This window comes from Melanostigma gelatinosum, assembly GCF_949748355.1.
Source record: "Melanostigma gelatinosum genome assembly, chromosome: 21".
NCBI lineage: Eukaryota > Metazoa > Chordata > Actinopteri > Perciformes > Zoarcidae > Melanostigma > Melanostigma gelatinosum.
The window spans coordinates 8471337-8747138 of record NC_136654.1 but is presented as its reverse complement, the minus strand read 5'-3'; the positions used below and the strand labels follow the sequence as shown (position 1 = coordinate 8747138).

Sequence of the window (275802 nt, the reverse complement as noted above, 5' to 3'; positions counted from 1 at the left end):
TTTTTTCCAAAGTAACTAAAAAAATACTTTTTTTCCAAAGTAACTAAAAAATATTTTTTTTTTCCAAAGTAACTAAAAAAATATTTTTTTTCCAAAGTAACTAAAAAAATATTTTTTTTTCCAAAGTAACTAAAAAAGTAATTTTTTTCCAAAGTAACTAAAAAAATATTTTTTTTTCCAAAGTAACTAAAAAAATATTTTTTTTTCCAAAGTAACTAAAAAAATATTTTTTTTTCCAAAGTAACTAAAAAAATATTTTTTTTTCCAAAGTAACTAAAAAAATATTTTTTTTCCAAAGTAACTAAAAAAATATTTTTTTTCCAAAGTAACTAAAAAAATATTTTTTTTTCCAAAGTAACTAAAAAAATATTTTTTTTTCCAAAGTAACTAAAAAAATAAAAAAATTTCCAAAGTAACTAAAAAAATATTTTTTTTCCAAAGTAACTAAAAAAATATTTTTTTTTCCAAAGTAACTAAAAAAATATTTTTTTTTCCAAAGTAACTAAAAAAGTAAATTTTTTCCAAAGTAACTAAAAAAATATTATTTTTTCCAAAGTAACTAAAAAAATATATTTTTTTCCAAAGTAACTAAAAAAATATATTTTTTTCCAAAGTAACTAAAAAAATATTTTTTTTTCCAAAGTAACTAAAAAAATATTTTTTTTTCCAAAGTAACTAAAAAATTTTTTTTTTTCCAAAGTAACTAAAAAATTTTTTTTTTTTCCAAAGTAACTAAAAAAATATTTTTTTTCCCAAAGTAACTAAAAAAATATTTTTTTTTCCAAAGTAACTAAAAAAGTAACTTTTTTTCCAAAGTAACTAAAAATTTTTTTTTTTTCCAAAGTAACTAAAAAAAATTTTTTTTTTCCAAAGTAACTAAAAAATTTTTTTTTTTTCCAAAGTAACTAAAAAAAATTTTTTTTTTCCAAAGTAACTAAAAAAGTAAATTTTTTCCAAAGTAACTAAAAAAATATTTTTTTTTCCAAAGTAACTAAAAAAATATTTTTTTTTCCAAAGTAACTAAAAAAATATTTTTTTTTCCAAAGTAACTAAAAAAAATTTTTTTTTTCCAAAGTAACTAAAAAAATTTTTTTTTTCCAAAGTAACTAAAAAAATATTTTTTTTTCCAAAGTAACTAAAAAAATATTTTTTTTTCCAAAGTAACTAAAAAATTTTTTTTTTTTCCAAAGTAACTAAAAAAATTTTTTTTTTTCCAAAGTAACTAAAAAAAAAAAATTTTTTCCAAAGTAACTAAAAAAGTAAATTTTTTCCAAAGTAACTAAAAAAATATTTTTGTTTCCAAAGTAACTAAAAAAATATTTTTTTTTCCAAAGTAACTAAAAAAATATTTTTTTTTCCAAAGTAACTAAAAAAATATTTTTTTTTCCAAAGTAACTAAAAAAGTAAATTTTTTCCAAAGTAACTAAAAAAATATTTTTGTTTCCAAAGTAACTAAAAAAATATTTTTTTTTCCAAAGTAACTAAAAAAATATTTTTTTTTCCAAAGTAACTAAAAAAATATATTTTTTTCCAAAGTAACTAAAAAAGTAAATTTTTTCCAAAGTAACTAAAAAAATTTTTTTTTTTCCAAAGTAACTAAAAAAATATTTTTTTTTCCAAAGTAACTAAAAAAATATTTTTTTTTCCAAAGTAACTAAAAAAATATTTTTTTTTCCAAAGTAACTAAAAAAATATTTTTTTTTCCAAAGTAACTAAAAAAATATTTTTTTTTCCAAAGTAACTAAAAAAATATTTTTTTTTCCAAAGTAACTAAAAAAATATTTTTTTTTCCAAAGTAACTAAAAAAATATTTTTTTTCCCAAAGTAACTAAAAAAATATTTTTTTTTCCAAAGTAACTAAAAAAATATTTTTTTTTCCAAAGTAACTAAAAAAAAAATTTTTTTTCCAAAGTAACAAAAAAAATTTTTTTTTTTCCAAAGTAACTAAAAAAGTAACTTTTTTTCCAAAGTAACTAAAAAAATATTTTTTTTTCCAAAGTAACTAAAAAAGTAAATTTTTTCCAAAGTAACTAAAAAAATATTTTTTTTTCCAAAGTAACTAAAAAAATATTTTTTTTTCCAAAGTAACTAAAAAAATATTTTTTTTTCCAAAGTAACTAAAAAAATATTTTTTTTCCCAAAGTAACTAAAAAAATATTTTTTTTTCCAAAGTAACTAAAAAAATTTTTTTTTCCAAAGTAACTAAAAAATTTTTTTTTTTCCAAAGTAACTAAAAAAATTTTTTTTTTTCCAAAGTAACTAAAAAATTTTTTTCCAAAGTAACTAAAATTTTTTTTTTTTTTCCAAAGTAACTAAAAAAATATTTTTTTTTCCAAAGTAACTAAAAAAATATTTTTTTTTCCAAAGTAACTAAAAAAATATTTTTTTTTCCAAAGTAACTAAAAAAATATTTTTTTTTCCAAAGTAACTAAAAAAATATTTTTTTTTCCAAAGTAACTAAAAAAATACTTTTTTTCCAAAGTAACTAAAAAATATTTTTTTTTCCAAAGTAACTAAAAAAATATTTTTTTTTCCAAAGTAACTAAAAAAATATTTTTTTTTCCAAAGTAACTAAAAAAATATTTTTTTTTCCAAAGTAACTAAAAAAATATTTTTTTTCCAAAGTAACTAAAAAAATATTTTTTTTTCCAAAGTAACTAAAAAAGTAAATTTTTTCCAAAGTAACTAAAAAAATATTTTTTTTTCCAAAGTAACTAAAAAAATATTTTTTTTCCAAAGTAACTAAAAAAATATTTTTTTTTCCAAAGTAACTAAAAAAGTAAATTTTTTCCAAAGTAACTAAAAAAATATTTTTTTTTCAAAAGTAACTAAAAAAATATTTTTTTTTCCAAAGTAACTAAAAAAATATTTTTTTTTCCAAAGTAACTAAAAAAATATTTTTTTTTCCAAAGTAACTAAAAAAATATTTTTTTTCCAAAGTAACTAAAAAAATATTTTTTTTCCAAAGTAACTAAAAAAATATTTTTTTTTCCAAAGTAACTAAAAAAATATTTTTTTTTCCAAAGTAACTAAAAAAATAAAAAAAATTCCAAAGTAACTAAAAAAATATTTTTTTTCCAAAGTAACTAAAAAAATATTTTTTTTTCCAAAGTAACTAAAAAAATATTTTTTTTTCCAAAGTAACTAAAAAAGTAAATTTTTTCCAAAGTAACTAAAAAAATATTATTTTTTCCAAAGTAACTAAAAAAATATTTTTTTTTCCAAAGTAACTAAAAAAATATTTTTTTTTCCAAAGTAACTAAAAAAATATTTTTTTTCCAAAGTAACTAAAAAAATATTTTTTTTCCAAAGTAACTAAAAAAATATTTTTTTTTCCAAAGTAACTAAAAAAATATTTTTTTTTCCAAAGTAACTAAAAAAATAAAAAAAATTCCAAAGTAACTAAAAAAATATTTTTTTTCCAAAGTAACTAAAAAAATATTTTTTTTTCCAAAGTAACTAAAAAAATATTTTTTTTTCCAAAGTAACTAAAAAAGTAAATTTTTTCCAAAGTAACTAAAAAAATATTATTTTTTCCAAAGTAACTAAAAAAATATATTTTTTTCCAAAGTAACTAAAAAAATATATTTTTTTCCAAAGTAACTAAAAAAATATTTTTTTTTCCAAAGTAACTAAAAAAATATTTTTTTTCCAAAGTAACTAAAAAATTTTTTTTTTCCAAAGTAACTAAAAAAAATTTTTTTTTTCCAAAGTAACTAAAAAAATATTTTTTTTTCCAAAGTAACTAAAAAATTTTTTTTTTTTCCAAAGTAACTAAAAAAGTAACTTTTTTTCCAAAGTAACTAAAACATTTTTCTTTTTCCAAAGTAACTAAAAAAAAATTTTTTTTTCCAAAGTAACTAAAAAATTTTTTTTTTTTCCAAAGTAACTAAAAAAAATTTTTTTTTTCCAAAGTAACTAAAAAAGTAAATTTTTTCCAAAGTAACTAAAAAAATATTTTTTTTTCCAAAGTAACTAAAAAAATATTTTTTTTTCCAAAGTAACTAAAAAAATATTTTTTTTTCCAAAGTAACTAAAAAAATTTTTTTTTTTCCAAAGTAACTAAAAAAATTTTTTTTTTTCCAAAGTAACTAAAAAAATTTTTTTTTTTCCAAAGTAACTAAAAAAATATTTTTTTTTCCAAAGTAACTAAAAATTTTTTTTTTTTTCCAAAGTAACTAAAAAATTTTTTTTTTTTCCAAAGTAACTAAAAAAAAAAAAATTTTTCCAAAGTAACTAAAAAAGTAAATTTTTTCCAAAGTAACTAAAAAAATATTTTTGTTTCCAAAGTAACTAAAAAAATATTTTTTTTTCCAAAGTAACTAAAAAAATATTTTTTTTTCCAAAGTAACTAAAAAAATATTTTTTTTTCCAAAGTAACTAAAAAAGTAAATTTTTTCCAAAGTAACTAAAAAAATATTTTTGTTTCCAAAGTAACTAAAAAAATATTTTTTTTTCCAAAGTAACTAAAAAAATATTTTTGTTTCCAAAGTAACTAAAAAAATATTTTTTTTTCCAAAGTAACTAAAAAAATATTTTTTTTTCCAAAGTAACTAAAAAATTTTTTTTTTTTCCAAAGTAACTAAAAAAATTTTTTTTTTTCCAAAGTAACTAAAAAAATATTTTTTTTTCCAAAGTAACTAAAAAAATATTTTTTTTTCCAAAGTAACTAAAAAATTATTTTTTTTTCCAAAGTAACTAAAACATTTTTTTTTTTTCCAAAGTAACTAAAAAAAAAAAAATTTTTCCAAAGTAACTAAAAAAGTAAATTTTTTCCAAAGTAACTAAAAAAATATTTTTGTTTCCAAAGTAACTAAAAAAATATTTTTTTTTCCAAAGTAACTAAAAAAATATTTTTTTTTCCAAAGTAACTAAAAAAATATATTTTTTTCCAAAGTAACTAAAAAAGTAAATTTTTTCCAAAGTAACTAAAAAAATATTTTTGTTTCCAAAGTAACTAAAAAAATATTTTTTTTTCCAAAGTAACTAAAAAAATATTTTTTTTTCCAAAGTAACTAAAAAAATATATTTTTTTCCAAAGTAACTAAAAAAGTAATTTTTTTCCAAAGTAACTAAAAAAATATTTTTTTTTCCAAAGTAACTAAAAAAATATTTTTTTTTCCAAAGTAACTAAAAAAATATTTTTTTTTCCAAAGTAACTAAAAAAATATTTTTTTTTCCAAAGTAACTAAAAAAATATTTTTTTTTCCAAAGTAACTAAAAAAATATATTTTTTTCCAAAGTAACTAAAAAAGTAAATTTTTTCCAAAGTAACTAAAAAAATATTTTTGTTTCCAAAGTAACTAAAAAAATATTTTTTTTTCCAAAGTAACTAAAAAAATATTTTTTTTTCCAAAGTAACTAAAAAAATATATTTTTTTCCAAAGTAACTAAAAAAGTAAATTTTTTCCAAAGTAACTAAAAAAATATTTTTTTTTCCAAAGTAACTAAAAAAATATTTTTTTTTCCAAAGTAACTAAAAAAATATTTTTTTTTCCAAAGTAACTAAAAAAATACTTTTTTTCCAAAGTAACTAAAAAAATTTTTTTTTTTCCAAAGTAACTAAAAAAATTTTTTTTTTTCCAAAGTAACTAAAAAAATACTTTTTTTCCAAAGTAACTAAAAAATATTTTTTTTTTCCAAAGTAACTAAAAAAATATTTTTTTTCCAAAGTAACTAAAAAAATATTTTTTTTTCCAAAGTAACTAAAAAAGTAAATTTTTTCCAAAGTAACTAAAAAAATATTTTTTTTTCCAAAGTAACTAAAAAATTTTTTTTTTTTCCAAAGTAACTAAAAAAATATTTTTTTTTCCAAAGTAACTAAAAAAATATTTTTTTTTCCAAAGTAACTAAAAAAAATTTTTTTTTCCAAAGTAACTAAAAAAATATTTTTTTTCCAAAGTAACTAAAAAAATATTTTTTTTTCCAAAGTAACTAAAAAAATATTTTTTTTTCCAAAGTAACTAAAAAAATAAAAAAAATTCCAAAGTAACTAAAAAAATATTTTTTTTCCAAAGTAACTAAAAAAATATTTTTTTTTCCAAAGTAACTAAAAAAATATTTTTTTTTCCAAAGTAACTAAAAAAATATTTTTTTTTCCAAAGTAACTAAAAAATTTTTTTTTTTCCAAAGTAACTAAAAATTTTTTTTTTTTTCCAAAGTAACTAAAAAAATATTTTTTTTTCCAAAGTAACTAAAAAAATATTTTTTTTTCCAAAGTAACTAAAAAAGTAACTTTTTTTCCAAAGTAACTAAAAAATTTTTTTTTTTCCAAAGTAACTAAAAAAATATTTTTTTTTCCAAAGTAACTAAAAAAATATTTTTTTTTCCAAAGTAACTAAAAAATTTTTTTTTTTCCAAAGTAACTAAAAAATTATTTTTTTTTCCAAAGTAACTAAAAAAATATTTTTTTTTCCAAAGTAACTAAAAAAATATTTTTTTTTCCAAAGTAACTAAAAAAGTAACTTTTTTTCCAAAGTAACTAAAAAATTTTTTTTTTTCCAAAGTAACTAAAAAAAATTTTTTTTTTCCAAAGTAACTAAAAATTTTTTTTTTTTTCCAAAGTAACTAAAAAAAATTTTTTTTTTCCAAAGTAACTAAAAAAGTAAATTTTTTCCAAAGTAACTAAAAAAATATTTTTTTTTCCAAAGTAACTAAAAAAATATTTTTTTTTCCAAAGTAACTAAAAAAATATTTTTTTTTCCAAAGTAACTAAAAAAAATTTTTTTTTTCCAAAGTAACTAAAAAAATTTTTTTTTTTCCAAAGTAACTAAAAAAATATTTTTTTTTCCAAAGTAACTAAAAAAATATTTTTTTTTCCAAAGTAACTAAAAAAATTTTTTTTTTTCCAAAGTAACTAAAAAAAAAAATTTTTTTCCAAAGTAACTAAAAAAGTAAATTTTTTCCAAAGTAACTAAAAAAATATTTTTGTTTCCAAAGTAACTAAAAAAATATTTTTTTTCCCAAAGTAACTAAAAAAATATTTTTTTTTCCAAAGTAACTAAAAAAATATATTTTTTTCCAAAGTAACTAAAAAAGTAAATTTTTTCCAAAGTAACTAAAAAAATATTTTTTTTTCCAAAGTAACTAAAAAAATATTTTTTTTTCCAAAGTAACTAAAAAAATATTTTTTTTTCCAAAGTAACTAAAAAAATATTTTTTTTTCCAAAGTAACTAAAAAAATATTTTTTTTTCCAAAGTAACTAAAAAAATATTTTTTTTTCCAAAGTAACTAAAAAAATATTTTTTTTTCCAAAGTAACTAAAAAAATATTTTTTTTTCCAAAGTAACTAAAAAAATATTTTTTTTCCCAAAGTAACTAAAAAAATATTTTTTTTTCCAAAGTAACTAAAAAAATATTTTTTTTTCCAAAGTAACTAAAAAAAATTTTTTTTTTCCAAAGTAACAAAAAAAATTTTTTTTTTCCAAAGTAACTAAAAAAGTAACTTTTTTTCCAAAGTAACTAAAAAAATATTTTTTTTTCCAAAGTAACTAAAAAAGTAAATTTTTTCCAAAGTAACTAAAAAAATATTTTTTTTTCCAAAGTAACTAAAAAAATATTTGTTTTTCCAAAGTAACTAAAAAAATATTTTTTTTTCCAAAGTAACTAAAAAAATATTTTTTTTTCCAAAGTAACTAAAAAAATATTTTTTTTTCCAAAGTAACTAAAAAAAATTTTTTTTTCCAAAGTAACTAAAAAAATTTTTTTTTTCCAAAGTAACTAAAAAAAATTTTTTTTTTCCAAAGTAACTAAAAAATTTTTTTCCAAAGTAACTAAAATTTTTTTTTTTTTTCCAAAGTAACTAAAAAAATATTTTTTTTTCCAAAGTAACTAAAAAAATATTTTTTTTCCAAAGTAACTAAAAAAATATTTTTTTTTCCAAAGTAACTAAAAAAATATTTTTTTTTCCAAAGTAACTAAAAAAATATTTTTTTTCCAAAGTAACTAAAAAAATATTTTTTTTTCCAAAGTAACTAAAAAAATATTTTTTTTTTCCAAAGTAACTAAAAAAATATTTTTTTTTCCAAAGTAACTAAAAAAATATTTTTTTTTCCAAAGTAACTAAAAAAATATTTTTTTTTCCAAAGTAACTAAAAAAATATTTTTTTTCCCAAAGTAACTAAAAAAATATTTTTTTTTCCAAAGTAACTAAACAAATATTTTTTTTCCAAAGTAACTAAAAAAATATTTTTTTTTCCAAAGTAACTAAAAAAATATTTTTTTTTCCAAAGTAACTAAAAAAATATTTTTTTTCCAAAGTAACTAAAAAAATATTTTTTTTCCCAAAGTAACTAAAAAAATATTTTTTTTTCCAAAGTAACTAAAAAAATATTTTTTTTTCCAAAGTAACTAAAAAAATATTTTTTTTTCCAAAGTAACTAAAAAAATATTTTTTTTTCCAAAGTAACTAAAAAAATATTTTTTTTTCCAAAGTAACTAAAAAAATATTTTTTTTTCCAAAGTAACTAAAAAAATATTTTTTTTTCCAAAGTAACTAAAAAAATATTTTTTTTTCCAAAGTAACTAAAAAAATATTTTTTTTTCCAAAGTAACTAAAAAAATTTTTTTTTTTCCAAAGTAACTAAAAAAAAATATTTTTTTCCAAAGTAACTAAAAAAAAAAAATTTTTTCCAAAGTAACTAAAAGAATTTTTTTTTCCAAAGTAACTAAAAAAATATTTTTTTTTCCAAAGTAACTAAAAAAATATTTTTTTTTCCAAAGTAACTAAAAAAATATTTTTTTTTCCAAAGTAACTAAAAAAATATTTTTTTTTCCAAAGTAACTAAAAAAATATTTTTTTTTCCAAAGTAACTAAAAAAAATTTTTTTTTTCCAAAGTAACTAAAAAAAAATATTTTTTTCCAAAGTAACTAAAAAAAAAAAATTTTTTCCAAAGTAACTAAAAGAATTTTTTTTTCCAAAGTAACTAAAAAAATATTTTTTTTTCCAAAGTAACTAAAAAAATATTTTTTTTTCCAAAGTAACTAAAAAAATATTTTTTTTCCAAAGTAACTAAAAAAGTAACTTTTTTTCCAAAGAAACTAAAAAAATATTTTTTTTCCCAAAGTAACTAAAAAAATATTTTTTTTCCAAAGTAACTAAAAAAATATTTTTTTTTCCAAAGTAACTAAAAAAATATTTTTTTTTCCAAAGTAACTAAAAAAATATTTTTTTTTCCAAAGTAACTAAAAAAATATTTTTTTTTCCAAAGTAACTAAAAAAATATTTTTTTTTCCAAAGTAACTAAAAAAATATTTTTTTTTCCAAAGTAACTAAAAAAATATTTTTTTTTCCAAAGTAACTAAAAAAATATTTTTTTTTCCAAAGTAACTAAAAAAGTAACTTTTTTTCCAAAGTAACTAAAAAAATAATTTTTTTTCCAAAGTAACTAAAAAAATATTTTTTTTTCCAAAGTAACTAAAAAAATATTTTTTTTTCCAAAGTAACTAAAAAAGTAAATTTTTTCCAAAGTAACTAAAAAAATATTTTTTTTTCCAAAGTAACTAAAAAAATATATTTTTTTCCAAAGTAACTAAAAAAAATTATTTTTTTCCAAAGTAACTAAAAAAATTTTTTTTTTTCCAAAGTAACTAAAAAAATATTTTTTTTTCCAAAGTAACTAAAAAAGTAAATTTTTTCCAAAGTAACTAAAAAAATATTTTTTTTTCCAAAGTAACTAAAAAAATATATTTTTTTCCAAAGTAACTAAAAAAATATTTTTTTTTCCAAAGTAACTAAAAAAGTAACTTTTTTTCCAAAGTAACTAAAAAAATATTTTTTTTTCCAAAGTAACTAAAAAAGTAAATTTTTTCCAAAGTAACTAAAAAAATATTTTTTTTTCCAAAGTAACTAAAAAAATATTTTTTTTTCCAAAGTAACTAAAAAAATATTTTTTTTTCCAAAGTAACTAAAAAAATATTTTTTTTTCCAAAGTAACTAAAAAAATATTTTTTTTTCCAAAGTAACTAAAAAAAATTTTTTTTTCCAAAGTAACTAAAAAATTTTTTTTTTTCCAAAGTAACTAAAAAATTTTTTTTTTTTCCAAAGTAACTAAAAAATTTTTTTCCAAAGTAACTAAAAATTTTTTTTTTTTTCCAAAGTAACTAAAAAAATATTTTTTTTTCCAAAGTAACTAAAAAAATATTTTTTTTTCCAAAGTAACTAAAAAAATATTTTTTTTTCCAAAGTAACTAAAAAAATATTTTTTTTTCCAAAGTAACTAAAAAAATATTTTTTTTTCCAAAGTAACTAAAAAAATATTTTTTTTTCCAAAGTAACTAAAAAAATATTTTTTTTTCCAAAGTAACTAAAAAAATATTTTTTTTTCCAAAGTAACTAAAAAAATATTTTTTTTTCCAAAGTAACTAAAAAAATATTTTTTTTTCCAAAGTAACTAAAAAAATATTTTTTTTCCCAAAGTAACTAAAAAAATATTTTTTTTTCCAAAGTAACTAAAAAAATATTTTTTTTCCAAAGTAACTAAAAAAATATTTTTTTTCCAAAGTAACTAAAAAAATATTTTTTTTTCCAAAGTAACTAAAAAAATATTTTTTTTTCCAAAGTAACTAAAAAAATATTTTTTTTCCAAAGTAACTAAAAAAATATTTTTTTTCCCAAAGTAACTAAAAAAATATTTTTTTTTCCAAAGTAACTAAAAAAATATTTTTTTTTCCAAAGTAACTAAAAAAATATTTTTTTTTCCAAAGTAACTAAAAAAATATTTTTTTTTCCAAAGTAACTAAAAAAATATTTTTTTTTCCAAAGTAACTAAAAAAATATTTTTTTTTCCAAAGTAACTAAAAAAATATTTTTTTTTCCAAAGTAACTAAAAAAATATTTTTTTTTCCAAAGTAACTAAAAAAATATTTTTTTTTCCAAAGTAACTAAAAAAAATTTTTTTTTTCCAAAGTAACTAAAAAAAAATATTTTTTTCCAAAGTAACTAAAAAAAAAATTTTTTTTCCAAAGTAACTAAAAGAATTTTTTTTTCCAAAGTAACTAAAAAAATATTTTTTTTTCCAAAGTAACTAAAAAAATATTTTTTTTTCCAAAGTAACTAAAAAAATATTTTTTTTCCAAAGTAACTAAAAAAGTAACTTTTTTTCCAAAGAAACTAAAAAAATATTTTTTTTCCCAAAGTAACTAAAAAAATATTTTTTTTCCAAAGTAACTAAAAAAATATTTTTTTTTCCAAAGTAACTAAAAAAATATTTTTTTTTCCAAAGTAACTAAAAAAATATTTTTTTTTCCAAAGTAACTAAAAAAATATTTTTTTTTCCAAAGTAACTAAAAAAATATTTTTTTTTCCAAAGTAACTAAAAAAATATTTTTTTTTCCAAAGTAACTAAAAAAATATTTTTTTTTCCAAAGTAACTAAAAAAATATTTTTTTTTCCAAAGTAACTAAAAAAGTAACTTTTTTTCCAAAGTAACTAAAAAAATAATTTTTTTTCCAAAGTAACTAAAAAAATATTTTTTTTTCCAAAGTAACTAAAAAAATATTTTTTTTTCCAAAGTAACTAAAAAAGTAAATTTTTTCCAAAGTAACTAAAAAAATATTTTTTTTTCCAAAGTAACTAAAAAAATATATTTTTTTCCAAAGTAACTAAAAAAAATTATTTTTTTCCAAAGTAACTAAAAAATTTTTTTTTTTTCCAAAGTAACTAAAAAAATATTTTTTTTTCCAAAGTAACTAAAAAAGTAAATTTTTTCCAAAGTAACTAAAAAAATATTTTTTTTTCCAAAGTAACTAAAAAAAAATATTTTTTTCCAAAGTAACTAAAAAAATATTTTTTTTTCCAAAGTAACTAAAAAAATAATTTTTTTTCCAAAGTAACTAAAAAAATATTTTTTTTTCCAAAGTAACTAAAAAAATATTTTTTTTCCAAAGTAACTAAAAATATATTTTTTTTTCCAAAGTAACTAAAAAATATTTTTTTTTTCCAAAGTAACTAAAAAAATATTTTTTTTTCCAAAGTAACTAAAAATATATATTTTTTCCAAAGTAACTAAAAAAATATTTTTTTTTCCAAAGTAACTAAAAAAATATTCTTTTTTCCAAAGAAACTAAAAAAATATTTTTTTTTCCAAAGTAACTAAAAAAATATTTTTTTTTCCAAAGTAACTAAAAAAAAATATTTTTTTCCAAAGTAACTAAAAAAATATTTTTTTTCCAAAGTAACTAAAAAAATATTTTTTTTCCAAAGTAACTAAAAAAATATTTTTTTTTCCAAAGTAACTAAAAAAATATTTTTTTTTCCAAAGTAACTAAAAAAATATTTTTTTTTCCAAAGTAACTAAAAAAATATTTTTTTTCCCAAAGTAACTAAAAAAATATTTTTTTTTCCAAAGTAACTAAAAAAATATTTTTTTTTCCAAAGTAACTAAAAAAATATTTTTTTTTCCAAAGTAACTAAAAAAATATTTTTTTTTCCAAAGTAACTAAAAAAATATTTTTTTTTCCAAAGTAACTAAAAAAATATTTTTTTTTCCAAAGTAACTAAAAAAATATATTTTTTTCCAAAGTAACTAAAAAAATATTTTTTTTTCCAAAGTAACTAAAAAAATATTTTTTTTTCCAAAGTAACTAAAAAAAATTTTTTTTTTCCAAAGTAACTAAAAAAAAATATTTTTTTCCAAAGTAACTAAAAAAAAAATTTTTTTTCCAAAGTAACTAAAAGAATTTTTTTTTCCAAAGTAACTAAAAAAATATTTTTTTTTCCAAAGTAACTAAAAAAATATTTTTTTTTCCAAAGTAACTAAAAAAATATTTTTTTTCCAAAGTAACTAAAAAAGTAACTTTTTTTCCAAAGAAACTAAAAAAATATTTTTTTTCCCAAAGTAACTAAAAAAATATTTTTTTTCCAAAGTAACTAAAAAAATATTTTTTTTTCCAAAGTAACTAAAAAAATATTTTTTTTTCCAAAGTAACTAAAAAAATATTTTTTTTTCCAAAGTAACTAAAAAAATATTTTTTTTTCCAAAGTAACTAAAAAAATATTTTTTTTTCCAAAGTAACTAAAAAAATATTTTTTTTTCCAAAGTAACTAAAAAAATATTTTTTTTTCCAAAGTAACTAAAAAAATATTTTTTTTTCCAAAGTAACTAAAAAAGTAACTTTTTTTCCAAAGTAACTAAAAAAATAATTTTTTTTCCAAAGTAACTAAAAAAATATTTTTTTTTCCAAAGTAACTAAAAAAATATTTTTTTTTCCAAAGTAACTAAAAAAGTAAATTTTTTCCAAAGTAACTAAAAAAATATTTTTTTTTCCAAAGTAACTAAAAAAATATATTTTTTTCCAAAGTAACTAAAAAAATTTATTTTTTTCCAAAGTAACTAAAAAATTTTTTTTTTTTCCAAAGTAACTAAAAAAATATTTTTTTTTCCAAAGTAACTAAAAAAGTAAATTTTTTCCAAAGTAACTAAAAAAATATTTTTTTTTCCAAAGTAACTAAAAAAAAATATTTTTTTCCAAAGTAACTAAAAAAATATTTTTTTTTCCAAAGTAACTAAAAAAATAATTTTTTTTCCAAAGTAACTAAAAAAATATTTTTTTTTCCAAAGTAACTAAAAAAATATTTTTTTTCCAAAGTAACTAAAAATATATTTTTTTTTCCAAAGTAACTAAAAAATATTTTTTTTTTCCAAAGTAACTAAAAAAATATTTTTTTTTCCAAAGTAACTAAAAATATATTTTTTTTCCAAAGTAACTAAAAAAATATTTTTTTTTCCAAAGTAACTAAAAAAATATTCTTTTTTCCAAAGAAACTAAAAAAATATTTTTTTTTCCAAAGTAACTAAAAAAATATTTTTTTTTCCAAAGTAACTAAAAAAATATTTTTTTTTCCAAAGTAACTAAAAAAATATTTTTTTTTCCAAAGTAACTAAAAAAATATTTTTTTTCCCAAAGTAACTAAAAAAGTAACTTTTTTTCCAAAGTAACTAAAAAAATATTTTTTTTTCCAAAGTAACTAAAAAAGTAACTTTTTTTCCAAAGTAACTAAAAAAATATTTTTTTTTCCAAAGTAACTAAAAAAATATTTTTTTTTCCAAAGTAACTAAAAAAATATTTTGTTTTCCAAAGTAACTAAAAAAATATTTTTTTTTCCAAAGTAACTAAAAAAATATTTTTTTTCCAAAGTAACTAAAAAAATATTTTTTGTTCCAAAGTAACTAAAAAAATATATTTTTTTCCAAAGTAACTAAAAAAATATTTTTTTTTCCAAAGTAACTAAAAAATTAACTTTTTTCCAAAGTAACTAAAAAAATATTTTTTTTTCCAAAGTAACTAACAAAATATTTTTTTTTCCAAAGTAACTAAAAAAATATTTTTTTTTCCAAAGTAACTAAAAAAGTAAATTTTTTCCAAAGTAACTAAAAAAATATTTTTTATTCCAAAGTAACTAAAAAAATATTTTTTTTTCCAAAGTAACTAAAAAAATATTTTTTTTTCCAAAGTAACTAAAAAAAAATATTTTTTTCCAAAGTAACTAAAAAAATATTTTTTTTTCCAAAGTAACTAAAAAAATATTTTTTTTTCCAAAGTAACTAAAAAAATATTTTTTTTTCCAAAGTAACTAAAAAAATATTTTTTTTTCCAAAGTAACTAAAAAAATATTTTTTTTTCCAAAGTAACTAAAAAAATACTTTTCTTCCAAAGTAACTAAAAAAATATATTTTTTTCCAAAGTAACTAAAAAAATATTTTTTTTTCCAAAGTAACTAAAAAAATATTTTTTTTCCAAAGTAACTAAAAAAATATTTTTTTTTCCAAAGTAACTAAAAAATTAACTTTTTTTCCAAAGTAACTAAAAAAATATTTTTTTTTCCAAAGTAACTAAAAAAATATTTTTTTTTCCAAAGTAACTAAAAAAATATTTTTTTTTCCAAAGTAACTAAAAAAGTAAATTTTTTCCAAAGTAACTAAAAAAATATTTTTTTTTCCAAAGTAACTAAAAAAATATTTTTTTTTCCAAAGTAACTAAAAAAATAAAAAATTTTCCAAAGTAACTAAAAAAATAATTTTTTTTCCAAAGTAACTAAAAAAGTAAATTTTTTCCAAAGTAACTAAAAAAATATTTTTTTTTCCAAAGTAACTAAAAAAATATTTTTTTTTCCAAAGTAACTAAAAAAATATTTTTTTTTCCAAAGTAACTAAAAAAATATATTTTTTTCCAAAGTAACTAAAAAAATATTTTTTTTTCCAAAGTAACTAAAAAAATATATTTTTTTCCAAAGTAACTAAAAAAATATTTTTTTTTCCAAAGTAACTAAAAAAATATTTTTTTTCCAAAGTAACTAAAAAAATATTTTTTTTCCAAAGTAACTAAAAAAATATTCTTTTTTCCAAAGAAACTAAAAAAATATTTTTTTTTCCAAAGTAACTAAAAAAATATTTTTTTTCCAAAGTAACTAAAAAAATATATTTTTTTCCAAAGTAACTAAAAAAATATATTTTTTTCCAAAGTAACTAAAAAAATATTTTTTTTTCCAAAGTAACTAAAAAAATATTTTTTTTTCCAAAGTAACTAAAAAAAATTTTTTTTTTCCAAAGTAACTAAAAAAAAATATTTTTTTCCAAAGTAACTAAAAAAAAAATTTTTTTTCCAAAGTAACAAAGAATTTTTTTTTCCAAAGTAACTAAAAAAATATTTTTTTTTCCAAAGTAACTAAAAAAATATTTTTTTTTCCAAAGTAACTAAAAAAATATTTTTTTTCCAAAGTAACTAAAAAAGTAACTTTTTTTCCAAAGAAACTAAAAAAATATTTTTTTTCCCAAAGTAACTAAAAAAATATTTTTTTTCCAAAGTAACTAAAAAAATATTTTTTTTTCCAAAGTAACTAAAAAAATATTTTTTTTTCCAAAGTAACTAAAAAAATATTTTTTTTTCCAAAGTAACTAAAAAAATATTTTTTTTTCCAAAGTAACTAAAAAAATATTTTTTTTTCCAAAGTAACTAAAAAAATATTTTTTTTTCCAAAGTAACTAAAAAAATATTTTTTTTTCCAAAGTAACTAAAAAAATATTTTTTTTTCCAAAGTAACTAAAAAAGTAACTTTTTTTCCAAAGTAACTAAAAAAATAATTTTTTTTCCAAAGTAACTAAAAAAATATTTTTTTTTCCAAAGTAACTAAAAAAATATTTTTTTTTCCAAAGTAACTAAAAAAGTAAATTTTTTCCAAAGTAACTAAAAAAATATTTTTTTTTCCAAAGTAACTAAAAAAATATATTTTTTTCCAAAGTAACTAAAAAAATTTATTTTTTTCCAAAGTAACTAAAAAATTTTTTTTTTTTCCAAAGTAACTAAAAAAATATTTTTTTTTCCAAAGTAACTAAAAAAGTAAATTTTTTCCAAAGTAACTAAAAAAATAATTTTTTTTCCAAAGTAACTAAAAAAATATTTTTTTTTCCAAAGTAACTAAAAAAATATTTTTTTTCCAAAGTAACTAAAAATATATTTTTTTTTCCAAAGTAACTAAAAAATATTTTTTTTTTCCAAAGTAACTAAAAAAATATTTTTTTTTCCAAAGTAACTAAAAATATATTTTTTTTCCAAAGTAACTAAAAAAATATTTTTTTTTCCAAAGTAACTAAAAAAATATTCTTTTTTCCAAAGAAACTAAAAAAATATTTTTTTTTCCAAAGTAACTAAAAAAATATTTTTTTTTCCAAAGTAACTAAAAAAATATTTTTTTTTCCAAAGTAACTAAAAAAATATTTTTTTTTCCAAAGTAACTAAAAAAATATTTTTTTTCCCAAAGTAACTAAAAAAGTAACTTTTTTTCCAAAGTAACTAAAAAAATATTTTTTTTTCCAAAGTAACTAAAAAAGTAACTTTTTTTCCAAAGTAACTAAAAAAATATTTTTTTTTCCAAAGTAACTAAAAAAATATTTTTTTTTCCAAAGTAACTAAAAAAATATTTTTTTTTCCAAAGTAACTAAAAAAATATTTTGTTTTCCAAAGTAACTAAAAAAATATTTTTTTTCCAAAGTAACTAAAAAAATATTTTTTGTTCCAAAGTAACTAAAAAAATATATTTTTTTCCAAAGTAACTAAAAAAATATTTTTTTTTCCAAAGTAACTAAAAAATTAACTTTTTTCCACAGTAACTAAAAAAATATTTTTTTTTCCAAAGTAACTAACAAAATATTTTTTTTTCCAAAGTAACTAAAAAAATATTTTTTTTTCCAAAGTAACTAAAAAAGTAAATTTTTTCCAAAGTAACTAAAAAAATATTTTTTATTCCAAAGTAACTAAAAAAATATTTTTTTTTCCAAAGTAACTAAAAAAATATTTTTTTTCCCAAAGTAACTAAAAAAAAATATTTTTTTCCAAAGTAACTAAAAAAATATTTTTTTTTCCAAAGTAACTAAAAAAATATTTTTTTTTCCAAAGTAACTAAAAAAATATTTTTTTTTCCAAAGTAACTAAAAAAATATTTTTTTTTCCAAAGTAACTAAAAAAATATTTTTTTTTCCAAAGTAACTAAAAAAATACTTTTTTTCCAAAGTAACTAAAAAAATATTTTTTTTTCCAAAGTAACTAAAAAAATATTTTTTTTTCCAAAGTAACTAAAAAAATATTTTTTTTTCCAAAGTAACTAAAAAAATATTTTTTTTTCCAAAGTAACTAAAAAAATATTTTTTTTTCCAAAGTAACTAAAAAAATATTTTTTTTTCCAAAGTAACTAAAAAATTAACTTTTTTTCCAAAGTAACTAAAAAAATATTTTTTTTTCCAAAGTAACTAAAAAAATATTTTTTTTTCCAAAGTAACTAAAAAAATATTTTTTTTTCCAAAGTAACTAAAAAAGTAAATTTTTTCCAAAGTAACTAAAAAAATATTTTTTTTTCCAAAGTAACTAAAAAAATATATTTTTTTCCAAAGTAACTAAAAAAATAAAAAAATTTCCAAAGTAACTAAAAAAATAATTTTTTTTCCAAAGTAACTAAAAAAGTAAATTTTTTCCAAAGTAACTAAAAAAATATTTTTTTTTCCAAAGTAACTAAAAAAATATTTTTTTTTCCAAAGTAACTAAAAAAATATTTTTTTTTCCAAAGTAACTAAAAAAATATATTTTTTTCCAAAGTAACTAAAAAAATATTTTTTTTTCCAAAGTAACAAAAAAAATATTTTTTTTTCCAAAGTAACTAAAAAAATATTTTTTTTTCCAAAGTAACTAAAAAAATATTTTTTTTCCAAAGTAACTAAAAAAATATTTTTTTTCCAAAGTAACTAAAAAAATATTCTTTTTTCCAAAGAAACTAAAAAAATATTTTTTTTTCCAAAGTAACTAAAAAAATATTTTTTTTCCAAAGTAACTAAAAAAATATATTTTTTTCCAAAGTAACTAAAAAAATATATTTTTTTCCAAAGTAACTAAAAAAATATTTTTTTTTCCAAAGTAACTAAAAAAATATTATTTTTTTTCCAAAGTAACTAAAAAAATATTTTTTTTTCCAAAGTAACTAAAAAAATATTTTTTTTTCCAAAGTAACTAAAAAAATATTTTTTTTTCCAAAGTAACTAAAAAAATATTTTTTTTCCCAAAGTAACTAAAAAAATATTTTTTTTTCCAAAGTAACTAAAAAAGTAACTTTTTTTCCAAAGTAACTAAAAAAATATTTTTTTTTCCAAAGTAACTAAAAAAGTAACTTTTTTTCCAAAGTAACTAAAAAAATATTTTTTTTTCCAAAGTAACTAAAAAAATATTTTTTTTTCCAAAGTAACTAAAAAAATATTTTTTTTCCAAAGTAACTAAAAAAATATTTTTTGTTCCAAAGTAACTAAAAAAATATTTTTTTTTCCAAAGTAACTAAAAAAATATTTTTTTTTCCAAAGAAACTAAAAAATTAACTTTTTTCCAAAGTAACTAAAAAAATATTTTTTTTTCCAAAGTAACTAAAAAAATATTTTTTTTTCCAAAGTAACTAAAAAAATATTTTTTTTTCCAAAGTAACTAAAAAAGTAATTTTTTTCCAAAGTAACTAAAAAAGTAAATTTTTTCCAAAGTAACTAAAAAAATATTTTTTATTCCAAAGTAACTAAAAAAATATTTTTTTTTCCAAAGTAACTAAAAAAATATTTTTTTTTCCAAAGTAACTAAAAAAATATTTTTTTTTCCAAAGTAACTAAAAAAATATTTTTTTTTCCAAAGTAACTAAAAAAATACTTTTTTTCCAAAGTAACTAAAAAAATATTTTTTTTTCCAAAGTAACTAAAAAAATATTTTTTTTTCCAAAGTAACTAAAAAAATATTTTTTTTTCCAAAGTAACTAAAAAAATATTTTTTTTTCCAAAGTAACTAAAAAAATATTTTTTTTTCCAAAGTAACTAAAAAAATATTTTTTTTCCAAAGTAACTAAAAAATTAACTTTTTTTCCAAAGTAACTAAAAAAATATTTTTTTTTCCAAAGTAACTAAAAAAATATTTTTTTTTCCAAAGTAACTAAAAAAATATTTTTTTTTCCAAAGTAACTAAAAAAGTAAATTTTTTCCAAAGTAACTAAAAAAATATTTTTTTTTCCAAAGTAACTAAAAAAATATATTTTTTTCCAAAGTAACTAAAAAAATAAAAAAATTTCCAAAGTAACTAAAAAAATAATTTTTTTTCCAAAGTAACTAAAAAAGTAAATTTTTTCCAAAGTAACTAAAAAAATATTTTTTTTTCCAAAGTAACTAAAATAATATTTTTTTTTCCAAAGTAACTAAAAAAATATTTTTTTTTCCAAAGTAACTAAAAAAATATATTTTTTTCCAAAGTAACTAAAAAAATATTTTTTTTTCCAAAGTAACTAAAAAAATATTTTTTTTTCCAAAGTAACTAAAAAAATATTTTTTTTTCCAAAGTAACTAAAAAAATATTTTTTTTCCAAAGTAACTAAAAAAATATTTTTTTTCCAAAGTAACTAAAAAAATATTTTTTTTTCCAAAGTAACTAAAAAAATATATTTTTTTCCAAAGTAACTAAAAAAGTAAATTTTTTCCAAAGTAACTAAAAAAATATTTTTTTTTCCAAAGTAACTAAAAAAATATTTTTTTTTCCAAAGTAACTAAAAAAATATATTTTTTTCCAAAGTAACTAAAAAAATATTTTTTTTTCCAAAGTAACTAAAAAAATATTTTTTTTTCCAAAGTAACTAAAAAAATATATTTTTTTCCAAAGTAACTAAAAAAATATATTTTTTTCCAAAGTAACTAAAAAAATATTTTTTTTTCCAAAGTAACTAAAAAAATATTTTTTTTTCCAAAGTAACTAAAAAAATATATTTTTTTCCAAAGTAACTAAAAAAATATTTTTTTTTCCAAAGTAACTAAAAAAATATTTTTTTTTCCAAAGTAACTAAAAAAATATATTTTTTTCCAAAGTAACTAAAAAAAAATATTTTTTTCCAAAGTAACTAAAAAAATATATTTTTTTCCAAAGTAACTAAAAAAATATTTTTTTTTCCAAAGTAACTAAAAAAATATTTTTTTTTCCAAAGTAACTAAAAAAATATTTTTTTTTCCAAAGTAACTAAAAAAATATTTTTTTTTCCAAAGTAACTAAAAAAATATTTTTTTTTCCAAAGTAACTAAAAAAATATTTTTTTTTCCAAAGTAACTAAAAAAATATTTTTTTTCCAAAGTAACTAAAAAAAATATTTTTTTTCCAAAGTAACTAAAAAAATATTTTTTTTTCCAAAGTAACTAAAAAAGTAACTTTTTTTCCAAAGTAACTAAAAAAATATTTTTTTTTCCAAAGTAACTAAAAAAATATTTTTTTTTCCAAAGTAACTAAAAAAATATTTTTTTTTCCAAAGTAACTAAAAAAATATTTTTTTTTCCAAAGTAACTAAAAAAATATTTTTTTTTCCAAAGTAACTAAAAAAATATTTTTTTTTCCAAAGTAACTAAAAAAATATTTTTTTTCCAAAGTAACTAAAAAAATTTTTTTCTTTTCCAAAGTAACTAAAAAAATATTTTTTTTTCCAAAGTAACTAAAAAAGTAACTTTTTTTCCAAAGTAACTAAAAAAATATTTTTTTTTCCAAAGTAACTAAAAAAGTAAATTTTTTCCAAAGTAACTAAAAAAATATTTTTTTTTCCAAAGTAACTAAAAAAATATTTTTTTTTCCAAAGTAACTAAAAAAATATTTTTTTTTCCAAAGTAACTAAAAAAATAATTTTTTTTCCAAAGTAACTAAAAAAATATTTTTTTTTCCAAAGTAACTAAAAAAATATTTTTTTTTCCAAAGTAACTAAAAAAATATTTTTTTTCCAAAGTAACTAAAAAAATATTTTTTTTCCAAAGTAACTAAAAAAATATTTTTTTTCCAAAGTAACTAAAAAAATATTTTTTTTTCCAAAGTAACTAAAAAAATATTTTTTTTTCCAAAGTAACTAAAAAAATATTTTTTTTTCCAAAGTAACTAAAAAAATATTTTTTTTTCCAAAGTAACTAAAAAAATATATTTTTTTCCAAAGTAACTAAAAAAAATTTTTTTTCCCAAAGTAACTAAAAAAAATTTTTTTTTTCCAAAGTAACTAAAAAAATTTTTTTTTTCCAAAGTAACTAAAAAAATATTTTTTTTTCCAAAGTAACTAAAAAAATATTTTTTTTTCCAAAGTAACTAAAAAAATATTTTTTTTTCCAAAGTAACTAAAAAAATATTTTTTTTTCCAAAGTAACTAAAAAAATATTTTTTTTTCCAAAGTAACTAAAAAAATATTTTTTTTTCCAAAGTAACTAAAAAAATATTTTTTTTCCAAAGTAACTAAAAAAATATTTTTTTTCCAAAGTAACTAAAAAAATATTTTTTTTTCCAAAGTAACTAAAAAAGTAACTTTTTTTCCAAAGTAACTAAAAAAATATTTTTTTTTCCAAAGTAACTAAAAAAGTAAATTTTTTCCAAAGTAACTAAAAAAATATTTTTTTTTCCAAAGTAACTAAAAAAATATTTTTTTTTCCAAAGTAACTAAAAAAATATTTTTTTTTCCAAAGTAACTAAAAAAATATTTTTTTTTCCAAAGTAACTAAAAAAGTAACTTTTTTTCCAAAGTAACTAAAAAAATATTTTTTTTTCCAAAGTAACTAAAAAAATATTTTTTTTTCCAAAGTAACTAAAAAAATATTTTTTTTTCCAAAGTAACTAAAAAAATATTTTTTTTTCCAAAGTAACTAAAAAAATATTTTTTTTTCCAAAGTAACTAAAAAAATATTTTTTTTTCCAAAGTAACTAAAAAAATATTTTTTTTTCCAAAGTAACTAAAAAAAATTTTTTTTTCCAAAGTAACTAAAAAAATATATTTTTTTCCAAAGTAACTAAAAAAATATTTTTTTTTCCAAAGTAACTAAAAAAATATTTTTTTTTCCAAAGTAACTAAAAAAATATTTTTTTTTCCAAAGTAACTAAAAAAATATTTTTTTTTCCAAAGTAACTAAAAAAATATTTTTTTTTCCAAAGTAACTAAAAAAATATTTTTTTTCCAAAGTAACTAAAAAAATATTTTTTTTTCCAAAGTAACTAAAAAAATATTTTTTTTTCCAAAGTAACTAAAAATATATATTTTTTTCCAAAGTAACTAAAAAAATATATTTTTTTCCAAAGTAACTAAAAAAATATTTTTTTTCCAAAGTAACTAAAAAAATATTTTTTTTTCCAAAGTAACTAAAAAAATAATTTTTTTTCCAAAGTAACTAAAAAAATATTTTTTTTTCCAAAGTAACTAAAAAAATATTTTTTTTCCAAAGAAACTAAAAAAGTAACTTTTTTTCCAAAGAAACTAAAAAAATATTTTTTTTTCCAAAGTAACTAAAAAAATATTTTTTTTCCAAAGTAACTAAAAAATATATATTTTTTTCCAAAGTAACTAAAAAAATATATTTTTTTCCAAAGTAACTAAAAATATATATTTTTTTCCAAAGTAACTAAAAAAATATATTTTTTTCCAAAGTAACTAAAAAAATATTTTTTTTTCCAAAGTAACTAAAAAAATATTTTTTTTCCAAAGTAACTAAAAAAATATTTTTTTTCCAAAGTAACTAAAAAAATATTTTTTTTCCAAAGTAACTAAAAAAATATTTTTTTTTCCAAAGTAACTAAAAAAGTAAATTTTTTCCAAAGTAACTAAAAAAATATTTTTTTTTCCAAAGTAACTAAAAAAATATATTTTTTTCCAAAGTAACTAAAAAAATATATTTTTTTCCAAAGTAACTAAAAAAATATTTTTTTTTCCAAAGTAACTAAAAAAATATATTTTTTTCCAAAGTAACTAAAAAAATATATTTTTTTCCAAAGTAACTAAAAAAATATTTTTTTTCCAAAGTAACTAAAAAAATATTTTATTTCCAAAGTAACTAAAAAAATATTTTTTTTCCAAAGTAACTAAAAAAATATTTTTTTTTCCAAAGTAACTAAAAAAATATATTTTTTTCCAAAGTAACTAAAAAAGTAAATTTTTTCCAAAGTAACTAAAAAAATATTTTTTTTTCCAAAGTAACTAAAAAAATATTTTTTTTTCCAAAGTAACTAAAAAAATATTTTTTTTTTCCAAAGTAACTAAAAAAATATTTTTTTTCCAAAGTAACTAAAAAAATATTTTTTTTTCCAAAGTAACTAAAAAAATATTTTTTTTCCCAAAGTAACTAAAAAAATATTTTTTTTTCCAAAGTAACTAAAAAAATATTTTTTTTTCCAAAGTAACTAAAAAAATATTTTTTTTTCCAAAGTAACTAAAAAAATTTTTTTTTTTCCAAAGTAACAAAAAAAATATTTTTTTTCCAAAGTAACTAAAAAAGTAACTTTTTTTCCAAAGTAACTAAAAAAATATTTTTTTTCCAAAGTAACTAAAAAAGTAAAATTTTTTCCAAAGTAACTAAAAAAATATTTTTTTTTCCAAAGTAACTAAAAAAATATTTTTTTTTCCAAAGTAACTAAAAAAATATTTTTTTTTCCAAAGTAACTAAAAAAATATTTTTTTTTCCAAAGTAACTAAAAATTTTTTTTTTTTTCCAAAGTAACTAAAAAAATATTTTTTTTTCCAAAGTAACTAAAAAAATATTTTTTTTTCCAAAGTAACTAAAAAAATATTTTTTTTTCCAAAGTAACTAAAAAAATATTTTTTTTCCAAAGTAACTAAAAAAATATTTTTTTTTCCAAAGTAACTAAAAAAATATTTTTTTTTCCAAAGTAACTAAAAAAATATTTTTTTTTCCAAAGTAACTAAAAAAATATTTTTTTTTCCAAAGTAACTAAAAAAATATTTTTTTTTCCAAAGTAACTAAAAAAATATTTTTTTTTCCAAAGTAACTAAAAAAATATTTTTTTTCCCAAAGTAACTAAAAAAATATTTTTTTTTCCAAAGTAACTAAAAAAATATTTTTTTTCCAAAGTAACTAAAAAAATATTTTTTTTCCAAAGTAACTAAAAAAATATTTTTTTTTCCAAAGTAACTAAAAAAATATTTTTTTTTCCAAAGTAACTAAAAAAATATATTTTTTTCCAAAGTAACTAAAAAAGTAACTTTTTTTTCCAAAGAAACTAAAAAAATATTTTTTTTTCCAAAGTAACTAAAAAAATATTTTTTTTCCAAAGTAACTAAAAAAATATTTTTTTTTCCAAAGTAACTAAAAAAATATTTTTTTTTCCAAAGTAACTAAAAAAATATTTTTTTTCCCAAAGTAACTAAAAAAATATTTTTTTTTCCAAAGTAACTAAAAAAATATTTTTTTTTCCAAAGTAACTAAAAAAATATTTTTTTTTCCAAAGTAACTAAAAAAATATTTTTTTTTCCAAAGTAACTAAAAAAATATTTTTTTTTCCAAAGTAACTAAAAAAATATTTTTTTTTCCAAAGTAACTAAAAAAATATTTTTTTTTCCAAAGTAACTAAAAAAATATTTTTTTTCCCAAAGTAACTAAAAAAATATTTTTTTTTCCAAAGTAACTAAAAAAATATTTTTTTTCCAAAGTAACTAAAAAAATATTTTTTTTTCCAAAGTAACTAAAAAAATATTTTTTTTTCCAAAGTAACTAAAAAAATATTTTTTTTTCCAAAGTAACTAAAAAAATATTTTTTTTTCCAAAGTAACTAAAAAAATATTTTTTTTTCCAAAGTAACTAAAAAAATATTTTTTTTTCCAAAGTAACTAAAAAAATATTTTTTTTTCCAAAGTAACTAAAAAAAATTTTTTTTTTCCAAAGTAACTAAAAAAAAATATTTTTTTCCAAAGTAACTAAAAAAAAAATTTTTTTTCCAAAGTAACTAAAAGAATTTTTTTTTCCAAAGTAACTAAAAAAATATTTTTTTTTCCAAAGTAACTAAAAAAATATTTTTTTTTCCAAAGTAACTAAAAAAATATTTTTTTTCCAAAGTAACTAAAAAAGTAACTTTTTTTCCAAAGAAACTAAAAAAATATTTTTTTTCCCAAAGTAACTAAAAAAATATTTTTTTTCCAAAGTAACTAAAAAAATATTTTTTTTTCCAAAGTAACTAAAAAAATATTTTTTTTTCCAAAGTAACTAAAAAAATATTTTTTTTTCCAAAGTAACTAAAAAAATATTTTTTTTTCCAAAGTAACTAAAAAAATATTTTTTTTTTCCAAAGTAACTAAAAAAATATTTTTTTTTCCAAAGTAACTAAAAAAATATTTTTTTTTCCAAAGTAACTAAAAAAATATTTTTTTTTCCAAAGTAACTAAAAAAGTAACTTTTTTTCCAAAGTAACTAAAAAAGTATTTTTTTTTCCAAAGTAACTAAAAAAGTAACTTTTTTTCCAAAGTAACTAAAAAAATATTTTTTTTTCCAAAGTAACTAAAAAAATATTTTTTTTTCCAAAGTAACTAAAAAAATATTTTTTTTTCCAAAGTAACTAAAAAAATATTTTTTTTTCCAAAGTAACTAAAAAAATATTTTTTTTTCCAAAGTAACTAAAAAAATATTTTTTTTTCCAAAGTAACTAAAAAAATATTTTTTTTTCCAAAGTAACTAAAAAAATATTTTTTTTTCCAAAGTAACTAAAAAAGTAACTTTTTTTCCAAAGTAACTAAAAAAATAATTTTTTTTCCAAAGTAACTAAAAAAATATTTTTTTTTCCAAAGTAACTAAAAAAATATTTTTTTTTCCAAAGTAACTAAAAAAGTAAATTTTTTCCAAAGTAACTAAAAAAATATTTTTTTTTCCAAAGTAACTAAAAAAATATTTTTTTTTCCAAAGTAACTAAAAAAATATTTTTTTTTCCAAAGTAACTAAAAAAATATTTTTTTTTCCAAAGTAACTAAAAAAATATTTTTTTTTCCAAAGTAACTAAAAAAATATTTTTTTTTCCAAAGTCACTAAAAAAATATTTTTTTTTCCAAAGTAACTAAAAAAATACTTTTTTCCAAAGTAACTAAAAAATATATATTTTTTTCCAAAGTAACTAAAAAAATACTTTTTTTCCAAAGTAACTAAAAAAAATTTTTTTTTTCCAAAGTAACTAAAAAAATATTTTTTTTCCAAAGTAACTAAAAAAATATTTTTTTTTCCAAAGTAACTAAAAAAATTTTTTTTTTTCCAAAGTAACTAAAAAATGTTTTTTTTTCCAAAGTAACTAAAAAATTTTTTTTTTTTCCAAAGTAACTAAAAAAATATTTTTTTTCCAAAGTAACTAAAAAAATATTTTTTTTCCAAAGTAACTAAAAAAATATTTTTTTTTCCAAAGTAACTAAAAAAGTAACTTTTTTTCCAAAGTAACTAAAAAAATATTTTTTTTTCCAAAGTAACTAAAAAAATATTTTTTTTTCCAAAGTAACTAAAAAAATATTTTTTTTCCAAAGTAACTAAAAAAATATTTTTTTTTTCCAAAGTAACTAAAAAAATTTTTTTTTCCCAAAGTAACTAAAAAAATACTTTTTTTCCAAAGTAACTAAAAAAATATTTTTTTTTCCAAAGTAACTAAAAAAATATTTTTTTTTCCAAAGTAACTAAAAAAATACTTTTTTTCCAAAGTAACTAAAAAAAAATTTTATTTTCCAAAGTAACTAAAAAAAAATATTTTTTTTCCAAAGTAACTAAAAAAAATTTTTTTTTTCCAAAGTAACTAAAAAATTTATTTTTTTTCCAAAGTAACTAAAAAAATTTTTTTTTTTCCAAAGTAACTAAAAAAAATTTTTTTTTTCCAAAGTAACTAAAAAATTATTTTTTTTCCAAAGTAACTAAAAAATATTTTTTTTTTCCAAAGTAACTAAAAAAATATTTTTTTTTCCAAAGTAACTAAAAAAATATTTTTTTTTCCAAAGTAACTAAAAAAGTAAATTTTTTCCAAAGTAACTAAAAAAATATTTTTTTTTCCAAAGTAACTAAAAAAATATTTTTTTTTCCAAAGTAACTAAAAAAATTTTTTTTTTCCAAAGTAACTAAAAAAATATTTTTTTTTCCAAAGTAACTAAAAAAATATTTTTTTTCCAAAGTAACTAAAAAAATTTTTTTTTTCCAAAGTAACTAAAAAAATATTTTTTTTTCCAAAGTAACTAAAAAAATATTTTTTTTTCCAAAGTAACTAAAAAAATAAAAAATTTTCCAAAGTAACTAAAAAAATATTTTTTTTCCAAAGTAACTAAAAAAATATTTTTTTTCCAAAGTAACTAAAAAAATATTTTTTTTTCCAAAGTAACTAAAAAAATATTTTTTTTTCCAAAGTAACTAAAAAAATATTTTTTTTTCCAAAGTAACTAAAAAAATATTTTTTTTTCCAAAGTAACTAAAAAAATATTTTTTTTTCCAAAGTAACTAAAAAAATACTTTTTTTCCAAAGTAACTAAAAAAATTTTTTTTTTTCCAAAGTAACTAAAAAAATATTTTTTTTTCCAAAGTAACTAAAAAAATACTTTTTTTCCAAAGTAACTAAAAAATTTTTTTTTTTCCAAAGTAACTAAAAAAATATTTTTTTTCCAAAGTAACTAAAAAAATATTTTTTTTTCCAAAGTAACTAAAAAAGTAAATTTTTTCCAAAGTAACTAAAAAAATATTTTTTTTTCCAAAGTAACTAAAAAAATATTTTTTTTTCCAAAGTAACTAAAAAAATATTTTTTTTTCCAAAGTAACTAAAAAAATATTTTTTTTCCAAAGTAACTAAAAAAATATTTTTTTTCCAAAGTAACTAAAAAAATATTTTTTTTTCCAAAGTAACTAAAAAAATATTTTTTTTTCCAAAGTAACTAAAAAAATAAAAAAAATTCCAAAGTAACTAAAAAAATATTTTTTTTCCAAAGTAACTAAAAAAATATTTTTTTTTCCAAAGTAACTAAAAAAATATTTTTTTTTCCAAAGTAACTAAAAAAGTAATTTTTTTCCAAAGTAACTAAAAAAATATTATTTTTTCCAAAGTAACTAAAAAAATATATTTTTTTCCAAAGTAACTAAAAAAATATATTTTTTTCCAAAGTAACTAAAAAAATATTTTTTTTTCCAAAGTAACTAAAAAAATATTTTTTTTCCAAAGTAACTAAAAAAATTTTTTTTTTCCAAAGTAACTAAAAAAATTTTTTTTTTTCCAAAGTAACTAAAAAAATATTTTTTTTTCCAAAGTAACTAAAAAAATATTTTTTTTTCCAAAGTAACTAAAAAAGTAACTTTTTTTCCAAAGTAACTAAAAAAATTTTTTTTTTCCAAAGTAACTAAAAAAATACTTTTTTTCCAAAGTAACTAAAAAATTTATTTTTTTTCCAAAGTAACTAAAAAAATATTTTTTTTTCCAAAGTAACTAAAAAAATACTTTTTTTCCAAAGTAACTAAAAAATATTTTTTTTTTCCAAAGTAACTAAAAAAATATTTTTTTTCCAAAGTAACTAAAAAAATATTTTTTTTTCCAAAGTAACTAAAAAAGTAAATTTTTTCCAAAGTAACTAAAAAAATATTTTTTTTTCCAAAGTAACTAAAAAAATATTTTTTTTTCCAAAGTAACTAAAAATATATTTTTTTTCCAAAGTAACTAAAAAAATATTTTTTTTTCCAAAGTAACTAAAAAAATATTTTTTTTCCAAAGTAACTAAAAAAATATTTTTTTTCCAAAGTAACTAAAAAAATATTTTTTTTTCCAAAGTAACTAAAAAAATATTTTTTTTTCCAAAGTAACTAAAAAAATAAAAAAAATTCCAAAGTAACTAAAAAAATATTTTTTTTCCAAAGTAACTAAAAAAATATTTTTTTTTCCAAAGTAACTAAAAAAATATTTTTTTTTCCAAAGTAACTAAAAAAGTAAATTTTTTCCAAAGTAACTAAAAAAATATTATTTTTTCCAAAGTAACTAAAAAAATATATTTTTTTCCAAAGTAACTAAAAAAATATATTTTTTTCCAAAGTAACTAAAAAAATATTTTTTTTTCCAAAGTAACTAAAAAAATATTTTTTTTCCAAAGTAACTAAAAAAAATTTTTTTTTCCAAAGTAACTAAAAAAATTTTTTTTTTTCCAAAGTAACTAAAAAAATATTTTTTTTTCCAAAGTAACTAAAAAAATATTTTTTTTTCCAAAGTAACTAAAAAAGTAACTTTTTTTCCAAAGTAACTAAAAAATTTTTTTTTTTCCAAAGTAACTAAAAAAAATTTTTTTTTTCCAAAGTAACTAAAAAAATTTTTTTTTTTCCAAAGTAACTAAAAATTTTTTTTTTTTTCCAAAGTAACTAAAAAAGTAAATTTTTTCCAAAGTAACTAAAAAAATATTTTTTTTTCCAAAGTAACTAAAAAAATATTTTTTTTTCCAAAGTAACTAAAAAAATATTTTTTTTTCCAAAGTAACTAAAAAATTTTTTTTTTTTCCAAAGTAACTAAAAAAATTTTTTTTTTTCCAAAGTAACTAAAAAAATATTTTTTTTTCCAAAGTAACTAAAAAAATATTTTTTTTTCCAAAGTAACTAAAAAATTTTTTTTTTTTCCAAAGTAACTAAAAAATTTTTTTTTTTTCCAAAGTAACTAAAAAAAAAAAAAATTTTCCAAAGTAACTAAAAAAGTAAATTTTTTCCAAAGTAACTAAAAAAATATTTTTTTTTCCAAAGTAACTAAAACAATATTTTTTTTTCCAAAGTAACTAAAAAAATATTTTTTTTTCCAAAGTAACTAAAAAAATATATTTTTTTCCAAAGTAACTAAAAAAGTAAATTTTTTCCAAAGTAACTAAAAAAATATTTTTTTTTCCAAAGTAACTAAAAAAGTAAATTTTTTTCCAAAGTAACTAAAAAAATATTTTTTTTTCCAAAGTAACTAAAAAACTATTTTTTTTTCCAAAGTAACTAAAAAAATATTTTTTTTTCCAAAGTAACTAAAAAACTATTTTTTTTTCCAAAGTAACTAAAAAACTATTTTTTTTCCCAAAGTAACTAAAACAATATTTTTTTTCCAAAGTAACTAAAAAAATATTTTTTTTTCCAAAGTAACTAAAAAAATATTTTTTTTTCCAAAGTAACTAAAAAAAATATTTTTTTTCCCAAAGTAACTAAAAAAATATTTTTTTTACCAAAGTAACTAAAAAAATATTTTTTTTTCCAAAGTAACTAAAAAATTTTTTTTTTCCAAAGTAACTAAAAAAAATTTTTTTTTTCCAAAGTAACTAAAAAAAATTTTTTTTTCCAAAGTAACTAAAAAATTTTTTTTTTTTCCAAAGTAACTAAAAAAATATTTTTTTTTCCAAAGTAACTAAAAAAATATTTTTTTTTCCAAAGTAACTAAAAAAATATTTTTTTTTCCAAAGTAACTAAAAAAAATTTTTTTTTTCCAAAGTAACTAAAAAAATATTTTTTTTTCCAAAGTAACTAAAAAAATATTTTTTTTTCCAAAGTAACTAAAAAAATATTTTTTTTTCCAAAGTAACTAAAAAAATATTTTTTTTTCCAAAGTAACTAAAAAAATATTTTTTTTTCCAAAGTAACTAAAAAAATATTTTTTTTTCCAAAGTAACTAAAAAAATATTTTTTTTTCCAAAGTAACTAAAAAAATATTTTTTTTTCCAAAGTAACTAAAAAAATATTTTTTTTTCCAAAGTAACTAAAAAAGTAACTTTTTTTCCAAAGAAACTAAAAAAATATTTTTTTTCCAAAGTAACTAAAAAAATGTTTTTTTTTCCAAAGTAACTAAAAAAATATTTTTTTTTCCAAAGTAACTAAAAAAATATTTTTTTTTCCAAAGTAACTAAAAAAATATTTTTTTTCCAAAGTAACTAAAAAAATATTTTTTTTTCCAAAGTAACTAAAAAAATAAAAAATATTTTTTTTTCCAAAGTAACTAAAAAAATATTTTTTTTCCAAAGTAACTAAAAAAATATTTTTTTTTCCAAAGTAACTAAAAAAATATTTTTTTTTCCAAAGTAACTAAAAAAATATTTTTTTTTCCAAAGTAACTAAAAAAATATTTTTTTTCCAAAGTAACTAAAAAAATATTTTTTTTTCCAAAGTAACTAAAAAAATATTTTTTTTTCCAAAGTAACTAAAAAAGTAAATTTTTTCCAAAGTAACTAAAAAAGTAAATTTTTTCCAAAGTAACTAAAAAAATATATTTTTTTCCAAAGTAACTAAAAAAATATATTTTTTTCCAAAGTAACTAAAAAAATATTTTTTTTTCCAAAGTAACTAAAAAAATATTTTTTTTTCCAAAGTAACTAAAAAAATATTTTTTTTCCAAAGTAACTAAAAAAATATTTTTTTTTCCAAAGTAACTAAAAAAATATTTTTTTTCCAAAGTAACTAAAAAAATATTTTTTTTCCCAAAGTAACTAAAAAAGTAACTTTTTTTCCAAAGTAACTAAAAAAATATTTTTTTTTCCAAAGTAACTAAAAAAATATTTTTTTTTCCAAAGTAACTAAAAAAATATTTTTTTTCCAAAGTAACTAAAAAAGTAATTTTTTTCCAAAGTAACTAAAAAAATATTTTTTTTTCCAAAGTAACTAAAAAAATATTTTTTTTTCCAAAGTAACTAAAAAAATATTTTTTTTTCCAAAGTAACTAAAAAAATATTTTTTTTTCCAAAGTAACTAAAAAAGTAAATTTTTTCCAAAGTAACTAAAAAAATATTTTTTTTCCAAAGTAACTAAAAAAATATTTTTTTTTCCAAAGTAACTAAAAAAATATTTTTTTTCCAAAGTAACTAAAAAAATATTTTTTTTTCCAAAGTAACTAAAAAAATACTTTTTTCCAAAGTAACTAAAAAAATATTTTTTTTTCCAAAGTAACTAAAAAAATACTTTTTTCCAAAGTAACTAAAAAAATTATTTTTTTTCCAAAGTAACTAAAAAAATACTTTTTTTCCAAAGTAACTAAAAAATTTTTTTTTTTCCAAAGTAACTAAAAAATTTTTTTTTTTCCAAAGTAACTAAAAAAATTTTTTTTTTCCAAAGTAACTAAAAAAATTTTTTTTTTTCCAAAGTAACTAAAAAAATTTTTTTTTTTCCAAAGTAACTAAAAAAGTAACTTTTTTTCCAAAGTAACTAAAAAAATATATTTTTTTCCAAAGTAACTAAAAAAATATTTTTTTTTCCAAAGTAACTAAAAAAATATATTTTTTTTCCAAAGTAACTAAAAAAATATTTTTTTTTCCAAAGTAACTAAAAAAATATTTTTTTTTCCAAAGTAACTAAAAAAATATTTTTTTTCCAAAGTAACTAAAAAAGTAACTTTTTTTCCAAAGTAACTAAAAAAGTATTTTTTTTTCCAAAGTAACTAAAAAAGTAACTTTTTTTCCAAAGTAACTAAAAAAATATTTTTTTTTCCAAAGTAACTAAAAAAATATTTTTTTTTCCAAAGTAACTAAAAAAATATTTTTTTTTCCAAAGTAACTAAAAAAATATTTTTTTTTCCAAAGTAACTAAAAAAATATTTTTTTTTCCAAAGTAACTAAAAAAATATTTTTTTTTCCAAAGTAACTAAAAAAATATTTTTTTTTCCAAAGTAACTAAAAAAGTAACTTTTTTTCCAAAGTAACTAAAAAAATAATTTTTTTTCCAAAGTAACTAAAAAAATATTTTTTTTTCCAAAGTAACTAAAAAAATATTTTTTTTCCAAAGTAACTAAAAAAGTAAATTTTTTCCAAAGTAACTAAAAAAATATTTTTTTTTCCAAAGTAACTAAAAAAATATTTTTTTTTCCAAAGTAACTAAAAAAATATTTTTTTTTCCAAAGTAACTAAAAAAATATATTTTTTTCCAAAGTAACTAAAAAAATATTTTTTTTTCCAAAGTAACTAAAAAAATATTTTTTTTTCCAAAGTCACTAAAAAAATATTTTTTTTTCCAAAGTAACTAAAAAAATACTTTTTTTTTCCAAAGTAACTAAAAAAATACTTTTTTCCAAAGTAACTAAAAAAAATATTTTTTTTTCCAAAGTAACTAAAAAAATACTTTTTTTCCAAAGTAACTAAAAAAATTTTTTTTTTTCCAAAGTAACTAAAAAAAATTTTTTTTTCCAAAGTAACTAAAAAAATATTTTTTTTTCCAAAGTAACTAAAAAAATTGTTTTTTTTCCAAAGTAACTAAAAACATTTTTTTTTTCCAAAGTAACTAAAAAAATATATTTTTTTCCAAAGTAACTAAAAAAAAAATTTTTTTCCAAAGTAACTAAAAAAATATTTTTTTTCCAAAGTAACTAAAAAAATATTTTTTTTTCCAAAGTAACTAAAAAAGTAACTTTTTTTCCAAAGTAACTAAAAAAATATTTTTTTTTCCAAAGTAACTAAAAAAATATTTTTTTTTCCAAAGTAACTAAAAAAATATTTTTTTTTCCAAAGTAACAAAAAAAATATTTTTTTTTCCAAAGTAACTAAAAAAATATTTTTTTTTCCAAAGTAACTAAAAAAAATTTTTTTTTTCCAAAGTAACTAAAAAAATACTTTTTTTCCAAAGTAACTAAAAAAATATTTTTTTTTCCAAAGTAACTAAAAAAATACTTTTTTTCCAAAGTAACTAAAAAAAAAAAAATTTTTCCAAAGTAACTAAAAAAAAATATTTTTTTTCCAAAGTAACTAAAAAAATATTTTTTTTCCAAAGTAACTAAAAAAATATTTTTTTTTCCAAAGTAACTAAAAAAAATTTTTTTTTTCCAAAGTAACTAAAAAATTTATTTTTTTTCCAAAGTAACTAAAAAAAATTTTTTTTTTCCAAAGTAACTAAAAAATTTATTTTTTTTCCAAAGTAACTAAAAAAAAATTTTTTTTTCCAAAGTAACTAAAAAAGTAAATTTTTTCCAAAGTAACTAAAAAAATATTTTTTTTCCCAAAGTAACTAAAAAAATATTTTTTTTTCCAAAGTAACTAAAAAAGTAAATTTTTTCCAAAGTAACTAAAAAAATATTTTTTTTTCCAAACTAAAAAAATATTTTTTTTCCAAAGTAACTAAAAAAATATTTTTTTTCCAAAGTAACTAAAAAAATATTTTTTTTTCCAAAGTAACTAAAAAAATAAAAAAAATTCCAAAGTAACTAAAAAAATAAAAAAAATTCCAAAGTAACTAAAAAAATATTTTTTTTCCAAAGTAACTAAAAAAATATTTTTTTTCCAAAGTAACTAAAAAAATATTTTTTTTTCCAAAGTAACTAAAAAAATATTTTTTTTTCCAAAGTAACTAAAAAAATATTTTTTTTTCCAAAGTAACTAAAAAAATATTTTTTTTTCCAAAGTAACTAAAAAAATATTTTTTTTTCCAAAGTAACTAAAAAAATATTTTTTTTTCCAAAGTAACTAAAAAAATATTTTTTTTTCCAAAGTAACTAAAAAAATATTTTTTTTTCCAAAGTAACTAAAAAAATATTTTTTTTTCCAAAGTAACTAAAAAAATATTTTTTTTCCAAAGTAACTAAAAAAATATTTTTTTTTCCAAAGTAACTAAAAAAATATTTTTTTTCCCAAAGTAACTAAAAAAATACTTTTTTTCCAAAGTAACTAAAAAATTTTTTTTTTTTCCAAAGTAACTAAAAAATTTTTTTTTTTCCAAAGTAACTAAAAAAATATTTTTTTTTCCAAAGTAACTAAAAAAGTAAATTTTTTCCAAAGTAACTAAAAAAATATTTTTTTTCCAAAGTAACTAAAAAAATATTTTTTTTTCCAAAGTAACTAAAAAAATATTTTTTTTTCCAAAGTAACTAAAAAAATATTTTTTTTTCCAAAGTAACTAAAAAAATATTTTTTTTTCCAAAGTAACTAAAAAAATATTTTTTTTCCAAAGTAACTAAAAAAATATTTTTTTTCCAAAGTAACTAAAAAAATATTTTTTTTTCCAAAGTAACTAAAAAAATATTTTCTTTTCCAAAGTAACTAAAAAAATAAAAAAATTTCCAAAGTAACTAAAAAAATATTTTTTTTCCAAAGTAACTAAAAAAATATTTTTTTTCCAAAGTAACTAAAAAAATATTTTTTTTTCCAAAGTAACTAAAAAAATATTTTTTTTTCCAAAGTAACTAAAAAAGTAAATTTTTTCCAAAGTAACTAAAAAAATATAATTTTTTCCAAAGTAACTAAAAAAATATATTTTTTTCCAAAGTAACTAAAAAAATATATTTTTTTCCAAAGTAACTAAAAAATTATTTTTTTTTCCAAAGTAACTAAAAAATTATTTTTTTTTCCAAAGTAACTAAAAAATTATTTTTTTTCCAAAGTAACTAAAAAAAAAAATTTTTTTCCAAAGTAACTAAAAAAATATTTTTTTTTCCAAAGTAACTAAAAAAATATTTTTTTTTCCAAAGTAACTAAAACAGTAACTTTTTTTCCAAAGTAACTAAAACATTTTTTTTTTTCCAAAGTAACTAAAAAAAAAAAAATTTTTCCAAAGTAACTAAAAAAATTTTTTTTTTTCCAAAGTAACTAAAAAAAAATTTTTTTTTCCAAAGTAACTAAAAAAGTAAATTTTTTCCAAAGTAACTAAAAAAATATTTTTTTTTCCAAAGTAACTAAAAAAATATTTTTTTTTCCAAAGTAACTAAAAAAATATTTTTTTTTCCAAAGTAACTAAAAAAATATTTTTTTTTCCAAAGTAACTAAAAAAATATTTTTTTTTCCAAAGTAACTAAAAAAATATTTTTTTTCCAAAGTAACTAAAAATTTTTTTTTTTTTCCAAAGTAACTAAAAAAATTATTTTTTTTCCAAAGTAACTAAAAAAAATTTTTTTTTTCCAAAGTAACTAAAAAAGTAAATTTTTTCCAAAGTAACTAAAAAAATATTTTTTTTTCCAAAGTAACTAAAAAAATATTTTTTTTTCCAAAGTAACTAAAAAAATATTTTTTTTTCCAAAGTAACTAAAAAAATATTTTTTTTTCCAAAGTAACTAAAAAAATATTTTTTTTTCCAAAGTAACTAAAAAAATATTTTTTTTTCCAAAGTAACTAAAAAAATATTTTTTTTCCCAAAGTAACTAAAAAAATATTTTTTTTTCCAAAGTAACTAAAAAAGTAAATTTTTTCCAAAGTAACTAAAAAAATAATTTTTTTCCAAAGTAACTAAAAAAATATTTTTTTTTCCAAAGTAACTAAAAAAAATTTTTTTTTCCAAAGTAACTAAAAAATTTTTTTTTTTTCCAAAGTAACTAAAAAAAATTTTTTTTTTCCAAAGTAACTAAAAAAGTAAATTTTTTCCAAAGTAACTAAAAAAATATTTTTTTTTCCAAAGTAACTAAAAAAATATTTTTTTTTCCAAAGTAACTAAAAAAATATTTTTTTTTCCAAAGTAACTAAAAAAATATTTTTTTTTCCAAAGTAACTAAAAAAATATTTTTTTTTCCAAAGTAACTAAAAAAATATTTTTTTTTCCAAAGTAACTAAAAAAATATTTTTTTTTCCAAAGTAACTAAAAAAATATTTTTTTTCCAAAGTAACTAAAAAATTTTTTTTTTTTCCAAAGTAACTAAAAAAAATTTTTTTTTTCCAAAGTAACTAAAAAAGTAAATTTTTTCCAAAGTAACTAAAAAAATATTTTTTTTTCCAAAGTAACTAAAAAAATATTTTTTTTTCCAAAGTAACTAAAAAAATATTTTTTTTTCCAAAGTAACTAAAAAAATATTTTTTTTTCCAAAGTAACTAAAAAAATATTTTTTTTTCCAAAGTAACTAAAAAAATATTTTTTTTTCCAAAGTAACTAAAAAAATATTTTTTTTCCCAAAGTAACTAAAAAAATATTTTTTTTCCAAAGTAACTAAAAAAGTAAATTTTTTCCAAAGTAACTAAAAAAATATTTTTTTTTCCAAAGTAACTAAAAAAATATTTTTTTTTCCAAAGTAACTAAAAAAATATTTTTTTTTCCAAAGTAACTAAAAAAATATTTTTTTTTCCAAAGTAACTAAAAAAATATTTTTTTTTCCAAAGTAACTAAAAAAATATTTTTTTTTCCAAAGTAACTAAAAAAATATTTTTTTTTCCAAAGTAACTAAAAAAATATTTTTTTTTCCAAAGTAACTAAAAAATTTTTTTTTTTCCAAAGTAACTAAAAAAATTTTTTTTTTTCCAAAGTAACTAAAAAAAAAATTTTTTTTCCAAAGTAACTAAAAAAGTAAATTTTTTCCAAAGTAACTAAAAAAATATTTTTTTTTCCAAAGTAACTAAAAAAATATTTTTTTTTCCAAAGTAACTAAAAAAATATTTTTTTTCCAAAGTAACTAAAAAAATATTTTTTTTTCCAAAGTAACTAAAAAAATATTTTTTTTTCCAAAGTAACTAAAAAAATATTTTTTTTTCCAAAGTAACTAAAAAAATATTTTTTTTCCCAAAGTAACTAAAAAAATATTTTTTTTTCCAAAGTAACTAAAAAAGTAAATTTTTTCCAAAGTAACTAAAAAAATATTTTTTTTTCCAAAGTAACTAAAAAAATATTTTTTTTTCCAAAGTAACTAAAAAAGTAAATTTTTTCCAAAGTAACTAAAAAAATATTTTTTTTCCAAAGTAACTAAAAAACTATTTTTTTTTCCAAAGTAACTAAAAAAATATTTTTTTTTCCAAAGTAACTAAAAAACTATTTTTTTTTCCAAAGTAACTAAAAAACTATTTTTTTTTCCAAAGTAACTAAAAAAATATTTTTTTTTCCAAAGTAACTAAAAAACTATTTTTTTTTCCAAAGTAACTAAAAAACTATTTTTTTTTCCAAAGTAACTAAAAAAATATTTTTTTTTCCAAAGTAACTAAAAAAAATATTTTTTTCCCAAAGTAACTAAAAAAATATTTTTTTTTCCAAAGTAACTAAAAAAATATATTTTTTTCCAAAGTAACTAAAAATTTTTTTTTTTTTCCAAAGTAACTAAAAAAAATTTTTTTTTTCCAAAGTAACTAAAAAAAAATTTTTTTTCCAAAGTAACTAAAAAAATATTTTTTTTTCCAAAGTAACTAAAAAAAAATTTTTTTTTCCAAAGTAACTAAAAAAATATTTTTTTTTCCAAAGTAACTAAAAAAATTTTTTTTTTCCAAAGTAACTAAAAAAAATTTTTTTTTTCCAAAGTAACTAAAAAAATATTTTTTTTTCCAAAGTAACTAAAAAAATATTTTGTTTTCCAAAGTAACTAAAAAAATATTTTTTTTTCCAAAGTAACTAAAAAAATATTTTTTTTTCCAAAGTAACTAAAAAAATATTTTTTTTTCCAAAGTAACTAAAAAAATATTTTTTTTTCCAAAGTAACTAAAAAAATATTTTTTTTTCCAAAGTAACTAAAAAAATGTTTTTTTTTCCAAAGTAACTAAAAAAGTAACTTTTTTTCCAAAGAAACTAAAAAAATATTTTTTTTTCCAAAGTAACTAAAAAAATGTTTTTTTTTCCAAAGTAACTAAAAAAATGTTTTTTTTTCCAAAGTAACTAAAAAAATATTTTTTTTTCCAAAGTAACTAAAAAAATATTTTTTTTCCAAAGTAACTAAAAAAATATATTTTTTTCCAAAGTAACTAAAAAAATAAAAAATATTTTTTTTTCCAAAGTAACTAAAAAAATATTTTTTTTCCAAAGTAACTAAAAAAATATTTTTTTTTCCAAAGTAACTAAAAAAATATTTTTTTTTCCAAAGTAACTAAAAAAAAATATTTTTTTCCAAAGTAACTAAATAAATATATTTTTTTCCAAAGTAACTAAAAAAATATTTTTTTTTCCAAAGTAACTAAAAAAATATTTTTTTTCCAAAGTAACTAAAAAAATATTTTTTTTTCCAAAGTAACTAAAAAAATATTTTTTTTTCCAAAGTAACTAAAAAAGTAAATTTTTTCCAAAGTAACTAAAAAAGTAATTTTTTTCCAAAGTAACTAAAAAAATATATTTTTTTCCAAAGTAACTAAAAAAATATATTTTTTTCCAAAGTAACTAAAAAAAAAAATTTTTTTCCAAAGTAACTAAAAAAATATTTTTTTTTCCAAAGTAACTAAAAAAATATTTTTTTTTCCAAAGTAACTAAAAAAATATTTTTTTTCCAAAGTAACTAAAAAAATATTTTTTTTTCCAAAGTAACTAAAAAAATATTTTTTTTCCAAAGTAACTAAAAAAATATTTTTTTCCCAAAGTAACTAAAAAAGTAACTTTTTTCCAAAGTAACTAAAAAAATATTTTTTTTTCCAAAGTAACTAAAAAAATATTTTTTTTTCCAAAGTAACTAAAAAAATATTTTTTTTTCCAAAGTAACTAAAAAAGTAAATTTTTTCCAAAGTAACTAAAAAAATATTTTTTTTCCAAAGTAACTAAAAAAATGTTTTTTTTTCCAAAGTAACTAAAAAAATGTTTTTTTTTCCAAAGTAACTAAAAAAATATTTTTTTTTCCAAAGTAACTAAAAAAATATTTTTTTTCCAAAGTAACTAAAAAAATATTTTTTTTCCAAAGTAACTAAAAAATAAAAAATATTTTTTTTCCAAAGTAACTAAAAAAATATTTTTTTTCCAAAGTAACTAAAAAAATATTTTTTTTTCCAAAGTAACTAAAAAAATATTTTTTTTTCCAAAGTAACTAAAAAAATATATTTTTTTCCAAAGTAACTAAAAAAGTAAATTTTTTCCAAAGTAACTAAAAAAGTAATTTTTTTCCAAAGTAACTAAAAAAATATATTTTTTTCCAAAGTAACTAAAAAAATATATTTTTTCCAAAGTAACTAAAAAAAAAATTTTTTTCCAAAGTAACTAAAAAAATATTTTTTTTTCCAAAGTAACTAAAAAAATATTTTTTTTTCCAAAGTAACTAAAAAAATATTTTTTTTCCAAAGTAACTAAAAAAATATTTTTTTTCCAAAGTAACTAAAAAAATATTTTTTTTCCAAAGTAACTAAAAAAATATTTTTTTCCCAAAGTAACTAAAAAAGTAACTTTTTTTCCAAAGTAACTAAAAAAATATTTTTTTTTCCAAAGTAACTAAAAAAATATTTTTTTTTCCAAAGTAACTAAAAAAATATTTTTTTTTCCAAAGTAACTAAAAAAGTAAATTTTTTCCAAAGTAACTAAAAAAATATTTTTTTCCCAAAGTAACTAAAAAAATATTTTTTTTTCCAAAGTAACTAAAAAATATTTTTTTTTCCAAAGTAACTAAAAAAATATTTTTTTTTCCAAAGTAACTAAAAAAGTAAATTTTTTTCCAAAGTAACTAAAAAAATATTTTTTTTCCAAAGTAACTAAAAAAATATTTTTTTTTTCCAAAGTAACTAAAAAAATATTTTTTTTTCCAAAGTAACTAAAAAAATATTTTTTTTTCCAAAGTAACTAAAAAAATACTTTTTTCCAAAGTAACTAAAAAAATATTTTTTTTTCCAAAGTAACTAAAAAAATACTTTTTTCCAAAGTAACTAAAAAAATTTTTTTTTTTCCAAAGTAACTAAAAAAATACTTTTTTTTCCAAAGTAACTAAAAAAATTTTTTTTTTCCAAAGTAACTAAAAAATTTTTTTTTTTTCCAAAGTAACTAAAAAAATTTTTTTTTTCCAAAGTAACTAAAAAAATTTTTTTTCCAAAGTAACTAAAAAAATATTTTTTTTTCCAAAGTAACTAAAAAAGTAACTTTTTTTCCAAAGTAACTAAAAAAATATTTTTTTTCCCAAAGTAACTAAAGAAATATTTTTTTTTCCAAAGTAACTAAAAAAATATTTTTTTTTCCAAAGTAACTAAAAAAATATATTTTTTTCCAAAGTAACTAAAAAAATATTTTTTTTTTCCAAAGTAACTAAAAAAATATTTTTTTTTCCAAAGTAACTAAAAAAATATTTTTTTTCCAAAGTAAATAAAAAATATTTTTTTTTCCAAAGTAACTAAAAAAATACTTTTTTTCCAAAGTAACTAAAAAAATATTTTTTTTTCCAAAGTAACTAAAAAAATATTTTTTTTCCAAAGTAACTAAAAAAAATTTTTTTTTTCCAAAGTAACTAAAAAAATTTTTTTTTTTCCAAAGTAACTAAAAAAATTTTTTTTTTTCCAAAGTAACTAAAAAAAATTTTTTTTTTCCAAAGTAACTAAAAAAATTTTTTTTTTTCCAAAGTAACTAAAAAAATTTTTTTTTTTCCAAAGTAACTAAAAAAAAATTTTTTTTTCCAAAGTAACTAAAAAAAATTTTTTTTTTTCCAAAGTAACTAAAAAAGTAATTTTTTTCCAAAGTAACTAAAAACATTTTTTTTTTTCCAAAGTAACTAAAAAAATATTTTTTTTTTCCAAAGTAACTAAAAAAATATTTTTTTTCCCAAAGTAACTAAAAAAATATTTTTTTTTCCAAAGTAACTAAAAAAATATTTTTTTTCCAAAGTAACTAAAAAAATATTTTTTTTCCAAACTAAAAAAATATTTTTTTTTCCAAACTAAAAAAATATTTTTTTTTCCAAAGTAACTAAAAAAATATTTTTTTTTCCAAAGTAACTAAAAAAATATTTTTTTTTCCAAAGTAACTAAAAAAATATTTTTTTTTCCAAAGTAACTAAAAAAATATTTTTTTTTCCAAAGTAACTAAAAAAATATTTTTTTTTCCAAAGTAACTAAAAAAATATTTTTTTTTCCAAAGTAACTAAAAAAATATTTTTTTTTCCAAAGTAACTAAAAAAATATTTTTTTTTCCAAAGTAACTAAAAAAATATTTTTTTTCCAAAGTAACTAAAAAAATATTTTTTTTTCCAAAGTAACTAAAAAAATATTTTTTTTTCCAAAGTAACTAAAAAAATATTTTTTTTTCCAAAGTAACTAAAAAAATATTTTTTTTTCCAAAGTAACTAAAAAAATATTTTTTTTTCCAAAGTAACTAAAAAAAAAATTTTTTCCAAAGTAACTAAAAATTTATTTTTTTTTCCAAAGTAACTAAAAAAAATTTTTTTTTTCCAAAGTAACTAAAAAAATATTTTTTTTTCCAAAGTAACTAAAAAAATATATTTTTTTCCAAAGTAACTAAAAAAATATTTTTTTTCCAAAGTAACTAAAAAAATATTTTTTTTTCCAAAGTAACTAAAAAAATATATTTTTTTTCCAAAGTAACTAAAAAAATATTTTTTTTTCCAAAGTAACTAAAAAAATATTTTTTTTTCCAAAGTAACTAAAAAAATATTTTTTTTTCCAAAGTAACTAAAAAAATATTTTTTTTTCCAAAGTAACTAAAAAAATATTTTTTTTTCCAAAGTAACTAAAAAAATAATTTTTTTTCCAAAGTAACTAAAAATAATTTTTTTTTCCAAAGTAACTAAAAAAATATTTTTTTTTCCAAAGTAACTAAAAAAATATTTTTTTTTCCAAAGTAACTAAAAAAATATTTTTTTTTCCAAAGTAACTAAAAAAGTAACTTTTTTTCCAAAGTAACTAAAAAAATATTTTTTTTCCAAAGTAACTAAAAAAATATTTTTTTTTCCAAAGTAACTAAAAAAATATTTTTTTTTCCAAAGTAACTAAAAAAATATTTTTTTTCCAAAGTAACTAAAAAAATATTTTTTTTTCCAAAGTAACTAAAAAAATATTTTTTTTTCCAAAGTAACTAAAAAAATATATTTTTTTCCAAAGTAACTAAAAAAATATATTTTTTTTCCAAAGTAACTAAAAAATTTTTTTTTTTTCCAAAGTAACTAAAAAAATATATTTTTTTCCAAAGTAACTAAAAATTTTTTTTTTTTTCCAAAGTAACTAAAAAAATATTTTTTTTCCCAAAGTAACTAAAAAAATATTTTTTTTTCCAAAGTAACTAAAAAAATATTTTTTTTTCCAAAGTAACTAAAAAAATATTTTTTTTTCCAAAGTAACTAAAAAAATATTTTTTTTTCCAAAGTAACTAAAAAAATATTTTTTTTTCCAAAGTAACTAAAAAAATATTTTTTTTTCCAAAGTAACTAAAAAAATATTTTTTTTTCCAAAGTAACTAAAAAAATATTTTTTTTTCCAAAGTAACTAAAAAAATATTTTTTTTTCCAAAGTAACTAAAAAAATATTTTTTTTTCCAAAGTAACTAAAAAAATATTTTTTTTTCCAAAGTAACTAAAAAAACATTTTTTTTCCCAAAGTAACTAAAAAAATATTTTTTTCCCCAAAGTAACTAAAAAAATATTTTTTTTTCCAAAGTAACTAAAAAAATATTTTTTTTTCCAAAGTAACTAAAAAAATATTTTTTTTTCCAAAGTAACTAAAAAAATATGTTTTTTTCCAAAGTAACTAAAAAAATATTTTTTTTTCCAAAGTAACTAAAAAAATATTTTTTTTCCAAAGTAACTAAAAAAATATTTTTTTTTCCAAACTAAAAAAATATTTTTTTTTCCAAAGTAACTAAAAAAATAATTTTTTTTCCAAAGTAACTAAAAAAGTAACTTTTTTTCCAAAGAAACTAAAAAAATAATTTTTTTTCCAAAGTAACTAAAAAAATTTTTTTTTTCCAAAGTAACTAAAAAAATATTTTTTTTTCCAAAGTAACTAAAAAAATATTTTTTTTTCCAAAGTAACTAAAAAAATATTTTTTTTTCCAAAGTAACTAAAAAAATATTTTTTTTTCCAAAGTAACTAAAAAAATATATTTTTTTCCAAAGTAACTAAAAAAATATTTTTTTTTCCAAAGTAACTAAAAAAATATTTTTTTTTCCAAAGTAACTAAAAAAATATTTTTTTTCCCAAAGTAACTAAAAAAATATTTTTTTTTCCAAAGTAACTAAAAAAATATTTTTTTTTCCAAAGTAACTAAAAAAATATTTTTTTTTCCAAAGTAACTAAAAAAACATTTTTTTTCCCAAAGTAACTAAAAAAATATTTTTTTTCCCAAAGTAACTAAAAAAATATTTTTTTTTCCAAAGTAACTAAAAAAATATTTTTTTTTCCAAAGTAACTAAAAAAATATTTTTTTTTCCAAAGTAACTAAAAAAAGATTTTTTTTTCCAAAGTAACTAAAAAAAGATTTTTTTTTCCAAAGTAACTAAAAAAATATTTTTTTTTCCAAAGTAACTAAAAAAATATTTTTTTTTCCAAACTAAAAAAATATTTTTTTTTCCAAAGTAACTAAAAAAATAATTTTTTTTCCAAAGTAACTAAAAAAGTAACTTTTTTTCCAAAGAAACTAAAAAAATAATTTTTTTTCCAAAGTAACTAAAAAAATTTTTTTTTTCCAAAGTAACTAAAAAAATATTTTTTTTCCCAAAGTAACTAAAAAAATAATTTTTTTTCCAAAGTAACTAAAAAAATATTTTTTTTTCCAAAGTAACTAAAAAAAAATTTTTTTTTCCAAAGTAACTAAAAAAATATATTTTTTTCCAAAGTAACTAAAACATTTTTTTTTTTTCCAAAGTAACAAAAAAAATATTTTTTTTTCCAAAGTAACTAAAAAAATATTTTTTTTTCCAAAGTAACTAAAAAAATATTTTTTTTTCCAAAGTAACTAAAAAAATATTTTTTTTTCCAAAGTAACTAAAAAAATATTTTTTTTTCCAAAGTAACTAAAAAAATATTTTTTTTTCCAAAGTAACTAAAAAAATATTTTTTTTTCCAAAGTAACTAAAAAAATATTTTTTTTTTCAAAGTAACTAAAAAATTTTTTTTTTTTCCAAAGTAACTAAAAAAAATTTTTTTTTTCCAAAGTAACTAAAAAAATAATTTTTTTTCCAAAGTAACTAAAAAAAAATTTTTTTTTCCAAAGTAACTAAAAAAATATTTTTTTTTCCAAAGTAACTAAAAAAATATTTTTTTTTCCAAAGTAACTAAAAAAATAATTTTTTTTCCAAAGCAACTAAAAAAATATTTTTTTTTCCAAAGTAACTAAAAAAATATTTTTTTTCCAAAGTAACTAAAAAAATATTTTTTTTTCCAAAGTAACTAAAAAAATATTTTTTTTTTTCCAAAGTAACTAAAAAAATATTTTTTTTTCCAAAGTAACTAAAAAAATATTTTTTTTTCCAAAGTAACTAAAAAATTTTTTTTTTTTCCAAAGTAACTAAAAAAATATTTTTTTTTCCAAAGTAACTAAAAAAATATTTTTTTCCCAAAGTAACTAAAAAAATATTTTTTTTTCCAAAGTAACTAAAAAAATATTTTTTTTTCCAAAGTAACTAAAAAAATATTTTTTTTTCCAAAGTAACTAAAAAAATATTTTTTTTTCCAAAGTAACTAAAAAAATATTTTTTTTTCCAAAGTAACTAAAAAAATATTTTTTTTTCCAAAGTAACTAAAAAAATATTTTTTTTTCCAAAGTAACTAAAAAAACATTTTTTTCCCCAAAGTAACTAAAAAAATATTTTTTTTCCCAAAGTAACTAAAAAAATATTTTTTTTTCCAAAGTAACTAAAAAAATATTTTTTTTTCCAAAGTAACTAAAAAAATATTTTTTTTTCCAAAGTAACTAAAAAAATATTTTTTTTTCCAAAGTAACTAAAAAAATATTTTTTTTTCCAAAGTAACTAAAAAAATATTTTTTTTTCCAAAGTAACTAAAAAAATATTTTTTTTTCCAAACTAAAAAAATATTTTTTTTTCCAAAGTAACTAAAAAAATAATTTTTTTTCCAAAGTAACTAAAAAAGTAACTTTTTTTCCAAAGAAACTAAAAAAATAATTTTTTTTCCAAAGTAACTAAAAAATATTTTTTTTTCCAAAGTAACTAAAAAAATATTTTTTTTCCCAAAGTAACTAAAAAAATATTTTTTTTCCCAAAGTAACTAAAAAAATATTTTTTTTCCCAAAGTAACTAAAAAAATATTTTTTTTCCCAAAGTAACTAAAAAAATATTTTTTTTTCCAAAGTAACTAAAAAAATATATTTTTTTCCAAAGTAACTAAAAAAATATTTTTTTTTTCCAAAGTAACTAAAAAAATTTTTTTTTTTCCAAAGTAACTAAAAAAATATATTTTTTTCCAAAGTAACTAAAAATTTTTTTTTTTTTCCAAAGTAACTAAAAAAATATTTTTTTTTCCAAAGTAACTAAAAAAATTTTTTTTTTCCAAAGTAACTAAAAAAATATTTTTTTTTCCAAAGTAACTAAAAAAATATTTTTTTTTCCAAAGTAACTAAAAAAATATTTTTTTTTCCAAAGTAACTAAAAAAATATTTTTTTTTCCAAAGTAACTAAAAAAATATTTTTTTTTCCAAAGTAACTAAAAAAATATTTTTTTTTTCAAAGTAACTAAAAAAATATTTTTTTTTCCAAAGTAACTAAAAAATTTTTTTTTTTTCCAAAGTAACTAAAAAAATAATTTTTTTTCCAAAGTAACTAAAAAAATATTTTTTTTTCCAAAGTAACTAAAAAAATATTTTTTTTTCCAAAGTAACTAAAAAAATATTTTTTTTTCCAAAGTAACTAAAAAAATATTTTTTTTTCCAAAGTAACTAAAAAAATATTTTTTTTTCCAAAGTAACTAAAAAAATATTTTTTTTTCCAAAGTAACTAAAAAAATATTTTTTTTCCAAAGTAACTAAAAAAATATTTTTTTTTCCAAAGTAACTAAAAAAATATTTTTTTTTCCAAAGTAACTAAAAAAATATTTTTTTTTCCAAAGTAACTAAAAAAATATTTTTTTTTCCAAAGTAACTAAAAAAATATTTTTTTTTCCAAAGTAACTAAAAAAATATTTTTTTTTCCAAAGTAACTAAAAAAGTAACTTTTTTTCCAAAGAAACTAAAAAAATATTTCTTTTTCCAAAGTAACTAAAAAAATATTTTTTTTCCAAAGTAACTAAAAAAATTTTTTTTTTTCCAAAGTAACTAAAAAAAATTTTTTTTTTCCAAAGTAACTAAAAAAATTTTTTTTTTTCCAAAGTAACTAAAAAAATTTTTTTTTTTCCAAAGTAACTAAAAAAATATTTTTTTTTCCAAAGTAACTAAAAAAATATTTTTTTTTCCAAAGTAACTAAAAAAATATTTTTTTTTCCAAAGTAACTAAAAAAATATTTTTTTTTCCAAAGTAACTAAAAAAATATTTTTTTTTCCAAAGTAACTAAAAAAGTAACTTTTTTTCCAAAGAAACTAAAAAAATATTTTTTTTTCCAAAGTAACTAAAAAAATATTTTTTTTCCAAAGTAACTAAAAATTTTTTTTTTTTTCCAAAGTAACTAAAAAAAAATTTTTTTTTCCAAAGTAACTAAAAAATTTTTTTTTTTTCCAAAGTAACTAAAAAAATATTTTTTTTTCCAAAGTAACTAAAAAAATATTTTTTTTTCCAAAGTAACTAAAAAAATATTTTTTTTTCCAAAGTAACTAAAAAAATATTTTTTTTTCCAAAGTAACTAAAAAAATATTTTTTTTTCCAAAGTAACTAAAAAAATATTTTTTTTTCCAAAGTAACTAAAAAAATATTTTTTTTTCCAAAGTAACTAAAAAAATATTTTTTTTCCCAAAGTAACTAAAAAAAAATTTTTTTTTCCAAAGTTAACTAAAAAAAAATTTTTTTTCCAAAGTAACTAAAAAAAATTTATTTTTTTCCAAAGTAACTAAATAAATTTATTTTTTTCCAAAGTAACTAAAAAAATATTTTTTTTTCCAAAGTAACTAAAAAAATATTTTTTTTCCAAAGTAACTAAAAAATATTTTTTTTTTCCAAAGTAACTAAAAAAAATATTTTTTTTCCAAAGTAACTAAAAAAATATTTTTTTTTCCAAAGTAACTAAAAAAGTAACTTTTTTTCCAAAGTAACTAAAAAAATATTTTTTTTCCCAAAGTAACTAAAAAAGTAACTTTTTTTCCAAAGTAACTAAAAAAATATTTTTTTTCCCAAAGTAACTAAAAAAGTAACTTTTTTTCCAAAGTAACTAAAAAAATATTTTTTTTCCAAAGTAACTAAAGAAGTAAATTTTTTCCAAAGTAACTAAAAAAGTAACTTTTTTTCCAAAGTAACTAAAAAAGTAACTTTTTTTCCAAAGTAACTAACAAAATTTTTTTTTTTCCAAAGTAACTAAAACATTTTTTTTTTTCCAAAGTAACTAAAAAAGTAACTTTTTTTCCAAAGTAACTAAAATTTTTTTTTTTTCCAAAGTAACTAAAAAAGTAACTTTTTTTCCAAAGTAACTAAAAAAAATTTTTTTTTCCAAAGTAACTAAAAAAGTAAATTTTTTCCAAAGTAACTAAAAAAATATTTTTTTTTCCAAAGTAACTAAAAAAATATTTTTTTTCCAAAGTAACTAAAAAAATATTTTTTTTCCAAAGTAACTAAGAAATTTTTTTTTTCCAAAGTAACTAAAAAAATATTTTTTTTTCCAAAGTAACTAAAAAAGTAACTTTTTTTCCAAAGTAACTAAAAAAGTAACTTTTTTTCCAAAGTAACTAAAAAAATATTTTTTTTTCCAAAGTAACTAAAAAAGTAAATTTTTTTCCAAAGTAACTAAAAAAGTAACTTTTTTTCCAAAGTAACTAAAAAAGTAACTTTTTTTCCAAAGTAACTAAAAAAGTAACTTTTTTTCCAAAGTAACTAAAAAAATATATATTTTTTCCAAAGTAACTAAAAAAATATTTTTTTTTCCAAAGTAAACTAAAAAAATATTTTTTTTTCCAAAGTAACTAAAAAAATATTTTTTTTTCCAAAGTAACTAAAAAATTATTTTTTTTTCCAAAGTAACTAAAAAAATATTTTTTTTTCCAAAGTAACTAAAAAAGTAACTTTTTTTCCAAAGTAACTAAAAAAATATTTTTTTTTCCAAAGTAACTAAAAAAATATTTTTTTTTCCAAAGTAACTAAAAAAGTAACTTTTCTTCCAAAGTAACTAAAAAAATATTTTTTTTTCCAAAGTAACTAAAAAAGTAACTTTTTTTCCAAAGTAACTAAAAAAGTAACTTTTTTTCCAAAGTAACTAAAAAAGTAACTTTTTTTCCAAAGTAACTAAAAAAATATATTTTTTTCCAAAGTAACTAAAAAAATATTTTTTTTTCCAAAGTAACTAAAAAAATATATTTTTTTCCAAAGTAACTAAAAAAATTTTTTTTTTCCAAAGTAACTAAAAAAGTAACTTTTTTTCCAAAGTAACTAAAAAAGTAACTTTTTTCCAAAGTAACTAAAAAAGTAACTTTTTTTCCAAAGTAACTAAAAAAGTAACATTTTTTCCAAAGTAACTAAAAAAATTTTTTTTTTTCCAAAGTAACTAAAAAAGTAAATTTTTTTCCAAAGTAACTAAAAAAGTAACTTTTTTTCCAAAGTAACTAAAAAAGTAACTTTTTTTCCAAAGTAACTAAAAAAGTAACTTTTTCCAAAGTAACTAAAAAAATATTTTTTTTTCCAAAGTAACTAAAAAAAATTTTTTTTTTCCAAAGTAACTAAAAAAAATTCTTTTTTTCCAAAGTAACTAAAAAAAATTTTTTTTTTCCAAACTAACTAAAAAAATTTTTTTTTTTCCAAAGTAACTAAAAAAATATTTTTTTTTCCAAAGTAACTAAAAAAGTAACTTTTTTTCCAAAGTAACTAAAAAAATATTTTTTTTTCCAAAGTAACTAAAAAAATATTTTTTTTTCCAAAGTAACTAAAAAAATATTTTTTTTTCCAAAGTAACTAAAAAAATATTTTTTTTTCCAAAGTAACTAAAAAAATATTTTTTTTTCCAAAGTAACTAAAAAAATATTTTTTTTTCCAAAGTAACTAAAAAAGTAACTTTTTTCCAAAGTAACTAAAAAAGTAACTTTTTTTCCAAAGTAACTAAAAAAATATTTTTTTCCAAAGTAACTAAAAAAGTAACTTTTTTTCCAAAGTAACTAAAAAAGTAACTTTTTTTCCAAAGTAACTAAAAAAGTAACTTTTTTTCCAAAGTAACTAAAAAAATATATTTTTTTCCAAAGTAACTAAAAAAATATATTTTTTTTCCAAAGTAACTAAAAAAATATTTTTTTTTCCAAAGTAACTAAAAAAATATTTTTTTTTCCAAAGTAACTAAAAAAGTAACTTTTTTTCCAAAGTAACTAAAAAAGTAAATTTTTTCCAAAGTAACTAAAAAAGTAACTTTTTTTCCAAAGTAACTAAAAAAGTAACATTTTTTCCAAAGTAACAAAAAAAATTTTTTTTTTTCCAAAGTAACTAAAAAAGTAAATTTTTTTCCAAAGTAACTAAAAAAGTAACTTTTTTTCCAAAGTAACTAAAAAAGTAACTTTTTTTCCAAAGTAACTAAAAAAGTAACTTTTTTTCCAAAGTAACTAAAAAAGTAACTTTTTTTCCAAAGTAACTAAAAAAATATTTTTTTTTCCAAAGTAACTAAAAAAATATTTTTTTTTCCAAAGTAACTAAAAAAAATTTTTTTTTTCCAAAGTAACTAAAAAAATTTTTTTTTTTCCAAAGTAACTAAAAAAAAAAAAAAAATTCCAAAGTAACTAAAAAAAATTTTTTTTTTCCAAAGTAACTAAAAAATTTTTTTTTTTCCCAAAGTAACTAAAAAAGTAACTTTTTTTCCAAAGTAACTAAAAAAATATTTTTTTTTCCAAAGTAACTAAAAAAGTAACTTTTTTTCCAAAGTAACTAAAAAAATATTTTTTTTCCAAAGTAACTAAAAAAGTAAATTTTTTCCAAAGTAACTAAAAAATATTTTTTTTTCCAAAGTAACTAAAAAAATATTTTTTTTTCCAAAGTAACTAAAAAAATATTTTTTTTCCAAAGTAACTAAAAAAAATTTTTTTTTTCCAAAGTAACTAAAAAAAATTTTTTTTTTCCAAAGTAACTAAAAAAATATTTTTTTTTCCAAAGTAACTAAAAAAGTAACTTTTTTTCCAAAGTAACTAAAAAAATATTTTTTTTTCCAAAGTAACTAAAAAAGTAACTTTTTTTCCAAAGTAACTAAAAAAATATTTTTTTTCCAAAGTAACTAAAAAAGTAAAATTTTTCCAAAGTAACTAAAAAAATATTTTTTTTCCCAAAGTAACTAAAAAAGTAACTTTTTTTCCAAAGTAACTAAAAAAATATTTTTTTTCCAAAGTAACTAAAAAAAATATTTTTTTTTCCAAAGTAACTAAAAAAATTTTTTTTTTTTCCAAAGTAACTAAAAAAATATTTTTTTTTCCAAAGTAACTAAAAAAGTAACTTTTTTTCCAAAGTAACTAAAAAAGTAACTTTTTTTCCAAAGTAACTAAAAAAGTAACTTTTTTTCCAAAGTAACTAAAAAAATATTTTTTTTTCCAAAGTAACTAAAAAAGTAACTTTTTTCCAAAGTAACTAAAAATGTAACTTTTTTTCCAAAGTAACTAAAAAAATATTTTTTTTTCCAAAGTAACTAAAAAAATATTTTTTTTTCCAAAGTAACTAAAAAAATATTTTTTTTTCCAAAGTAACTAAAAAAAATTTTTTTTTCCAAAGTAACTAAAAAATTTTTTTTTTTCCAAAGTAACTAAAAAAAATATTTTTTTCCCAAAGTAACTAAAAAAGTAACTTTTTTTCCAAAGTAACTAAAAAAATATTTTTTTTTCCAAAGTAACTAAAAAAATATTTTTTTTTCCAAAGTAACTAAAAAAATATTTTTTTCCAAAGTAACTAAAAAAATATTTTTTTTTCCAAAGTAACTAAAAAAGTAACTTTTTTTCCAAAGTAACTAAAAAAATATTTTTTTTCCAAAGTAACTAAAAAAGTAACTTTTTTTCCAAAGTAACTAAAATAATATTTTTTTTTCCAAAGTAACTAAAAAAATATTTTTTTTTCCAAAGTAACTAAAAAAAATTTTTTTTTCCAAAGTAACTAAAAAAATTTTGTTTTTTCCAAAGTAACTAAAAAAAAAAAATTTTTTCCAAAGTAACTAAAAATTTTTTTTTTTTCCAAAGTAACTAAAAAAGTAACTTTTTTTCCAAAGTAACTAAAAAAGTAAATTTTTTCCAAAGTAACTAAAAAAGTAACTTTTTTTCTAAAGTAACTAAAAAAGTAACATTTTTTCCAAAGTAACTAAAAAAGTAACATTTTTTCCAAAGTAACTAAAAAAGTAAATTTTTTTCCAAAGTAACTAAAAAAAATTTTTTTTTTCCAAAGTAACTAAAAAAGTAACTTTTTTTCCAAAGTAACTAAAAAAATATTTTTTTTCCAAAGTAACTAAAAAAGTAAAATTTTTCCAAAGTAACTAAAAAAATATTTTTTTTTCCAAAGTAACTAAAAAAATATTTTTTTTTCCAAAGTAACTAAAAAAGTAACTTTTTTTCCAAAGTAACTAAAAAAGTAACTTTTTTTCCAAAGTAACTAAAAAAGTAACTTTTTTTCCAAAGTAACTAAAAAAGTAACTTTTTTTCCAAAGTAACTAAAAAAGTAACTTTTTTTCCAAAGTAACTAAAAAAGTAACTTTTTTTCCAAAGTAACTAAAAAAATATATTTTTTTCCAAAGTAACTAAAAAAATATTTTTTTTTCCAAAGTAACTAAAAAATTTTTTTTTTTTCCAAAGTAACTAAAAAAATTTTTTTTTTCCAAAGTAACTAAAAAAAAAAAAAATTCCAAAGTAACTAAAAAAATTTTTTTTTTTCCAAAGTAACTAAAAAAATATTTTTTTTTCCAAAGTAACTAAAAAAGTAACTTTTTTTCCAAAGTAACTAAAAAAATATTTTTTTTTCCAAAGTAACTAAAAAAGTAACTTTTTTTCCAAAGTAACTAAAAAAATATTTTTTTTCCAAAGTAACTAAAAAAGTAAATTTTTTCCAAAGTAACTAAAAAAATATTTTTTTTTCCAAAGTAACTAAAAAAATATTTTTTTTTCCAAAGTAACTAAAAAAATATTTTTTTTTCCAAAGTAACTAAAAAAAAAAAAAATTTTCCAAAGTAACTAAAAAAATTTTTTTTTTTCCAAAGTAACTAAAACAATTTTTTTTTTTCCAAAGTAACTAAAAAAGTAACTTTTTTTCCAAAGTAACTAAAAAAATATTTTTTTTTCCAAAGTAACTAAAAAAGTAACTTTTTTTCCAAAGTAACTAAAACAATATTTTTTTTCCAAAGTAACTAAAAAAGTAAAAAAATTCCAAAGTAACTAAAAAAATATTTTTTTTTCCAAAGTAACTAAAAAAGTAACTTTTTTTCCAAAGTAACTAAAAAAGTATTTTTTTTCCAAAGTAACTAAAAAAGTAAATTTTTTCCAAAGTAACTAAAAAAATATTTTTTTTTCCAAAGTAACTAAAAAAGTAACTTTTTTTCCAAAGTAACTAAAAAAAATATTTTTTTTTCCAAAGTAACTAAAAAAATTTTTTTTTTTCCAAAGTAACTAAAAAATTTTTTTTTTTTCCAAAGTAACTAAAAAAGTAACTTTTTTTCCAAAGTAACTAAAAAAGTAACTTTTTTCCAAAGTAACTAAAAAAGTAACTTTTTTTCCAAAGTAACTAAAAAAATATTTTTTTTTCCAAAGTAACTAAAAAAGTAACTTTTTTCCAAAGTAACTAAAAATGTAACTTTTTTTCCAAAGTAACTAAAAAAATATTTTTTTTTCCAAAGTAACTAAAAAAATATTTTTTTTTCCAAAGTAACTAAAAAAATATTTTTTTTTTCCAAAGTAACTAAAAAAAAATTTTTTTTTCCAAAGTAACTAAAAAATTATTTTTTTCCCAAAGTAACTAAAAAAGTAACTTTTTTTCCAAAGTAACTAAAAAAATATTTTTTTTTCCAAAGTAACTAAAAAAGTAACTTTTTTTCCAAAGTAACTAAAAAAATATTTTTTTTTCCAAAGTAACTAAAAAAATATTTTTTTTTCCAAAGTAACTAAAAAAATATTTTTTTTTCCAAAGTAACTAAAAAAATTTTTTTTTTTCCAAAGTAACTAAAAAAATTTTTTTTTTCCAAAGTAACTAAAAAAAAATTTTTTTTTCCAAAGTAACTAAAAAAATTTTTTTTTTCCAAAGTAACTAAAAAAATTTTTTTTTTCCAAAGTAACTAAAAAAATTTTTTTTTTCCAAAGTAACTAAAAAAATATATTTTTTCCAAAGTAACTAAAAAAATATTTTTTTTTCCAAAGTAACTAAAAAAAATTTTTTTTTCCAAAGTAACTAAAAAAGTAAAAATTTTCCAAAGTAACTAAAAAAATATTTTTTTTTCCAAAGTAACTAAAAAAGTAACTTTTTTTCCAAAGTAACTAAAAAAGTATTTTTTTTCCAAAGTAACTAAAAAAGTAAATTTTTTCCAAAGTAACTAAAAAAATATTTTTTTTTCCAAAGTAACTAAAAAAGTAACTTTTTTTCCAAAGTAACTAAAAAAAATATTTTTTTTTCCAAAGTAACTAAAAAAAATTTTTTTTTTCCAAAGTAACTAAAAAATTTTTTTTTTTTCCAAAGTAACTAAAAAAGTAACTTTTTTTCCAAAGTAACTAAAAAAGTAACTTTTTTTCCAAAGTAACTAAAAAAGTAACTTTTTTTCCAAAGTAACTAAAAAAATATTTCTTTTTCCAAAGTAACTAAAAAAGTAACTTTTTTCCAAAGTAACTAAAAATGTAACTTTTTTTCCAAAGTAACTAAAAAAATATTTTTTTTCCAAAGTAACTAAAAAAATATTTTTTTTTCCAAAGTAACTAAAAAAATATTTTTTTTTTCCAAAGTAACTAAAAAAATTTTTTTTTTTCCAAAGTAACTAAAAAAATTTTTTTTTTTCCCAAAGTAACTAAAAAAGTAACTTTTTTTCCAAAGTAACTAAAAAAATATTTTTTTTTCCAAAGTAACTAAAAAAGTAACTTTTTTTCCAAAGTAACTAAAAAAATATTTTTTTTTCCAAAGTAACTAAAAAAATATTTTTTTTTCCAAAGTAACTAAAAAAATATTTTTTTTTCCAAAGTAACTAAAAAAATATTTTTTTTCCCAAAGTAACTAAAAAATTTTTTTTTTTCCAAAGTAACTAAAAAAAATTTTTTTTTTCCAAAGTAACTAAAAAAATTTTTTTTTTCCAAAGTAACTAAAAAAATTTTTTTTTTCCAAAGTAACTAAAAAAATTTTTTTTTTTCCAAAGTAACTAAAAAAATATTTTTTTTTCCAAAGTAACTAAAAAAATATATTTTTTCCAAAGTAACTAAAAAAATATTTTTTTTTCCAAAGTAACTAAAAAAATTTTTTTTTTCCAAAGTAACTAAAAAAAATTTTTTTTTTCCAAAGTAACTAAAAATTTTTTTTTTTTTCCAAAGTAACTAAAAAAATATTTTTTTTTCCAAAGTAACTAAAAAAAATTTTTTTTTTCCAAAGTAACTAAAAAAATATTTTTTTTTCCAAAGTAACTAAAAAAATATTTTTTTTTCCAAAGTAACTAAAAAAATATTTTTTTTTCCAAAGTAACTAAAAAAGTAACTTTTTTTCCAAAGTAACTAAAAAAATATTTTTTTTTCCAAAGTAACTAAAAAAATAACTTTTTTTCCAAAGTAACTAAAAAAGTAATTTTTTTTCCAAAGTAACTAAAAAAGTAAATTTTTTCCAAAGTAACTAAAAAATTTTTTTTTTTTCCAAAGTAACTAAAAAAATATATTTTTTTCCAAAGTAACTAAAAAAAAAAATTTTTTTCCAAAGTAACTAAAAAAATTTTTTTTTTCCAAAGTAACTAAAAAAAAATTTTTTTTTCCAAAGTAACTAAAAAATTTTTTTTTTTTCCAAACTAAAAAAGTAACTTTTTTTCCAAAGTAACTAAAAAAATTTTTTTTTTTCCAAAGTAATAAAAAAATATTTTTTTTCCAAAGTAACTAAAAAAAATATTTTTTTTCCAAAGTAACTAAAAAAAATATTTTTTTCCCAAAGTAACTAAAAAAAATTTTTTTTTTCCAAAGTAACTAAAAAAAAATTTTTTTTTCCAAAGTAACTAAAAAAAATTTTTTTTTCCAAAGTAACTAAAAAAGTAACTTTTTTTCCAAAGTAACTAAAAAATATTTTTTTTTCCAAAGTAACTAAAAAAGTAACTTTTTTTCCAAAGTAACTAAAAAAGTAACTTTTTTTCCAAAGTAACTAAAAAAATATTTTTTTTTCCAAAGTAACTAAAAAAGTAACTTTTTTTCCAAAGTAACTAAAAAAATATTTTTTTTTCCAAAGTAACTAAAAAAGTAACTTTTTTCCAAAGTAACTAAAAATGTAACTTTTTTTCCAAAGTAACTAAAAAAATATTTTTTTTTCCAAAGTAACTAAAAAAATATTTTTTTTTCCAAAGTAACTAAAAAATATTTTTTTTTCCAAAGTAACTAAAAAAATATTTTTTTTTTCCAAAGTAACTAAAAAAATTTTTTTTTTCCAAAGTAACTAAAACATTTTTTTTTCCCAAAGTAACTAAAAAAGTAACTTTTTTTCCAAAGTAACTAAAAAAATATTTTTTTTTCCAAAGTAACTAAAAAAATATTATTTTTTCCAAAGTAACTAAAAAAAATATTTTTTTTCCAAAGTAACTAAAAAAATATTTTTTTTTCCAAAGTAACTAAAAAAGTAACTTTTTTTCCAAAGTAACTAAAAAAATATTTTTTTTTCCAAAGTAACTAAAAAAATATTTTTTTTTCCAAAGTAACTAAAAAAATATTTTTTTTCCAAAGTAACTAAAAAAAATATTTTTTTCCCAAAGTAACTAAAAAAAAAATTTTTTTTCCAAAGTAACTAAAAAAAATTTTTTTTTTCCAAAGTAACTAAAAAAATTTTTTTTTTTCCAAAGTAACTAAAAAAGTAACTTTTTTTCCAAAGTAACTAAAAAAATATTTTTTTTCCAAAGTAACTAAAAAAGTAACTTTTTTTCCAAAGTAACTAAAAAAGTAACTTTTTTTCCAAAGTAACTAAAAAAATATTTTTTTTTCCAAAGTAACTAAAAAAGTAACTTTTTTTCCAAAGTAACTAAAAAAATATTTTTTTTTCCAAAGTAACTAAAAAAGTAACTTTTTTCCAAAGTAACTAAAAATGTAACTTTTTTTCCAAAGTAACTAAAAAATATTTTTTTTTCCAAAGTAACTAAAAAAATATTTTTTTTTTCCAAAGTAACTAAAAAAATATTTTTTTTTCCAAAGTAACTAAAAAAATATTTTTTTTTCCAAAGTAACTAAAAAAATATTTTTTTTCCAAAGTAACTAAAAATTTTTTTTTTTCCCAAAGTAACTAAAAAAGTAACTTTTTTTCCAAAGTAACTAAAAAAATATTTTTTTTCCAAAGTAACTAAAAAAATATTATTTTTTCCAAAGTAACTAAAAAAATATTTTTTTCCAAAGTAACTAAAAAAATATTTTTTTTTCCAAAGTAACTAAAAAAGTAACTTTTTTTCCAAAGTAACTAAAAAAATATTTTTTTTTCCAAAGTAACTAAAAAAATATTTTTTTTTCCAAAGTAACTAAAAAAATATTTTTTTTTCCAAAGTAACTAAAAAAATATTTTTTTTTCCAAAGTAACTAAAAAAAAATTTTTTTTTCCAAAGTAACTAAAAAAAAATTTTTTTTTCCAAAGTAACTAAAAAAATTTATTTTTTTCCAAAGTAACTAAAAATTTTTTTTTTTCCAAAGTAACTAAAAAAATATTTTTTTTTCCAAAGTAACTAAAAAAATATTTTTTTTTCCAAAGTAACTAAAAAAATATTTTTTTTTCCAAAGTAACTAAAAATTTTTTTTTTCCAAAGTAACTAAAAAAATATTTTTTTTTCCAAAGTAACTAAAAAAATATTTTTTTTTCCAAAGTAACTAAAAAAAATAATTTTTTTTCCAAAGTAACTAAAAAAATATATATTTTTTCCAAAGTAACTAAAAAAATATATTTTTTCCAAAGTAACTAAAAAATATTTTTTTTTCCAAAGTAACTAAAAAAGTAACTTTTTTTCCAAAGTAACTAAAAAAATATTTTTTTTTCCAAAGTAACTAAAAAAAAATTTTTTTTTCCAAAGTAACTAAAAAAAAATTTTTTTTTCCAAAGTAACTAAAAAAATTTTTTTTTTTCCAAAGTAACTAAAAAAAATTTTTTTTTTCCAAAGTAACTAAAAAAATTTTTTTTTTCCAAAGTAACTAAAAAAAATATTTTTTTTTCCAAAGTAACTAAAAAAGTAACTTTTTTTCCAAAGTAACTAAAAAAATATTTTTTTTTCCAAAGTAACTAAAAAAATATTTTTTTTTCCAAAGTAACTAAAAAAAAATTTTTTTTTCCAAAGTAACTAAAAAAAAATTTTTTTTTCCAAAGTAACTAAAAAAAAATTTTTTTTTCCAAAGTAACTAAAAAAATTTTTTTTTTCCAAAGTAACTAAAAAAAAATTTTTTTTTCCAAAGTAACTAAAAAAATTTTTTTTTTTCCAAAGTAACTAAAAAAATTTATTTTTTTCCAAAGTAACTAAAAAATTTTTTTTTTCCAAAGTAACTAAAAAAATATTTTTTTTTCCAAAGTAACTAAAAAAATATTTTTTTTTCCAAAGTAACTAAAAAAATATTTTTTTTTCCAAAGTAACTAAAAAAATATATATTTTTTCCAAAGTAACTAAAAAAATATTTTTTTTCCAAAGTAACTAAAAAAATATTTTTTTTTCCAAAGTAACTAAAAAAGTAACTTTTTTTCCAAAGTAACTAAAAAAATATTTTTTTTTCCAAAGTAACTAAAAAAGTAAATTTTTTCCAAAGTAACTAAAAAAATATTTTTTTTTCCAAAGTAACTAAAAAAATATTTTTTTTTCCAAAGTAACTAAAAAAATATTTTTTTTTCCAAAGTAACTAAAAAAATATTTTTTTTTCCAAAGTAACTAAAAAAATATTTTTTTTTCCAAAGTAACTAAAAAAATATTTTTTTTCCAAAGTAACTAAAAAAAATTTTTTTTTTTCCAAAGTAACTAAAAAATTTTTTTTTTTCCAAAGTAACTAAAAAAATTTTTTTTTTCCAAAGTAACTAAAAAAATTTTTTTTTTCCAAAGTAACTAAAAAAATTTTTTTTTTTCCAAAGTAACTAAAAAAATATTTTTTTTTCCAAAGTAACTAAAAAAATATATTTTTTCCAAAGTAACTAAAAAAATATTTTTTTTTCCAAAGTAACTAAAAAAATTTTTTTTTTCCAAAGTAACTAAAACATTTTTTTTTTTCCAAAGTAACTAAAAAAAATTTTTTTTTTCCAAAGTAACTAAAAAAATTTTTTTTTTCCAAAGTAACTAAAAAAATTTTTTTTTTCCAAAGTAACTAAAAAAGTAACTTTTTTTCCAAAGTAACTAAAAAAATATTTTTTTTTCCAAAGTAACTAAAAAAATAACTTTTTTTCCAAAGTAACTAAAAAAATATTTTTTTTTCCAAAGTAACTAAAAAAGTAAATTTTTTCCAAAGTAACTAAAAAAAAATATTTTTTTCCAAAGTAACTAAAAAAAAATATTTTTTTCCAAAGTAACTAAAAAAAATATTTTTTTCCAAAGTAACTAAAAAAATATTTTTTTTTCCAAAGTAACTAAAAAAAAATATTTTTTTCCAAAGTAACTAAAAAAAATTTTTTTTTTCCAAACTAAAAAAGTAACTTTTTTTCCAAAGTAACTAAAATTTTTTTTTTTTTTCCAAAGTAACTAAAAAAATTTTTTTTTTCCAAAGTAACTAAAAAAAAATATTTTTTTCCAAAGTAACTAAAAAAAATTTTTTTTTTCCAAACTAAAAAAGTAACTTTTTTTCCAAAGTAACTAAAAAATTTTTTTTTTTTCCAAAGTAACTAAAAAAAATTTTTTTTTCCAAAGTAACTAAAAAAAATATTTTTTTTCCAAAGTAACTAAAAAAAATTTTTTTTTTCCAAAGTAACTAAAAAAGTAACTTTTTTTCCAAAGTAACTAAAAAAGTAACTTTTTTTCCAAAGTAACTAAAAAAATATTTTTTTTTCCAAAGTAACTAAAAAAGTAACTTTTTTTCCAAAGTAACTAAAAAAATATTTTTTTTCCAAAGTAACTAAAAAAGTAAATTTTTTCCAAAGTAACTAAAAAAATATTTTTTTTTCCAAAGTAACTAAAAAAAATTTTTTTTTCCAAAGTAACTAAAAAAGTAACTTTTTTTCCAAAGTAACTAAAAAAGTAACTTTTTTTCCAAAGAAACTAAAAAATTATTTTTTTTTCCAAAGTAACTAAAAAAATTTTTTTTTTCCAAAGTAACTAAAAAAAATTCTTTTTTTCCAAAGTAACTAAAAAAAATTTTTTTTTTCCAAAGTAACTAAAAAAAATTTTTTTTTTCCAAAGTAACTAAAAAAGTAACTTTTTTTTCCAAAGTAACTAAAAAAGTAACTTTTTTTCCAAAGTAACTAAAAAAATATTTTTTTTTCCAAAGTAACTAAAAAAATTTTTTTTTTCCAAAGTAACTAAAAAAAATTTTTTTTTTCCAAAGTAACTAAAAAAGTAACTTTTTTTTCCAAAGTAACTAAAAAAGTAACTTTTTTTCCAAAGTAACTAAAAAAATATTTTTTTTTCCAAAGTAACTAAAAAAGTAACTTTTTTTCCAAAGTAACTAAAAAAATATTTTTTTTCCAAAGTAACTAAAAAAGTAAATTTTTTCCAAAGTAACTAAAAAAAAATTTTTTTTTCCAAAGTAACTAAAAAAATTTTTTTTTTCCAAAGTAACTAAAAAAGTAACTTTTTTTCCAAAGTAACTAAAAAAGTAACTTTTTTTCCAAAGAAACTAAAAAAATATTTTTTTTTCCAAAGTAACTAAAAAAGTAAATTTTTTCCAAAGTAACTAAAAAAAATTTTTTTTTTCCAAAGTAACTAAAAAAAATTTTTTTTTCCAAAGTAACTAAAAAAATTTCTTTTTTTCCAAAGTAACTAAAAAAAATTTTTTTTTTCCAAAGTAACTAAAAAAATTTTTTTTTTCCAAAGTAACTAAAAAAGTAACTTTTTTTCCAAAGTAACTAAAAAAGTAACTTTTTTTCCAAAGTAACTAAAAAAATATTTTTTTTTCCAAAGTAACTAAAAAAGTAACTTTTTTTCCAAAGTAACTAAAAAAATATTTTTTTTCCAAAGTAACTAAAAAAGTAAATTTTTTCCAAAGTAACTAAAAAAATATTTTTTTTTCCAAAGTAACTAAAAAAAATTTTTTTTTCCAAAGTAACTAAAAAAGTAACTTTTTTTCCAAAGTAACTAAAAAAGTAACTTTTTTTCCAAAGAAACTAAAAAAATATTTTTTTTTCCAAAGTAACTAAAAAAATTTTTTTTTTCCAAAGTAACTAAAAAAATATTTTTTTTTCCAAAGTAACTAAAAAAATATTTTTTTTTCCAAAGTAACTAAAAAAATATTTTTTTTTCCAAAGTAACTAAAAAAATATTTTTTTTTCCAAAGTAACTAAAAAAAAAAAAAATTTTCCAAAGTAACTAAAAAATTTTTTTTTTTTCCAAAGTAACTAAAAAAATATTTTTTTTTCCAAAGTAACTAAAAAAGTAACTTTTTTTCCAAAGTAACTAAAAAAATATTTTTTTTTCCAAAGTAACTAAAAAAATATTTTTTTTTCCAAAGTAACTAAAAAAATATTTTTTTTTCCAAAGTAACTAAAAAAATATTTTTTTTTCCAAAGTAACTAAAAAAGTAACTTTTTTTCCAAAGTAACTAAAAAAATATTTTTTTTTCCAAAGTAACTAAAAAAGTAACTTTTTTTCCAAAGTAACTAAAACAATATTTTTTTTCCAAAGTAACTAAAAAAGTAAAAATTTTCCAAAGTAACTAAAAAAGTAAAAATTTTCCAAAGTAACTAAAAAAGTAACTTTTTTTCCAAAGTAACTAAAAAAGTAACTTTTTTTCCAAAGTAACTAAAAAAGTAACTTTTTTTCCAAAGTAACTAAAAAAGTAACTTTTTTTCCAAAGTAACTAAAAAAATATTTTTTTTTCCAAAGTAACTAAAAAAGTAACTTTTTTCCAAAGTAACTAAAAATGTAACTTTTTTTCCAAAGTAACCAAAAAAATATTTTTTTTTCCAAAGTAACTAAAAAAATATTTTTTTTTCCAAAGTAACTAAAAAAATATTTTTTTTTTCCAAAGTAACAAAATTTTTTTTTTTTTTTCCAAAGTAACTAAAAAAAATATTTTTTTCCCAAAGTAACTAAAAAAGTAACTTTTTTTCCAAAGTAACTAAAAAAATATTTTTTTTTCCAAAGTAACTAAAAAAGTAACTTTTTTTCCAAAGTAACTAAAAAAATATTTTTTTTTCCAAAGTAACTAAAAAAATATTTTTTTTTCCAAAGTAACTAAAAAAATATTTTTTTTTCCAAAGTAACTAAAAAATTTTTTTTTTTCCAAAGTAACTAAAAAAAATTTTTTTTTTCCAAAGTAACTAAAAAAAATTTTTTTTTCCAAAGTAACTAAAAAAATTTTTTTTTTCCAAAGTAACTAAAAAAATATATTTTTTCCAAAGTAACTAAAAAAATATTTTTTTTTCCAAAGTAACTAAAAAAATATTTTTTTTTCCAAAGTAACTAAAAAAATATATTTTTTCCAAAGTAACTAAAAAAATATTTTTTTTTCCAAAGTAACTAAAAAAAATTTTTTTTTCCAAAGTAACTAAAAAATTTTTTTTTTTTCCAAAGTAACTAAAAAATTTTTTTTTTTTCCAAAGTAACTAAAAAAAATTTTTTTTTTCCAAAGTAACTAAAAAAATATTTTTTTTTTTTCCAAAGTAACTAAAAAAAATTTTTTTTCCAAAGTAACTAAAAAAATATTTTTTTTTCCAAAGTAACTAAAAAAAAATTTTTTTTTCCAAAGTAACTAAAAAAATATTTTTTTTTCCAAAGTAACTAAAAAAATATTTTTTTTTCAAAGTAACTAAAAAAGTAAATTTTTTCCAAAGTAACTAAAAAAATATTTTTTTTTCCAAAGTAACTAAAAAAATATTTTTTTTCCAAAGTAACTAAAAAAGTAACTTTTTTTCCAAAGTAACTAAAAAAGTAACTTTTTTTCCAAAGAAACTAAAAAAATATTTTTTTTTCCAAAGTAACTAAAAAAGTAAATTTTTTCCAAAGTAACTAAAAAAAATTTTTTTTTTCCAAAGTAACTAAAAAAAATTTTTTTTTCCAAAGTAACTAAAAAAATTTCTTTTTTTCCAAAGTAACTAAAAAAATTTTTTTTTTTCCAAAGTAACTAAAAAAGTAAATTTTTTTCCAAAGTAACTAAAAAAGTAACTTTTTTTCCAAAGTAACTAAAAAAGTAACTTTTTTTCCAAAGTAACTAAAAAAGTAACTTTTTTTCCAAAGTAACTAAAAAAATATTTTTTTTTCCAAAGTAACTAAAAAAATATTTTTTTTTCCAAAGTAACTAAAAAAAATTCTTTTTTTCCAAAGTAACTAAAAAAAATTTTTTTTTTCCAAACTAACTAAAAAAAAAAAAAAAATTCCAAAGTAACTAAAAAAAATTTTTTTTTTCCAAAGTAACTAAAAAAAATTTTTTTTTTCCAAAGTAACTAAAAAATTTTTTTTTTCCAAAGTAACTAAAAAAAAAAAATTTTTTCCAAAGTAACTAAAAAAATTTTTTTTTTTCCAAAGTAACTAAAAAAAATTTTTTTTTTCCAAAGTAACTAAAAAAGTAACTTTTTTTCCAAAGTAACTAAAAAAGTAACATTTTTTCCAAAGTAACTAAAAAAGTAACTTTTTTTCCAAAGTAACTAAAAAAGTAACATTTTTTCCAAAGTAACTAAAAAATTTTTTTTTTTCCAAAGTAACTAAAAAAATATTTTTTTTTCCAAAGTAACTAAAAAAGTAACTTTTTTTCCAAAGTAACTAAAAAAATATTTTTTTTTCCAAAGTAACTAAAAAAGTAACTTTTTTTCCAAAGTAACTAAAAAAATATTTTTTTTTCCAAAGTAACTAAAAAAAAAAAATTTTTTCCAAAGTAACTAAAAAAAAATTTTTTTTTCCAAAGTAACTAAAAAAATATTTTTTTTTCCAAAGTAACTAAAAAAGTAACTTTTTTTCCAAAGTAACTAAAAAAATATTTTTTTTTCCAAAGTAACTAAAAAAGTAACTTTTTTTCCAAAGTAACTAAAAAAATATTTTTTTTTCCAAAGTAACTAAAAAAGTAATTTTTTTTCCAAAGTAACTAAAAATATATTTTTTTTTCCAAAGTAACTAAAAAAATATTTTTTTTTCCAAAGTGACTAAAAAAATATTTTTTTTCCAAAGTAACTAAGAAAATTTTTTTTTTTCCAAAGTAACTAAAAAAATATTTTTTTTTCCAAAGTAACTAAAAAAGTAACGTTTTTTCCAAAGTAACTAAAAAAGTAACTTTTTTTCCAAAGTAACTAAAAAAGTAACTTTTTTTCCAAAGTAACTAAAAAAGTAACTTTTTTTCCAAAGTAACTAAAAAAATATTTTTTTTTCCAAAGTAAACTAAAAAAATATTTTTTTTTCCAAAGTAACTAAAAAAATATTTTTTTTTCCAAAGTAACTAAAAAAGTAACGTTTTTTCCAAAGTAACTAAAAAAGTAACTTTTTTTCCAAAGTAACTAAAAAAGTAACTTTTTTTCCAAAGTAACTAAAAAAGTAACTTTTTTTCCAAAGTAACTAAAAAAATATTTTTTTTTCCAAAGTAAACTAAAAAAATATTTTTTTTTCCAAAGTAACTAAAAAAATATTTTTTTTTCCAAAGTAACTAAAAAATTATTTTTTTTCCCAAAGTAACTAAAAAAATATTTTTTTTTCCAAAGTAACTAAAAAAGTAACTTTTTTTCCAAAGTAACTAAAAAAATATTTTTTTTTCCAAAGTAACTAAAAAAATATTTTTTTTTCCAAAGTAACTAAAAAAATATTTTTTTTTCCAAAGTAACTAAAAAAATATTTTTTTTTCCAAAGTAACTAAAAAAATATATTTTTTTTCCAAAGTAACTAAAAAAATATTTTTTTTTCCAAAGTAACTAAAAAAGTAACTTTTTTTCCAAAGTAACTAAAAAAGTAACTTTTTTTCCAAAGTAACTAAAAAAGTAACTTTTTTTCCAAAGTAACTAAAAAAATATTTTTTTCCAAAGTAACTAAAAAAGTAACTTTTTTTCCAAAGTAACTAAAAAAGTAACTTTTTTTCCAAAGTAACTAAAAAAGTAACTTTTTTTCCAAAGTAACTAAAAAAATATATTTTTTTCCAAAGTAACTAAAAAAATATTTTTTTTTCCAAAGTAACTAAAAAAATATTTTTTTTTCCAAAGTAACTAAAAAAATATTTTTTTTTCCAAAGTAACTAAAAAAGTAACTTTTTTTCCAAAGTAACTAAAAAAGTAAATTTTTTCCAAAGTAACTAAAAAAGTAACTTTTTTTCCAAAGTAACTAAAAAAGTAACATTTTTTCCAAAGTAACTAAAAAAAATTTTTTTTTTCCAAAGTAACTAAAAAAGTAAATTTTTTTCCAAAGTAACTAAAAAAGTAACTTTTTTTCCAAAGTAACTAAAAAAGTAACTTTTTTTCCAAAGTAACTAAAAAAGTAACTTTTTTTCCAAAGTAACTAAAAAAATATTTTTTTTTCCAAAGTAACTAAAAAAATATTTTTTTCCAAAGTAACTAAAAAAATATTTTTTTTTCCAAAGTAACTAAAAAAGTAACTTTTTTTCCAAAGTAACTAAAAAAATATTTTTTTTTCCAAAGTAACTAAAAAAGTAACTTTTTTTCCAAAGTAACTAAAAAAATATTTTTTTTTCCAAAGTAACTAAAAAATATTTTTTTTTCCAAAGTAACTAAAAAATTTTTTTTTTTTTCCAAAGTAACTAAAAAAAATTTTTTTTTCCAAAGTAACTAAAAAAAATTTTTTTTTCCAAAGTAACTAAAAAAAATTTTTTTTTCCAAAGTAACTAAAAAAATTTTTTTTTTCCAAAGTAACTAAAAAAATATTTTTTTTTCCAAAGTAACTAAAAAAATATTTTTTTTTCCAAAGTAACTAAAAAAATATATTTTTTCCAAAGTAACTAAAAAAATATTTTTTTTTCCAAAGTAACTAAAAAAAATTTTTTTTTCCAAAGTAACTAAAAAAATATTTTTTTTTCCAAAGTAACTAAAAAAGTAACTTTTTTTCCAAAGTAACTAAAAAAATATTTTTTTTTCCAAAGTAAACTAAAAAAATATTTTTTTTTCCAAAGTAACTAAAAAAATATTTTTTTTTCCAAAGTAACTAAAAAATTATTTTTTTTCCCAAAGTAACTAAAAAAATATTTTTTTTTCCAAAGTAACTAAAAAAGTAACTTTTTTTCCAAAGTAACTAAAAAAATATTTTTTTTTCCAAAGTAACTAAAAAAATATTTTTTTTTCCAAAGTAACTAAAAAAATATTTTTTTTTCCAAAGTAACTAAAAAAATATTTTTTTTTCCAAAGTAACTAAAAAAATATTTTTTTTTCCAAAGTAACTAAAAAAATATTTTTTTTTCCAAAGTAACTAAAAAAGTAACTTTTTTTCCAAAGTAACTAAAAAAGTAACTTTTTTTCCAAAGTAACTAAAAAAGTAACTTTTTTTCCAAAGTAACTAAAAAAATATTTTTTTCCAAAGTAACTAAAAAAGTAACTTTTTTTCCAAAGTAACTAAAAAAGTAACTTTTTTTCCAAAGTAACTAAAAAAGTAACTTTTTTTCCAAAGTAACTAAAAAAATATATTTTTTTCCAAAGTAACTAAAAAAATATATTTTTTTCCAAAGTAACTAAAAAAATATTTTTTTTTCCAAAGTAACTAAAAAAATATTTTTTTTTCCAAAGTAACTAAAAAAGTAACTTTTTTTCCAAAGTAACTAAAAAAGTAAATTTTTTCCAAAGTAACTAAAAAAGTAACTTTTTTTCCAAAGTAACTAAAAAAGTAACATTTTTTCCAAAGTAACTAAAAAAAATTTTTTTTTTCCAAAGTAACTAAAAAAGTAAATTTTTTTCCAAAGTAACTAAAAAAGTAACTTTTTTTCCAAAGTAACTAAAAAAGTAACTTTTTTTTCCAAAGTAACTAAAAAAGTAACTTTTTTTCCAAAGTAACTAAAAAAATATTTTTTTTTCCAAAGTAACTAAAAAAATATTTTTTTCCAAAGTAACTAAAAAAATATTTTTTTTTCCAAAGTAACTAAAAAAGTAACTTTTTTTTCCAAAGTAACTAAAAAAATATTTTTTTTTCCAAAGTAACTAAAAAAGTAACTTTTTTTCCAAAGTAACTAAAAAAATATTTTTTTTTCCAAAGTAACTAAAAAATATTTTTTTTTCCAAAGTAACTAAAAAAATTTTTTTTTTTCCAAAGTAACTAAAAAAATTTTTTTTTTCCAAAGTAACTAAAAAAATTTTTTTTTTCCAAAGTAACTAAAAAAAATTTTTTTTTCCAAAGTAACTAAAAAAATATTTTTTTTTCCAAAGTAACTAAAAAAATATTTTTTTTTCCAAAGTAACTAAAAAAATATATTTTTTCCAAAGTAACTAAAAAAATATTTTTTTTTCCAAAGTAACTAAAAAAAAATTTTTTTTCCAAAGTAACTAAAAAAATATTTTTTTTTCCAAAGTAACTAAAAAAGTAACTTTTTTTCCAAAGTAACTAAAAAAATATTTTTTTTTCCAAAGTAACTAAAAAAATATTTTTTTTTCCAAAGTAACTAAAAAAATATATTTTTTCCAAAGTAACTAAAAAAATATTTTTTTTTCCAAAGTAACTAAAAAAAATTTTTTTTTCCAAAGTAACTAAAAAAATATTTTTTTTTCCAAAGTAACTAAAAAAGTAACTTTTTTTCCAAAGTAACTAAAAAAATATTTTTTTTCCAAAGTAACTAAAAAAATATTTTTTTTTCCAAAGTAACTAAAAAAAAATTTTTTTTTCCAAAGTAACTAAAAAAATATTTTTTTTTCCAAAGTAACTAAAAAAGTAACTTTTTTTCCAAAGTAACTAAAAAAATATTTTTTTTTCCAAAGTAACTAAAAAAGTAACTTTTTTTCCAAAGTAACTAAAAAAAATTTTTTTTTTCCAAAGTAACTAAAAAAGTAATTTTTTTTCCAAAGTAACTAAAAATATATATTTTTTTTCCAAAGTAACTAAAAAAATATTTTTTTTTCCAAAGTGACTAAAAAAATATTTTTTTTCCAAAGTAACTAAGAAATTTTTTTTTTTTCCAAAGTAACTAAAAAAATATTTTTTTTTCCAAAGTAACTAAAAAAGTAACGTTTTTTCCAAAGTAACTAAAAAAGTAACTTTTTTTCCAAAGTAACTAAAAAAAAATTTTTTTTTCCAAAGTAACTAAAAAAATATTTTTTTTTCCAAAGTAACTAAAAAATTATTTTTTTTCCCAAAGTAACTAAAAAAATTTTTTTTTTTCCAAAGTAACTAAAAAAGTAACTTTTTTTCCAAAGTAACTAAAAAAATATTTTTTTTTCCAAAGTAACTAAAAAAATATTTTTTTTTCCAAAGTAACTAAAAAAATATTTTTTTTTCCAAAGTAACTAAAAAAATATTTTTTTTTCCAAAGTAACTAAAAAAATATTTTTTTTTCCAAAGTAACTAAAAAAATATTTTTTTTTCCAAAGTAACTAAAAAAGTAACTTTTTTTCCAAAGTAACTAAAAAAGTAACTTTTTTTCCAAAGTAACTAAAAAAGTAACTTTTTTTCCAAAGTAACTAAAAAAATATTTTTTTCCAAAGTAACTAAAAAAGTAACTTTTTTTCCAAAGTAACTAAAAAAGTAACTTTTTTTCCAAAGTAACTAAAAAAGTAACTTTTTTTCCAAAGTAACTAAAAAAATATATTTTTTTCCAAAGTAACTAAAAAAATATTTTTTTTTCCAAAGTAACTAAAAAAATATTTTTTTTTCCAAAGTAACTAAAAAAATATTTTTTTTTCCAAAGTAACTAAAAAAGTAACTTTTTTTCCAAAGTAACTAAAAAAGTAAATTTTTTCCAAAGTAACTAAAAAAGTAACTTTTTTTCCAAAGTAACTAAAAAAGTAAATTTTTTTCCAAAGTAACTAAAAAAGTAACTTTTTTTCCAAAGTAACTAAAAAAGTAACTTTTTTTCCAAAGTAACTAAAAAAGTAACTTTTTTTCCAAAGTAACTAAAAAAATATTTTTTTTTCCAAAGTAACTAAAAAAATATTTTTTTCCAAAGTAACTAAAAAAATATTTTTTTTTCCAAAGTAACTAAAAAAGTAACTTTTTTTCCAAAGTAACTAAAAAAATATTTTTTTTTCCAAAGTAACTAAAAAAGTAACTTTTTTTCCAAAGTAACTAAAAAAAAAATTTTTTTTCCAAAGTAACTAAAAAAATATTTTTTTTTCCAAAGTAACTAAAAAAAATTTTTTTTTTCCAAAGTAACTAAAAAAATATTTTTTTTTTCCAAAGTAACTAAAAAAGTAACTTTTTTTCCAAAGTAACTAAAAAAATATTTTTTTTTCCAAAGTAACTAAAAAAATAACTTTTTTTCCAAAGTAACTAAAAAAATATTTTTTTTTCCAAAGTAACTAAAAAAGTAAATTTTTTCCAAAGTAACTAAAAAAATATTTTTTTTTCCAAAGTAACTAAAAAAAAATATTTTTTTCCAAAGTAACTAAAAAATATATTTTTTTCCAAAGTAACTAAAAAAATATTTTTTTTTCCAAAGTAACTAAAAAAATATATTTTTTTCCAAAGTAACTAAAAAAAATTTTTTTTTTCCAAACTAAAAAAGTAACTTTTTTTCCAAAGTAACTAAAAAATTTATTTTTTTTCCAAAGTAACTAAAAAAAATTTTTTTTTCCAAAGTAACTAAAAAAAATTTTTTTTTTCCAAAGTAACTAAAAAAAATTTTTTTTTCCCAAAGTAACTAAAAAAAATTTTTTTTTTCCAAAGTAACTAAAAAAAATTTTTTTTTTCCAAAGTAACTAAAAAAATATTTTTTTTTCCAAAGTAACTAAAAAAGTAACTTTTTTTCCAAAGTAACTAAAAAAATATTTTTTTTTCCAAAGTAACTAAAAAAGTAACTTTTTTTCCAAAGTAACTAAAAAAATATTTTTTTTCCAAAGTAACTAAAAAAGTAAATTTTTTCCAAAGTAACTAAAAAAAAATTTTTTTTTCCAAAGTAACTAAAAAAAATTTTTTTTTCCAAAGTAACTAAAAAAATTTCTTTTTTTCCAAAGTAACTAAAAAAAATTTTTTTTTTCCAAAGTAACTAAAAAAATTTTTTTTTTTCCAAAGTAACTAAAAAAGTAACTTTTTTTCCAAAGTAACTAAAAAAGTAACTTTTTTTCCAAAGTAACTAAAAAAATATTTTTTTTTCCAAAGTAACTAAAAAAGTAACTTTTTTTCCAAAGTAACTAAAAAAATATTTTTTTTCCAAAGTAACTAAAAAAGTAAATTTTTTCCAAAGTAACTAAAAAAATATTTTTTTTTCCAAAGTAACTAAAAAATTTTTTTTTTTCCAAAGTAACTAAAAAAGTAACTTTTTTTCCAAAGTAACTAAAAAAGTAACTTTTTTTCCAAAGAAACTAAAAAAATATTTTTTTTTCCAAAGTAACTAAAAAAGTAAATTTTTTCCAAAGTAACTAAAAAATTTTTTTTTTTCCAAAGTAACTAAAAAAAATTTTTTTTTCCAAAGTAACTAAAAAAATTTCTTTTTTTCCAAAGTAACTAAAAAAAATTTTTTTTTTCCAAAGTAACTAAAAAAAATTTTTTTTTTCCAAAGTAACTAAAAAAGTAACTTTTTTTCCAAACTAAAAAAATATTTTTTTTTCCAAAGTAACTAAAAAAGTAACTTTTTTTCCAAAGTAACTAAAAAAATATTTTTTTTCCAAAGTAACTAAAAAAGTAAATTTTTTCCAAAGTAACTAAAAAAATATTTTTTTTTCCAAAGTAACTAAAAAAATATTTTTTTTTCCAAAGTAACTAAAAAAGTAACTCTTTTTCCAAAGTAACTAAAAAAGTAACTTTTTTTCCAAAGAAACTAAAAAAATATTTTTTTTTCCAAAGTAACTAAAAAATTATTTTTTTTCCAAAGTAACTAAAAAAATATTTTTTTTTCCAAAGTAACTAAAAAAATATTTTTTTTTCCAAAGTAACTAAAAAAATATTTTTTTTTCCAAAGTAACTAAAAAAAAAAAAAATTTTCCAAAGTAACTAAAAAAAAAAAAAATTTTCCAAAGTAACTAAAACATTTTTTTTTTTTTCCAAAGTAACTAAAAAAATTTTTTTTTTTCCAAAGTAACTAAAAAAGTAACTTTTTTTCCAAAGTAACTAAAACAATATTTTTTTTCCAAAGTAACTAAAAAAGTAAAAATTTTCCAAAGTAACTAAAAAAATATTTTTTTTTCCAAAGTAACTAAAAAAGTAACTTTTTTTCCAAAGTAACTAAAAAAGTAACTTTTTTTCCAAAGTAACTAAAAAAGTAACTTTTTTTCCAAAGTAACTAAAAAAGTAACTTTTTTTCCAAAGTAACTAAAAAAATATTTTTTTTTCCAAAGTAACTAAAAAAGTAACTTTTTTCCAAAGTAACTAAAAATGTAACTTTTTTTCCAAAGTAACTAAAAAAATATTTTTTTTTCCAAAGTAACTAAAAAAATATTTTTTTTTCCAAAGTAACTAAAAAAATATTTTTTTTTTCCAAAGTAACTAAAAAAATTTTTTTTTTTTCCAAAGTAACTAAAAAAATTTTTTTTTTCCCAAAGTAACTAAAAAAGTAACTTTTTTTCCAAAGTAACTAAAAAAATATTTTTTTTTCCAAAGTAACTAAAAAAATATTTTTTTTCCAAAGTAACTAAAAAAATATTTTTTTTCCCAAAGTAACTAAAAAAAATTTTTTTTTTCCAAAGTAACTAAAAAATTTTTTTTTTTTCCAAAGTAACTAAAAAAATATTTTTTTTTCCAAAGTAACTAAAAAAGTAACTTTTTTTCCAAAGTAACTAAAAAAATATATTTTTTTCCAAAGTAACTAAAAAAGTAACTTTTTTTCCAAAGTAACTAAAAAAATATTTTTTTTCCAAAGTAACTAAAAAAGTAAATTTTTTCCAAAGTAACTAAAAAAAATTTTTTTTTTCCAAAGTAACTAAAAAAAATTTTTTTTTCCAAAGTAACTAAAAAAATTTCTTTTTTTCCAAAGTAACTAAAAAAATTTTTTTTTTTCCAAAGTAACTAAAAAAAATTTTTTTTTTCCAAAGTAACTAAAAAAGTAACTTTTTTTCCAAAGTAACTAAAAAAGTAACTTTTTTTCCAAAGTAACTAAAAAAATATTTTTTTTTCCAAAGTAACTAAAAAAGTAACTTTTTTTCCAAAGTAACTAAAAAAATATTTTTTTTCCAAAGTAACTAAAAAAGTAAATTTTTTCCAAAGTAACTAAAAAAATATTTTTTTTTCCAAAGTAACTAAAAAAAATTTTTTTTTCCAAAGTAACTAAAAAAGTAACTTTTTTTCCAAAGTAACTAAAAAAGTAACTTTTTTTCCAAAGAAACTAAAAAAATATTTTTTTTTCCAAAGTAACTAAAAAAGTAAATTTTTTCCAAAGTAACTAAAAAAATTTTTTTTTTCCAAAGTAACTAAAAAATTTTTTTTTTTCCAAAGTAACTAAAACAATTTCTTTTTTTCCAAAGTAACTAAAAAAATTTTTTTTTTTCCAAAGTAACTAAAAAAAATTTTTTTTTTCCAAAGTAACTAAAAAAGTAACTTTTTTTCCAAAGTAACTAAAAAAATATTTTTTTTTCCAAAGTAACTAAAAAAGTAACTTTTTTTCCAAAGTAACTAAAAAAATATTTTTTTTCCAAAGTAACTAAAAAAGTAATTTTTTTCCAAAGTAACTAAAAACATATTTTTTTTTCCAAAGTAACTAAAAAAATATTTTTTTTTCCAAAGTAACTAAAAAAGTAACTTTTTTTCCAAAGTAACTAAAAAAGTAACTTTTTTTCCAAAGAAACTAAAAAAATATTTTTTTTTCCAAAGTAACTAAAAAAAAATTTTTTTTCCAAAGTAACTAAAAAAATATTTTTTTTTCCAAAGTAACTAAAAAAATATTTTTTTTTCCAAAGTAACTAAAAAAATATTTTTTTTTCCAAAGTAACTAAAAAAAAAAAATTTTTTCCAAAGTAACTAAAAAAAAAAAAAATTTTCCAAAGTAACTAAAAAAATTTTTTTTTTTCCAAAGTAACTAAAAAATTATTTTTTTTCCAAAGTAACTAAAAAAGTAACTTTTTTTCCAAAGTAACTAAAAAAATTTTTTTTTTTCCAAAGTAACTAAAAAAGTAACTTTTTTTCCAAAGTAACTAAAACAATATTTTTTTTCCAAAGTAACTAAAAAAGTAAAAATTTTCCAAAGTAACTAAAAAAATATTTTTTTTTCCAAAGTAACTAAAAAAGTAACTTTTTTTCCAAAGTAACTAAAAAAGTAACTTTTTTTCCAAAGTAACTAAAAAAGTAACTTTTTTTCCAAAGTAACTAAAAAAGTAACTTTTTTTCCAAAGTAACTAAAAAAATATTTTTTTTTCCAAAGTAACTAAAAAAGTAACTTTTTTCCAAAGTAACTAAAAAAGTAACTTTTTTTCCAAAGTAACTAAAAAAGTAACTTTTTTTCCAAAGAAACTAAAAAAATATTTTTTTTTCCAAAGTAACTAAAAAAGTAAATTTTTTCCAAAGTAACTAAAAAATTTTTTTTTTTCCAAAGTAACTAAAAAAATTTTTTTTTTCCAAAGTAACTAAAAAAATTTCTTTTTTTCCAAAGTAACTAAAAAAAATTTTTTTTTTCCAAAGTAACTAAAAAAAATTTTTTTTTTCCAAAGTAACTAAAAAAGTAACTTTTTTTCCAAAGTAACTAAAAAAATATTTTTTTTTCCAAAGTAACTAAAAAAGTAACTTTTTTTCCAAAGTAACTAAAAAAATATTTTTTTTCCAAAGTAACTAAAAAAGTAATTTTTTTCCAAAGTAACTAAAAAAATATTTTTTTTTCCAAAGTAACTAAAAAAATATTTTTTTTTCCAAAGTAACTAAAAAAGTAACTTTTTTTCCAAAGTAACTAAAAAAGTAACTTTTTTTCCAAAGAAACTAAAAAAATATTTTTTTTTCCAAAGTAACTAAAAAAAAAATTTTTTTCCAAAGTAACTAAAAAAATATTTTTTTTTCCAAAGTAACTAAAAAAATATTTTTTTTTCCAAAGTAACTAAAAAAATAATTTTTTTTCCAAAGTAACTAAAAAAAAAAAATTTTTTCCAAAGTAACTAAAAAAAAAAAAAATTTTCCAAAGTAACTAAAAAAATTTTTTTTTTTCCAAAGTAACTAAAAAAATTTTTTTTTTCCAAAGTAACTAAAAAAGTAACTTTTTTTCCAAAGTAACTAAAAAAATTTTTTTTTTTCCAAAGTAACTAAAAAAGTAACTTTTTTTCCAAAGTAACTAAAACAATATTTTTTTTCCAAAGTAACTAAAAAAGTAAAAATTTTCCAAAGTAACTAAAAAAATATTTTTTTTTCCAAAGTAACTAAAAAAGTAACTTTTTTTCCAAAGTAACTAAAAAAGTAACTTTTTTTCCAAAGTAACTAAAAAAGTAACTTTTTTTCCAAAGTAACTAAAAAAGTAACTTTTTTTCCAAAGTAACTAAAAAAATATTTTTTTTTCCAAAGTAACTAAAAAAGTAACTTTTTTCCAAAGTAACTAAAAATGTAACTTTTTTTCCAAAGTAACTAAAAAAATATTTTTTTTTCCAAAGTAACTAAAAAAATATTTTTTTTTCCAAAGTAACTAAAAAAATATTTTTTTTTTCCAAAGTAACTAAAAATTTTTTTTTTTTTTCCAAAGTAACTAAAAAAATTTTTTTTTTCCCAAAGTAACTAAAAAAGTAACTTTTTTTCCAAAGTAACTAAAAAAATATTTTTTTTTCCAAAGTAACTAAAAAAGTAACTTTTTTTCCAAAGTAACTAAAAAAATATTTTTTTTCCCAAAGTAACTAAAAAAATATTTTTTTTTCCAAAGTAACTAAAAAAATATTTTTTTTTCCAAAGTAACTAAAAAAATATTTTTTTTTCCAAAGTAACTAAAAAAATATTTTTTTTTCCAAAGTAACTAAAAAAATATTTTTTTTCCAAAGTAACTAAAAAATATATTTTTTTTCCAAAGTAACTAAAAAAATATTTTTTTTCCAAAGTAACTAAAAAAAATTTTTTTTTCCAAAGTAACTAAAAAAATATTTTTTTTCCAAAGTAACTAAAAAAATATTTTTTTTTCCAAAGTAACTAAAAAAATATATTTTTTTCCAAAGTAACTAAAAAAATATATTTTTTCCAAAGTAACTAAAAAAATATTTTTTTTTCCAAAGTAACTAAAAAATATTTTTTTTTCCAAAGTAACTAAAAAAAATTTTTTTTTTCCAAAGTAACTAAAAAAAATTTTTTTTTTCCAAAGTAACTAAAAAAAATTTTTTTTTTCCAAAGTAACTAAAAAAATATTTTTTTTTCCAAAGTAACTAAAAAAAATTTTTTTTTTCCAAAGTAACTAAAAAAATATTTTTTTTTCCAAAGTAACTAAAAAAAAAATTTTTTTTTCCAAAGTAACTAAAAAAATATTTTTTTTTCCAAAGTAACTAAAAAAATATTTTTTTTTCCAAAGTAACTAAAAAAGTAACTTTTTTTCCAAAGTAACTAAAAAAATATTTTTTTTTCCAAAGTAACTAAAAAAATAACTTTTTTTCCAAAGTAACTAAAAAAATATTTTTTTTTCCAAAGTAACTAAAAAAGTAAATTTTTTCCAAAGTAACTAAAAAAATATTTTTTTTTCCAAAGTAACTAAAAAAATATATTTTTTTCCAAAGTAACTAAAAAAAATTTTTTTTTTCCAAAGTAACTAAAAAAATATTTTTTTTTCCAAAGTAACTAAAAAAATTTTTTTTTTTCCAAAGTAACTAAAAATTTTTTTTTTTTTTCCAAACTAAAAAAGTAACTTTTTTTCCAAAGTAACTAAACAATTTTTTTTTTTCCAAAGTAACTAAAAAAATATTTTTTTTCCAAAGTAACTAAAAAAAATATTTTTTTTCCAAAGTAACTAAAAAAAATTTTTTTTTCCCAAAGTAACTAAAAAAAAATTTTTTTTTCCAAAGTAACTAAAAAAAAATTTTTTTTTCCAAAGTAACTAAAAAAAATTTTTTTTTTCCAAAGTAACTAAAAAAGTAACTTTTTTCCAAAGTAACTAAAAAATTTTTTTTTTTTCCAAAGTAACTAAAAAAGTAACTTTTTTTCCAAAGTAACTAAAAAAGTAACTTTTTTTCCAAAGTAACTAAAAAAATATTTTTTTTTCCAAAGTAACTAAAAAAGTAACTTTTTTTCCAAAGTAACTAAAAAAATATTTTTTTTTCCAAAGTAACTAAAAAAGTAACTTTTTTCCAAAGTAACTAAAAATGTAACTTTTTTTCCAAAGTAACTAAAAATATATTTTTTTTTCCAAAGTAACTAAAAAAATATTTTTTTTTCCAAAGTAACTAAAAAAATATTTTTTTTTCCAAAGTAACTAAAAAAATATTTTTTTTTCCAAAGTAACTAAAAAAATTTTTTTTTTCCAAAGTAACTAAAAAAAATTTTTTTTTCCCAAAGTAACTAAAAAAGTAACTTTTTTTCCAAAGTAACTAAAAAAATATTTTTTTTTCCAAAGTAACTAAAAAAATATTTTTTTTTCCAAAGTAACTAAAAAAATATTTTTTTCCAAAGTAACTAAAAAAATATTTTTTTTTCCAAAGTAACTAAAAAAGTAACTTTTTTTCCAAAGTAACTAAAAAAAATTTTTTTTTTCCAAAGTAACTAAAAAAGTAACTTTTTTTCCAAAGTAACTAAAAAAATATTTTTTTTTCCAAAGTAACTAAAAAAATATTTTTTTTTCCAAAGTAACTAAAAAAATATTTTTTTTTCCAAAGTAACTAAAAAAATATTTTTTTTTCCAAAGTAACTAAAAAAAATTTTTTTTTCCAAAGTAACTAAAAAAATTTTTTTTTCCAAAGTAACTAAAAAAAATTTTTTTTTCCAAAGTAACTAAAAAAATTTTTTTTTTCCAAAGTAACTAAAAAAAATTTTTTTTTCCAAAGTAACTAAAAAAATTTTTTTTTTCCAAAGTAACTAAAAAAATTTTTTTTTTTCCAAAGTAACTAAAAAAATATTTTTTTTTCCAAAGTAACTAAAAAAATATATTTTTTCCAAAGTAACTAAAAAAATATTTTTTTTTCCAAAGTAACTAAAAAAATTTTTTTTTTCCAAAGTAACTAAAAAAATTTTTTTTTTTTCCAAAGTAACTAAAAAAAAAATTTTTTTTCCAAAGTAACTAAAAAAAAATTTTTTTTCCAAAGTAACTAAAAAAATATTTTTTTTTCCAAAGTAACTAAAAAATATTTTTTTTTTCCAAAGTAACTAAAAAAATATTTTTTTTTCCAAAGTAACTAAAAAAATATTTTTTTTTCCAAAGTAACTAAAAAAAATTTTTTTTTTCCAAAGTAACTAAAAAAATATTTTTTTTTCCAAAGTAACTAAAAAAGTAACTTTTTTTCCAAAGTAACTAAAAAAATATTTTTTTTTCCAAAGTAACTAAAAAAATAACTTTTTTTCCAAAGTAACTAAAAAAATATTTTTTTTTCCAAAGTAACTAAAAAAGTAAATTTTTTCCAAAGTAACTAAAAAAATATTTTTTTTTCCAAAGTAACTAAAAAAAAATATTTTTTTCCAAAGTAACTAAAAAAAAATATTTTTTTCCAAAGTAACTAAAAAAATATTTTTTTTTCCAAAGTAACTAAAAAAAAATATTTTTTTCCAAAGTAACTAAAAATTTTTTTTTTTTTCCAAACTAAAAAAGTAACTTTTTTTCCAAAGTAACTAAAAAAAAATTTTTTTTTCCAAAGTAACTAAAAAAAATATTTTTTTTCCAAAGTAACTAAAAAAAATATTTTTTTTCCAAAGTAACTAAAAAATATTTTTTTTTCCCAAAGTAACTAAAAAAAATATTTTTTTTCCAAAGTAACTAAAAAAAAATTTTTTTTTCCAAAGTAACTAAAAAAATATTTTTTTTTCCAAAGTAACTAAAAAAGTAACTTTTTTTCCAAAGTAACTAAAAAAATATTTTTTTTTCCAAAGTAACTAAAAAAGTAACTTTTTTTCCAAAGTAACTAAAAAAATATTTTTTTTCCAAAGTAACTAAAAAAGTAAATTTTTTCCAAAGTAACTAAAAAAAATTTTTTTTTTCCAAAGTAACTAAAAAAAAAATTTTTTTCCAAAGTAACTAAAAAAAATTTTTTTTTTCCAAAGTAACTAAAAAAATTTTTTTTTTTCCAAAGTAACTAAAAAAAATTTTTTTTTTCCAAAGTAACTAAAAAAGTAACTTTTTTTCCAAAGTAACTAAAAAAGTAACTTTTTTTCCAAAGTAACTAAAAAAATATTTTTTTTTCCAAAGTAACTAAAAAAGTAACTTTTTTTCCAAAGTAACTAAAAAAATATTTTTTTTCCAAAGTAACTAAAAAAGTAAATTTTTTCCAAAGTAACTAAAAAAATTTTTTTTTTCCAAAGTAACTAAAAAAGTAACTTTTTTTCCAAAGTAACTAAAAAAGTAACTTTTTTTCCAAAGAAACTAAAAAAAAAATTTTTTTTCCAAAGTAACTAAAAAAATTTTTTTTTTCCAAAGTAACTAAAAAAATATTTTTTTTTCCAAAGTAACTAAAAAAATATTTTTTTTTCCAAAGTAACTAAAAAAGTAATTTTTTTTACAAAGTAACTAAAAAAGTAACTTTTTTTTACAAAGTAACTAAAAAAATATTTTTTTTTCCAAAGTAACTAAAAAAGTAACTTTTTTTCCAAAGTAACTAAAAAAGTAACTTTTTTTCCAAAGTAACTAAAAAAGTAACTTTTTTTCCAAAGTAACTAAAAAAGTAACTTTTTTTCCAAAGTAACTAAAAAAGTAACTTTTTTTCCAAAGTAACTAAAAAAGTAACTTTTTTTTCCAAAGTAACTAAAAAAATATTTTTTTTTACAAAGTAACTAAAAAAGTAACTTTTTTTCCAAAGTAACTAAAAAAGTAATTTTTTTTACAAAGTAACTAAAAAAGTAACTTTTTTTTCCAAAGTAACTAAAAAAGTAATTTTTTTCCAAAGTAACTAAAAAAGTAATTTTTTTTACAAAGTAACTAAAAAAGTAACTTTTTTTACAAAGTAACTAAAAAAGTAATTTTTTTTACAAAGTAACTAAAAAAGTAACTTTTTTTCCAAAGTAACTAAAAAAGTAACTTTTTTTCCAAAGTAACTAAAAAAGTAACTTTTTTTCCAAAGTAACTAAAAAAGTAACTTTTTTTCCAAAGTAACTAAAAAAGTAACTTTTTTTCCAAAGTAACTAAAAAAGTAACTTTTTTTTCCAAAGTAACTAAAAAAATATTTTTTTTTACAAAGTAACTAAAAAAGTAACTTTTTTTCCAAAGTAACTAAAAAAGTAATTTTTTTTCCAAAGTAACTAAAAAAGTAACTTTTTTTCCATAGTAACTAAAAAAGTATTTTTTTTTACAAAGTAACTAAAAAAGTAACTTTTTTTCCAAAGTAACTAAAAAAGTAATTTTTTTTCCAAAGTAACTAAAAAAGTAACTTTTTTTCCAAAGTAACTAAAAAAGTAATTTTTTTTCCAAAGTAACTAAAAAAGTAACTTTTTTTCCAAAGTAACTAAAAAAATATTTTTTTTTCCAAAGTAACTAAAAAAGTAACTTTTTTTACAAAGTAACTAAAAAAGTAACTTTTTTTACATAGTAACTAAAAAAGCAACTTTTTTTCCAAAGTAACTAAAAAAGTAACTTTTTTCCAAAGTAACTAAAAAAGTAACTTTTTTCCAAAGTAACTAAAAAAGTAACTTTTTCTAATTCTAACTTCAATTTTGGATTCGAGATTCCTTCACATATCCAGTATTGACTAATTTTGGTACATTTACTATTTTACATCGTTCCTAAGAATCAATTTTGACACGGACGGCGCAAACATATTTGAGAGATCGTTGACCTCTCTTACACTACAGACGTATGCTAACATTTACTGCTGACCTTTGGGCAGTTTTGTGTTTGTTTTAGTCAAGGTGCGTGGTTGAGTGGATCCAGATCTGGGAAGTGAAGCAGTGGTTAGGGTTAGGGTTAGGGTTAGGTTTAGTTAAGAGCGGGGCCCTCCTAAGAGGGCCACGAGGGGCACTGGCACAAGGGGGCTGTCCTTTAAAAAGGCTTTAAAAAAAACCCTAATAAAAAACAATTAAAAAACAATTAAACAATTTTATTAAAAACAGCCTGACAGCAGAGCAACCGCCAGCGGGACAGACGGAGAGGAGATGCTAAAAGGGGAAGGGAGGTTAAAAGGCACAATAATTATATAAATATAAAAAGATAATTTAACATATAATAAATGTAAACACACACACACATCTAAAACTTAAAAAAAAAAAAAAAAATAGATAAGTGCTTTTAAAAATTAAGTGCTTTAAAATGTAAAAAAAAAAAAAAAAACATACAAAATTGGAAACATGTCTAAAATTATGCCAAATAACCCCCTCCAACTTCAGCCACACGGTTGGGAATCTAAAAAATGGGCCTCGTCTGCCTGTGGGGGGAGGGAAGGACATAGGGTGCATCTCCAACATGGGAAGATTTAAAATAAATAAATAAATAATCAGATAATTAAAAATATAAATAAATAATTTAACAATAATACACAATTAAAATCGTTAAGCGGGTGAATAAAAACATGCATAATATATTAAAACCAAACGTGAAAGACAAGTATAAATATATAAAATATTAATAAATAAATAAACATGTATATAATATAAGATAAATACCCTGCTGGAGATGTAATGGGGGTGAGAGAAGGGACAAAGGGATGGCACGCGAGGCTCCAATAAAAACAGACTGGGAGTTAGTATTTTTCGTTCAGCCCGTGAGGGTCTATAGTACCCAGTCTGTGGATCCATTTCCTCTCCGCTGCTTGCCGCTGTGCCCCGCTCCACTGCCCGCTGCTCTCCAGGCCCACACTTTGGAGACCATGTGAGCCATGGAGTTTAAAATGTGCATATAGGACGCTCGTACCATTCCCACTATTGATCATATAAAAATGCTGCTTAATTCTAAGGTGCAGCTCATTCTTTGTCTCCCCCACGTATAGTTTGTGGCAGGCCCCGCATCTAAGAGCATAAACCACATTCGATGCTGTGGGTGGCAGGGCCTGCCCCAAGTTAAAACCGAGTTTGCTCTGGGGGTTAAAAACGTGGGGGAGACGCATAAAACCGATCTCCGAACCTCGAAGCGCCTCCCTCCTGGTCTCTGTTTTGTTCAGGTCAGTGTGGACCAGGATATCCTTTAGGTTTTTATTCCTACGAAAGGCGGAGATCATCCGGCACCCAACCAGGGCGGCACAGTCCTCCCTCGTCCCCTGGAAGTTGCTTCTCAGTGTCTTTAGAAAGTTGTGTGTCCCATCTGAGAAGGTTGTAATTAAGGGGACAAGGGATAGGTCGGACGGACGCACCTGGGTGTTGTTGTTGAAGGTGCCGGCCACCTCCGCCTTAGTACTTCTGAGGAAGCGCTTCGAGTAACCCCTGAGCCTCAACGCACCAAAGAGGGTGCTGGTAGCCTCCTCCACATGCTCCGGGAAGGTGCAGATTCTGTGGAAGCGGATCAGCTGGGATTTGATGAGACCTCTGTACGTGTGCTTGGGGTGATAGCTCGACTTGTGAAGGAGTGCATGGCGGTCAGTGTCCTTAAAATATACCCTAGTGGCTAGTGTTTTCTGCTGGTCGCCGGAGTCACGGAAGAAGACCCGTGTGTCGAGGAACTCGACCGTGTCTGCCTGGATATTGTGTTTGAGTTTGATCCTGGGATGATGTGAGTTGAGGGTGTCCAGAAATGTATGAAAGTCCTGTTCTGTGTGATTCCAGAGGCCGAAGATGTCGTCCAGGTACCGGAAGTACAGGAGGGGTTTATATTGCATTTTGGTGAAGGCCTCCTCCTCCCAATGGGCCAGGTAGATGTCAGCATACGATGGTGAGTATTTCCGGCCCATTGCACAGCCACACAGCTGGAGATAGTGTTTATTGTTGAACTTGAAGTCATTTCTGGTGAGGGTGATTTGTAGTAACTGTATGATTTCTTTGTCGGGTCTGGCTGGATCTGGGTGTTTATTGAAAATGTGTTGAATGGCAGCAAGGCCGAGTGGTGTTTCAATATTCGTATAAAGGGAGTCTATGTCTATGGAAAAAAGGAAAGTGTGACCGGGTACTTGAAGGTTTTTTATTTTATTAACAAACTGGTAGGTGTCTTGAAGATAACTGGGATGAAGTCTGGAGAGTGGGTTGATGAAATGGTCTATGTATTCTGTTATTCTATATGTTTCGGAGCTACAGTCACTGACAATGGGGCGGCCGACCGGAACAACAGAGGGGACCGTCCACGTCCCAGGAGGCTTGTGGATCTTGGGGAGAAGGTAGAAGAGGCGAGGCCTGGGTTCATCTGGACCGTCCAGGTATTGCTTTTGTTTTGCAGTGATATGTTTGTTATGGTGTAGACTATGTGTAATGTTCCTTACAAGTTGTTGTGTTTCTAGTTGTATAGAATGTGTAAGTGGTTTATAGTATGTGTTGTCATTTAACTGTCTTTCGGCTTCTAAAATGTAGTTGTGTCTGTCCTGTAAAACTATTTGTCCCCCTTTATCTGCTGGTTTGATGACTATGTGTTTGTTGTTGCTAAGTGTTTTAATGATGCGTTGATGTTCCTGGCTAATGTTGGATTGCGTGTGTGTAGGGGGACGCCATCGTGTGAGTGTTTGTAAATTCATGTGAATTAATTGTGTGATTACTGGTGAGATGGTGTCCGAGCGTGGTTCCCAGATGGACGGTCCAGTGAAGGGTACAGGCCCCTGTGCTCCCCAGAAGTGGTCGATCAGTTTCAGCCTCCTGTGAAAGGTGTGGAGATCCCCCCTGAGCTCCGGTCGGGTGGGAGGTCTTGGTGTGGGAATGAAAGTGAGACCTTTTTCCAGTATCTCCAGCTGTGCGGCCGTGAGGGAGAAGGTAGAACAGAGGTTGGTGATATTGGAGGTATGGGGAGATGTATGATTACATTCCTCCCCAGTTACATGTTTAAATGTTGCTTCCAGTACCTGAGCAACACTCCGGCCGTCTCCGCTGTCCAGTGAATACCATCTTTTGGGTTGACGTGAAAGAGAAGTGGGTTAATTTCCGGAATGAAGTTGTATTTGTTAGCGATGAAAGTGTTAAACTGGGTGAGAAGTGTTTGTTTGCTGGGTGTCAGTGTGTCCGAAAAGTTGATAATTGGGATGTAGATGGTGGCGTTGGGAAAAGTGAGTTGGCTGGTCCTCCACAGATGTCCGAGTTGTTTTTGCATGGTGAGGAGATGGTTCTCTGCCAAACAGTTATTGAGGCCTATTGAGAGAATGATGTGTACTGTGTCTAACTGAGGAGGGAGTTTCTTAAATACGTCTGTGATATGGTAAAGGGTGGCTCCGGGGTAACTATCTATCTGTATGTGTGGATGTCTAAATGTTGGGATGCGTGCGAGGTTCGAGTCCCCAACAATCAGGGTCGTCTTCCGCACGTCCAGCGACCAGTCTTGTGATTTTCTATGGGTGTGGGGGTGTTTGTGGGGTTCTAGCCGTCCTGGGGAGCCAGGTGGCACCGCCGAGCCCCTGCTGTGGTTTGAGGTGGACAACTCAGGTGTTGGGGATGAAGTCAGCTTTTCGCTTTTTGTTGTTCCCTTCATCATCATGAGTCCGTTGTCCACCTCAGTGCCCGCCTGCGTGTTAGCGGGCCCGACGGCAACCAGCACTGGCTCCCTCTGCTGTTCGGGTGTTATTTCTGTCAATGGAGAGGATGAGATTGTGTTACTGCATGGTAGAGCAACATTACTGAGTAAGCATACATGTGAGGAGGAGGGGGGAGAGGAGGAGGGGGGTGCAGGTGGGTCGACGGAAGGGACAACCCGTGGGGCCAGTAGACGTTGGGGCTGTCTCTGGGGGAGGGCATGGACTTGTATTTTCACCTCCCGTCCGGGGTTGCGTCTGGGTTGCTGGGCTGTCCCCACATCAGGCCCACCCGTGTCCTCTCCAGGGGTACAGAGGTCTCGGTGAGTTGAGGTGGGATTGGATTGGGAGAGAGGGGGTGGGGAAAGTGGCAGGTGGAAAAAAGGAGGGAGTGCGAGGTAAGGAGGTGGGGGGAGAAGAAGAGGGGGGAGAAGGTTGAAGAAGGTGGGGTTGCTGGAAAGGTAGGTTGGCTGGTGTTGGGAGTGGAGGAAAGTCCTGGGGGGAGAGCGGACCAAGGGAAGCAGCCTCCTCCGTTGGCGGGACCTTCGATATGATGTCCCGCAGTGTGTTGATGGAGGAGGGGGTGAGCTTCCTCCGGTATCTCGCTCTCCCCCACTGAATCGCCTTGTCAAAAATGACCTGGTTAAAAAGAGGAATTGTTTCCAGCCCCAAAGCAATCACCGTATCGTAGTGTTCCCTAAGTATTGTCATGTTTGTGTGCATCCAGTTATCCGTGTTCTGCTGAACCTTGAGATATGTTATTTCAGTTGGTGATGCGGGCTTGATGAAGGAGGTAAGTCTTTTCACCTTCCTCATCATGCCCTGTGGAAATGTGTTGGTGTTAAATGTGTTGTTAAGAATTTCTGAATGATGGATGGCTTGAAGTATTTTAAAGTAGGTTTTGGTATGTGTGTGAATGTCTGAGGGTGTCTTATGTGTGTGTGAAGGCTGTTGGTTCTGACCCCTGGGGCGGAGGGAAGAGCGGTGTGGAACATCGCTCACCTCCACCCCAGGGGCAGAAACCAGTGGATTAAATCTATTTGTAAGTGTTATTGCTGGGTGGGTCATGCTGTAGGGCTGGAAAGAAAGTTGAAAGGTTGTAAGGGGGGGGGGGGGGGGGGGGTTTCCAGTTGGATTGCCGGTGTCTTCCACAGAGAAGTCGTGTATCAGTCCGATTCCAACCCGGAGACAGGGTGGGACTTTCAGTCACAAAATAAAACAAGTCATTTGTTGAGCTGCTAAAAGGGATAACAAACAAAAACAATTCAAATAATTCAATCAATCCAAGAAAGATGGACGAGAATAAAGAAAGAACAGTTAAAAGAGAAAAGGCAATTCTTTTTAAATACTTTTAACACTGTAGCAAAAAGAAAAGGAGTTTTAAAACCAGGAACTAGTTGCAGCCAATTTAAAAACCCACCACCGGGCACTCACGTTCAGGGATCAGAGTGTTGTAGTAGATCCCCTTGTATTCCAAGGTATACACAGCAGGGTGTAATGTTCAGCAGTTAAAGAGTCAAAGGCTCCGAGTTTGGTGAATCCTGGCAGATGTCTTCAGTGTGCACACTCTTGCTGTTTGAATTCAGGTGACTCACCCTCGGCCTTGTCCTGCTCCAAGCCTTCTTAGCTGCGTTTTACAAAATGTGCAGCCATCGTGCGGGTTTAGGTGGCTAAAAAAGGCAATCGCTGTCCCAGCTTTAAAAGATCTAGACTTTAAAAATACAAAGTCTAAAAGCTTGCCATAAAAAAGTTTAAAAAGGAGAGAGAGTGGTCTCGACGTTTCGCCTAGTATCGGCTTCCTCAGGAGATTGTGTGAGCCTGCTGCCCATCTGTTTAAATCAAGGAAATGTTTGGGGCTGGGTTGCCATGTGGCAGTTTGTGATTGGCCCAGAAAATGTCACATGACTTCTTAGAAAAAAACCTTTCAACAAGCAAAACTTTATTTCCTATGGGCAGTGGCTGACACTAAAACAATAAGATGATAACAAGAAGTTAGAAAAAATAGAAAAAACTATATAGAAATAGAAATAAAAATAAAAAAATAAACAAAATGGGGGGGGGGGGGTTTGTTTGGTTGTGGTTAGGATTAAGGTGAGGTTTAGGACATCCTAACTACAGTATAAAAGAAAAAGAAATCCCAGCAATAATCAAGAGCGTTTAAAAAATGGACTCAACAATAACTAAAAACAAATCAAGCTAGTTTATAATAAAATTGGTGGTCAAGGTCAGGGTTCGGTTAGGGTTAGGCACCAGCGTCCAAGCACACAAACTAAAAAGTAAAAGATAAAATTAATTAAAAGTGTATAAAGATAACACTGATGCCCCCTAGGCACGGGCAGGGTTAGGTTTAGTTAAGAGCGGGGCCCTCCTAAGAGGGCCACGAGGGGCACTGGCACAAGGGGGCTGTCCTTTAAAAAGGCTTTAAAAAAAACCCTAATAAAAAACAATTAAAAAACAATTAAACAATTTTATTAAAAACAGCCTGACAGCAGAGCAACCGCCAGCGGGACAGACGGAGAGGAGATGCTAAAAGGGGAAGGGAGGTTAAAAGGCACAATAATTATATAAATATAAAAAGATAATTTAACATATAATAAATGTAAACACACACACACATCTAAAACTTTAAAAAAAATTAAATAAATAGATAAGTGCTTTTAAAAATTAAGTGCTTTAAAATGTAAAAAAAAAAAACATACAAAATTGGAAACATGTCTAAAATTATGCCAAATAACCCCCTCCAACTTCAGCCACACGGTTGGGAATCTAAAAAATGGGCCTCGTCTGCCTGTGGGGGGAGGGAAGGACATAGGGTGCATCTCCAACATGGGAAGATTTAAAATAAATAAATAAATAATCAGATAATTAAAAATATAAATAAATAATTTAACAATAATACACAATTAAAATCGTTAAGCGGGTGAATAAAAACATGCATAATATATTAAAACCAAACGTGAAAGACAAGTATAAATATATAAAATATTAATAAATAAATAAACATGTATATAATATAAGATAAATACCCTGCTGGAGATGTAATGGGGGTGAGAGAAGGGACAAAGGGATGGCAGGCGAGGCTCCAATAAAAACAGACTGGGAGTTAGTATTTTTCGTTCAGCCCGTGAGGGTCTATAGTACCCAGTCTGTGGATCCATTTCCTCTCCGCTGCTTGCCGCTGTGCCCCGCTCCACTGCCCGCTGCTCTCCAGGCCCACACTTTGGAGACCATGTGAGCCATGGAGTTTAAAATGTGCATATAGGACGCTCGTACCATTCCCACTATTGATCATATAAAAATGCTGCTTAATTCTAAGGTGCAGCTCATTCTTTGTCTCCCCCACGTATAGTTTGTGGCAGGCCCCGCATCTAAGAGCATAAACCACATTCGATGCTGTGGGTGGCAGGGCCTGCCCCAAGTTAAAACCGAGTTTGCTCTGGGGGTTAAAAACGTGGGGGAGACGCATAAAACCGATCTCCGAACCTCGAAGCGCCTCCCTCCTGGTCTCTGTTTTGTTCAGGTCAGTGTGGACCAGGATATCCTTTAGGTTTTTATTCCTACGAAAGGCGGAGATCATGGGGTTAGGGTTAGGGTTAGGGTTAGGGTTAGGGTTAGGGTTAGGGTTAGGGGTTAGGGTTAGGGTTAGGTTCAGGAGAAAAAAAGGGTCTGGCTGCCTTTAGGCAGTCAGAGGGCACGGGCACACAAAGTATAGGCCTTAATACCTGTAATTCTCAAGAGGGGTTTGTAAGTTTTTTTCATGTTTTGCAGGTATCCTGGCGGGTCTCCAAAAGGAGGTATCCCCGCCCTCATCAGAGGAGGTAAGTCCATCATTTAGACACTCTAGGTCCCCCCAGTCTCAGTTTAACTGTGACCTCCAAGAATGGAGAACCCTAAAATCCCGGATGTCAAATTCCAAACCCAAGGGAAGGGGGAAAGGGCAGGTGTCCTGGCGGGTCTCCAAAAGGAGGTGTCCCCGCCCACATCAGAGGAGGTAAGTCCATCGTTTGTTTAGACACTCTAGGTCCCCCTAATCTCAGCCTAACTGACATCCAAGAATGAAGAATTCTAAAATCCCGGATGTCAAATTCAAAACAAAAGGGGGGGGGGGAAAAACAGGTGTCCTGGCGGGTCTCCAAGAGGAGGTGTCCCCGCCCTCAGAGGAGGTAAGTCCATCGTTTAGACACTCTAGGTCCCCCCAGTCTCAGTTCAATTGTGACATCCAAGAATGAGGCTTAAAATCCTGGATGTCAAATTCAAAACAAAGGGGGGGGGGGGGAGAAAAGGAAAAAAACAATTTATTTTCTAAACCCACTGATTTATGTCCTATTATTCACCCCAAATGGTGAACAAATAAGTGAACAAATAAGTTATTCTTAAAAAACACCAGACCAGAAAGACTCAGTCCTCCGGGGATTGAAACCCGCTACTTTTTATCAAATTATTAACCCTTTATTACTAGGTTCTCCCAACGCACAGGTGGTCTAAAGAACCCTTCCTGGGGACAGCCCTTCTGAAAAGACACCCATGTAGCTAACACTGTGCCAACCACCACAAAACACGTCAAAACAAAATTTTGTTTTTGAAAAAAAAGGGTTAGGGTTAGGGTTAGGGTTAGGGTTAGGGTTAGCAGTTGTTGTTGGGGCAGCAGTTGTTGTTGGGGCAGCTGTTGTTGTTGGGGCAGCAGTTGTTGTTGGGGCAGCTGTTGTTGTTGGGGCTGCAGTTGTTGTTGGGGCTGCAGTTGTTGTTGGGGCTGTAGTTGTTGTTGGGGCAGCAGTTGTTGGTGGGGCTGCAGTTGTTGTTGGGGAAGCAGTTGTTGTTGGGGCTACAGTTGTTGTTGGGGCTACAGTTGTTGTTGGGGCAGCTGTTGTTGTTGGGGCTGCAGTTGTTGTTGGGGCAGCTGTTGTTGTTGGGGCAGCAGTTGTTGTTGGGGCAGCTGTTGTTGTTGGGGCAGCAGTTGTTGTTGGGGCAGCAGTTGTTGTTGGGGAAGCAGTTGTTGTTGGGGCAGCAGTTGTTGTTGGGGCTGCAGTTGTTGTTGGGGCAGCAGTTGTTGTTGGGGCAGCTGTTGTTGTTGGGGCAGCAGTTGTTGGGGAAGCAGTTGTTGTTGGGGCAGCAGTTGTTGTTGGGGCTGCAGTTGTTGTTGGGGCAGCAGTTGTTGTTGGGGCAGCTGTTGTTGTTGGGGCAGCAGTTGTTGTTGGGGCAGCAGTTGTTGTTGGGGCTGCAGTTGTTGTTGGGGCAGCAGTTGTTGTTGGGGCAGCAGTTGTTGTTGGGGCAGCAGTTGTTGTTGGGGCAGCTGTTGTTGTTGGGGCAGCTGTTGTTGTTGGGGCTGAAGTTGTTGTTGGGGCTGCAGTTGTTGTTGGGGCAGCAGTTGTTGTTGGGGCTGCAGTTGTTGTTGGGGAAGCAGTTGTTGTTGGGGCTGCAGTTGTTGTTGGGGCTGCAGTTGTTGTTGTTGGGGAAGCAGTTGTTGTTGGGGCAGCTGTTGTTGTTGGGGCTGCAGTTGTTGTTGGGGCAGCAGTTGTTGTTGGGGCTGCAGTTGTTGTTGGGGAAGCAGTTGTTGTTGGGGCTGCAGTTGTTGTTGGGGCAGCAGTTGTTGTTGGGGCAGCAGTTGTTGTTGGGGAAGCAGTTGTTGTTGGGGCATCAGTTGTTGTTGGGGAAGCAGTTGTTGTTGGGGCAGCAGTTGTTGTTGGGGCAGCTGTTGTTGTTGGGGCAGCAGTTGTTGTTGGGGCTGTAGTTGTTGTTGGGGCAGCTGTTGTTGTTGGGGCAGCTGTTGTTGTTGGGGCTGCAGTTGTTGTTGGGGCAGCTGTTGTTGTTGGGGCTGCAGTTGTTGGGGCAGCAGTTGTTGTTGGGGCAGCTGTTGTTGTTGGGGCAGCAGTTGTTGTTGGGGCTGTAGTTGTTGTTGGGGCAGCAGTTGTTGTTGGGGCAGCTGTTGTTGTTGGGGCAGCTGTTGTTGTTGGGGCTGCAGTTGTTGTTGGGGCAGCTGTTGTTGTTGGGGCTGCAGTTGTTGGGGCAGCAGTTGTTGTTGGGGCAGCTGTTGTTGTTGGGGCAGCAGTTGTTGTTGGGGAAGCAGTTGTTGTTGGGGCAGCAGTTGTTGTTGGGGCTGTAGTTGTTGTTGGGGCTGTAGTTGTTGTTGGGGCAGCAGTTGTTGTTGGGGCAGCTGTTGTTGTTGGGGCAGCTGTTGTTGTTGGGGCAGCAGTTGTTGTTGGGGCTGCAGTTGTTGTTGGGGCAGCAGTTGTTGTTGGGGCTGCAGTTGTTGTTGGGGCAGCTGTTGTTGTTGGGGCTGCAGTTGTTGTTGGGGCAGCAGTTGTTGTTGGGGCTGTAGTTGTTGTTGGGGCAGCAGTTGTTGTTGGGGAAGCAGTTGTTGTTGGGGCAGCAGTTGTTGTTGGGGCTGCAGTTGTTGTTGGGGCAGCAGTTGTTGTTGGGGCAGCAGTTGTTGTTGGGGAAGCAGTTGTTGTTGGGGCAGCAGTTGTTGTTGGGGCTGCAGTTGTTGTTGGGGCAGCAGTTGTTGTTGGGGCAGCTGTTGTTGTTGGGGCAGCAGTTGTTGTTGGGGAAGCAGTTGTTGTTGGGGCAGCAGTTGTTGTTGGGGCTGCAGTTGTTGTTGGGGCAGCAGTTGTTGTTGGGGCAGCTGTTGTTGTTGGGGCAGCAGTTGTTGTTGGGGCAGCAGTTGTTGTTGGGGCTGCAGTTGTTGTTGGGGCAGCAGTTGTTGTTGGGGCAGCAGTTGTTGTTGGGGCAGCAGTTGTTGTTGGGGCAGCTGTTGTTGTTGGGGCAGCTGTTGTTGTTGGGGCTGAAGTTGTTGTTGGGGCTGCAGTTGTTGTTGGGGCAGCAGTTGTTGTTGGGGCTGCAGTTGTTGTTGGGGAAGCAGTTGTTGTTGGGGCTGCAGTTGTTGTTGGGGCTGCAGTTGTTGTTGTTGGGGAAGCAGTTGTTGTTGGGGCAGCTGTTGTTGTTGGGGCTGCAGTTGTTGTTGGGGCAGCAGTTGTTGTTGGGGCTGCAGTTGTTGTTGGGGAAGCAGTTGTTGTTGGGGCTGCAGTTGTTGTTGGGGCAGCAGTTGTTGTTGGGGCAGCAGTTGTTGTTGGGGAAGCAGTTGTTGTTGGGGCTGTAGTTGTTGTTGGGGCAGCTGTTGTTGTTGGGGCAGCTGTTGTTGTTGGGGCTGCAGTTGTTGTTGGGGCAGCTGTTGTTGTTGGGGCTGCAGTTGTTGGGGCAGCAGTTGTTGTTGGGGCAGCTGTTGTTGTTGGGGCAGCAGTTGTTGTTGGGGCTGTAGTTGTTGTTGGGGCAGCAGTAGTTGTTGGGGCAGCTGTTGTTGTTGGGGCAGCTGTTGTTGTTGGGGCTGCAGTTGTTGTTGGGGCAGCTGTTGTTGTTGGGGCTGCAGTTGTTGGGGCAGCAGTTGTTGTTGGGGCAGCTGTTGTTGTTGGGGCAGCAGTTGTTGTTGGGGAAGCAGTTGTTGTTGGGGCAGCAGTTGTTGTTGGGGCTGTAGTTGTTGTTGGGGCTGTAGTTGTTGTTGGGGCAGCAGTTGTTGTTGGGGCAGCTGTTGTTGTTGGGGCAGCTGTTGTTGTTGGGGCAGCAGTTGTTGTTGGGGCTGCAGTTGTTGTTGGGGCAGCAGTTGTTGTTGGGGCTGCAGTTGTTGTTGGGGCAGCTGTTGTTGTTGGGGCTGCAGTTGTTGTTGGGGCAGTAGTTGTTGTTGGGGCAGCAGTTGTTGTTGGGGCAGCAGTTGTTGTTGGGGAAGCAGTTGTTGTTGGGGCAGCAGTTGTTGTTGGGGCTGCAGTTGTTGTTGGGGCAGCAGTTGTTGTTGGGGCAGCAGTTGTTGTTGGGGAAGCAGTTGTTGTTGGGGCAGCAGTTGTTGTTGGGGCTGCAGTTGTTGTTGGGGCAGCAGTTGTTGTTGGGGCAGCTGTTGTTGTTGGGGCAGCAGTTGTTGTTGGGGCAGCTGTTGTTGTTGGGGCTGCAGTTGTTGTTGGGGCAGCAGTTGTTGTTGGGGCTGCAGTTGTTGTTGGGGCTGTAGTTGTTGTTGGGGCTGCAGTTGTTGTTGGGGCTGAAGCTGTTGTTGGGGCAGCAGTTGTTGTTGGGGCAGCAGTTGTTGTTGGGGCAGCTGTTGTTGTTGGGGCTGCAGTTGTTGTTGGGGCAGCAGTTGTTGGTGGGGCTGCAGTTGTTGTTGGGGAAGCAGTTGTTGTTGGGGCTACAGTTGTTGTTGGGGCAGCAGTTGTTGTTGGGGCTGCAGTTGTTGTTGTTGGGGAAGCAGTTGTTGTTGGGGCAGCTGTTGTTGTTGGGGCTGCAGTTGTTGTTGGGGCAGCAGTTGTTGTTGGGGCTGCAGTTGTTGTTGGGGCTGCAGTTGTTGTTGGGGCAGCAGTTGTTGTTGGGGCAGCAGTTGTTGTTGGGGAAGCAGTTGTTGTTGGGGCATCAGTTGTTGTTGGGGAAGCAGTTGTTGTTGGGGCAGCAGTTGTTGTTGGGGCAGCTGTTGTTGTTGGGGCAGCAGTTGTTGTTGGGGCTGTAGTTGTTGTTGGGGCAGCTGTTGTTGTTGGGGCAGCTGTTGTTGTTGGGGCTGCAGTTGTTGTTGGGGCAGCTGTTGTTGTTGGGGCTGCAGTTGTTGGGGCAGCAGTTGTTGTTGGGGCAGCTGTTGTTGTTGGGGCAGCAGTTGTTGTTGGGGCTGTAGTTGTTGTTGGGGCAGCAGTTGTTGTTGGGGCAGCAGTTGTTGTTGGGGCAGCTGTTGTTGTTGGGGCAGCTGTTGTTGTTGGGGCTGCAGTTGTTGTTGGGGCTGCAGTTGTTGTTGGGGCAGCAGTTGTTGTTGGGGCTGCAGTTGTTGTTGGGGCAGCTGTTGTTGTTGGGGCTGCAGTTGTTGTTGGGGCAGCAGTTGTTGTTGGGGCTGTAGTTGTTGTTGGGGCAGCAGTTGTTGTTGGGGCAGCAGTTGTTGTTGGGGCAGCAGTTGTTGTTGGGGCTGCAGTTGTTGTTGGGGCAGCAGTTGTTGTTGGGGCAGCAGTTGTTGTTGGGGAAGCAGTTGTTGTTGGGGCAGCAGTTGTTGTTGGGGCTGCAGTTGTTGTTGGGGCAGCAGTTGTTGTTGGGGCAGCTGTTGTTGTTGGGGCAGCAGTTGTTGTTGGGGCAGCTGTTGTTGTTGGGGCTGCAGTTGTTGTTGGGGCAGCAGTTGTTGTTGGGGCTGCAGTTGTTGTTGGGGCTGTAGTTGTTGTTGGGGCTGCAGTTGTTGTTGGGGCTGAAGCTGTTGTTGGGGCAGCAGTTGTTGTTGGGGCAGCAGTTGTTGTTGGGGCAGCTGTTGTTGTTGGGGCTGCAGTTGTTGTTGGGGCAGCAGTTGTTGGTGGGGCTGCAGTTGTTGTTGGGGAAGCAGTTGTTGTCGGGGCTACAGTTGTTGTTGGGGCAGCAGTTGTTGTTGGGGCTGCAGTTGTTGTTGTTGGGGAAGCAGTTGTTGTTGGGGCAGCTGTTGTTGTTGGGGCTGCAGTTGTTGTTGGGGCAGCAGTTGTTGTTGGGGCTGCAGTTGTTGTTGGGGAAGCAGTTGTTGTTGGGGCTGCAGTTGTTGTTGGGGCAGCAGTTGTTGTTGGGGCAGCAGTTGTTGTTGGGGAAGCAGTTGTTGTTGGGGCATCAGTTGTTGTTGGGGAAGCAGTTGTTGTTGGGGCAGCAGTTGTTGTTGGGGCAGCTGTTGTTGTTGGGGCAGCAGTTGTTGTTGGGGCTGTAGTTGTTGTTGGGGCAGCTGTTGTTGTTGGGGCAGCTGTTGTTGTTGGGGCTGCAGTTGTTGTTGGGGCAGCTGTTGTTGTTGGGGCTGCAGTTGTTGGGGCAGCAGTTGTTGTTGGGGCAGCTGTTGTTGTTGGGGCAGCAGTTGTTGTTGGGGCTGTAGTTGTTGTTGGGGCAGCAGTTGTTGTTGGGGCAGCAGTTGTTGTTGGGGCAGCTGTTGTTGTTGGGGCAGCTGTTGTTGTTGGGGCTGCAGTTGTTGTTGGGGCTGCAGTTGTTGTTGGGGCAGCAGTTGTTGTTGGGGCTGCAGTTGTTGTTGGGGCAGCTGTTGTTGTTGGGGCTGCAGTTGTTGTTGGGGCAGCAGTTGTTGTTGGGGCTGTAGTTGTTGTTGGGGCAGCAGTTGTTGTTGGGGCAGCAGTTGTTGTTGGGGAAGCAGTTGTTGTTGGGGCAGCAGTTGTTGTTGGGGCAGCAGTTGTTGTTGGGGCTGCAGTTGTTGTTGGGGCTGTAGTTGTTGTTGGGGCTGCAGTTGTTGTTGGGGAAGCAGTTGTTGTTGGGGCTGCAGTTGTTGTTGGGGCAGCAGTTGTTGGTGGGGCTACAGTTGTTGTTGGGGAAGCAGTTGTTGGGGCTGCAGTTGTTGTTGGGGCAGCAGTTGTTGTTGGGGCTGCAGTTGTTGTTGGGGCTGCAGTTGTTGTTGGGGCTGCAGTTGTTGTTGGGGCAGCAGTTGTTGTTGGGGAAGCAGTTGTTGTTGGGGCAGCAGTTGTTGTTGGGGCTGTAGTTGTTGTTGGGGCAGCAGTTGTTGTTGGGGCAGCTGTTGTTGTTGCGGCAGCAGTTGTTGTTGGGGCTGCAGTTGTTGTTGGGGCTGTAGTTGTTGTTGGGGCAGCAGTTGTTGTTGGGGCAGCAGTTGTTGTTGGGGCTGCAGTTGTTGTTGGGGCAGCAGTTGTTGTTGGGGCTGCAGTTGTTGTTGGGGAAGCAGTTGTTGTTGGGGCAGCAGTTGTTGTTGGGGCTGTAGTTGTTGTTGGGGCTGCAGTTGTTGTTGGGGAAGCTGTTGTTGTTGGGGCTGCAGTTGTTGTTGGGGCTGCAGTTGTTGTTGGGGCAGCAGTTGTTGTTGGGGCAGCTGTTGTTGTTGGGGCTGCAGTTGTTGTTGGGGCAGCAGTTGTTGTTGGGGCTGCAGTTGTTGTTGGGGAAGCAGTTGTTGTTGGGGCTGCAGTTGTTGTTGGGGCAGCAGTTGTTGTTGGGGCTGAAGTTGTTGTTGGGGCAGCAGTTGTTGTTGGGGAAGCAGTTGTTGTTGGGGCAGCAGTTGTTGTTGGGGCTGCAGTTGTTGTTGGGGCTGTAGTTGTTGTTGGGGCTGCAGTTGTTGTTGGGGAAGCAGTTGTTGTTGGGGCTGCAGTTGTTGTTGGGGCAGCAGTTGTTGGTGGGGCTGCAGTTGTTGTTGGGGAAGCAGTTGTTGTTGGGGCTGCAGTTGTTGTTGGGGCAGCAGTTGTTGTTGGGGCTGCAGTTGTTGTTGGGGAAGCAGTTGTTGTTGGGGCAGCTGTTGTTGTTGGGGCTGCAGTTGTTGTTGGGGCAGCAGTTGTTGTTGGGGCTGCAGTTGTTGTTGGGGAAGCAGTTGTTGTTGGGGCTGCAGTTGTTGTTGGGGCAGCAGTTGTTGTTGGGGCAGCAGTTGTTGTTGGGGCAGCAGTTGTTGTTGGGGAAGCAGTTGTTGTTGGGGCATCAGTTGTTGTTGGGGAAGCAGTTGTTGTTGGGGCAGCAGTTGTTGTTGGGGCAGCTGTTGTTGTTGGGGCAGCAGTTGTTGTTGGGGCTGTAGTTGTTGTTGGGGCAGCTGTTGTTGTTGGGGCAGCTGTTGTTGTTGGGGCTGCAGTTGTTGTTGGGGAAGCAGTTGTTGTTGGGGCTGCAGTTGTTGTTGGGGCTGTAGTTGTTGTTGGGGCTGCAGTTGTTGTTGGGGCAGCTGTTGTTGTTGGGGCTGCAGTTGTTGTTGGGGCTGCAGTTGTTGTTGGGGCTGCAGTTGTTGTTGGGGCAGCAGTTGTTGTTGGGGAAGCAGTTGTTGTTGGGGCAGCAGTTGTTGTTGGGGCTGTAGTTGTTGTTGGGGCAGCAGTTGTTGTTGGGGCAGCTGTTGTTGTTGCGGCAGCAGTTGTTGTTGGGGCTGCAGTTGTTGTTGGGGCTGTAGTTGTTGTTGGGGCAGCAGTTGTTGTTGGGGCAGCAGTTGTTGTTGGGGCTGCAGTTGTTGTTGGGGCAGCAGTTGTTGTTGGGGCTGCAGTTGTTGTTGGGGAAGCAGTTGTTGTTGGGGCAGCAGTTGTTGTTGGGGCTGTAGTTGTTGTTGGGGCTGCAGTTGTTGTTGGGGCAGCTGTTGTTGTTGGGGCTGCAGTTGTTGTTGGGGCTGCAGTTGTTGTTGGGGCAGCAGTTGTTGTTGGGGCAGCTGTTGTTGTTGGGGCTGCAGTTGTTGTTGGGGCAGCAGTTGTTGTTGGGGCTGCAGTTGTTGTTGGGGAAGCAGTTGTTGTTGGGGCTGCAGTTGTTGTTGGGGCAGCAGTTGTTGTTGGGGCAGCAGTTGTTGTTGGGGCTGAAGTTGTTGTTGGGGCAGCAGTTGTTGTTGGGGCAGCAGTTGTTGTTGGGGCAGCAGTTGTTGTTGGGGCTGTAGCTGTTGTTGGGGCAGCTGTTGTTGTTGGGGCAGCAGTTGTTGTTGGGGCTGCAGTTGTTGTTGGGGAAGCAGTTGTTGTTGGGGCAGCAGTTGTTGTTGGGGCAGCAGTTGTTGTTGGGGCAGCTGTTGTTGTTGGGGCAGCAGTTGTTGTTGGGGCTGCAGTTGTTGGGGCAGCAGTTGTTGTTGGGGCTACAGTTGTTGTTGGGGCTGTAGTTGTTGTTGGGGCAGCTGTTGTTGTTGGGGCAGCAGTTGTTGTTGGGGCAGCTGTTGTTGTTGGGGCTGAAGTTGTTGTTGGGGCAGCAGTTGTTGTTGGGGCAGCAGTTGTTGTTGGGGCAGCTGTTGTTGTTGGGGCTGCAGTTGTTGTTGGGGCAGCAGTTGTTGGTGGGGCTGCAGTTGTTGTTGGGGAAGCAGTTGTTGTTGGGGCTGCAGTTGTTGTTGGGGCAGCAGTTGTTGTTGGGGCTGCAGTTGTTGTTGGGGAAGCAGTTGTTGTTGGGGCAGCTGTTGTTGTTGGGGCTGCAGTTGTTGTTGGGGCAGCAGTTGTTGTTGGGGCTGCAGTTGTTGTTGGGGAAGCAGTTGTTGTTGGGGCTGCAGTTGTTGTTGGGGCAGCAGTTGTTGTTGGGGCAGCAGTTGTTGTTGGGGCAGCAGTTGTTGTTGGGGCTGCAGTTGTTGTTGGGGAAGCAGTTGTTGTTGGGGCAGCTGTTGTTGTTGGGGCTGCAGTTGTTGTTGGGGCAGCAGTTGTTGTTGGGGCTGTAGTTGTTGTTGGGGCAGCATTTGTTGTTGGGGCAGCTGTTGTTGTTGGGGCAGCAGTTGTTGTTGGGGCTGCAGTTGTTGTTGGGGCTGTAGTTGTTGTTGGGACAGCAGTTGTTGTTGGGGCAGCAGTTGTTGTTGGGGCAGCTGTTGTTGTTGGGGCAGCAGTTGTTGTTGGGGCTGCAGTTGTTGTTGGGGCTGTAGTTGTTGTTGGGGCTGCATTTGTTGTTGGGGCAGCTGTTGTTGTTGGGGCTGCAGTTGTTGGGGCAGCAGTTGTTGTTGGGGCAGCTGTTGTTGTTGGGGCTGCAGTTGTTGTTGGGGCAGCAGTTGTTGTTGGGGCAGCAGTTGTTGTTGGGGCTGCAGTTGTTGTTGGGGCAGCAGTTGTTGTTGGGGAAGCAGTTGTTGTTGGGGCAGCAGTTGTTGTTGGGGCTGTAGTTGTTGTTGGGGCAGCAGTTGTTGTTGGGGCTGTAGTTGTTGTTGGGACAGCAGTTGTTGTTGGGGCTGTAGTTGTTGTTGGGGCAGCAGTTGTTGTTGGGGCAGCTGTTGTTGTTGGGGCAGCAGTTGTTGTTGGGGCAGCAGTTGTTGGGGCAGCTGTTGTTGTTGGGGCTGCAGTTGTTGTTGGGGCAGCTGTTGTTGTTGGGGCAGCAGTTGTTGTTGGGGCAGCTGTTGTTGTTGGGGCAGCAGTTGTTGTTGGGGCTGCAGTTGTTGTTGGGGCAGGAGTTGTTGTTGTGGCTGTAGGTGTTGTTGGGGCAGCAGTTGTTGTTGAGGCAGCTGTTGTTGTTGGGGCAGCAGTTGTTGTTGGGGCAGCTGTTGTTGTTGGGGCTGAAGTTGTTTTTGGGGCAGCAGTTGTTGTTGGGGCAGCAGTTGTTGTTGGGGCAGCAGTTGTTGTTGGGGCAGCAGTTGTTGTTGGGGCAGCAGTTGTTGTTGGGGCAGTAGTTGTTGTTGGGGAAGCAGTTGTTGTTGGGGCAGCAGTTGTTGGTGGGGCTGCAGTTGTTGTTGGGGAAGCAGTTGTTGTTGGGGCAGCAGTTGTTGTTGGGGCTGTAGTTGTTGTTGGGGCAGCAGTTGTTGTTGGGGCAGCAGTTGTTGTTGGGGAAGCAGTTGTTGTTGGGGCAGCAGTTGTTGTTGGGGCAGCTGTTGTTGTTGGGGCTGCAGTTGTTGTTGGGGCAGCAGTTGTTGGGGCAGCTGTTGTTGTTGGGGCTGCAGTTGTTGTTGGGGCTGCAGTTGTTGTTGGGGCAGCAGTTGTTGTTGGGGCTGCAGTTGTTGGGGAAGCAGTTGTTGGGGCAGCAGTTGTTGTTGGGGCAGCAGTTGTTGTTGGGGCATCAGTTGTTGTTGGGGAAGCAGTTGTTGGGGCAGCAGTTGTTGTTGGGGCTGTAGTTGTTGTTGGGGCTGTAGTTGTTGTTGGGGCAGCAGTTGTTGTTGGGGCTACAGTTGTTGTTGGGGCTGTAGTTGTTGTTGGGACAGCTGTTGTTGTTGGGGCAGCAGTTGTTGTTGGGGCTGCAGTTGTTGTTGGGGAAGCAGTTGTTGTTGGGACTGCAGTTGTTGTTGGGGCAGCAGTTGTTGTTGGGGCAGCAGTTGTTGTTGGGGCAGCAGTTGTTGTTGGGGCAGCAGTTGTTGTTGGGGCAGCAGTTGTTTTTGGGGCTGCAGTTGTTGTTGGGGAAGCAGTTGTTGTTGGGGCAGCAGTTGTTGTTGGGGAAGCAGTTGTTGTTGGGGCAGCAGTTGTTGTTGGGGCTGTAGTTGTTGTTGGGGCAGCAGTTGTTGTTGGGGCAGCTGTTGTTGTTGGGGCTGCAGTTGTTGTTGGGGCTGTAGTTGTTGTTGGGACAGCAGTTGTTGTTGGGGCAGCAGTTGTTGTTGGGGCAGCTGTTGTTGTTGGGGCAGCAGTTGTTGTTTGGGCTGCAGTTGTTGTTGGGGCTGTAGTTGTTGTTGGGGCTGCAGTTGTTGTTGGGGCAGCTGTTGTTGTTGGGGCTGCAGTTGTTGGGGCAGCAGTTGTTGTTGGGGCAGCTGTTGATGTTGGGGCTGCAGTTGTTGTTGGGGCAGCAGTTGTTGTTGGGGCAGCAGTTGTTGTTGGGGCAGCAGTTGTTGTTGGGGAAGCAGTTGTTGTTGGGGCAGCAGTTGTTGTTGGGGCTGCAGTTGTTGTTGGGGCAGCAGTTGTTGTTGGGGCTGCAGTTGTTGTTGGGGAAGCAGTTGTTGTTGGGGCAGCAGTTGTTGTTGGGGAAGCAGTTGTTGTTGGGGCAGCAGTTGTTGTTGGGGCTGTAGTTGTTGTTGGGGCAGCAGTTGTTGTTGGGGCAGCTGTTGTTGTTGGGGCTGCAGTTGTTGTTGGGGCTGTAGTTGTTGTTGGGACAGCAGTTGTTGTTGGGGCAGCAGTTGTTGTTGGGGCTGAAGTTGTTGTTGGGGCAGCAGTTGTTGTTGGGGCAGCAGTTGTTGTTGGGGCAGCAGTTGTTGTTGGGGCTGTAGCTGTTGTTGGGGCAGCTGTTGTTGTTGGGGCAGCAGTTGTTGTTGGGGCTGCAGTTGTTGTTGGGGAAGCAGTTGTTGTTGGGGCAGCAGTTGTTGTTGGGGCAGCAGTTGTTGTTGGGGCAGCTGTTGTTGTTGGGGCAGCAGTTGTTGTTGGGGCTGCAGTTGTTGGGGCAGCAGTTGTTGTTGGGGCTACAGTTGTTGTTGGGGCTGTAGTTGTTGTTGGGGCAGCTGTTGTTGTTGGGGCAGCAGTTGTTGTTGGGGCAGCTGTTGTTGTTGGGGCTGAAGTTGTTGTTGGGGCAGCAGTTGTTGTTGGGGCAGCAGTTGTTGTTGGGGCAGCTGTTGTTGTTGGGGCTGCAGTTGTTGTTGGGGCAGCAGTTGTTGGTGGGGCTGCAGTTGTTGTTGGGGAAGCAGTTGTTGTTGGGGCTGCAGTTGTTGTTGGGGCAGCAGTTGTTGTTGGGGCTGCAGTTGTTGTTGGGGAAGCAGTTGTTGTTGGGGCAGCTGTTGTTGTTGGGGCTGCAGTTGTTGTTGGGGCAGCAGTTGTTGTTGGGGCTGCAGTTGTTGTTGGGGAAGCAGTTGTTGGGGCTGCAGTTGTTGTTGGGGCAGCAGTTGTTGTTGGGGCAGCAGTTGTTGTTGGGGCAGCAGTTGTTGTTGGGGCTGCAGTTGTTGTTGGGGAAGCAGTTGTTGTTGGGGCAGCTGTTGTTGTTGGGGCTGCAGTTGTTGTTGGGGCAGCAGTTGTTGTTGGGGCTGTAGTTGTTGTTGGGGCAGCATTTGTTGTTGGGGCAGCTGTTGTTGTTGGGGCAGCAGTTGTTGTTGGGGCTGCAGTTGTTGTTGGGGCTGTAGTTGTTGTTGGGACAGCAGTTGTTGTTGGGGCAGCAGTTGTTGTTGGGGCAGCTGTTGTTGTTGGGGCAGCAGTTGTTGTTGGGGCTGCAGTTGTTGTTGGGGCTGTAGTTGTTGTTGGGGCTGCATTTGTTGTTGGGGCAGCTGTTGTTGTTGGGGCTGCAGTTGTTGGGGCAGCAGTTGTTGTTGGGGCAGCTGTTGTTGTTGGGGCTGCAGTTGTTGTTGGGGCAGCAGTTGTTGTTGGGGCAGCAGTTGTTGTTGGGGCTGCAGTTGTTGTTGGGGCAGCAGTTGTTGTTGGGGAAGCAGTTGTTGTTGGGGCAGCAGTTGTTGTTGGGGCTGTAGTTGTTGTTGGGGCAGCAGTTGTTGTTGGGGCTGTAGTTGTTGTTGGGACAGCAGTTGTTGTTGGGGCTGTAGTTGTTGTTGGGGCAGCAGTTGTTGTTGGGGCAGCTGTTGTTGTTGGGGCAGCAGTTGTTGTTGGGGCAGCAGTTGTTGGGGCAGCTGTTGTTGTTGGGGCTGCAGTTGTTGTTGGGGCAGCTGTTGTTGTTGGGGCAGCAGTTGTTGTTGGGGCAGCTGTTGTTGTTGGGGCAGCAGTTGTTGTTGGGGCTGCAGTTGTTGTTGGGGCAGGAGTTGTTGTTGTGGCTGTAGGTGTTGTTGGGGCAGCAGTTGTTGTTGAGGCAGCTGTTGTTGTTGGGGCAGCAGTTGTTGTTGGGGCAGCTGTTGTTGTTGGGGCTGAAGTTGTTTTTGGGGCAGCAGTTGTTGTTGGGGCAGCAGTTGTTGTTGGGGCAGCAGTTGTTGTTGGGGCAGCAGTTGTTGTTGGGGCAGCAGTTGTTGTTGGGGCAGTAGTTGTTGTTGGGGAAGCAGTTGTTGTTGGGGCAGCAGTTGTTGGTGGGGCTGCAGTTGTTGTTGGGGAAGCAGTTGTTGTTGGGGCAGCAGTTGTTGTTGGGGCTGTAGTTGTTGTTGGGGCAGCAGTTGTTGTTGGGGCAGCAGTTGTTGTTGGGGAAGCAGTTGTTGTTGGGGCAGCAGTTGTTGTTGGGGCAGCTGTTGTTGTTGGGGCTGCAGTTGTTGTTGGGGCAGCAGTTGTTGGGGCAGCTGTTGTTGTTGGGGCTGCAGTTGTTGTTGGGGCTGCAGTTGTTGTTGGGGCAGCAGTTGTTGTTGGGGCTGCAGTTGTTGGGGAAGCAGTTGTTGGGGCAGCAGTTGTTGTTGGGGCAGCAGTTGTTGTTGGGGCATCAGTTGTTGTTGGGGAAGCAGTTGTTGGGGCAGCAGTTGTTGTTGGGGCTGTAGTTGTTGTTGGGGCTGTAGTTGTTGTTGGGGCAGCAGTTGTTGTTGGGGCTACAGTTGTTGTTGGGGCTGTAGTTGTTGTTGGGACAGCTGTTGTTGTTGGGGCAGCAGTTGTTGTTGGGGCTGCAGTTGTTGTTGGGGAAGCAGTTGTTGTTGGGACTGCAGTTGTTGTTGGGGCAGCAGTTGTTGTTGGGGCAGCAGTTGTTGTTGGGGCAGCAGTTGTTGTTGGGGCAGCAGTTGTTGTTGGGGCAGCAGTTGTTGTTGGGGCTGCAGTTGTTGTTGGGGAAGCAGTTGTTGTTGGGGCAGCAGTTGTTGTTGGGGAAGCAGTTGTTGTTGGGGCAGCAGTTGTTGTTGGGGCTGTAGTTGTTGTTGGGGCAGCAGTTGTTGTTGGGGCAGCTGTTGTTGTTGGGGCTGCAGTTGTTGTTGGGGCTGTAGTTGTTGTTGGGACAGCAGTTGTTGTTGGGGCAGCAGTTGTTGTTGGGGCAGCTGTTGTTGTTGGGGCAGCAGTTGTTGTTTGGGCTGCAGTTGTTGTTGGGGCTGTAGTTGTTGTTGGGGCTGCAGTTGTTGTTGGGGCAGCTGTTGTTGTTGGGGCTGCAGTTGTTGGGGCAGCAGTTGTTGTTGGGGCAGCTGTTGATGTTGGGGCTGCAGTTGTTGTTGGGGCAGCAGTTGTTGTTGGGGCAGCAGTTGTTGTTGGGGCAGCAGTTGTTGTTGGGGAAGCAGTTGTTGTTGGGGCAGCAGTTGTTGTTGGGGCTGCAGTTGTTGTTGGGGCAGCAGTTGTTGTTGGGGCTGCAGTTGTTGTTGGGGAAGCAGTTGTTGTTGGGGCAGCTGTTGTTGTTGTTGGGGCTGCAGTTGTTGTTGGGGAAGCAGTTGTTGTTGGGGCTGCAGTTGTTGTTGGGGCAGTTGTTGTTGGGGCAGCAGTTGTTGTTGAGGCTGCAGTTGTTGTTGGGGCAGCAGTTGTTGTTGGGGCTGTAGTTGTTGGGGCTGCAGTTGTTGTTGGGGCAGCTGTTGTTGTTGTTGGGGCTGCAGTTGTTGTTGGGGAAGCAGTTGTTGTTGGGGCTGCAGTTGTTGTTGGGGCAGCAGTTGTTGTTGGGGCAGCTGTTGTTGTTGGGGCAGCAGTTGTTGTTGGGGCAGCTGTTGTTGTTGGGGCTGCAGTTGTTGTTGGGGCAGCAGTTGTTGTTGGGGCTGCAGTTGTTGTTGGGGAAGCAGTTGTTGTTGGGGCTGCAGTTGTTGTTGGGGCAGCAGTTGTTGTTGGGGCTGCAGTTGTTGTTGGGGAAGCAGTTGTTGTTGGGGCAGCTGTTGTTGTTGGGGCTGCAGTTGTTGTTGGGGCAGCAGTTGTTGTTGGGGCAGCAGTTGTTGTTGGGGCAGCAGTTGTTGTTGGGGCTGCAGTTGTTGTTGGGGCTGTAGTTGTTGTTGGGGCTGCAGTTGTTGTTGGGGCAGTTGTTGGGGCAGCAGTTGTTGTTGGGGCTGCAGTTGTTGTTGGGGCAGCAGTTGTTGTTGGGGCTGTAGTTGTTGGGGCTGCAGTTGTTGTTGGGGCAGCTGTTGTTGTTGTTGGGGCTGCAGTTGTTGTTGGGGCAGCAGTTGTTGTTGGGGCTGCAGTTGTTGTTGGGGAAGCAGTTGTTGTTGGGGCAGCTGTTGTTGTTGGGGCTGCAGTTGTTGTTGGGGCAGCAGTTGTTGTTGGGGCTGCAGTTGTTGTTGGGGAAGCAGTTGTTGTTGGGGCTGCAGTTGTTGTTGGGGCAGCAGTTGTTGTTGGGGCAGCAGTTGTTGTTGGGGCAGCAGTTGTTGTTGGGGCTGCAGTTGTTGTTGGGGAAGCAGTTGTTGTTGGGGCAGCTGTTGTTGTTGGGGCTGCAGTTGTTGTTGGGGCAGCAGTTGTTGTTGGGGCTGTAGTTGTTGTTGGGGCAGCATTTGTTGTTGGGGCAGCTGTTGTTGTTGGGGCAGCAGTTGTTGTTGGGGCTGCAGTTGTTGTTGGGGCTGTAGTTGTTGTTGGGACAGCAGTTGTTGTTGGGGCAGCAGTTGTTGTTGGGGCAGCTGTTGTTGTTGGGGCAGCAGTTGTTGTTGGGGCTGCAGTTGTTGTTGGGGCTGTAGTTGTTGTTGGGGCTGCATTTGTTGTTGGGGCAGCTGTTGTTGTTGGGGCTGCAGTTGTTGGGGCAGCAGTTGTTGTTGGGGCAGCTGTTGTTGTTGGGGCTGCAGTTGTTGTTGGGGCAGCAGTTGTTGTTGGGGCAGCAGTTGTTGTTGGGGCTGCAGTTGTTGTTGGGGCAGCAGTTGTTGTTGGGGAAGCAGTTGTTGTTGGGGCAGCAGTTGTTGTTGGGGCTGTAGTTGTTGTTGGGGCAGCAGTTGTTGTTGGGGCTGTAGTTGTTGTTGGGACAGCAGTTGTTGTTGGGGCTGTAGTTGTTGTTGGGGCAGCAGTTGTTGTTGGGGCAGCTGTTGTTGTTGGGGCAGCAGTTGTTGTTGGGGCAGCAGTTGTTGGGGCAGCTGTTGTTGTTGGGGCTGCAGTTGTTGTTGGGGCAGCTGTTGTTGTTGGGGCAGCAGTTGTTGTTGGGGCAGCTGTTGTTGTTGGGGCAGCAGTTGTTGTTGGGGCTGCAGTTGTTGTTGGGGCAGGAGTTGTTGTTGTGGCTGTAGGTGTTGTTGGGGCAGCAGTTGTTGTTGAGGCAGCTGTTGTTGTTGGGGCAGCAGTTGTTGTTGGGGCAGCTGTTGTTGTTGGGGCTGAAGTTGTTTTTGGGGCAGCAGTTGTTGTTGGGGCAGCAGTTGTTGTTGGGGCAGCAGTTGTTGTTGGGGCAGCAGTTGTTGTTGGGGCAGCAGTTGTTGTTGGGGCAGTAGTTGTTGTTGGGGAAGCAGTTGTTGTTGGGGCAGCAGTTGTTGGTGGGGCTGCAGTTGTTGTTGGGGAAGCAGTTGTTGTTGGGGCAGCAGTTGTTGTTGGGGCTGTAGTTGTTGTTGGGGCAGCAGTTGTTGTTGGGGCAGCAGTTGTTGTTGGGGAAGCAGTTGTTGTTGGGGCAGCAGTTGTTGTTGGGGCAGCTGTTGTTGTTGGGGCTGCAGTTGTTGTTGGGGCAGCAGTTGTTGGGGCAGCTGTTGTTGTTGGGGCTGCAGTTGTTGTTGGGGCTGCAGTTGTTGTTGGGGCAGCAGTTGTTGTTGGGGCTGCAGTTGTTGGGGAAGCAGTTGTTGGGGCAGCAGTTGTTGTTGGGGCAGCAGTTGTTGTTGGGGCATCAGTTGTTGTTGGGGAAGCAGTTGTTGTTGGGGCAGCAGTTGTTGTTGGGGCTGTAGTTGTTGTTGGGGCTGTAGTTGTTGTTGGGGCAGCAGTTGTTGTTGGGGCTACAGTTGTTGTTGGGGCTGTAGTTGTTGTTGGGACAGCTGTTGTTGTTGGGGCAGCAGTTGTTGTTGGGGCTGCAGTTGTTGTTGGGGAAGCAGTTGTTGTTGGGACTGCAGTTGTTGTTGGGGCAGCAGTTGTTGTTGGGGCAGCAGTTGTTGTTGGGGCAGCAGTTGTTGTTGGGGCAGCAGTTGTTGTTGGGGCAGCAGTTGTTGTTGGGGCTGCAGTTGTTGTTGGGGAAGCAGTTGTTGTTGGGGCAGCAGTTGTTGTTGGGGAATCAGTTGTTGTTGGGGCAGCAGTTGTTGTTGGGGCTGTAGTTGTTGTTGGGGCAGCAGTTGTTGTTGGGGCAGCTGTTGTTGTTGGGGCTGCAGTTGTTGTTGGGGCTGTAGTTGTTGTTGGGACAGCAGTTGTTGTTGGGGCAGCAGTTGTTGTTGGGGCAGCTGTTGTTGTTGGGGCAGCAGTTGTTGTTTGGGCTGCAGTTGTTGTTGGGGCTGTAGTTGTTGTTGGGGCTGCAGTTGTTGTTGGGGCAGCTGTTGTTGTTGGGGCTGCAGTTGTTGGGGCAGCAGTTGTTGTTGGGGCAGCTGTTGATGTTGGGGCTGCAGTTGTTGTTGGGGCAGCAGTTGTTGTTGGGGCAGCAGTTGTTGTTGGGGCAGCAGTTGTTGTTGGGGAAGCAGTTGTTGTTGGGGCAGCAGTTGTTGTTGGGGCTGCAGTTGTTGTTGGGGCAGCAGTTGTTGTTGGGGCTGCAGTTGTTGTTGGGGAAGCAGTTGTTGTTGGGGCAGCTGTTGTTGTTGTTGGGGCTGCAGTTGTTGTTGGGGAAGCAGTTGTTGTTGGGGCTACAGTTGTTGTTGGGGCAGTTGTTGTTGGGGCAGCAGTTGTTGTTGAGGCTGCAGTTGTTGTTGGGGCAGCAGTTGTTGTTGGGGCTGTAGTTGTTGGGGCTGCAGTTGTTGTTGGGGCAGCTGTTGTTGTTGTTGGGGCTGCAGTTGTTGTTGGGGAAGCAGTTGTTGTTGGGGCTGCAGTTGTTGTTGGGGCAGCAGTTGTTGTTGGGGCAGCTGTTGTTGTTGGGGCAGCAGTTGTTGTTGGGGCAGCTGTTGTTGTTGGGGCTGCAGTTGTTGTTGGGGCAGCAGTTGTTGTTGGGGCTGCAGTTGTTGTTGGGGAAGCAGTTGTTGTTGGGGCTGCAGTTGTTGTTGGGGCAGCAGTTGTTGTTGGGGCTGCAGTTGTTGTTGGGGAAGCAGTTGTTGTTGGGGCAGCTGTTGTTGTTGGGGCTGCAGTTGTTGTTGGGGCAGCAGTTGTTGTTGGGGCAGCTGTTGTTGTTGGGGCAGCAGTTGTTGTTGGGGCAGCTGTTGTTGGGGCTGCAGTTGTTGTTGGGGCAGCAGTTGTTGTTGGGGCTGCAGTTGTTGTTGGGGAAGCAGTTGTTGTTGGGGCTGCAGTTGTTGTTGGGGCAGCAGTTGTTGTTGGGGCTGCAGTTGTTGTTGGGGAAGCAGTTGTTGTTGGGGCAGCTGTTGTTGTTGGGGCAGCAGTTGTTGTTGGGGCAGCAGTTGTTGTTGGGGAAGCAGTTGTTGTTGGGGCATCAGTTGTTGTTGGGGAAGCAGTTGTTGTTGGGGCAGCAGTTGTTGTTGGGGCAGCTGTTGTTGTTGGGGCAGCAGTTGTTGTTGGGGCAGCAGTTGTTGTTGGGGCTGCAGTTGTTGTTGGGGCTGCAGTTGTTGTTGGGGAAGCAGTTGTTGTTGGGGCAGCAGTTGTTGTTGGGGCAGCAGTTGTTGTTGGGGCAGCTGTTGTTGTTGGGGCAGCAGTTGTTGTTGGGGCTACAGTTGTTGTTGGGGCTGTAGTTGTTGTTGGGGCAGCTGTTGTTGTTGGGGCAGCAGTTGTTGTTGGGGCAGCTGTTGTTGTTGGGGCTGAAGTTGTTGTTGGGGCAGCAGTTGTTGTTGGGGCAGCAGTTGTTGTTGGGGCAGCTGTTGTTGTTGGGGCTGCAGTTGTTGTTGGGGCAGCAGTTGTTGGTGGGGCTGCAGTTGTTGTTGGGGAAGCAGTTGTTGTTGGGGCTGCAGTTGTTGTTGGGGCAGCAGTTGTTGTTGGGGCTGCAGTTGTTGTTGGGGAAGCAGTTGTTGTTGGGGCAGCTGTTGTTGTTGGGGCTGCAGTTGTTGTTGGGGCAGCAGTTGTTGTTGGGGCTGCAGTTGTTGTTGGGGCAGCAGTTGTTGTTGGGGCAGCAGTTGTTGTTGGGGCAGCTGTTGTTGTTGGGGCTGCAGTTGTTGTTGGGGCAGCAGTTGTTGTTGGGGCTGCAGTTGTTGTTGGGGCAGCAGTTGTTGTTGGGGCAGCAGTTGTTGTTGGGGCAGCAGTTGTTGTTGGGGCAGCAGTTGTTGTTGGGGCTGCAGTTGTTGTTGGGGAAGCAGTTGTTGTTGGGGCTACAGTGGTTGTTGGGGCAGCAGTTGTTGTTGGGGCTGCAGTTGTTGTTGGGGCAGCTGTTGTTGTTGGGGCTGCAGTTGTTGTTGGGGCAGCAGTTGTTGTTGGGGCAGCAGTTGTTGTTGGGGAAGCAGTTGTTGTTGGGGCAGCAGTTGTTGTTGGGGCTGCAGTTGTTGTTGGGGCAGCTGTTGTTGTTGGGGCAGCTATTGTTGTTGGGGCTGCAGTTGTTGTTGGGGCTGTAGTTGTTGTTGGGGCTGCAGTTGTTGTTGGGGCTGTAGTTGTTGTTGGGGCTGCAGTTGTTGTTGGGGCAGCTGTTGTTGTTCCATAGCTGTTAGGTCTGCATCCTCTTTCTCCCTCCTCCACACGGCATGATTCAAGTGGACCACAACCATGGGAACGGCAAGTCATGGAGCCATTACTGCAGCTACATCGTCTCCCACAGTCGTTGTCTAGTATTACAGTTTCTCCAGAGCGGTAGTAGCAACCCTCAAAGCTGCAGCCACACTCAGCATGAGGGATGCAGACCCCACCACTAAGTATGTAGCCTGAATTGCAGATGCAGCTCTCCTGGACAGGAAGAGGGCAGTCGAAGGTAGAATTGGGGCTGACACAGGTAGCTGGACATGATGTGCCTCGCGGCTCAAAGTGGCTGTTTGCTGGGCATTGGATTTCTAGACAAAAGAAAACAAGATGTATCTTGACATCATGACAGCCCAAGAATTATATGAAATAATGTTTTTGACTGACAGACATACCACAGAAGCCTTGCCTCCTCCAGCTTGGCAGCTGTACACCATTCTGTTGACACCGACTTGCATACACATTTAGGGCTTGGCACAGAATGGGTTGATATCCTTCTCCTACACACAGATCATACACACAGCTTTGCAAAAATGTCTGTGGGGGAAGTTGTTGATGGCAAGCGGCAAAAGGTCCAGAAGTGCTCTGGAGGATACCACAATGAGCAGTATTGCTGTATAAAGCTGTCTGAGCCTCAGTACAGGCAGCACAGCTCAGACCTCCACACTGTGCCTCACAACCAGGCTCATTGTCTCCCAATGCTTGCCAGCTGTTGGCGAAATCCACATCAGAGCTGACAACTTGTCCTTGGCGGGTTTGAAAGTCATCCCTGCGATCATTGTTGAAGTTTCCACACAGGCCACATGTTGCTTTCTGGTAAGTGTAGGGCACCCTGATCCGAACATAATGATTTGTGTCATAAGACACCTCCAAGCCAAAGTCAGTACTGACGATCACAGAAAAACCTGACTCGTAAACCTGGACCGTGCCATTGTTGAGAGAGAATGGAGTGTCTGCGAAGATGCCATTAACCTGTAAACACACCAACAAGCAAAGACATAGTTGTAAAAATATGAACAAAATTAATATATCACAGTAAGTGGAGACTTATTTCTTAATACCAACCTTAACTGCACCACAACGTCCCTTGACAAGCTCAATGGTTTCATTATAGACAAACACTTTGACAAGTCGTGTCCAGGAAACACGAGTGCTGCCCCGATGCTCGTTCTTGCCCTCTACTCTATAGTAGGGCAACCCACGACCACATTGCTCAGAGAGAACATAAGTGCAGGTGCCTTGGAAGTGAAACACTGTGTTATCGAAGGTATAGTAATGTGGATCACCACTGATGGTGCAGGTGCCTCTCCGCACCGTCTGGCAGGTGAACTGAAAGGCAGTAGGTTGGCAGATTTGGGAAAAGGAGCAGCGTTGGTTGTGACACTGCAGGCCTGCTGAGGTGCAGGTGCACTTCTGTGCACAGGTACTGTCACTCCAGAATGAGTCACCAAGCTGCACGGATTCATCTTCAGAAGAAAGAAAGGAAAAGTTCACTTCACGGAATAGACTGAAACGTGTCGACACTATTACTTTTAAAACATTCGACATTTGACTTTACGGTAATTTGTTGTGGACAATTTTGCCTTTGTTTTTACAATAAACAATAGAACGGTGACAAAAATTAGGGGATAAAGAAGAGGATGCCTTGCAAGAAAAGTCGTCAACCGCCTTACTTGAGACATTACATTGTCACCTTTTGAGAACTGCTTTGGTATGAAATGAAAAAACTTAACTTGCAATGCAATGCAATTCAATTGTATTGCATTGCAATTATATTGCATTGCAATATATATTCTAATGTAATAGCAGTATGTACATTATACTCAGCTGTCTGCAGCAAAATACACTGTTTATTTAGTTCAACAAACACTTAATACATATCTCCATGGAGTGGTGATCACATATCCACATTACTGTAAAGAACTATATGGTGACCACCCTCTGGTTCTGATCTTACCATTGTAAGGACAGCCTCCTGATCCATGGTCTGTCCGGAAAGCCCAGCGACCGGGCACATTGACATTGCTGCTCAGGCGGAAATTTGAGTTACTGCCTGATGCATTGTTAGAGAATGATCCAGGGATGATGAAATGGTGAGTGGAGTTCACTGTGTCATATCCAGCCTGGAAATACATGTCACATCAATACAAGTAGTTTTATTTTTTGTTTTTGCACATCTGCATTCAGGTTTAAGTAAGTCATGGCCACTTTTACATTGTAAGTCACATATCATTGTAATGCCTCTCACCTGTATATTTTGGTTTGTTGAGGCTATTATCCCATAATTCATCAGCACAAATTAGTACTGGCCACCAGAGATCAAGACTGCTTGAACTGTTGTTTGCTGAAAAAAAATTACTTGTGGTTATTATAGTAAATATATGTTGTAATATGTCAAATACACGTCATGTGTTTCCTCATTTAGAACAAGATAACTTACTGTTCCAGTGGTGGGATAGTAGGCCACCTCATACCATGTTGCAACAAAGACCCAGTTGGCATTGAAACTCAACCCTGGGAAGTAACGATTAATGTCTTGCGTAGCTTGGTGGAGGATGCTGCCACTGGTGTATTGGTTGTAGTAGACCTGACCATTCGCTCTGTTGTCTAAATCTGTCCAGAGTGGAGCAATGATGTCCCTGGATCCATGCAGTGGAAACCTTTGAGGGGTGTAACTTCCCGAACGTGAGTTAAAGGTCAGATGTCCATTGTGGTTCACCTGGAAACAAGTTAACCAGTTCTTACTAACGAAGAATTAGTAACATTATACGTTTCAGTTGAAGTCAAATATAAAGTAGCATCAGTTTAATAGCATAGTGCATTTTTTTTTACTTCTCCAATTTATTCATTAGCTCCATTCATTTATTTGTTGCACATTTACAACACAGTTCTTGTGATTTACTAACCAGATTCCTCCACAAAACATAACATATATGGATTTTGTATTTGCTAATATGATATTTACATACATAAATCTGATTATACGTCTGTCCAAAATACAGAAATGATCGTTGCAGGCGAATGTTAGGAGAACTTCCATCATCTGTGTTGCTGCTTCTTGTTCCGGTTATTAAGTAGAGGGTTCCTAGAAAGAACAAAAGACATCACATTTTTAAGAAGAGATGGAATGGCCATCCATAGTGTTTTTTTGTACATTTCTAGATCACCACACCTATCATACCAATGTTTGATACAAAATATGGTTTTTGTGTTATTTGTGTTTTTGTGGACTCTTAATCTAATATTCTGACCAACCAAAATAAACCTTTTTCCCAGCATCCATTATGGCATGTTATAGCAGGAACAGAACATATGTCAATGAAAACATTAGAAAAGACAGAATTCTCTCAAAGGCTCACTGGCTTTGCTTTCTGGGACAGTCAAAATTACTTCTGTCAAAAAGTTCTAATTTAAAAAGCAATGTAACAACATCTGAAGATCTTGTTTTCTACACCATAAAATCACCGTTGGGCATAGTTGCAGGTGCAGCAAAGTAATCTTTGTACCACATACCAAGTGCAACCAGAGGGTGGTGGTGAAACACCACCTTTCAACCTTGTAATTTTAACTTGCTAACTTGTAAGTAAAAGCAAAGCAATGCCTTGGATGTGGTACCTCTACAACCTCCACACTGGCATAGGATGTGAATTGTGTATTTTATATATATGTATGTCTAAATATATAGATACATATATATAACAATCATAGCCAGCAGTATTAGCTGCAAACCAGGGGAAATTGGTATAATCTTGAAGTAATAACTAGAGCGATTGTATGACTGACATGTTAATAACATGAACCAATTACTAAGAGATTATCTAAACTCCAATTCACCTGTCGTCTGAGGAGTCACCGTACCTATGAAAACAAACACATAGATATGATTGGATTAAATTCAGCCTGCTCTGCTAACATCGAAAACAAAAGTCAGTTAGTGAATTTAGGTAAATACAACAAAAATAAAAATGTATTTAATTAATTGATACATCAGCCTGGTATTTGTAACTTGTTAACTTGTAAGTTAAAGCAAAGCAAAGCAATGCCTTGGGTGCGGTACCTCTGCAAACGCCACACTGGCAGAGGATGTAAATTGTGTATTATTTAAATATGTATTGATTTTGTATCAAATGTTGTCATTTAGTCATTTTTATTATTCATTTTTCTGTATTCATTGTTCTGAATGGTCTTTATCCCTTTCCTGCCCCTTTAGACTGCTTATTCTGCTACTGTATTGTCACATGTGAATTTACCCTCTTGGGTTGTTGTTGAGGCAACAATTGTTGATGTTGGGGTGGCGGTTGTTGTTATGGCAGTTGTTGTTGGGGCTGCAGTTGTTGATGTTGGGGTGGCGGTTGTTGTTGGGGCTGCAGTTGTTGATGTTGGGGTGACGGTTGTTGTTGTTATGGCAGTTGTTGTTGGGGCTGCAGTTGTTGGGGTGGCGGTTGTTGTTGTTATGGCAGTTGTTGTTGGGGCTGCAGTTGTTGTTGTTGGGGTGGCGGTCGTTGTTATGGCAGTTGTTGTTGGGGCTGCAGTTGTTGATGTTGGGGTGGCAGTTGTTGTTATGGCAGTTGTTGTTGGGGCTGCAGTTGTTGATGTTGGGGGAGCAGTTGTTGTTGTTGGGGTGGCGGTTGTTGTTATGGCAGTTGTTGTCGGGGCTGCAGTTGTTGATGTTGGGGTGGCGGTTGTTGTTGTTATGGCAGTTGTTGATGTTGGGGTGGCGGTTATTGTTGTTATGGCAGTTGTTGTTGGGGCTGCAGTTGTTGTTGTTGGGGTGGCGGTTGTTGGGGTGGCGGTCGTTGTTATGGCAGTTGTTGTTGGGGCTGCAGTTGTTGATGTTGGGGTGGCGGTTGTTGTTATGGCAGTTGTTGTTGGGGCTGCAGTTGTTGATGTTGGGGTGGCGGTTGTTGTTGGGGCTGCAGTTGTTGATGTTGGGGTGACGGTTGTTGTTGTTATGGCAGTTGTTGTTGGGGCTGCAGTTGTTGGGGTGGCGGTTGTTGTTGTTATGGCAGTTGTTGTTGGGGCTGCAGTTGTTGTTGTTGGGGTGGCGGTCGTTGTTATGGCAGTTGTTGTTGGGGCTGCAGTTGTTGATGTTGGGGTGGCAGTTGTTGTTATGGCAGTTGTTGTTGGGGCTGCAGTTGTTGATGTTGGGGGAGCAGTTGTTGTTGTTGGGGTGGCGGTTGTTGTTATGGCAGTTGTTGTCGGGGCTGCAGTTGTTGATGTTGGGGTGGCGGTTGTTGTTGTTATGGCAGTTGTTGATGTTGGGGTGGCGGTTATTGTTGTTATGGCAGTTGTTGTTGGGGCTGCAGTTGTTGTTGTTGGGGTGGCGGTTGTTGGGGTGGCGGTCGTTGTTATGGCAGTTGTTGTTGGGGCTGCAGTTGTTGATGTTGGGGTGGCAGTTGTTGTTATGGCAGTTGTTGTTGGGGCTGCAGTTGTTGATGTTGGGGGAGCAGTTGTTGTTGTTGGGGTGGCGGTTGTTGTTATGGCAGTTGTTGTTGGGGCTGCAGTTGTTGTTGTTGGGGTGGCGGTTGTTGTTATGGTAGTTGTTGTTGGGGCTGCAGTTGTTGATGTTGGGGCTGCAGTTGTTGATGTTGGGGAAGCAGTTGTTGATGTTGGGGGAGCAGTTGTTGCTGTTGGGGGAGCAGTTATTGTTGTTGGGGGAGCAGTTGTTGTGGCAGTATTACAGAAACTGGTCCCACAACAGGATGGTCCACTGCTTATGCTTCCAACGCTTTGCATGAAAGGAAGGCTACCCAGGCTTGCAGCAGCTGCACACAGATTTGTCGATACACAGCCAAAAGCTGGAGAAGTGCTGGACCCACTTGTCACTGTAGAGGAAAAATCATCGTTTAACTACACAGCCTTCATTGTTTTAAGTTTGCTAATTGATTAAAATAAGTAATACCACAATGTAGAATATACTTAAAATATCAGAAATAAAAGCATTTTCACTTCATACGTGTTTATTACTGTACTTTGAATACTATTGAATTATGACATGTAACATTTTGGGAACATTACAACATCAAAACTTAAGTGCATTGACTTTTCTTGAAGTAACTAGTCACTATAACTGTCATATGAATGTAGTGCAGAAAACGTACAATAATTACCTTTGATATTTAGTGGACTATAAGTATTAAGTAGCGCATCATAGAAATACTACAACAACTATTGAACACCAGTTCAGGACATGTACTTCTTTACTTTCCTCCACTGGTTGATTTTCCAGATCTTACATGCAGTCGGTTTGAGATACTTTAAGGTTGTAAAATACTTTTTGGAAACCACGTATGATTAAGACTCACCACTCGCTTGAAAGCAGAGGTTCTCCACCCCCCTACATTGTACTTGAGAAGTACATTGAGAGGTGCCGGGGTTACAAGTGAAACACTGTAGGGCGTTATCTGTCTGAGCAGCAGGGACTGAAAGAGAAAAGAACATAACTTGTTTGACGAAGAGAGATCATTTAAGCTTCACAAAATTGAAGCATGTCAAAGTCTATTTCGTATTTTTTTCATGTTAAATGAGGTATTTATACATCTGTACTTACACGGTAGAGTTTCTGTGTTGCAATTATCTGTGTTGCAGCACTTAGCAGATGCAACTGCACCCAAAACACCCAAATTGGCTGAAAATGTCTGAGAGCCTGTGGCTGGACATAGGGAGGATGATGCACACGCCTTGAATATTTGCTGTGCTGGAGTTCCAGATGAAGTGGCTACAAAATAAAAAGTTGAGTTCGTCAATATTAACGGAAGGAACACATAACTCTGCAGTACATTTATTTCACTCAAAAGTAGAACATGGTATAAAGAAATGCCCACCATTAATGGAAGCTGTTACACACATCGTCTCTGAGGAACATGTGACTGGCGTTGTGGTTGAACACTGCTCATCTGTGCATGTCTCACATTGAAGTGCCCAAACTGAAATTGGGAGAAGAAATTGTCAATGAATAATGATCACATCTCAAATGTCAAATCAAATATCTGAAGTGTATTGATGGTTTGTAAAGACTGAAAAGTCCTCTTCTTCCCCTTCTTCTGAACCAGGATTGTAAATAATATGAGGTTTTAATTTCTAAAAATGGTTTAAGTGTCTAATGTACACTACTTGACTCTTTACTCCACCACACATATATATACTTGCTCAGCCATGTTTTGTCATGTATATTGCCAAAGAATTGTAATGTATCAAATACAGTGGTTGGCCGTCAGGGCCAGCAAAGCATTCTCTGCTGGCCTAAACAGAATCACAAAGTGATAGCTATTTAATAATTTCATCATTTTTCATAAATACACTACATGTATTCTAAATATGTTTCCCGTTATCTTATTTTCTCATTGCACAGCTACTGTCTTCTTCAGTTGCTTTGCTTCCAGTGCAGCTTGTTTTAAGTAGAGCTTTTATCCAATCAGATTTCACCTCTGTGTCTCTAGGTAAGAACAGAGGCCCGAGGCCTCCAGACCCACAAGTGAATCCCTTTGCAGTTTAAGTCAATGGGGACGATATTGTTGATTGTCATAGTCTTCAACCAATCAGATTTTTAGTTTGACATGTTGGGCGTATTCTTTGACATGTCAGAGGCCAGAGCCTTCTAGCTGGCCTACACTATACGTCAGCATTAACGTGCGCTGTGATTGGTCAGTGGGCTAGCGTGACTGTTTTGACGCTGAAGCTGCTTGCAGACATTAGTATTCGTAGTAACAGTTCAAGTTGAAAGATATGTAAGAAGTTATGACATTATTTGCGTTTTTGCTTGGTGTAGATTATTTTCTTTTTTTTACCTATATGCTTTGTTTTTTTAACACTTAATGGCTGAAGGAGGACAAACGGATTCCTGGAGAAGGACATTTCCAGAAAAAATGGACATCGTATCTGGGTCGGTCAACCCCACAGCTAGCAGCCCTGACCCAGCATGGAAAAGGATTTGTACGAACGGTATTTCTTTCTGACAGCTTCGGAGAAGCTAAGAATGCGTTTTATTTGCTACTGAGCATCTTAGTGTTTGGAGCTGTTTGGAGCTTATGCTTTAGCCCTGTTTGAATCAGTAGGGAACTGCTAAACGCTGCGGGGAGAGTTTGTAGCTTGATTGCTGCTGTTGGATTTACTGCTAAGCTAATTTAGTGTAGCCTCTCAGAACACGCGCCGTACCAGAGTACGTACAATGTTTTGTTTCCGGGGTCAAAATGTGTCTTAGGTGGTGGGTTGCCAGTTTGAGCAAAGTCTACCGAAACCATTATATTTCCCACAATTTAAGCTTCTGCATTTTCCAAACGCATTATTCAAACGCATTGTTTGGTTCGTAAGCCTCGTACCGAACGGTTTAATCCAAATACGTGTATTGTTACACCCCTAGAAACAAATAATGAGGTTATTAGGAGGTGGTTCAACTGTAGTAGGACAGAACTGAAGGCCCAGGTATAAAATGCAAGGCCCGCCACTGATATATATTCATAACTATCATAAACAGCGGTATTAGCTGCAATCCAGGGGAAATGGGTATATTCTTGAAGTAATAACTAGAGCAACTGTATGACTGACATGTTAATTGCATGAACAAATTACGAAGAGATTATCTAAACTTCAATTCACCTGTCGTGCGAGGAGTCACCGTACCTATGAAAACAAACGCATAGAGATAATTGGATAACAATCAGTCTGCTAACATCAAAAACAAAAGTCAGTTCGTGAATTTACGTAAATACAACAAAACTAAAAATGTATTTAATTGAAACAGACTGAATTTGATACTTACTTATCAATCCCAAAAGCAGCACACGCAACATGATTAGATTTGCCATTCTCCAAAGCCCTAAATATAAACCTGCCGACCAAATGTATTTAATTAAATTCCTTCCAAAAAAACAACAACTAGAAAGCACTCAGAGACTGCATACCCAACCAAGGATGCATAGTCATGGACAATAAATGTGTTAACAATAAATGTGTTATATGGTTTTATAATAGCAAAATATGTTTTTAATTATTTAATTAAATTAGATTTAAATTCCTATTGATCAAGATTCAAATGTCCATTCTACACAAAATTGTCATACATGTGCAGCCTTTTTTTAAATATGAATTGACTGCAAGTGCAATAGTTCCTGAAAAAATGGCACAAATAACTAAATGCTAATAACTATTAATTAAAAAAGACATATCTTGCAAAGTTAAGATTTTCTGGAGTTATATATATATATATGGAAAATGCTACCAATATGAAGCAAGCAGTTTAAAATTAATATCTTTTAAAAAAATAAAATCAATTAGTTACCTGTTCACATGTGCTTCTTTGGCTCCTATGCCTCTCCTCCTTTTGAGACTGCAGCACTAGAACAGGCTTTATACAGTACAAGTTGGCACAGACCCATACATCTGTTGCTTAACTGGTTGTAGCAATAGAATCAAATTTCTTCCTTATAACTAGTGAACCAAACCTCCCATTGTGCATTTATAATAATACAGATTATCAGAATTGGTTCAGCAGAAACAAAAGCGAGGTGTTCTATTCTACCAAAGGCTGTAATACAGTGCAAGGAAGCCACAAGGACAAATGATATTGGTTACCCTTGTAAAATAAAATGCACGCAGACCTTTACAACCATCCAGCCACACCAGCCGGACCAAACGCTGACAAGAGCGGAATTGACCACCCCAGAATGAGAGGGAAGAGAGCTGCGATGGAAGCTAAGCTAACCCAGCTAGGACCTAACCCTATTCCACTCCCCAGTCCTCTACTGGATGTCCAGTCACAGGCAAATCGGTCTGGGCCCACATTTTTACAAAGACATGGCTCCAATGTGGCATCCTGAATGAAGCCACACTTGACGGGTAGACCGAAGGACAGATCAGGACTTCGGTGGGACGAGATAATTCCTGCTTACATCAATGATGTAAAACATAGTGCTCAAACATAAAAGTCATAGTTGATGGAATTATATTTGAGGATAAATTGATTGATGTTTCCCTGATGTCACATTTTTTATGTTGAGATGCCGGCCATATTATCTGCCCAGAGATTTGTTTTTCGTTACTCCTGCTTACATTCCTCCTGATGCAAATCCAAAAGATGCACTGCAGGAATTTACTAATATTTTTGTTATATTTTGTCATGTTTAGTGTAGCAACTAGCTATAAATGCATTTCGTTGTGCAACCCTGTGTTGCATAATGACAGTAAAGTATCCTTGAAAAGTATGAAGTAACTTCTGTTCCCTACAATCATAGAAATGGGAGAAATTTAAGAAAAGAATCCCGAGCGGAACAAGATTCCACACTGAAGCAGTTGTTAATGACCTGCAGCTCGTATCGGTCAGTTTAAAGTAGTGAGGAGTCTTTAATAAAAGACCATAAAGAAACAAACGTTCTATTGTCTTTCGGTCGCCATCCATTTGAGCGTATCAGTTCTTTTAAGTTCTTTTGAAAAAGCAGTGTAATAATTGTGAAGATATTATTATAACTTATCAGTAGCTTTATATGTCTTCTATATGTTTAGTCCAGCATTCAGTTCCCTTTTTTGTTTATTTCTAGTTTAGTTAAAAGTAACCCAGTTTATTCATTAGAAAAGTAAAGGGTACCACCATCTAAATTAACTTAAGAATACCAATATGTTATTCCCATGGCCAAGAAAAGTTCAATCATTTCAATCATTATTTATGAACATGACTCTCTCAAAGCCAGAAACCAGGGAAGTAAATCTATAATTAGTATAAAGTCTGATGCTGCTCCATAGACAATGGATGGGAGGCTCAGGTCATAGGAATAACACGCAGGAATCTTTAAAATGGGTGTAGTTCCCCTTTTACAGTCACGCCATTAACTACCTGCCAGTGAATCAGAATGGTTTAAGTAGGTGTGTAACTAACTGGACAACCAACTCATGAAAAGAAACTATGTGAAAAATGTTGAGGGACTTCAGCAATGTGACAGTTTGAAATGTGCAAGATGAAGGAGTGTTGGCATGCAGCATAAAATCAACAAACACTCAACCACAGTGTTTCAAGACAATAAAGGCTATCATGGGTTAATCGACCGGAGTCGCACGATTTGTTCTTTATCTTCCAGGTACTTACACATTTGACAAACAATGAATTGCTTTTATTTCATCCATGTCGCATTATTTTTTGCAAAATCGAATCAAGAATGACAATCGATACTCGATATCGTTATTATAAGAAAGTAGAAGTTTATGCTTGAACGGATCGTTTGCCCGATTCTGCCTATGGACTTCATATCCTCTGATCAATAAGCTATCCTAACCGTAGTCATTCATCACTCAGGACCTTCCATTGTAGTGTTTACCGTAAACAATGTTACAGTAAATTATGAAATGACAGATAAGGAAGCAGTCAGAGGTTTCACTTCCAGAATCGACCACTGCAACAGCATTCTTCACAGCACATCATCCAAAATCCTAAATAAACTCCAGTACATCCAAAACTGCTGCTCGCCTGCTCACCCACTCCCACTCCTGCTCCCGTGACCACATCACCCCTGTTCTCCAGAACCTCCACTGGCTCCCCGTCCCACAACGGATCGAATACAAAATCCTTCTCCTCACTCACAAAGCCCTCCACAATCAGGCCCCCTCCTACCTCACCGACCTGCTTCACCACCACACTCCATCCCGCCGGCTCCGCTCCTCTGATGCCAACCTCCTGTCCCTTCCACTCAGGACCAAACACCGGACATGGGGTGACATAGCCTTCTCCATATCTGCCTCCTCTCTCTGGAACTCTCTCCCCAAACACATCCGAGATTGCACTGACCTTTCCATGTTCAAATCCCAAATCAAAACCCACCTTTTCAAAACTGCTTTTAATGTGTGACCATTATTGTGGTTTTTTTTATGTTTTTAGTGTATAACTTTTATATTTGATGATTTTAATGTAAAGGTCCCCCCCAGCAGAGCACAGCATAGAAGAGGACACTGGCTAAGATCCCCTGGTAAGAAATATGAAGAAGCTTTCTGCTGACAAAGGATCTGGCTTTCTTTCCTCAAGAAGAAAAGTCTTGACTGAGCCTTTTTAAATACAGCATCAATGTTCTTTTTCCAATTTAATTAACTGTCCAATTGCACGATAATGTCCTGCATGGGTGTGGTGCTGTAACATAAAAGAAAAAGAAACCAAAATAAACTACAAAGGTCTGTGGTGAGAGGAGATCTGCCAACACATGACTGGCGCACAATGGAATGGGCACACCACGTCTAGATGTGTCTAATGCCACTGATAACTCTCCAATTAATTAAAGTACCTGGTGATGCTGTTCTTTTCCTTCACCCATTTGGGACTGCACTGCTAGAACGATGTGTTATACAGTGCTAGCTCTTACTTCCTCCTCAACACTAACCATGACACGTTGTCTATTCAAAACAATGAAGATTATCAAATTGTGCTCAGGACAAAATACTGAAATGTACTGAAATAAGTTTCCAGACACTTGTTCTAAAAGGCAATTTATCAACATATTTTTACATCAATATTGTGATTAAGCCACAAACTAACATCTGTTGTCATCTGTTGGTGTGACCTGTCCAATGATTTCCTGTTCGCTCTCAGGACTAGAACCCGCAGAACAGGGAACCCTTGTTGAATGTGGCGGACAATGTTTCACACTTTACATTCACCTTTTCTCTGTTGAAGTATTGCATTACTCAACGACACTAAGACGGAGGTCCTAGTTATTGCTCCAGAGGAGTTTGTCCCCATGATCAGGCAGATTATTAGTCCACTCTCCTCTGCTGCCCATTGCAACCTGCGCAATCTTGGGATTTTCTTTGATCGATCCATGTCGTTTGACCCTCATGTTAAGCAGCTGTCCAGGTCATGTTTCTTCCATCTAAGAAATATCAGTAAACTGAGATCTGTAGTATCAACACCTGAATTAGAGATGATCATACACACATTTATCTCCTCTCGCATTGACTCCTGCAACTCACTTTTCACATCACTCAGTGTATCTGCTCTTAACCGTCTGCAGTTCATCCAAAACGCTGCCGCCAGATTACTCACCAGGACAAATCGACGGTCTCACATCACCCCCGTACTCCGATCTCTCCACTGGCTTCCTGTAGCATCTAGGATACACTTCAAAATTCTCACCATCACTTACAGAGCACTTCACGGTCAGGCTCCGGCTTATGTAGCTGATCTACTTCGCCCCTATTCACCCGCCCGCACTCTCAGGTCAAACGCTCTCGGTCTTCTGTCAGTCCCACGCACACGATTTAAGAGCCGTGGTGACCGAGCCTTTGAGGCAGTGGCCCGAGGCTCTGGAATGCTCTGCCTGCAACTCTACGCCTCGCAGATACTGTAGATACTTTTAAAAAACAGCTCAAAACCCACCTGTTTAGGCTGGCGTTTGAGTAAAAACCCATGTCCTAGACCTGCTCTTAAAATATGTTTTAACATTTTATCTTATTATTTATTTTTTTATTTTTTATTTTTCTCTGTGTATGTAATTTATTGACCCGAGGGTCACATTGTGTTTTTTATTCTTTTAAATATCTGCTCTGTTAAGCCCTTTGTGATGTTATGTCTGTGAAAAGCACACTATAAATACATTTCATTCATTCATACATTATGTGCTTTGTAATCGCTGCATGCTAAGTTAGGAGTGTTTGCTTTACAGATTAACAGATAAATAGAACCTCTAAATACAAAAAATTACTCACTACTTGCGTGTCAGAAATTGCTCAATACTACAGATGTACCAATCCCACTTTCCCCAAATCCAAAATTCACATCAACCAAAAGAGTGTTCTTTGCAGGATCTGAAGGCTACGGTGAGCCTGCTCCTCGTGCCCCAACAGCGAGATGTCCCTATCAGTGTTATGTCAAAAGGGTTTCTAGGTTTCAGGAGCTCTGTAGATTCACTACATATCCATGTGCTCTCAGGAGAAAATAGTGGATTTTATGCCTTCTCAAATTATTTATTAGAAACTTGGTCAAAAATACGCTCCATTTGAGGAGCCTTTTGTGAACACTTTCTGAGGCTGAGGTTGGCTATGTATTCTTTTTTTATTCGCCGTGCTGCACTTTCAAAGGAATGTTAATTCACAACCAAGTTCCTGGTTGTTACTGTAAATGCTTCACGTCTTCCTCCTTCTGGCATGACACCTTTTACCTGGTTGAACTAGTGAAGTGAGGTAAAGGTCGTTTCCATGTTAATGCGATAAGAAACATACACATAGAATAGAAATAGCTTTTCTACTGTGATTTCTAGTTGTAAATATTAAATCTAGCTCCTTTCGTCCTCTGGGTTTTGATACATTTCCAACTTACTGATTGAAGCATCTTTTTGTTCTGAAAACATTAAACCAACTTCCTTCCCACTACCACATATTTGTATTGAATTCATTGTTTATATGTTTCATTTAGTTTTTAAAAAGTGTATATTTTTGCATAAATGAGCACAGAATAGACTACAGTGAGAACAAGAGAACAAGAGGAAACTACCTGGTATATAATAATAAGAATAAAGATTAAATACCATTAAAATAAAACGCATTAGAAATTAAGTACAACAAATGGATGACATTAATTCAAGGCTGGTATATACCATTGCTGAAACAATATACTAAATAATAAGACAAGTTTCTTTGATATGTTGACATCTGTTGACTAAACTTGATCGAAATGATTATATTGAAGAAAACACTTTCTTTGTAGTTTGAGTGTCTTTGTTTCAGTTTCTGCTCTGTGCTACATGTTTATACATTAGGTTTATGATGTACTAAAAATGAAATGGTAATCATTAACTTTATTAGTTTGAGCATCTAGTGTGTAGGGTTTCGTGACAGCTCATGACACTCAGGAACACAGTAAGAGGGTTCATTTAAATGCTTGCTTGTTGCTCAATGATGCATGAATTTAGGTTTGTTTGGTAACAGCCGCTTTCTTAACTCCGTCCTGAATAGGACATTTGATAACGTTTTAATCTCCTTCCTTACCGTATCTCTGACCCTGGAAACTGAATCTGAGAGAAACAAAACCTGCAACATGACCTGAGCCACGAGCAAAGGCAGAGGCGGGACATCTTCCAGGTGCAAGATAGTCCAAGAATCTGAGAGCTCCAAAAATCTACAGCATGTGAATGAATTAAATTACCTCTACTGGACTCATATTTAATCTTCAACTTTAACACAAATGAGGAGTTTGAACAATTGAGGTTGCGAGGAAACTAGGCGCGTGTCGCCTTTCCTTTATTCAAGTAACAAATATGTAACTGGCAGGAAATCATGTCGCTTCAGAGATCTAATCGGTGCCATCAATCACGTCCATGTACCTGCACACACCCTGCAAAGAATGTTTTCACAGAAATTTGAGTGACTGCTGGTGGCTTAATCTAGCAAAAGAATCTGGCAGCCTCAGTGAGCACCATTTCCTTTGACCCTTTGACTTTTGTGTGATATACAATTACTTTTTATGTCTTTTCATGACATACATCTTTATAACAATTTTTGAAATATATACTATGACTGTCACAGCTCTGCCACTTCTATCTAGTTTTTTCCACCTTTCACTCACCCAATCAGTTCATTCAGTGCACCTGCCAGTCACACTCACCTCATCAGCTCATTACTCTCACCTGCTCACTCTGCCTCCTTCACTATTTAAACGCCTGCCTCACACTGCCTCACTGCCAGATCATTCTCTGCATTCATGCAATACTTTCCCGCATACATCCATGGACTGATTCCCTGTTACCGAGCCTGCCTGTTTTGGACAGCCTTGCCTCTGCCCTGGTAACTCGCTCAGCCTTCTGTCCTTGACCACGAGAATCCTGTCGCTGTTTTCCTGGGAATATTCTTCCTGTGGTGTGTGTTGAAGAAATTAAAGAATTCAAGTCAAACTATTCCTGGTATTGTCGTACTGCTCCTGGGTCCTTACTACACCTGTAACAATGACATTTGAATGATCACGCCATATAGTGGGAATTCTGTAAAGCTCATTAATTGCAGCAGACAACAAACCAACATTCACCCCATCCTGGTCCATGTTAATCTGGTGTTATCCTGTCTGCTGCTGTCAGTAAAAAATATGTGTTTAGATGGTCTTTGCAAAGTTAAGAGGAAACCGCTGCTGTGTGTTGAAACGGTTTTCTTTAAGGCAAAAAACTGTGAATAAAGGTTTCTGCAAAGAGCAGATAAAACGCCTTCCTGTCTTGTTTAAGGAAGTGTCAAAGGCAAGATGATGACGTGCCTTTTCTTTGTCTCCATTGTGTGTCCTTGCCAGCTCAGCTGAAAGGAACAGGAAGCTGTTTTGAGCATAAATGACCATGCATTATGACTGGTTGTTCAGAGCATTTCTCACAGATAACAGCGATGTTTCTGTTAGACTGTTCTCTCTGTCTACGGACAAATAAATTATCATGGCAACTTTGTTCATTTGTCAGACTCTGTCTTATTTGATATTGACTAAAAATCCTCCACTTTCTTCTCCCGACTAGTCTTAGGAATTTTCCACAACACTGCTTTGTGATAAACTATCCTCCCTTCCCCCTCCAAAACCAAGAGAAAATAGTTTAATGTGGTCGTAACAGTAGTAAATTATGGGAATTGTGTTTTTTTTTTTTTTTTTTTTACTGCAACACTCTTGCTTCATTGATACACTGATTTGCCGACTAGCATTTTCATTCTTGGATGAAATTTGTTTGAACAATTTATCAGCCTCGCTTTCTATATTTCTGGTATTATTAAAGTATTAGTGCAGATTTCTATTCCCTTTCGGATCATAACATAACCCGGTCATTGTTGATTCAATTGTTAAGTGATGCTGGCAGCTTGCAGCAACCACACAACCTTCTAAGGACAACAGAAAATGAGATCCACACTCCATGCATTGAGAAACTTTATATTTTCAACCTTCATTATACATGATTGGTTACTTCTTATATGATAGATGATTAGAACCCCAACAAAGAAACTAAGGATACACTCGATAAACTTCTTATATAGTGAAAACAACAAAAGGCAAGTGATTTCAGCTTCAGCATGCTGCACATTTACGGTTATAAAGCAGGATTACTTCAATTTTCAGCAGACCACAAAAACAGAACACAAGGAAAAGGCCTCTCTAATAGAAACACAATCTAAAAGCAAATGTATGTTGAGTGATTGTTAGAATATGGATCATCTTTGAACGCCCTACACCAGAGTTTTGGCTGTCAGCAAACTGACTAGCAGGGTCACCAGTGAGGCCAACTGGCCTGAGGCACTGCTCGGATTCACCCTTCTGGCTGTAAGAGAAGAATTAAAGTTTAGAGTACATCAAATGTATGCATCAAGATTAGTGTTATCAAAAGAGCAAAAGTCATGAGGAGATAAGAGGGTTTTACCTTTCCGATTGAGCGGCATGGTAAGTGGTCCTATTGAGATGCCCGTCATGGCATGCTGGGATACGTCCCTTGCAACTCGGTTGTGGTGGCCTGGGTAGCAGTGCTGCATGAAAACAACATTGGAGGTTTCTGTTAACGCACCTTTTGATAATCTATCCAAACTCATTACGAACGCACACAAACACAGTAGCACTTACAGCAGTGCAGTTGTTGTGTCTCAGAAGACACAGGTGGACCTGGCAGTGCAGGTAGATGGATGAAAAGTTGTTAAAGGTGAACATCTTGAAGGAGAATCGGGCCACCGTGGAGATGCCGTTCGCAACCAGCTCTACTGTACCATCTGCTGGGTTAGGACACCTGGAGGGAGATAGAGGTTACAATGTTACCAGCTGGACTATAAAATAAACAGGGTTAAGTTGTGAAATTGAGGAAGGGTGGAGCGAGTGAAGAGAGGCCCTTCAAGAGTAAATCGTTTTCTGGGTAATCAAGAACCAGTGATCAGAATGCTAAACTACATGAAGTTGCAATAGCTTGTTTACTCTTCATGTATGAGATCCCAGCGGACAGGGTAGCTGGCGTCGTTGACTGGCGTGGCCCAGCAAGAGTCCATAATGGTGGAGATCTGCCTTGCATCGACTCCTTCTGTCCGAATCTCCACATATAGCCTCTGGTCAACTACCATTTCTATGTTCCTGCCACTGGCCAGGGGATAGCGGAAGCCAGCGTCCTGGTAGGGGATCATTCTCGTAAGATACTGTCCATGGCCTGATGGAAGCTTCTTTCTCACAATGCTGCAAAAAAACAACAAAGAAGTTGATTGCACTTGAGAAGGACCAATTCACTGGCTTGCTCTTGGTAACAACGTCTTGTTGACAATCTTTGACACATTCACATTTACAGAACAGGGACAGTTTTTTTTCTTTTCTTTTAACTTTTCTTCGTATTGTTGGTTGAAATGGCAGGTTTATTGATTGCATTGGGTGCAGAATGTGGGTAGTGGAGAAATTACACAACATTTATGACAACAAAGGGCTAAATTATAACTAACTATTTTCAGTCTTTGTCATCATCGAGCATCACTGTCGCAGAAGATAAATACTCAAAAAAGGTTTGAGGTGCAGATGTAGCACTGTTTAATATATGGTCCTGTTATTTAAAAGATAAATATTTTAACATATGTCATGACGTATCACTATGGACATATGTTTACCATAAGAAGGATTGTGGTAATTGTATTCAGTTAGCATAAAACATGTAAAGTAGATGGTGTTGTTATTGTTACCTCTCTACAGGGTTGATGCCCACATCCATAGACAGGGCCTGGGTCAGATGATATTCACAGCAGAAACGCAAATGAATGTTCCTCTGGCGGCTGATTATCCCTCCATGAGGGTCCACGTCACCCTGGATGGTGTTCTCATAGATAAAATGGGTTCCATTGCTCTTAAAATTTAAATGACAAAATGGTAAACTTCAGTAAGGTGCTTGTACTTGTAATATGTCTGATGGAGCACATTAACGTCTAAAATGGACTGTACCCTGAGAGCTGTGCCACACAGCTGGTCGTCATTGTTAAAGCGGAACACCAGTCGTCCGTCCTGGAGAGTCCCATTGCAGGAGTCATCTCGGAGGTGGAGGGCGCTGGAGTGGAAGCCAGCTTCAAACAGCTGGCAGCGCGACACAGACAATTGATCAGGAACATCAGGAACAATTGATGGACGAGTCTACGTATATGAGAGAGAGCTTTAAAAACAATCTGCAGTGTTTGTAGCTAATCTCATAGTTAAAGCTGCACTCATCAATATTTTCCTGTATTAAATAACTACTATATGTAATTTGAAATGTGTTGCTCATAGTGACAAACCCACTGAGTTGTGACTCACAGATATTGTAACAATCCTAATGGTTTATATTGACCATTTAAATCATTTTAACGCTGTTTCCATGAAATCATGTTTCGTCTCTCATTTTGGCATTGTGCACGGTTCACAATACTGCAATACCCATTCAGATTGGCTGAATTCATTTAAAATTGACGCAGAATTTAAAAGTGAATTGGTTTAAGTTGCAGATTGCACTTTTTTCAAGACCGTAATCTTTAGCTTCCACATGCCGTCAGTCGTGCACAAACAGAGTTCTAAGCTCTGGGATTGGATATTATGGCAAGATAACGATGATAAACCGACACCTGAGTGGATATTATTGTTCCGTGGTCTTACGTTGGCGTATATTTCACAAACAATAAAATTGTACCGTGAAGCAATTTCTACGTCTCATCTTACACATATCACATCCGGAATCTTTAAAACAAAGCAGTGTTTTAAATGGAGCTGCCCTCACCGTAGCTCTCATTGTTGGGCCGATGGTGATGTTCATCACAGAAGCAGCCGTGTACACCGCGCTTCTCACCACACCACTCATACTCTGTGCAGTCCAGCTGTTCGCAGGGGTCTGACTCGGCTATGGAGATTGTGGGGAAAGGATGTGACGAAACAAGTAAAAAACTACCTTTTTCCACAGGTAGGACAAATGCTAAAGTTCTGTTAAACTAAGGATTATATCTCTCCTTCATTATTTTGTCTGTTCATTAGCCCTGTGCAAACTTACCACATAGCAAAGCAGAGCGCCACTCAGGGATGTTTAACCCCAAGACAGAGCAGGTGCTCTCGTAGGCGGAGACTGCAGAACACAGCATGCCATTGGCTGGAGTGGAGAGGCAGAGGTCATAGACACAGGAACTGAAAAATGGCTGTGGATCAGAGTGCAGGTGACATGCACTGAATGGACCGCTACTGTTGGTGATGACACTACAGTGCTCAGAGTATTCTTCCATGTAGGGACAGTCATCCAATCCATCATCACTCCTTCCATCAGTGGATCCACATCTAGAAAATAGATGATTTGACTTTGTTTATTTTGACATATTTTTCCATCATATGTCTATTGTTGTGTCTTTATGTCGTGAAGGATTGTTAACCCTGCAAGTTATTTTCATAACATCTCACCCTGGTTGGCTTGTGGAGGATTTCCAGCTGTGTCCAAAGTGATTGTCATTTTGTGCCAAAGTGCCATTGGGCAAGACTTTGTCATCTGAACGATCCCTGTTGAAGTTTCCACACATGCCTGTGACTCTATTTTGATGGTATTGGGCCAGTCTGACCAGTAAAGTGCTTCGGCCGTCAAAGTGAACTTTCAAGTCAATGGCGTCGACCACGATGTAGCTTCCCTGTCTTACTACCTGAGCTAATGTTCCCACAGTGGTGGGAAGAGACACCTCACTTCCATTTACCTGGAAGGAAGAGAGATCAGAGAGAGACGGACAAGAAGGGAGGAGGCACTTGTTAGTAATTATATTTACAATACAGAGATACAGAAAGCTGTTCATCTTGCAAGCAATGAAGAGCTTACCTTTACTCTTTTGTTGGGTCCAATCCTGACATGCACACTCTCTAGTTGATTTGAGAGGTATACATCCACTGCTGACACAAACGACACACGGTTGTTGCCACGGTGATTATTGGTGGCTACTACCTGAAAGTGTTTCTCATTGATGCCGGAGTTCACACTCTCAGTAATGATGTAAGAGCATGTGCCCTGGAAATGGGCCAGTGCCCCATCATAGGTGATGTAGTGTGGATCGCCCGTAACAGTGCAAGTAGACATCTCATCTAAACAGCCCAGCTGGCCATTTCTGATGGTGCACTCTTGTGTAGAAGTGCAAGATGCAGCAGAACAGCGCAGGTCATTGGGAGCATGGCATTCACACCGCTGGGAGCAACCCTCTGTCCAGAAGGATTCACCAGCCTGTAACATGTGAGAAAAACAGATGCAATAAAAATGATAATGTGCTACAACTACAGTTGGTCAAGGTACAATATGGCAGTTGTGACACAATATATGTAGCACAATAAAGTAGAAAATATTTGGTTCTCTGTCAACAGTATTTCTAAATGTCTTGTTACTTGATCATTTTAGGCAAATGAGGATCGCTTTTTATTGAGCACACTGATGCTGGCTGATTAAAAAAGAAGACAAAAGGATTCTGATATCTGTGATATAAGAGAGTTGCTTGACCAAAGTGAAATGATTATGTGCAAATAAATCACAGAGACTGTCAGATAAATTATTCGGGCACAGTGATACAAATCTGGTTTCTTATCCATTTAGAGCTATATGACTTACATTATAGTAGAACCCGTCATATTGGCAGCCACAGCTTTCCACGGGGACACATCTTGTCCCACTCCTGAGAAAACCTTCATTACAGAAACATCCCTCAGAGCAGACCTGCTCACAGATGGCATCAACGCTGCTGGCACAGATGTGACCACAGTCGGTACCACACAGCTCATAATGGCTGTTGGCGGGACAGTCAAGTCCTTCATGAGAGAGGAATTAAATGATGCATGTCAGATGGTTGAAAATGATTCAGTAAATTAACATAGCCTACACGTAGATGCAGTAGGTCGAGACTTCTTTGATTGTTTCCTCGGCTGTTTAAATAGTGGATAAACAACACATTGACTCGTTGACTTACTGCAGGTGGTGTTCTGTCTCCAAGGGTAGATTCGAACATTAGCAGACTGACAGGCAGTGACGTACGTCTGAATGGCTCTGCACAGAAGATCTTGGCCTTCACTTCCCGACACACAAACATCAAACACGCAGTCCCTGAAATATGGCGCTGGGTTCACCTCCTCATGGCAGAAGCTTAAGGGGCCGTCAGATGCCTGAATCACCTGACATTGGGCTCTAGCAGGTAGCTCATTGTTGCATTGTGGGCAGGAGGAGCCACACCCATCACTGCAGGTGTAGTTGCTTGCCACTTTCCAGGCTGTCCCAAACTCCTGTGGAGTGGTAACCATCGTTCCAGATGGGGTGTGGAAGTCATCATTTGGATTTCCATTGAAGTTTCCACAAAGTCCACATGTTTTTTGTCTGTAATGAAGACAATAATTAAATACACACAGAGTCAAAAATATGTTTATACATTGAAGCTACATGATTTAAACATTTGTAATAAAATATCTTTCAGAATGTAAACTAAAGCATTCAAACATGGGCTGCAGTAAATGGCAGTTACCTGTAACTTGGAGGTACAGAGACAGACACTGTACTATATCCATCGTACATGACCCTCAGGCCAAACTCAGCACTGACATATGTGCGAAATCCACTTGCATAGATTGCAAGACTTCCATTCAGGAGAATAGGTAAGCTTTTAGTTACTCCGTTCACCTTTAACAAAGAAAATTGGATTAACAATCATAGATTTGTATTTTTGTTGCAACTATATGGTGCTTTTAAAAATGATAGTTGCAAACCCAGCATAGATTAAAAATAGAGGGAAGGTCAGGAGAAAGAATATCTCTAACTATTCAGAATTTGTGTAACTCACCTGTACCACACCACTGCTCTCCCTCGACATGTGCACTCGATAGCCCCCGACATTCACAAAAACTTCTGCTGTGATTGAAACTGGCCGCCCTCTCCACGGCTCATTCTTAGCTTCCACAGAAAATTGGTGAAGCCCATGAGTGGCATTACAAAGGGTCGCCAAAACATAGCGGCAGGTTCCCTGGAAGTCATAGGCCTTGCGATCAAAAGTGAGGTAGTGGGGGTCACCAGAGGCAGAGCAGGTGCCATGAGGGTTGGGATGGCAGCCAACAGGCGTTGGAGATACAGTGGACTGCCCCAGTAGTGCCATTACAGGAACACAAGCTCTGACATTCCTCACCATCCCAGAATCGCTCTCCTGCTCGCCGATAGCGTCCTTGGTGATGGCATCCGCAGGCTGTAGGTCGCACGCACTGGTTGCCATTAAGGATAAAACCATCATCACACTGGCACCCATCCTGGCACACAGTGTCACAGACGAAAGGGAAAGAGAGGCTGGGGCAGGTGGAAGGACAAGAACTTCCACAGACTTCATGATGGCTGTTTTGGGGGCAGGTTTGCTCTAGAGACGAAGAAAAAATCAATTAATTTAGCAAAGTCATTTACATTATATCAAAACAACCTACACCAAAACGGGGCACAGTGCTTACCACAGTGAGTTGCATTCCTCCAGCGTCCAAGGGCAAAGCCCTGCTGTTGACACATCAGTGCATAATCTCGTAGGACCTCACATAGTGCTGATGCTGGATCTCTAGAGGCTCTAAGGATCCCCACACATGCAGTCACATGCTGCTGGGAGTCCTCCATGGCCAAGCATTGGGCAAATGGCCCACTTGGTGAGCCAAGAATGCCACAGTACTCACGGGAATTGTTATGTGTTGTAGAGTCATGATTTACACTTTCCACACATTGTGCAGCGAGAGAGCCGTCCCGCCAACTGTCCCCAAAGTCCTGAGGGCTGGTGACCAGAATGCCGTTGGGTGTGCGGAAGTCGTCACGTGGCTGGCCATTGTAATTACCACAGAGTCCACCTAATGAACCGTTGTAGATACCAGGTGCAGTGACACGCACAAAGTGAGGCCAAACTGTCTGCACAGTTACACCAAAGGAAGTGCGAATGATGATACTGTGAATGCTGCTCTGGTAGATTTGGATTCGGTTGGATGCCGAGCTGAATGGTAGTCTTATCCGCTGACTGTCAACCTAAAGGGCCATTTGAACAGCAGATCAAATTACTTTGTAGTTCACAAGATTTAAACAAAGGTATGTGCTGTTAAATATTCAGAAGAAACGATTAAATCATTAAAGAACCTAAAACAGTTGTAATAATATTCATATTACTAAACTTTCTCACGTCAGCAATCCTTTTGTCAAATTTGTCTTCATTAGAGTTCAGATGCCTAACTTTTAAAATGTTGGATGTATCACATCGGAATCTGTCTTTTCAAAAAAGTTCCAATCACTTACCTCTACTCTGCTGCTCGCCATCTCAATAGACACGTGTGTTCCCTCTGCCTCAAGCTTTAGCAACCTGGAAAAACCCTGCTGGCCTCTGGGCAGTTTTTCTGCTGTCACCACAAAATGTGGGTAACTAGACAATCCCATTACTTTGGCAAGGGTCAATCGACACGCCCCAGGATACAGGTATGTCAAACCATCAAACGTTTGATATGACACTGGGCCTTTTATCCAGCATGTTCCATAGCTGTTAGGTCTGCATCCTCTTTCTCCCTCCTCCACACGGCATGATTCAAGTGGACCACAGCCATGGGAACGGCAAGTCATGGAGCCATAACTGCAGCTACAACGTCTACCACAGTCGTTGTCTAGTATTACAGTTTCTCCAGAGCGGTAGTAGCGACCCTCAAAGCTGCAGCCACACTCAGCATGAGGGATGCAGACCCCACCACTAAGTATGTAGCCTGAATTGCAGATGCAGCTCTCCTGGACAGGAAGAGGGCAGTCGAAGGTAGAATTGGGGCTGACACAGGTAGCTGGACATGATGTGCCTCGCGGCTCAAAGTGGCTGTTTGCTGGGCATTGGATTTCTAGACAAAAGAAAACAAGATGTATCTTGACATCATGACAGCCCAAGGATTATATGAAATAATGTTTTTGACTGACAGACATACCACAGAAGCCTTGCCTCCTCCAGCTTGGCAGCTGTACACCATTCTGTTGACACCGACTTGCATACACATTTAGGGCTTGGCACAGAATGGGTTGATATCCTTCTCCTACACACAGATCATACACACAGCTTTGCAAAAAGGTATGTGGGGGAAGTTGTTGATGGCAAGCAGCAAAAGGTCCAGAAGTGCTCTGGAGGATACCACAATGAGCAGTATTGCTGTACAAAGCTGTCTGAGCCTCAGTACAGGCAGCACAGCTCAGACCTCCACACTGTGCCTCACAACCAGGCTCATTGTCTCCCAATGCTTGCCAGCTGTTGGCAAAATCCACATCAGAGCTGACAACTTGTCCTTGGCGGGTTTGAAAGTCATCCCTGTGATCATTGTTGAAGTTTCCACACAGGCCACATGTTGCATTCTGGTAAGTGTAGGGCACCCTGATCCGAACATAATGATTTGTGTCATAAGACACCTCCAAGCCAAAGTCAGTACTGACGATCACAGAAAAACCTGACTCGTAAACCTGGACCGTGCCATTGTTGAGAGCGAATGGAGTGTCTGCGAAGATGCCATTAACCTGTAAACACACCAACAAGCAAAGACATAGTTGTAAAAATATGAACAAAATTAATATATCACAGTAAGTGGAGACTTATTTCTTAATACCAACCTTAACTGCACCACGACGTCCCTTGACAAGCTCAATGGTTTCATTATAGACAAACACTTTGACCAGTCGTGTCCAGGAAACATGAGTGCTGCCCCGATGCTCGTTCTTGCCCTCTACTCTATAGTAGGGCAACCCACGACCACATTGCTCAGAGAGAACATAAGTGCAGGTGCCTTGGAAGTGAAACACTGTGTTATCGAAGGTATAGTAATGTGGATCACCACTGATGGTGCAGGTGCCTCTCCGCACCGTCTGGCAGCTGAACTGAAAGGCAGTAGGTTGGCAGATTTGGGAAAAGGAGCAGCGTTGGTTGTGACACTGCAGGCCTGCTGAGGTGCAGGTGCACTTCTGTGCACAGGTACTGTCACTCCAGAATGAGTCACCAAGCTGCACGGATTCATCTTCAGAAGAAAGAAAGGAAAAGTTCACTTCACGGAATAGACTGAAACGTGTCGACACTATTACTTTTAAAACATTCAACATTTCCTTTAATTTGTTGTGGACAATTTTGCCTTTGTTTTTACAATAAACAATAGAACGGTGACAAAAATTAGGGGATAAAGAAGAGGATGCCTTGCAAGAAAAGTTGTCAACCGCCTTACTTGAGACATTACATTGTCACCTTTTGAGAACTGCTTTGGTATGAAATGAAAAAACTTAACTTGCAATGCAATGCAATTCAATTGTATATATATATATATATTTGTGTATATATATATATATATGTGTGTATATATGTGTATATATATATATATATATGTGTGTATATATATATATATGTATATATGTATGTGTGTGTATACATATATGTATATATATGTGTGTATGTATGCTAACAATATCAAGCAGGCAGTTTACAATTAATATCTTATTTAAAAATAAAATCAATTAATTACCTGTTCACATGTGCTTCTTTGGCTCCTGTGCTTCTCTTCCTTGTCAGCCTGCAGCACTGCAACAAGGCTTTTATACTGTAAAAGTTGGAACAGACCCAAACATCTGTTGTTCCACTGATTCTATCAATATAATCTCATTGCTTCCTCATAACAAGTGAACCAAACCTCCCATTGGCCATTTATAATAATACAGATTATCAGAATTGGTTCAGCAGAAACAAAAACGAGGTGTTCTATTCTACCGAAGGCTGTAATACAGAAGCAAGGAAGTTGTTAGAAAGTTATTTAAGTGTCGATGTACTTGCTTCAAAGGAGTATTAATTAATGTTATGTCTCAAATGATATTGGTGACCGTCGTAAAAAACAAAATGCACGCAGACCTTTACTGGCTGGTGCATGATCATAGAAAATGAGGATGATTGATTTGTTGTTCACAAATCATTTGTTGTTCAGTGACGGTGTCATAGTAGCCTTCTTAATGGGTGAGAATAACAATTCAGCAATTATTTAAAGGATTTTCAATAAAAGACAATAAACAAACAAACATTCTATTGTCTTTCGGTCGCCATCCATTTGAGCGTATCAGTTCTTTTAAGTTCTTTTGAAAAAGAGTGTAATGATTGTGAAGATATTATTATAACTTATCAGTAGATTTATATATCTTCTATATGTTTAGTCCAGCATTCAGTTCCCTTTTTTGTTTATTTCTAGTTTAGTTAAAAGTAACCTTGTTTATTCATTAGAAAAGTAAAGGGTACCACCATCTAAATTAACTTAAGAATACCAATATGTTATTTCCATGGTCTAGAGAAGTTCAATCATTTCAATCATTATTTATGAACATGACTCTCTCAAAGCCAGAAACCAGGGAAGTAAATCTATAATTAGTATAAAGTCTGATGCTGCTCCATAGACAATGGATGGGAGGCTCAGGTCATAGGAATAACACGCAGTAATCTTTAAAATGTGTGTAGTTCCCCTTTTACAGTCACGCCATTAACTACCTGCCAGTAAATCTGAATGGTTTAAGTAGGTGTGTAACTAACTGGAAAACCGACTCATGAAAAGAAACTATGTGAAAAATGTTGAGGGACTTCAGCAATGTGACAGTTTGAAATGTGCAAGATGAAGGAGTGTTGGCATGCAGCATAAAATCAACAAACACTCAACCACAGTGTTTCAAGACAATAAAGGCTGTCATGGGTTAATCTACCGGAGTCGCACGATTTGTTCTTTATCTTCCAGGTACTTACACATTTGACAAACAATTAATAGCTTTTATTTCATCCATGTCGCATTATTTTTTGCAAAATCTAATCAAGAATGACAATCGATACAGAGGATGACATTGGTGGTAAAACAACAGTTATTATAAGGAAGTAAAAGTTGATGCTTGAACGGATTGTTTGCCCGATTCTGCCTATGGACTTCATATCCTCTGATCAACAAGCTATCCTAACCGTAGTCATTCATCACTCAGGACCTTCCATTGTAGTGTTTAACGTAAACAATGTTACAGTAAATGATGAAATGACAGATGAGGAAGCAGTCAGGCTCCCCACGACCAGGCTCTGTGCCTGTCTTCTGCCAGCGTGAAGAGGACACTCTCCACTATCAACACCCGCAAGGCAACAGGTCCAGACAACATCCCTGGTCGCGTGTTGAAGGACTGCGCAGAGGAGCTTAAGGATGTCTTCACGGATGTCTTTAATACTTCTCTGAGACAAGCTGTTGTTCCATCATGCTTCAAGGCCACCATCATCATACCTGTGCCAAAGAAACCCACTCCGTCCTGCTATAATGACTACCGTCCGGTGGCACTGACCCCCATAATCATGAAGTGCTTTGAACGGCGAGTCATGTCACACATCAAATCCATTCTTCCCCCCACCCTGGACCCTTTCCAGTTTGCATACCGTGCCAAGCGGTCCACGGAGGATGCAATCTGCTCTGCTCTCCACCCAGCCCTCACCCATCTGGACTCAAAAGACGCATATGTGAGAATGCTGTTCATAGACTTTAGTTCAGCATTCAACACCATAATCCCACAAAAACTCATCTTCAAACTTGACCAGCTGGGGCTCAACACCTCGCTGTGTAACTGGCTGCTGGACTTCCTCAGCGAGAGGCCACAATCAGTACGTGTCGGCAACAACACCTCGAGCAGCATCACACTGAGCACAGGGGCCCCTCAAGGCTGTGTGCTCAGTCCACTGCTCTTCACCTTGCTGACACACGACTGCACTACAACCTACAGCACCAATCACATGGTCAAGTTTGCAGACGACACAACTCTGGTTGGTCTCATCACCAACAACGATGAGACCCACTATAGGAAGGAGGTCAGCCTTCTGACCACGTGGTGCAGAGACAACAACCTCCTTCTGAATAACAGCAAGACCAAGGAGATTATTGTTGACTTCCGGAGAGGCCACACTCAACACCCACCACTGACCATCAATGGTGCTGATATAGAGAGAGTGAGCAGCACCAAATTCCTGGGGGTGGACATCAGTGAGGACCTCTCGTGGACAGCCAACACAACATCACTGGCAAAGAAAGCCCATTGGCGCCTCTACTTTCTCCGCAAACTAAAGAAGGCAAGAACACCACCACCCATCATGTGCACCTTTTACCGAGGCACCATTGAGAGCATCCTGACAAACTGCATCACTGTGTGGGGCGGAAGCTGCACTGACTACAACAGGAAAGCCCTGCAGCGCATAGTGAACACAGCTGGAAGGATCATTGGTGCCTCACTCCCCTCCCTGCAGGACATATATGACACTCGCCTCATCCGCAAAGTGACCATGATTGTGCGCGACTCCAGCCACTCCTCACACAGTCTCTTCAGCCTCCTGCCCTCTGGGAGAAGATACCGGAGCCTCCGTGCTCGCACCACCAGACTCTCAAACAGCTTCGTCCACCAGGCTCTTAGGAAGCTGAACTCTCTGAAATCTCTCCCTCCTCTCTTTTAAGACTCCCCATGTCCAACTGCTGCTAAATACAGATTGATAGCTTTTTTGTTTTTTTCTCTTATTACATATATTTATTGTCAAAATGTTTTTTAATGTTTTTTAATCTATTTCACTGTATTCACTTTATATGTTTATGTTGGACTAGAGAGAAACGTCTTTTCAACTCCCCTGTATGTTCAGTATATTGTGGAATTGACAATAAAGCAAACTTTGAGAGGTTTCATATACTGGAAGCAACGCAGCTATGTAGTCCGCCGTTTTTGGAAAACACTGTCCTGCATATTATGTTATATATATATATATATATATATTCATATCATGTATGATGACAAATTCACGGTCTGAAAAATTCTTAGTTAAGCCATTATGTGTCATTATATTATCAGTTACATTGCAACACTAATAATTCCAATAGTTGGAATTAGAAATAATGCATTTGCAAAAATGCATGTTGTCACATATCTGCTCTAAAACTGTAACAAAGAGACACACGAGTATACTTAACAAATATAATGGTTTATTAACCTTGGAGTCATGTTCGACAGCAACCCCTCCTTTGAACACCACGTCAAACAAATCACCAGAACTGCCTTTTTCCACTTAAAAAACATAGCCCGTCTCCGCCCATCACGCTCCTCATCTGCTGCTGAAACTCTGATCCACGCCTTCATCACTTCCAGAATCGACCACTGCAACAGCATTCTTCACAGCACATCATCCAAAATCCTAAACAAACTCCAGTACATCCAAAACTCTGCTGCTCGCCTGCTCACCCACTCCCACTCCTGCTCCCGTGACCACATCACCCCTGTTCTCCAGAACCTCCACTGGCTCCCCGTCCCACAACGGATCGAATACAAAATCCTTCTCCTCACTCACAAAGCCCTCCACAATCAGGCCCCCTCCTACCTCACCGACCTGCTTCACCACCACACTCCATCCCACCGGCTCCGCTCCTCTGATGCCAACCTCCTGTCCCTTCTTAATGGGTGAGAATAACAATTCTGCAATTATTTAAAGGATTTTCAATAAAAGACAATAAACAAACAAACGTTCTATTGTCTTTCGGTCGCCATCCATTTGAGCGTATCAGTTCTTTTAAGTTCTTTTGAAAAAGCAGTGTAATAATTGTGAAGATATTATAACTTATCAGTAGCTTTATATGTCTTCTATATGTTTAAAATTTTTTAAACATATACTTTTATTAGAAACTTGGTCAAAAATACGCTCCATTTGAGGAGCCTTTTGTGAACACTTTCTGAGGCTGAGGTTGGCTGTGTATTTTTTTTTTATTCGCCGTGCTGCACTTTCAAAGGAATGTTAATTCACAACCAAGTTCCTGGTTGTTACTGTAAATGCTTCACGTCTTCCTCCTTCTGGCATGACACCTTTTACCTGGTTGAACTAGTGAAGTGAGGTAAAGGTCGTTTCCATGTTAATGCGATAAGAAACATACACATAGAATAGAAATAGCTTTTCTACTGTGATTTCTAGTTGTAAATATTAAATCTAGCTCCTTTCGTCCTCTGGGTTTTGATACATTTCCAACTTACTGATTGAAGCATCTTTTTGTTCTGAAAACATTAAACCAACTTCCTTCCCACTACCACATATTTGTATTGAATTCATTGTTTATATGTTTCATTTAGTTTTTAAAAAGTGTATATTTTTGCATAAATGAGCACAGAATAGACTACAGAGAGAACAAGAGGAAACTACCTGGTATATAATAATAAGAATAAAGATTAAATACCATTAAAATAAAACGCATTAGAAGTTAAGTACAACAAATGGATGACATTAATTCAAGGCTGGTATATACCATTGCTGAAACAATATACTAAATAATAAGACAAGTTTCTTTGATATGTTGACATCTGTTGACTAAACTTGATCGAAATGATTATATTGAAGACAATACTTTCTTTGTAGTTTGAGTGTCTTTGTTTCAGTTTCTGCTCTGTGCTATGAGACATGAGCTGAAGGAGCTGAACATTTTGATAGTTGAAAGGTTTCTGTAGCTTAAAAAATGAAGAAGAAGCGTTGCGACGAAAAACGGGGGGACGGAAGAAATAGAGGAATAAAGAAACAGGATAACAATATTTGGAATGCTTAACAGCATTCCAACAATAAAGATTAAATACCATTAAAATAAAACGCATTAGAAGTTAAGTACAACAAATGGATGACATTAATTCAAGGCTGGTATATACCATTGCTGAAACAATATACTAAATAATAAGACAAGTTTCTTTGATATGTTGACATCTGTTGACTAAACTTGATCGAAATGATTATATTGAAGACAACACTTTCTTTGTAGTTTGAGTGTCTTAGTTTCAGTTTCTGCTCTGTGCTACATGTTTATACATTAGGTTTATGATGTACTAAAAATGAAATGGTAATCATTAACTTTATTTGTTTGAGCATCTAGTGTGTAGGGTTTCGTGACAGCTCATGACACTCAGGAACACAGTAAGAGGGTTCATTTAAATGCTTGCTTGTTGCTCAATGATGCATGAATTTATGTTTGTTTGGTAACAGCCGCTTTCTTAACTCCGTCCTGAATAGGACATTTGATAACGTTTTAATCTCCTTCCTTACCGTATCTCTGACCCTGGAAACTGAATCTGAGAGAAACAAAACCTGCAACATGACCTGAGCCACGAGCAAAGGCAGAGGCGGGACATCTTCCAGGTGCAAGATAGTCCAAGAATCTGAGAGCTCCAAAAATCTACAGCATGTGAATGAATTAAATTACCTCTACTGGACTCATATTTAATCTTCAACTTTAACACAAATGAGGAGTTTGAACAATTGAGGTTGCGAGGAAACTAGGCGCGTGTCGCCTTTCCTTTATTCAAGTAACAAATATGTAACTGGCAGGAAATCATGTCGCTTCAGAGATCTAATCTGTGCCATCAATCACGTCCATGTACCTGCACACACCCTGCAAAGAATGTTTTCACAGAAATTTGAGTGACTGCTGGTGGCTTAATCTAGCAAAAGAATCTGGCAGCCTCAGTGAGCACCATTTCCTTTGACCCTTTGACTTTTGTGTGATATACAATTACTTTTTATGTCTTTTCATGACATACATCTTTATAACAATTTTTGAAATATATACTATGACTGTCACAGCTCTGCCACTTCTATCTAGTTTTTTCCACCTTTCACTCACCCAATCAGTTCATTCAGTGCACCTGCCAGTCACACTCACCTCATCAGCTCATTACTCTCACCTGCTCACTCTGCCTCCTTCACTATTTAAACGCCTGCCTCACACTGTCTCACTGCCAGATCATTCTCTGCGTTCATGCAATACTTTCCCGCATACATCCATGGACTGATTCCCTGTTGCCGAGCCTGCCTGTTTCGGACAACCTCGCCTTGCCTCTGCCCTGGTAACTCGCTCAGCCTTCTGTCCTTGACCACGAGAATCCTGTCGCTGTTTTCCTGGGAATATTCTTCCTGTGGTGTGTGTTGAAGAAATTAAAGAATTCAAGTCAAACTATTCCTGGTATTGTCGTACTGCTCCTGGGTCCTTACTACACCTGTAACAATGACATTTTAATGATCACGCCATATAGTGGGAATTCTGTAAAGCTCATTAATTGCAGCAGACAACAAACCAACATTCACCCCATCCTGGTCCATGTTAATCTGGTGTTATCCTGTCTGCTGCTGTGTCAGTAAAAAATGTGTTTAGATGGTCTTTGCAAAGTTAAGAGGAAACCGCTGCTGTGTGTTGAAACGGTTTTCTTTAAGGCAAAAAACTGTGAATAAAGGTTTCTGCAAAGAGCAGATAAAACGCCTTCCTGTCTTGTTTAAGGAAGTGTCCAAGGCAAGATGATGACGTGCCTTTTCTTTGTCTCCATTGTGTGTCCTTGCCAGCTCAGCTGAAAGGCGTCCTGGTAGGGGATCATTCTCGTAAGATACTGTCCATGGCCTGATGGAAGCTTCTTTCTCACAATGCTGCAAAAAAACAACAAAGAAGTTGATTGCACTTGAGAAGGACCAATTCACTGGCTTGCTCTTGGTAACAACGTCTTGTTGACAATCGTTGACACATTCACATTTACAGAACAGGGACAGTTTTTTTTTCTTTTCTTTTAACTTTTCTTCGTATTGTTGGTTGAAATGGCAAGTTTATTGATTGCATTGGGTGCAGAATGTGGGTAGTGGAGAAATTACACAACATTTATGACAACAAAGGGCTAAATTATAACTAACTATTTTCAGTCTTTGTCATCATCGAGCATCACTGTCGCAGAAGATAAATACTCAAAAAAGGTTTGAGGTGCAGATGTAGCACTGTTTAATATATGGTCCTGTTATTTAAAAGATAAATATTTTAACATATGTCATGACGTATCACTATGGACATATGTTCACCATAAGAAGGATTGTGGTAATTGTATTCAGTTAGCAGAAAACATGTAAAGTAGATGGTGTTGTTATTGTTACCTCTCTACAGGGTTGATGCCCACATCCATAGACAGGGCCTGGGTCAGATGGTATTCACAGCAGAAACGCAAATGAATGTTCCTCTGGCGGCTGATTATCCCTCCATGAGGGTCCACGTCACCCTGGATGGTGTTCTCATAGATAAAATGGGTTCCATTGCTCTTAAAATTTAAATGACAAAATGGTAAACTTCAGTAAGTTGCTTGTACTTGTAATATGTCTGATGGAGCACATTAACGTCTAAAATGGACTGTACCCTGAGAGCTGTGCCACACAGCTGGTCGTCATTGTTAAAGTCTTGAAACGAGTCGACACGATTACTTTTAAAACATTCAACATTTCCTTTAATTTGTTGTGGACAATTTTGCCTTTGTTTTTACAATAAACAATAGAACGGTGACAAAAATTAGGGGATAAAGAAGAGGATGCCTTGCAAGAAAAGTTGTCAACCGCCTTACTTGAGACATTACATTGTCACCTTTTGAGAACTGCTTTGGTATGAAATGAAAAAACTTAACTTGCAATGCAATTCAATTGTATTGCATTGCAATTGTATTGCATTGCAATATATATTCTAATGTAATAGCAGTATGCACATTATACTCAGCTGTGTACAGCAAAATACACATTGTTTATTTAGTTCAACAAACACTTAATACATATCTCCATAGAGTGGTGAACACATATCCACATTACTGTAAAGAACTATATGGTGACCACCCTCTGGTTCTGATCTTACCATTGTAAGGACAGCCTCCTGATCCATGGTCTGTCCGGAAAGCCCAGCGACCGGGCACATTGACATTGCTGCTCAGGCGGAAATTTGAGTTACTGCCTGATGCATTGTTAGAGAATGATCCAGGGATGGTGAAATGGTGAGTGGAGTTCACTGTGTCATATCCAGCCTGGAAATACATGTCACATAAATACAAGTACTTTTATTTTTTGATTTTGCACATCTGCATTCAGGTTTAAGTAAGTCATGGCCACTTTTACATTGTAAGTCACATATCATTGTAATGCCTCTAACCTGTATATTTCGGTTTGTTGAGGCTATTATCCCATAATTCATCAGCACAAATGAGTACTGGCCACCAGAGATCAAGACTGCTTGAAATGTTGTTTGCTGAAAAAAAATTACTTGTGGTTATTATTGTAAATATATGTTGTAATATGTCAAATACAGGTCATGTGTTTCGTCTTTTAGAACAAGATAACTTACTGTTCCAGTGCTGGGATAGTAGTACACCTCATACCATGTTGCAACAAAGACCCAGTTGGCATTGAAACTCAATCCTGGGAAGTAACGATTAATGTCTCGCGTAGCTTGGTGGAGGATGCTGCCACTGGTGTATTGGTTGTAGTAGACCTGACCATTCGCGCTGTTGTCTAAATCTGTCCAGAGTGGAGCAATGACGTCCCTGTATCCATACAGTGGAAACCTTTGAGGGGTGTAACTTCCCGAACGTGAGTTAAAGGTCAGATGTCCATTGTGGTTCACCTGGAAACAAGTTAACCAGTTCTTACTAACGAAGAATTAGTAACATTTACTCCACCCACCAACATATGTATTGCTCGTACTTTATAACCTTATTATAACAATATATTGACAACAACCTAACTGCAGTACTTCTTTGATACCTGTTTCAGTTGAAGACAAATATAAAGTAGCATTAGTTTGATAACATAGTGCAGTTTGTTTTACTTCTCCAATTTATTCATTAACTTCATTAATTTATTTATTGCACATTTACAACACAGTTCTTGTGATTTGCTAACCAGATTCCTCCACAAAACATAACATATGGATTTTGTATTTGCTAATATTATATTTACATACATAAATCTGATTATGCGACCGTCCGAAATACAGAAATGGTTGTTGCAGGCGAATGGTAGGAGAACTTCCATCATCTTCGGCAGTGCTTCTTGTTCCGGTAATTGGGTAGAGGGGTCCTAGAAAGAACAACAGATATCACATTTTTAAGTAGCGATGGAATGTCCATCCATCGTGTTTTTTTGTACATTTCTAGATCACCACACCTATCATACCAATGTTTGATACAAAATATGCTATTTGTGTTTTTGTGGACTCTTTTAATCTAATATTCTGACCAACCAAAATAAACCTTTTTCCCAGCAGCCATTATGGCATGTTATAGCAGGAACAGAACATATGTCAATGAAAACATTAGAAAAGACAGAATTCTCTCAAAGGCTCACTGGCTTTGCTTTCTGGGACAGTCAAAATTACTTCTGTCAAAAAGTTCTAATTTAAAAAGCAATGTAACACCACCTGAAGATCTTGTTTTCTACACCATAAAATCACCGTTGGGCATAGTTGCAGGTGCAGCACAGTAATCTTTGTACCACATACCAAGTGCAACCAGAGGGTGGCGGTGAAACTCCACCTTTCAACCTCGTATTCATAACTTGTTAACTTGTAAATTAAAACAAAGCAAAGCAATGCCTTGGGTGTGGTACCTCTGCAACCTCCACACTGGCATAGGATGTAAATTGTGTATTTTGTATATATGTATGTCTATATATATATATATATATATATATAATCTTGAAGTAATAACTAGAGCAACTGTATGACTGACATTTGAATAGCATGAACAAATTACTAAGAGATTATCTAAACTTCAATTCACCTGTCGTCTGAGGAGTCACCGTACCTATGAAAACAAACATATTTAATTGGATAAAAATCTGTCTGCTTTTCTAACATCAAAAACAAATTCAGTTAGTGAATTTAGGTAAATACAACAAAAATAAAAATGTATTTAATTGATACATAAGCCTGGTATTTGTAACTTGTTAACTTGTAGATTAAAGCAAAGCAATGCCTTGGGTGTGGTACCTCTGCAACCTCCACACTGGCAGAGGATATAAATTGTGTATTTTGTATCTATGTATGTCTATATATATATGTATGTATAACAATTATAAACAGCGGTGTTAGCTGCAATCAAGGGGAAATGTGTAGAATCTTGAAGTAATAACTAGAGCAACTGTATGACTGACATTTGAATAGCATGAACAAATTACTAAGAGATTATCTAAACTTCAATTCACCTGTTGTCTGAGGAGTCACCGTACCTATGAAAACAAACACATAGATATAATTGGATAACAATCAGTCTGTTCTGCTAACATCAAGTCTGTTAGTGAATTTACTGAAATACAACAAAACTAAAAATGTATTTAATTGAAACGGACTGAATTTCATACTTACTTATCAATCCCAAAAGCAGCACAGGCAACATGATTAGATGTGCCATTCTCCAAAGCCCCAAATATAAACCTGCCGACCAAATGTATTTAATTAAATTCCAAAAAAACCAACAACTAGAAAGCACTCAGAGACTGCATATCCAACCAAGGATGCATAGGCATGGACTTTAAATGTGTTATATGGTTTTATAATCGCAAAAGATGTTTGGAGATTTAAATTCCTATTGATCAAGATATACATTAAAATGCCCATTCTACACAAAATTGTCATACAGGTGCAACCTTTTTTTAAATATTAATTGACTGCAGGTGCAAAAGTTTCTGAAAAGATGGCACAAATGTTAAAAAAGACATCCTACAAAGTTGAGAAATTCTGGAGTTATATATACATACATGGAAAATGCTATCAATATCAATATATATATATATACACAAATATATATATATATATATATATATATATATTTGTGTATATATATATATGTGTGTATATATATATGTGTATATATATATATGTGTGTATATATATATATATGTGTGTGTATATATATATATGTGTATATGTGTGTATATATATATATATATGTGTCTATATATATATGTGTATATATATATATGTGTATATATATATATGTATATGTGTATATATATATATATATGTGTATGTGTATATATATGTGTATGTGTATATATATGTGTGTGTATGTATGCTAACAATATCAAGCAGGCAGTTTACAATTAATATCTTATTTAAAAATAAAATCAATTAATTACCTGTTCACATGTGCTTCTTTGGCTCCTGTGCTTCTCCTCCTTGTCAGCCTGCAGCACTGCAACAAGGCTTTTATACTGTAAAAGTTGGAACAGACCCAAAAATCTGTTGTTTCACTGATTCTATCAATATAATCTCATTGCTTCCTCATAACAAGTGAACCAAACCTCCCATTGGCCATTTATAATAATACAGATTATCAGAATTGGTTCAGCAGAAACAAAAATGAGGTGTTCTATTCTACCGAAGGCTGTAATACAGAAGCAAGGAAGTTGTTAGAAAGTTATTTAAGTGTCGATGTACTTGCTTCAAAGGAGTATTAATTAATGTTATGTCTCAAATGATATTGGTGACCCTCGTAAAAAACAAAATTCACGCAGACCTTTACTGGCTGGTGCATGATCATAGCAAATGAGGATGATTGATTTGTTGTTCACAAATCATTCGTTGTTCAGTGACGGTGTCATAGTAGCCTTCTTAATGGGTGAGAATAACAATTCAGCAATTATTTAAAGGATTTTCAATAAAAGACAATAAACAAACAAACGTTCTATTGTCTTTCGGTCGCCATCCATTTGAGCGTATCAGTTCTTTTAAGTTCTTTTGAAAAAGCAGTGTAATAATTGTGAAGATATTATTATAACTTATCAGTAGCTTTATATGTCTTCTATATGTTTAGTCCAGCATTCAGTTCCCTTTTTTGTTTATTTCTAGTTTAGTTAAAAGTAACCCAGTTTATTCATTAGAAAAGTAAAGGGTACCACCATCTAAATTAACTTAAGAATACCAATATGTTATTCCCATGGCCAAGAAAAGTTCAATCATTTCAATCATTATTTATGAACATGACTCTCTCAAAGCCAGAAACCAGGGAAGTAAATCTATAATTAGTATAAAGTCTGATGCTGCTCCATAGACAATGGATGGGAGGCTCAGGTCATAGGAATAACACGCAGGAATCTTTAAAATGGGTGTAGTTCCCCTTTTACAGTCACGCCATTAACTACCTGCCAGTGAATCTGAATGGTTTAAGTAGGTGTGTAACTAACTGGAAAGTCAACTCATACAAAGAAACAATGTGTAATAGGTTGAGGTACTTATTAAAAGGCACTTCAACAATGCGACGGTTTGAAATGTGCAAGATGAAGGAGTGTTGGCATGCAGCATAAGAACACTCAACCACAGTGTTTCAAGACAATAAAGGCTATCATGGGTTAATCGAGTCGCATGATTTGTTCTTTATCTTACAGCTACTTACACATTTGAAAAACAATGAATAGCTTTTATTTCATCCATGTCGCATTCTTTTTTGCAAAATGTAATCTCAAGAATGACAATCGATACAGAGGATCGATACAGAGGATTATCTTGGATGAATTTGCCTCGTGAATCAAAATAAAATTCTCATTTTAAAAAGTGTCAATTTAATTATTTCATCACCCAAAACATAATGAAAGACATTTTTCAGTGACAAAGGGAGGACAGCAGGCAGGACATCAGGGTGATACTGTTAACACTGCATATCCTTAAATAAAAGGGTCTGTGTGGGTGAGAGAGAGAGAGAGAGAGAGAGTGTCACGGGAGTTCACAGGTAGGACCCAAACGCAAGACCACAGGAGACAGAAGTTAATATTAACAGGTTTTATTTTAGACTGTGTGTGCAGGTGTGGAGCCCGTGGTCTGACACCGGAGGACAGGTGGATTGCTGGTGTGAGTCCCGTGGCTCGACACCGGAGGGCTGGTAGGTTGACGGCGTGAAGTCCCGTGGCTCGATACCAGAGAGTAGACAGATCGACGGTGTGAGTCCCGTGGCTCGACACCGGAGGGCTGGCCACTTGACGGCGATTGTAGTCCCTTTAACACAAGGCGGGCAGAGCGGCAGAGTGTAATCCGTAGACCACAAGGAGGGCAGAGCGGCGGAGTGTAATCCATAAACACAAGGAGGGCAGAGGATGCCACGGGGGTTCAGCGGGTGAAAGACGGTACGACCTGACAACCCCAGACTGCAGGACCAGAGTTTATATAGAGACAGGAGACTCATTAGTGGGCCCTGAGTCTGGTGTGTCAGGCTGCAGGAGGTGATCGGCTGGAGTATCTGAATCCCAAATCATTCTTATTCATTTATTTCCACTTCTAAATGTCTAAATCCATCCATCCATCCATTTTCCTCCGCTTATCCAGGGTCGGGTCGCAGTGGCAGCAGGCGTCCAGGAGGCATCCTAATTAGATGCCCGAACCACCTCAGCTGACTCCCTTCGACGTGAAGGAGTAGCGGCTCGACTCCAAGCTCCCTCCTGTTGACCGAGCTCCTTACCCTATCTCTAAGGCTGAGCCCGGCCACCCTCCGGAGGAAGCTCATTTCGGCCGCTTGTAGCCGCGACCTTGTCCTTTCGGTCACGACCCAGAGTTCGTGACCATAGGTGAGGGTAGGAATGTAGACCGAGTGGTAAAATGAGAGCTTTGTCTTCCGGCTCAGCTCCCCCCTCACCAAGACGGTCCGGTGCAGCGCCTGCTTTACTGCTGCAGCCGCACCGATCCGCCTGTCAATCTCCCGCTCCATCTTACCCTCACTCGTGAACAAAACCCAGAGATACTTGAACTCCTTCGCTTGAGGTAGGCACTCCGTCCCCAACTGGAGGGAGCAATCCACCGGTTTCCGGCAGAGCACCATGGCCTCAGATTTGGAGGAGCTAACTCTCATCCCCGCCGCTCCACACTCGGCTGCAAACCACCCCAGTGAATGCTGGAGGTCACGATCCGAGGAGGCTAACAGGACCACATCATCTGCAAACAGCAGAGAGGCGATCCCGAGACCCCCGAACCTGACATTCTCCGCCCCCCGGCTGTGCCTAGATATCCTGTCCATGAAAGTCATGAACAGGACCGGTGACAAAGCGCAGCCCTGGCGGAGGCCAACACCCACCGGGAACGTGTCTGACGTATTGCCGAGAATGCGGACACAGCTCCTACTGCAGTCGTACAGAGACTGGATCGCCCATTGTGATGGGTCCGGTTTAGGAGTTCCTCATAGTGCTCTTTCCACTGCCCGACGATGTCCCCCGTCCGGGTCAGCAGTTTCCCCCCCCTACTGAGAACAGGCTGGGGTAAGCCCTGCTTTCCCTTCCTGATGTTCTGTATTGTTGGTTCTTGGGCAACATCATGCCAACTTCACCATCACAAACACAAAAACACAAACGTACCTACATCCAAAACACACCGGCGTAACGCCAACGACCGTGACGCCACAATGCACCCCAAGCTCTGCCTCCAACCCACAAAGTTCCGGGATGCCAGGTTGCAGCGCGTCACCCCTCATCCCCCTCCACTACCTCAGGCAAACTCAACTTTCCATACAAGATGCCGACTCTATCTTCCTCCCTTCAATTTCCACAGTATTCCATTCCACCTTCTCGCCGGATTCACCTGTCTGTCCCTTCGCTGTTCCCTTACACCACCCTTCTTCTGCCTATACCCAGGCACCGGGTTGCCAGGTCTTCTTTTCTCTGTCCCCCTCTCTAAGCGGTCCCCCTCTCTAAGCACCAACGGAACGCACCAACGGAACGCAGCAACGCAACACAGCAATGCAACAACGAATCGCAGCAACGCAACAACTAATCGCAGCAACGGATCGCAGCAAGCAACAACGGAACGCAGCAGCAGCAACGCAGCAACGGATCGCAGCAAATGACAACGAATCGCAGCAACGGAACGCAACAACGCAGCCACGGAATGCAGCAACGGATTGCAGCAACGGATTGCAGCAAGCAACAACGAATCGCAGCAACAGATCACAGCAAGCAACAACGCATCGCAACAATGGAACGCAGCAACGGATCGCAGCAAGAAAACAACGAATCGCAGCAACAGATCAGTGCAATGCCAGTCCCCCCCGGACTGGCACCGGGATGCCATTGCCCCCGGCCGCCTACTTTCAGAAAACACAGCAAATTGCCGTAACGGGACACCTGGCACCGGGATGACATTGCCCCCGGCCGCCTACTTTCAGAAAACACAGCAAGTTGCCATAACCGGGACACCTGGCACCGGGATGCCAGTGCCCACCGCCTCCTACTTCCAGCAACCACAGCAAGTCGCCGTAACCGGGACACCCGTCACCAGGTTGCCAGCGCCCTCCGCCGCCTACCTCCAGCAAACACAGCAAGTCGCCTTAGCCGAGGCACCTGGCACCGAGATGCCAGTGCCCACCGCCTCCTACTTCCAGCAACCACAGCAAGTTGCCGTAACCAGGACACCTGGCACCGGGATGCCAGTGCCCCCACCCCGTCCACTTCCAGCAATGGACCCACACAATCGGTGAACACAATGATGCCGCTCCCCAACGATGCCGCTCCCTCTGCCGTCTTTGGGGGGTTTCCACGACAGACGACGTTTTGCCGTAGACCATCCTCGGACCTCACAAGCAAATGCCAAGTCGTTTCCCCTCATGCTACGAAATCTGACCAATAGTAGCCGCAGCCATTACGTGGGGCCATGGATGGCCCAGCAAGTCCATATCTTAAACTCCTGACAACCTAGTCGTTTACCCAATCATCAAATGACGCTGCGACACCCATCAGTCAAGGGCGCATTCTCGATGCAGCTCACGTCTGGGCCACCACAACACCATGGCTTTCTCGTTTCTCATTCCAGAAGTTCAGAAGATCCGCCCTCCTGCAAACGCCCGTCCAACATCGGTTCCGCCGTATCCAACGCCATCTTCAAACCCATAAATCCTTACTCAATCTTGCCGACCATCGATCAGCAGAACTCCACCGTCGATAACCTACCTTCCCACGCCTACCAACTACACTCGCCAGCTTCATCGACCCGCGCACGGGCAGGCAACCCTGCTTCCAGGAGGACTTATTTTGGGGATCTGCAAGGCCCAGGAGCCGCAGTGGATCCTCAACTAAGCCTCCCCCAAACCGCTACGGGCTAATCTCCACCAACCATTCCTCAACGCTCCAAATAATCGACGTAGGTTCACCCTCGGCTGAGGCGAGGTCCTAAGCTAGTGAATTGTAAATCAATTGATTAAGCTGAATTTCAGGAGCAGGACCACGCCTCAGCCACTCGCCCACTTCCGGCCACACTCCTACAAATACCTACCCACTCTAAGCCTCAGCTGGCTCGTGCTTTCCGCATCCCACCCTCCCGCCCTCTTGTTAAACCATTCCACCCAAGGTTATCTCCCCCCACAGTCATCATCCTCCTATACCACATGGGGATTTGCAAGGCCCGGGAGCCGCAGTGGATCCTCAACTAAACCTCCCCCAAACCGCTACGGGCTAATCTCCACTAACCATTCCGCAACGCTCCAAATAATCAACGTAGGTTCACCCTCGGCTGAGACGGGGTCCTAAGCTAGTGAAGTGGGAATTCTGTAAAGCTCATTAATTGCAGCAGACAACAAACCAACATTCACCCCATCCTGGTCCATGTTAATCTGGTGTTATCTTGTCTGCTGCTTTGTGACGAACTATCCTCCCCTGCCCCTCCAAAACCAAGAGAAATTTTTTTAATGTGGTCGTAACAGTAGTAAATTATGGGAATTATGTGTTTTTTTACTGCAACACTCTTGCTTCATTGATACACTGATTTTTATTCTCGGAAGAAATTTCCTCCTAAATGTCAATGTGACACCACCTTGAGCTGCACAATAGAACAATTATTTTGTATATTTTTGTTGGAAAAAATAATTACAGAGATAGGCCCTGTTCATATCAGATTTCTTTGTTTATGTATGTGATCATTTATTGACCTTCCTTGTGACATGACTTTCATGTGTTGCTGCACATCTCTGCTGGTTGTGTGTGAGAGTGAGCAGGACACGGTGCCTTCAATTTATTGTTAGATCCTGGCTCAATTTTCTTTCCCACTCCTTTGTTGTCTAAAGATTTTAGCTATATGTGGCAGTTAATTCAATTATATTTTGTCAATGAGGGAATGTTAAAAGAAGCATGCAAACCTCATGTTCAGATTAAAGACATCTTGCATTTCATTGAGTGTAAATCCTTTGTAAATGCAAAATTCATTACACTGCAGTGGGTTGCAGGTATTAAGCCATAACCCGGTCATTGTTGATTCAATTATTAAGTGATGCTGGCAGCTTGCAGCAACCACACAACCTTCTTCTAAGGACAATAGAAAATGAGATCCATACTCCATGCATTGAGAAAATTTATTTATATTTTCAACCTTCATTATACATGGTTGGTTACTTCTTAAATGATAGAAATCTAATGATTAGAACCCCGACAAAGAAACTAAGGATACACTCGATAAACATCTTATATAGTGAAAACAACAAAAGGCAAGCGATTTCAGCTTCAGCATGCTACACATTTATGGTTATAAAGCAGAATTACTTCAATTTTCAGCAAACCACAAAACAGAACACAACACAAGTAAAAGGCCTCTCTAATAGAAACACAATCTAAAAGTAAATGTATGTTGAGAATATGTTGAGTATGATTTTAGAATATGGATCATCTTTTAACGCCCTACACCAGAGTTTTGACTGTCAGCAAACTGACTAGCAGGGTCACCAGTGAGGCCAACTGGCCTGAGGCACTGTTCGGATTCACCATTCTGGCTGTAAGAGAAGATTTAAAGTTTAGAGTACATAAAATGTATGCATCAAGATTAGTGTTATCAAAAGAGCAAAAGTCATGAGGAGGTAAGAGGGTTTTACCTTTCCGATTGAGCGGCATGGTAAGTGGTCCTAGTGAGATGCGCATCATGGCATGCTGGGATACGTCCCTTGCAACTCGGTTGTGGTGGCCTGGGTAGCATAGCTGCAGGAAAACAACATTGGAGGTTTCTGTTAATGCACCTTTTGATAATCTATCCAAACTCATTATGAACGCACACAAACACAGTAGCACTTACAGCAGTGCAGTTGTTGTGTCTCAGAAGACACAGGTGGACCTGGCAGTGCAGGTAGATGGATGAAAAGTTGTTAAAGGTGAACATCTCGAAGGAGAATCGGGCCACCGTGGAGATGCCGTTCGCAACCAGCTCTACTGTACCATCTGCTGGGTTAGGACACCTGGAGGGAGATAGAGGTTACAATGTTACCAGCTGGACTATAAAATAAACAGGGTTAAGTTGTGAAAGTGAGGAAGGGTGGAGCGAGTGAAGAGGGGCCCTTCAAGAGTAAATCATTTTCTGGGTAATCAAGAACCAGTGATCAGAATGCTAAACTACATGAAGTTGCAATAGCTTGTTTACTCTTCATGTATGAGATCCCAGCGGACAGGGTAGCTGGCGTCGTTGACTGGCGTGGCCCAGCAAGAGTCCATAATGGTGGAGATCTGCCTTGCATCCACTCCTTCTGTCCGAATCTCCACATATAGCCTCTGGTCAACTTCCATTTCTATGTTCCTGCCACTGGCCAGGGGATAGCGGAAGCCAGCGTCCTGGTAGGGGATCATTCTCGTAAGATACTGTCCATGGCCTGATGGAAGCTTCTTTCTCACAATGCTGCAAAAAAACAACAAAGAAGTTGATTGCACTTGAGAAGGACCAATTCACTGGCTTGTTCTTGGGAACAACGTATTGTTGACAATCTTTGACACATTCACAATTACAGAACAGGAACAGTTTTTTTTTCTTTTCTTTTAACTTTTCTTCGTATTGTTGGTTTATATGGCAAGTTTATTGATTGCATTGGGTGCAGAATGTGGGTAGTGGATTTATGACAACAAAGGTTTAATTATAACTAACTATTTTCAGTCTTTGTCATCATCAAGCATCACTGTCACAGAAGATAAGTACTTAAAAAAGGTTTGAGGTGCAGATGTAGCACTGTTAAATATGGTAGTTATTGAAAACATAAATATTGAAACATACGTCATGATGTATCACTATGGACATATGTTCACTATAAAAAGGATTGTGGAAATTGTATTACGTCAGCATAAAACATGTAAAGTAGATGGTGTTGTTATTGTTACCTCTCTACAGGGTTGATGCCCACATCCATAGACAGGGCCTGGGTCAGATGGTATTCACAGCAGAAACGCAACTGAATGCTCCTCTGGCGGTTGATTAGCCATGCATGAGGGTCCACGTCACCCTGGATGGTGTTCTCATAGATAAAATGGGTTCCATTGCTCTTAAAATTCAAATGAAAAAATGGTAAACTTCAGTAAGTTGCTTGTACTTGTAATATGTCTGATGTAGCACATCAATGTCTAAAATGGACTGTACCCTGAGAGCTGTCCCACACAGCTGGTCGTCATTGTTAAAGTGGAACACCAGTCGTCCGTCCTGGAGAGTCCCTTTGCAGGAGTCATCTCGGAGGTGGAGGGCGCTGGAGTGGAAGCCAGCTTCAAATAGCTGGCAGCGTGACAAAGATATGGTGCCTGAACTACTGGAACAACTGATGGACGAGTCTATGTATGCGAGAGAGAGAGAGAGAGATTTTAAAAACAATTCTGCAGTGTTTGTAGCTAACCTCATAGTTAAATCTGCACTCATCAATATTTTCCTGTATTAAATAACTACCGTATATGTAATTTGAAAGGTGTTGCTCATAGTGACAAACCCACAGAGTTGTGACTCACAGATATTGTAACAATCCTCATGGTTTATATTGACCATTTAAATAATTTTAACGCTGTTTCCATGAAATCATGTTTCGTCTCTCATTTTGGCATTGTGCACGGTTCACATTACTGCAGTACCCATGAGCCTTGGCTGAGATTTGTTCAGGGGTGCCATTCAGATTGGCTGAATTCATTTAAAATTGACGCAGAATTTAAAAGTGAATTGGTTTAAGTTGCAGGTTGCACTTTTTTCAAGACCGTAATCTTTAGCTTCCACATGCCGTCAGTTGTGCACAAACAGAGTTCTAAGCTCTGGGATGGGATATTATGGCAAAAGAACGATGATAAACCGACACCTGAGTGGATATTATTGTTCCGTGGTCTTACGTTGGTGTATATTTCACAAACAATGCCGTTGTACTATGAAGCAATATCTACTACTAATCTTACAGTTGGCCTCACCGTAGCTCTCATTGTTGGGCCGATGGTAGTCCTCATCACAGAAGCAGCCGTACACACCGTGCTTCTTACCACACCACTCATACTCTGTGCAGTTCAGCTGTTCACAGGGGTCTGACTCAGCTATGGAAATAGTGGGGAAAGGATCAGTGATGAAACAGAAAAAACAAGTAACAAAATACCTTTTTCCAGAAGTAGGACAAATGGTAAAGTTATGTTATCTCTCATTCATTATTTTGGCTGTCCATAAGACCAGTGCAAACTCACCACACAGCAAAGCAGAGCGCCACGTCATTTGGGTTTTATGTTATTCTACATATATGAGACTGATTCTTGCGAGTTTGTTCTCGTCATTGTCTTAATTACATTGATTTTGACGATATGCATTGCCCATTAATGAAAGCATTCCGACACGCTGGCTAATAGTGAGGTTATTAGGAGGTTGTTCAACTGTAGTAGGACAGCACTGATGGCCCAAGTATAAAATACATGGCCCGCCACTGATATATATATATATATATAACAATCATAAACAGCGGTATTAGCTGCAATCCAGGGGAAATTGGTATAATCTTGAAGTAATAACTACAGCAACTGTATGACTGACATTTTAAGAACATGAACAAATTACGAAGAGATTATCGAAACTTCAATTCACCTGTCGTCTGAGGAGTCACCGTACCTATGAAAACAAACACATAGATATAATTGGATAACAATCAGTCTGCTCTGCTAACATCAAAAACAAAAGTCAGTTAGTGATTTACCCTCTTCAGTTGTTGTTGAGGCAACAATTGTTGATGTTGATATCGCAGTTGTTGTTGTTGGGGGAGCAGTTGTTGTTGGGGCTGTAGTTGTTGGGGCAGCAGTTGTTGTTGGGGCTGCAGTTGTTGTTGGGGCAGCAGTTGTTGTTGGGGCTGCAGTTGTTGTTGGGGCTATAGTTGTTGTTGGGGCAGCAGTTGTTGTTGGGGCAGATGTTGTTGTTGGGGCAGCAGTTGTTGTTGGGGCTGCAGTTGTTGTTGGGGCTGTAGTTGTTGTTGGGGCAGCAGTTGTTGTTGGGGCTGCAGTTGTTGTTGGGGCAGCTGTTGTTGTTGGGGCTGCAGTTGTTGTTGGGGCAGCTGTTGTTGTTGGGGCTGCAGTTGTTGTTGGGGCAGCAGTTGTTGTTGGGGCTGCAGTTGTTGTTGGGGCAGCAGTTGTTGTTGGGGAAGCAGTTGTTGTTGGGGCTGCAGTTGTTGTTGGGGCTGTAGTTGTTGTTGGGGCTGCAGTTGTTGTTGGGGCAGCAGTTGTTGTTGGGGCAGCAGTTGTTGTTGGGGCAGCAGTTGTTGTTGGGGCAGCAGTTGTTGTTGGGGAAGCAGTTGTTGTTGGGGCAGCAGTTGTTGTTGGGGCTGCAGTTGTTGTTGGGGCAGCAGTTGTTGTTGGGGCAGCTGTTGTTGTTGGGGCAGCAGTTGTTGTTGGGGCAGCAGTTGTTGTTGGGGCAGCTGTTGTTGTTGGGGCTGCAGTTGTTGTTGGGGCAGCTGTTGTTGTTGGGGCAGCAGTTGTTGTTGGGGCAGCTGTTGTTGTTGGGGCTGCAGTTGTTGTTGGGGCAGCAGTTGTTGTTGGGGCAGCAGTTGTTGTTGGGGCAGCAGTTGTTGTTGGGGCAGCTGTTGTTGTTGGGGCAGCAGTTGTTGTTGGGGCAGCAGTTGTTGTTGGGGCAGCAGTTGTTGTTGGGGCAGCAGTTGTTGTTGGGGAAGCAGTTGTTGTTGGGGCAGCAGTTGTTGTTGGGGCTGCAGTTGTTGTTGGGGCAGCAGTTGTTGTTGGGGCAGCTGTTGTTGTTGGGGCAGCAGTTGTTGTTGGGGCAGCAGTTGTTGTTGGGGCAGCAGTTGTTGTTGGGGCAGCAGTTGTTGTTGGGGAAGCAGTTGTTGTTGGGGCAGCAGTTGTTGTTGGGGCTGCAGTTGTTGTTGGGGCAGCAGTTGTTGTTGGGGCAGCTGTTGTTGTTGGGGCAGCAGTTGTTGTTGGGGCAGCTGTTGTTGTTGGGGCTGCAGTTGTTGTTGGGGCAGCTGTTGTTGTTGGGGCAGCAGTTGTTGTTGGGGCAGCTGTTGTTGTTGGGGCTGCAGTTGTTGTTGGGGCAGCAGTTGTTGTTGGGGCAGCAGTTGTTGTTGGGGCAGCTGTTGTTGTTGGGGCAGCAGTTGTTGTTGGGGCAGCAGTTGTTGTTGTTGTTGGGGCAGCAGTTGTTGTTGGGGAAGCAGTTGTTGTTGGGGCAGCAGTTGTTGTTGGGGCTGCAGTTGTTGTTGGGGCAGCAGTTGTTGTTGGGGAAGCTGTTGTTGTTGGGGCAGCAGTTGTTGTTGGGGAAGCAGTTGTTGTTGGGGCAGCTGTTGTTGTTGGGGCAGCAGTTGTTGTTGGGGCAGCTGTTGTTGTTGGGGCTGCAGTTGTTGTTGGGGCTGTAGTTGTTGTTGGGGCAGCAGTTGTTGTTGGGGCAGCAGTTGTTGTTGGGGCTGCAGTTGTTGTTGGGGCAGCTGTTGTTGTTGGGGCTGCAGTTGTTGTTGGGGCAGCAGTTGTTGTTGGGGCAGCAGTTGTTGTTGGGGAAGCAGTTGTTGTTGGGGCTGCAGTTGTTGTTGGGGCAGCTGTTGTTGTTGGGGCAGCAGTTGTTGTTGGGGCAGCAGTTGTTGTTGGGGCTGTAGTTGTTGTAGGGGCTGCAGTTGTTGTTGGGGCAGCTGTTGTTGTTGGGGCAGCTGTTGTTGTTGGGGCAGCAGTTGTTGTTGGGGCTGCAGTTGTTGTTGGGGCAGCAGTTGTTGTTGGGGCAGTTGTTGTTGGGGCTGCAGTTGTTGTTGGGGCAGATGTTGTTGTTGGGGCAGATGTTGTTGTTGGGGCAGCTGTTGTTGTTGGGGCTGCAGTTGTTGTTGGGGAAGCTGTTGTTGTTGGGGCTGCAGTTGTTGTTGGGGCAGCAGTTGTTGTTGGGGCTGCAGTTGTTGTTGGGGCAGCAGTTGTTGTTGGGGAAGCAGTTGTTGTTGGGGCAGCAGTTGTTGTTGGGGCAGCTGTTGTTGTTGGGGCTGCAGTTGTTGTTGGGGAAGCAGTTGTTGTTGGGGCAGCTGTTGTTGTTGGGGAAGCAGTTGTTGTTGGGGCAGCAGTTGTTGTTGGGGCAGCTGTTGTTGTTGGGGCTGCAGTTGTTGTTGGGGCTGCAGTTGTTGTTGGGGCAGCTGTTGTTGTTGGGGCAGCAGTTGTTGTTGGGGCTGCAGTTGTTGTTGGGGCAGCTGTTGTTGTTGGGGCTGCAGTTGTTGTTGGGGAAGCAGTTGTTGTTGGGGCAGCAGTTGTTGTTGGGGCAGCTGTTGTTGTTGGGGCAGCAGTTGTTGTTGGGGCTGCAGTTGTTGTTGGGGCTGTAGTTGTTGTTGGGGCTGCAGTTGTTGTTGGGGCAGCTGTTGTTGTTGGGGCAGCAGTTGTTGTTGGGGCAGCTGTTGTTGTTGGGGCAGCAGTTGTTGTTGGGGCTGCAGTTGTTGTTGGGGCTGTAGTTGTTGTTGGGGCAGCAGTTGTTGTTGGGGCAGCTGTTGTTGTTGGGGCTGCAGTTGTTGTTGGGGCAGTTGTTGTTGGGGCTGCAGTTGTTGTTGGGGCAGATGTTGTTGTTGGGGCAGCAGTTGTTGTTGGGGCAGTTGTTGTTGGGGCTGCAGTTGTTGTTGGGGCAGATGTTGTTGTTGGGGCAGATGTTGTTGTTGGGGCAGCTGTTGTTGTTGGGGCTGCAGTTGTTGTTGGGGCAGCAGTTGTTGTTGGGGCTGTAGTTGTTGGGGCTGCAGTTGTTGTTGGGGCAGCTGTTGTTGTTGGGGCTGCTGTTGTTGTTGGGGCTGCAGTTGTTGTTGGGGCAGCAGTTGTTGTTGGGGCAGCAGTTGTTGTTGGGGCAGCTGTTGTTGTTGGGGCTGCTGTTGTTGTTGGGGCTGCAGTTGTTGTTGGGGCAGCAGTTGTTGTTGGGGCAGCAGTTGTTGTTGGGGAAGCAGTTGTTGTTGAGGCAGCAGTTGTTGTTGGGGCTGCAGTCGTTGTTGGGGCAGCAGTTGTTGTTGGGGCAGCTGTTGTTGTTGGGGCAGCAGTTGTTGTTGGGGCTGCAGTTGTTGTTGGGGCTGTAGTTGTTGTTGGGGCTGCAGTTGTTGTTGGGGCAGCTGTTGTTGTTGGGGCTGCAGTTGTTGTTGGGGCAGCATTTGTTGTTGGGGCAGCTGTTGTTGTTGTAGCTACAGTTGTTGTTGGGGCAGCAGTTGTTGTTGGGGCAGCAGTTGTTGTTGGGGCAGCTGTTGTTGTTGGGGCAGCAGTTGTTGTTGGGGCAGCAGTTGTTGTTGGGGAAGCAGTTGTTGTTGGGGCAGCTGTTGTTGTTGGGGCAGCAGTTGTTGTTGGGGCAGCTGTTGTTGTTGGGGCAGCAGTTGTTGTTGGGGCTGCAGTTGTTGTTGGGGCTGTAGTTGTTGTAGGGGCTGCAGTTGTTGTTGGGGCAGCTGTTGTTGTTGGGGCTGCAGTTGTTGTTGGGGCAGCAGTTGTTGTTGGGGCTGCAGTTGTTGTTGGGGAAGCAGTTGTTGTTGGGGCTGCAGTTGTTGTTGGGGCAGCAGTTGTTGTTGGGGCAGCAGTTGTTGTTGGGGAAGCACTTGTTGTTGGGGCTGCAGTTGTTGTTGGGGCAGCAGTTGTTGTTGGGGAAGCAGTTGTTGTTGGGGCAGCAGTTGTTGTTGGGGAAGCAGTTGTTGTTGGGGCAGCAGTTGTTGTTGGGGCAGATGTTGTTGTTGGGGCAGCAGTTGTTGTTGGGGCTGCAGTTGTTGTTGGGGCAGCTGTTGTTGTTGGGGATGCAGTTGTTGTTGGGGCAGCAGTTGTTGTTGGGGCAGCAGTTGTTGTTGGGGCTGCAGTTGTTGTTGGGGCAGCAGTTGTTGTTGGGGCAGTTGTTGTTGGGGCTGCAGTTGTTGTTGGGGCAGATGTTGTTGTTGGGGCAGCTGTTGTTGTTGGGGCTGCAGTTGTTGTTGGGGCTGTAGTTGTTGTTGGGGCAGCAGTTGTTGTTGGGGCTGTAGTTGTTGTTGGGGCAGCAGTTGTTGTTGGGGCAGCTGTTGTTGTTGGGGCTGTAGTTGTTGTTGGGGCAGCTGTTGTTGTTGGGGCAGCAGTTGTTGTTGGGGCTGCAGTTGTTGTTGGGGCAGCAGTTGTTGTTGGGGAAGCAGTTGTTGTTGGGGCAGCAGTTGTTGTTGGGGCAGCAGTTGTTGTTGGGGCTGTAGTTGTTGTTGGGGCAGCAGTTGTTGTTGGGGCTGCAGTTGTTGTTGGGGCTGTAGTTGTTGTTGGGACAGCAGTTGTTGTTGGGGCAGCAGTTGTTGTTGGGGCAGCTGTTGTTGTTGGGGCAGCAGTTGTTGTTGGGGCTGTAGTTGTTGTTGGGGCTGCAGTTGTTGTTGGGGCAGCTGTTGTTGTTGGGGCTGCAGTTGTTGGGGCAGCAGTTGTTGTTGGGGCAGCTGTTGTTGTTGGGGCTGCAGTTGTTGTTGGGGCAGCAGTTGTTGTTGGGGCAGCAGTTGTTGTTGGGGCAGCAGTTGTTGTTGGGGCAGCAGTTGTTGTTGGGGAAGCAGTTGTTGTTGGGGAAGCAGTTGTTGTTGGGGCAGCAGTTGTTGTTGGGGCAGCAGTTGTTGTTGGGGCTGTAGTTGTTGTTGGGGCAGCAGTTGTTGTTGGGGCTGCAGTTGTTGTTGGGGCTGTAGTTGTTGTTGGGACAGCAGTTGTTGTTGGGGCAGCAGTTGTTGTTGGGGCAGCTGTTGTTGTTGGGGCAGCAGTTGTTGTTGGGGCTGCAGTTGTTGTTGGGGCTGTAGTTGTTGTTGGGGCTGCAGTTGTTGTTGGGGCAGCTGTTGTTGTTGGGGCTGCAGTTGTTGGGGCAGCAGTTGTTGTTGGGGCAGCTGTTGTTGTTGGGGCTGCAGTTGTTGTTGGGGCAGCAGTTGTTGTTGGGGCAGCAGTTGTTGTTGGGGCAGCAGTTGTTGTTGGGGAAGCAGTTGTTGTTGGGGCTGTAGTTGTTGTTGGGACAGCAGTTGTTGTTGGGGCAGCAGTTGTTGTTGGGGCAGCAGTTGTTGTTGGGGCTGTAGTTGTTGTTGGGGCAGCTGTTGTTGTTGGGGCAGCAGTTGTTGTTGGGGCTGTAGTTGTTGTTGGGACAGCAGTTGTTGTTGGGGCAGCAGTTGTTGTTGGGGCAGCAGTTGTTGTTTGGGCTGTAGTTGTTGTTGGGACAGCAGTTGTTGTTGGGGCAGCAGTTGTTGTTGGGGCAGCAGTTGTTGTTGGGGCAGCTGTTGTTGTTGGGTCTGCAGTTGTTGTTGGGGCAGCAGTTGTTGTTGGGGCTGCAGTTGTTGTTGGGGAAGCAGTTGTTGTTGGGGCTGCAGTTGTTGTTGGGGCAGCAGTTGTTGTTTGGGCTGTAGTTGTTGTTGGGACAGCAGTTGTTGTTGGGGCAGCAGTTGTTGTTGGGGCAGCAGCTGTTGTTGGGGCAGCAGTTGTTGTTGGGGCAGCTGTTGTTGTTGGGGCAGCAGTTGTTGTTGGGGCTGTAGTTGTTGTTGGGACAGCAGTTGTTGTTGGGGCAGCAGTTGTTGTTGGGGCAGCAGTTGTTGTTTGGGCTGTAGTTGTTGTTGGGACAGCAGTTGTTGTTGGGGCAGCAGTTGTTGTTGGGGCAGCAGTTGTTGTTGGGGCAGCAGTTGTTGTTGGGGCAGCTGTTGTTGTTGGGGCAGCAGTTGTTGTTGGGGCTGCAGTTGTTGTTGGGGCAGCAGTTGTTGTTGGGGCTGCAGTTGTTGTTGGGGCAGCAGTTGTTGTTGGGGCTGCAGTTGTTGTTGGGGAAGCAGTTGTTGTTGGGGCAGCTGTTGTTGTTGGGTCTGCAGTTGTTGTTGGGGCAGCAGTTGTTGTTGGGGCTGCAGTTGTTGTTGGGGAAGCAGTTGTTGTTGGGGCTGCAGTTGTTGTTGGGGCAGCAGTTGTTGTTTGGGCTGTAGTTGTTGTTGGGACAGCAGTTGTTGTTGGGGCAGCAGTTGTTGTTGGGGCAGCAGCTGTTGTTGGGGCAGCAGTTGTTGTTGGGGCAGCTGTTGTTGTTGGGGCAGCAGTTGTTGTTGGGGCTGCAGTTGTTGTTGGGGCAGCAGTTGTTGTTGGGGCAGCAGTTGTTGTTGGGGCAGCAGTTGTTGTTGGGGCTGCAGTTGTTGTTGGGGCTGTAGTTGTTGTTGGGGATGCAGTTGTTGTTGGGGCAGCTGTTGTTGTTGGGGCTGCAGTTGTTGTTGGGGCAGCAGTTGTTGTTGGGGCAGCAGTTGTTGTTGGGGCTGCTGTTGTTGTTGGGGCTGCAGTTGTTGTTGGGGCAGCTGTTGTTGTTGGGGCAGCAGTTGTTGTTGGGGAAGCAGTTGTTGTTGGGGCAGCAGTTGTTGTTGGGGCAGCAGTTGTTGTTGGGGAAGCAGTTGTTGTTGGGGCAGCAGTTGTTGTTGGGGCTGCAGTCGTTGTTGGGGCAGCAGTTGTTGGGGCAGCTGTTGTTGTTGGGGCAGCAGTTGTTGTTGGGGCTGCAGTTGTTGTTGGGGCTGTAGTTGTTGTTGGGGCTGCAGTTGTTGTTGGGGCAGCTGTTGTTGTTGGGGCAGCAGTTGTTGTTGGGGCTCCAGTTGTTGTTGGGGAAGCAGTTGTTGTTGGGGCAGCAGTTGTTGTTGGGGCAGCAGTTGTTGTTGGGGCTGTAGTTGTTGTTGGGGCAGCAGTTGTTGTTGGGGCTGCAGTTGTTGTTGGGACAGCAGTTGTTGTTGGGACAGCAGTTGTTGTTGGGGCAGCAGTTGTTGTTGGGGCAGCTGTTGTTGTTGGGGCAGCAGTTGTTGTTGGGGCTGCAGTTGTTGTTGGGGCTGTAGTTGTTGTTGGGGCTGCAGTTGTTGTTGGGGCAGCTGTTGTTGTTGGGGCTGCAGTTGTTGGGGCAGCAGTTGTTGTTGGGGCAGCTGTTGTTGTTGGGGCTGCAGTTGTTGTTGGGGCAGCAGTTGTTGTTGGGGCAGCAGTTGTTGTTGGGGCAGCAGTTGTTGTTGGGGAAGCAGTTGTTGTTGGGGCTGTAGTTGTTGTTGGGACAGCAGTTGTTGTTGGGGCAGCAGTTGTTGTTGGGGCAGCAGTTGTTGTTGGGGCTGTAGTTGTTGTTGGGGCAGCTGTTGTTGTTGGGGCTGAAGTTGTTGTTGGGGCTGCAGTTGTTGTTGGGGCAGCAGTTGTTGTTGGGGCTGCAGTTGTTGTTGGGGCAGCTGTTGTTGTTGGGGCTGCAGTTGTTGTTGGGGCAGCAGTTGTTGTTGGGGCTGTAGTTGTTGTTGGGGCAGCAGTTATTGTTGGGGCAGCAGTTGTTGTTGGGGCAGCAGTTGTTGTTGGGGAAGCAGTTGTTGTTGGGGCAGCAGTTGTTGTTGGGGCAGCTGTTGTTGTTGGGGCTGCAGTTGTTGTTGGGGCTGCAGTTGTTGTTGGGGCAGCAGTTGTTGTTGGGGCAGCTGTTGTTGTTGGGGCTGCAGTTGTTGTTGGGGCAGCAGTTGTTGTTGGGGCTGAAGTTGTTGTTGGGGCAGCAGTTGTTGTTGGGGCAGCAGTTGTTGTTGGGGCAGCAGTTGTTGTTGGGGCTGCAGTTGTTGTTGGGGAAGCAGTTGTTGGGGCTGCAGTTGTTGTTGGGGCAGCAGTTGTTGTTGGGGCTGCAGTTGTTGTTGGGGCAGCTGTTGTTGTTGGGGCTGCAGTTGTTGTTGGGGCTGCAGTTGTTGTTGGGGCAGCAGTTGTTGTTGGGGCAGCAGTTGTTGTTGGGGCTGCAGTTGTTGTTGGGGCAGCTGTTGTTGTTGGGGCTGCAGTTGTTGTTGGGGCAGCAGTTGTTGTTGGGGCAGCAGTTGTTGTTGGGGCAGCAGTTGTTGTTGGCGCTGCAGTTGTTGTTGGGGCAGCAGTTGTTGTTGGGGCTACAGTTGTTGTTGGGGCTGTAGTTGTTGTTGGGACAGCAGTTGTTGTTGGGGCTGCAGTAGTTGTTGGGGAAGCAGTTGTTGTTGGGGCAGCAGTTGTTGTTGGGGAAGCAGTTGTTGTTGGGGCAGCAGTTGTTGTTGGGGCTGTAGTTGTTGTTGGGGCTGTAGTTGTTGTTGGGGCAGCTGTTGTTGTTGGTGCTGCAGTTGTTGTTGGGGCTGTAGTTGTTGTTGGGACAGCAGTTGTTGTTGGGGCAGCAGTTGTTGTTGGGGCTGCAGTTGTTGTTGGGGCAGCAGTTGTTGTTGGGGCTACAGTTGTTGTTGGGGCTGTAGTTGTTGTTGGGGCAGCTGTTGTTGTTGGGGCAGCAGTTGTTGTTGGGGCAGCAGTTGTTGTTGGGGCTGCAGTTGTTGTTGGGGAAGCAGTTGTTGTTGGGGCTGCAGTTGTTGTTGGGGCAGCAGTTGTTGTTGGGGCAGCAGTTGTTGTTGGGGAAGCAGTTGTTGTTGGGGCATCAGTTGTTGTTGGGGAAGCAGTTGTTGTTGGGGCAGCAGTTGTTGTTGGGGCAGCTGTTGTTGTTGGGGCAGCTGTTGTTGTTGGGGCTGCAGTTGTTGTTGGGGCAGCTGTTGTTGTTGGGGCTGCAGTTGTTGGGGCAGCAGTTGTTGTTGGGGCAGCTGTTGTTGTTGGGGCAGCAGTTGTTGTTGGGGAAGCAGTTGTTGTTGGGGCAGCAGTTGTTGTTGGGGCTGTAGTTGTTGTTGGGGCTGTAGTTGTTGGGGCTGCAGTTGTTGTTGGGGCAGCTGTTGTTGTTGGGGCTGCAGTTGTTGTTGGGGCTTCAGTTGTTGTTGGGGCAGCAGTTGTTGTTGGGGCAGCAGTTGTTGTTGGGGCTGCAGTTGTTGTTGGGGCAGCTGTTGTTGTTGAGGCTGCAGTTGTTGTTGGGGCAGCAGTTGTTGTTGGGGCAGCAGTTGTTGTTGGGGCAGCAGTTGTTGTTGGGGCAGCAGTTGTTGTTGGCGCTGCAGTTGTTGTTGGGGCAGCAGTTGTTGTTGGGGCTACAGTTGTTGTTGGGGCTGTAGTTGTTGTTGGGGCAGCAGTTGTTGTTGGGGCTGTAGTTGTTGGGGCTGCAGTTGTTGTTGGGGCAGCTGTTGTTGTTGGGGCTGCAGTTGTTGTTGGGGCTTCAGTTGTTGTTGGGGCAGCAGTTGTTGTTGGGGCAGCAGTTGTTGTTGGGGCTGCAGTTGTTGTTGGGGCAGCTGTTGTTGTTGGGGCTGCAGTTGTTGTTGGGGCAGCAGTTGTTGTTGGGGCAGCAGTTGTTGTTGGGGCAGCAGTTGTTGTTGGCGCTGCAGTTGTTGTTGGGGCAGCAGTTGTTGTTGGGGCTACAGTTGTTGTTGGGGCTGTAGTTGTTGTTGGGACAGCAGTTGTTGTTGGGGCTGCAGTTGTTGTTGGGGAAGCAGTTGTTGTTGGGGCAGCAGTTGTTGTTGGGGAAGCAGTTGTTGTTGGGGCAGCAGTTGTTGTTGGGGCTGTAGTTGTTGTTGGGGCTGTAGTTGTTGTTGGGGCAGCAGTTGTTGTTGGGGCAGCTGTTGTTGTTGGGGCTGCAGTTGTTGTTGGGGCTGTAGTTGTTGTTGGGACCGCAGTTGTTGTTGGGGCAGCTGTTGTTGTTGGGGCAGCAGTTGTTGTTGGGGCTGCAGTTGTTGTTGGGGCAGCAGTTGTTGTTGGGGCTACAGTTGTTGTTGGGGCAGCAGTTGTTGTTGGGGCTGCAGTTGTTGTTGGGGCAGCTGTTGTTGTTGGGGCTGCAGTTGTTGTTGGGGCAGCAGTTGTTGTTGGGGCAGCAGTTGTTGTTGGGGCAGCAGTTGTTGTTGGGGCAGCAGTTGTTGTTGGCGCTGCAGTTGTTGTTGGGGCAGCAGTTGTTGTTGGGGCTACAGTTGTTGTTGGGGCTGCAGTTGTTGTTGGGGCTGTAGTTGTTGTTGGGGATGCAGTTGTTGTTGGGGCAGCTGTTGTTGTTGGGGCTGCAGTTGTTGTTGGGGCAGCAGTTGTTGTTGGGGCAGCAGTTGTTGTTGGGGCTGCTGTTGTTGTTGGGGCTGCAGTTGTTGTTGGGGCAGCTGTTGTTGTTGGGGCAGCAGTTGTTGTTGGGGAAGCAGTTGTTGTTGGGGCAGCAGTTGTTGTTGGGGCAGCAGTTGTTGTTGGGGAAGCAGTTGTTGTTGGGGCAGCAGTTGTTGTTGGGGCTGCAGTCGTTGTTGGGGCAGCAGTTGTTGGGGCAGCTGTTGTTGTTGGGGCAGCAGTTGTTTTTGGGGCTGCAGTTGTTGTTGGGGCTGTAGTTGTTGTTGGGGCTGCAGTTGTTGTTGGGGCAGCTGTTGTTGTTGGGGCAGCAGTTGTTGTTGGGGCTCCAGTTGTTGTTGGGGAAGCAGTTGTTGTTGGGGAAGCAGTTGTTGTTGGGGCAGCAGTTGTTGTTGGGGCAGCAGTTGTTGTTGGGGCTGTAGTTGTTGTTGGGGCAGCAGTTGTTGTTGGGGCTGCAGTTGTTGTTGGGACAGCAGTTGTTGTTGGGACAGCAGTTGTTGTTGGGGCAGCAGTTGTTGTTGGGGCAGCTGTTGTTGTTGGGGCAGCAGTTGTTGTTGGGGCTGCAGTTGTTGTTGGGGCTGTAGTTGTTGTTGGGGCTGCAGTTGTTGTTGGGGCAGCTGTTGTTGTTGGGGCTGCAGTTGTTGGGGCAGCAGTTGTTGTTGGGGCAGCTGTTGTTGTTGGGGCTGCAGTTGTTGTTGGGGCAGCAGTTGTTGTTGGGGCAGCAGTTGTTGTTGGGGCAGCAGTTGTTGTTGGGGAAGCAGTTGTTGTTGGGGCTGTAGTTGTTGTTGGGGCAGCAGTTGTTGTTGGGGCAGCAGTTGTTGTTGGGGCTGTAGTTGTTGTTGGGGCAGCTGTTGTTGTTGGGGCTGAAGTTGTTGTTGGGGCTGCAGTTGTTGTTGGGGCAGCAGTTGTTGTTGGGGCTGCAGTTGTTGTTGGGGCAGCTGTTGTTGTTGGGGCTGCAGTTGTTGTTGGGGCAGCAGTTGTTGTTGGGGCTGTAGTTGTTGTTGGGGCAGCAGTTATTGTTGGGGCAGCAGTTGTTGTTGGGGCAGCAGTTGTTGTTGGGGAAGCAGTTGTTGTTGGGGCAGCAGTTGTTGTTGGGGCAGCTGTTGTTGTTGGGGCTGCAGTTGTTGTTGGGGCTGCAGTTGTTGTTGGGGCAGCAGTTGTTGTTGGGGCAGCTGTTGTTGTTGGGGCTGCAGTTGTTGTTGGGGCAGCAGTTGTTGTTGGGGCTGAAGTTGTTGTTGGGGCAGCAGTTGTTGTTGGGGCAGCAGTTGTTGTTGGGGCAGCAGTTGTTGTTGGGGCTGCAGTTGTTGTTGGGGAAGCAGTTGTTGGGGCTGCAGTTGTTGTTGGGGCAGCAGTTGTTGTTGGGGCAGCAGTTGTTGTTGGGGCTGCAGTTGTTGTTGGGGCAGCTGTTGTTGTTGGGGCTGCAGTTGTTGTTGGGGCTGCAGTTGTTGTTGGGGCAGCAGTTGTTGTTGGGGCAGCAGTTGTTGTTGGGGCAGCTGTTGTTGTTGGGGCTGCAGTTGTTGTTGGGGCAGCAGTTGTTGTTGGGGCAGCAGTTGTTGTTGGGGCAGCAGTTGTTGTTGGCGCTGCAGTTGTTGTTGGGGCAGCAGTTGTTGTTGGGGCTACAGTTGTTGTTGGGGCTGTAGTTGTTGTTGGGACAGCAGTTGTTGTTGGGGCTGCAGTAGTTGTTGGGGAAGCAGTTGTTGTTGGGGCAGCAGTTGTTGTTGGGGAAGCAGTTGTTGTTGGGGCAGCAGTTGTTGTTGGGGCTGTAGTTGTTGTTGGGGCAGCTGTTGTTGTTGGTGCTGCAGTTGTTGTTGGGGCTGTAGTTGTTGTTGGGACAGCAGTTGTTGTTGGGGCAGCAGTTGTTGTTGGGGCTGCAGTTGTTGTTGGGGCAGCAGTTGTTGTTGGGGCTACAGTTGTTGTTGGGGCTGTAGTTGTTGTTGGGGCAGCTGTTGTTGTTGGGGCAGCAGTTGTTGTTGGGGCAGCAGTTGTTGTTGGGGCTGCAGTTGTTGTTGGGGAAGCAGTTGTTGTTGGGGCTGCAGTTGTTGTTGGGGCAGCAGTTGTTGTTGGGGCAGCAGTTGTTGTTGGGGAAGCAGTTGTTGTTGGGGCATCAGTTGTTGTTGGGGAAGCAGTTGTTGTTGGGGCAGCAGTTGTTGTTGGGGCAGCTGTTGTTGTTGGGGCAGCTGTTGTTGTTGGGGCTGCAGTTGTTGTTGGGGCAGCTGTTGTTGTTGGGGCTGCAGTTGTTGGGGCAGCAGTTGTTGTTGGGGCAGCAGTTGTTGTTGGCGCTGCAGTTGTTGTTGGGGCAGCAGTTGTTGTTGGGGCTACAGTTGTTGTTGGGGCTGTAGTTGTTGTTGGGACAGCAGTTGTTGTTGGGGCTGCAGTTGTTGTTGGGGAAGCAGTTGTTGTTGGGGCAGCAGTTGTTGTTGGGGAAGCAGTTGTTGTTGGGGCAGCAGTTGTTGTTGGGGCTGTAGTTGTTGTTGGGGCTGTAGTTGTTGTTGGGGCAGCAGTTGTTGTTGGGGCAGCTGTTGTTGTTGGGGCTGCAGTTGTTGTTGGGGCTGTAGTTGTTGTTGGGACCGCAGTTGTTGTTGGGGCAGCTGTTGTTGTTGGGGCAGCAGTTGTTGTTGGGGCTGCAGTTGTTGTTGGGGCAGCAGTTGTTGTTGGGGCTACAGTTGTTGTTGGGGCTGTAGTTGTTGTTGGGGCAGCTGTTGTTGTTGGGGCAGCAGTTGTTGTTGGGGCAGCTGTTGTTGTTGGGGCTGAAGCTGTTGTTGGGGCTGCAGTTGTTGTTGGGGCAGCAGTTGTTGTTGGGGCAGCTGTTGTTGTTGGGGCTGAAGCTGTTGTTGGGGCTGCAGTTGTTGTTGGGGCAGCAGTTGTTGTTGGGCCAGCAGTTGTTGTTGGGGCTGCAGTTGTTGTTGGGGCAGCTGTTGTTGTTGGGGCTGCAGTTGTTGTTGGGGCAGCAGTTGTTGTTGGGGCAGCAGTTGTTGTTGGGGCAGCAGTTGTTGTTGGGGCAGCAGTTGTTGTTGGGGCAGCAGTTGTTGTTGGGGCTGCAGTTGTTGTTGGGGAAGCAGTTGTTGTTGGGGCTGCAGTTGTTGTTGGGGCAGCAGTTGTTGTTGGGACAGCAGTTGTTGTTGGGGCTGCAGTTGTTGTCGGGGCTGCAGTTGTTGTCGGGGCAGCAGTTGTTGTTGGGGCAGCAGTTGTTGTTGGGGCTGCAGTTGTTGTTGGGGAAGCAGTTGTTGTTGGGGCTGCAGTTGTTGTTGGGGCAGCTGTTGTTGTTGGGGCTGCAGTTGTTGTTGGGGCTGTAGTTGTTGTTGGGGCTGCAGTTGTTGTTGGGGCAGCTGTTGTTGTTGGGGCTGCAGTTGTTGTTGGGGCAGCAGTTGTTGTTGGGGCTGCAGTTGTTGTTGGGGCAGCTGTTGTTGTTGGGGCTGCAGTTGTTGTTGGGGCAGCAGTTGTTGTTGGGGCAGCAGTTGTTGTTGGGGCAGTTGTTGTTGGGGCTGCAGTTGTTGTTGGGGCAGATGTTGTTGTTGGGGCAGATGTTGTTGTTGGGGCAGATGTTGTTGTTGGGGCAGCTGTTGTTGTTGGGGCTGCAGTTGTTGTTGGGGAAGCTGTTGTTGTTGGGGCTGCAGTTGTTGTTGGGGCAGCAGTTGTTGTTGGGGCTGCAGTTGTTGTTGGGGCAGCAGTTGTTGTTGGGGAAGCAGTTGTTGTTGGGGCAGCAGTTGTTGTTGGGGCAGCTGTTGTTGTTGGGGCTGCAGTTGTTGTTGGGGAAGCATTTGTTGTTGGGGCAGCTGTTGTTGTTGGGGAAGCAGTTGTTGTTGGGGCAGCAGTTGTTGTTGGGGCAGCTGTTGTTGTTGGGGCTGCAGTTGTTGTTGGGGCTGCAGTTGTTGTTGGGGCAGCTGTTGTTGTTGGGGCAGCAGTTGTTGTTGGGGCTGCAGTTGTTGTTGGGGCAGCTGTTGTTGTTGGGGCTGCAGTTGTTGTTGGGGAAGCAGTTGTTGTTGGGGCAGCAGTTGTTGTTGGGGCAGCAGTTGTTGTTGGGGAAGCAGTTGTTGTTGGGGCAGCAGTTGTTGTTGGGGCTGCAGTCGTTGTTGGGGCAGCAGTTGTTGGGGCAGCTGTTGTTGTTGGGGCAGCAGTTGTTGTTGGGGCTGCAGTTGTTGTTGGGGCTGTAGTTGTTGTTGGGGCTGCAGTTGTTGTTGGGGCAGCTGTTGTTGTTGGGGCAGCAGTTGTTGTTGGGGCTCCAGTTGTTGTTGGGGAAGCAGTTGTTGTTGGGGAAGCAGTTGTTGTTGGGGCAGCAGTTGTTGTTGGGGCAGCAGTTGTTGTTGGGGCTGTAGTTGTTGTTGGGGCAGCAGTTGTTGTTGGGGCTGCAGTTGTTGTTGGGACAGCAGTTGTTGTTGGGACAGCAGTTGTTGTTGGGGCAGCAGTTGTTGTTGGGGCAGCTGTTGTTGTTGGGGCAGCAGTTGTTGTTGGGGCTGCAGTTGTTGTTGGGGCTGTAGTTGTTGTTGGGGCTGCAGTTGTTGTTGGCGCTGCAGTTGTTGTTGGGGCAGCAGTTGTTGTTGGGGCTACAGTTGTTGTTGGGGCTGTAGTTGTTGTTGGGACAGCAGTTGTTGTTGGGGCTGCAGTTGTTGTTGGGGAAGCAGTTGTTGTTGGGGCAGCAGTTGTTGTTGGGGAAGCATTTGTTGTTGGGGCAGCAGTTGTTGTTGGGGCTGTAGTTGTTGTTGGGGCTGTAGTTGTTGTTGGGGCAGCAGTTGTTGTTGGGGCAGCTGTTGTTGTTGGGGCTGCAGTTGTTGTTGGGGCTGTAGTTGTTGTTGGGACCGCAGTTGTTGTTGGGGCAGCTGTTGTTGTTGGGGCAGCAGTTGTTGTTGGGGCTGCAGTTGTTGTTGGGGCAGCAGTTGTTGTTGGGGCTACAGTTGTTGTTGGGGCTGCAGTTGTTGTTGGGGCTGTAGTTGTTGTTGGGACAGCAGTTGTTGTTGGGGCAGCTGTTGTTGTTGGGGCAGCAGTTGTTGTTGGGGCTGCAGTTGTTGTTGGGGCAGCAGTTGTTGTTGGGGCTACAGTTGTTGTTGGGGCTGTAGTTGTTGTTGGGGCAGCTGTTGTTGTTGGGGCAGCAGTTGTTGTTGGGGCAGCTGTTGTTGTTGGGGCTGAAGCTGTTGTTGGGGAAGCGGTTGTTGTTGGGGCAGCTGTTGTTGTTGGGGCTGCAGTTGTTGTTGGGGCAGCAGTTGTTGTTGGGGCAGCTGTTGTTGTTGGGGCAGCAGTTGTTGTTGGGGAAGCAGTTGTTGTTGGGGCAGCAGTTGTTGTTGGGGCTGCAGTTGTTGTTGGGGCAGCAGTTGTTGTTGGGGCTGCAGTTGTTGTTGGGGCAGCTGTTGTTGTTGGGGCAGCTGTTGTTGTTGGGGCAGCAGTTGTTGGGGCTGAAGTTGTTGTTGGGGCAGCAGTTGTTGTTGGGGCAGCAGTTGTTGTTGGGGCTGCAGTTGTTGTTGGGGCTGTAGTTGTTGTTGGGGCAGCAGTTGTTGTTGGGGCAGCAGTTGTTGTTGGGGCTGCAGTTGTTGTTGGGGCAGCAGTTGTTGTTGGGGCTGCAGTTGTTGTTGGGGAAGCAGTTGTTGTTGGGGCAGCAGTTGTTGTTGGGGCTGTAGTTGTTGTTGGGGCTGCAGTTGTTGTTGGGGAAGCTGTTGTTGTTGGGGCTGCAGTTGTTGTTGGGGCTGCAGTTGTTGTTGGGGCAGCAGTTGTTGTTGGGGCAGCTGTTGTTGTTGGGGCTGCAGTTGTTGTTGGGGCAGCAGTTGTTGTTGGGGCTGCAGTTGTTGTTGGGGAAGCAGTTGTTGTTGGGGCTGCAGTTGTTGTTGGGGCAGCAGTTGTTGTTGGGGCAGCAGTTGTTGTTGGGGCTGAAGTTGTTGTTGGGGCAGCAGTTGTTGTTGGGGAAGCAGTTGTTGTTGGGGCAGCAGTTGTTGTTGGGGCTGCAGTTGTTGTTGGGGCTGTAGTTGTTGTTGGGGCTGCAGTTGTTGTTGGGGAAGCAGTTGTTGTTGGGGCTGCAGTTGTTGTTGGGGCAGCAGTTGTTGGTGGGGCTGCAGTTGTTGTTGGGGAAGCAGTTGTTGTTGGGGCTGCAGTTGTTGTTGGGGCAGCAGTTGTTGTTGGGGCTGCAGTTGTTGTTGGGGAAGCAGTTGTTGTTGGGGCAGCTGTTGTTGTTGGGGCTGCAGTTGTTGTTGGGGCAGCAGTTGTTGTTGGGGCTGCAGTTGTTGTTGGGGAAGCAGTTGTTGTTGGGGCAGCAGTTGTTGTTGGGGCAGCAGTTGTTGTTGGGGCAGCAGTTGTTGTTGGGGAAGCAGTTGTTGTTGGGGCATCAGTTGTTGTTGGGGAAGCAGTTGTTGTTGGGGCAGCAGTTGTTGTTGGGGCAGCAGTTGTTGTTGGGGCAGCTGTTGTTGTTGGGGCAGCAGTTGTTGTTGGGGCAGCAGTTGTTGTTGGGGCTGCAGTTGTTGTTGGGGAAGCAGTTGTTGTTGGGGCTGCAGTTGTTGTTGGGGCTGTAGTTGTTGTTGGGGCTGCAGTTGTTGTTGGGGCAGCTGTTGTTGTTGGGGCTGCAGTTGTTGTTGGGGCTGCAGTTGTTGTTGGGGCTGCAGTTGTTGTTGGGGCAGCAGTTGTTGTTGGGGAAGCAGTTGTTGTTGGGGCATCAGTTGTTGTTGGGGAAGCAGTTGTTGTTGGGCCTGCAGTTGTTGGGGAAGCAGTTGTTGTTGGGGCAGCTGTTGTTGTTGGGGCTGCAGTTGTTGTTGGGGCAGCAGTTGTTGATGGGGCTGCAGTTGTTGTTGGGGAAGCAGTTGTTGTTGGGGCTGCAGTTGTTGTTGGGGCAGCAGTTGTTGTTGGGGCAGCAGTTGTTGTTGGGGAAGCAGTTGTTGTTGGGGCATCAGTTGTTGTTGGGGAAGCAGTTCTTGTTGGGGAAGCTGTTGTTGTTGGGGCAGCTGTTGTTGTTGGGGCAGCAGTTGTTGTTGGGGCAGCAGATGTTGTTGGGGCTGCAGTTGTTGTTGGGGAAGCAGTTGTTGTTGGGGCTGCAGTTGTTGTTGGGGCTGTAGTTGTTGTTGGGGCTGCAGTTGTTGTTGGGGCAGCTGTTGTTGTTGGGGCTGCAGTTGTTGTTGGGGCTGCAGTTGTTGTTGGGGCTGCAGTTGTTGTTGGGGCAGCAGTTGTTGTTGGGGAAGCAGTTGTTGTTGGGGCAGCAGTTGTTGTTGGGGCTGTAGTTGTTGTTGGGGCAGCAGTTGTTGTTGGGGCAGCTGTTGTTGTTGCGGCAGCAGTTGTTGTTGGGGCTGCAGTTGTTGTTGGGGCTGTAGTTGTTGTTGGGGCAGCAGTTGTTGTTGGGGCAGCAGTTGTTGTTGGGGCAGCAGTTGTTGTTGGGGCTGCAGTTGTTGTTGGGGAAGCAGTTGTTGTTGGGGCAGCAGTTGTTGTTGGGGCTGTAGTTGTTGTTGGGGCTGCAGTTGTTGTTGGGGAAGCTGTTGTTGTTGGGGCTGCAGTTGTTGTTGGGGCTGCAGTTGTTGTTGGGGCAGCAGTTGTTGTTGGGGCAGCTGTTGTTGTTGGGGCTGCAGTTGTTGTTGGGGCAGCAGTTGTTGTTGGGGCTGCAGTTGTTGTTGGGGAAGCAGTTGTTGTTGGGGCTGCAGTTGTTGTTGGGGCAGCAGTTGTTGTTGGGGCAGCAGTTGTTGTTGGGGCTGTAGTTGTTGTTGGGGCAGCTGTTGTTGTTGGGGCAGCTGTTGTTGTTGGGGCAGCTGTTGTTGTTGGGGCAGCTGTTGTTGTTGGGGCTGCAGTTGTTGTTGGGGCAGCTGTTGTTGTTGGGGCTGCAGTTGTTGGGGCAGCAGTTGTTGTTGGGGAAGCAGTTGTTGTTGGGGCAGCAGTTGTTGTTGGGGCTGTAGTTGTTGTTGGGGCAGCAGTTGTTGTTGGGGCAGCAGTTGTTGGTGGGGCTACAGTTGTTGTTGGGGAAGCAGTTGTTGTTGGGGCTGCAGTTGTTGTTGGGGCAGCAGTTGTTGTTGGGGCTGCAGTTGTTGGGGAAGCAGTTGTTGTTGGGGCAGCTGTTGTTGTTGGGGCTGCAGTTGTTGTTGGGGCAGCAGTTGTTGATGGGGCTGCAGTTGTTGTTGGGGAAGCAGTTGTTGTTGGGGCTGCAGTTGTTGTTGGGGCAGCAGTTGTTGTTGGGGCAGCAGTTGTTGTTGGGGAAGCAGTTGTTGTTGGGGCATCAGTTGTTGTTGGGGAAGCAGTTCTTGTTGGGGCAGCAGTTGTTGTTGGGGCAGCTGTTGTTGTTGGGGCAGCAGTTGTTGTTGGGACAGCAGTTGTTGTTGGGGCTGCAGTTGTTGTTGGGGCAGCAGTTGTTGTTGGGGCAGCTGTTGTTGTTGGGGATGCAGTTGTTGTTGGGGCTGTAGTTGTTGTTGGGGCATCAGTTGTTGTTGGGGAAGCAGTTCTTGTTGGGGCAGCAGTTGTTGTTGGGGCAGCTGTTGTTGTTGGGGCAGCTGTTGTTGTTGGGGCTGCAGTTGTTGTTGGGGCAGCTGTTGTGGTTGGGGCTGCAGTTGTTGTTGGGGCTGTAGTTGTAGTTGGGGCTGCAGTTGTTGTTGGGGCAGCTGTTGTTGTTGGGGCTGTAGTTGTTGTTGGGACAGCAGTTGTTGTTGGGGCTGCAGTTGTTGTTGGGGCTGTAGTTGTTGTTGGGGCAGCAGTTGTTGTTGGGGCAGCAGTTGTTGTTGGGGCTGCAGTTGTTGTTGGGGCAGCAGTTGTTGTTGGGGCTGCAGTTGTTGTTGGGGAAGCAGTTGTTGTTGGGGCTGCAGTTGTTGTTGGGGAAGCTGTTGTTGTTGGGGCTGCAGTTGTTGTTGGGGCTGCAGTTGTTGTTGGGGCAGCAGTTGTTGTTGGGGCAGCTGTTGTTGTTGGGGCTGCAGTTGTTGTTGGGGCAGCAGTTGTTGTTGGGGCTGCAGTTGTTGTTGGGGAAGCAGTTGTTGGGGCTGCAGTTGTTGTTGGGGCAGCAGTTGTTGTTGGGGCAGCAGTTGTTGTTGGGGCTGAAGTTGTTGTTGGGGCAGCAGTTGTTGTTGGGGAAGCAGTTGTTGGGGCAGCAGTTGTTGTTGGGGCTGCAGTTGTTGTTGGGGCTGTAGTTGTTGTTGGGGCTGCAGTTGTTGTTGGGGAAGCAGTTGTTGTTGGGGCTGCAGTTGTTGTTGGGGCAGCAGTTGTTGGTGGGGCTGCAGTTGTTGTTGGGGAAGCAGTTGTTGTTGGGGCTGCAGTTGTTGTTGGGGCAGCAGTTGTTGTTGGGGCTGCAGTTGTTGTTGGGGAAGCAGTTGTTGTTGGGGCAGCTGTTGTTGTTGGGGCTGCAGTTGTTGTTGGGGCAGCTGTTGTTGTTGGGGCTGCAGTTGTTGTTGGGGAAGCATTTGTTGTTGGGGCAGCTGTTGTTGTTGGGGAAGCAGTTGTTGTTGGGGCAGCAGTTGTTGTTGGGGCAGCTGTTGTTGTTGGGGCTGCAGTTGTTGTTGGGGCTGCAGTTGTTGTTGGGGCAGCTGTTGTTGTTGGGGCAGCAGTTGTTGTTGGGGCTGCAGTTGTTGTTGGGGCAGCTGTTGTTGTTGGGGCTGCAGTTGTTGTTGGGGAAGCAGTTGTTGTTGGGGCAGCAGTTGTTGTTGGGGCAGCTGTTGTTGTTGGGGCAGCTGTTGTTGTTGGGGCAGCAGTTGTTGTTGGGGCTGCAGTTGTTGTTGGGGCAGCTGTTGTTGTTGGGGCAGCAGTTGTTGTTGGGGCAGCTGTTGTTGTTGGGGCAGCAGTTGTTGTTGGGGCTGCAGTTGTTGTTGGGGCTGTAGTTGTTGTTGGGGCTGCAGTTGTTGTTGGGGCAGCAGTTGTTGTTGGGGCAGCTGTTGTTGTTGGGGCTGCAGTTGTTGTTGGGGCAGTTGTTGTTGGGGCTGCAGTTGTTGTTGGGGCAGATGTTGTTGTTGGGGCAGCAGTTGTTGTTGGGGCAGTTGTTGTTGGGGCTGCAGTTGTTGTTGGGGCAGATGTTGTTGTTGGGGCAGATGTTGTTGTTGGGGCAGCTGTTGTTGTTGGGGCTGCAGTTGTTGTTGGGGCAGCAGTTGTTGTTGGGGCTGTAGTTGTTGGGGCTGCAGTTGTTGTTGGGGCAGCTGTTGTTGTTGGGGCTGCTGTTGTTGTTGGGGCTGCAGTTGTTGTTGGGGCAGCAGTTGTTGTTGGGGCAGCAGTTGTTGTTGGGGCAGCTGTTGTTGTTGGGGCTACAGTTGTTGTTGGGGTTGTAGTTGTTGTTGGGGCAGCTGTTGTTGTTGGGGCAGCAGTTGTTGTTGGGGCAGATGTTGTTGTTGGGGCTGAAGCTGTTGTTGGGGCTGCAGTTGTTGTTGGGGCAGCAGTTGTTGTTGGGGCAGCTGTTGTTGTTGGGGAAGCAGTTGTTGTTGGGGCTGCAGTTGTTGTTGGGGCAGCAGTTGTTGTTGGGGCAGCTGTTGTTGTTGGGGCTGCAGTTGTTGTTGGGGCTGTAGTTGTTGTTGGGGAAGCAGTTGTTGTTGGGGCAGCAGTTGTTGTTGGGGCAGCAGTTGTTGTTGGGGAAGCAGTTGTTGTTGGGGCAGCAGTTGTTGTTGGGGCTGCAGTCGTTGTTGGGGCAGCAGTTGTTGGGGCAGCTGTTGTTGTTGGGGCAGCAGTTGTTGTTGGGGCTGCAGTTGTTGTTGGGGCTGTAGTTGTTGTTGGGGCTGCAGTTGTTGTTGGGGCAGCTGTTGTTGTTGGGGCAGCAGTTGTTGTTGGGGCTCCAGTTGTTGTTGGGGAAGCAGTTGTTGTTGGGGCAGCAGTTGTTGTTGGGGCAGCAGTTGTTGTTGGGGCTGTAGTTGTTGTTGGGGCAGCAGTTGTTGTTGGGGCTGCAGTTGTTGTTGGGGCTGTAGTTGTTGTTGGGACAGCAGTTGTTGTTGGGGCAGCAGTTGTTGTTGGGGCAGCTGTTGTTGTTGGGGCAGCAGTTGTTGTTGGGGCTGCAGTTGTTGTTGGGGCTGTAGTTGTTGTTGGGGCTGCAGTTGTTGTTGGGGCAGCTGTTGTTGTTGGGGCTGCAGTTGTTGGGGCAGCAGTTGTTGTTGGGGCAGCTGTTGTTGTTGGGGCTGCAGTTGTTGTTGGGGCAGCAGTTGTTGTTGGGGCAGCAGTTGTTGTTGGGGCAGCAGTTGTTGTTGGGGAAGCAGTTGTTGTTGGGGCTGTAGTTGTTGTTGGGACAGCAGTTGTTGTTGGGGCAGCAGTTGTTGTTGGGGCAGCAGTTGTTGTTGGGGCTGTAGTTGTTGTTGGGGCAGCTGTTGTTGTTGGGGCTGAAGTTGTTGTTGGGGCAGCAGTTGTTGTTTGCGCTGCAGTTGTTGTTGGGGCAGCAGTTGTTGTTGGGGCTACAGTTGTTGTTGGGGCTGTAGTTGTTGTTGGGACAGCAGTTGTTGTTGGGGCTGCAGTTGTTGTTGGGGAAGCAGTTGTTGTTGGGGCAGCAGTTGTTGTTGGGGAAGCAGTTGTTGTTGTGGCAGCAGTTGTTGTTGGGGCTGTAGTTGTTGTTGGGGCTGTAGTTGTTGTTGGGGCAGCAGTTGTTGTTGGGGCAGCTGTTGTTGTTGGGGCAGCTGTTGTTGTTGGGGCTGCAGTTGTTGTTGGGGCTGTAGTTGTTGTTGGGACAGCAGTTGTTGTTGGGGCAGCTGTTGTTGTTGGGGCAGCAGTTGTTGTTGGGGCTGCAGTTGTTGTTGGGGCAGCAGTTGTTGTTGGGGCTACAGTTGTTGTTGGGGCTGTAGTTGTTGTTGGGGCAGCTGTTGTTGTTGGGGCAGCAGTTGTTGTTGGGGAAGCAGTTGTTGTTGGGGCTGCAGTTGTTGTTGGGGCAGCAGTTGTTGTTGGGGCTGCAGTTGTTGGGGAAGCAGTTGTTGTTGGGGCAGCTGTTGTTGTTGGGGCTGCAGTTGTTGTTGGGGCAGCAGTTGTTGATGGGGCTGCAGTTGTTGTTGGGGAAGCAGTTGTTGTTGGGGCTGCAGTTGTTGTTGGGGCAGCAGTTGTTGTTGGGGCAGCAGTTGTTGTTGGGGAAGCAGTTGTTGTTGGGGCATCAGTTGTTGTTGGGGAAGCAGTTCTTGTTGGGGCAGCAGTTGTTGTTGGGGCAGCTGTTGTTGTTGGGGCAGCAGTTGTTGTTGGGGCAGCAGTTGTTGTTGGGGCTGCAGTTGTTGTTGGGGAAGCAGTTGTTGTTGGGGCTGCAGTTGTTGTTGGGGCTGTAGTTGTTGTTGGGGCTGCAGTTGTTGTTGGGGCAGCTGTTGTTGTTGGGGCTGCAGTTGTTGTTGGGGCTGTAGTTGTTGTTGGGGCTGCAGTTGTTGTTGGGGCAGCAGTTGTTGTTGGGGCAGCTGTTGTTGTTGGGGCAGCAGTTGATGTTGGGGCTGTAGTTGTTGTTGGGGCAGCTGTTGTTGTTGGGGCAGCTGTTGTTGTTGGGACTGCAGTTGTTGTTGGGGCAGCAGTCGTTGTTGGGGCAGCAGTTGTTGTTGGGGCTGCAGTTGTTGTTGGGGCAGCAGTTGTTGTTGGGGCTGCAGTTGTTGTTGGGACAGCAGTTGTTGTTGGGGCAGCAGTTGTTGTTGGGGCAGCTGTTGTTGTTGGGGCAGCAGTTGTTGTTGGGGCTGTAGTTGTTGTTGGGGCAGCTGTTGTTGTTGGGGCAGCTGTTGTTGTTGGGGCTGCAGTTGTTGTTGGGGCAGCTGTTGTGGTTGGGGCTGCAGTTGTTGTTGGGGCTGTAGTTGTAGTTGGGGCTGCAGTTGTTGTTGGGGCAGCTGTTGTTGTTGGGGCTGTAGTTGTTGTTGGGACAGCAGTTGTTGTTGGGGCTGCAGTTGTTGTTGGGGCTGTAGTTGTTGTTGGGGCAGCAGTTGTTGTTGGGGCAGCAGTTGTTGTTGGGGCTGCAGTTGTTGTTGGGGCAGCAGTTGTTGTTGGGGCTGCAGTTGTTGTTGGGGAAGCAGTTGTTGTTGGGGCTGCAGTTGTTGTTGGGGCTGTAGTTGTTGTTGGGGCTGCAGTTGTTGTTGGGGCAGCTGTTGTTGTTGGGGCTGCAGTTGTTGTTGGGGCTGCAGTTGTTGTTGGGGCTGCAGTTGTTGATGGGGCAGCAGTTGTTGTTGGGGAAGCAGTTGTTGTTGGGGCAGCAGTTGTTGTTGGGGCTGTAGTTGTTGTTGGGGCAGCAGTTGTTGTTGGGGCAGCTGTTGTTGTTGCGGCAGCAGTTGTTGTTGGGGCTGCAGTTGTTGTTGGGGCTGTAGTTGTTGTTGGGGCAGCAGTTGTTGTTGGGGCAGCAGTTGTTGTTGGGGCTGCAGTTGTTGTTGGGGCAGCAGTTGTTGTTGGGGCTGCAGTTGTTGTTGGGGAAGCAGTTGTTGTTGGGGCAGCAGTTGTTGTTGGGGCTGTAGTTGTTGTTGGGGCTGCAGTTGTTGTTGGGGCAGCTGTTGTTGTTGGGGCTGCAGTTGTTGTTGGGGCTGCAGTTGTTGTTGGGGCTGTAGTTGTTGTTGGGGCAGCTGTTGTTGTTGGGGCAGCAGTTGTTGTTGGGGCAGCTGTTGTTGTTGGGGCAGCTGTTGTTGTTGGGGCAGCAGTTGTTGTTGGGGCTGTAGTTGTTGTTGGGGCAGCTGTTGTTGTTGGGGCAGCTGTTGTTGTTGGGACTGCAGTTGTTGTTGGGGCAGCAGTTGTTGTTGGGGCAGCAGTTGTTGTTGGGGCAGCAGTTGTTGTTGGGGAAGCAGTTGTTGTTGGGGCAGCAGTTGTTGTTGGGGCTGCAGTTGTTGTTGGGGCAGCAGTTGTTGTTGGGGCAGCTGTTGTTGTTGGGGCAGCAGTTGTTGTTGGGGCTGCAGTTGTTGTTGGGGCTGCAGTTGTTGTTGGGGCTGCAGTTGTTGTTGGGGCAGCTGTTGTTGTTGGGGCTGCAGTTGTTGTTGGGGCAGCAGTTGTTGTTGGGGCTGTAGTTGTTGGGGCTGTAGTTGTTGTTGGGGCAGCTGTTGTTGTTGGGGCTGCAGTTGTTGTTGGGGCTGCAGTTGTTGTTGGGGCAGCAGTTGTTGTTGGGGCAGCAGTTGTTGTTGGGGCTGCAGTTGTTGTTGGGGCAGCTGTTGTTGTTGGGGCTGCAGTTGTTGTTGGGGCAGCAGTTGTTGTTGGGGCTGTAGTTGTTGTTGGGGCAGCAGTTGTTGTTGGGGCAGCAGTTGTTGTTGGGGCAGCAGTTGTTGTTGGGGCTGCAGTTGTTGTTGGGGCAGCAGTTGTTGGTGGGGCTGCAGTTGTTGTTGGGGAAGCAGTTGTTGTTGGGGCTACAGTTGTTGTTGGGGCAGCAGTTGTTGTTGGGGCTGCAGTTGTTGTTGGGGCAGCAGTTGTTGTTGGGGCAGCAGTTGTTGTTGGGGAAGCAGTTGTTGTTGGGGCATCAGTTGTTGTTGGGGAAGCAGTTCTTGTTGGGGCAGCAGTTGTTGTTGGGGCAGCTGTTGTTGTTGGGGCAGCAGTTGTTGTTGGGGCAGCAGTTGTTGTTGGGGCTGCAGTTGTTGTTGGGGAAGCAGTTGTTGTTGGGGCTGCAGTTGTTGTTGGGGCTGTAGTTGTTGTTGGGGCTGCAGTTGTTGTTGGGGCAGCTGTTGTTGTTGGGGCTGCAGTTGTTGTTGGGGCTGTAGTTGTTGTTGGGGCTGCAGTTGTTGTTGGGGCAGCAGTTGTTGTTGGGGCAGCTGTTGTTGTTGGGGCAGCAGTTGATGTTGGGGCTGTAGTTGTTGTTGGGGCAGCTGTTGTTGTTGGGGCAGCTGTTGTTGTTGGGACTGCAGTTGTTGTTGGGGCAGCAGTCGTTGTTGGGGCAGCAGTTGTTGTTGGGGCTGCAGTTGTTGTTGGGGCAGCAGTTGTTGTTGGGGCTGCAGTTGTTGTTGGGACAGCAGTTGTTGTTGGGGCAGCAGTTGTTGTTGGGGCAGCTGTTGTTGTTGGGGCAGCAGTTGTTGTTGGGGCTGTAGTTGTTGTTGGGGCAGCTGTTGTTGTTGGGGCAGCTGTTGTTGTTGGGGCTGCAGTTGTTGTTGGGGCAGCTGTTGTGGTTGGGGCTGCAGTTGTTGTTGGGGCTGTAGTTGTAGTTGGGGCTGCAGTTGTTGTTGGGGCAGCTGTTGTTGTTGGGGCTGTAGTTGTTGTTGGGACAGCAGTTGTTGTTGGGGCTGCAGTTGTTGTTGGGGCTGTAGTTGTTGTTGGGGCAGCAGTTGTTGTTGGGGCAGCAGTTGTTGTTGGGGCTGCAGTTGTTGTTGGGGCAGCAGTTGTTGTTGGGGCTGCAGTTGTTGTTGGGGAAGCAGTTGTTGTTGGGGCTGCAGTTGTTGTTGGGGCTGTAGTTGTTGTTGGGGCTGCAGTTGTTGTTGGGGCAGCTGTTGTTGTTGGGGCTGCAGTTGTTGTTGGGGCTGCAGTTGTTGTTGGGGCTGCAGTTGTTGATGGGGCAGCAGTTGTTGTTGGGGAAGCAGTTGTTGTTGGGGCAGCAGTTGTTGTTGGGGCTGTAGTTGTTGTTGGGGCAGCAGTTGTTGTTGGGGCAGCTGTTGTTGTTGCGGCAGCAGTTGTTGTTGGGGCTGCAGTTGTTGTTGGGGCTGTAGTTGTTGTTGGGGCAGCAGTTGTTGTTGGGGCAGCAGTTGTTGTTGGGGCTGCAGTTGTTGTTGGGGCAGCAGTTGTTGTTGGGGCTGCAGTTGTTGTTGGGGAAGCAGTTGTTGTTGGGGCAGCAGTTGTTGTTGGGGCTGTAGTTGTTGTTGGGGCTGCAGTTGTTGTTGGGGCAGCTGTTGTTGTTGGGGCTGCAGTTGTTGTTGGGGCTGCAGTTGTTGTTGGGGCAGCTGTTGTTGTTGGGGCAGCAGTTGTTGTTTGGGCTGCAGTTGTTGTTGGGGCTGTAGTTGTTGTTGGGGCTGCAGTTGTTGTTGGGGCAGCTGTTGTTGTTGGGGCTGCAGTTGTTCGGGCAGCAGTTGTTGTTGGGGCAGCTGTTGATGTTGGGGCTGCAGTTGTTGTTGGGGCAGCAGTTGTTGTTGGGGCAGCAGTTGTTGTTGGGGCAGCAGTTGTTGTTGGGGAAGCAGTTGTTGTTGGGGCAGCAGCTGTTGTTGGGGCTGCAGTTGTTGTTGGGGCAGCAGTTGTTGTTGGGGCTGCAGTTGTTGTTGGGGAAGCAGTTGTTGGGGCAGCAGTTGTTGTTGGGGCAGCTGTTGTTGTTGGGGCTGCAGTTGTTGTTGGGGCAGCAGTTGTTGTTGGGGCTGCAGTTGTTGTTGGGGAAGCAGTTGTTGTTGGGGCTGCAGTTGTTGTTGGGACAGCAGTTGTTGTTGGGGCTGCAGTTGTTGTTGGGGCAGCAGTTGTTGTTGGGGCTGTAGTTGTTGGGGCTGCAGTTGTTGTTGGGGCAGCTGTTGTTGTTGTTGGGGCTGCAGTTGTTGTTGGGGAAGCAGTTGTTGTTGGGGCTGCAGTTGTTGTTGGGGCAGCAGTTGTTGTTGGGGAAGCAGTTGGTGTTGGGGCAGCTGTTGTTGTTGGGGCTGCAGTTGTTGTTGGGGCAGCAGTTGTTGTTGGGGCTGCAGTTGTTGTTGGGGAAGCAGTTGTTGTTGGGGCTGCAGTTGTTGTTGGGGCAGCAGTTGTTGTTGGGGCAGCAGTTGTTGTTGGGGAAGCAGTTGTTGTTGGGGCATCAGTTGTTGTTGGGGAAGCAGTTGTTGTTGGGGCAGCAGTTGTTGTTGGGGCAGCTGTTGTTGTTGGGGCAGCAGTTGTTGTTGGGGCTGTAGTTGTTGTTGGGGCAGCTGTTGTTGTTGGGGCAGCTGTTGTTGTTGGGGCTGCAGTTGTTGTTGGGGCAGCTGTTGTTGTTGGGGCTGCAGTTGTTGGGGCAGCAGTTGTTGTTGGGGCAGCTGTTGTTGTTGGGGCAGCAGTTGTTGTTGGGGAAGCAGTTGTTGTTGGGACAGCAGTTGTTGTTGGGGCTGCAGTTGTTGTTGGGGCAGCAGTTGTTGTTGGGGCAGCAGTTGTTGTTGGGGCTGTAGTTGTTGTTGGGGAAGCAGTTGTTGTTGGGGCTGCAGTTGTTGTTGGGGCAGCAGTTGTTGTTGGGGCAGCAGTTGTTGTTGGGGAAGCAGTTGTTGTTGGGGCATCAGTTGTTGTTGGGGAAGCAGTTGTTGTTGGGGCAGCAGTTGTTGTTGGGGCAGCTGTTGTTGTTGGGGCAGCAGTTGTTGTTGGGGCTGTAGTTGTTGTTGGGGCAGCTGTTGTTGTTGGGGCAGCTGTTGTTGTTGGGGCTGCAGTTGTTGTTGGGGCAGCTGTTGTTGTTGGGGCTGCAGTTGTTGGGGCAGCAGTTGTTGTTGGGGCAGCTGTTGTTGTTGGGGCAGCAGTTGTTGTTGGGACTGCAGTTGTTGTTGGGGCAGCAGTTGTTGTTGGGGCAGCAGTTGTTGTTGGGGCAGCAGTTGTTGTTGGGGAAGCAGTTGTTGTTGGGGCAGCAGTTGTTGTTGGGGCTGCAGTTGTTGTTGGGGCAGCAGTTGTTGTTGGGGCAGCTGTTGTTGTTGGGGCAGCAGTTGTTGTTGGGGCTGCAGTTGTTGTTGGGGCTGCAGTTGTTGTTGGGGCTGCAGTTGTTGTTGGGGCAGCTGTTGTTGTTGGGGCTGCAGTTGTTGTTGGGGCAGCAGTTGTTGTTGGGGCTGTAGTTGTTGGGGCTGTAGTTGTTGTTGGGTCAGCTGTTGTTGTTGGGGCTGCAGTTGTTGTTGGGGCTGCAGTTGTTGTTGGGGCAGCAGTTGTTGTTGGGGCAGCAGTTGTTGTTGGGGCTGCAGTTGTTGTTGGGGCAGCTGTTGTTGTTGGGGCTGCAGTTGTTGTTGGGGCAGCAGTTGTTGTTGGGGCTGTAGTTGTTGTTGGGGCAGCAGTTGTTGTTGGGGCAGCAGTTGTTGTTGGGGCAGCAGTTGTTGTTGGGGCTGCAGTTGTTGTTGGGGCAGCAGTTGTTGGTGGGGCTGCAGTTGTTGTTGGGGAAGCAGTTGTTGTTGGGGCTACAGTTGTTGTTGGGGCAGCAGTTGTTGTTGGGGCTGCAGTTGTTGTTGGGGAAGCAGTTGTTGTTGGGGCAGCTGTTGTTGTTGGGGCTGCAGTTGTTGTTGGGGCAGCAGTTGTTGTTGGGGCTGCAGTTGTTGTTGGGGAAGCAGTTGTTGTTGGGGCTGCAGTTGTTGTTGGGGCAGCAGTTGTTGTTGGGGCAGCAGTTGTTGTTGGGGAAGCAGTTGTTGTTGGGGCATCAGTTGTTGTTGGGGAAGCAGTTGTTGTTGGGGCAGCAGTTGTTGTTGGGGCAGCTGTTGTTGTTGGGGCAGCAGTTGTTGTTGGGGCTGTAGTTGTTGTTGGGGCAGCTGTTGTTGGGGCAGCTGTTGTTGTTGGGGCTGCAGTTGTTGTTGGGGCAGCTGTTGTTGTTGGGGCTGCAGTTGTTGGGGCAGCAGTTGTTGTTGGGGCAGCTGTTGTTGTTGGGGCAGCAGTTGTTGTTGGGGAAGCAGTTGTTGTTGGGGCAGCAGTTGTTGTTGGGGCTGCAGTTGTTGTTGGGGCAGCTGTTGTTGTTGGGGCAGCTGTTGTTGTTGGGGCAGCAGTTGTTGTTGGGACAGCAGTTGTTGTTGGGGCTGCAGTTGTTGTTGGGGCAGCAGTTGTTGTTGGGGCTGCAGTTGTTGTTGGGGCAGCTGTTGTTGTTGGGGCAGCAGTTGTTGTTTGGGCTGCAGTTGTTGTTGGGGCTGTAGTTGTTGTTGGGGCTGCAGTTGTTGTTGGGGCAGCTGTTGTTGTTGGGGCTGCAGTTGTTCGGGCAGCAGTTGTTGTTGGGGCAGCTGTTGATGTTGGGGCTGCAGTTGTTGTTGGGGCAGCAGTTGTTGTTGGGGCAGCAGTTGTTGTTGGGGAAGCTGTTGTTGTTGGGGCTGCAGTTGTTCGGGCAGCAGTTGTTGTTGGGGCAGCTGTTGATGTTGGGGCTGCAGTTGTTGTTGGGGCAGCAGTTGTTGTTGGGGCAGCAGTTGTTGTTGGGGCTGCAGTTGTTGTTGGGGAAGCAGTTGTTGTTGGGGCAGCAGTTGTTGTTGGGGCAGCTGTTGTTGTTGGGGCTGCAGTTGTTGTTGGGGCAGCAGTTGTTGTTGGGGCTGCAGTTGTTGTTGGGGAAGCAGTTGTTGTTGGGGCTGCAGTTGTTGTTGGGACAGCAGTTGTTGTTGGGGCTGCAGTTGTTGTTGGGGAAGCAGTTGTTGTTGGGGCAGCTGTTGTTGTTGGGGCTGCAGTTGTTGTTGGGGCAGCAGTTGTTGTTGGGGCAGCAGTTGTTGTTGGGGCTGCAGTTGTTGTTGGGGCTGTAGTTGTTGTTGGGGCTGCAGTTGTTGTTGGGGCAGTTGTTGTTGGGGCAGCAGTTGTTGTTGGGGCTGCAGTTGTTGTTGGGGCAGCAGTTGTTGTTGGGGCTGTAGTTGTTGGGGCTGCAGTTGTTGTTGGGGCAGCTGTTGTTGTTGTTGGGGCTGCAGTTGTTGTTGGGGAAGCAGTTGTTGTTGGGGCTGCAGTTGTTGTTGGGGCAGCAGTTGTTGTTGGGGCAGCTGTTGTTGTTGGGGCTGCAGTTGTTGTTGGGGCTGCAGTTGTTGTTGGGGCAGCAGTTGTTGTTGGGGAAGCAGTTGTTGTTGGGGCAGCAGTTGTTGTTGGGGCTGTAGTTGTTGTTGGGGCAGCAGTTGTTGTTGGGGCAGCTGTTGTTGTTGCGGCAGCAGTTGTTGTTGGGGCTGCAGTTGTTGTTGGGGCTGTAGTTGTTGTTGGGGCAGCAGTTGTTGTTGGGGCAGCAGTTGTTGTTGGGGCTGCAGTTGTTGTTGGGGCAGCAGTTGTTGTTGGGGCTGCAGTTGTTGTTGGGGAAGCAGTTGTTGTTGGGGCAGCAGTTGTTGTTGGGGCTGTAGTTGTTGTTGGGGCTGCAGTTGTTGTTGGGGAAGCTGTTGTTGTTGGGGCTGCAGTTGTTGTTGGGGCAGCTGTTGTTGTTGCGGCAGCAGTTGTTGTTGGGGCTGCAGTTGTTGTTGGGGCTGTAGTTGTTGTTGGGGCAGCAGTTGTTGTTGGGGCAGCAGTTGTTGTTGGGGCTGCAGTTGTTGTTGGGGCAGCAGTTGTTGTTGGGGCTGCAGTTGTTGTTGGGGAAGCAGTTGTTGTTGGGGCAGCAGTTGTTGTTGGGGCTGTAGTTGTTGTTGGGGCTGCAGTTGTTGTTGGGGAAGCTGTTGTTGTTGGGGCTGCAGTTGTTGTTGGGGCTGCAGTTGTTGTTGGGGCAGCAGTTGTTGTTGGGGCAGCTGTTGTTGTTGGGGCTGCAGTTGTTGTTGGGGCAGCAGTTGTTGTTGGGGCTGCAGTTGTTGTTGGGGAAGCAGTTGTTGTTGGGGCTGCAGTTGTTGTTGGGGCTGTAGTTGTTGTTGGGGCTGTAGTTGTTGTTGGGGCAGCAGTTGTTGTTGGGGCAGCTGTTGTTGTTGGGGCAGCAGTTGTTGTTTGGGCTGCAGTTGTTGTTGGGGCTGTAGTTGTTGTTGGGGCTGCAGTTGTTGTTGGGGCAGCTGTTGTTGTTGGGGCTGCAGTTGTTCGGGCAGCAGTTGTTGTTGGGGCAGCTGTTGATGTTGGGGCTGCAGTTGTTGTTGGGGCAGCAGTTGTTGTTGGGGCAGCAGTTGTTGTTGGGGCAGCAGTTGTTGTTGGGGAAGCAGTTGTTGTTGGGGCAGCAGCTGTTGTTGGGGCTGCAGTTGTTGTTGGGGCAGCAGTTGTTGTTGGGGCTGCAGTTGTTGTTGGGGAAGCAGTTGTTGGGGCAGCAGTTGTTGTTGGGGCAGCTGTTGTTGTTGGGGCTGCAGTTGTTGTTGGGGCAGCAGTTGTTGTTGGGGCTGCAGTTGTTGTTGGGGAAGCAGTTGTTGTTGGGGCTGCAGTTGTTGTTGGGACAGCAGTTGTTGTTGGGGCTGCAGTTGTTGTTGGGGCAGCAGTTGTTGTTGGGGCTGTAGTTGTTGGGGCTGCAGTTGTTGTTGGGGCAGCTGTTGTTGTTGTTGGGGCTGCAGTTGTTGTTGGGGAAGCAGTTGTTGTTGGGGCTGCAGTTGTTGTTGGGGCAGCAGTTGTTGTTGGGGAAGCAGTTGTTGTTGGGGCTACAGTTGTTGTTGGGGCAGCAGTTGTTGTTGGGGCTGCAGTTGTTGTTGGGGAAGCAGTTGGTGTTGGGGCAGCTGTTGTTGTTGGGGCTGCAGTTGTTGTTGGGGCAGCAGTTGTTGTTGGGGCTGCAGTTGTTGTTGGGGAAGCAGTTGTTGTTGGGGCTGCAGTTGTTGTTGGGGCAGCAGTTGTTGTTGGGGCAGCAGTTGTTGTTGGGGAAGCAGTTGTTGTTGGGGCATCAGTTGTTGTTGGGGAAGCAGTTGTTGTTGGGGCAGCAGTTGTTGTTGGGGCAGCTGTTGTTGTTGGGGCAGCAGTTGTTGTTGGGGCTGTAGTTGTTGTTGGGGCAGCTGTTGTTGTTGGGGCAGCTGTTGTTGTTGGGGCTGCAGTTGTTGTTGGGGCAGCTGTTGTTGTTGGGGCTGCAGTTGTTGGGGCAGCAGTTGTTGTTGGGGCAGCTGTTGTTGTTGGGGCAGCAGTTGTTGTTGGGGAAGCAGTTGTTGTTGGGACAGCAGTTGTTGTTGGGGCTGCAGTTGTTGTTGGGGCAGCAGTTGTTGTTGGGGCAGCAGTTGTTGTTGGGGCTGTAGTTGTTGTTGGGGCAGCTGTTGTTGTTGGGGCAGCAGTTGTTGTTGGGGCAGCTGTTGTTGTTGGGGCTGAAGCTGTTGTTGGGGCAGCAGTTGTTGTTGGGGCAGCTGTTGTTGTTGGGGCTGCAGTTGTTGTTGGGGCAGCAGTTGTTGGTGGGGCAGCTGTTGTTGTTGGGGCTGCAGTTGTTGTTGGGGCAGCTGTTGTTGTTGGGGCTGCAGTTGTTGGGGCAGCAGTTGTTGTTGGGGCAGCTGTTGTTGTTGGGGCAGCAGTTGTTGTTGGGGAAGCAGTTGTTGTTGGGACAGCAGTTGTTGTTGGGGCTGCAGTTGTTGTTGGGGCAGCAGTTGTTGTTGGGGCAGCAGTTGTTGTTGGGGCTGTAGTTGTTGTTGGGGCAGCTGTTGTTGTTGGGGCAGCAGTTGTTGTTGGGGCAGCTGTTGTTGTTGGGGCTGAAGCTGTTGTTGGGGCAGCAGTTGTTGTTGGGGCAGCTGTTGTTGTTGGGGCTGCAGTTGTTGTTGGGGCAGCAGTTGTTGGTGGGGCTGCAGTTGTTGTTGGGGAAGCAGTTGTTGTTGGGGCTACAGTTGTTGTTGTGGCAGCAGTTGTTGTTGGGGCTGCAGTTGTTGTTGGGGAAGCAGTTGGTGTTGGGGCAGCTGTTGTTGTTGGGGCTGCAGTTGTTGTTGGGGCAGCAGTTGTTGTTGGGGAAGCAGTTGTTGTTGTGGCAGCAGTTGTTGTTGGGGCTGCAGTTGTTGTTGGGGAAGCAGTTGGTGTTGGGGCAGCTGTTGTTGTTGGGGCTGCAGTTGTTGTTGGGGCAGCAGTTGTTGTTGGGGAAGCAGTTGTTGTTGGGGCAGCAGTTGTTGTTGGGGCTGTAGTTGTTGTTGGGGCTGTAGTTGTTGTTGGGGCAGCAGTTGTTGTTGGGGCAGCTGTTGTTGTTGGGGCAGCAGTTGTTGTTTGGGCTGCAGTTGTTGTTGGGGCTGTAGTTGTTGTTGGGGCTGCAGTTGTTGTTGGGGCAGCTGTTGTTGTTGGGGCTGCAGTTGTTGTTGGGGCAGCTGTTGTTGTTGGGGCAGCTGTTGTTGTTGGGGCAGCAGTTGTTGTTGGGACAGCAGTTGTTGTTGGGGCTGCAGTTGTTGTTGGGGCAGCAGTTGTTGTTGGGGCTGCAGTTGTTGTTGGGGCAGCTGTTGTTGTTGGGGCAGCAGTTGTTGTTTGGGCTGCAGTTGTTGTTGGGGCTGTAGTTGTTGTTGGGGCTGCAGTTGTTGTTGGGGCAGCTGTTGTTGTTGGGGCTGCAGTTGTTCGGGCAGCAGTTGTTGTTGGGGCAGCTGTTGATGTTGGGGCTGCAGTTGTTGTTGGGGCAGCAGTTGTTGTTGGGGCAGCAGTTGTTGTTGGGGAAGCTGTTGTTGTTGGGGCTGCAGTTGTTCGGGCAGCAGTTGTTGTTGGGGCAGCTGTTGATGTTGGGGCTGCAGTTGTTGTTGGGGCAGCAGTTGTTGTTGGGGCAGCAGTTGTTGTTGGGGCTGCAGTTGTTGTTGGGGAAGCAGTTGTTGTTGGGGCAGCAGTTGTTGTTGGGGCAGCTGTTGTTGTTGGGGCTGCAGTTGTTGTTGGGGCAGCAGTTGTTGTTGGGGCTGCAGTTGTTGTTGGGGAAGCAGTTGTTGTTGGGGCTGCAGTTGTTGTTGGGACAGCAGTTGTTGTTGGGGCTGCAGTTGTTGTTGGGGAAGCAGTTGTTGTTGGGGCAGCTGTTGTTGTTGGGGCTGCAGTTGTTGTTGGGGCAGCAGTTGTTGTTGGGGCAGCAGTTGTTGTTGGGGCTGCAGTTGTTGTTGGGGCTGTAGTTGTTGTTGGGGCTGCAGTTGTTGTTGGGGCAGTTGTTGTTGGGGCAGCAGTTGTTGTTGGGGCTGCAGTTGTTGTTGGGGCAGCAGTTGTTGTTGGGGATGCAGTTGTTGTTGGGGAAGCAGTTGTTGTTGGGGCAGCAGTTGTTGTTGGGGAAGCAGTTGTTGTTGGGGCAGCAGTTGTTGTTGGGGCTGTAGTTGTTGTTGGGGCTGTAGTTGTTGTTGGGGCAGCAGTTGTTGTTGGGGCAGCTGTTGTTGTTGGGGCAGCAGTTGTTGTTTGGGCTGCAGTTGTTGTTGGGGCTGTAGTTGTTGTTGGGGCTGCAGTTGTTGTTGGGGCAGCTGTTGTTGTTGGGGCTGCAGTTGTTGTTGGGGCTGCAGTTGTTGTTGGGGCTGTAGTTGTTGTTGGAGCTGCAGTTGTTGTTGGGGCAGTTGTTGTTGGGGCATCAGTTGTTGTTGGGGCTGCAGTTGTTGTTGGGGCAGCAGTTGTTGTTGGGGCTGTAGTTGTTGGGGCTGCAGTTGTTGTTGGGGCAGCTGTTGTTGTTGTTGGGGCTGCAGTTGTTGTTGGGGAAGCAGTTGTTGTTGGGGCTGCAGTTGTTGTTGGGGCAGCAGTTGTTGTTGGGGCAGCTGTTGTTGTTGGGGCTGCAGTTGTTGTTGGGGCTGCAGTTGTTGTTGGGGCTGCAGTTGTTGTTGGGGCAGCAGTTGTTGTTGGGGCAGCTGTTGTTGTTGCGGCAGCAGTTGTTGTTGGGGCTGCAGTTGTTGTTGGGGCTGTAGTTGTTGTTGGGGCAGCAGTTGTTGTTGGGGCAGCAGTTGTTGTTGGGGCTGCAGTTGTTGTTGGGGCAGCAGTTGTTGTTGGGGCTGCAGTTGTTGTTGGGGAAGCAGTTGTTGTTGGGGCAGCAGTTGTTGTTGGGGCTGTAGTTGTTGTTGGGGCTGCAGTTGTTGTTGGGGAAGCTGTTGTTGTTGGGGCTGCAGTTGTTGTTGGGGCTGCAGTTGTTGTTGGGGCAGCAGTTGTTGTTGGGGCAGCTGTTGTTGTTGGGGCTGCAGTTGTTGTTGGGGCAGCAGTTGTTGTTGGGGAAGCAGTTGTTGTTGGGGCTGCAGTTGTTGTTGGGGCAGCAGTTGTTGTTGGGGCAGCAGTTGTTGTTGGGGCTGAAGTTGTTGTTGGGGCAGCAGTTGTTGTTGGGGAAGCAGTTGTTGTTGGGGCAGCAGTTGTTGTTGGGGCTGCAGTTGTTGTTGGGGCTGTAGTTGTTGTTGGGGCTGCAGTTGTTGTTGGGGAAGCAGTTGTTGTTGGGGCTGCAGTTGTTGTTGGGGCAGCAGTTGTTGGTGGGGCTGCAGTTGTTGTTGGGGAAGCAGTTGTTGTTGGGGCTGCAGTTGTTGTTGGGGCAGCAGTTGTTGTTGGGGCTGCAGTTGTTGTTGGGGAAGCAGTTGTTGTTGGGGCAGCTGTTGTTGTTGGGGCTGCAGTTGTTGTTGGGGCAGCAGTTGTTGTTGGGGCTGCAGTTGTTGTTGGGGCTGCAGTTGTTGTTGGGGCAGCTGTTGTTGTTGGGGCTGCAGTTGTTGTTGGGGCAGCAGTTGTTGTTGGGGCTGCAGTTGTTGTTGGGGCTGCAGTTGTTGTTGGGGAAGCAGTTGTTGTTGGGGCTGCAGTTGTTGTTGGGGCAGCAGTTGTTGTTGGGGCTGCAGTTGTTGTTGGGGCTGTAGTTGTTGTTGGGGCTGCAGTTGTTGTTGGGGCAGCTGTTGTTGTTGGGGCTGCAGTTGTTGTTGGGGCTGCAGTTGTTGTTGGGGCTGCAGTTGTTGTTGGGGCAGCAGTTGTTGTTGGGGAAGCAGTTGTTGTTGGGGCTGTAGTTGTTGTTGGGGCAGCAGTTGTTGTTGGGGCAGCTGTTGTTGTTGCGGCAGCAGTTGTTGTTGGGGCAGCAGTTGTTGTTGGGGCTGTAGTTGTTGTTTGGGCTGTAGTTGTTGTTGGGGCAGCAGTTGTTGTTGGGGCAGCTGTTGTTGTTGGGGCAGCAGTTGTTGTTTGGGCTGCAGTTGTTGTTGGGGCTGTAGTTGTTGTTGGGGCTGCAGTTGTTGTTGGGGCAGCTGTTGTTGTTGGGGCTGCAGTTGTTGGGGCAGCAGTTGTTGTTGGGGCAGCTGTTGATGTTGGGGCTGCAGTTGTTGTTGGGGCAGCAGTTGTTGTTGGGGCAGCAGTTGTTGTTGGGGCAGCAGTTGTTGTTGGGGAAGCAGTTGTTGTTGGGGCAGCAGTTGTTGTTGGGGCTGCAGTTGTTGTTGGGGCAGCAGTTGTTGTTGGGGCTGCAGTTGTTGTTGGGGAAGCAGTTGTTGTTGGGGCAGCAGTTGTTGTTGGGGCAGCTGTTGTTGTTGGGGCTGCAGTTGTTGTTGGGGCTGCAGTTGTTGTTGGGGAAGCAGTTGTTGTTGGGGCTGCAGTTGTTGTTGGGACAGCAGTTGTTGTTGGGGCTGCAGTTGTTGTTGGGGAAGCAGTTGTTGTTGGGGCAGCTGTTGTTGTTGGGGCTGCAGTTGTTGTTGGGGCAGCAGTTGTTGTTGGGGCTGCAGTTGTTGTTGGGGCTGTAGTTGTTGTTGGGGCTGCAGTTGTTGTTGGGGCAGTTGTTGTTGGGGCAGCAGTAGTTGTTGGGGCTGCAGTTGTTGTTGGGGCAGCAGTTGTTGTTGGGGCTGTAGTTGTTGGGGCTGCAGTTGTTGTTGGGGCAGCTGTTGTTGTTGTTGGGGCTGCAGTTGTTGTTGGGGAAGCAGTTGTTGTTGTTGGGGCTGCAGTTGTTGTTGGGGCAGCAGTTGTTGTTGGGGCAGCTGTTGTTGTTGGGGCTGCAGTTGTTGTTGGGGCAGCAGTTGTTGTTGGGGCTGCAGTTGTTGTTAGGGCTGTAGTTGTTGTTGGGGCTGCAGTTGTTGTTGGGGCAGCTGTTGTTGGGGCAGCTGTTGTTGTTGGGGCTGTAGTTGTTGTTGGGGCAGCAGTTGTTGTTGGGGCAGCAGTTGTTGTTGGGGCTGCAGTTGTTGTTGGGGCTGTAGTTGTTGTTGGGGCTGCAGTTGTTGTTGGGGCAGTTGTTGTTGGGGCAGCAGTTGTTGTTGGGGCTGTAGTTGTTGGGGCTGCAGTTGTTGTTGGGGCAGCTGTTGTTGTTGTTGGGGCTGCAGTTGTTGTTGGGGAAGCAGTTGTTGTTGGGGCTGCAGTTGTTGTTGGGGCAGCAGTTGTTGTTGGGGCAGCTGTTGTTGTTGGGGCTGCAGTTGTTGTTGGGGCAGCAGTTGTTGTTGGGGCTGCAGTTGTTGTTGGGGCTGTAGTTGTTGTTGGGGCTGCAGTTGTTGTTGGGGCAGCTGTTGTTGTTGGGGCTGCAGTTGTTGTTGGGGCAGCAGTTGTTGTTGGGGCAGCAGTTGTTGTTGGGGCTGTAGTTGTTGTTGGGGCTGCAGTTGTTGTTGGGGCAGTTGTTGTTGGGGCAGCAGTTGTTGTTGGGGCTGCAGTTGTTGTTGGGGCAGCAGTTGTTGTTGGGGCTGTAGTTGTTGGGGCTGCAGTTGTTGTTGGGGCAGCTGTTGTTGTTGTTGGGGCTGCAGTTGTTGTTGGTGAAGCAGTTGTTGTTGGGGCTGCTGTTGTTGTTGGGGCAGCAGTTGTTGTTGGGGCAGCTGTTGTTGTTGGGGCTGCAGTTGTTGTTGGGGCAGCAGTTGTTGTTGGGGCTGCAGTTGTTGTTGGGGAAGCAGTTGTTGTTGGGGCTGCAGTTGTTGTTGGGGCAGCTGTTGTTGTTGGGGCAGCAGTTGTTGTTGGGGCTGTAGTTGTTGTTGGGGCTGCAGTTGTTGTTGGGGAAGCTGTTGTTGTTGGGGCTGCAGTTGTTGTTGGGGCTGCAGTTGTTGTTGGGGCAGCTGTTGTTGTTGGGGCTGCAGTTGTTGTTGGGGCAGCAGTTGTTGTTGGGGCTGCAGTTGTTGTTGGGGAAGCAGTTGTTGTTGGGGCTGCAGTTGTTGTTGGGGCAGCAGTTGTTGTTGGGGCAGCAGTTGTTGTTGGGGCTGAAGTTGTTGTTGGGGCAGCAGTTGTTGTTGGGGAAGCAGTTGTTGTTGGGGCAGCAGTTGTTGTTGGGGCTGCAGTTGTTGTTGGGGCTGTAGTTGTTGTTGGGGCTGCAGTTGTTGTTGGGGAAGCAGTTGTTGTTGGGGCTGCAGTTGTTGTTGGGGCAGCAGTTGTTGTTGGGGAAGCAGTTGTTGTTGGGGCTGCAGTTGTTGTTGGGGCAGCAGTTGTTGTTGGGGCTGCAGTTGTTGTTGGGGAAGCAGTTGTTGTTGGGGCAGCTGTTGTTGTTGGGGCTGCAGTTGTTGTTGGGGCAGCAGTTGTTGTTGGGGCTGCAGTTGTTGTTGGGGAAGCAGTTGTTGTTGGGGCTGCAGTTGTTGTTGGGGCAGCAGTTGTTGTTGGGGCAGCAGTTGTTGTTGGGGAAGCAGTTGTTGTTGGGGCATCAGTTGTTGTTGGGGAAGCAGTTGTTGTTGGGCCTGCAGTTGTTGGGGAAGCAGTTGTTGTTGGGGCAGCTGTTGTTGTTGGGGCTGCAGTTGTTGTTGGGGCAGCAGTTGTTGATGGGGCTGCAGTTGTTGTTGGGGAAGCAGTTGTTGTTGGGGCTGCAGTTGTTGTTGGGGCAGCAGTTGTTGTTGGGGCAGCAGTTGTTGTTGGGGAAGCAGTTGTTGTTGGGGCATCAGTTGTTGTTGGGGAAGCAGTTCTTGTTGGGGCAGCAGTTGTTGTTGGGGCAGCTGTTGTTGTTGGGGCAGCAGTTGTTGTTGGGGCAGCAGTTGTTGTTGGGGCTGCAGTTGTTGTTGGGGAAGCAGTTGTTGTTGGGGCTGCAGTTGTTGTTGGGGCTGTAGTTGTTGTTGGGGCTGCAGTTGTTGTTGGGGCAGCTGTTGTTGTTGGGGCTGCAGTTGTTGTTGGGGCTGCAGTTGTTGTTGGGGCTGCAGTTGTTGTTGGGGCAGCAGTTGTTGTTGGGGAAGCAGTTGTTGTTGGGGCAGCAGTTGTTGTTGGGGCTGCAGTTGTTGTTGGGGCTGTAGTTGTTGTTGGGGCAGCAGTTGTTGTTGGGGCAGCAGTTGTTGTTGGGGCTGCAGTTGTTGTTGGGGCTGCAGTTGTTGTTGGGGAAGCAGTTGTTGTTGGGGCAGCAGTTGTTGTTGGGGCTGTAGTTGTTGGGGCAGCAGTTGTTGTTGGGGCAGCTGTTGATGTTGGGGCTGCAGTTGTTGTTGGGGCAGCAGTTGTTGTTGGGGCAGCAGTTGTTGTTGGGGCAGCAGTTGTTGTTGGGGAAGCAGTTGTTGTTGGGGCAGCAGTTGTTGTTGGGGCAGCAGTTGTTGTTGGGGCTGAAGTTGTTGTTGGGGCAGCAGTTGTTGTTGGGGAAGCAGTTGTTGTTGGGGCAGCAGTTGTTGTTGGGGCTGCAGTTGTTGTTGGGGCTGTAGTTGTTGTTGGGGCTGCAGTTGTTGTTGGGGAAGCAGTTGTTGTTGGGGCTGCAGTTGTTGTTGGGGCAGCAGTTGTTGTTGGGGAAGCAGTTGTTGTTGGGGCTGCAGTTGTTGTTGGGGCAGCAGTTGTTGTTGGGGCTGCAGTTGTTGTTGGGGAAGCAGTTGTTGTTGGGGCAGCTGTTGTTGTTGGGGCTGCAGTTGTTGTTGGGGCAGCAGTTGTTGTTGGGGCTGCAGTTGTTGTTGGGGAAGCAGTTGTTGTTGGGGCTGCAGTTGTTGTTGGGGCAGCAGTTGTTGTTGGGGCAGCAGTTGTTGTTGGGGAAGCAGTTGTTGTTGGGGCATCAGTTGTTGTTGGGGAAGCAGTTGTTGTTGGGCCTGCAGTTGTTGGGGAAGCAGTTGTTGTTGGGGCAGCTGTTGTTGTTGGGGCTGCAGTTGTTGTTGGGGCAGCAGTTGTTGATGGGGCTGCAGTTGTTGTTGGGGAAGCAGTTGTTGTTGGGGCTGCAGTTGTTGTTGGGGCAGCAGTTGTTGTTGGGGCAGCAGTTGTTGTTGGGGAAGCAGTTGTTGTTGGGGCATCAGTTGTTGTTGGGGAAGCAGTTCTTGTTGGGGCAGCAGTTGTTGTTGGGGCAGCTGTTGTTGTTGGGGCAGCAGTTGTTGTTGGGGCAGCAGTTGTTGTTGGGGCAGCAGTTGTTGTTGGGGCTGAAGTTGTTGTTGGGGCAGCAGTTGTTGTTGGGGAAGCAGTTGTTGTTGGGGCAGCAGTTGTTGTTGGGGCTGCAGTTGTTGTTGGGGCTGTAGTTGTTGTTGGGGCTGCAGTTGTTGTTGGGGAAGCAGTTGTTGTTGGGGCTGCAGTTGTTGTTGGGGCAGCAGTTGTTGTTGGGGAAGCAGTTGTTGTTGGGGCTGCAGTTGTTGTTGGGGCAGCAGTTGTTGTTGGGGCTGCAGTTGTTGTTGGGGCTGTAGTTGTTGTTGGGGCTGCAGTTGTTGTTGGGGAAGCAGTTGTTGTTGGGGCTGCAGTTGTTGTTGGGGCAGCAGTTGTTGGTGGGGCTGCAGTTGTTGTTGGGGAAGCAGTTGTTGTTGGGGCTGCAGTTGTTGTTGGGGCAGCAGTTGTTGTTGGGGCTGCAGTTGTTGTTGGGGAAGCAGTTGTTGTTGGGGCAGCTGTTGTTGTTGGGGCTGCAGTTGTTGTTGGGGCAGCAGTTGTTGTTGGGGCTGCAGTTGTTGTTGGGGCTGCAGTTGTTGTTGGGGCAGCTGTTGTTGTTGGGGCTGCAGTTGTTGTTGGGGCAGCAGTTGTTGTTGGGGCTGCAGTTGTTGTTGGGGCTGCAGTTGTTGTTGGGGAAGCAGTTGTTGTTGGGGCTGCAGTTGTTGTTGGGGCAGCAGTTGTTGTTGGGGCTGCAGTTGTTGTTGGGGCTGTAGTTGTTGTTGGGGCTGCAGTTGTTGTTGGGGCAGCTGTTGTTGTTGGGGCTGCAGTTGTTGTTGGGGCTGCAGTTGTTGTTGGGGCTGCAGTTGTTGTTGGGGCAGCAGTTGTTGTTGGGGAAGCAGTTGTTGTTGGGGCTGTAGTTGTTGTTGGGGCAGCAGTTGTTGTTGGGGCAGCTGTTGTTGTTGCGGCAGCAGTTGTTGTTGGGGCAGCAGTTGTTGTTGGGGCTGTAGTTGTTGTTTGGGCTGTAGTTGTTGTTGGGGCAGCAGTTGTTGTTGGGGCAGCTGTTGTTGTTGGGGCAGCAGTTGTTGTTTGGGCTGCAGTTGTTGTTGGGGCTGTAGTTGTTGTTGGGGCTGCAGTTGTTGTTGGGGCAGCTGTTGTTGTTGGGGCTGCAGTTGTTGGGGCAGCAGTTGTTGTTGGGGCAGCTGTTGATGTTGGGGCTGCAGTTGTTGTTGGGGCAGCAGTTGTTGTTGGGGCAGCAGTTGTTGTTGGGGCAGCAGTTGTTGTTGGGGAAGCAGTTGTTGTTGGGGCAGCAGTTGTTGTTGGGGCTGCAGTTGTTGTTGGGGCAGCAGTTGTTGTTGGGGCTGCAGTTGTTGTTGGGGAAGCAGTTGTTGTTGGGGCAGCAGTTGTTGTTGGGGCAGCTGTTGTTGTTGGGGCTGCAGTTGTTGTTGGGGCTGCAGTTGTTGTTGGGGAAGCAGTTGTTGTTGGGGCTGCAGTTGTTGTTGGGACAGCAGTTGTTGTTGGGGCTGCAGTTGTTGTTGGGGAAGCAGTTGTTGTTGGGGCAGCTGTTGTTGTTGGGGCTGCAGTTGTTGTTGGGGCAGCAGTTGTTGTTGGGGCTGCAGTTGTTGTTGGGGCTGTAGTTGTTGTTGGGGCTGCAGTTGTTGTTGGGGCAGTTGTTGTTGGGGCAGCAGTAGTTGTTGGGGCTGCAGTTGTTGTTGGGGCAGCAGTTGTTGTTGGGGCTGTAGTTGTTGGGGCTGCAGTTGTTGTTGGGGCAGCTGTTGTTGTTGTTGGGGCTGCAGTTGTTGTTGGGGAAGCAGTTGTTGTTGTTGGGGCTGCAGTTGTTGTTGGGGCAGCAGTTGTTGTTGGGGCAGCTGTTGTTGTTGGGGCTGTAGTTGTTGTTGGGGCAGCAGTTGTTGTTGGGGCAGCAGTTGTTGTTGGGGCTGCAGTTGTTGTTGGGGCTGTAGTTGTTGTTGGGGCTGCAGTTGTTGTTGGGGCAGTTGTTGTTGGGGCAGCAGTTGTTGTTGGGGCTGTAGTTGTTGGGGCTGCAGTTGTTGTTGGGGCAGCTGTTGTTGTTGTTGGGGCTGCAGTTGTTGTTGGGGAAGCAGTTGTTGTTGGGGCTGCAGTTGTTGTTGGGGCAGCAGTTGTTGTTGGGGCAGCTGTTGTTGTTGGGGCTGCAGTTGTTGTTGGGGCAGCAGTTGTTGTTGGGGCTGCAGTTGTTGTTGGGGCTGTAGTTGTTGTTGGGGCTGCAGTTGTTGTTGGGGCAGCTGTTGTTGTTGGGGCTGCAGTTGTTGTTGGGGCAGCAGTTGTTGTTGGGGCAGCAGTTGTTGTTGGGGCTGTAGTTGTTGTTGGGGCTGCAGTTGTTGTTGGGGCAGTTGTTGTTGGGGCAGCAGTTGTTGTTGGGGCTGCAGTTGTTGTTGGGGCAGCAGTTGTTGTTGGGGCTGTAGTTGTTGGGGCTGCAGTTGTTGTTGGGGCAGCTGTTGTTGTTGTTGGGGCTGCAGTTGTTGTTGGTGAAGCAGTTGTTGTTGGGGCTGCTGTTGTTGTTGGGGCAGCAGTTGTTGTTGGGGCAGCTGTTGTTGTTGGGGCTGCAGTTGTTGTTGGGGCAGCAGTTGTTGTTGGGGCTGCAGTTGTTGTTGGGGAAGCAGTTGTTGTTGGGGCTGCAGTTGTTGTTGGGGCAGCTGTTGTTGTTGGGGCAGCAGTTGTTGTTGGGGCTGTAGTTGTTGTTGGGGCTGCAGTTGTTGTTGGGGAAGCTGTTGTTGTTGGGGCTGCAGTTGTTGTTGGGGCTGCAGTTGTTGTTGGGGCAGCTGTTGTTGTTGGGGCTGCAGTTGTTGTTGGGGCAGCAGTTGTTGTTGGGGCTGCAGTTGTTGTTGGGGAAGCAGTTGTTGTTGGGGCTGCAGTTGTTGTTGGGGCAGCAGTTGTTGTTGGGGCAGCAGTTGTTGTTGGGGCTGAAGTTGTTGTTGGGGCAGCAGTTGTTGTTGGGGAAGCAGTTGTTGTTGGGGCAGCAGTTGTTGTTGGGGCTGCAGTTGTTGTTGGGGCTGTAGTTGTTGTTGGGGCTGCAGTTGTTGTTGGGGAAGCAGTTGTTGTTGGGGCTGCAGTTGTTGTTGGGGCAGCAGTTGTTGTTGGGGAAGCAGTTGTTGTTGGGGCTGCAGTTGTTGTTGGGGCAGCAGTTGTTGTTGGGGCTGCAGTTGTTGTTGGGGAAGCAGTTGTTGTTGGGGCAGCTGTTGTTGTTGGGGCTGCAGTTGTTGTTGGGGCAGCAGTTGTTGTTGGGGCTGCAGTTGTTGTTGGGGAAGCAGTTGTTGTTGGGGCTGCAGTTGTTGTTGGGGCAGCAGTTGTTGTTGGGGCAGCAGTTGTTGTTGGGGAAGCAGTTGTTGTTGGGGCATCAGTTGTTGTTGGGGAAGCAGTTGTTGTTGGGCCTGCAGTTGTTGGGGAAGCAGTTGTTGTTGGGGCAGCTGTTGTTGTTGGGGCTGCAGTTGTTGTTGGGGCAGCAGTTGTTGATGGGGCTGCAGTTGTTGTTGGGGAAGCAGTTGTTGTTGGGGCTGCAGTTGTTGTTGGGGCAGCAGTTGTTGTTGGGGCAGCAGTTGTTGTTGGGGAAGCAGTTGTTGTTGGGGCATCAGTTGTTGTTGGGGAAGCAGTTCTTGTTGGGGCAGCAGTTGTTGTTGGGGCAGCTGTTGTTGTTGGGGCAGCAGTTGTTGTTGGGGCAGCAGTTGTTGTTGGGGCTGCAGTTGTTGTTGGGGAAGCAGTTGTTGTTGGGGCTGCAGTTGTTGTTGGGGCTGTAGTTGTTGTTGGGGCTGCAGTTGTTGTTGGGGCAGCTGTTGTTGTTGGGGCTGCAGTTGTTGTTGGGGCTGCAGTTGTTGTTGGGGCTGCAGTTGTTGTTGGGGCAGCAGTTGTTGTTGGGGAAGCAGTTGTTGTTGGGGCAGCAGTTGTTGTTGGGGCTGCAGTTGTTGTTGGGGCTGTAGTTGTTGTTGGGGCAGCAGTTGTTGTTGGGGCAGCAGTTGTTGTTGGGGCTGCAGTTGTTGTTGGGGCTGCAGTTGTTGTTGGGGAAGCAGTTGTTGTTGGGGCAGCAGTTGTTGTTGGGGCTGTAGTTGTTGGGGCAGCAGTTGTTGTTGGGGCAGCTGTTGATGTTGGGGCTGCAGTTGTTGTTGGGGCAGCAGTTGTTGTTGGGGCAGCAGTTGTTGTTGGGGCAGCAGTTGTTGTTGGGGAAGCAGTTGTTGTTGGGGCAGCAGTTGTTGTTGGGGCAGCAGTTGTTGTTGGGGCTGAAGTTGTTGTTGGGGCAGCAGTTGTTGTTGGGGAAGCAGTTGTTGTTGGGGCAGCAGTTGTTGTTGGGGCTGCAGTTGTTGTTGGGGCTGTAGTTGTTGTTGGGGCTGCAGTTGTTGTTGGGGAAGCAGTTGTTGTTGGGGCTGCAGTTGTTGTTGGGGCAGCAGTTGTTGTTGGGGAAGCAGTTGTTGTTGGGGCTGCAGTTGTTGTTGGGGCAGCAGTTGTTGTTGGGGCTGCAGTTGTTGTTGGGGAAGCAGTTGTTGTTGGGGCAGCTGTTGTTGTTGGGGCTGCAGTTGTTGTTGGGGCAGCAGTTGTTGTTGGGGCTGCAGTTGTTGTTGGGGAAGCAGTTGTTGTTGGGGCTGCAGTTGTTGTTGGGGCAGCAGTTGTTGTTGGGGCAGCAGTTGTTGTTGGGGAAGCAGTTGTTGTTGGGGCATCAGTTGTTGTTGGGGAAGCAGTTGTTGTTGGGCCTGCAGTTGTTGGGGAAGCAGTTGTTGTTGGGGCAGCTGTTGTTGTTGGGGCTGCAGTTGTTGTTGGGGCAGCAGTTGTTGATGGGGCTGCAGTTGTTGTTGGGGAAGCAGTTGTTGTTGGGGCTGCAGTTGTTGTTGGGGCAGCAGTTGTTGTTGGGGCAGCAGTTGTTGTTGGGGAAGCAGTTGTTGTTGGGGCATCAGTTGTTGTTGGGGAAGCAGTTCTTGTTGGGGCAGCAGTTGTTGTTGGGGCAGCTGTTGTTGTTGGGGCAGCAGTTGTTGTTGGGGCAGCAGTTGTTGTTGGGGCAGCAGTTGTTGTTGGGGCTGAAGTTGTTGTTGGGGCAGCAGTTGTTGTTGGGGAAGCAGTTGTTGTTGGGGCAGCAGTTGTTGTTGGGGCTGCAGTTGTTGTTGGGGCTGTAGTTGTTGTTGGGGCTGCAGTTGTTGTTGGGGAAGCAGTTGTTGTTGGGGCTGCAGTTGTTGTTGGGGCAGCAGTTGTTGTTGGGGAAGCAGTTGTTGTTGGGGCTGCAGTTGTTGTTGGGGCAGCAGTTGTTGTTGGGGCTGCAGTTGTTGTTGGGGAAGCAGTTGTTGTTGGGGCAGCTGTTGTTGTTGGGGCTGCAGTTGTTGTTGGGGCAGCAGTTGTTGTTGGGGCTGCAGTTGTTGTTGGGGAAGCAGTTGTTGTTGGGGCTGCAGTTGTTGTTGGGGCAGCAGTTGTTGTTGGGGCAGCAGTTGTTGTTGGGGAAGCAGTTGTTGTTGGGGCATCAGTTGTTGTTGGGGAAGCAGTTGTTGTTGGGCCTGCAGTTGTTGGGGAAGCAGTTGTTGTTGGGGCTGCAGTTGTTGTTGGGGCTGCAGTTGTTGTTGGGGCTGCAGTTGTTGTTGGGGCAGCAGTTGTTGTTGGGGAAGCAGTTGTTGTTGGGGCAGCAGTTGTTGTTGGGGCTGCAGTTGTTGTTGGGGCTGTAGTTGTTGTTGGGGCAGCAGTTGTTGTTGGGGCAGCAGTTGTTGTTGGGGCTGCAGTTGTTGTTGGGGCTGCAGTTGTTGTTGGGGAAGCAGTTGTTGTTGGGGCAGCAGTTGTTGTTGGGGCTGTAGTTGTTGTTGGGGCTGCAGTTGTTGTTGGGGAAGCTGTTGTTGTTGGGGCTGCAGTTGTTGTTGGGGCTGCAGTTGTTGTTGGGGCAGCAGTTGTTGTTGGGGCAGCTGTTGTTGTTGGGGCTGCAGTTGTTGTTGGGGCAGCAGTTGTTGTTGGGGCTGCAGTTGTTGTTGGGGAAGCAGTTGTTGTTGGGGCTGCAGTTGTTGTTGGGGCAGCAGTTGTTGTTGGGGCAGCAGTTGTTGTTGGGGCTGAAGTTGTTGTTGGGGCAGCAGTTGTTGTTGGGGAAGCAGTTGTTGTTGGGGCAGCAGTTGTTGTTGGGGCTGCAGTTGTTGTTGGGGCTGTAGTTGTTGTTGGGGCTGCAGTTGTTGTTGGGGAAGCAGTTGTTGTTGGGGCTGCAGTTGTTGTTGGGGCAGCAGTTGTTGGTGGGGCTGCAGTTGTTGTTGGGGAAGCAGTTGTTGTTGGGGCTGCAGTTGTTGTTGGGGCAGCAGTTGTTGTTGGGGCTGCAGTTGTTGTTGGGGAAGCAGTTGTTGTTGGGGCAGCTGTTGTTGTTGGGGCTGCAGTTGTTGTTGGGGCAGCAGTTGTTGTTGGGGCTGCAGTTGTTGTTGGGGAAGCAGTTGTTGTTGGGGCTGCAGTTGTTGTTGGGGCAGCAGTTGTTGTTGGGGCAGCAGTTGTTGTTGGGGAAGCAGTTGTTGTTGGGGCATCAGTTGTTGTTGGGGAAGCAGTTGTTGTTGGGGCAGCAGTTGTTGTTGGGGCAGCTGTTGTTGTTGGGGCAGCAGTTGTTGTTGGGGCTGTAGTTGTTGTTGGGGCAGCAGTTGTTGTTGGGGCAGCTGTTGTTGTTGGGGCTGCAGTTGTTGTTGGGGCAGCAGTTGTTGTTGGGGCTGCAGTTGTTGTTGGGGAAGCAGTTGTTGTTGGGGCTGCAGTTGTTGTTGGGACAGCAGTTGTTGTTGGGGCTGCAGTTGTTGTTGGGGAAGCAGTTGTTGTTGGGGCAGCTGTTGTTGTTGGGGCTGCAGTTGTTGTTGGGGCAGCAGTTGTTGTTGGGGCAGCAGTTGTTGTTGGGGCTGCAGTTGTTGTTGGGGCTGTAGTTGTTGTTGGGGCTGCAGTTGTTGTTGGGGCAGTTGTTGTTGGGGCATCAGTTGTTGTTGGGGCTGCAGTTGTTGTTGGGGCAGCAGTTGTTGTTGGGGCTGTAGTTGTTGGGGCTGCAGTTGTTGTTGGGGCAGCTGTTGTTGTTGTTGGGGCTGCAGTTGTTGTTGGGGAAGCAGTTGTTGTTGGGGCTGCAGTTGTTGTTGGGGAAGCAGTTGTTGTTGGGGCTGCAGTTGTTGTTGGGGCAGCAGTTGTTGTTGGGGCAGCAGTTGTTGTTGGGGCTGAAGTTGTTGTTGGGGCAGCAGTTGTTGTTGGGGAAGCAGTTGTTGTTGGGGCAGCAGTTGTTGTTGGGGCTGCAGTTGTTGTTGGGGCTGTAGTTGTTGTTGGGGCTGCAGTTGTTGTTGGGGAAGCAGTTGTTGTTGGGGCTGCAGTTGTTGTTGGGGCAGCAGTTGTTGTTGGGGCTGCAGTTGTTGTTGGGGAAGCAGTTGTTGTTGGGGCAGCTGTTGTTGTTGGGGCTGCAGTTGTTGTTGGGGCAGCAGTTGTTGTTGGGGCTGCAGTTGTTGTTGGGGAAGCAGTTGTTGTTGGGGCTGCAGTTGTTGTTGGGGCAGCAGTTGTTGTTGGGGCTGCAGTTGTTGTTGGGGCTGCAGTTGTTGTTGGGGCAGCTGTTGTTGTTGGGGCTGCAGTTGTTGTTGGGGCAGCAGTTGTTGTTGGGGCTGCAGTTGTTGTTGGGGCAGCAGTTGTTGTTGGGGCTGCAGTTGTTGTTGGGGAAGCAGTTGTTGTTGGGGCAGCTGTTGTTGTTGGGGCTGCAGTTGTTGTTGGGGAAGCAGTTGTTGTTGGGGCTGCAGTTGTTGTTGGGGCAGCAGTTGTTGTTGGGGCAGCAGTTGTTGTTGGGGAAGCAGTTGTTGTTGGGGCATCAGTTGTTGTTGGGGAAGCAGTTGTTGTTGGGGCAGCAGTTGTTGTTGGGGCAGCTGTTGTTGTTGGGGCAGCAGTTGTTGTTGGGGCTGTAGTTGTTGTTGGGGCAGCTGTTGTTGTTGGGGCAGCTGTTGTTGTTGGGGCTGCAGTTGTTGTTGGGGCTGCAGTTGTTGTTGGGGCTGCAGTTGTTGTTGGGGCAGCAGTTGTTGTTGGGGAAGCAGTTGTTGTTGGGGCAGCAGTTGTTGTTGGGGCAGCAGTTGTTGTTGGGGCTGCAGTTGTTGTTGGGGAAGCAGTTGTTGTTGGGGCTGCAGTTGTTGGGGCAGCAGTTGTTGTTGGGGCAGCTGTTGTTGTTGGGGCTGCAGTTGTTGTTGGGGCTGTAGTTGTTGTTGGGACAGCAGTTGTTGTTGGGGCAGCAGTTGTTGTTGGGGCAGCTGTTGTTGTTGGGGCAGCAGTTGTTGTTTGGGCTGCAGTTGTTGTTGGGGCTGTAGTTGTTGTTGGGGCTGCAGTTGTTGTTGGGGCTGTAGTTGTTGTTGGGACAGCAGTTGTTGTTGGGGCAGCAGTTGTTGTTGGGGCAGCTGTTGTTGTTGGGGCAGCAGTTGTTGTTTGGGCTGCAGTTGTTGTTGGGGCTGTAGTTGTTGTTGGGGCTGCAGTTGTTGTTGGGGCAGCTGTTGTTGTTGGGGCTGCAGTTGTTGGGGCAGCAGTTGTTGTTGGGGCAGCTGTTGATGTTGGGGCTGCAGTTGTTGTTGGGGCAGCAGTTGTTGTTGGGGCAGCAGTTGTTGTTGGGGCAGCAGTTGTTGTTGGGGCAGCAGTTGTTGTTGGGGCTGCAGTTGTTGTTGGGGCAGCAGTTGTTGTTGGGGCTGCAGTTGTTGTTGGGGAAGCAGTTGTTGTTGGGGCAGCAGTTGTTGTTGGGGCAGCTGTTGTTGTTGGGGCTGCAGTTGTTGTTGGGGCAGCAGTTGTTGTTGGGGCTGCAGTTGTTGTTGGGGAAGCAGTTGTTGTTGGGGCTGCAGTTGTTGTTGGGGCAGCAGTTGTTGTTGGGGCAGCAGTTGTTGTTGGGGCTGCAGTTGTTGTTGGGGCTGTAGTTGTTGTTGGGGCTGCAGTTGTTGTTGGGGCAGTTGTTGTTGGGGCAGCAGTTGTTGTTGGGGCTGCAGTTGTTGTTGGGGCAGCAGTTGTTGTTGGGGCTGTAGTTGTTGTTGGGACAGCAGTTGTTGTTGGGGCAGCAGTTGTTGTTGGGGCAGCTGTTGTTGTTGGGGCAGCAGTTGTTGTTTGGGCTGCAGTTGTTGTTGGGGCTGTAGTTGTTGTTGGGGCTGCAGTTGTTGTTGGGGCAGCTGTTGTTGTTGGGGCTGCAGTTGTTGGGGCAGCAGTTGTTGTTGGGGCAGCTGTTGATGTTGGGGCTGCAGTTGTTGTTGGGGCAGCAGTTGTTGTTGGGGCAGCAGTTGTTGTTGGGGCAGCAGTTGTTGTTGGGGAAGCAGTTGTTGTTGGGGCTGCAGTTGTTGTTGGGGCAGCAGTTGTTGTTGGGGCTGCAGTTGTTGTTGGGGAAGCAGTTGTTGTTGGGGCAGCAGTTGTTGTTGGGGCAGCTGTTGTTGTTGGGGCTGCAGTTGTTGTTGGGGCAGCAGTTGTTGTTGGGGCTGCAGTTGTTGTTGGGGAAGCAGTTGTTGTTGGGGCTGCAGTTGTTGTTGGGGCAGCAGTTGTTGTTGGGGCAGCAGTTGTTGTTGGGGCTGCAGTTGTTGTTGGGGCTGTAGTTGTTGTTGGGGCTGCAGTTGTTGTTGGGGCAGTTGTTGTTGGGGCAGCAGTTGTTGTTGGGGCTGCAGTTGTTGTTGGGGCAGCAGTTGTTGTTGGGGCTGTAGTTGTTGGGGCTGCAGTTGTTGGTGGGGCTGCAGTTGTTGTTGGGGAAGCAGTTGTTGTTGGGGCTGCAGTTGTTGTTGGGGCAGCAGTTGTTGTTGGGGCTGCAGTTGTTGTTGGGGAAGCAGTTGTTGTTGGGGCAGCTGTTGTTGTTGGGGCTGCAGTTGTTGTTGGGGCAGCAGTTGTTGTTGGGGAAGCTGTTGTTGTTGGGGCTGCAGTTGTTGTTGGGGCAGCAGTTGTTGTTGGGGCAGCAGTTGTTGTTGGGGCTGCAGTTGTTGTTGGGGAAGCAGTTGTTGTTGGGGCTGCAGTTGTTGTTGGGGCAGCAGTTGTTGTTGGGGCAGCAGTTGTTGTTGGGGCTGCAGTTGTTGTTGGGGCTGTAGTTGTTGTTGGGGCTGCAGTTGTTGTTGGGGCAGTTGTTGTTGGGGCAGCAGTTGTTGTTGGGGCTGCAGTTGTTGTTGGGGAAGCAGTTGTTGTTGGGGCAGCAGTTGTTGTTGGGGCTGTAGTTGTTGTTGGGGCTGCAGTTGTTGTTGGGGAAGCTGTTGTTGTTGGGGCAGCTGTTGTTGTTGGGGCAGCAGTTGTTGTTGGGGCAGCTGTTGTTGTTGGGGCAGCAGTTGTTGTTGGGGCAGGAGTTGTTGTTGTGGCTGTAGTTGTTGTTGGGGCAGCAGTTGTTGTTGAGGCAGCTGTTGTTGTTGGGGCAGCAGTTGTTGTTGGGGCAGCTGTTGTTGTTGGGGCTGAAGTTGTTTTTGGGGCAGCAGTTGTTGTTGGGGCAGCAGTTGTTGTTGGGGCAGCAGTTGTTGTTGGGGCAGCAGTTGTTGTTGGGGCAGCAGTTGTTGTTGGGGCAGCAGTTGTTGTTGGGGAAGCAGTTGTTGTTGGGGCAGCAGTTGTTGGTGGGGCTGCAGTTGTTGTTGGGGAAGCAGTTGTTGTTGGGGCAGCAGTTGTTGTTGGGGCTGTAGTTGTTGTTGGGGCAGCAGTTGTTGTTGGGGCAGCAGTTGTTGTTGGGGAAGCAGTTGTTGTTGGGGCAGCAGTTGTTGTTGGGGCAGCTGTTGTTGTTGGGGCTGCAGTTGTTGTTGGGGCAGCAGTTGTTGGGGCAGCTGTTGTTGTTGGGGCTGCAGTTGTTGTTGGGGCAGCAGTTGTTGTTGGGGCAGCAGTTGTTGTTGGGGAAGCAGTTGTTGTTGGGGCAGCAGTTGTTGTTGGGGCAGCTGTTGTTGTTGGGGCTGCAGTTGTTGTTGGGGCAGCAGTTGTTGGGGCAGCTGTTGTTGTTGGGGCTGCAGTTGTTGTTGGGGCTGCAGTTGTTGTTGGGGCAGCAGTTGTTGTTGGGGCTGCAGTTGTTGGGGAAGCAGTTGTTGTTGGGGCAGCAGTTGTTGTTGGGGCAGCAGTTGTTGTTGGGGCATCAGTTGTTGTTGGGGAAGCAGTTGTTGTTGGGGCAGCAGTTGTTGTTGGGGCTGTAGTTGTTGTTGGGGCTGTAGTTGTTGTTGGGGCAGCAGTTGTTGTTGGGGCTACAGTTGTTGTTGGGGCTGTAGTTGTTGTTGGGACAGCTGTTGTTGTTGGGGCAGCAGTTGTTGTTGGGGCTGCAGTTGTTGTTGGGGAAGCAGTTGTTGTTGGGACTGCAGTTGTTGTTGGGGCAGCAGTTGTTGTTGGGGCAGCAGTTGTTGTTGGGGCAGCAGTTGTTGTTGGGGCAGCAGTTGTTGTTGGGGCAGCAGTTGTTGTTGGGGCTGCAGTTGTTGTTGGGGAAGCAGTTGTTGTTGGGGCTGCAGTTGTTGGGGCAGCAGTTGTTGTTGGGGCAGCTGTTGTTGTTGGGGCTGCAGTTGTTGTTGGGGCTGTAGTTGTTGTTGGGACAGCAGTTGTTGTTGGGGCAGCAGTTGTTGTTGGGGCAGCTGTTGTTGTTGGGGCAGCAGTTGTTGTTTGGGCTGCAGTTGTTGTTGGGGCTGTAGTTGTTGTTGGGGCTGCAGTTGTTGTTGGGGCAGCTGTTGTTGTTGGGGCTGCAGTTGTTGGGGCAGCAGTTGTTGTTGGGGCAGCTGTTGATGTTGGGGCTGCAGTTGTTGTTGGGGCAGCAGTTGTTGTTGGGGCAGCAGTTGTTGTTGGGGCAGCAGTTGTTGTTGGGGAAGCAGTTGTTGTTGGGGCTGCAGTTGTTGTTGGGGCAGCAGTTGTTGTTGGGGCTGCAGTTGTTGTTGGGGAAGCAGTTGTTGTTGGGGCAGCAGTTGTTGTTGGGGCAGCTGTTGTTGTTGGGGCTGCAGTTGTTGTTGGGGCAGCAGTTGTTGTTGGGGCTGCAGTTGTTGTTGGGGAAGCAGTTGTTGTTGGGGCTGCAGTTGTTGTTGGGGCAGCAGTTGTTGTTGGGGCTGCAGTTGTTGTTGGGGCTGTATTTGTTGTTGGGGCTGCAGTTGTTGTTGGGGCAGTTGTTGTTGGGGCAGCAGTTGTTGTTGGGGCTGTAGTTGTTGGGGCTGCAGTTGTTGTTGGGGCAGCTGTTGTTGTTGTTGGGGCAGCAGTTGTTGTTGGGGCTGTAGTTGTTGTTGGGGCTGCAGTTGTTGTTGGGGCAGTTGTTGTTGGGGCAGCAGTTGTTGTTGGGGCTGCAGTTGTTGTTGGGGCAGCAGTTGTTGTTGCGGCTGTAGTTGTTGGGGCTGCAGTTGTTGTTGGGGCAGCTGTTGTTGTTGTTGGGGCAGCAGTTGTTGTTGGGGAAGCAGTTGTTGTTGGGGCTGCTGTTGTTGTTGGGGCAGCAGTTGTTGTTGGGGCAGCTGTTGTTGTTGGGGCTGCAGTTGTTGTTGGGGCTGCAGTTGTTGTTGGGGCAGCTGTTGTTGTTGGGGCTGCAGTTGTTGTTGGGGCTGCAGTTGTTGTTGGGGCTGCAGTTGTTGTTGGGGCAGCAGTTGTTGTTGGGGAAGCAGTTGTTGTTGGGGCTGTAGTTGTTGTTGGGGCAGCAGTTGTTGTTGGGGCAGCTGTTGTTGTTGCGGCAGCAGTTGTTGTTGGGGCAGCAGTTGTTGTTGGGGCAGCAGTTGTTGTTTGGGCTGCAGTTGTTGTTGGGGCTGTAGTTGTTGTTGGGGCTGCAGTTGTTGTTGGGGCAGCTGTTGTTGTTGGGGCTGCAGTTGTTGGGGCAGCAGTTGTTGTTGGGGCAGCTGTTGATGTTGGGGCTGCAGTTGTTGTTGGGGCAGCAGTTGTTGTTGGGGCAGCAGTTGTTGTTGGGGCAGCAGTTGTTGTTGGGGAAGCAGTTGTTGTTGGGGCAGCAGTTGTTGTTGGGGCTGCAGTTGTTGTTGGGGAAGCAGTTGTTGTTGGGGCTGCAGTTGTTGTTGGGACAGCAGTTGTTGTTGGGGCTGCAGTTGTTGTTGGGGAAGCAGTTGTTGTTGGGGCAGCTGTTGTTGTTGGGGCTGCAGTTGTTGTTGGGGCAGCAGTTGTTGTTGGGGCAGCTGTTGTTGTTGGGGCAGCAGTTGTTGTTTGGGCTGCAGTTGTTGTTGGGGCTGTAGTTGTTGTTGGGGCTGCAGTTGTTGTTGGGGCAGCTGTTGTTGTTGGGGCTGTAGTTGTTGGGGCTGCAGTTGTTGTTGGGGCAGCTGTTGTTGTTGTTGGGGCTGCAGTTGTTGTTGGGGAAGCAGTTGTTGTTGGGGCTGCAGTTGTTGTTGGGGCAGCAGTTGTTGTTGGGGCAGCTGTTGTTGTTGGGGCTGCAGTTGTTGTTGGGGCTGCAGTTGTTGTTGGGGAAGCAGTTGTTGTTGGGGCTGCAGTTGTTGTTGGGACAGCAGTTGTTGTTGGGGCTGCAGTTGTTGTTGGGGAAGCAGTTGTTGTTGGGGCAGCTGTTGTTGTTGGGGCTGCAGTTGTTGTTGGGGCAGCAGTTGTTGTTGGGGCTGCAGTTGTTGTTGGGGCTGTAGTTGTTGTTGGGGCTGCAGTTGTTGTTGGGGCAGTTGTTGTTGGGGCAGCAGTTGTTGTTGGGGCTGCAGTTGTTGTTGGGGCAGCAGTTGTTGTTGGGGCTGTAGTTGTTGGGGCTGCAGTTGTTGTTGGGGCAGCTGTTGTTGTTGTTGGGGCTGCAGTTGTTGTTGGGGAAGCAGTTGTTGTTGGGGCTGCAGTTGTTGTTGGGGCAGCAGTTGTTGTTGGGGCAGCTGTTGTTGTTGGGGCTGCAGTTGTTGTTGGGGCAGCAGTTGTTGTTGGGGCTGCAGTTGTTGTTAGGGCTGTAGTTGTTGTTGGGGCTGCAGTTGTTGTTGGGGCAGCTGTTGTTGGGGCAGCTGTTGTTGTTGGGGCTGTAGTTGTTGTTGGGGCAGCAGTTGTTGTTGGGGCAGCAGTTGTTGTTGGGGCTGCAGTTGTTGTTGGGGCTGTATTTGTTGTTGGGGCTGCAGTTGTTGTTGGGGCAGTTGTTGTTGGGGCAGCAGTTGTTGTTGGGGCTGTAGTTGTTGGGGCTGCAGTTGTTGTTGGGGCAGCTGTTGTTGTTGTTGGGGCAGCAGTTGTTGTTGGGGCTGTAGTTGTTGTTGGGGCTGCAGTTGTTGTTGGGGCAGTTGTTGTTGGGGCAGCAGTTGTTGTTGGGGCTGCAGTTGTTGTTGGGGCAGCAGTTGTTGTTGGGGCTGTAGTTGTTGGGGCTGCAGTTGTTGTTGGGGCAGCTGTTGTTGTTGTTGGGGCTGCAGTTGTTGTTGGGGAAGCAGTTGTTGTTGGGGCTGCTGTTGTTGTTGGGGCAGCAGTTGTTGTTGGGGCAGCTGTTGTTGTTGGGGCTGCAGTTGTTGTTGGGGCAGCAGTTGTTGTTGGGGCTGCAGTTGTTGTTGGGGCTGTAGTTGTTGTTGGGGCTGCAGTTGTTGTTGGGGCAGCTGTTGTTGTTGGGGCAGCAGTTGTTGTTGGGGCTGTAGTTGTTGTTGGGGCTGCAGTTGTTGTTGGGGAAGCTGTTGTTGTTGGGGCTGCAGTTGTTGTTGGGGCTGCAGTTGTTGTTGGGGCAGCTGTTGTTGTTGGGGCTGCAGTTGTTGTTGGGGCAGCAGTTGTTGTTGGGGCTGCAGTTGTTGTTGGGGAAGCAGTTGTTGTTGGGGCTGCAGTTGTTGTTGGGGCAGCAGTTGTTGTTGGGGCAGCAGTTGTTGTTGGGGCAGCTGTTGTTGTTGGGGCTGCAGTTGTTGTTGGGGAAGCAGTTGTTGTTGGGGAAGCAGTTGTTGTTGGGGCTGCAGTTGTTGTTGGGACAGCAGTTGTTGTTGGGGCTGCAGTTGTTGTTGGGGAAGCAGTTGTTGTTGGGGCAGCTGTTGTTGTTGGGGCTGCAGTTGTTGTTGGGGCAGCAGTTGTTGTTGGGGCTGCAGTTGTTGTTGGGGCTGTAGTTGTTGTTGGGGCTGCAGTTGTTGTTGGGGCAGTTGTTGTTGGGGCAGCAGTTGTTGTTGGGGCTGCAGTTGTTGTTGGGGCAGCAGTTGTTGTTGGGGCTGTAGTTGTTGGGGCTGCAGTTGTTGTTGGGGCAGCTGTTGTTGTTGTTGGGGCTGCAGTTGTTGTTGGGGAAGCAGTTGTTGTTGGGGCTGCAGTTGTTGTTGGGGCAGCAGTTGTTGTTGGGGCAGCTGTTGTTGTTGGGGCTGCAGTTGTTGTTGGGGCAGCAGTTGTTGTTGGGGCTGCAGTTGTTGTTAGGGCTGTAGTTGTTGTTGGGGCTGCAGTTGTTGTTGGGGCAGCTGTTGTTGGGGCAGCTGTTGTTGTTGGGGCTGTAGTTGTTGTTGGGGCAGCAGTTGTTGTTGGGGCAGCAGTTGTTGTTGGGGCTGCAGTTGTTGTTGGGGCTGTAGTTGTTGTTGGGGCTGCAGTTGTTGTTGGGGCAGTTGTTGTTGGGGCAGCAGTTGTTGTTGGGGCTGTAGTTGTTGGGGCTGCAGTTGTTGTTGGGGCAGCTGTTGTTGTTGTTGGGGCTGCAGTTGTTGTTGGGGAAGCAGTTGTTGTTGGGGCTGCAGTTGTTGTTGGGGCAGCAGTTGTTGTTGGGGCAGCTGTTGTTGTTGGGGCTGCAGTTGTTGTTGGGGCAGCAGTTGTTGTTGGGGCTGCAGTTGTTGTTGGGGCTGTAGTTGTTGTTGGGGCTGCAGTTGTTGTTGGGGCAGCTGTTGTTGTTGGGGCTGCAGTTGTTGTTGGGGCAGCAGTTGTTGTTGGGGCAGCAGTTGTTGTTGGGGCTGTAGTTGTTGTTGGGGCTGCAGTTGTTGTTGGGGCAGTTGTTGGGGCAGCAGTTGTTGTTGGGGCTGCAGTTGTTGTTGGGGCAGCAGTTGTTGTTGGGGCTGTAGTTGTTGGGGCTGCAGTTGTTGTTGGGGCAGCTGTTGTTGTTGTTGGGGCTGCAGTTGTTGTTGGGGAAGCAGTTGTTGTTGGGGCTGCTGTTGTTGTTGGGGCAGCAGTTGTTGTTGGGGCAGCTGTTGTTGTTGGGGCTGCAGTTGTTGTTGGGGCAGCAGTTGTTGTTGGGGCTGCAGTTGTTGTTGGGGCTGTAGTTGTTGTTGGGGCTGCAGTTGTTGTTGGGGCAGCTGTTGTTGTTGGGCCTGCAGTTGTTGGGGAAGCAGTTGTTGTTGGGGCAGCTGTTGTTGTTGGGGAAGCAGTTCTTGTTGGGGCAGCAGTTGTTGTTGGGGCAGCTGTTGTTGTTGGGGCAGCACTTGTTGTTGGGGCAGCAGTTGTTGTTGGGGCTGCAGTTGTTGTTGGGGAAGCAGTTGTTGTTGGGGCTGCAGTTGTTGTTGGGGCTGTAGTTGTTGTTGGGGCTGCAGTTGTTGTTGGGGCAGCTGTTGTTGTTGGGGCTGCAGTTGTTGTTGGGGCTGCAGTTGTTGTTGGGGCTGCAGTTGTTGTTGGGGCAGCAGTTGTTGTTGGGGAAGCAGTTGTTGTTGGGGCAGCAGTTGTTGTTGGGGCTGCAGTTGTTGTTGGGGCTGTAGTTGTTGTTGGGGCAGCAGTTGTTGTTGGGGCAGCAGTTGTTGTTGGGGCTGCAGTTGTTGTTGGGGCTGCAGTTGTTGTTGGGGAAGCAGTTGTTGTTGGGGCAGCAGTTGTTGTTGGGGCTGTAGTTGTTGTTGGGGCTGCAGTTGTTGTTGGGGAAGCTGTTGTTGTTGGGGCTGCAGTTGTTGTTGGGGCTGCAGTTGTTGTTGGGGCAGCAGTTGTTGTTGGGGCAGCTGTTGTTGTTGGGGCTGCAGTTGTTGTTGGGGCAGCAGTTGTTGTTGGGGCTGCAGTTGTTGGGGAAGCAGTTGTTGTTGGGGCTGCAGTTGTTGTTGGGGCAGCAGTTGTTGTTGGGGCAGCAGTTGTTGTTGGGGCTGAAGTTGTTGTTGGGGCAGCAGTTGTTGTTGGGGAAGCAGTTGTTGTTGGGGCAGCAGTTGTTGTTGGGGCTGCAGTTGTTGTTGGGGCTGTAGTTGTTGTTGGGGCTGCAGTTGTTGTTGGGGAAGCAGTTGTTGTTGGGGCTGCAGTTGTTGTTGGGGCAGCAGTTGTTGGTGGGGCTGTAGTTGTTGTTGGGGCAGCAGTTGTTGTTGGGGCTGTAGTTGTTGTTGGGACAGCAGTTGTTGTTGGGGAAGCAGTTGTTGTTGGGGCTGCAGTTGTTGTTGGGGCAGCAGTTGTTGTTGGGGCTGTAGTTGTTGTTGGGGCAGCAGTTGTTGTTGGGGCTGTAGTTGTTGTTGGGACAGCAGTTGTTGTTGGGGCAGCAGTTGTTGTTGGGGCAGCTGTTGTTGTTGGGGCTGCAGTTGTTGTTGGGGCAGCTGTTGTTGTTGGGGCAGCAGTTGTTGTTGGGGCAGCTGTTGTTGTTGGGGCAGCTGTTGTTGTTGGGGCAGGAGTTGTTGTTGTGGCTGTAGTTGTTGTTGGGGCAGCAGTTGTTGTTGAGGCAGCTGTTGTTGTTGGGGCAGCAGTTGTTGTTGGGGCAGCTGTTGTTGTTGGGGCTGAAGTTGTTTTTGGGGCAGCAGTTGTTGTTGGGGCAGCAGTTGTTGTTGGGGCAGCAGTTGTTGTTGGGGCAGCAGTTGTTGTTGGGGCAGCAGTTGTTGTTGGGGCAGCAGTTGTTGTTGGGGAAGCAGTTGTTGTTGGGGCAGCAGTTGTTGGTGGGGCTGCAGTTGTTGTTGGGGAAGCAGTTGTTGTTGGGGCAGCAGTTGTTGTTGGGGCTGTAGTTGTTGTTGGGGCAGCAGTTGTTGTTGGGGCAGCAGTTGTTGTTGGGGAAGCAGTTGTTGTTGGGGCAGCAGTTGTTGTTGGGGCAGCTGTTGTTGTTGGGGCTGCAGTTGTTGTTGGGGCAGCAGTTGTTGGGGCAGCTGTTGTTGTTGGGGCTGCAGTTGTTGTTGGGGCTGCAGTTGTTGTTGGGGCAGCAGTTGTTGTTGGGGCTGCAGTTGTTGGGGAAGCAGTTGTTGTTGGGGCAGCAGTTGTTGTTGGGGCAGCAGTTGTTGTTGGGGCATCAGTTGTTGTTGGGGAAGCAGTTGTTGTTGGGGCAGCAGTTGTTGTTGGGGCTGTAGTTGTTGTTGGGGCTGTAGTTGTTGTTGGGGCAGCAGTTGTTGTTGGGGCTACAGTTGTTGTTGGGGCTGTAGTTGTTGTTGGGACAGCTGTTGTTGTTGGGGCAGCAGTTGTTGTTGGGGCATCAGTTGTTGTTGGGGAAGCAGTTGTTGTTGGGGAAGCAGTTGTTGTTGGGGCTGCAGTTGTTGTTGGGGCAGCAGTTGTTGTTGGGGCAGCAGTTGTTGTTGGGGCTGAAGTTGTTGTTGGGGCAGCAGTTGTTGTTGGGGAAGCAGTTGTTGTTGGGGCAGCAGTTGTTGTTGGGGCTGCAGTTGTTGTTGGGGCTGTAGTTGTTGTTGGGGCTGCAGTTGTTGTTGGGGAAGCAGTTGTTGTTGGGGCTGCAGTTGTTGTTGGGGCAGCAGTTGTTGGTGGGGCTGCAGTTGTTGTTGGGGAAGCAGTTGTTGTTGGGGCTGCAGTTGTTGTTGGGGCAGCAGTTGTTGTTGGGGCTGCAGTTGTTGTTGGGGAAGCAGTTGTTGTTGGGGCAGCTGTTGTTGTTGGGGCTGCAGTTGTTGTTGGGGCAGCAGTTGTTGTTGGGGCTGCAGTTGTTGTTGGGGCTGCAGTTGTTGTTGGGGCAGCTGTTGTTGTTGGGGCTGCAGTTGTTGTTGGGGCAGCAGTTGTTGTTGGGGCTGCAGTTGTTGTTGGGGCTGCAGTTGTTGTTGGGGCAGCTGTTGTTGTTGGGGCTGCAGTTGTTGTTGGGGCAGCAGTTGTTGTTGGGGCTGCAGTTGTTGTTGGGGAAGCAGTTGTTGTTGGGGCTGCAGTTGTTGTTGGGGCAGCAGTTGTTGTTGGGGCAGCAGTTGTTGTTGGGGAAGCAGTTGTTGTTGGGGCATCAGTTGTTGTTGGGGAAGCAGTTGTTGTTGGGGCAGCAGTTGTTGTTGGGGCAGCTGTTGTTGTTGGGGCAGCAGTTGTTGTTGGGGCTGTAGTTGTTGTTGGGGCAGCTGTTGTTGTTGGGGCAGCTGTTGTTGTTGGGGCTGCAGTTGTTGTTGGGGCTGCAGTTGTTGTTGGGGCTGCAGTTGTTGTTGGGGCAGCAGTTGTTGTTGGGGAAGCAGTTGTTGTTGGGGCAGCAGTTGTTGTTGGGGCTGTAGTTGTTGTTGGGGCAGCAGTTGTTGTTGGGGCAGCTGTTGTTGTTGTGGCAGCAGTTGTTGTTGGGGCTGCAGTTGTTGTTGGGGCTGTAGTTGTTGTTGGGGCAGCAGTTGTTGTTGGGGCAGCAGTTGTTGTTGGGGCTGCAGTTGTTGTTGGGGCAGCAGTTGTTGTTGGGGAAGCAGTTGTTGTTGGGGCTGCAGTTGTTGTTGGGGAAGCAGTTGTTGTTGGGGCTGCAGTTGTTGTTGGGGCAGCAGTTGTTGTTGGGGCTGCAGTTGTTGTTGGGGCTGCAGTTGTTGTTGGGGCTGCAGTTGTTGTTGGGGAAGCAGTTGTTGTTGGGGCAGCAGTTGTTGTTGGGGCTGTAGTTGTTGTTGGGGCTGCAGTTGTTGTTGGGGAAGCTGTTGTTGTTGGGGCTGCAGTTGTTGTTGGGGCTGCAGTTGTTGTTGGGGCAGCAGTTGTTGTTGGGGCAGCTGTTGTTGTTGGGGCTGCAGTTGTTGTTGGGGCAGCAGTTGTTGTTGGGGCTGCAGTTGTTGTTGGGGAAGCAGTTGTTGTTGGGGCTGCAGTTGTTGTTGGGGCAGCAGTTGTTGTTGGGGCAGCAGTTGTTGTTGGGGCAGCAGTTGTTGTTGGGGCTGCAGTTGTTGTTGGGGAAGCAGTTGTTGTTGGGGCTGCAGTTGTTGTTGGGGCAGCAGTTGTTGTTGGGGCAGCAGTTGTTGTTGGGGCTGTAGTTGTTGTTGGGGCTGCAGTTGTTGTTGGGGCAGCAGTTGTTGTTGGGGCATCAGTTGTTGTTGGGGAAGCAGTTGTTGTTGGGCCTGCAGTTGTTGGGGAAGCAGTTGTTGTTGGGGCAGCTGTTGTTGTTGGGGCAGCAGTTGTTGTTGGGGCAGCAGTTGTTGTTGGGGAAGCAGTTGTTGTTGGGGCAGCAGTTGTTGTTGGGGCAGCTGTTGTTGTTGGGGCTGCAGCTGTTGTTGGGGCAGCAGTTGTTGGGGCAGCTGTTGTTGTTGGGGCTGCAGTTGTTGTTGGGGCTGCAGTTGTTGTTGGGGCAGCAGTTGTTGTTGGGGCTGCAGTTGTTGGGGAAGCAGTTGTTGTTGGGACAGCAGTTGTTGTTGGGGCTGTAGTTGTTGTTGGGGCAGCAGTTGTTGTTGGGGCAGCAGTTGTTGTTGGGGCTGCAGTTGTTGTTGGGGAAGCAGTTGTTGTTGGGGCAGCTGTTGTTGTTGGGGCTGCAGTTGTTGTTGGGGCAGCAGTTGTTGTTGGGGCTGCAGTTGTTGTTGGGGAAGCAGTTGTTGTTGGGGCAGCAGTTGTTGTTGGGGCTGTAGTTGTTGTTGGGGCTGCAGTTGTTGTTGGGGAAGCTGTTGTTGTTGGGGCTGCAGTTGTTGTTGGGGCTGCAGTTGTTGTTGGGGCAGCAGTTGTTGTTGGGGCAGCTGTTGTTGTTGGGGCTGCAGTTGTTGTTGGGGCAGCAGTTGTTGTTGGGGCTGCAGTTGTTGTTGGGGAAGCAGTTGTTGTTGGGGCTGCAGTTGTTGTTGGGGCAGCAGTTGTTGTTGGGGCAGCAGTTGTTGTTGGGGCTGAAGTTGTTGTTGGGGCAGCAGTTGTTGTTGGGGAAGCAGTTGTTGTTGGGGCAGCAGTTGTTGTTGGGGCTGCAGTTGTTGTTGGGGCTGTAGTTGTTGTTGGGGCTGCAGTTGTTGTTGGGGCTACAGTTGTTGTTGGGGCTGTAGTTGTTGTTGGGGCAGCAGTTGTTGGTGGGGCTGCAGTTGTTGTTGGGGAAGCAGTTGTTGTTGGGGCTGCAGTTGTTGTTGGGGCAGCAGTTGTTGTTGGGGCTGCAGTTGTTGTTGGGGAAGCAGTTGTTGTTGGGGCAGCTGTTGTTGTTGGGGCTGCAGTTGTTGTTGGGGCAGCAGTTGTTGTTGGGGCTGCAGTTGTTGTTGGGGCTGCAGTTGTTGTTGGGGCAGCAGTTGTTGTTGGGGCTGCAGTTGTTGTTGGGGCAGCAGTTGTTGTTGGGGCTGCAGTTGTTGTTGGGGCAGCTGTTGTTGTTGGGGCTGCAGTTGTTGTTGGGGCAGCAGTTGTTGGGGCTGAAGTTGTTGTTGGGGCAGCAGTTGTTGTTGGGGAAGCAGTTGTTGTTGGGGCAGCAGTTGTTGTTGGGGCTACAGTTGTTGTTGGGGCTGCAGTTGTTGTTGGGGCAGCAGTTGTTGGTGGGGCTGCAGTTGTTGTTGGGGAAGCAGTTGTTGTTGGGGCTACAGTTGTTGTTGGGGCAGCAGTTGTTGTTGGGGCTGCAGTTGTTGTTGGGGCAGCTGTTGTTGTTGGGGCTGCAGTTGTTGTTGGGGCAGCAGTTGTTGTTGGGGCTGCAGTTGTTGTTGGGGAAGCAGTTGTTGTTGGGGCTGCAGTTGTTGTTGGGGCAGCAGTTGTTGTTGGGGCAGCAGTTGTTGTTGGGGAAGCAGTTGTTGTTGGGGCATCAGTTGTTGTTGGGGAAGCAGTTGTTGTTGGGGCAGCAGTTGTTGTTGGGGCAGCTGTTGTTGTTGGGGCAGCAGTTGTTGTTGGGGCTGTAGTTGTTGTTGGGGCAGCTGTTGTTGTTGGGGCAGCTGTTGTTGTTGGGGCTGCAGTTGTTGTTGGGGCAGCTGTTGTTGTTGGGGCTGCAGTTGTTGGGGCAGCAGTTGTTGTTGGGGCAGCTGTTGTTGTTGGGGCAGCAGTTGTTGTTGGGGAAGCAGTTGTTGTTGGGGCAGCAGTTGTTGTTGGGGCTGCAGTTGTTGTTGGGGCAGCAGTTGTTGGTGGGGCTGCAGTTGTTGTTGGGGAAGCAGTTGTTGTTGGGGCTACAGTTGTTGTTGGGGCTGTAGTTGTTGTTGGGACAGCAGTTGTTGTTGGGGCAGCTGTTGTTGTTGGGGCAGCAGTTGTTGTTGGGGCTGCAGTTGTTGTTGGGGCAGCAGTTGTTGTTGGGGCTACAGTTGTTGTTGGGGCTGTAGTTGTTGTTGGGGCAGCTGTTGTTGTTGGGGTAGCAGTTGTTGTTGGGGCAGCTGTTGTTGTTGGGGCTGAAGCTGTTGTTGGGGCAGCAGTTGTTGTTGGGGCAGCTGTTGTTGTTGGGGCTGCAGTTGTTGTTGGGGCAGCAGTTGTTGTTGGGGCTGCAGTTGTTGTTGGGGAAGCAGTTGTTGTTGGGGCAGCAGTTGTTGGGGCTGAAGTTGTTGTTGGGGCAGCAGTTGTTGTTGGGGAAGCAGTTGTTGTTGGGGCAGCAGTTGTTGTTGGGGCTACAGTTGTTGTTGGGGCTGTAGTTGTTGTTGGGACAGCAGTTGTTGTTGGGGCTGTAGTTGTTGTTGGGGCAGCAGTTGTTGTTGGGGCAGCAGTTGTTGTTGGGGCTGCAGTTGTTGTTGGGGAAGCAGTTGTTGTTGGGGCAGCTGTTGTTGTTGGGGCTGCAGTTGTTGTTGGGGCAGGAGTTGTTGGTGGGGCTGCAGTTGTTGTTGGGGCAGCAGTTGTTGTTGGGGCTACAGTTGTTGTTGGGGCTGTAGTTGTTGTTGGGACAGCAGTTGTTGTTGGGGCAGCTGTTGTTGTTGGGGCTGCAGTTGTTGTTGGGGCAGCAGTTGTTGTTGGGGCTGCAGTTGTTGTTGGGGAAGCAGTTGTTGTTGGGGCTGCAGTTGTTGTTGGGGCAGCAGTTGTTGTTGGGGCAGCAGTTGTTGTTGGGGAAGCAGTTGTTGTTGGGGCATCAGTTGTTGTTGGGGAAGCAGTTGTTGTTGGGGCAGCAGTTGTTGTTGGGGCAGCTGTTGTTGTTGGGGCAGCAGTTGTTGTTGGGGCTGTAGTTGTTGTTGGGGCAGCTGTTGTTGTTGGGGCAGCTGTTGTTGTTGGGGCTGCAGTTGTTGTTGGGGCAGCAGTTGTTGTTGGGGCTGCAGTTGTTGGGGCAGCAGTTGTTGTTGGGGCAGCTGTTGTTGTTGGGGCAGCAGTTGTTGTTGGGGAAGCAGTTGTTGTTGGGGCAGCAGTTGTTGTTGGGGCTGCAGTTGTTGTTGGGGCAGCAGTTGTTGGTGGGGCTGCAGTTGTTGTTGGGGAAGCAGTTGTTGTTGGGGCTACAGTTGTTGTTGGGGAAGCAGTTCTTGTTGGGGCAGCAGTTGTTGTTGGGGCAGCTGTTGTTGTTGGGGCTGTAGTTGTTGGGGCTGCAGTTGTTGTTGGGGCAGCTGTTGTTGTTGGGGCTGCAGTTGTTGTTGGGGCTGCAGTTGTTGTTGGGGCAGCAGTTGTTGTTGGGGCAGCAGTTGTTGTTGGGGCTGCAGTTGTCGTTGGGGCAGCTGTTGTTGTTGGGGCTGCAGTTGTTGTTGGGGCAGCAGTTGTTGTTGGGGCTGTAGTTGTTGTTGGGGCAGCAGTTGTTGTTGGGGCAGCAGTTGTTGTTGGGGCAGCAGTTGTTGTTGGGGAAGCAGTTGTTGTTGGGGCAGCAGTTGTTGGGGCTGCAGTTGTTGTTGGGGCAGCTGTTGTTGTTGGGGCTGCAGTTGTTGTTGGGGCTGTAGTTGTTGTTGGGGCAGCAGTTGTTGTTGGGGCTGTAGTTGTTGTTGGGGCAGCAGTTGTTGTTGGGGCAGCAGTTGTTGTTGGGGCTGCAGTTGTTGTTGGGGCAGCAGTTGTTGTTGGGGCTGCAGTTGTTGTTGGGGAAGCAGTTGTTGTTGGGGCAGCAGTTGTTGTTGGGGCTGTAGTTGTTGTTGGGGCTGGAGTTGTTGTTGGGGCAGCTGTTGTTGTTGGGGCTGCAGTTGTTGTTGGGGCTGCAGTTGTTGTTGGGGCAGCAGTTGTTGTTGGGGCAGCTGTTGTTGTTGGGGCTGCAGTTGTTGTTGGGGCAGCAGTTGTTGTTGGGGCTGCAGTTGTTGTTGGGGCTGCAGTTGTTGTTGGGGCAGCTGTTGTTGTTGGGGCTGCAGTTGTTGTTGGGGCTGCAGTTGTTGTTGGGGCAGCTGTTGTTGTTGGGGCTGCAGTTGTTGTTGGGGCTGCAGTTGTTGTTGGGGCAGCAGTTGTTGTTGGGGCAGCTGTTGTTGTTGGGGCTGCAGTTGTTGTTGGGGCAGCAGTTGTTGTTGGGGCTGTAGTTGTTGTTGGGGCTGCAGTTGTTGTTGGGGCAGCTGTTGTTGTTGGGGCTGCAGTTGTTGTTGGGGCTGCAGTTGTTGTTGGGGCAGCAGTTGTTGTTGGGGCAGCAGTTGTTGTTGGGGAAGCAGTTGTTGGGGCATCAGTTGTTGTTGGGGAAGCAGTTGTTGTTGGGGCAGCAGTTGTTGTTGGGGCAGCTGTTGTTGTTGGGGCAGCAGTTGTTGTTGGGGCTGTAGTTGTTGTTGGGGCAGCTGTTGTTGTTGGGGCAGCTGTTGTTGTTGGGGCTGCAGTTGTTGTTGGGGAAGCAGTTGTTGTTGGGGCTGCAGTTGTTGTTGGGGCTGTAGTTGTTGTTGGGGCTGCAGTTGTTGTTGGGGCAGCTGTTGTTGTTGGGGCTGCAGTTGTTGTTGGGGCTGCAGTTGTTGTTGGGGCAGCAGTTGTTGTTGGGGAAGCAGTTGTTGTTGGGGCAGCAGTTGTTGTTGGGGCTGTAGTTGTTGTTGGGGCAGCAGTTGTTGTTGGGGCAGCTGTTGTTGTTGCGGCAGCAGTTGTTGTTGGGGCTGCAGTTGTTGTTGGGGCTGTAGTTGTTGTTGGGGCAGCAGTTGTTGTTGGGGCAGCAGTTGTTGTTGGGGCAGCAGTTGTTGTTGGGGCTGCAGTTGTTGGGGAAGCAGTTGTTGTTGGGGCAGCTGTTGTTGTTGGGGCTGCAGTTGTTGTTGGGGCAGCAGTTGTTGATGGGGCTGCAGTTGTTGTTGGGGCAGCTGTTGTTGTTGGGGCAGCTGTTGTTGTTGGGGCAGCAGTTGTTGTTGGGGCAGCAGTTGTTGTTGGGGCAGCTGTTGTTGTTGGGGCTGCAGTTGTTGTTGGGGCAGCAGTTGTTGTTGGGGCTGTAGTTGTTGTTGGGGCAGCAGTTGTTGTTGGGGCAGCAGTTGTTGTTGGGGCAGCAGTTGTTGTTGGGGAAGCAGTTGTTGTTGGGGCAGCAGTTGTTGGGGCTGCAGTTGTTGTTGGGGCAGCAGTTGTTGTTGGGGCTGCAGTTGTTGTTGGGGAAGCAGTTGTTGTTGGGGCAGCTGTTGTTGTTGGGGCTGCAGTTGTTGTTGGGGCAGCAGTTGTTGTTGGGGCAGCTGTTGTTGTTGGGGCAGCAGTTGTTGTTTGGGCTGCAGTTGTTGTTGGGGCTGTAGTTGTTGTTGGGGCTGCAGTTGTTGTTGGGGCTGCAGTTGTTGTTGGGGCTGCAGTTGTTGTTGGGGCAGCAGTTGTTGTTGGGGCAGCTGTTGTTGTTGGGGCTGCAGTTGTTGTTGGGGCAGCAGTTGTTGTTGGGGCTGTAGTTGTTGTTGGGGCTGCAGTTGTTGTTGGGGCAGCTGTTGTTGTTGGGGCTGCAGTTGTTGTTGGGGCTGCAGTTGTTGTTGGGGCAGCAGTTGTTGTTGGGGCAGCAGTTGTTGTTGGGGAAGCAGTTGTTGGGGCATCAGTTGTTGTTGGGGAAGCAGTTGTTGTTGGGGCAGCAGTTGTTGTTGGGGCAGCTGTTGTTGTTGGGGCAGCAGTTGTTGTTGGGGCTGTAGTTGTTGTTGGGGCAGCTGTTGTTGTTGGGGCAGCTGTTGTTGTTGGGGCTGCAGTTGTTGTTGGGGAAGCAGTTGTTGTTGGGGCTGCAGTTGTTGTTGGGGCTGTAGTTGTTGTTGGGGCTGCAGTTGTTGTTGGGGCAGCTGTTGTTGTTGGGGCTGCAGTTGTTGTTGGGGCTGCAGTTGTTGTTGGGGCAGCAGTTGTTGTTGGGGAAGCAGTTGTTGTTGGGGCAGCAGTTGTTGTTGGGGCTGTAGTTGTTGTTGGGGCAGCAGTTGTTGTTGGGGCAGCTGTTGTTGTTGCGGCAGCAGTTGTTGTTGGGGCTGCAGTTGTTGTTGGGGCTGTAGTTGTTGTTGGGGCAGCAGTTGTTGTTGGGGCAGCAGTTGTTGTTGGGGCAGCAGTTGTTGTTGGGGCTGCAGTTGTTGGGGAAGCAGTTGTTGTTGGGGCAGCTGTTGTTGTTGGGGCTGCAGTTGTTGTTGGGGCAGCAGTTGTTGATGGGGCTGCAGTTGTTGTTGGGGCAGCTGTTGTTGTTGGGGCAGCTGTTGTTGTTGGGGCAGCAGTTGTTGTTGGGGCAGCAGTTGTTGTTGGGGCAGCAGTTGTTGTTGGGACAGCAGTTGTTGTTGGCGCTGCAGTTGTTGTTGGGACAGCAGTTGTTGTTGGGGCTGCAGTTGTTGTTGGGGAAGCAGTTGTTGTTGGGGCAGCAGTTGTTGTTGGGGAAGCAGTTGTTGTTGGGGCAGCAGTTGTTGTTGGGGCTGTAGTTGTTGTTGGGGCTGTAGTTGTTGTTGGGGCAGCAGTTGTTGTTGGGGCAGCTGTTGTTGTTGGGGCTGCAGTTGTTGTTGGGGCTGTAGTTGTTGTTGGGACAGCAGTTGTTGTTGGGGCAGCTGTTGTTGTTGGGGCAGCAGTTGTTGTTGGGGCAGCTGTTGTTGTTGGGGCTGCAGTTGTTGTTGGGGCAGCAGTTGTTGTTGGGGCTGTAGTTGTTGTTGGGGCAGCAGTTGTTGTTGGGGCAGCAGTTGTTGTTGGGGCAGCAGTTGTTGTTGGGGAAGCAGTTGTTGTTGGGGCAGCAGTTGTTGGGGCTGCAGTTGTTGTTGGGGCAGCTGTTGTTGTTGGGGCTGCAGTTGTTGTTGGGGCTGTAGTTGTTGTTGGGGCAGCAGTTGTTGTTGGGGCTGTAGTTGTTGTTGGGGCAGCAGTTGTTGTTGGGGCAGCAGTTGTTGTTGGGGCTGCAGTTGTTGTTGGGGCAGCAGTTGTTGTTGGGGCTGCAGTTGTTGTTGGGGAAGCAGTTGTTGTTGGGGCAGCAGTTGTTGTTGGGGCTGTAGTTGTTGTTGGGGCTGGAGTTGTTGTTGGGGCAGCTGTTGTTGTTGGGGCTGCAGTTGTTGTTGGGGCTGCAGTTGTTGTTGGGGCAGCAGTTGTTGTTGGGGCAGCTGTTGTTGTTGGGGCTGCAGTTGTTGTTGGGGCAGCAGTTGTTGTTGGGGCTGCAGTTGTTGTTGGGGCTGCAGTTGTTGTTGGGGCAGCTGTTGTTGTTGGGGCTGCAGTTGTTGTTGGGGCTGCAGTTGTTGTTGGGGCAGCTGTTGTTGTTGGGGCTGCAGTTGTTGTTGGGGCTGCAGTTGTTGTTGGGGCAGCAGTTGTTGTTGGGGCAGCTGTTGTTGTTGGGGCTGCAGTTGTTGTTGGGGCAGCAGTTGTTGTTGGGGCTGTAGTTGTTGTTGGGGCTGCAGTTGTTGTTGGGGCAGCTGTTGTTGTTGGGGCTGCAGTTGTTGTTGGGGCTGCAGTTGTTGTTGGGGCAGCAGTTGTTGTTGGGGCAGCAGTTGTTGTTGGGGAAGCAGTTGTTGGGGCATCAGTTGTTGTTGGGGAAGCAGTTGTTGTTGGGGCAGCAGTTGTTGTTGGGGCAGCTGTTGTTGTTGGGGCAGCAGTTGTTGTTGGGGCTGTAGTTGTTGTTGGGGCAGCTGTTGTTGTTGGGGCAGCTGTTGTTGTTGGGGCTGCAGTTGTTGTTGGGGAAGCAGTTGTTGTTGGGGCTGCAGTTGTTGTTGGGGCTGTAGTTGTTGTTGGGGCTGCAGTTGTTGTTGGGGCAGCTGTTGTTGTTGGGGCTGCAGTTGTTGTTGGGGCTGCAGTTGTTGTTGGGGCAGCAGTTGTTGTTGGGGAAGCAGTTGTTGTTGGGGCAGCAGTTGTTGTTGGGGCTGTAGTTGTTGTTGGGGCAGCAGTTGTTGTTGGGGCAGCTGTTGTTGTTGCGGCAGCAGTTGTTGTTGGGGCTGCAGTTGTTGTTGGGGCTGTAGTTGTTGTTGGGGCAGCAGTTGTTGTTGGGGCTGCAGTTGTTGTTGGGGCAGCAGTTGTTGTTGGGGCTGCAGTTGTTGTTGGGGAAGCAGTTGTTGTTGGGGCAGCTGTTGTTGTTGGGGCTGCAGTTGTTGGGGCAGCAGTTGTTGTTGGGGCAGCTGTTGTTGTTGGGGCTGCAGTTGTTGTTGGGGCAGCAGTTGTTGTTGGGGCAGCAGTTGTTGTTGGGGCTGCAGTTGTTGTTGGGGCAGCAGTTGTTGTTGGGGAAGCAGTTGTTGTTGGGGCTGCAGTTGTTGTTGGGGCAGCAGTTGTTGTTGGGGCAGCAGTTGTTGTTGGGGCTGAAGTTGTTGTTGGGGCAGCAGTTGTTGTTGGGGCAGCAGTTGTTGTTGGGGCAGCAGTTGTTGTTGGGGCAGCAGTTGTTGTTGGGGCAGCTGTTGTTGTTGGGGCAGCAGTTGTTGTTGGGGCTGTAGTTGTTGTTGGGACAGCAGTTGTTGTTGGGTCAGCAGTTGTTGTTGGGGCAGCTGTTGTTGTTGGGGCAGCAGTTGTTGTTGGGGCTGCAGTTGTTGTTGGGGCTGTAGTTGTTGTTGGGGCTGCAGTTGTTGTTGGGGCAGCTGTTGTTGTTGGGGCTGCAGTTGTTGGGGCAGCAGTTGTTGTTGGGGCAGCTGTTGTTGTTGGGGCTGCAGTTGTTGTTGGGGCAGCAGTTGTTGTTGGGGCAGCAGTTGTTGTTGGGGCTGCAGTTGTTGTTGGGGCAGCAGTTGTTGTTGGGGAAGCAGTTGTTGTTGGGGCAGCAGTTGTTGTTGGGGCTGTAGTTGTTGTTGGGGCAGCAGTTGTTGTTGGGGCTGTAGTTGTTGTTGGGGCAGCAGTTGTTGTTGGGGCTGTAGTTGTTGTTGGGGCAGCAGTTGTTGTTGGGGCAGCAGTTGTTGTTGGGGCAGCAGTTGTTGTTGGGGCAGCAGTTGTTGTTGGGGAAGCAGTTGTTGTTGGGGCAGCAGTTGTTGGTGGGGCTGCAGTTGTTGTTGGGGAAGCAGTTGTTGTTGGGGCAGCAGTTGTTGTTGGGGCTGTAGTTGTTGTTGGGGCAGCAGTTGTTGTTGGGGCAGCAGTTGTTGTTGGGGAAGCAGTTGTTGTTGGGGCAGCAGTTGTTGTTGGGGCAGCTGTTGTTGTTGGGGCTGCAGTTGTTGTTGGGGCAGCAGTTGTTGGGGCAGCTGTTGTTGTTGGGGCTGCAGTTGTTGTTGGGGCTGCAGTTGTTGTTGGGGCAGCAGTTGTTGTTGGGGCTGCAGTTGTTGGGGAAGCAGTTGTTGTTGGGGCAGCAGTTGTTGTTGGGGCAGCAGTTGTTGTTGGGGCATCAGTTGTTGTTGGGGAAGCAGTTGTTGTTGGGGCAGCAGTTGTTGTTGGGGCTGTAGTTGTTGTTGGGGCTGTAGTTGTTGTTGGGGCAGCAGTTGTTGTTGGGGCTACAGTTGTTGTTGGGGCTGTAGTTGTTGTTGGGACAGCTGTTGTTGTTGGGGCAGCAGTTGTTGTTGGGGCTGCAGTTGTTGTTGGGGAAGCAGTTGTTGTTGGGACTGCAGTTGTTGTTGGGGCAGCAGTTGTTGTTGGGGCAGCAGTTGTTGTTGGGGCAGCAGTTGTTGTTGGGGCAGCAGTTGTTGTTGGGGCAGCAGTTGTTGTTTGGGCTGCAGTTGTTGTTGGGGCTGTAGTTGTTGTTGGGGCAGCAGTTGTTGTTGGGGCAGCAGTTGTTGTTGGGGCTGCAGTTGTTGTTGGGGCAGTTGTTGTTGGGGCAGCAGTTGTTGTTGGGGCTGCAGTTGTTGTTGGGGCAGCAGTTGTTGTTGGGGCTGTAGTTGTTGGGGCTGCAGTTGTTGGTGGGGCTGCAGTTGTTGTTGGGGAAGCAGTTGTTGTTGGGGCTGCAGTTGTTGTTGGGGCAGCAGTTGTTGTTGGGGCTGCACTTGTTGTTGGGGAAGCAGTTGTTGTTGGGGCAGCTGTTGTTGTTGGGGCTGCAGTTGTTGTTGGGGCAGCAGTTGTTGTTGGGGCTGCAGTTGTTGTTGGGGAAGCAGTTGTTGTTGGGGCTGCAGTTGTTGTTGGGGCAGCAGTTGTTGTTGGGGCAGCAGTTGTTGTTGGGGAAGCAGTTGTTGGGGCATCAGTTGTTGTTGGGGAAGCAGTTGTTGTTGGGGCAGCAGTTGTTGTTGGGGCAGCTGTTGTTGTTGGGGCAGCAGTTGTTGTTGGGGCTGTAGTTGTTGTTGGGGCAGCTGTTGTTGTTGGGGCAGCTGTTGTTGTTGGGGCTGCAGTTGTTGTTGGGGAAGCAGTTGTTGTTGGGGCTGCAGTTGTTGTTGGGGCTGTAGTTGTTGTTGGGGCTGCAGTTGTTGTTGGGGCAGCTGTTGTTGTTGGGGCTGCAGTTGTTGTTGGGGCTGCAGTTGTTGTTGGGGCAGCAGTTGTTGTTGGGGAAGCAGTTGTTGTTGGGGCAGCAGTTGTTGTTGGGGCTGTAGTTGTTGTTGGGGCAGCAGTTGTTGTTGGGGCAGCTGTTGTTGTTGCGGCAGCAGTTGTTGTTGGGGCTGCAGTTGTTGTTGGGGCTGTAGTTGTTGTTGGGGCAGCAGTTGTTGTTGGGGCAGCAGTTGTTGTTGGGGCTGCAGTTGTTGTTGGGGCAGCAGTTGTTGTTGGGGCTGCAGTTGTTGTTGGGGAAGCAGTTGTTGTTGGGGCAGCTGTTGTTGTTGGGGCTGCAGTTGTTGGGGCAGCAGTTGTTGTTGGGGCAGCTGTTGTTGTTGGGGCTGCAGTTGTTGTTGGGGCAGCAGTTGTTGTTGGGGCAGCAGTTGTTGTTGGGGCTGCAGTTGTTGTTGGGGCAGCAGTTGTTGTTGGGGAAGCAGTTGTTGTTGGGGCTGCAGTTGTTGTTGGGGCAGCAGTTGTTGTTGGGGCAGCAGTTGTTGTTGGGGCTGAAGTTGTTGTTGGGGCAGCAGTTGTTGTTGGGGCAGCAGTTGTTGTTGGGGCAGCAGTTGTTGTTGGGGCAGCAGTTGTTGTTGGGGCAGCTGTTGTTGTTGGGGCAGCAGTTGTTGTTGGGGCTGTAGTTGTTGTTGGGACAGCAGTTGTTGTTGGGTCAGCAGTTGTTGTTGGGGCAGCTGTTGTTGTTGGGGCAGCAGTTGTTGTTGGGGCTGCAGTTGTTGTTGGGGCTGTAGTTGTTGTTGGGGCTGCAGTTGTTGTTGGGGCAGCTGTTGTTGTTGGGGCTGCAGTTGTTGGGGCAGCAGTTGTTGTTGGGGCAGCTGTTGTTGTTGGGGCTGCAGTTGTTGTTGGGGCAGCAGTTGTTGTTGGGGCAGCAGTTGTTGTTGGGGCTGCAGTTGTTGTTGGGGCAGCAGTTGTTGTTGGGGAAGCAGTTGTTGTTGGGGCAGCAGTTGTTGTTGGGGCTGTAGTTGTTGTTGGGGCAGCAGTTGTTGTTGGGGCTGTAGTTGTTGTTGGGACAGCAGTTGTTGTTGGGGCTGTAGTTGTTGTTGGGGCAGCAGTTGTTGTTGGGGCAGCAGTTGTTGTTGGGGCAGCAGTTGTTGTTGGGGCAGCAGTTGTTGTTGGGGAAGCAGTTGTTGTTGGGGCAGCAGTTGTTGGTGGGGCTGCAGTTGTTGTTGGGGAAGCAGTTGTTGTTGGGGCAGCAGTTGTTGTTGGGGCTGTAGTTGTTGTTGGGGCAGCAGTTGTTGTTGGGGCAGCAGTTGTTGTTGGGGAAGCAGTTGTTGTTGGGGCAGCAGTTGTTGTTGGGGCAGCTGTTGTTGTTGGGGCTGCAGTTGTTGTTGGGGCAGCAGTTGTTGGGGCAGCTGTTGTTGTTGGGGCTGCAGTTGTTGTTGGGGCTGCAGTTGTTGTTGGGGCAGCAGTTGTTGTTGGGGCTGCAGTTGTTGGGGAAGCAGTTGTTGTTGGGGCAGCAGTTGTTGTTGGGGCAGCAGTTGTTGTTGGGGCATCAGTTGTTGTTGGGGAAGCAGTTGTTGTTGGGGCAGCAGTTGTTGTTGGGGCTGTAGTTGTTGTTGGGGCAGCAGTTGTTGTTGGGGCAGCTGTTGTTGTTGGGGCTGCAGTTGTTGTTGGGGCTGTAGTTGTTGTTGGGACAGCAGTTGTTGTTGGGGCAGCTGTTGTTGTTGGGGCAGCAGTTGTTGTTGGGGCTGCAGTTGTTGTTGGGGCAGCAGTTGTTGTTGGGGCTACAGTTGTTGTTGGGGCTGTAGTTGTTGTTGGGGCAGCTGTTGTTGTTGGGGCAGCAGTTGTTGTTGGGGCAGCTGTTGTTGTTGGGGCTGAAGCTGTTGTTGGGGCAGCAGTTGTTGTTGGGGCTGCAGTTGTTGTTGGGGCAGCAGTTGTTGTTGGGGCTGCAGTTGTTGTTGGGGAAGCAGTTGTTGTTGGGGCTACAGTTGTTGTTGGGGCAGCAGTTGTTGTTGGGGCTGCAGTTGTTGTTGGGGAAGCAGTTGTTGTTGGGGCAGCTGTTGTTGTTGGGGCTGCAGTTGTTGTTGGGGCAGCAGTTGTTGGTGGGGCTGCAGTTGTTGTTGGGGAAGCTGTTGTTGTTGGGGCTGTAGTTGTTGTCTGGGCAGCTGTTGTTGTTGGGGCTGCAGTTGTTGTTGGGGCAGCAGTTGTTGTTGGGGCTGAAGCTGTTGTTGGGGCAGCAGTTGTTGGGGCTGAAGTTGTTGTTGGGGCAGCAGTTGTTGTTGGGGAAGCAGTTGTTGTTGGGGCAGCAGTTGTTGTTGGGGCTACAGTTGTTGTTGGGGCTGTAGTTGTTGTTGGGGCAGCAGTTGTTGTTGGGGAAGCAGTTGTTGTTGGGGCATCAGTTGTTGTTGGGGAAGCAGTTGTTGTTGGGGCAGCAGTTGTTGTTGGGGAAGCAGTTGTTGTTGGGGCAGCTGTTGTTGTTGGGGCTGCAGTTGTTGTTGGGGCAGGAGTTGTTGGTGGGGCTGCAGTTGTTGTTGGGGCAGCAGTTGTTGTTGGGGCTACAGTTGTTGTTGGGGCTGTAGTTGTTGTTGGGACAGCAGTTGTTGTTGGGGCTGTAGTTGTTGTTGGGGCAGCAGTTGTTGTTGGGGCAGCAGTTGTTGTTGGGGCTGCAGTTGTTGTTGGGGAAGCAGTTGTTGTTGGGGCAGCTGTTGTTGTTGGGGCTGCAGTTGTTGTTGGGGCAGCAGTTGTTGTTGGGGAAGCAGTTGTTGTTGGGGCAGCAGTTGTTGTTGGGGCTGTAGTTGTTGTTGGGGCTGCAGTTGTTGTTGGGGACGCTGTTGTTGTTGGGGCTGCAGTTGTTGTTGGGGCTGCAGTTGTTGTTGGGGCAGCAGTTGTTGTTGGGGCAGCTGTTGTTGTTGGGGCTGCAGTTGTTGTTGGGGCAGCAGTTGTTGTTGGGGCTGCAGTTGTTGTTGGGGAAGCAGTTGTTGTTGGGGCTGCAGTTGTTGTTGGGGCAGCAGTTGTTGTTGGGGCAGCAGTTGTTGTTGGGGCTGAAGTTGTTGTTGGGGCAGCAGTTGTTGTTGGGGAAGCAGTTGTTGTTGGGGCAGCAGTTGTTGTTGGGGCTGCAGTTGTTGTTGGGGCTGTAGTTGTTGTTGGGGCTGCAGTTGTTGTTGGGGCTACAGTTGTTGTTGGGGCTGTAGTTGTTGTTGGGGCAGCAGTTGTTGGTGGGGCTGCAGTTGTTGTTGGGGAAGCAGTTGTTGTTGGGGCTGCAGTTGTTGTTGGGGCAGCAGTTGTTGTTGGGGCTGCAGTTGTTGTTGGGGAAGCAGTTGTTGTTGGGGCAGCTGTTGTTGTTGGGGCTGCAGTTGTTGTTGGGGCAGCAGTTGTTGTTGGGGCTGCAGTTGTTGTTGGGGCTGCAGTTGTTGTTGGGGCAGCAGTTGTTGTTGGGGCTGCAGTTGTTGTTGGGGCAGCAGTTGTTGTTGGGGCTGCAGTTGTTGTTGGGGCAGCTGTTGTTGTTGGGGCTGCAGTTGTTGTTGGGGCAGCAGTTGTTGGGGCTGAAGTTGTTGTTGGGGCAGCAGTTGTTGTTGGGGAAGCAGTTGTTGTTGGGGCAGCAGTTGTTGTTGGGGCTACAGTTGTTGTTGGGGCTGCAGTTGTTGTTGGGGCAGCAGTTGTTGGTGGGGCTGCAGTTGTTGTTGGGGAAGCAGTTGTTGTTGGGGCTACAGTTGTTGTTGGGGCAGCAGTTGTTGTTGGGGCTGCAGTTGTTGTTGGGGCAGCTGTTGTTGTTGGGGCTGCAGTTGTTGTTGGGGCAGCAGTTGTTGTTGGGGCTGCAGTTGTTGTTGGGGAAGCAGTTGTTGTTGGGGCTGCAGTTGTTGTTGGGGCAGCAGTTGTTGTTGGGGCAGCAGTTGTTGTTGGGGAAGCAGTTGTTGTTGGGGCATCAGTTGTTGTTGGGGAAGCAGTTGTTGTTGGGGCAGCAGTTGTTGTTGGGGCAGCTGTTGTTGTTGGGGCAGCAGTTGTTGTTGGGGCTGTAGTTGTTGTTGGGGCAGCTGTTGTTGTTGGGGCAGCTGTTGTTGTTGGGGCTGCAGTTGTTGTTGGGGCAGCTGTTGTTGTTGGGGCTGCAGTTGTTGGGGCAGCAGTTGTTGTTGGGGCAGCTGTTGTTGTTGGGGCAGCAGTTGTTGTTGGGGAAGCAGTTGTTGTTGGGGCAGCAGTTGTTGTTGGGGCTGCAGTTGTTGTTGGGGCAGCAGTTGTTGGTGGGGCTGCAGTTGTTGTTGGGGAAGCAGTTGTTGTTGGGGCTACAGTTGTTGTTGGGGCTGTAGTTGTTGTTGGGACAGCAGTTGTTGTTGGGGCAGCTGTTGTTGTTGGGGCAGCAGTTGTTGTTGGGGCTGCAGTTGTTGTTGGGGCAGCAGTTGTTGTTGGGGCTACAGTTGTTGTTGGGGCTGTAGTTGTTGTTGGGGCAGCTGTTGTTGTTGGGGTAGCAGTTGTTGTTGGGGCAGCTGTTGTTGTTGGGGCTGAAGCTGTTGTTGGGGCAGCAGTTGTTGTTGGGGCAGCTGTTGTTGTTGGGGCTGCAGTTGTTGTTGGGGCAGCAGTTGTTGTTGGGGCTGCAGTTGTTGTTGGGGAAGCAGTTGTTGTTGGGGCAGCAGTTGTTGGGGCTGAAGTTGTTGTTGGGGCAGCAGTTGTTGTTGGGGAAGCAGTTGTTGTTGGGGCAGCAGTTGTTGTTGGGGCTACAGTTGTTGTTGGGGCTGTAGTTGTTGTTGGGACAGCAGTTGTTGTTGGGGCTGTAGTTGTTGTTGGGGCAGCAGTTGTTGTTGGGGCAGCAGTTGTTGTTGGGGCTGCAGTTGTTGTTGGGGAAGCAGTTGTTGTTGGGGCAGCTGTTGTTGTTGGGGCTGCAGTTGTTGTTGGGGCAGGAGTTGTTGGTGGGGCTGCAGTTGTTGTTGGGGCAGCAGTTGTTGTTGGGGCTACAGTTGTTGTTGGGGCTGTAGTTGTTGTTGGGACAGCAGTTGTTGTTGGGGCTGTAGTTGTTGTTGGGGCAGCAGTTGTTGTTGGGGCAGCAGTTGTTGTTGGGGCTGCAGTTGTTGTTGGGGAAGCAGTTGTTGTTGGGGCAGCTGTTGTTGTTGGGGCTGCAGTTGTTGTTGGGGCAGGAGTTGTTGGTGGGGCTGCAGTTGTTGTTGGGGAAGCAGTTGTTGTTGGGGCAGCAGTTGTTGGGGCTGAAGTTGTTGTTGGGGCAGCAGTTGTTGTTGGGGAAGCAGTTGTTGTTGGGGCAGCAGTTGTTGTTGGGGCTACAGTTGTTGTTGGGGCTGTAGTTGTTGTTGGGACAGCAGTTGTTGTTGGGGCTGTAGTTGTTGTTGGGGCAGCAGTTGTTGTTGGGGCAGCAGTTGTTGTTGGGGCTGCAGTTGTTGTTGGGGAAGCAGTTGTTGTTGGGGCAGCTGTTGTTGTTGGGGCTGCAGTTGTTGTTGGGGCAGCAGTTGTTGGTGGGGCTGCAGTTGTTGTTGGGGAAGCAGTTGTTGTTGGGGCTGCAGTTGTTGTTGGGGAAGCAGTTGTTGTTGGGGCAGCTGTTGTTGTTGGGGCTGCAGTTGTTGTTGGGGCAGCAGTTGTTGGTGGGGCTGCAGTTGTTGTTGGGGAAGCTGTTGTTGTTGGGGCTGTAGTTGTTGTTGGGGCAGCTGTTGTTGTTGGGGCTGCAGTTGTTGTTGGGGCAGCAGTTGTTGTTGGGGCTGAAGCAGTTGTTGGGGCAGCAGTTGTTGTTGGGGCAGCTGTTGTTGTTGGGGCTGCAGTTGTTGTTGGGGCAGCAGTTGTTGGTGGGGCTGCAGTTGTTGTTGGGGAAGCAGTTGTTGTTGGGGCTACAGTTGTTGTTGGGGCAGCAGTTGTTGTTGGGGCTGCAGTTGTTGTTGGGGCAGCTGTTGTTGTTGGGGCTGCAGTTGTTGTTGGGGCAGCAGTTGTTGTTGGGGCTGCAGTTGTTGTTGGGGAAGCAGTTGTTGTTGGGGCTGCAGTTGTTGTTGGGGCAGCAGTTGTTGTTGGGGCAGCAGTTGTTGTTGGGGAAGCAGTTGTTGTTGGGGCATCAGTTGTTGTTGGGGAAGCAGTTGTTGTTGGGGCAGCAGTTGTTGTTGGGGCAGCTGTTGTTGTTGGGGCAGCAGTTGTTGTTGGGGCTGTAGTTGTTGTTGGGGCAGCTGTTGTTGTTGGGGCAGCTGTTGTTGTTGGGGCTGCAGTTGTTGTTGGGGCAGCTGTTGTTGTTGGGGCTGCAGTTGTTGGGGCAGCAGTTGTTGTTGGGGCAGCTGTTGTTGTTGGGGCAGCAGTTGTTGTTGGGGAAGCAGTTGTTGTTGGGGCAGCAGTTGTTGTTGGGGCTGCAGTTGTTGTTGGGGCAGCTGTTGTTGTTGGGGCAGCTGTTGTTGTTGGGGCAGCAGTTGTTGTTGGGGCAGCAGTTGTTGTTGGGGCAGCAGTTGTTGTTGGGGCAGCAGTTGTTGTTGGCGCTGCAGTTGTTGTTGGGGCAGCAGTTGTTGTTGGGGCTACAGTTGTTGTTGGGGCTGTAGTTGTTGTTGGGACAGCAGTTGTTGTTGGGGCTGCAGTTGTTGTTGGGGCAGCTGTTGTTGTTGGGGCAGCAGTTGTTGTTGGGGCAGCAGTTGTTGGTGGGGCTGCAGTTGTTGTTGGGGAAGCAGTTGTTGTTGGGGCTACAGTTGTTGTTGGGGCAGCAGTTGTTGTTGGGGCTGCAGTTGTTGTTGGGGCAGCTGTTGTTGTTGGGGCTGCAGTTGTTGTTGGGGCAGCAGTTGTTGTTGGGGCTGCAGTTGTTGTTGGGGAAGCAGTTGTTGTTGGGGCTGCAGTTGTTGTTGGGGCAGCAGTTGTTGTTGGGGCAGCAGTTGTTGTTGGGGAAGCAGTTGTTGTTGGGGCATCAGTTGTTGTTGGGGAAGCAGTTGTTGTTGGGGCAGCAGTTGTTGTTGGGGCAGCTGTTGTTGTTGGGGCAGCAGTTGTTGTTGGGGCTGTAGTTGTTGTTGGGGCAGCTGTTGTTGTTGGGGCAGCTGTTGTTGTTGGGGCTGCAGTTGTTGTTGGGGCAGCTGTTGTTGTTGGGGCTGCAGTTGTTGGGGCAGCAGTTGTTGTTGGGGCAGCTGTTGTTGTTGGGGCTACAGTTGTTGTTGGGGCTGTAGTTGTTGTTGGGACAGCAGTTGTTGTTGGGGCTGCAGTTGTTGTTGGGGCAGCTGTTGTTGTTGGGGCAGCAGTTGTTGTTGGGGCAGCAGTTGTTGGTGGGGCTGCAGTTGTTGTTGGGGAAGCAGTTGTTGTTGGGGCTACAGTTGTTGTTGGGGCAGCAGTTGTTGTTGGGGCTGCAGTTGTTGTTGGGGCAGCTGTTGTTGTTGGGGCTGCAGTTGTTGTTGGGGCAGCAGTTGTTGTTGGGGCTGCAGTTGTTGTTGGGGAAGCAGTTGTTGTTGGGGCTGCAGTTGTTGTTGGGGCAGCAGTTGTTGTTGGGGCAGCAGTTGTTGTTGGGGAAGCAGTTGTTGTTGGGGCATCAGTTGTTGTTGGGGAAGCAGTTGTTGTTGGGGCAGCAGTTGTTGTTGGGGCAGCTGTTGTTGTTGGGGCAGCAGTTGTTGTTGGGGCTGTAGTTGTTGTTGGGGCAGCTGTTGTTGTTGGGGCAGCTGTTGTTGTTGGGGCTGCAGTTGTTGTTGGGGCAGCTGTTGTTGTTGGGGCTGCAGTTGTTGGGGCAGCAGTTGTTGTTGGGGCAGCTGTTGTTGTTGGGGCAGCAGTTGTTGTTGGGGAAGCAGTTGTTGTTGGGGCAGCAGTTGTTGTTGGGGCTGCAGTTGTTGTTGGGGCAGCTGTTGTTGTTGGGGCAGCTGTTGTTGTTGGGGCAGCAGTTGTTGTTGGGGCAGCAGTTGTTGTTGGGGCAGCAGTTGTTGTTGGGGCAGCAGTTGTTGTTGGCGCTGCAGTTGTTGTTGGGGCAGCAGTTGTTGTTGGGGCTACAGTTGTTGTTGGGGCTGTAGTTGTTGTTGGGACAGCAGTTGTTGTTGGGGCTGCAGTTGTTGTTGGGGAAGCAGTTGTTGTTGGGGCAGCAGTTGTTGTTGGGGAAGCAGTTGTTGTTGGGGCAGCAGTTGTTGTTGGGGCTGTAGTTGTTGTTGGGGCTGTAGTTGTTGTTGGGGCAGCAGTTGTTGTTGGGGCAGCTGTTGTTGTTGGGGCTGCAGTTGTTGTTGGGGCTGTAGTTGTTGTTGGGACAGCAGTTGTTGTTGGGGCAGCTGTTGTTGTTGGGGCAGCAGTTGTTGTTGGGGCTGCAGTTGTTGTTGGGGCAGCAGTTGTTGTTGGGGCTACAGTTGTTGTTGGGGCTGTAGTTGTTGTTGGGGCAGCTGTTGTTGTTGGGGCAGCAGTTGTTGTTGGGGCAGCTGTTGTTGTTGGGGCTGAAGCTGTTGTTGGGGCAGCAGTTGTTGTTGGGGCAGCTGTTGTTGTTGGGGCTGCAGTTGTTGTTGGGGCAGCAGTTGTTGTTGGGGCTGCAGTTGTTGTTGGGGAAGCAGTTGTTGTTGGGGCTACAGTTGTTGTTGGGGCAGCAGTTGTTGTTGGGGCTGCAGTTGTTGTTGGGGAAGCAGTTGTTGTTGGGGCAGCTGTTGTTGTTGGGGCTGCAGTTGTTGTTGGGGCAGCAGTTGTTGGTGGGGCTGCAGTTGTTGTTGGGGAAGCAGTTGTTGGTGGGGCTGCAGTTGTTGTTGGGGAAGCAGTTGTTGTTGGGGCTACAGTTGTTGTTGGGGCAGCAGTTGTTGTTGGGGCTGCAGTTGTTGTTGGGGCAGCTGTTGTTGTTGGGGCTGCAGTTGTTGTTGGGGCAGCAGTTGTTGTTGGGGCTGCAGTTGTTGTTGGGGAAGCAGTTGTTGTTGGGGCTGCAGTTGTTGTTGGGGCAGCAGTTGTTGTTGGGGCAGCAGTTGTTGTTGGGGAAGCAGTTGTTGTTGGGGCATCAGTTGTTGTTGGGGAAGCAGTTGTTGTTGGGGCAGCAGTTGTTGTTGGGGCAGCTGTTGTTGTTGGGGCAGCAGTTGTTGTTGGGGCTGTAGTTGTTGTTGGGGCAGCTGTTGTTGTTGGGGCAGCTGTTGTTGTTGGGGCTGCAGTTGTTGTTGGGGCAGCTGTTGTTGTTGGGGCTGCAGTTGTTGGGGCAGCAGTTGTTGTTGGGGCAGCTGTTGTTGTTGGGGCAGCAGTTGTTGTTGGGGAAGCAGTTGTTGTTGGGGCAGCAGTTGTTGTTGGGGCTGCAGTTGTTGTTGGGGCAGCTGTTGTTGTTGGGGCAGCTGTTGTTGTTGGGGCAGCAGTTGTTGTTGGGGCAGCAGTTGTTGTTGGGGCAGCAGTTGTTGTTGGGACAGCAGTTGTTGTTGGCGCTGCAGTTGTTGTTGGGACAGCAGTTGTTGTTGGGGCTGCAGTTGTTGTTGGGGAAGCAGTTGTTGTTGGGGCAGCAGTTGTTGTTGGGGAAGCAGTTGTTGTTGGGGCAGCAGTTGTTGTTGGGGCTGTAGTTGTTGTTGGGGCTGTAGTTGTTGTTGGGGCAGCAGTTGTTGTTGGGGCAGCTGTTGTTGTTGGGGCTGCAGTTGTTGTTGGGGCTGTAGTTGTTGTTGGGACAGCAGTTGTTGTTGGGGCAGCTGTTGTTGTTGGGGCAGCAGTTGTTGTTGGGGCTGCAGTTGTTGTTGGGGCAGCAGTTGTTGTTGGGGCTACAGTTGTTGTTGGGGCTGTAGTTGTTGTTGGGGCAGCTGTTGTTGTTGGGGCAGCAGTTGTTGTTGGGGCAGCTGTTGTTGTTGGGGCTGAAGCTGTTGTTGGGGCAGCAGTTGTTGTTGGGGCAGCTGTTGTTGTTGGGGCTGCAGTTGTTGTTGGGGCAGCAGTTGTTGTTGGGGCTGCAGTTGTTGTTGGGGAAGCAGTTGTTGTTGGGGCTACAGTTGTTGTTGGGGCAGCAGTTGTTGTTGGGGCTGCAGTTGTTGTTGGGGAAGCAGTTGTTGTTGGGGCATCAGTTGTTGTTGGGGAAGCAGTTGTTGTTGGGGCAGCAGTTGTTGTTGGGGAAGCAGTTGTTGTTGGGGCATCAGTTGTTGTTGGGGAAGCAGTTGTTGTTGGGGCAGCAGTTGTTGTTGGGGCAGCTGTTGTTGTTGGGGCAGCAGTTGTTGTTGGGGCTGTAGTTGTTGTTGGGGCAGCTGTTGTTGTTGGGGCAGCTGTTGTTGTTGGGGCTGCAGTTGTTGTTGGGGCAGCTGTTGTTGTTGGGGCAGCAGTTGTTGTTGGGGCAGCTGTTGTTGTTGGGGCTGCAGTTGTTGTTGGGGCAGCAGTTGTTGTTGGGGCTGCAGTTGTTGTTGGGAAAGCAGTTGTTGTTGGGGCAGCAGTTGTTGTTGGGGCAGCAGTTGTTGTTGGGGCAGCAGTTGTTGTTGGGGCTGCAGTTGTTGTTGGGGCTGTAGTTGTTGTTGGGGCTGCAGTTGTTGTTGGGGAAGCAGTTGTTGTTGGGGCTGCAGTTGTTGTTGGGGCAGCAGTTGTTGGTGGGGCTACAGTTGTTGTTGGGGAAGCAGTTGTTGTTGGGGCTGCAGTTGTTGTTGGGGCAGCAGTTGTTGTTGGGGCTGCAGTTGTTGGGGAAGCAGTTGTTGTTGGGGCAGCTGTTGTTGTTGGGGCTGCAGTTGTTGTTGGGGCAGCAGTTGTTGATGGGGCTGCAGTTGTTGTTGGGGAAGCAGTTGTTGTTGGGGCTGCAGTTGTTGTTGGGGCAGCAGTTGTTGTTGGGGCAGCAGTTGTTGTTGGGGAAGCAGTTGTTGTTGGGGCATCAGTTGTTGTTGGGGAAGCAGTTCTTGTTGGGGCAGCAGTTGTTGTTGGGGCAGCTGTTGTTGTTGGGGCAGCAGTTGTTGTTGGGGCAGCAGTTGTTGTTGGGGCTGCAGTTGTTGTTGGGGAAGCAGTTGTTGTTGTTGGGGCTGCAGTTGTTGTTGGGGCTGTAGTTGTTGTTGGGGCTGCAGTTGTTGTTGGGGCAGCTGTTGTTGTTGGGGCTGTAGTTGTTGTTGGGGCAGCTGTTGTTGTTGGGGCAGCAGTTGTTGTTGGGGCAGCTGTTGTTGTTGGGGCTGAAGCTGTTGTTGGGGCAGCAGTTGTTGTTGGGGCAGCTGTTGTTGTTGGGGCTGCAGTTGTTGTTGGGGCAGCAGTTGTTGTTGGGGCTGCAGTTGTTGTTAGGGAAGCAGTTGTTGTTGGGGCTACAGTTGTTGTTGGGGCAGCAGTTGTTGTTGGGGCTGCAGTTGTTGTTGGGGAAGCAGTTGTTGTTGGGGCAGCAGTTGTTGTTGGGGCTGTAGTTGTTGTTGGGGCAGCAGTTGTTGTTGGGGCAGCTGTTGTTGTTGCGGCAGCAGTTGTTGTTGGGGCTGCAGTTGTTGTTGGGGCTGTAGTTGTTGTTGGGGCAGCAGTTGTTGTTGGGGCAGCAGTTGTTGTTGGGGCTGCAGTTGTTGTTGGGGCAGCAGTTGTTGTTGGGGCTGCAGTTGTTGTTGGGGAAGCAGTTGTTGTTGGGGCAGCAGTTGTTGTTGGGGCTGTAGTTGTTGTTGGGGCTGCAGTTGTTGTTGGGGAAGCTGTTGTTGTTGGGGCTGCAGTTGTTGTTGGGGCTGCAGTTGTTGTTGGGGCAGCAGTTGTTGTTGGGGCAGCTGTTGTTGTTGGGGCTGCAGTTGTTGTTGGGGCAGCAGTTGTTGTTGGGGCTGCAGTTGTTGTTGGGGAAGCAGTTGTTGTTGGGGCTGCAGTTGTTGTTGGGGCAGCAGTTGTTGTTGGGGCAGCAGTTGTTGTTGGGGCTGAAGTTGTTGTTGGGGCAGCAGTTGTTGTTGGGGAAGCAGTTGTTGTTGGGGCAGCAGTTGTTGTTGGGGCTGCAGTTGTTGTTGGGGCTGTAGTTGTTGTTGGGGCTGCAGTTGTTGTTGGGGAAGCAGTTGTTGTTGGGGCTGCAGTTGTTGTTGGGGCAGCAGTTGTTGGTGGGGCTGCAGTTGTTGTTGGGGAAGCAGTTGTTGTTGGGGCTGCAGTTGTTGTTGGGGCAGCAGTTGTTGTTGGGGCTGCAGTTGTTGTTGGGGAAGCAGTTGTTGTTGGGGCAGCTGTTGTTGTTGGGGCTGCAGTTGTTGTTGGGGCAGCAGTTGTTGTTGGGGCTGCAGTTGTTGTTGGGAAAGCAGTTGTTGTTGGGGCTGCAGTTGTTGTTGGGGCAGCAGTTGTTGTTGGGGCAGCAGTTGTTGTTGGGGAAGCAGTTGTTGTTGGGGCAGCAGTTGTTGTTGGGGCAGCTGTTGTTGTTGGGGCAGCAGTTGTTGTTGGGGCAGCAGTTGTTGTTGGGGCTGCAGTTGTTGTTGGGGAAGCAGTTGTTGTTGGGGCTGCAGTTGTTGTTGGGGCTGTAGTTGTTGTTGGGGCTGCAGTTGTTGTTGGGGCAGCTGTTGTTGTTGGGGCTGCAGTTGTTGTTGGGGCTGCAGTTGTTGTTGGGGCTGCAGTTGTTGTTGGGGCAGCAGTTGTTGTTGGGGAAGCAGTTGTTGTTGGGGCATCAGTTGTTGTTGGGGAAGCAGTTGTTGTTGGGCCTGCAGTTGTTGGGGAAGCAGTTGTTGTTGGGGCAGCTGTTGTTGATGGGGCTGCAGTTGTTGTTGGGGCAGCAGTTGTTGATGGGGCTGCAGTTGTTGTTGGGGAAGCAGTTGTTGTTGGGGCTGCAGTTGTTGTTGGGGCAGCAGTTGTTGTTGGGGCAGCAGTTGTTGTTGGGGAAGCAGTTGTTGTTGGGGCATCAGTTGTTGTTGGGGAAGCAGTTCTTGTTGGGGCAGCAGTTGTTGTTGGGGCAGCTGTTGCTGTTGGGGCAGCAGTTGTTGTTGGGGCAGCAGATGTTGTTGGGGCTGCAGTTGTTGTTGGGGAAGCAGTTGTTGTTGGGGCTGCAGTTGTTGTTGGGGCTGTAGTTGTTGGTGGGGCTGCAGTTGTTGTTGGGGCAGTTGTTGTTGGGGAAGCAGTTGTTGTTGGGGCAGCAGTTGTTGTTGGGGCTGTAGTTGTTGTTGGGGCAGCAGTTGTTGTTGGGGCAGCTGTTGTTGTTGCGGCAGCAGTTGTTGTTGGGGCTGCAGTTGTTGTTGGGGCTGTAGTTGTTGTTGGGGCAGCAGTTGTTGTTGGGGCAGCAGTTGTTGTTGGGGCTGCAGTTGTTGTTGGGGCAGCAGTTGTTGTTGGGGCTGCAGTTGTTGTTGGGGAAGCAGTTGTTGTTGGGGCAGCAGTTGTTGTTGGGGCTGTAGTTGTTGTTGGGGCTGCAGTTGTTGTTGGGGAAGCAGTTGTTGTTGGGGCAGCAGTTGTTGTTGGGGCTGCAGTTGTTGTTGGGGCTGTAGTTGTTGTTGGGGCTGCAGTTGTTGTTGGGGAAGCAGTTGTTGTTGGGGCTGCAGTTGTTGTTGGGGCTGCAGTTGTTGTTGGGGCAGCTGTTGTTGTTGGGGCTGCAGTTGTTGTTGGGGCTGCAGTTGTTGTTGGGGCTGCAGTTGTTGTTGGGGCTGCAGTTGTTGTTGGGGCAGCAGTTGTTGTTGGGGCTGCAGTTGTTGTTGGGGCTGCAGTTGTTGTTGGGGAAGCAGTTGTTGTTGGGGCAGCAGTTGTTGTTGGGGCTGTAGTTGTTGTTGGGGCAGCTGTTGTTGTTGGGGCAGCTGTTGTTGTTGGGGCTGCAGTTGTTGTTGGGGCAGCTGTTGTTGTTGGGGCTGCAGTTGTTGGGGCAGCAGTTGTTGTTGGGGCAGCTGTTGTTGTTGGGGCAGCAGTTGTTGTTGGGGCAGCAGTTGTTGTTGGGGCAGCTGTTGTTGTTGGGGCAGCAGTTGTTGTTGGGGAAGCAGTTGTTGTTGGGGCAGCAGTTGTTGTTGGGGCTGCAGTTGTTGTTGGGGCAGCAGTTGTTGTTGGGGCAGCTGTTGTTGTTGGGGCAGCAGTTGTTGTTGGGGCTGCAGTTGTTGTTGGGGCTGTAGTTGTTGTTGGGGCTGCAGTTGTTGTTGGGGCAGCAGTTGTTGTTGGGGCTGCAGTTGTTGTTGGGGCAGCAGTTGTTGGTGGGGCTGCAGTTGTTGTTGGGGCTACAGTTGTTGTTGGGGCAGCAGTTGTTGTTGGGGCTGCAGTTGTTGTTGTTGGGGAAGCAGTTGTTGTTGGGGCAGCTGTTGTTGTTGGGGCTGCAGTTGTTGTTGGGGCAGCAGTTGTTGTTGGGGCTGCAGTTGTTGTTGGGGAAGCAGTTGTTGTTGGGGCTGCAGTTGTTGTTGGGGCAGCAGTTGTTGTTGGGGCAGCAGTTGTTGTTGGGGAAGCAGTTGTTGTTGGGGCATCAGTTGTTGTTGGGGAAGCAGTTGTTGTTGGGGCAGCAGTTGTTGTTGGGGAAGCAGTTGTTGTTGGGGCATCAGTTGTTGTTGGGGAAGCAGTTGTTGTTGGGGCAGCAGTTGTTGTTGGGGCAGCTGTTGTTGTTGGGGCAGCAGTTGTTGTTGGGGCTGTAGTTGTTGTTGGGGCAGCAGTTGTTGATGGGGCTGCAGTTGTTGTTGGGGAAGCAGTTGTTGTTGGGGCTGCAGTTGTTGTTGGGGCAGCAGTTGTTGTTGGGGAAGCAGTTGTTGTTGGGGCTGCAGTTGTTGTTGGGGCAGCAGTTGTTGTTGGGGCAGCAGTTGTTGTTGGGGCAGCAGTTGTTGTTGGGGAAGCAGTTGTTGTTGGGGCATCAGTTGTTGTTGGGGCAGCAGTTGTTGTTGGGGCTGTAGTTGTTGGGGCTGCAGTTGTTGTTGGGGCAGCTGTTGTTGTTGGGGCTGCAGTTGTTGTTGGGGCTGCAGTTGTTGTTGGGGCAGCAGTTGTTGTTGGGGCAGCAGTTGTTGTTGGGGCTGCAGTTGTCGTTGGGGCAGCTGTTGTTGTTGGGGCTGCAGTTGTTGTTGGGGCAGCAGTTGTTGTTGGGGCTGTAGTTGTTGTTGGGGCAGCAGTTGTTGTTGGGGCAGCAGTTGTTGTTGGGGCAGCAGTTGTTGTTGGGGAAGCAGTTGTTGTTGGGGCAGCAGTTGTTGGGGCTGCAGTTGTTGTTGGGGCAGCTGTTGTTGTTGGGGCTGCAGTTGTTGTTGGGGCAGCAGTTGTTGTTGGGGCTGTAGTTGTTGTTGGGGCAGCAGTTGTTGTTGGGGCAGCAGTTGTTGTTGGGGCTGCAGTTGTTGTTGGGGCAGCAGTTGTTGGTGGGGCTGCAGTTGTTGTTGGGGAAGCAGTTGTTGTTGGGGCAGCAGTTGTTGTTGGGGCTGTAGTTGTTGTTGGGGCTGCAGTTGTTGTTGGGGCAGCTGTTGTTGTTGGGGCTGCAGTTGTTGTTGGGGCTGCAGTTGTTGTTGGGGCAGCAGTTGTTGTTGGAGCAGCTGTTGTTGTTGGGGCTGCAGTTGTTGTTGGGGCAGCAGTTGTTGTTGGGGCTGCAGTTGTTGTTGGGGAAGCAGTTGTTGTTGGGGCTGCAGTTGTTGTTGGGGCAGCAGTTGTTGTTGGGGCAGCAGTTGTTGTTGGGGCTGAAGTTGTTGTTGGGGCAGCAGTTGTTGTTGGGGCAGCAGTTGTTGTTGGGGCTGCAGTTGTTGTTGGGGCTGTAGTTGTTGTTGGGGCTGCAGTTGTTGTTGGGGAAGCAGTTGTTGTTGGGGCTGCAGTTGTTGTTGTTGGGGAAGCAGTTGTTGTTGGGCCAGCTGTTGTTGTTGGGGCTGCAGTTGTTGTTGGGGCAGCAGTTGTTGTTGGGGCTGCAGTTGTTGTTGGGGAAGCAGTTGTTGTTGGGGCTGCAGTTGTTGTTGGGGCAGCAGTTGTTGTTGGGGCTGCAGTTGTTGTTGGGGCAGCAGTTGTTGTTGGGGCTGCAGTTGTTGTTGGGGCAGCAGTTGTTGTTGGGGCTGCAGTTGTTGTTGGGGCAGCAGTTGTTGTTGGGGCAGCAGTTGTTGTTGGGGCAGCAGTTGTTGTTGGGGAAGCAGTTGTTGTTGGGGCATCAGTTGTTGTTGGGGCAGCAGTTGTTGTTGGGGCTGTAGTTGTTGGGGCTGCAGTTGTTGTTGGGGCAGCTGTTGTTGTTGGGGCTGCAGTTGTTGTTGGGGCTGCAGTTGTTGTTGGGGCAGCAGTTGTTGTTGGGGCAGCAGTTGTTGTTGGGGCTGCAGTTGTCGTTGGGGCAGCTGTTGTTGTTGGGGCTGCAGTTGTTGTTGGGGCAGCAGTTGTTGTTGGGGCTGTAGTTGTTGTTGGGGCAGCAGTTGTTGTTGGGGCAGCAGTTGTTGTTGGGGCAGCAGTTGTTGTTGGGGAAGCAGTTGTTGTTGGGGCAGCAGTTGTTGGGGCTGCAGTTGTTGTTGGGGCAGCTGTTGTTGTTGGGGCTGCAGTTGTTGTTGGGGCAGCAGTTGTTGTTGGGGCTGTAGTTGTTGTTGGGGCAGCAGTTGTTGTTGGGGCAGCAGTTGTTGTTGGGGCTGCAGTTGTTGTTGGGGCAGCAGTTGTTGGTGGGGCTGCAGTTGTTGTTGGGGAAGCAGTTGTTGTTGGGGCAGCAGTTGTTGTTGGGGCTGTAGTTGTTGTTGGGGCTGCAGTTGTTGTTGGGGCAGCTGTTGTTGTTGGGGCTGCAGTTGTTGTTGGGGCTGCAGTTGTTGTTGGGGCAGCAGTTGTTGTTGGAGCAGCTGTTGTTGTTGGGGCTGCAGTTGTTGTTGGGGCAGCAGTTGTTGTTGGGGCTGCAGTTGTTGTTGGGGAAGCAGTTGTTGTTGGGGCTGCAGTTGTTGTTGGGGCAGCAGTTGTTGTTGGGGCAGCAGTTGTTGTTGGGGCTGAAGTTGTTGTTGGGGCAGCAGTTGTTGTTGGGGCAGCAGTTGTTGTTGGGGCTGCAGTTGTTGTTGGGGCTGTAGTTGTTGTTGGGGCTGCAGTTGTTGTTGGGGAAGCAGTTGTTGTTGGGGCTGCAGTTGTTGTTGTTGGGGAAGCAGTTGTTGTTGGGCCAGCTGTTGTTGTTGGGGCTGCAGTTGTTGTTGGGGCAGCAGTTGTTGTTGGGGCTGCAGTTGTTGTTGGGGAAGCAGTTGTTGTTGGGGCTGCAGTTGTTGTTGGGGCAGCAGTTGTTGTTGGGGCTGCAGTTGTTGTTGGGGCAGCAGTTGTTGTTGGGGCTGCAGTTGTTGTTGGGGCAGCAGTTGTTGGTGGGGCTGCAGTTGTTGTTGGGGAAGCAGTTGTTGTTGGGGCTACAGTTGTTGTTGGGGCAGCAGTTGTTGTTGGGGCTGCAGTTGTTGTTGTTGGGGAAGCAGTTGTTGTTGGGGCAGCTGTTGTTGTTGGGGCTGCAGTTGTTGTTGGGGCAGCAGTTGTTGTTGGGGCTGCAGTTGTTGTTGGGGAAGCAGTTGTTGGGGCTGCAGTTGTTGTTGGGGCAGCAGTTGTTGTTGGGGCAGCAGTTGTTGTTGGGGAAGCAGTTGTTGTTGGGGCATCAGTTGTTGTTGGGGAAGCAGTTGTTGTTGGGGCAGCAGTTGTTGTTGGGGAAGCAGTTGTTGTTGGGGCATCAGTTGTTGTTGGGGAAGCAGTTGTTGTTGGGGCAGCAGTTGTTGTTGGGGCAGCTGTTGTTGTTGGGGCAGCAGTTGTTGTTGGGGCTGTAGTTGTTGTTGGGGCAGCAGTTGTTGATGGGGCTGCAGTTGTTGTTGGGGAAGCAGTTGTTGTTGGGGCTGCAGTTGTTGTTGGGGCAGCAGTTGTTGTTGGGGAAGCAGTTGTTGTTGGGGCTGCAGTTGTTGTTGGGGCAGCAGTTGTTGTTGGGGCAGCAGTTGTTGTTGGGGCAGCAGTTGTTGTTGGGGCTGTAGTTGTTGGGGCTGCAGTTGTTGTTGGGGCAGCTGTTGTTGTTGGGGCTGCAGTTGTTGTTGGGGCTGCAGTTGTTGTTGGGGCAGCAGTTGTTGTTGGGGCAGCAGTTGTTGTTGGGGCTGCAGTTGTCGTTGGGGCAGCTGTTGTTGTTGGGGCTGCAGTTGTTGTTGGGGCAGCAGTTGTTGTTGGGGCTGTAGTTGTTGTTGGGGCAGCAGTTGTTGTTGGGGCAGCAGTTGTTGTTGGGGCAGCAGTTGTTGTTGGGGAAGCAGTTGTTGTTGGGGCAGCAGTTGTTGGGGCTGCAGTTGTTGTTGGGGCAGCTGTTGTTGTTGGGGCTGCAGTTGTTGTTGGGGCTGTAGTTGTTGTTGGGGCAGCAGTTGTTGTTGGGGCTGTAGTTGTTGTTGGGGCAGCAGTTGTTGTTGGGGCTGCAGTTGTTGTTGGGGCAGCAGTTGTTGTTGGGGCTGCAGTTGTTGTTGGGGAAGCAGTTGTTGTTGGGGCAGCAGTTGTTGTTGGGGCTGTAGTTGTTGTTGGGGCTGGAGTTGTTGTTGGGGCAGCTGTTGTTGTTGGGGCTGCAGTTGTTGTTGGGGCTGCAGTTGTTGTTGGGGCAGCAGTTGTTGTTGGGGCAGCTGTTGTTGTTGGGGCTGCAGTTGTTGTTGGGGCAGCAGTTGTTGTTGGGGCTGCAGTTGTTGTTGGGGCTGCAGTTGTTGTTGGGGCAGCTGTTGTTGTTGGGGCTGCAGTTGTTGTTGGGGCTGCAGTTGTTGTTGGGGCAGCTGTTGTTGTTGGGGCTGCAGTTGTTGTTGGGGCTGCAGTTGTTGTTGGGGCAGCAGTTGTTGTTGGGGCAGCTGTTGTTGTTGGGGCTGCAGTTGTTGTTGGGGCAGCAGTTGTTGTTGGGGCTGTAGTTGTTGTTGGGGCTGCAGTTGTTGTTGGGGCAGCTGTTGTTGTTGGGGCTGCAGTTGTTGTTGGGGCTGCAGTTGTTGTTGGGGCAGCAGTTGTTGTTGGGGAAGCAGTTGTTGTTGGGGCAGCAGTTGTTGTTGGGGCTGTAGTTGTTGTTGGGGCAGCAGTTGTTGTTGGGGCAGCTGTTGTTGTTGCGGCAGCAGTTGTTGTTGGGGCTGCAGTTGTTGTTGGGGCTGTAGTTGTTGTTGGGGCAGCAGTTGTTGTTGGGGCAGCAGTTGTTGTTGGGGCTGCAGTTGTTGTTGGGGCAGCAGTTGTTGTTGGGGCTGCAGTTGTTGTTGGGGAAGCAGTTGTTGTTGGGGCAGCTGTTGTTGTTGGGGCTGCAGTTGTTGGGGCAGCAGTTGTTGTTGGGGCAGCTGTTGTTGTTGGGGCTGCAGTTGTTGTTGGGGCAGCAGTTGTTGTTGGGGCAGCAGTTGTTGTTGGGGCTGCAGTTGTTGTTGGGGCAGCAGTTGTTGTTGGGGAAGCAGTTGTTGTTGGGGCAGCAGTTGTTGTTGGGGCTGCAGTTGTTGTTGGGGCAGCAGTTGTTGTTGGGGCAGCAGTTGTTGTTGGGGCTGAAGTTGTTGTTGGGGCAGCAGTTGTTGTTGGGGCAGCAGTTGTTGTTGGGGCAGCAGTTGTTGTTGGGGCAGCAGTTGTTGTTGGGGCAGCTGTTGTTGTTGGGGCAGCAGTTGTTGTTGGGGCTGTAGTTGTTGTTGGGACAGCAGTTGTTGTTGGGTCAGCAGTTGTTGTTGGGGCAGCTGTTGTTGTTGGGGCAGCAGTTGTTGTTGGGGCTGCAGTTGTTGTTGGGGCTGTAGTTGTTGTTGGGGCTGCAGTTGTTGTTGGGGCAGCTGTTGTTGTTGGGGCTGCAGTTGTTGGGGCAGCAGTTGTTGTTGGGGCAGCTGTTGTTGTTGGGGCTGCAGTTGTTGTTGGGGCAGCAGTTGTTGTTGGGGCAGCAGTTGTTGTTGGGGCAGCAGTTGTTGTTGGGGCAGCAGTTGTTGTTGGGGCAGCAGTTGTTGTTGGGGCAGCTGTTGTTGTTGGGGCAGCAGTTGTTGTTGGGGCTGTAGTTGTTGTTGGGACAGCAGTTGTTGTTGGGTCAGCAGTTGTTGTTGGGGCAGCTGTTGTTGTTGGGGCAGCAGTTGTTGTTGGGGCTGCAGTTGTTGTTGGGGCTGTAGTTGTTGTTGGGGCTGCAGTTGTTGTTGGGGCAGCTGTTGTTGTTGGGGCTGCAGTTGTTGAGGCAGCTGTTGTTGTTGGGGCAGCAGTTGTTGTTGGGGCAGCTGTTGTTGTTGGGGCTGAAGTTGTTTTTGGGGCAGCAGTTGTTGTTGGGGCAGCAGTTGTTGTTGGGGCAGCAGTTGTTGTTGGGGCAGCAGTTGTTGTTGGGGCAGCAGTTGTTGTTGGGGAAGCAGTTGTTGTTGGGGCAGCAGTTGTTGGTGGGGCTGCAGTTGTTGTTGGGGAAGCAGTTGTTGTTGGGGCAGCAGTTGTTGTTGGGGCTGTAGTTGTTGTTGGGGCAGCAGTTGTTGTTGGGGCAGCAGTTGTTGTTGGGGAAGCAGTTGTTGTTGGGGCAGCAGTTGTTGTTGGGTCAGCTGTTGTTGTTGGGGCTGCAGTTGTTGTTGGGGCAGCAGTTGTTGGGGCAGCTGTTGTTGTTGGGGCTGCAGTTGTTGTTGGGGCTGCAGTTGTTGTTGGGGCAGCAGTTGTTGTTGGGGCTGCAGTTGTTGGGGAAGCAGTTGTTGTTGGGGCAGCAGTTGTTGTTGGGGCAGCAGTTGTTGTTGGGGCATCAGTTGTTGTTGGGGAAGCAGTTGTTGTTGGGGCAGCAGTTGTTGTTGGGGCTGTAGTTGTTGTTGGGGCTGTAGTTGTTGTTGGGGCAGCAGTTGTTGTTGGGGCTACAGTTGTTGTTGGGGCTGTAGTTGTTGTTGGGACAGCTGTTGTTGTTGGGGCAGCAGTTGTTGTTGGGGCTGCAGTTGTTGTTGGGGAAGCAGTTGTTGTTGGGACTGCAGTTGTTGTTGGGGCAGCAGTTGTTGTTGGGGCAGCAGTTGTTGTTGGGGCAGCAGTTGTTGTTGGGGCAGCAGTTGTTGTTGGGGCTGCAGTTGTTGTTGGGGAAGCAGTTGTTGTTGGGGCTGCAGTTGTTGGGGCAGCAGTTGTTGTTGGGGCAGCTGTTGTTGTTGGGGCTGCAGTTGTTGTTGGGGCTGTAGTTGTTGTTGGGACAGCAGTTGTTGTTGGGGCAGCAGTTGTTGTTGGGGAAGCTGTTGTTGTTGGGGCAGCAGTTGTTGTTTGGGCTGCAGTTGTTGTTGGGGCTGTAGTTGTTGTTGGGGCTGCAGTTGTTGTTGGGGCAGCTGTTGTTGTTGGGGCAGCAGTTGTTGTTGGGGCAGCAGTTGTTGTTGGGGCAGCTGTTGTTGTTGGGGAAGCAGTTGTTGTTGGGGCAGCAGTTGTTGGTGGGGCTGCAGTTGTTGTTGGGGAAGCAGTTGTTGTTGGGGCAGCAGTTGTTGTTGGGGCTGTAGTTGTTGTTGGGGCAGCAGTTGTTGTTGGGGCAGCAGTTGTTGTTGGGGAAGCAGTTGTTGTTGGGGCAGCAGTTGTTGTTGGGTCAGCTGTTGTTGTTGGGGCTGCAGTTGTTGTTGGGGCAGCAGTTGTTGGGGCAGCTGTTGTTGTTGGGGCTGCAGTTGTTGTTGGGGCTGCAGTTGTTGTTGGGGCAGCAGTTGTTGTTGGGGCTGCAGTTGTTGGGGAAGCAGTTGTTGTTGGGGCAGCAGTTGTTGTTGGGGCAGCAGTTGTTGTTGGGGCATCAGTTGTTGTTGGGGAAGCAGTTGTTGTTGGGGCAGCAGTTGTTGTTGGGGCTGTAGTTGTTGTTGGGGCTGTAGTTGTTGTTGGGGCAGCAGTTGTTGTTGGGGCTACAGTTGTTGTTGGGGCTGTAGTTGTTGTTGGGACAGCTGTTGTTGTTGGGGCAGCAGTTGTTGTTGGGGCTGCAGTTGTTGTTGGGGAAGCAGTTGTTGTTGGGACTGCAGTTGTTGTTGGGGCAGCAGTTGTTGTTGGGGCAGCAGTTGTTGTTGGGGCAGCAGTTGTTGTTGGGGCAGCAGTTGTTGTTGGGGCAGCAGTTGTTGTTGGGGCTGCAGTTGTTGTTGGGGAAGCAGTTGTTGTTGGGGCTGCAGTTGTTGGGGCAGCAGTTGTTGTTGGGGCAGCTGTTGTTGTTGGGGCTGCAGTTGTTGTTGGGGCTGTAGTTGTTGTTGGGACAGCAGTTGTTGTTGGGGCAGCAGTTGTTGTTGGGGAAGCTGTTGTTGTTGGGGCAGCAGTTGTTGTTTGGGCTGCAGTTGTTGTTGGGGCTGTAGTTGTTGTTGGGGCTGCAGTTGTTGTTGGGGCAGCTGTTGTTGTTGGGGCTGCAGTTGTTGGGGCAGCAGTTGTTGTTGGGGCAGCTGTTGATGTTGGGGCTGCAGTTGTTGTTGGGGCAGCAGTTGTTGTTGGGGCAGCAGTTGTTGTTGGGGCAGCAGTTGTTGTTGGGGAAGCAGTTGTTGTTGGGGCTGCAGTTGTTGTTGGGGCAGCAGTTGTTGTTGGGGCTGCAGTTGTTGTTGGGGAAGCAGTTGTTGTTGGGGCAGCAGTTGTTGTTGGGGCAGCTGTTGTTGTTGGGGCTGCAGTTGTTGTTGGGGCAGCAGTTGTTGTTGGGGCTGCAGTTGTTGTTGGGGAAGCAGTTGTTGTTGGGGCTGCAGTTGTTGTTGGGGCAGCAGTTGTTGTTGGGGCAGCAGTTGTTGTTGGGGCTGCAGTTGTTGTTGGGGCAGCTGTTGTTGTTGGGGCTGCAGTTGTTGTTGGGGCTGCAGTTGTTGTTGGGGCAGCAGTTGTTGTTGGGGAAGCAGTTGTTGTTGGGGCAGCAGTTGTTGTTGGGGCTGTAGTTGTTGTTGGGGCAGCAGTTGTTGTTGGGGCAGCTGTTGTTGTTGCGGCAGCAGTTGTTGTTGGGGCTGCAGTTGTTGTTGGGGCTGTAGTTGTTGTTGGGGCAGCAGTTGTTGTTGGGGCAGCAGTTGTTGTTGGGGCTGCAGTTGTTGTTGGGGCAGTTGTTGTTGGGGCAGCAGTTGTTGTTGGGGCTGCAGTTGTTGTTGGGGCAGCAGTTGTTGTTGGGGCTGTAGTTGTTGGGGCTGCAGTTGTTGGTGGGGCTGCAGTTGTTGTTGGGGAAGCAGTTGTTGTTGGGGCTGCAGTTGTTGTTGGGGCAGCAGTTGTTGTTGGGGCTGCACTTGTTGTTGGGGAAGCAGTTGTTGTTGGGGCAGCTGTTGTTGTTGGGGCTGCAGTTGTTGTTGGGGCAGCAGTTGTTGTTGGGGCTGCAGTTGTTGTTGGGGAAGCAGTTGTTGTTGGGGCTGCAGTTGTTGTTGGGGCAGCAGTTGTTGTTGGGGCAGCAGTTGTTGTTGGGGAAGCAGTTGTTGGGGCATCAGTTGTTGTTGGGGAAGCAGTTGTTGTTGGGGCAGCAGTTGTTGTTGGGGCAGCTGTTGTTGTTGGGGCAGCAGTTGTTGTTGGGGCTGTAGTTGTTGTTGGGGCAGCTGTTGTTGTTGGGGCAGCTGTTGTTGTTGGGGCTGCAGTTGTTGTTGGGGAAGCAGTTGTTGTTGGGGCTGCAGTTGTTGTTGGGGCTGTAGTTGTTGTTGGGGCTGCAGTTGTTGTTGGGGCAGCTGTTGTTGTTGGGGCTGCAGTTGTTGTTGGGGCTGCAGTTGTTGTTGGGGCAGCAGTTGTTGTTGGGGAAGCAGTTGTTGTTGGGGCAGCAGTTGTTGTTGGGGCTGTAGTTGTTGTTGGGGCAGCAGTTGTTGTTGGGGCAGCTGTTGTTGTTGCGGCAGCAGTTGTTGTTGGGGCTGCAGTTGTTGTTGGGGCTGTAGTTGTTGTTGGGGCAGCAGTTGTTGTTGGGGCAGCAGTTGTTGTTGGGGCTGCAGTTGTTGTTGGGGCAGCAGTTGTTGTTGGGGCTGCAGTTGTTGTTGGGGAAGCAGTTGTTGTTGGGGCAGCTGTTGTTGTTGGGGCTGCAGTTGTTGGGGCAGCAGTTGTTGTTGGGGCAGCTGTTGTTGTTGGGGCTGCAGTTGTTGTTGGGGCAGCAGTTGTTGTTGGGGCAGCAGTTGTTGTTGGGGCTGCAGTTGTTGTTGGGGCAGCAGTTGTTGTTGGGGAAGCAGTTGTTGTTGGGGCTGCAGTTGTTGTTGGGGCAGCAGTTGTTGTTGGGGCAGCAGTTGTTGTTGGGGCTGAAGTTGTTGTTGGGGCAGCAGTTGTTGTTGGGGCAGCAGTTGTTGTTGGGGCAGCAGTTGTTGTTGGGGCAGCAGTTGTTGTTGGGGCAGCTGTTGTTGTTGGGGCAGCAGTTGTTGTTGGGGCTGTAGTTGTTGTTGGGACAGCAGTTGTTGTTGGGTCAGCAGTTGTTGTTGGGGCAGCTGTTGTTGTTGGGGCAGCAGTTGTTGTTGGGGCTGCAGTTGTTGTTGGGGCTGTAGTTGTTGTTGGGGCTGCAGTTGTTGTTGGGGCAGCTGTTGTTGTTGGGGCTGCAGTTGTTGGGGCAGCAGTTGTTGTTGGGGCAGCTGTTGTTGTTGGGGCTGCAGTTGTTGTTGGGGCAGCAGTTGTTGTTGGGGCAGCAGTTGTTGTTGGGGCTGCAGTTGTTGTTGGGGCAGCAGTTGTTGTTGGGGAAGCAGTTGTTGTTGGGGCAGCAGTTGTTGTTGGGGCTGTAGTTGTTGTTGGGGCAGCAGTTGTTGTTGGGGCTGTAGTTGTTGTTGGGACAGCAGTTGTTGTTGGGGCTGTAGTTGTTGTTGGGGCAGCAGTTGTTGTTGGGGCTGCAGTTGTTGTTGGGGCAGCAGTTGTTGTTGGGGCTGCAGTTGTTGGGGAAGCAGTTGTTGTTGGGGCAGCAGTTGTTGTTGGGGCAGCAGTTGTTGTTGGGGCATCAGTTGTTGTTGGGGAAGCAGTTGTTGTTGGGGCAGCAGTTGTTGTTGGGGCTGTAGTTGTTGTTGGGGCTGTAGTTGTTGTTGGGGCAGCAGTTGTTGTTGGGGCTACAGTTGTTGTTGGGGCTGTAGTTGTTGTTGGGACAGCTGTTGTTGTTGGGGCAGCAGTTGTTGTTGGGGCTGCAGTTGTTGTTGGGGAAGCAGTTGTTGTTGGGACTGCAGTTGTTGTTGGGGCAGCAGTTGTTGTTGGGGCAGCAGTTGTTGTTGGGGCAGCAGTTGTTGTTGGGGCAGCAGTTGTTGTTGGGGCAGCAGTTGTTGTTGGGGCTGCAGTTGTTGTTGGGGAAGCAGTTGTTGTTGGGGCTGCAGTTGTTGGGGCAGCAGTTGTTGTTGGGGCAGCTGTTGTTGTTGGGGCTGCAGTTGTTGTTGGGGCTGTAGTTGTTGTTGGGACAGCAGTTGTTGTTGGGGCAGCAGTTGTTGTTGGGGCAGCTGTTGTTGTTGGGGCAGCAGTTGTTGTTTGGGCTGCAGTTGTTGTTGGGGCTGTAGTTGTTGTTGGGGCTGCAGTTGTTGTTGGGGCAGCTGTTGTTGTTGGGGCTGCAGTTGTTGGGGCAGCAGTTGTTGTTGGGGCAGCTGTTGATGTTGGGGCTGCAGTTGTTGTTGGGGCAGCAGTTGTTGTTGGGGCAGCAGTTGTTGTTGGGGCAGCAGTTGTTGTTGGGGAAGCAGTTGTTGTTGGGGCTGCAGTTGTTGTTGGGGCAGCAGTTGTTGTTGGGGCTGCAGTTGTTGTTGGGGAAGCAGTTGTTGTTGGGGCAGCAGTTGTTGTTGGGGCAGCTGTTGTTGTTGGGGCTGCAGTTGTTGTTGGGGCAGCAGTTGTTGTTGGGGCTGCAGTTGTTGTTGGGGAAGCAGTTGTTGTTGGGGCTGCAGTTGTTGTTGGGGCAGCAGTTGTTGTTGGGGCAGCAGTTGTTGTTGGGGCTGCAGTTGTTGTTGGGGCTGTAGTTGTTGTTGGGGCTGCAGTTGTTGTTGGGGCAGTTGTTGTTGGGGCAGCAGTTGTTGTTGGGGCTGCAGTTGTTGTTGGGGCAGCAGTTGTTGTTGGGGCTGTAGTTGTTGGGGCTGCAGTTGTTGTTGGGGCAGCTGTTGTTGTTGTTGGGGCTGCAGTTGTTGTTGGGGAAGCAGTTGTTGTTGGGGCTGCAGTTGTTGTTGGGGCAGCAGTTGTTGTTGGGGCAGCTGTTGTTGTTGGGGCAGCAGTTGTTGTTGGGGCAGCTGTTGTTGTTGGGGCTGCAGTTGTTGTTGGGGCAGCAGTTGTTGTTGGGGATGCAGTTGTTGTTGGGGAAGCAGTTGTTGTTGGGGCTGCAGTTGTTGTTGGGGCAGCAGTTGTTGTTGGGGCTGCAGTTGTTGTTGGGGAAGCAGTTGTTGTTGGGGCAGCAGTTGTTGTTGGGGCTGCAGTTGTTGTTGGGGCTGTAGTTGTTGTTGGGGCTGCAGTTGTTGTTGGGGCAGCTGTTGTTGTTGGGGAAGCAGTTGTTGTTGGGGCAGCAGTTGTTGTTGGGGAAGCAGTTGTTGGGGCAGCAGTTGTTGTTGGGGCTGCAGTTGTTGTTGGGGCAGCAGTTGTTGTTGGGGCAGCTGTTGTTGTTGGGGCAGCAGTTGTTGTTGGGGCTGTAGTTGTTGTTGGGGCAGCTGTTGTTGTTGGGGCAGCAGTTGTTGTTGGGGCTGCAGTTGTTGTTGGGGCAGCAGTTGTTGTTTGGGCTGTAGTTGTTGTTGGGACAGCAGTTGTTGTTGGGGCTGCAGTTGTTGTTGGGGCTGTAGTTGTTGTTGGGACAGCAGTTGTTGTTGGGGCTGCAGTTGTTGTTGGGGCAGCAGTTGTTGTTGGGGCAGCTGTTGTTGTTGGGGCAGCAGTTGTTGTTGTTGGGGCAGCTGTTGTTGTTGGGGCTGCAGTTGTTGTTGGGGCAGCAGTTGTTGTTGGGGCTGCAGTTGTTGTTGGGGCTGTAGTTGTTGTTGGGGCTGCAGTTGTTGTTGGGGCAGCTGTTGTTGTTGGGGCTGCAGTTGTTGTTGGGGCTGTAGTTGTTGTTGGGGCTGCAGTTGTTGTTGGGGCAGCTGTTGTTGTTGGGGCTGCAGTTGTTGTTGGGGCAGCAGTTGTTGTTGGGGCTGCAGTTGTTGTTGGGGCTGCAGTTGTTGTTGGGGCTGCAGTTGTTGTTGGGGCAGCAGTTGTTGTTGGGGCTGCAGTTGTTGTTGGGGCAGCAGTTGTTGTTGGGGCTGCAGTTGTTGTTGGGGCAGCAGTTGTTGTTGGGGCAGCAGTTGTTGTTGGGGAACCAGTTGTTGTTGGGGCAGCAGTTGTTGTTGGGGCTGCAGTTGTTGTTGGGGCAGCAGTTGTTGTTGGGGCAGCTGTTGTTGTTGGGGCAGCAGTTGTTGTTGGGGCTGTAGTTGTTGTTGGGACAGCAGTTGTTGTTGGGGCAGCAGTTGTTGTTGGGGCAGCTGTTGTTGTTGGGGCAGCAGTTGTTGTTGGGGCTGTAGTTGTTGTTGGGGCAGCTGTTGTTGTTGGGGCAGCAGTTGTTGTTGGGGCTGCAGTTGTTGTTGGGGCAGCAGTTGTTGTTTGGGCTGTAGTTGTTGTTGGGACAGCAGTTGTTGTTGGGGCTGCAGTTGTTGTTGGGGCTGTAGTTGTTGTTGGGACAGCAGTTGTTGTTGGGGCAGCAGTTGTTGTTGGGGCAGCAGTTGTTGTTGGGGAAGCAGTTGTTGTTGGGGCTGCAGTTGTTGTTGGGGCTGTAGTTGTTGTTGGGGCTGCAGTTGTTGTTGGGGCAGCTGTTGTTGTTGGGGCTGCAGTTGTTGTTGGGGCTGCAGTTGTTGTTGGGGCTGCAGTTGTTGTTGGGGCAGCAGTTGTTGTTGGGGAAGCAGTTGTTGTTGGGGCTGTAGTTGTTGTTGGGGCAGCAGTTGTTGTTGGGGCAGCTGTTGTTGTTGCGGCAGCAGTTGTTGTTGGGGCAGCAGTTGTTGTTGGGGATGTAGTTGTTGTTGGGGCTGTAGTTGTTGTTGGGGCAGCAGTTGTTGTTGGGGCAGCTGTTGTTGTTGGGGCAGCAGTTGTTGTTTGGGCTGCAGTTGTTGTTGGGGCTGTAGTTGTTGTTGGGGCTGCAGCTGTTGTTGTTGGGGCTGCAGTTGTTGGGGCTGCAGTTGTTGGGGCAGCAGTTGTTGTTGGGGCAGCTGTTGATGTTGGGGCTGCAGTTGTTGTTGGGGCAGCAGTTGTTGTTGGGGCAGCAGTTGTTGTTGGGGCAGCAGTTGTTGTTGGGGAAGCAGTTGTTGTTGGGGCAGCAGTTGTTGTTGGGGCTGCAGTTGTTGTTGGGGCAGCAGTTGTTGTTGGGGCTGCAGTTGTTGTTGGGGAAGCAGTTGTTGTTGGGGCAGCAGTTGTTGTTGGGGCAGCTGTTGTTGTTGGGGCTGCAGTTGTTGTTGGGGCTGCAGTTGTTGTTGGGGAAGCAGTTGTTGTTGGGGCTGCAGTTGTTGTTGGGACAGCAGTTGTTGTTGGGGCTGCAGTTGTTGTTGGGGAAGCAGTTGTTGTTGGGGCAGCTGTTGTTGTTGGGGCTGCAGTTGTTGTTGGGGCAGCAGTTGTTGTTGGGGCAGCAGTTGTTGTTGGGGCTGCAGTTGTTGTTGGGGCTGTAGTTGTTGTTGGGGCTGCAGTTGTTGTTGGGGCAGTTGTTGTTGGGGCAGCAGTTGTTGTTGGGGCTGCAGTTGTTGTTGGGGCAGCAGTTGTTGTTGGGGCTGTAGTTGTTGGGGCTGCAGTTGTTGTTGGGGCAGCTGTTGTTGTTGTTGGGGCTGCAGTTGTTGTTGGGGAAGCAGTTGTTGTTGGGGCTGCAGTTGTTGTTGGGGCTGCAGTTGTTGTTGGGGCAGCAGTTGTTGTTGGGGCTACAGTTGTTGTTGGGGAAGCAGTTGTTGTTGGGGCTGCAGTTGTTGTTGGGGCAGCAGTTGTTGTTGGGGCAGCAGTTGTTGTTTGGGAAGCAGTTGTTGTTGGGGCATCAGTTGTTGTTGGGGAAGCAGTTGTTGTTGGGGCAGCAGTTGTTGTTGGGGCAGCTGTTGTTGTTGGGGCAGCAGTTGTTGTTGGGGCAGCAGTTGTTGTTGGGCCTGCAGTTGTTGTTGGGGAAGCAGTTGTTGTTGGGGCTGCAGTTGTTGTTGGGGCTGTAGTTGTTGTTGGGGCTGCAGTTGTTGTTGGGGCAGCTGTTGTTGTTGGGGCTGCAGTTGTTGTTGGGGCTGCAGTTGTTGTTGGGGCTGCAGTTGTTGTTGGGGCAGCAGTTGTTGTTGGGGAAGCAGTTGTTGTTGGGGCAGCAGTTGTTGTTGGGGCTGTAGTTGTTGTTGGGGCAGCAGCTGTTGTTGGGGCAGCTGTTGTTGTTGCGGCAGCAGTTGTTGTTGGGGCTGCAGTTGTTGTTGGGGCTGTAGTTGTTGTTGGGGCAGCAGTTGTTGTTGGGGCAGCAGTTGTTGTTGGGGCTGCAGTTGTTGTTGGGGCAGCAGTTGTTGTTGGGGCTGCAGTTGTTGTTGGGGAAGCAGTTGTTGTTGGGGCAGCAGTTGTTGTTGGGGCTGTAGTTGTTGTTGGGGCTGCAGTTGTTGTTGGGGCAGCTGTTGTTGTTGGGGCTGCAGTTGTTGTTGGGGCTGCAGTTGTTGTTGGGGCAGCAGTTGTTGTTGGGGCAGCTGTTGTTGTTGGGGCTGCAGTTGTTGTTGGGGCAGCAGTTGTTGTTGGGGCTGCAGTTGTTGTTGGGGAAGCAGTTGTTGTTGGGGCTGCAGTTGTTGTTGGGGCTGTAGTTGTTGTTGGGGCTGCAGTTGTTGTTGGGGCAGCTGTTGTTGTTGGGGCTGCAGTTGTTGTTGGGGCTGCAGTTGTTGTTGGGGCTGCAGTTGTTGTTGGGGCAGCAGTTGTTGTTGGGGAAGCAGTTGTTGTTGGGGCAGCAGTTGTTGTTGGGGCTGTAGTTGTTGTTGGGGCAGCAGCTGTTGTTGGGGCAGCTGTTGTTGTTGCGGCAGCAGTTGTTGTTGGGGCTGCAGTTGTTGTTGGGGCTGTAGTTGTTGTTGGGGCAGCAGTTGTTGTTGGGGCAGCAGTTGTTGTTGGGGCTGCAGTTGTTGTTGGGGCAGCAGTTGTTGTTGGGGCTGCAGTTGTTGTTAGGGAAGCAGTTGTTGTTGGGGCAGCAGTTGTTGTTGGGGCTGTAGTTGTTGTTGGGGCAGCTGTTGTTGTTGGGGCTGCAGTTGTTGTTGGGGCTGCAGTTGTTGTTGGGGCAGCAGTTGTTGTTGGGGCAGCTGTTGTTGTTGGGGCTGCAGTTGTTGTTGGGGCAGCAGTTGTTGTTGGGGCTGCAGTTGTTGTTGGGGAACCAGTTGTTGTTGGGGCTGCAGTTGTTGTTGGGGCAGCAGTTGTTGTTGGGGCAGCAGTTGTTGTTGGGGCTGAAGTTGTTGTTTGGGCAGCAGTTGTTGTTGGGGAAGCAGTTGTTGTTGGGGCAGCAGTTGTTGTTGGGGCTGCAGTTGTTGTTGGGGCTGTAGTTGTTGTTGGGGCTGCAGTTGTTGTTGGGGAAGCAGTTGTTGTTGGGGCTGCAGTTGTTGTTGGGGCAGCAGTTGTTGGTGGGGCTGCAGTTGTTGTTGGGGAAGCAGTTGTTGGGGCTGCAGTTGTTGTTGGGGCAGCAGTTGTTGTTGGGGCTGCAGTTGTTGTTGGGGCAGCAGTTGTTGTTGGGGCAGCTGTTGTTGTTGGGGCTGCAGTTGTTGTTGGGGCAGCAGTTGTTGTTGGGGCTGCAGTTGTTGTTGGGGAAGCAGTTGTTGTTGGGGCTGCAGTTGTTGTTGGGGCAGCAGTTGTTGTTGGGGCAGCAGTTGTTGTTGGGGAAGCAGTTGTTGTTGGGGCAGCAGTTGTTGTTGGGGAAGCAGTTGTTGTTGGGGCAGCAGTTGTTGTTGGGGAAGCAGTTGTTGTTGGGGCAGCAGTTGTTGTTGGGGCAGCTGTTGTTGTTGGGGCAGCAGTTGTTGTTGGGGCTGTAGTTGTTGTTGGGGCAGCTGTTGTTGTTGGGGCAGCTGTTGTTGTTGGGGCTGCAGTTGTTGTTGGGGCTGCAGTTGTTGTTGGGGAAGCAGTTGTTGTTGGGGCTGTAGTTGTTGTTGGGGCTGCAGTTGTTGTTGGGGCAGCTGTTGTTGTTGGGGCTGCAGTTGTTGTTGGGGCTGCAGTTGTTGTTGGGGCAGCTGTTGTTGTTGGGGCTGCAGTTGTTGTTGGGGCAGCAGTTGTTGTTGGGGCAGCAGTTGTTGTTGGGGCAGCAGTTGTTGTTGGGGCTGCAGTTGTTGTTGGGGCTGCAGTTGTTGTTGGGGCAGCAGTTGTTGTTGGGGCTGCAGTTGTTGTTGCTGCAGCTGTTGTTGTTGGGGCTGCAGTTGTTGTTGGGGCAGCTGTTGTTGTTGGGGCAGCAGTTGTTGTTGGGGCAGCTGTTGTTGTTGGGGCTGCAGTTGTTGTTGGGGCAGCAGTTGTTGTTGGGGCAGCAGTTGTTGTTGGGGCAGCAGTTGTTGTTGGGGCTGCAGTTGTTGTTGGGGCAGCTGTTGTTGTTGGGGCTGCAGTTGTTGTTGGGGCTGCAGTTGTTGTTGGGGCAGCAGTTGTTGTTGGGGCAGCTGTTGTTGTTGGGGCTGCAGTTGTTGTTGGGGCAGCAGTTGTTGTTGGGGCTGCAGTTGTTGTTGGGGAAGCAGTTGTTGTTGGGGCTGCAGTTGTTGTTGGGGCAGCAGTTGTTGTTGGGGCAGCAGTTGTTGTTGGGGCTGAAGTTGTTGTTGGGGCAGCAGTTGTTGTTGGGGCAGCAGTTGTTGTTGGGGCTGCAGTTGTTGTTGGGGCAGCAGTTGTTGTTGGGGCAGCTGTTGTTGTTGGGGCTGCAGTTGTTGTTGGGGCAGCAGTTGTTGTTGGGGCAGCAGTTGTTGTTGGGGCAGCAGTTGTTGTTGGGGAAGCAGTTGTTGTTGGGGCTGCAGTTGTTGTTGGGGCAGCAGTTGTTGTTGGGGCAGCAATTGCTCTTGGGGCAGCAGTTCTTGTTGGGGAAGCAGTTGTTGTTGGGGCTGCAGTTGTTGTTGGGGCAGCAGTTGTTGTTGGGGCAGCTGTTGTTGTTGGGGCAGCAGTTGTTGTTGGGGCAGCTGTTGTTGTTGGGGCAGCAGTTGTTGTTGGGGCTGCAGTTGTTGTTGGGGCAGCAGTTGTTGTTGGGGCAGCTGTTGTTGTTGGGGCAGCAGTTGTTGTTGGGGCAGCAGTTGTTGTTGGGGCTGCAGTTGTTGTTGGGGCTGTAGTTGTTGTTGGGGCAGCAGTTGTTGTTGGGGCTGCAGTTGTTGGGGCTGCAGTTGTTGTTGGGGCAGCTGTTGTTGTTGGGGCTACAGTTGTTGTTGGGGCAGCAGTTGTTGTTGGGGCAGCAGTTGTTGTTGGGGCTGCAGTTGCTGTTGGGGCAGCTGTTGTTGTTGGGGCAGCAGTTGTTGTTGGGGCAGCAGTTGTTGTTGGGGAAGCAGTTGTTGTTGGGGCAGCAGTTGTTGTTGGGGCTGCAGTTGTTGTTGGGGCAGCAGTTGTTGTTGGGGCAGCTGTTGTTGTTGGGGCTGCAGTTGTTGTTGGGGCAGCAGTTGTTGTTGGGGCAGCAGTTGTTGTTGGGGCAGCAGTTGTTGTTGGGGAAGCAGTTGTTGTTGGGGCTGCAGTTGTTGTTGGGGCAGCTGTTGTTGTTGGGGCAGCAGTTGTTGTTGGGGCAGCTGTTGTTGTTGGGGCTGCAGTTGTTGTTGGGGCAGCTGTTGTTGTTGGGGCAGCAGTTGTTGTTGGGGCAGCTGTTGTTGTTGGGGCTGCAGTTGTTGTTGGGGCAGCAGTTGTTGTTGGGGCAGCAGTTGTTGTTGGGGCAGCAGTTGTTGTTGGGGCTGCAGTTGTTGTTGGGGCTGCAGTTGTTGTTGGGGCAGCAGTTGTTGTTGGGGCTGCAGTTGTTGTTGCTGCAGCTGTTGTTGTTGGGGCTGCAGTTGTTGTTGGGGCAGCAGTTGTTGGGGCTGCAGTTGTTGTTGGGGCTGCAGTTGTTGTTGGGGCAGCAGTTGTTGTTGGGGCTGCAGTTGTTGTAGGGGCAGCTGTTGTTGGGGCTGCAGTTGTTGTTGGGGCAGCAGTTGTTGTTGGGGCTGCAGTTGTTGTTGGGGCAGCTGTTGTTGTTGGGGCTGCAGTTGTTGTTGGGGCAGCTGTTGTTGTTGGGGCTGCAGTTGTTGTTGGGGCAGCAGTTGTTGTTGGGGCAGCAGTTGTTGTTGGGGAAGCAGTTGTTGTTGGGGCAGCAGTTGTTGTTGGGGCTGCAGTTGTTGTTGGGGCAGCAGTTGTTGTTGGGGCAGCTGTTGTTGTTGGGGCAGCAGTTGTTGTTGGGGCTGCAGTTGTTGTTGGGGCAGCTGTTGTTGTTGGGGCTGCAGTTGTTGTTGGGGCAGCAGTTGTTGTTGGGGCAGCAGTTGTTGTTGGGGCTGCAGTTGTTGTTGGGGAAGCAGTTGTTGTTGGGGCTACAGTGGTTGTTGGGGCAGCAGTTGTTGTTGGGGCTGCAGTTGTTGTTGGGGCAGCTGTTGTTGTTGGGGCTGCAGTTGTTGTTGGGGCAGCAGTTGTTGTTGGGGCAGCAGTTGTTGTTGGGGAAGCAGTTGTTGTTGGGGCAGCAGTTGTTGTTGGGGCTGCAGTTGTTGTTGGGGCAGCTGTTGTTGTTGGGGCAGCTGTTGTTGTTGGGGCTGCAGTTGTTGTTGGGGCTGTAGTTGTTGTTGGGGCTGCAGTTGTTGTTGGGGCTGTAGTTGTTGTTGGGGCTGCAGTTGTTGTTGGGGCAGCTGTTGTTGTTCCATAGCTGTTAGGTCTGCATCCTCTTTCTCCCTCCTCCACACGGCATGATTCAAGTGGACCACAACCATGGGAACGGCAAGTCATGGAGCCATAACTGCAGCTACAACGTCTCCCACAGTCGTTGTCTAGTATTACAGTTTCTCCAGAGCGGTAGTAGCGACCCTCAAAGCTGCAGCCACACTCAGCATGAGGGATGCAGACCCCACCACTAAGTATGTAGCCTGAATTGCAGATGCAGCTCTCCTGGACAGGAAGAGGGCAGTCGAAGGTAGAATTGGGGCTGACACAGGTAGCTGGACATGCTGTGCCTCGCGGCTCAAAGTGGCTGTTTGCTGGGCATTGGATTTCTAGACAAAAGAAAACAAGATGTATCTTGACATCATGACAGCCCAAGGATTATATGAAATAATGTTTTTGACTGACAGACATACCACAGAAGCCTTGCCTCCTCCAGCTTGGCAGCTGTACACCATTCTGTTGACACCGACTTGCATACACATTTAGGGCTTGGCACAGAATGGGTTGATATCCTTCTCCTACACACAGATCATACACACAGCTTTGCAAAAAGGTCTGTGGGGGAAGTTGTTGATGGCAAGCGGCAAAAGGTCCAGAAGTGCTCTGGAGGATACCACAATGAGCAGTATTGCTGTATAAAGCTGCCTGAGCCTTCGTACAGGCAGCACAGCTCAGACCTCCACACTGTGCATCACAACCAGGCTCATTGTCTCCCAATGCTTTCCAGCTGTTGGCAAAATCCACATCAGAGCTGACAACTTTTCCTTGGCGGGTTTGAAAGTCATCCTTGAGGTCATTGTTGAAGTTTCCACACAGGCCACATGTTGCATTCTGGTAAGTGTAGGGCACCCTGATCCGAACATAATGATTTGTGTCATAAGACACCTCCAAACCAAAGTCAGTACTGACGACCACAGAAAAACCTGACTCGTAAACCTGGACCGTGCCATTGTTGAGAGAGCATGGAGTGTGTGCGAAGATGCCATTAACCTGTAAACACACCAACAAGCAAAGACATAGTTGTAAAAATATGAACAAAACTAAAATATCACAGCAAGTGGAGACTTATTTCTTAATACCAACCTTAATTGCACCACGACGTCCCTTGACAAGCTCAATGGTTTCATTATAGACAAACACTTTGACCAGTCGTGTCCAGGAAACACGAGTGCTGCCCAGATGCTCGTTCTTGCCCTCTACTCTATAGTAGGGCAACCCACGACCACATTGTTCAGAGAGAACATAAGTGCAGGTGCCTTGGAAGTGAAACACTTTGTTATCGAAGGTATAGTAATGTGGATCACCACTGATGGTGCAGGTGCCTCTCCGCACCGTCTGGCAGCTGAACTGAAAGGCAGTAGGTTGGCAGATTTGGGAAAAGGAGCAGCGTTGGTTGTGACACTGCAGGCCTGCTGAGGTGCAGGTGCACTTCTGTGCACAGGTACTGTCACTCCAGAATGTGTCACCAAGCTGCACGGATTCACCTTCAGAAGAAAGAAAGGAAAAGTTCACTTCACGGAATAGAGTGAAACGAGTCGACACTATTACTTTTACATTATCAGACATTTGACTTGAATTCTTTGTGGACAATGTTGCCTTTGTTTTCATAATAAACAGTAGAACGGTGACAAAAATTAGGGGATAAAGAAGAGGATGCCTTGCAAGAAAAGTCGCCAGCCGCCTTCAACTTGAGACATTACATTGTCGTGGTCAGCGCTTGCCTTTTGAGAACTACTTTGGCATGAAATGAAAAAACTTAACTTGCAATTCAATTATATGTCACCATATTGTAATGTAATAGCAGTATGCACATTATACTCAGCTGTCTGCAGCAAAATATACATTGTTTATTTCGTTCAACAAACACTTAATACATATCTCCGTGGAGTGGTGAACACATATCCACATTACTATAAAGAACTATATGGTGACCACCCTCTGGTTCTGATCTTACCATTGTAAGTACAGCCTTCTGATCCATGGTCTGTCCGGAAAGCCCAGCGACCGGGCACATTGACATTGCTGCTCAGGCGGAAATTTGAGTTACTGCCTGATGCATTGTTAGAGAATGATCCAGGGATGGTGAAATGGTGAGTGGAGCTCACTGTGTCATATCCAGCCTGGAAATACATGTCACATAAATACAAGTAGTTTTATTTTTTGTTTTTGCACATCTGCATTCAGGTTTAAGTAAGTCATGGCCACTTTTACATTGTAAGTCACATATCATTGGAATGCCTCTAACCTGTATATTTAGGTTTGTTGACGCTATTTTCCCATAATTCATCAGCACAAATGAGTACTGGCCACCAGAGATCAAGACTGCTTGAACTGTTGTTTGCTGGAAAAAAAATGACTTGTGGTTGTTATAGTAAATATATGTTGTAATATGTCAAATACACGTCATGTGTTTCCTCATTTAGAACAAGATAACTTACTGTTCCAGTGTCGGGATAGTAGGCCACCTCATACCATGTTGCAACAAATACCCAGTTGGCATTGAAACTCAATCCTGGGAAGTAGCGATTAATGTCTTGCGTAGCTTGGTGGAGGATGCTGCCACTGGTGTATTGGTTGTAGTAGACCTGACCATTCGCTCTGTTGTCTAAATCTGTCCAGAGTGGAGCAATGACGTCCCTGGATCCATGCAGTGGAAACCTTTGAGGGGTGTAACTTCCCCAAGGTGAGTTAAAGGTCAGATGTCCATTGTGGTTCACCTGGAAACAAGTTAACCAGTTCTTACTAACGAAGAATTAGTAACATTTACTCCACCCACCAACATATGTATTGCTCGTACTTCATAACCTTATTATAACAATATATTGACAACAACCTAACTGCAGTACTTCTTTAATACCTGTTTCAGTTGAAGTCAAATATAAAGTTGCATTAGTTTAATAACATAGTGCATTTTTTTTTCACTTAACCAATTTATAAATTAACTTCATTCATTTATTTGTTGCACATTTACAACACAGTTCAGTGTTGGAAGTGATTTGCTAACCAGTGAATGAAAAGTGGATTCCTCCACAAAACATAAAATATATGGATTTTGTATTTGCTAATATTATATTTACATACATAAATCTGATTATGCGACCGTCCGAAATACAGAAATCGTCGTTGCAGGGGAATGTTAGGAGAACTTCCATCATCTACGGCAGTGCTTCTTGTTCCGGTAATTGGGTAGAGGGGTCCTAGAAAGAACAAAATGGATGGAATGTCCATCCATCGTGGTGTTATTGGCAAATATTGCAAAGTGTTTTTTTGGACATTTCTAGATCACCACACCTAACCTATCATACCAATGTCTATCATACCAATGTTTGATCCTAAATACAAAATATGCTTTTTGTGTTATTTGTGTTTTTGTGGACTCTCTTCATCAAATATTCTGACCAACCAAAATAAACCTTTTTCCCAGCATCCATTATGGCATGTTATAGCAGGAACAGCACAGATGTCACAAAAAACAGAAAAACATGTCACAGAAAACATTAGAAAAGACAGAATTCGCTCAAAGGCTCACTGGCTTTGCTTTATGGGACAGTCAAAATTACTTCTGTCAAAAAGTTCTAATTTAAAAAGCAATGTAACACCACCTGAAGATCTTGTTTTGTACACTATGAAATCACCGTTGGGCATAGTTGCAGGTGCAGCACAGTGATCTTTGTACCACATACCAAGTGCAACCAGAGGGTGGCGGTGAAACTCCACCTTTCAACCTTGTATTCATAACTTGTTAACCTGTAAATTAAGCAAAGCAATGCCTTGGGTGTGGTACCTCTGCAACCTCCACACTGGCATAGGATGTAAATTGTGTATTTTGTATATATATATATATATATATATATATATATGTCCATATATATATATATAACAGTCATGAACAGCAGTATTAGCTGCAATCCAGGGGAAATGGGTATAATCTTGAAGTAATAACGAGAGCAACTGTATGACTGACATGTTAATAGCATGAACAAATTACTAAGAGATTATCTAAACTCCAATTCACCGTACCTATAAAAACAAACACATGGATATAATTGGATACATATCAGTGTGCTCTGCTAACATCAAAAACAAAAGTAATTTAGTGAATTTACGTAAATACAACAAAAATCAAACTGTATTTAATTGATACATCAGCCTGGTATTTGTAACTTGTTAACTTGTAAGTTAAAGCAAAGCAAAGCAATGCCTTGGGTGTGGTACCTCTGCAAACTCCACACTGGCAGAGGATGTAAATTGTGTATTTTGTATCTATGTATGTCTCTATATATTAGTGGTGTCAAGGATCAAGGATCGATCCGTGATCCGTTCGGATCAGCCCTCACGGTTCGGATCACTCGTGAACCGCGGATCAATCGAGTATTTTTATTCTTTTCTTTTTTACAGTGTAATCATCATAGTGTGTAATAAAGTTATACTGCTGCTGTTCCTTTTCAAGTAACAAGTCCCCGAATATCAATGCAGAGTGTCAGTGAACAGATATAAAGCAGTAGTGTGTTCACGTGAACGGAGCAGCTTAGAAGCATTTAATGGTGACGTCATGGCGAGCGGAGGAACGCCAGAAGCCGCGGCGTCATTTAAGTCGTAAGTTTGGGAACATTTTGTCCTCCCTGTATAATGACGGATGAGGGTGGTGGACAAAGCGTTACGGTATGTCGGCGTTATTTAAAGAGAAAGACACGCGACAACGGCAAAACATCGGCATGTCCACACATATGAAGAGACACCATCCCGTCTGTCAGCGACGGGGACACTCCGGTGTAGAAAACAAAGGATTTCTAAATCTGGTTAAAATGCTTGAGCCACGCTACGAAATCCACTCACGCACCCACTTCAGTGTGAAGCTGTTCCAGACCTCTATGAGAAGGAAAAGACTAGAGACCGCTTTCACCACGGCGGAGTGATTCTTAGTCCGGTTCTGTAGACACGCCCCCTCTGTGAGAGTCACACAGACACACACCTGGTTCAGGTGCTGACAGAAGTATCAGAGTGAAGCTAGAGAGGCCCAATAATATTCCAGTCTCCACAGAAAGGTCGACCCTCTCCCCAGACAATGGAGATATTCTCATCTTTTTGAAAATAATGTCACAGTAATGGTGAACATTATTGTGTATTTGAATGACCTGACAGGAAGTAAACACAGACCCAAGTTGTTGCTGAGCAGTTCAGTTCAGTGTAACAGTGGAAGCTCACTGGCTGTTTCTTTCTTTCAACATTGATGAAAGGACGAGGATATCAACATACCTCATGTTGCACTTAAACTTAACAGAATTCTTGAATGTTTTATTTTTATTTATTTATTTCATTTTGTTTCAAATTGGACATCTTCAATATTTTTGTTTTCATGTAAGACTATAGCCCGAAGTTCTTCAATTAATACATTGAAAGCAAAGTTATATTTGTCTCCTCCCCTTTTCTTTGTTGATCCGAAAAATGATCCGAACCGTGACTCCTGAACCGTGATCCGAACAGAAACGTGAGGTTTGTGATCCGTTACACCCCTAATATATATATATATATATACATATAACAATTACAAACAGCAGTATTAGCAGCAATCCAGGGGAAATGTGTATAATCTTGAAGTGATAACTAAAGCAACTGTATGACTGACATGTTAATAACATGAATAAATTACTAAGAGATTATCTAAACTTCAATTCACCTGTTGTCTGAGGAGTCACCGTACCTATGAAAACAAACACATAGATATAATTGGATAACAATCAGTCTGCTCTGCTAACATCAAGTCTGTTAGTGAATTTACTGAAATACAACAAAACTAAAAATGTATTTAATTGAAACGGACTGAATTTCATACTTACTTATCAATCCCAAAAGCAGCACAGGCAACATGATTAGATGTGCCATTCTCCAAAGCCCCAAATATAAACCTGCCGACCAAATGTATTTAATTAAATTCCAAAAAAACCAACAACTAGAAAGCACTCAGAGACTGCATACCCAACCCAAGGATGCATAGGCATGGACCTTAAATGTGTTATATGGTTTCATAATCGCAAAAGATGTTTGGAGATTTAAATTCCGATTGATCAAGATATACATTAAAATGCCCATTCTACACAAAATTGTCATACATGTGCAGACTTTTTTTTAAATATTAATTGACTGCAACTGCAAAAGTTTCTGAAAGTTTCTGAAAAAATGGCACAAAAGTTAAAAAAGACATATCTTACAAAGTTAAGAAATTCTGGAGTTTTAAATATATATATATATATATATATATATATATATATATATATATATATATATATATATGTGTGTGTGTGTGTGTGTGTGTGTGTGTGTGTGTGTGTGTGTGTGTGTGTGTGTGTGTAAAATGCTAACAATATCAACCAGGCAGTTTAAAATGAATAACTTATTTTAAAATCAAATCAATGAATTACCTGTTCGCATGTGCTCCTTTGGCTCCTATGCGTCTCGGCTGTGAGGCTGCAGCACTGCAACAAGGCTTTGTACAGTAAAAGTTGGCACAGACCCATAAATGTGTTGTTTCAATGTTTGTATCAATCGAATGAAATTGCTTCGACATAACTAGTGAACCAAACCTCCCATTGTGCATTTATAATGACACAGATTATCAGAATTGGTTCAGCAAGGAAGTTGTTTGAAAGTTATTTTAGTGTCGATCATCATGCCAAATGACAGGTAAACCAAACCAGACCATCAAGCCGGCTCCTCTGGCTCCAATTCCAGTGATCACTCAACCATTTGAGCATCTTATGAATTCTAGGTAGGGCCAACAGTTCTAGGTAGGGCCATCCTATCAATTTCAGCAAACATCCCAGTATGATTTAATGCAAGGGTTAGGGTTGTAAATGTAAGTATCAAACACTCATTAGTACATGGCAGTTAAATATTTAACATGTATTCCAACACGAAAACAATCAGTAAATAACACTTATATCTCTCTCTCTCTCTCTCTCTCTCTCTCTCTCGCTCTCTAGATAGAGATCTCTCTCTCTCTCGATAGAGCTCTCTCGCTCTCGATAGAGCTCTCTCGCTCTCTAGATAGAGATCTCTCTCTCTCTCTCGCTAGAGATCTCTCGCTCTCTCTCTCTCTCTCTATATATAGATCTCGCTCTCGCTCTCGCTCTAGATAGATAGATACATACACTCCTCCTATCATACACGAGGTGCCCCTAATTTTGGCCGCCAGCTCTTTGTCTCCCGATTTTGTTCCAGTCTCTGAGCCGGGCTGTGACACTTACAATGACTGAAAAACTCCATATATCCATCTCAATAACATCCCAAAATCCAAATGTTTCTCTATAACATAAAGCTGTTAGTGACATAATGAAAACACCATTACAATTTCGAAGAGATGAGATCTGAAGTAGTCGTACACAAACGCACACAAAATAGTCTTCTTGTGTTCAAATTTAAAAGAGGAACAATTCGTTCAGCAAGGAAGTTGTTCGAAAGTTATTTAGTGTCGATGTACTTGCTTCAAAGTACATTGAGTATTAATGAATGTTGTATCTCAAATGATATTGGTTACCCTCGTAAAAACAAATGCACGCAGACCTTTACTGGCTGGTGCATGATCATAGAAAATGAGGATGATTGATTTGTTCGAGGGGTCTGCAGTGAAGGTGTCATAGTAGCCTTCTTAATGGGTGAGAATAACAATTCTGCAATTATTTAAAGCATCTTCAATAAAAGACAATAAGCAAACAAACATATTATCTTTCGGTCACCATCCATTTAAGAGTATCAGTTCTTTTAAGTTCTTTTGAAAAAGAGTGTAATGATTGTGAAGATATTATTATAACTTATCAGTAGATTTATATATCTTCTATATGTTTAGTCCAGCATTCAGTTCCCTTTTTTGTTTATTTCTAGTTTAGTTAAAAGTAACATAGTTTATTCATTAAAAAAGTAAAGGGTACCACCATCTAAATTAACTTAAGAATACCAATCTGTTATTTCCATGGTCTAGAGAAGTTCAATCATTTCAATCAGTCTTTATGAACATGACTCTCTCAAAGCCAGAAACCAGGGAAGTAAATCTCTAATCAGTATAAAGTCTGATGCTGCTCCATACACAATGGATGGGAGGCTCAGGTCATAGGAATAACACGCAGGAATCTTTAAAATGTGTGTGGTTCCCCTTTTACAGTCACGCCATTAAGTACCTGCCAGTGAATCTGAATGGTTTAAGTAGGTGTGTAACTAACTGGAAAGTCAACTCATCAAAATAAACAATGTGTAATAGGTTGGGGTACTTAAAGGATTAAATTTAATTAAAAGGCACTTCAACAATGTGACTGTTTGAAATGTGCAAGATGAAGGAGTGTTGGCATGCAGCATAAGAACACTCAACCACAGAGTTTCAAGACAATAAAGGCTATCATGGGTTAATCGAGTCGCATGATTTGTTCTTTATCTTACAGCTACTTACACATTTGAAAAACAATGAATAGCTTTTATTTCATCCATGTCGCATTCTTTTTTGCAAAATGTAATCTCAAGAATGACAATCGATCCAGAGGATGACATTAGTGGTAAAAGTTGATGCTTGAACGGATCGTTTGCCCGATTCTGCATCTGGACTTCCTGTCCCCTGATCAATAAGCTATCCTAACCGTAGTCATTCATCACTCAGGACCTTCCATTGTAGTGTTTACCGTAAACAATGTTACAGTAAATTATGAAATGACAGATAAGGAAGCAGTCAGAGTTTTCATTAATTGTTTTACTGAATCATGTATGTGGGCTGTGTTCCAAGATTCAAAGCAGGGTGGTCTTAATTTTTTCACAAACCAAAAACTAAGTATCAAGTTTTCATGACACACTTACTGTGACGACCCTCCTCCTATCATACACGAGGTGCCGGGGTTGTGTCTAATCTGTTACAGGTGCTGAGTGGAGGACCGTCAGCAGGATGAGTCTCACCTGTGCTGGGGTGGCTCATCCTTAAATACCCTTTCCAGTTGGCAGGCGAGGGTGGGAAGGAAGACCTTTGTTGATGGGCTCACCGCAGTTGTTACTGTTATTTGTGAAAATGCTGTGAACATTGTGTTTGTGGCGAGACAAATAAACCCCTACTTTTGGCCGCCAGCTCTTTGTCTCCCTATTTTGTTCCAGTCTCTGAGCCGGGCTGTGACATATGGGGGCTCGTCCACTTCTGATTGACCTGGTGTCTGCTGTAATTCAGATTTGTAGCAGCTGTAGCATTGTAGGCTGTGTGCCATGTGTTGAGCGGTTGCGCAATCTGCTTGTTGTGAGACATTTGAGTTGTTTTGTGTGAGTGTCGCCGACCTGTTATGCTGATGATTTTGTGTCAGAGTCTGGATGGTCCTTTTTACACGCTGAGTTAATTGCTGTTGTTCTGTCCCTGTTAGGCTGAAGAGCGGACTCCCTTTGGAGGTCGTTGGGGGGTTTCTGTAGTGTGGTGTGAAAGTGGTTAGAGCAGTTGTCTCGGGGGCACGTCCGAGGCTGCAGGTGGGTGGCCAGTTCACGGTTGCTTTGCCGAGCCTCCGTTTTTTAGTGCGTAAGTACCCACCATAAGTAGCACCTGAAGACTAGGGGGAGTTTAGTTCGTTCTGGTTAGGCAGTTAGAGGGATGGGATTACGGTAATGTTTGGCTGTGTATGGGCCGTTTGTTTTCTGGCTGCGGTGTAGTTTAAAGGTTTTCCTGTTGCACTTTTCATTTTGTGATTCGGGCAGAGAGGGGAAAAAAGAAACCGCTATGGCTTCTGTGGAGGATTTTTTGAGAGCTCCATCAGAGGAGTTATTGGACCAGTGTTCACGAGAGCAATTGGTGAAGATTGCTGAGCATTTTAGGATGGATGTGGGGGATAAATGGTTGAAGGAGAACATTTTAAAGGAAAATCAGTTCGACGTGGGTGTTCTCCAGTCCAAGCTACACGCTGGGGGGGCAGTGGCGGACACGTTTGGTGCATCCATTTCTGGTGAACCTCGGGTGAGTAACGTCGCAGAGTTAACTTTTGCGCAGCGCAAAGAGTTACTCTTGTTGCAAGTCGAAATTAAGAGACTTGAACTGGAAGAGCGCCGGTTGAGTTTGACTGATGTTGGTGGCGTGAGGCAGGTTGCTGCTGGTTCTGCTGGGCCATCACGTGCTTTTGATGTTACCGTGAATTTGAGGTTTGTTCTTCGTTTTTGTGAACAAGACCCGGATACATTTTTCTCGCTTTTTGAGCGTGTAGCTGAGAGCAGAGATTGGTCGGATATTGACCGCACACTACTTTTACAATGCGTTCTCACCGGTACGGCGCAGCAAGCGTATTCTGCGCTCAGTGTGGCTGAAAGTAAGATCTATGTGTCTGTCAAGGCTGCTGTCCTAAGAGCCTATGAGTTGGTGCGCATGCTAGGCCTGTTGCATGCTAGGCCTGTTGCACTGGCTGCTCCTGTCTGACATGTCAGTCGTGTTACTTCTCTCTGTGTAATTCCTTCATGTGAGCAGGTGGTTCCTGGAGTCGATTGTCGCCTGGAACAGTCAGCTTTCGCAGGTTTTGTGTCTACTGGACATGTCTCATTGCCGGGGAGTGATGTTAAGGTACCGGTAAAGATACTGAGGGATACGGGGGCTTTTAATTCCTTCATTGTGAGTTCAGTGCTGCCTTTTTTTCAGGGTACTAACACCAATGCGGGGAATGGCTTTGAATATACTGCCTGTGCCATTGCATAGGTTGGAGATCGACTGTGGTTTGGTTCAGGGCGAGGTAGCCATGGGTGTACGTCCTGCATTGCCAATCAGAGGGGTGGATATCATCCTGGGAAACGACCTGGCTGGTAACCGTGTGTGGGCTGACGGTCTGCCACCTCCTGTAGTAACATCTTTTCCCTCTGTTACGAAAATACCTGATGAGGGTGCACAGTGTTTCCCTGATGTTTTTACAGCTTGCACAGTTACACAGGCTCTGTGCCGTGGGGAGGCAGCATCTGAAGTTGAGCAGACTATCACAGACGACAGTGGGGCCTTCTCTGTGGATACACCAGACTCTCTTTTGTCGGATTCCCGCAGCGACTTGGTGGCAGAGCAACGGGCTGATCCTGCGCTTAGTGAGTTGTTCGACCACGTGATCTAGAGTGTTGATGGGAAGAGTGCTGCGAAAGGTTATCTGAGGTTAGATGGGTTGTTTGTGAGGAAATGGGTGCCAAATGGAGAGTACTTTCTGGGTAATCCTGTTTTTCAGGTTGTGGTCTCATCCAAATTCCGGGAAGAAGTGCTGAGGACGTCGCACGATCAATCGGGGCATTTGGGAGTTCGAAAGACATATGACTACGTTCTGAGGTATTTTTTTTTTTTTGGCCTCGTGTGAAGAGGGATGTGTCCTGATGTATAAAAACATGTCATACATGCCAAATGACAGGTAAACCAAACCAGACCATCAAGCCGGCTCCTCTGGCTCCAATTCCAGTGATCACTCAACCATTTGAGCATCTTATGAATTCTAGGTAGGGCCAACAGTTCTAGGTAGGGCCATCCTATCAATTTCAGCAAACATCCCAGTATGATTTAATGCAAGGGTTAGGGTTGTAAATGTAAGTATCAAACACTCATTAGTACATGGCAGTTAAATATTTAACATGTATTCCAACACGAAAACAATCAGTAAATAACACCTCTCTCTCTCTAGAGCGCTCTCTCTCTCTCTCTCTCTCTCTATAGAGCTCTCTCTATAGAGCTCTCTCTATAGAGCTCTCTCTATAGAGCTCTCTCGACAGAGCTCTCTCTCTAGATAGAGATCTCTCTCGCTCTCTCTCTCTCTCTATATATATATCTCTCTCTCGCTCTCTCTCTATATATATCGCTCTCGCTCTCGCTCTCGCTCTAGATAGATAGATACATACACTCCTCCTATCATACACGAGGTGCCCCTAATTTTGGCCACCAGCTCTTTGTCTCCCGATTTTGTTCCAGTCTCTGAGCCGGGCTGTGACACTTACAATGACTGAAAAACTCCATATATCCATCTCAATAACATCCCAAAATCCAAATGTTTCTCTATAACATAAAGCTGTTAGTGACATAATGAAAACACCATTACAATTTCGAAGAGATGAGATCTGAAGTAGTCGTACACAAACGCACACAAAATAGTCTTCTTGTGTTCAAATTTAAAAGAGGAACAATTCGTTCAGCAAGGAAGTTGTTCCAAAGTTATTTTAGTGTCGATGTACTTGCTTCAAAGTACATTGAGTATTAATGAATGTTGTATCTCAAATGATATTGGTTACCCTCGTAAAAACAAATGCACGCAGACCTTTACTGGCTGGTGCATGATCATAGAAAATGAGGATGATTGATTTGTTCGAGGGGTCTGCAGTGAAGGTGTCATAGTAGCCTTCTTAATGGGTGAGAATAACAATTCTGCAATTATTTAAAGGATCTTCAATAAAAGACAATAAGCAAACAAACATTATATTATCTTTCGGTCACCATCCATTTAAGAGTATCAGTTCTTTTAAGTTCTTTTGAAAAAGAGTGTAATGATTGTGAAGATATTATTATAACTTATCAGTAGATTTATATGTCTTCTATATGTTTAGTCCAGCATTCAGTTCCCTTTTTTGTTTATTTCTAGTTCAGTTAAAAGTAACATAGTTTATTCATTAAAAAAGTAAAGGGTACCACCATCTAAATTAACTTAAGAATACCAATCTGTTATTTCCATGGTCTAGAGAAGTTCAATCATTTCAATCAGTCTTTATGAACATGACTCTCTCAAAGCCAGAAACCAGGGAAGTAAATCTCTAATCAGTATAAAGTCTGATGCTGCTCCATACACAATGGATGGGAGGCTCAGGTCATAGGAATAACACGCAGGAATCTTTAAAATGTGTGTAGTTCCCCTTTTACAGTCACGCCATTAACTACCTGCCAGTGAATCTGAATGGTTTAAGTAGGTGTGTAACTAACTGGAAAGTCAACTCATCAAAATAAACAATGTGTAATAGGTTGGGGTACTTAAAGGATTAAATTAAATTGAAAGGCACTTCAACAATGTGACTGTTTGAAATGTGCAAGATGAAGGAGTGTTGGCATGCAGCATAAGAACACTCAACCACAGAGTTTCAAGACAATAAAGGCTATCATGGGTTAATCAAGTCGCATGATTTGTTCTTTATCTTACAGCTACTTACACATTTGACAAACAATGAATAGCTTTTATTTCATCCATGTCGCATTATTTTTTGCAAAATCTAATCAAGAATGACAATCGATACTCGATATCGTTATTATAAGAAAGTAGAAGTTTATGCTTGAACGGATCGTTTGCCCGATTCTGCCTATGGACTTCATATCCTCTGATCAATAAGCTATCCTAACCGTAGTCATTCATCACTCAGGACCTTCCATTGTAGTGTTTACCGTAAACAATGTTACAGTAAATTATGAAATGACAGATAAGGAAGCAGTCAGAGGTTTCACTTCCAGAATCGACCACTGCAACAGCATTCTTCACAGCACATCATCCAAAATCCTAAATAAACTCCAGTACATCCAAAACTGCTGCTCGCCTGCTCACCCACTCCCACTCCTGCTCCCGTGACCACATCACCCCTGTTCTCCAGAACCTCCACTGGCTCCCCGTCCCACAACGGATCGAATACAAAATCCTTCTCCTCACTCACAAAGCCCTCCACAATCAGGCCCCCTCCTACCTCACCGACCTGCTTCACCACCACACTCCATCCCGCCGGCTCCGCTCCTCTGATGCCAACCTCCTGTCCCTTCCACTCAGGACCAAGCACCGGACATGGGGTGACATAGCCTTCTCCATATCTGCCCCCTCTCTCTGGAACTCTCTCCCCAAACACATCCGAGACTGCACTGACCTTTCCATGTTCAAATCCCAAATCAAAACCCACCTTTTCAAAACTGCTTTTAATGTGTGACCATTATTGTGGTTTTTTTTATGTTTTTAGTGTATAACTTTTATATTTGATGATTTTAATGTAAAGGTCCCCCCCCAGCAGAGCACAGCATAGAAGAGGACACTGGCTAAGATCCCCTGGTAAGAAATATGAAGAAGCTTTCTGCTGACAAAGGATCTGGCTTTCTTTCCTCAAGAAGAAAAGTCTTGACTGAGCCTTTTTAAATACAGCATCAGTGTTCTTTTTCCAATTTAATTAACTGTCCAATTGCACGATAATGTCCTGCATGGGTGTGGTGCTGTAACATAAAAGAAAAAGAAACCAAAAGAAACTACAAAGGTCTGTGGTGAGAGGAGATCTGCCAACACATGACTGGCGCACAATGGAATGGGCACACCACGCCTAGGTGTGTCTAATGCCACTGATGACTCTCCAATTAATTAAAGTACCTGGTGATGCTGTTCTTTTCCGTCACCCATTTGGGACTGCACTGCTAGAACGATGTGTTATACAGTGCTAGCTCTTACTTCCTCCTCAACACTAACCATGACACGTTGTCTATTCAAAACAATGAAGATTATTAAATTGTGCTCAGGACAAAATACTGAAATGTACTGAAATAAGTTTCCAGACACTTGTTCTAAAAGGCAATTTATCAACATATTTTTACATCAATATTGTGATTAAGCCACAAACTAACATCTGTTGGTGTGACCTGTCCAATGATTTCCTGTTCGCTCTCAGGACTAGAACCCGCAGAACAGGGAACCCTTGTTGAATGTGGCGGACAATGTTTCACACTTTACATTCACCTTTTCTCTGTTGAAGTATTGCATTACTCAACGACACTAAGACGGAGGTCCTAGTTATTGCTCCAGAGGAGTTTGTCCCCATGATCAGGCAGATTATTAGTCCACTCTCCTCTGCTGCCCATTGCAACCTGCGCAATCTTGGGATTTTCTTTGATCGATCCATGTCGTTTGACCCTCATGTTAAGCAGCTGTCCAGGTCATGTTTCTTCCATATAAGAAATATCAGTAAACTGAGATCTGTAGTATCAACACCTGAATTAGAGATGATCATACACACATTTATCTCTTCTCGCATTGACTACTGTAACTCACTTTTCCCATCACTCAGTGTATCTGCTCTTAACCGTCTGCAGGTCATCCAAATCGCTGCCGCCAGATTACTCACCAGGACAAATCGACGGTCTAACAACACCCCCGTACTCCGATCTCTCCACTGGCTTCCTGTAGCATCTAGGATACACTTCAAAATTCTCACCATCACTTACAGAGCACTTCACGGTCAGGCTCCGGCTTATGTAGCTGATCTACTTCGCCCCTATTCACCCGCCCGCACTCTCAGGTCAAACGCTCTCGGTCTTCTGTCAGTCCCACGCACACGATTTAAGACCCGTGGTGACCGAGCCTTTGAGGCAGTGGCCCGAGGCTCTGGAATGCTCTGCCTGCAACTCTACGCCTCGCAGATACTGTGAATACTTTTAAAAAAACAGCTCAAAACCCACCTGTTTAGGCTGGCGTTTGAGTAAAAACCCATGTCCTAGACCTGCTCTTAAAATATGTTTTAACATTTTATCTTATTTATTTTTTTATTTTTTATTTTTCTCTGTGTATGTAATTTATTGACCCGAGGGTCACATTGTGTTTTTTATTCTTTTAAATATCTGCTCTGTTAAGCCCTTTGTGATGTTATGTCTGTGAAAAGCACACTATAAATACATTTCATTCATTCATTCATACATTATGTGCTTTGTAATTGCTGCATGCTAAGTTAGGAGTGTTTGCTTTACAGATTAACAGATAAATAGAACCTCTAAATACAAAAAATGACTCACTACTTGCGTGTCAGAAATTGCTCAATACTACAGATGTACCAATCCCACTTTCCCCAAATCCAAAATTCACATCAACCAAAAGAGTGTTCTTTGCAGGATCTGAAGGCTACGGTGAGCCTGCTCCTCGTGCCCCAACAGCGAGATGTCCCTATCAGTGTTATGTCAAAAGGGTTTCTAGGTTTCAGGAGCTCTGTAGATTCACTACATATCCATGTGCTCTCAGGAGAAAATAGTGGATTTTATGCCTTCTCAAATTATTTATTAGAAACTTGGTCAAAAATACGCTCCATTTGAGGAGCCTTTTGTGAACACTTTCTGAGGCTGAGGTTGGCTGTGTATTTTTTTTTTATTCGCCGTGCTGCACTTTCAAAGGAATGTTAATTCACAACCAAGTTCCTGGTTGTTACTGTAAATGCTTCACGTCTTCCTCCTTCTGGCATGACACCTTTTACCTGGTTGAACTAGTGAAGTGAGGTAAAGGTCGTTTCCATGTTAATGCGATAAGAAACATACACATAGAATAGAAATAGCTTTTCTACTGTGATTTCTAGTTGTAAATATTAAATCTAGCTCCTTTCGTCCTCTGGGTTTTGATACATTTCCAACTTACTGATTGAAGCATCTTTTTGTTCTGAAAACATTAAACCAACTTCCTTCCCACTACCACATATTTGTATTGAATTCATTGTTTATATGTTTCATTTAGTTTTTAAAAAGTGTATATTTTTGCATAAATGAGCACAGAATAGACTACAGTGAGAACAAGAGAACAAGAGGAAACTACCTGGTATATAATAAGAATAAAGATTAAATACCATTAAAATAAAACGCATTAGAAGTTAAGTACAACAAATGGATGACATTAATTCAAGGCTGGTATATACCATTGCTGAAACAATATACTAAATAATAAGACAAGTTTCTTTGATATGTTGACATCTGTTGACTAAACTTGATCGAAATGATTATATTGAAGAAAACACTTTCTTTGTAGTTTGAGTGTCTTTGTTTCAGTTTCTGCTCTGTGCTACATGTTTATACATTAGGTTTATGATGTACTAAAAATGAAATGGTAATCATTAACTTTATTTGTTTGAGCATCTAGTGTGTAGGGTTTCGTGACAGCTCATGACACTCAGGAACACAGTAAGAGGGTTCATTTAAATGCTTGCTTGTTGCTCAATGATGCATGAATTTAGGTTTGTTTGGTAACAGCCGCTTTCTTAACTCCGTCCTGAATAGGACATTTGATAACGTTTTAATCTCCTTCCTTACCGTATCTCTGACCCTGGAAACTGAATCTGAGAGAAACAAAACCTGCAACATGACCTGAGCCACGAGCAAAGGCAGAGGCGGGACATCTTCCAGGTGCAAGATAGTCCAAGAATCTGAGAGCTCCAAAAATCTACAGCATGTGAATGAATTAAATTACCTCTACTGGACTCATATTTAATCTTCAACTTTAACACAAATGAGGAGTTTGAACAATTGAGGTTGCGAGGAAACTAGGCGCGTGTCGCCTTTCCTTTATTCAAGTAACAAATATGTAACTGGCAGGAAATCAAGTCGCTTCAGAGATCTAATCTGTGCCATCAATCACATCCATGTACCTGCACACCCTGCAAAGAATGTTTTCACAGAAATTTGAGTGACTGCTGGTGGCTTAATCTAGCAAAAGAATCTGGCAGCCTCAGTGAGCACCATTTCCTTTGACCCTTTGACTTTTGTGTGATATACAATTACTTTTTATGTCTTTTCATGACATACATCTTTATAACAATTTTTGAAATATATACTATGACTGTCACAGCTCTGCCACTTCTATCTAGTTTTTTCCACCTTTCACTCACCCAATCAGTTCATTCAGTGCACCTGCCAGTCACACTCACCTCATCAGCTCATTACTCTCACCTGCTCACTCTGCCTCCTTCACTATTTAAACGCCTGCCTCACACTGCCTCACTGCCAGATCATTCTCTGCGTTCATGCAATACTTTCCCGCATACATCCATGGACTGATTCGGACAACCTCGCCTTGCCTCTGCCCTGGTAACTCGCTCAGCCTTCTGTCCTTGACCACGAGAATCCTGTCGCTGGTTTCCTGGGA

General features: G+C 39.6%; 2 protein-coding genes across 2 annotated transcripts; both read right to left on the bottom strand.

Moving 5' to 3' along the window:
* Positions 1-124378: 124378 nt before the first annotated feature.
* Positions 124379-143688, bottom strand: LOC306794522 (alpha-tectorin-like; the record flags this gene model as incomplete). Its single annotated transcript, XM_079292629.1, is given in 25 exon segments — positions 124379-124710; positions 124810-124912; positions 125007-125166; positions 125349-125600; positions 126092-126252; positions 126348-126512; positions 126514-126533; positions 127150-127269; positions 127417-127694; positions 127815-128098; positions 128218-128613; positions 128992-129188; positions 129347-129747; positions 129893-130047; positions 130208-130475; positions 130477-130768; positions 130857-131409; positions 131674-132254; positions 132339-132915; positions 133009-133409; positions 142089-142254; positions 142380-142475; positions 142572-142850; positions 143190-143305; positions 143679-143688. Coding segments are annotated over 25 exon segments (6123 nt in total). The 3' UTR covers positions 124379-124618.
* A 7900-nt stretch (positions 143689-151588) lies between these two features.
* On the bottom strand, positions 151589-266903 carry LOC306794521 (pancreatic secretory granule membrane major glycoprotein GP2-like; the record flags this gene model as incomplete). Its single annotated transcript, XM_079292628.1, has 9 exons — positions 151589-151956; positions 152056-152158; positions 152253-152412; positions 152595-152846; positions 153320-153480; positions 153576-153760; positions 154376-154495; positions 155031-155054; positions 266885-266903. 9 exons carry the CDS (start codon positions 266901-266903, stop codon positions 151865-151867), a joined length of 1116 nt encoding a protein of 371 aa, XP_079148754.1. The 3' UTR covers positions 151589-151864.
* Positions 266904-275802: the final 8899 nt, after the last annotated feature.